General features: G+C 46.0%; 3 protein-coding genes and 1 pseudogene across 6 annotated transcripts; 2 read left to right on the forward strand and 2 right to left on the reverse strand.

The window, feature by feature from the left end:
• Positions 1-18019: 18019 nt before the first annotated feature.
• Positions 18020-58401, forward strand: ZNF362 (zinc finger protein 362). Of its 2 annotated transcripts, XM_070385071.1 has the most exons (9): positions 18020-18157; positions 32242-32366; positions 37712-37775; positions 37949-38195; positions 41516-41837; positions 42506-42730; positions 53245-53323; positions 53425-53583; positions 56797-58401. In XM_070385071.1, the coding sequence occupies exons 2-9, from the start codon at positions 32329-32331 to the stop codon at positions 56911-56913; spliced, it is 1251 nt and encodes a 416-aa protein (XP_070241172.1). In that variant the 5' UTR covers positions 18020-18157; positions 32242-32328; the 3' UTR covers positions 56914-58401. The 2 variants fall into 2 exon arrangements, with proteins under 2 accessions (XP_070241172.1, XP_070241180.1); XM_070385079.1 differs by lacking the exons at positions 18020-18157; positions 32242-32366 and adding an exon at positions 20463-20516.
• A 5400-nt stretch (positions 58402-63801) lies between these two features.
• Positions 63802-78398, reverse strand: A3GALT2 (alpha 1,3-galactosyltransferase 2). The gene is given in 10 exon segments (XM_070360305.1): positions 63802-65017; positions 67603-67737; positions 68001-68090; positions 68296-68379; positions 68577-68644; positions 73770-73948; positions 74985-75182; positions 75282-75346; positions 75841-76056; positions 78280-78398. Coding segments are annotated over 10 exon segments (1842 nt in total). The 3' UTR covers positions 63802-64329.
• PHC2 (polyhomeotic homolog 2) lies at positions 76058-187509 on the reverse strand. 3 transcript variants are annotated; one of them, XM_070385090.1, is made up of 14 exons: positions 187416-187509; positions 122591-122809; positions 119823-119981; positions 118699-118776; positions 118088-118252; positions 115632-115784; positions 114272-114584; positions 101781-102193; positions 101349-101514; positions 83681-83883; positions 81862-81991; positions 80960-81074; positions 79753-79894; positions 76058-78811 (listed from the first exon to the last, which is right to left on the reverse strand). In XM_070385090.1, exons 2-14 carry the CDS (start codon positions 122753-122755, stop codon positions 78479-78481), a joined length of 2535 nt encoding a protein of 844 aa, XP_070241191.1. In that variant the 5' UTR covers positions 122756-122809; positions 187416-187509; the 3' UTR covers positions 76058-78478. The 3 variants fall into 3 exon arrangements, with proteins under 3 accessions (XP_070241191.1, XP_070241198.1, XP_070241206.1); XM_070385097.1 differs by having other exon boundaries at positions 115632-115718; positions 187416-187434; XM_070385105.1 differs by lacking the exon at positions 115632-115784 and having other exon boundaries at positions 187416-187431.
• Positions 187510-199750: 12241 nt separating this feature from the next.
• Positions 199751-201943, forward strand: LOC102272989 (inward rectifier potassium channel 13-like; annotated as a pseudogene).
• The last annotated feature ends 51755 nt before the right edge of the window (positions 201944-253698 follow it).

The raw sequence follows: 253698 nt of genomic DNA on the forward strand, positions 1-253698 counted from the left end.
TTTCCATGTGAAGACGCAGTGAGAAGGTGCTGTCTGCAAGCGGAGGAGACAGTTCTCACTGAAAACTAACCCTTCTGGAACATTGATCTTGGACTTCTAGCCTCCTGAACCATGAGAAAATAAATTTCTGCTGTTTAAGCCACCCAGTCTTTTTGTTATCGTGCTACAGTAGTCTGAGTAGGCAAATACAGGAGGAGGGTTTTCCACACGGTTGTGTGTTGCTCGCAGGCTTGGGAACACAAACATGGTGAATTAACCCTGGGAGAACCACTGTGAGCCAAGGAACACCCACCCCATCCCCCAATCTGTATCAGTTGCCTTATCTGTTGTTGTTTAGTCGCTAAGTTGGGTTGGACTCTTTGAGACCCTATGGACTGTAGCCTGTGAGGCTCCTCTGTCTATGAAATTTCCCAGGCAAGAATACTAGAGTGTGTTGTCATTTCCTTCTCCAAGGGATCTTCCCGACTCAGGGATCAAACCTGTGTCTCCTGCATTGGCAGTCAGATTCTTTACCACTGAGTCATAAGGGAAGCCCCTGTTGTATTATTACCAAGTACTATTAATGATAGAGGATTATAAATGGTTGATAATTATACCATTGGACAGAACAATGGCCGCAAACTTACTCTGGGGGGATTTGTAGACAAAAATTGAAAGGAGATCTCAGATTTGCTCTCTCCTGCTTCAACATCCTTGGCAAGACCCAACACATGGGCTCCAATGGGGACCCCCAACATTCCCTCTGGGACCCCTTAGGTCTATTTTCCTGGTACTCATATATGCATATTGGTACATAGACACATACAGGTATTTATACACACATTGCCATGCATTATGCGTATTGTTACACAGAAAGTAAGAACGTGCTCCAAACAATGAGGAGACTTCCAAAGGACACAGGAGCTAACTTGAAGGGGTTCCCACTGGCCGTATCAGGGACAGTCTGAAAACCAAAATAATAAATGATAGTAATGGATTATACACCATCGAGTAAAACAGCAACCTGAGTCCCTGTTGATACAAATGAATGAATGAATGAGAAGGAAATGGTTTTTTCCTTATCATAGAATGACAACTACTAAATATGGATAGAATGAGAGTTAGAAAATCACCAAGGGATGGTATTACAGAACCGATGGGTAAAAGCCTGATGAGGAACAAGGTATTAGTGGGGTCTCAGAGTAATTCCCCCTTGTTCTTTATTAGTGTGCCTTTCCAGTGGTTTCTACGTTCACCTAGCATCGAGGTAAGCATTGTCAATATTGGGATAAGCTGACGTGCTGTGCTTTCTGATATGATGTCCCGGATCAGCGGTGGACCAAAGATGGAGCTATCTGGTGGGGTGTCCACTGCCCTGGGTGCAGGCAATAAAGACATGAATTGTATTTCCAAAGAATTTAAAAGTAGTAAAACTGACTAAAATTTATTTGCTGTTTGTGATGACCACATGCCAGCAGTTTGGTGATTAAAATATTGGAAAATAATCTAAGCAATTGTCACTGTTACTTTTGAGTTTTAATTATTTATTTAGTATATACACACATGTGTTTCATATGAACATATTTTAGTGACTTATTTTTTAATAAATACTGAGTTCAAAGCAGAAGTGTATTTGGAGAATTCCCAGTTATACAGCTGACCTTGGCATATGCGGCCTCTGAAAAATGTGGGGGGTTTTTTCCACTTTTTTTTAGAGTCCATCAATTTCAGTTCTTGAAACCATTTGAGCTAACTTTGGTGCCGTTTGTGCCCCCAACCTCTATTGTACTATATATTCCAGTATTTAAATAGTAGACTCAAGATAAGCAATAATAGAGTGGTGGCAAAGAAACTGATCTTGAGATAGTTTAATTCTGACATTCTGTGTGACTACCTGGAGTTTTTCCCCCACGTGTGACATTTTTTTGAACTTTAGAAAACGTGTAGTCACCTTTTCAGGTTCACTTCATTGATGGAAAATGGTGTAGAATGAGGAAGCGTGAAAAGACTTTCCCAGACAAAAACGATTGCTCCACGTGAAGCTGTGCATGCAGTAGAAACAAGGCTGGAAAAGTTAACCTCAACCTTTGAAGAACTGCACGATCCAAAGGAGAACCAGTTCAGATTTTGCTTTCTGCGGTGTGTGACAATTTTCCCCTGAGTTATCTTTGATCAATTGTGAAGTTTTCAGTGAGGTCCATCAGACGCAGAAATATCTGAAGCAGCTGGAATCAGCCTTGATCCCTGTACAGTAAAACATCAAGCTTGGAAATTGCTTCTTGAAGGTTGGTGGACAGAAATTGTGGAGAAGCTCATTAACTATGCAACAGCAAATGTGAGGAAGTGACCATTTACATAGAAATGATCATCAGATTTCGAAAAATAGAGCTGAGAAAATAAAAGATGCCGGTCTTACCTGGCCAGAAAAAATAAAAGGGAGATGTCTGAATGCTGCAATCATTTTCTCCAAGAACTGGATACTTTTGAAAAACAATGTATCATAGAATGTCGATTTTCAGCCATTTTGCCAGTTTTCATGAAAGAAGAAAAACTGTGGAAGTTGTTTTTTTTTAAAACCAAGTATAATAGAAATATTTCCACTGTGGAGCTGTTTGAATCAGTATCAATTTGAAAGAAACAAAACCATGAGCAGCACTGAAATTTCTTGGATTTATTGTGAAAGGGGATTTTCTTGAGTGTCTTAGAAACTTCCCCGTTTTTCTATTTGTTTATCTGTTGATTCATATGCAACAAACTTTTCTAAATTAAAATTAATAAAAACTATTCTTGGAACAACTAAAAGGACAGATTTATCAATCTAGTTATGCTTTCCATTTATCATGAAAATATGAATAAGATCAATTCTGCTGAAGATGTGATAAATTTATAGCAGTTGAGGCACAGAAACAGAAGCTATTAAGTTATTATGCATTTCAGTGACAGACCAATATGTAGGTATATTTTTCTCCCTTCTTCTAAAAACTATACTGATGTAATTAAAAATCATTAATCCATTAAATTTTTTGGTCCTAGAATATGTTTTAATATTTCTGTTTCCTCATATTTTCATTGGCATTTCTGTGTTTCCTTTCTGGGTCATTATTATCACTCATACCATTTCATGAACATCTCTGAAGATAATTGTGTCATATGTACGAGGAGAGTCTGTTCTGGGTGTTGGGTGCCCAAATAGGACACTGAGAAGGATACAGCCTTCAGTGGTATTCCTGCCAAAAGTGTATAATCTGATTCTGATCATGAAGAAACATCAGACAAACCAAAACTGAAGCCATTTTACAGAATAACTTGTCCATGAATCTTTAAAAATGTCAAGGTCAAGAAAAACAAAGAAAGACTCAGGAATTGTTTCAGACAGAAAGGGACTTAAGAGATACAATTAAATGCAATGTGCCATTGTAGGTTGGATCCTGGACTAGGAAAGAATAGTTACAAAGGACATTAATGGAGTAGTAAATGACAAAATTTGAACATGGACTGTGGACTAAACAAAACTGTACCAGTGCTAGATTTCCTGTATTTGATGATTGTGTTAATTTCTTTAAGAGTACTTTTTTCCTTAGAAAATATTTAATGGAAAGGGGCAAGATGTCACCATATGAGTGTGTGCGTGTGTGTGCGTATGCAGATATATGTATACATAGACAGATATACATTTTTATCTATATACAGATAAAAGACACACTCTTTTTAGAGTGAATGAGGCAAAATGTATACAATTGGTGAAACTGGGTAAAGGATGTTTGGGAGTTTTTTGTACTATTGTTGCGACTTTTCTATAAATTTGAAATTATTTCAAAATGAAAATTTACCCCCTTCCCACAAAACCAAGAATACCTACACAGGTTAAGCTGGACCCAGTGGTATGTGAGGTAACGGGAAGAAGATGATAGCCATCTGTTATGGGTGAACACAAAAAGGTGGGCGGAATATATCAATGCAGCAAGAAGAATTACGGGAAGGTGACGAGGAGGCTGTGAACAGGTGGAATCTCAGCCACTGGGTATGTGATCCTGGTGCTGGAAGGACCTTTCAGAGTGGCGAGAAGTAACCTTGTGCAAGTCCTGGAAAGAATGGACAAAACTTCACGGAGAAGAGAGAACAGGGGTGAACCATAGGGAGAGCAAGATTTCAGAGCTGGCGGAAGAGGAGAGGTCTGCAAAGTAAATAGAAAAGCAGTGATCAGAGGGCAAAGGGAGAGTTAATGACACTGGTGTCACAGAAGTCAGGGAGGTGAGAATGTCAAGCAGGAGAAAATGGTCACTGGGGACAAATGCCATGAAAAGTCAAATAGGACAACAGGCTGTTAAAGTGGAGCCTAGCAAGCAGTTAGCAATAACCCCAAGAACATACCTATAAAGACTCAGGAAAGGACAAAAATTCATTAAGACATCAAAAACCAAGGTTGGAACTCCAGCCATGATTGGAATCAAGACTTCCTACTGACTAGAACCTGAGGGAAGTGGATTAAGAGGTGGAATTAGCAAGGCACAAGTGATATTTGATAGGAAAGGGCAGGTTGTAAATATCTCATCCTTCCTTCCCTTTCTGTCCCTGGGGCAGACACTTAAGGTATGTTGCAATTGGAAAAAAAGGGCAGCTGTGCTTCTAAAGCTTATGCTTTTTGGGGAGCCAGAGTGTTGTCTCCACAACAATTCTGTCTTAAAAAAGTCCATATAAAACTTGCAAGTCCTAGAAAATGACCAAGTAGGTGGTGGAGAGAGGGACCTAGGAGTGCATTGTATCCTGACTTGGAGGATTCAGGTTAACATTTCTTTTTTCTTTCTCTTTTTCTTTATGTACTAATTTTTTTCATGTATTATAATAAGAGAAGAAAGATATTCAAAATAATTATATGAAAGTTCGGACAAATGCCTTTGTGAAAAGGCCCGGGCTACAAAAAGACTGGAGGTGTATACATTCAAATATTGGCCATCAAAGGAGATTTTCCCCTCCTCCTATGACTTTTATTAATTCATAGATTTAAATGTTTCTATCATAAGCATGAATTGCTTTTATAATGGAGTGAAATTAAAGAAAAATTTTTAAAGGAAAAGGAAGTTGAAAAAGTGCCTATGAGTTTGGAGACTGGTGAAAGAATTGTTGAGGGATGGGATGGAAGAAGTAGAAATGCAGTTGCTATGAATAATCGCTGACATTTCTAGAGCACTTTCTGTTTTGCAAAGTGTTTTTATAAACATTATCTCAGTTTGTAGACTTTGCTGGCTGAATGGGACCCAGGGTCAACTCCACCACTGCAGTATAAGGGAGATCTCCCTTAAGGGTTGACAGTGGGTGCTGGCCCAGCTCATGTATTGATAACAAAACCACTTAAGTAGCAAAAGTGCCTGGTATTTAGCTCATTCTCACGTGAGTCCCTATTTGGCTTCCCTATTGGGCTTCCCTGATAGCTCAGTTGGTAAAGAATCTGCCTGCAATGTGAGAGACCCTGGTTCAGTTCCTGGATTGGGAAGATCCACTGGAGAAGGATAGGCTACCCACTCCAGTATTCTTGGGCTTCCCTGGTGGCTCAGCTGATAAAGAATCCTCCTGCAATGCAGGGGACCTGGATTCCATCCCTGGGTTGGGAAGATCCCCTGGAGAAGGGAAAGGCTACCCACTCTAGTATTCTGGCCTGGAGAATTCCATGGACTGTATAGTCCATGGGTCGCAAAGAGTCGGACACAACTGAGGGACTTTCACTTTCACATGAGTCCTGTGAAGTAGGAGATATTATGGTCATCTTCATGTTATGGATGTAATGCACAGAGAGGGTAGGGGATTTCCCAAGGTCACACAGAACCAGAGAGCATGGCTCTAAATCTCCTCTGCGCTCTGTGGGTGCTCCAAGCCTCAGCAAGACCTGCATCCCAGCATCTTCCCAGCCCCTCCTAGCCGTGCTCTATTCCCGGGTTGTGCATTGGTAGCCCTGAGGCTATATTTCCTTCCCCCTTGCACCATGCAGGGCACCAGGACCACCGGGTTTGCACATGTGCCTCAGTTATCAGATCCCAAGAGCCCTCTGGAGTTCCCCTCTCAGGGGAGGGCTTCCGCATTCTAAGCTTTGTTTCCCCTTCCCCTCTCATCCTTCTGTACCTCCCCTCCCTCACAGGCTGGTGAGTGCAGAGACGGTGTCTTTGCCAGCCTCTGAGATTATCATATGTTCGCTTAATTCTTCGATCTTAGATCTGGGCCTAGGCTTTTGACACAAAAGTCCAGAACACGAGCCCTTTGTCACCCCCACTTTCATGTCATCTCTTCCTGGAGGCACTAACCACAGGAGTGCCCTAGCTAATGGAATTATTTCATGCAACAAATATTGATCAAGTGCCAGGTGTGTGCCAGGCACTGCTTCAGGCACCAGGCATACAACCGAGAATCAAAGCCCAGTGGAGAAAGGACTGGAGGCACAAGGGCATTTTAGAAGGGGAACCCCTCAGCTGATGCTTCAGAATGCTCTCCCTCCCTGCTTCTAAGCACCCCACGCCACTGTGAGGGTGAGAGGGAGACAGGCAGAGGAAACGGAGTCAGACCAGTCCCCAGTATTCACTTGCTGTGTGACCTTGGCCACTGACTTCATCTCTCTGAGCCTCAGCAACATGGTTTGTAAAAATGGAGATCACCAAAGCTGTCTCATGGGATTATGGGAAGCATTAAAGGGGGATCAGTTGCCTGAGTGTGGAGCCTGGCTTGGAGGAGGTACCTAGTAGGGAAGAGCTACCAATATTGTGTTTTTCTTATCTCTGGGATTTCCCCCACATGGCCATGAACCTCATTTAATCAGCCTTCAGATTTCTTTCCTTGGCCCTCAGCTCTGCAGGAACAGAAATTTGATTTTGTCAGGTCCCGGGGTTCATACTCCTGGGATCCCGATGAAGAAATCAGGTGTCAAGTGTCTCCTTTGTAGTGACCTGAGTACTGGGTCTACCTTCAGACCTGAGGCGACAAGCTTGTGTGGAGTGTAACCAGTGGGGCTGGGTCTTGCTTTAATCCACTCAGCCTCCCTTTAATCCACTCAGCATCCCTGTGGATAGATAGATGGTTCCAGGTTCACAAAACAAAAACTGAGGCTGAGAGAGGGACTGCATTCCTGGAAGGATTTTGAATTAATTAATTTATTTATCTATGTACTGGGTCTCCGCAGCTGCCCACAGGCTCTCTCTAGTTTCTGTGACCGGGGGTTCCTCTCTACTTGCAGTGCATGGCTTCTCACTGTGGTGGCTTCTCTTGTCGTACAGCATGGGCTCTAGGGTGCACGAGCTTCAGCAGTTGTGGCGCGTGGGCTTAGTTGCTCCATGGCACGTGGAATCCTCCCAGACCAGGGATTGAACCCTTCTCCCCTCTTGCCTGGAAAATCCCATGGATGGAGGAGCCTGGTGGGCTGCAGTCCATGGGGTCGCTAAGAGTCAAACACGACTGAGCGACTTCACTTTCACTTTTCACTTTCATGTATTGGAGAAGGAAATGGCAACCCACTCCAGTGTTCTTGCCTGGAGAATCCCAGGGACGGGGAGCCTGGTAGGCTACCATCTGTGGGGTCACACAGAGTCGGACACGACTGAAGTGACTTAGCATAGCATAGCATAGCATTGTGGAGTACCTGGATGGGCCCTTAATCCAATGACAAGTGTGCCCGTAAATGACAGAGGAGAGGAAGGCTGTGTAAAGACCAAAGCAAAGATTGGACGCTTGCAGCCACAGCTAAGGGACGCCTGGAGTCACCAGAATCTGGAAGAGGCCAGGAAGGATTGTCTTCTGGAACCTGAGGAGGGAGTGTGGCCCTACCCACATCTTGATTCAAAACTTCTGGCCTCCAGAACTGAGACAGGAATAATTTCAGTCCATCAAGTTTGTCATAATTTGTCACAACAGCCCTGAAAAACTAGTACACCTGTCCACATGTAAACTAGCGTACTGTAGCCAAACCAAGGGAGGGGCTTGCCGTTAGGCTGAACTTGGTGGTGGGCTGAGGTCTTGGGGTGCTGCAGCACCTTCTTTGGACTCTAACCCTCTCAGCATGAGATTTCTAGTCTCTCAGATGGCTTCTTCTGGGGCCATGGCTTTAGGTGACCAAGGAAAGCCCAGGAAAAGGATTCTGATTGGCCTGGTTTGGGTTATGTGACCCTTTGGTCCCCACTGGAACCACCTGGTTGGAATAAGAAGCACAGCAATTTCTTTAAAGAGGGAGGCTGTTGTGCTCATAGAAGGTAACAGCCTAGTAGGCAGTATGAATTGATGTCCGCACACAGGTGTTTCATCCAGGCCATTGAGAAGCCTGGAAACTGCCTCTCTACAGGTGGATGAAGTGTCGAGAAGAGATGTTCAGATAGGACTGGGTACTCAGCTCAGATGCTCAGACAGGACTGGGGTCTGAAGTCAATCCTGTAAGCTCTCTCCTTCCTCCCCACCCCACCCCAGCGGTGCACCTCTAGTATTTCTGCATTCCCAGGGATTTATACCACTGCTTTGGTTTAATGGCATTCCTTCCCTTTCAGTCTTGCAGGGATTTTTGTTTTTAGTGAATAACCATGATTTTGCCTGCCTAGTGCCCCCTACTTCTCCCTGGGCAACTTGCCCCTTCTCTTCCTGGCTCTCTAATGCTTCTCTGGGATGCTATAGATGCTGCCCTACCGGCTGCACTTGATTGGTCCAAAAGTGGACACCTGACTCAAGCCGGGCCAATGAGAGCAGACTCCTTCAAGAGGCTGAAGCTCTGATCTGGAGGTTGGAGTAGCCATTGGTGCCCTTGCACTCTGGAGAAAGATTAGCATTGGTTCTAGGGAGGCTAAGAGGAAAGGGGCCTGAGGTATTCTAGTCCCTGGGCTGATTGTTCCTGAGACCTCTGCTTCTTGTACAGCTTGGCTGTTAAGCTTTTTTTGAATTCTGTGAGCCAGTAACCCCTTTCTCCTGTTTATTTGCTAGCCTGAGATGGAGTTCTCTTTCTTGCCATCTAAAGTGTATAAATACTGCTTGGTATTACTTGTGAACAGAATGAAGTCTAGTACAATAGACTCACATCAGGTCACATGTTGGCTCTGTCTCATTTTACCTATGGGAGACAGCTGACCAGAGAGGAAAGTTAGCCATCCAGAGTCACACAGCCTGTGAGCAGTGGAGCCAGGACTTCAAATGCAAGCCCCCAATTGTCCATCACTGAGTCACGTCTTCACGGACTTTTCCATGACTCTGACATGCTGCTTTGTGAGTGGCTTGGAGTGGCTGGCCTTATTCCATTCTCTGCCTCAATTTCCCCATCCCATCCCTGTGGGCATACAATTCCTGGCAGAGGAAAAGGGAGCCAGATGTTACCCATGTGGGCTGCTTTGAGTTCTTGGGGCCTACAAAAGTCTATTATTATTTAATTACTGCAAATGGTAATTATAAGGGAAGGTAATTGTCTGCCCTTTCATTATGGCACGTTTGCCCTTTTTCTCTGGCAGCCCCTGGGCCAGTCATAAAAAAGAGCTGGGTTTAGATCTGCTGCGACAGCCAGTTGCTGAAGGCTTGTGGAGACCAGCTAGGGAAAAGGGCTGAAAATAAAATAGTCACTGCCATCACTTTCTGAAGGTGATTTGTGGATAATAAGGCCCTTCCATACCCATGAACTCCTTAGACCCTGTAGGGATGGGGGAATTAACACTCCCTGAGCTTCTTCCAGGTCCTAGGCACTGTGCTTCTGGGTGTTGTAATTCTCCAGGTGAGATCATGCCCATAAAAGACCCAGCAAGGGGCCTCACTTATAGTAAATTCTTGGTCAATGGCGCTGTATACAATTTCTAATCCTGACACACTGCCCTGTGAAATAAGAATGTGAGTGAAAGCTCAGTCGTGTCCAACTGTTTGCTATCCCATGGACTGTACAGTCTATGGAATTCTCCAGGCCAGAATACTGGAGTGGATAGCGTTCCCTTCTCCAGGGATCTTCCCAAGCCAGGAGTCAAACCCAGATCTCCTGCATTGCAGGCATATTCTTTACCATCTGAGCCGCCAGGGAAACCCAAGGATGATTATTCTCATTTGATAAAGGAGCAGACTAAGATGCCCTCTGGTCCTAAAGCTCATGGGAGCCAGTATTTGCACCCTGTGTGTCTGATCTCAAAGCACTCAGGCTTTTCACTGACAACTTGCCCCCGGTGCTCTTGATCCATTTCACAGTTGAAGAAATTGAGGCCCAGAGCTGCAGCATGGCTTACCCCAGCTCACTGACGTTATTAACAGAGTCAGGACCAGGATCTACGTGGCCTGCCCTGCCTGGTTAGGGCTCTGACTTGCTTCTGGCTCTATTCTTCCCCCTATCCCTGGCTTTCCTTCTGTACCTTCCTCTATCCCACCACCCCCAGCTCATTATTGACGATGGAGACACATAGACGACCAAGACATAGTCTTGTTGTTGTTCAGACTCTAAGTTATGTATGCGTCTTTGTGACCCCATGGACTGCAGCACACCAGGCTTCCCTGTCCTTCACTAGCTCCCAGAGCTTGCTCAAACTAATGTCCATTGAGTCAGTGATGCCATCCAACCATTACATCCTCTGTCACCCGCTTCTCCTCCTACCCTCAATCTTTCCCAGCATCAGGGTCTTTCCCAATGAGTCAGCTCTTTTCATCTGGTGGCCAAAGTATTGGAGCTTCAGCTTCATCATCAGTCCTTCCCATGAATATTCAGGGTGGATTTCCTTTAGGAGCGACTAATTTGATCTCCTTGCTGTTCAAGGGACTCTCAAGAGTCTTCTCCAGTACCACAGTTCGAAAGCATTGATTCTTTAGTACTCAGTCTTCTGTACGGTTCAGCTCTCACATCCATACATGACTACTGGAAACACCATAGCTTTGACTATATGGACACTTGTAGGCAAAGTGATGCTCTGTTTTTTAATATGCTGTCTAGGTTTGTCAAACTTTTTTTCAAGAAGAAAGTACCTTTTAATTTCATAGTCGTAGTTACTGTCCACAGTTATTTCGAAGCCCAAGAAAATAAAATCTGCCACTGTTTTCCACTTTTCCGCCTTTATTTGCCATGATCTCAGTTTTTTGAAAGCTTTTTCACTCTACTCTTTCACCTTCATTAAGAAGAAGCTCTTTAGCTCCTCTTCACTTTCTGCTATTAGTGTGGTATCATCTGCAAGTACTAAGCTCAGTTGCGGACCTGGAAACTCCTGAAGAAGGCTCGCCCAGCCCATAACATTCATTAGTAAAAAGTCACAACATTCTTCCTGACTAAAGGCCAGATTCCTAACCCTTTGAGATCTAAATAAAAATTGACTGGCATTTCCTACCTCACACTTGGTAGAAATCCAATGATGTCCTCAAGGTTTCTTCAAATTCCAGTGAGTTAGAGTCCCGGTCTCTTCCAGCTCTGACTTTCTCCTTCCCCGCCTTTCCTCTCTGCTAATCCAGCCTAACTAGTACCAGCCTATCATTCAGCATACACTTCATCTTACTAAAAGCTTAAGGAAGCAGAATGGGGGTTGTATCAAAGCGACACAATGAGCAGAAAGTTGAATAATAGATATCACTGTGCTTACAAGTCCTGCAGCCCCCTATTCACTGGCCACCTCTCTCCTCAAGCTCTTCCATTTTCCTGCTCATCCTCACATTTCAAGACAGTGCTCACATATTTCATTTCTCCTTGCCTTCAAAAATTCAATCCCCATTATTTTTAATTGAATGAATGAATGCAAAAATATGTACGGACTATCCAATTTGCCATCTGATGTCCAGTGAAAGGATTAGCAATATGAATGCAGAATTACATCAGGGATAAGTGTGCACAAAAGGAGAAATTTATAGAGTTATGGCAGCATCCTGAAGACACCAGAAGTTCCTATTAGGGGGTGGGTGTTTTCAAGGAAGATTTTTTTCCAGAGGAGATAAGGTGGGAGTGGATTCCTGAAATAAGTACGGGTAGTTAACACTGCAATGGCCTAACCCACACATGATCTCACTTCCTATTTCCCCTGTGAAGTAGGTATTGCCATACTCAGTTTGCAAATGAGAAAACCGAGGCTAGAGAGAGAAAAAACTTGCCTATAAGAGAAAAAGTTGAGGTTCACCTAGCTCTATTGAACTTTTAAACTTATCTATTAACTCTAAAGTCTATGGCCATCTTGAGAGAAACAAAATGAGCAAAGGTAAAGAGAATTAGGTGGGCAGAGAACTCACATGCTCATTCATTCATTCACTTAGCTAACACCACAAAGCTCTCACCAGGCACCAGGCCCTGCAGCAAATAGAGCTCTGCACTAGGAGTCCAAGGACCTCAGCTGAAAACCTGACCCCAAACTTAGCCAACCATTTTCCTTCTTTGGGCCTCAGTTTTCCCATCTGTGAAGTGGGGGTAACATCCTGCCAGCCATCCTCCCATGGATCCTATGGGGGTACAATTAGAAGGTGTGTGATGAGGCTCCAGATTGTTGTTTTGGTTCTGATGGGAGGTACACCCCTGTTTGCAGGATGAAGAGGCAGCTAGCTTGAAGGGCAAGGAGAGGAAGATGGAAATTTCATGGCATCAAGGGTCCCACTGTGAACAGGCTGGGGATGCAATGCTATGAAGCCAGCCTTGTACTTGCCAGATGGGGCTGCGGTGCCTGGGACTCACCTGGAACTCACCTGGGACTCACCTGGGGCTCACCTGGGGCTCACCTGGGACTCACCTGGGACTCACCTGGGCACCTCCTGCTTCCTCACTCCCCACGTCTATTTGTCACCAAGTCCTGGTGACACGAAGTCTTTAATATGTCCCACGTTTGTCCACTTTTTTCCACCTCTGCTAGTGCCACCCTGGTCCAATCCATCTCCATTGCCCATCTGGCAGACTTTAAAAGTCCCCCTCCTGGCCACCCTGCCCTCCTGCTTTGCCCCATTGCAGCCCATTCTTTTCTCAGCAGTCACAGAGACCTTTTGAGAAGAAGTCTGGCTACTTCTCTGCTTAACACTCACCTCTCCACGACTTCCTATTGCTCTTAAACTAAAATCCTAAATCCTTGCCAGAGCCTGTCTGGGACTTCTAACCCTCAGTGTCCCTTTGCAGCCTCCCTCATTCCATTTGCACTCAATTGTCTTTCTGGCCTTGGGATACAGGAAGCTCCTCTTTGCCTCAGAACCTTCACATTCTGTTTTCTTTGCCAGAAGTGCTTTTCTCTTATCTCTTCCCTGGTCTCAGCTTCAGTGTGCCTTCCTCTGGGAAGTTCTCCTTGATCTTCTCTTATCCCCTCCTCACACGCTTCAAACCTCCCCTTTGAAACTCTTATGAGATGAATTAATTATTCATTTGGTTATTTGTTAAATTCTGTCTCCTGGAACAGATGGTGGGAGAACTCACCAAGATCCACTTCTCTTCACCTTCCAGAGAAACAGTCTTCCAGTGTCCCTTGGAACACACACAGTTAGAATATAACCAGAGACTAAATTGTAAAAATTAAAGAGGAAGGAGGTGATTCTCCAGAGGTCCAGTGGTTAAGACTCTATGCTTCCACTGTAGGGAATATGGGTTCGATCCCTGGTCTGGAAACTAAGATCCCACATGCTGTACAGCATGGCCAAAAAAGATAAAGAAGAGGGAGGGAGGCAGATCAATGGGCTGGAGTAGTCATGGCGGGGTTCCTGGAGGAGAATAAGGAGGATTTGAAGAACTGGAGAGGATAAGGTGGTGTTTTAATCGCTAAGTCATGTCTGACTCTTGTGACCCCATGCGCTGTAGCCCGCCAGGCTCCTAGGTCCACAGGGATTCTCCAAGCAAGAATACCAGAGTGGGTTGCCGTGTCCTTCTCTAGGGGATCTTCCTGACCCAGGGATCAAACCCAAGCCTCCTGCATTGCAGGTGGATTCTTTACCAACTGAGCTACAAGGGAAGCACCGGAGAGGATAAGGGTGGGTTGCTGTTCACTCTGTCGTTTGTCCTTCCATCCAGCAAATATATATTCTAACGCACCTGCTCAGTGCTTTACCAGCAGTGTGGCCAGCGGGCTCTGGTACTCTTGGGAACCAGAGGAAAGTGTCCTCCGCATGTAGAGGACCTTGAATAGCCTCCCAGAGGAGGTGATGTTTGAGCCAAGCCTTGATAAGTAGGTGTTTGCCAGAGAGATAAGAGACGAGTGAAAAGAACTGAGGATCCCAGTCAGAGGGAACAGCATGAGCAGAGACCTGGAATCAAGAAGGTGCACAGTGTGTTCAGGGAAGCAGCAGGGTCCAGTGTGCTGGGATTTGGGGGCAAGGGGTCTGGGTACCACTGGCAAAGAGATGAGTTCAATCTCTTCACATCTGGCTTGCACCTCAACCCACACTGACTCCATTCAGATGATATTAAAACCTCTGGGATGGTCCCAGAAGGCTTTTTAGAGCACATCTAAGTAAAAGTGACCAGGAAAGGTGAGATGAAAGGACAAGGGAGGGAATTTCAGGCAGAGGGAATGGCATGTGCCAAGGCCTTGGAAGACAAAGGGTCAGGCCTGAGATGGCAGCTCACTTTGTCTGGCTGAAGCATAGCTTTCCAGGTGGTTAGACAGGAGGCTGGTGAGGCAGGGCCAGATAATGTGACCCTCCTCTATAAACCCCTTATAAAGATTCCAGCTCAGCAACAGTCGAAGCTTTCAGGGTTCTATCTCCCATCTCCCTCCCCCCCATAAACTCCAGTGCCTTTGCCTGTGATATTAGTGCCTAGAATTACAGTGAGGATGGTGATGATAATATAATAACATTTGTTGCACTCTTAAAATGTGTTAGGTGTTGTGTCAAGCACCATTTCTTTGAACAACAATGACATCAACAATCACATGGATTGGTGTGTATTTTAAGTAATTTTTCTTATTAGATTTTATCTGTTACAACAGTTTTAGATTTACAAACAAATTGAGAAGATATTAAGAGTCCCTGTATGTCCCTCACCCCATCCAGTTTTCCCTATTAGTTATATTTTATGTTAGTATGTTATATTTTTAAAAAATTGGTTGCAATTACTGATGAAAACTTTTACTGATTTATTATCAACTAAAGTTCATTGTTTATTAAGATTTCCTTAGTTTTTGGTCTAATGTCTTCTTTATATTCCAGAATCCCACGTAGGATGCCACATGACATTTAGTTGTTATGTCTCTCTAGACTTTTCTGGGCTGTGACAGTTTCTTAGACCCGGCTTGTTTTTTGATGACCTTGAAAGTTTTGAGGAGTACTAGTTAGGTATTTTTTTCGGATGCCCCACTATTCTAGCAGATCCCCTGGAGAAGGAAACGGCAACCCACTCTAGAACTCTTGCCTGGAAAATCCCCTGGTAGGAGGAGCCTAGCAGGCTACAGTCCATTGGGTCACAAAGAGTCGGACATGACTGAGCAACTTCACTTTCTACTTTCTACTACTATTCTACCTAGTATGACTGAAATTACAGGTTATTGGGAGGAAAACTAGAGAGGTAAGTGTCATTTTTGTCATATACTGTCAAGCATACATACTGTCAATGTGATTTGTGACTGCTGATGTTGGTCTCAATCACCTGGCTGAGGCAGTTGTCAGGTTTCTCTACTGTGAAGTTGTTCTCTTTTCCTCCTTTTTTATACTGTACACTTCGGAAGGAAGTCACCCTTGTAACCCATTACCGAAGAGTAGGGAATTATCTTCCACCTCCTTGACTTTCCACATAAATTATTTCAAATTCATTTTTTAAATGTGCATTTAAAAAAATTAAGTTTTTAAAAATTTATTTATTTATGGCGGTGCTGAGTTTTATTGCTTTGTGAGCTTTTCTCTAATTGTGGAGGGGGGGGCCTACTCTCTAGCTGTGGTTCGTGGGTTTCTTGTTGCCATGGCTTCTCTCCTTTTGCATGGGCTCTAGGGCACACGAGCTAGAGTAACAGTTACTGCCACATCAGTAACTGTGGCACTGGGGGTTCAGTAGTTGCAGTGTGGCTCCTGGGCTCTAGAGCACAGGCTCAATAGTTGTAGCTCACAGGCTTAGTTGCTCCGAAGCACGTGGGATCTTCCTGGATCAGTGATCAAACCTGTGACTCCTGCATCGGCACGTGGATTCTTTACCACTGAACCACCAGGGAAGCCAGTGGGCCAACAGGCAAGTCCTAAATGTGTATTTTTAAAATGGAGTATTGTTGCTTTACAGTAGTGTTCAAATTCTTCTGCATGAGATATTTGTCTCCTCTTCCATTTCTTAGCTTATCATTTCCCCGAACTTCTCAATGTGGGTTGATATTTATCACCCCTACTTTCCTGGAAACCAGAAAACTGTCTCTTCTTCCCAACCAGCTCACTCCGGACCTAATTTCTGAAAAGCTTCTCCAGCTCCCTGAGGAAAAAAAGAATGACCTTCTCCCTGTCTTCTACAAGTCCTTCCCCTTTATAACTACAACTAATTGCCACTACATATACCTATGGTAGGGCTTCCCAGGTGGCGAAAGTGGTAAAGAATCCGCCTGCCAATGCAGGAGACATAAGAGATCTGAGTTCAATGCCTAGGTCGGGAAGACCCCCTGGAGGAGGGCACAGCAACCCACTCCAGTATTCTTGTCTGGAGAATCCCAGAGCAGCCTGGCAGGCTACAGTCCACAGGGCTGCAAAGAGTTGGACACGACTGAAGCGACTTAGCACGCAGCACGGCATATGTATTGTACTCTGCTCTGCGTCAGGTACTGTGCTTGGAACTTATCACAGACGGTCCACATGAGTCCTCTAGTTGTTCACAACCTTGACATCCTGTGCTAGACTGGAAGCTCCATGAGGGCAGGAACTTTGTCCAATTTGCTCACAGCTGTGTTTCCAGCCAACCAGCAGGGTGTCTGATAGGAGGCCCTTAATCACCATTTAACCAATTGGGAAATGCTTCCTGGAGGAAGGCAAACACTGGCAGGTGATTGTTTATGTATGCCCTTCCCCAGGGACTGGGTGCTCCCTGAGGGTAAGGCCAGCCTCGATTCATCGGGACCTAGAGGCCGAGTGGCAGTTGAGTGTCACAGGAGGTCTGAGCCCCTGAAAGGACGCGGGGACTGGCCGCCGCCTCAGGTAGAAGTGAAGTTTGGAAGCTGACACAGCCCGGGAGGCCGGATCGGGAGGACTTGGTGACTGATTGGCTGGGGAGGGTGAGGCGGGAGGAGGAGTCACACACAGATGGCTCTGAGGTCTGGAGCTGGGGGACAGCCGGTGCCACCTCTGAGAGACTCGGCGAGGCGAGCCGCTGACAGCCTCCGGCGGCCCCACCCTTTGGGGGCTCAGGCCTAGGGCCAGGGAGGGCTGGAGCTTAATGAGGGAGGGGTGGCCTGGCATGTACAAACTTCTGCCCCCATCCCCGTGTCCTCGACTTAAAAAAAAAAAAATCTTAGGCTGGATTTTGAACGCGATCGTTGGTTATCAGGTGTGGAGGGCCCATCCTAGGGGTCCCCTCCTGCCTGCGGTCTGCGAGGAAGACCCCCGGGTGCCGCCTGGCCCCGCGCAGGCTCGGCCTGGTCCGGGCCACGGCCCGGCAGGCCCAGGTCCCCCAGCCCGCCGTCGCCGGGGAGGGGGCGGCGAGGCGACGGCCGGGCCTGGGCGGGACAATGGCCGCGGCCGCCGGGGCCCCGGGAGCCCCCGCGCTGGGGAAGGGGCTGGCCTAGGGCCGCGGGCTCCGGTGCCCTCCCCGCGCGGCTCGGGCGGGCGGAGGGGGGCGAGGAGTTCCTTTGTGGCTCTGCCTCCGGCGCGGCGCGGGCGGGGGGCGCCGCGCAACTTTGCGAGGCGGCGGCGGCGGCGAGCTCGAGACGAGGCCCCGGGGCCCGAGCGGGGCCCCCAGCGCGCGGCCCGCCCCCGCCCCCCGCCCGGCCCCCTCCCCTCGCGCGCCGTCGCCGGAGCCCGGCGCTGCCCACTCGCGGGAGCCCCCGGGGCCGGACGGGCTGCGCAGCTGGAGAGGCGGGGGCCCGACGCGGCCCCCCCGGAGCCGGGCGCCTGGCGCGGGGGCTCGCCGAGCGCACGGGGGGCCGCGCGGCGCTGCAGACCCAGCCTCCCGCCGCCGCCGCCGCCGCCTCGGCGCTTGCAGAACCCAGAAGTGAACAGCAGGCGACCCGGAAGGTTTGCGCGCGGCTCCGCACCGAGCCGGAGCCGGAGCCCGGAGCCGGAGCCCCAGCCCGGCCCTGCTCGGGCCGCCGGGCGCGGGGCTGCGGCCGCGTCCCGGAGCCGCCGCCAGCACAGCCAGGTCCGTGCGGGCCCGGGGCGCGGGGAGCGGGCCCGGCGGCAGCGGGCACTCGCCCGCGGGAAAGTTGCGCCGAGTTGCGGGCGGGGGGCCGGCCGGGGCGCGGGCGCTGTCAGCGCGGGCCGGGGCGCTCCGAGGGCCCGGGGCCGCCTGCGCCTCGGGCCCGGCCCGGAGCGGCGGTGGCGACAGCGGCGCGCGGGGTAGGAAGTGTCTCCGGCGGCGTGTCTGGTCTGTTCTCCGAGTGTGCGTGTGTGTGTGTGGTGTGCGCGCGTGTGTGTGTTTTCTTAAGCCGGGCTATTCAAACCTGCTGCAATTCTCCGGTAAACAATGATTCATGGGGCTTAATGCAAATAAACGGATTGCAAACGGCGCGGTTCGCGCACTTTGCAGCCGGCCCGGTGGAGCGGCCAGTGCCGGATTTCTCCCTTTTTTTGCAGATCTGCAGAATATGGCGTCCCTGTCCTGTTTTAAAAATAAGCCAGGCTGCCATTTTTGTTTTTCTTTTGTCTGAAAATTTTAATAAAACTGTCTGAGAATGTGGGAGAGGCGGCTGGAAGCAGAGGGGGCACCCGAAGGGTTGGCTTTTTTCCTTTTCTTTGGCGAGAGCCGCGAGCCTTTCGGGGAGGTGAGACACAATGCAATTGCACTTTAAAGAAAAAAAAAAAAAGGAAGCCGCTGGGCGATTTGGGGGGGAGGGTTGGGAATTTAAAGTTAACTCCGAAAGTTTTCTTTTTTTTTAAGCTTTTTTTTTTTTTTTTGGAAGGCGGTGAAATGCCGCGAAAGGATCTCGGGGCGCATTTCTCCCCCCAGCCAGCCGCCTTTGCGGGATTTTTGGGAAAAGTTAACTGCCCATTTCCTCAGAACTGCGGGGGGGATTGTGGAAGGTTGGGGATGGGGGTTTCGGGGACCAGGGAATGTCTTTTGGAAGAGGCATGTAAGGAGCTATATTCTCAAATTTGGAGGAAAGGGTTGGCAGTAGGGGCTCTGAGTGGGCCCCCGGTTTCCAGCTAAGACCCTTGGCATGAGGAAATAATCCTGCTGTCTGCCACCGTGCCCTGGAGCAGTGTGCAACCCTCAGAGCTGTGAGCTCTGTGGGGGGTGGGGGTGGGGGGTGGGCCTGTCTCCTTCATGGGTGGCCAGGGCCCTATTGTAGGCGGAACTCTTGTCCTCCGTGCTGGGGTGGCTCCCGCCGGAGAGCCCCTTCCCCTGGTGGGCCTCCTGGCCCTGGTAGGTACCATCTGGGTGAATGCCCTCAGGTGGTTGGCTGTTTGGCTGGGGGCAGGCGGGCAGCCCCAGTGGGTCCTGTCTGAGGGGAGGGGCAGGAGAGTTTGGTGGTGGGGGTGGTCTGAGCCTCTTCCCTGTGGTGTGCTCTTACCGCCTCTGCCCTGCATCCTGGAGGCTCCCTGTTGAAGGGAGTTTACACTTGGGTGAAGTTCCTGGAGCATCCCTCTGGACAGGTCAGGACTTGCTGGCTTTCAGGCTACAGAAGGGTTCTCAAGGTCTACAAGGTCTGGTGTGGCTGGCGCTGTCCAAGGCGCCTGGGCAGGTTGGGCCTGGTCTTGCCCTTCTGGAAAAGTCTGTCTGTCCTAGGAGGACCCTAAGCCTGTCTAACTCCTGCCCCAAGGTCTCCTGGAGGCAAGACCCCTCCAGTCACTCCTATGTTCTGGCTCCACTGGGCAGGGTGAGCTGAATTCAGGCAGAGCCAGGGGTTGAAGGCTGAGACTTAGGGATTCAGGGCTGCAGAACTTGGTGTGTCTGAGCCAGAGGGGAACTAAGCTAGGCATTTTTCAGATGGAGAAACTGAAGTCCAGAGAGGGGAAGTGACTTGCCCAAAGTCACACTGCCAGTTAGGAGATCTGAGACAGAGATGTTCAGGTTTTCACGTCTGGGCTCTCTCCACTGTTCTCTGTTGGCAGAGTGACAGGGGAGGTGGGAGTTGACTCCTGGAAGAGTCATTTTGGACAGAACTGGACTGGGATGGAAGAGCATGTCCGCCTTCACTTGTCCCCCTGCCCCCAACATCATAATCCTGCCTGGGTGTAGAGCATGGTTGTTATCACATCAGGTTCTCCCAGAAACTCATTTGGGTGAAATTGTCAAGGTGAGGATACTCAACTCCATTTTAAAACTTAGGAAACTGAGGCTTGGAGAGGTTGAGCAGTGGCAGAGGAGGGCTTAAACTCAGGCTTCTGGATTCCTTGTCCAGGGAGCCTTTTCCTGGGTAGATTTTGGTACTTGTGGATAGGTGTCTTTCCTAACTTCTAGTTTTTGATTTTTCAGATTCATCTACTGACCTCAGTGACTGTGTAAAAAAAAAAAAAGAAAAATGTAGAAGCCTGCCCCCTTAAGACTATCAGAGCTGGTAAGGCCCGGAGAGGTCATCTGGGCTCAGAGAGGGGAAGCCACTGGCTTGAAGTCACCCAGCGATTTGGGTCCCAGCTAGGAGCAGAGCCATGGTTTCCTGTCTTCTTTTCTCTGTGAGACACTCAGAGGGAGAGGGAACCACTTTCCCTGGTCACCAGACTCCACTGGGCCCAGGACATGACTGGTTGCTGGTTGCAGTGATGGGGCCGGGGGCATTATAATGGCCAACACTAGTCTATCTCTAGCCCTTCTGTGGGCAGATGCTTCCCTGCCTTTCTGTAAAGTGAGTCCCTTCCTTCTTTTCTCCCTCCCTCCCTTCTTTCCTTCATCTCCACCCATTAGTTCATTCATTCGTTTGCTAGATTATTCCTTTATTCTTTCACTGTACATTTGTTAATTTATTGGTTAGCCATTTCAGTAGTCATTCATCACCCGTCCATCTGTCCATCCCTCCATTCAATCCCCAGCTTCCCTAGTCCGGGTTGGACAGCCATGTGATATACAAGTACAGTCTTCGAGGGCTCCAAAGCCAGTAGGGTGCAGAAAGCACTAGCTCAGGCAGTATTTGTGGGCGCCACATGAGTTCTCAGGGAAGGTCTGTCTGAGAAGTAGAGGCTTGAAAATACTCTTTTGATGGTGAATCTGGGTGCTGGGACCAAGATCCTTTTTTTTTTTGTCACAGCGTGGTATATGGCTTGTACGACTTTGGGCACATTCTCTCCGAGCCTCTACTTCTTGATCTGTAAAATGGGGTAATCTCTATGACTCATGGCTTGTTGGGAACCACCACAAGAGTGTCTACGACCTCTCCCTGCCCTGGCCAGGCACGTGATAGCAGCTCGGTGTGTATCAAGAAGGATTGTTGATTACTAATTCAGGCCCTGCCTTGATTTTGAAAACCATTATGGTTTCAGAATGAGCCCAGTGATCTGGGGACCCTGAAAACCTTGTTTAACCTTGTCATTCCCCTGCTGAAACTCTTCTCATATTTCCTAAGCATTTCAAAGACCAAAAACCCAGTGTCCTTTAGGGGCCTACAAGGCCCTTTATGAGCCTCCCAAGTGGCGCAGTGGTAAAGAATCTGTCTGCAATGCAGGAGACTCAAGAGACACAGGTTCAGTCCCTGGGCCAGGAAGATCCCCTGGAGGAAGAGATGGCAACCCACTCCAGTGTTCTTGCCTGGAGACTTCCATGGACAGGGAAGCCTGGCAGGCTACAATCCTTGGGTTCACAAAGAGTTGGATGTGACCGAGGACATCACACAAGGCCCTTTATGGTCTGGGCCTGCCCGCCCCTCCATCTCAGCTCCCCTATCTCCCAGTCTCACCATGTTCAGCCAGACCAACTTTCTTTCTGCAGCTTGAATTTACAAAGCCTATTGACAGGGCCTTTGCACATCCACCCAAACCTAGAATGCTTGCATGGCTGGTGCCTTCTTGTTTCACCGGCTTTGACTCAGTTGGGGCTTCCCTGGCCACCTGCTCCGTAACAGCTTCCCACTGTCACTCATGGCCACATCATCCCTTGCAGCTCTTACCAGTATCTGAAACTTCTTCCTGTATTTATTTGCACTTCTTGCCTGTCTGCACGGCTGGCAGGTGCTTAAACCCCATGCAGGTGAGTGGGCAGGTGAGTCTAGTGTGGGGTGGCTGTGGCTTTGATGGAGGTGAGGAGATGCCAGGGAGCCCAGGTGTGGCGGAAGCCCTGCAGCGGGGCGGCTCCTGGGAGATGAAGTGACACCGAGCTCTCTGCCCTCCTCTCCCCTGGGAGGCTCCAGGCTGTTGTCAGGAAATAATGAGATGATTAAATCACAGGATCTAAGAATCCCAGTCTCTTCCAATCTCAGAACTTGGCATCTGAGAAGCTTTCTGACTCAGAACCTTTGACACTGGAGTCTGCATTTGATCCAATCTGGGGTTTTTTGTTGCTGTCTAGTCGCTAAGTTTTATCCACTTCTTTGCTACCCTGTGGACTGCAGCCCCCCGGGCTCCTCTGTCCATGGAATTCTCCAGGCAAGAATACTGGAGTGGGTTGCTATTTCCTTTTCCAGGGGATCTTCCCGACCCAGGGATCGAACCCAAACCTCCTGCATCGCAGGAGGATTCTTTACCACTGAGCCACCAGGGAAGCCCCGATCTGGGGTTTAGACCCTTACGTAGAGGCTCTTCACTGCCTTATTTGTTTAGTGGCCCCGAGTGCTCACTTTGTGCCAGGCCATGTTCCAAAAGGCTTTGTAAACATGGACATGCTTAATCTTCATTGTTATCACCCCCATTTTACAGCTAAGGAAACAGAGGCACAGAGACATGAGATAACAGCCAAGTCCACAGAGCTCATCAGGCACATTGTGTGACTTGAATGCAGCACTCCAGGACTCCGCCTTAGAACCCCACAGCTGTTGAGGGGAAGCCCAAACTCACCCGACCCCTCTGCAGAGCGGGAACCCCCTTCCCCCATCCTTGACAAGAGGGCCTCTGATCTCTACTAGAGTGATGGGGAGTTCCCTCCTGACCAGGCCCCTCAGCCTCCCTTTGTCAGACCATCGTCATTTCTGGAAAGATCATCTTTACAGAGGGCAAAGTGCTGCTCCCACCCTGTGAATAACACTTGGGAAGTGATGTTAGCGTTATGGTTTCCCAGTGCTTCTGACCTTGTTGTTTTGTGACTTCAGCAGCTTCTTTCTCCCCACTGGGTTGTGAGCTCCCTGGGGGCAGACCACCCGGTGCCTGGTGGTGTATGTGTGACCTGGCACCAAGCATACATGCCTCCCGAGCCCCTCCTGTCCCTGTAGCATCGCGCTTGGCCCTGGTCCAGGGTATTGGACAGGCTTGGTGTACTTAAGGCAACAGGACAGTGACATCTCCATGTAGCCCCATATGTACCCAGTCCTTGGAGAACCACTCGATCTAAAGTCACATGTTAACTGAAGAGGCAGACCTCACAGATTAGCCAGCCAAACCTCAGTCTGTCCACTGGGGAGACTGCAGCGGGAAAGGAGAGGTGTGGGCCTTGTCCAGGGCCACCCACGCCTCTGGGTGCCTTGCCTGGTAGGCTTTCCTCTCCCCAGGTGTCACTTGGCTGCCATGGTATGTGTCTTGGGGTCAAAGGCAGCAACAGCCCTGGTAGGGGAGCTGCTCCCTCTGTCACAGCGCCCTCCTTATCTCCACTTTGGTGGGGAATGTTCTCTGATGCACAGGGCTGCAGAGGGCCCAGCACCCCACCTGGACTTGGATGGGATTGAGAGGTGGGTGGCATGGAAGTGTGTTGGGGGCTGTGGGTTCAGCTTCCTACTGCCAGGACTATGGTCAGACTCTGGAAGCTGGTAAGGATTTGGGGAGGGGACTGAGTGGTGTGTTGAGTGTTACGGTGTGTGGGGAAGGCCTTGGGATTTGGCTGTGGGGCCCACAGCATCCTGCCTTGTCTCTGCCTCATCCATGTGGCAGAATGTCCGTGGGGGTAGTCCTCATCATTTGAGTCCATCTCTGAGCTTTGAGCAAAGGCTTCATGCTCCTTGAGGGGACAGTCTAGCCATTTTAGCTTCTGGGATTCAATGCAGGGGCACCTGGTTGGGGTGGATACACCCTCCAGACATCACGCACACACATATTCACACCCCAAGTCCTTCCACATTCACCTTTGACCCTACCTCCGCTACCCCACTTTTGCCAGTTTGAGGGGCTGCCCTGCTATTTCAGAAACACTACCAGAGATGCCCTGAACTGGGGCTATAGGAGCTGGGCATTCAGAAGACAAGTCCACTAGAGTGTGTGTCCACACACGTCAATAGAGGCATGCACTCCTGCCACCCACGGATTACACACGGTAGTCATATACCCACGTGTACCTCCCAGGAACCCACACACGGCCGCCTGCCTGCCCCTGCTCAGGTCCTTCCACGCTCATGTGCATGCTGTGTTGATCACCTACACGCAGCCATAATCTTGCACACGTGTGTTTTACACGTCAGTGCATCTTACACGGGCCTTACATCCTTTGGCCAGGATCCCTCCCGCACACCTGTGCACTCACGTGTGCCCATGCCCCACCCAGATCTGCTTGCAGCCTGCCTGGACCTCCCGCCTTCACTCATCAATGCTTCTCGAGCACTTACTGTGTACCAGGCCCCCTGCTCAATGCTGGGGACACCAGTGGGGGGGACCGATGTCGTCCCTGCCCTGGTCTGGAGACTTGAGGCAAACACAGCTGAGGATATGATTACAGACTTTCCATTACCTGCTGGAAAGGAACCACTTTCCTATGACGAGGGCTGTCCTATAGCTTAGTGCTTTTACATTTACTGTAACCAGTGATGATGATGGTGTGTATAGGGGAGAGGTGCTTCAGGGATGAAGTGATCTGGCTTGAAGTTTTCCGGGTGAGGGCATTCCAGGCGGAGGGAAGAGCCGGAGTGAAGGCCCCGAGGTGGGAAGTCAAGGACCACGGAGAGGGTGGTGGCCCTGAGACCTGGGGGAGGTGGGCCTGGTCTGCCCGGGCTTGTGCTAGGTCTTCCGTGGCCTTGACCCTCCCACCCACATGTCCAGCCCAGACCCAACCCATCCCTCTCTCTGATCAGCCCAGCCCTCCCTTCGCGGCTCAGGGCTCACTTTGCAGGCTGCCACGCCAGCCTTGGGCCCCATCTTTCCTGCCCCACAGGCTGCCCCCGAGGAGTCCTGAGATACAGTCCCAGTACAGGCTGTGATCACCTGCTGGGGGTTCCCAGCCTGGGACCCCCAAGGACCTATCTAGAAAGCTCCTGGGGGCCAGGCGGCAGCTGGGGTTCAGCAGCTGGCTCTTGCTCTGAGCTAATCCCAGACTTGGCTCTCTACCAGGCCACCGGGCAGCCCTGTGGGTCCTGAGAAACTGCACCCCGCCCCCTGCCCCCAGCCCAGTTGACATCTCTGGTTGGTCCCATTTCCAGGAGTCTTCAGAAGGTTAGGAAAGGCTCCCATGTGCCTTGGAGAACCTCATAGCAAAATGGTAGCAGCCACCACGGAATCCTTACCACGGACCAGGCTCTGTTCTAAAGATGTTATACCTATTAACTCATCAGATCCTCACAGCAATGCTGAGGAGATACTGTGATCATCCCAGTTCGGTAACAGTCTCTGTGGCTTTGACCTTGTCTTGTTCCAGAATCTGTACTTTCAATACTCAGTGGCCACATTGCCCCTCAGAGGGTCCAAGAACCCAGGCTGTGGTTTAGTTGCATCTCTTTGTTTTATAGAGGAAGGAACAAAGGCCCAGAGAGGAAATGGACTTGCTAAAGGTCACACAGTGAGCGGACAGAAGGGGCTCCCTCTGCCCCCACCAGCTGCATGGTTGGCAAGTTACATCCTCTCCAAGTCTCATTCATGAACCCAGACAGGCAAGGGAGAGATTGCGGTAGAAGCCAGCAGGGTGGAATCTTTGTGGGGTGTGGGGGACTTTGAATAGACATGTTGAATAGACATGGGTGGGGGCTTTGGGGCACCCTGGATGTGGGCTTTGTAATAAGTCGTCAAGTTGCTCATTTTTGTTCCAGGCATCTTCCTGAATGTGTGTTATATTTCAAAATGTGCACAGCATCCACCTCACAGGGGTCATTAGGAGCCTGAGTGAGAAATGCTTGTAAAGCACCTAACGGTGCCTGGGATGGAAGAAGCGCTCAGTGACTTATTATTATGGTCATTTCACACCGGCAGAAGGAGTTCCCACTGGGGATGGGAGCTGGGGGTCCACAGGGGACGTGGCAGCAGAGGAGGGCATGGGTTCAAAGCCTGCAGAATGTCCTCTCAGCCCTGAGAAGGCAGTCATGGCCCGTTCCCTGGCAGAGACGCTGGGGCTCCCAGAGAGGATTACCACCCTGGGTGTCTGAGTGGCCGATCGTGGGAGAGGGGGGACTGGGAGGGGAGGGTGCAGCATCCCAGCTCCCACTGACCAGGGCGCAGACAGCAGCCCCCTTCTGCTCTGATCAGCCCCAGCCTCACAATGAAAACAGCCCTTCCCAGCCCTGCAGGGCTGCGGAAACCCAGCCTAATTGGATCCAGGACCCTCGGGAGCCTAGTTCCTCACAGGAAGTTCCCAGGAGCAAGTTTCCGAGGCTGGCCTGGGTCTTGGGGATGGGGTGGGGTGCAGCAGCTGGGACTCGGGACTCCGGGCTGTGTAGAGTAGGGGCATATGGAGGGCAGAGGGGTCGTGGGAATGGGGTCTCAAGGTGCTGGGAAGACGGGAAACTTCAGCTTCTCTTTCTCCTAGACCAACTCCTGCTTGTCCATGCAGGCCATCCTCCTGGCCCCATGATGACCTGTCTACTGAAAACCTTGACCGTGGCCTTTCTCAGCTCAGGGACCCCTGAACATGGCCCCACATGGCCTTTCATCTAAGTGTCTAAGCCTGGGACTCTGGCCCTTTGTGAATTGCCCTGGCTACCTTTCCCTCCTTCCCCTGCGAATTCCTACACTGGGCTCTTGTAGACCCTATGACTGTAAGTTCTCCAGGTTCCTTTCTCCATGGGGTTTTCCAAGCAAGAATGCTGGAGTGGATTGCCATTTCCTCCTCCAGGGGATCTTCCCGACCCAGGATTGAACCTGTGCCTCCTGCATCCTGCATTGGCAGGTGGATTCTTTACCACTGCGCCACCTGGGAAGCCCGTGAGAAGCCACACTGGGCTCACACCAGACCAACATGACGCTGGGTGCTTTCCTGCCTCAGGGCCTTTGCACATACAGTTCTTCCCACCCAGCCTGCCCTTCGTTGGCATCTCTCTTGACATCTCCCCTTCCCTTCATGCAGTCGTTGTTCATCCCTCAGTGGGATGAGCTCATCTTCTCAGGAGCACCCCTACCCCTAGCCCAGCCCTACCCCAGCAGTACCTTGTTGCCCCTCTCTGGGGCATGCCTGCGTGCTGAGTCACCTCAGATCAGTTGTGTTCCACTCTGTGACTCTATGGGCTGTAGTCTGCCAGGTTCCTCTGTCCATGGGATTCTGCAGGCATGAGTACTAGAGTGGGCTGTCAGTTCCCGGGATCTTCCTGACCCAGGGATCAAACCTGCATCTCCTGCATTGCAGGCAGATTCTTTACCAATGAACCACTGGGGAAGCCCCCTCTCTGGGGCAGGGGACATATTTTTGAACACACTGCTGTCCTAAGAAGCAAGCAGCTTTTCCCATGTCTTTGCATCCGTGGTTTCTGCCTGGAATGCTCTCCCTCTGCTCTCTCGCTTTCCTGGCAAACGTCCCCATCTTTGAGGCCCACATGGACACATCCCCTCCTCCCATGTGTTTCTTCAGTGAACATCTGTCGAGCAGCTAGGGTGAACTAGGCACTTAAGCACCTACTGTGCGTCCCGTGCAAGGCTCTGGGGTTGTGGCAGGTTCTCAACCCTGTGTTCAAGGGTAGCAGCGGTGGGGAGGGGGATGTTTAGAGCCAAGATACAGAGGCAGGGGAGGGGAAGTGTAAAGGGCCATGGGGTGTGTATAACAGGAGAGGGTCAGAGAGTGACCTTCAGCTGAGACCTGAAGGAAGAGCCCTAGTGGGCTGTGCTGCTGAGTCCCAGTATAGGGTTGTCCAGGAAGTTGCTCAGCCAAGAACCAGACTCAAGCCCTGATCTTGGGAAGCTCACAGCCACCCTGGGGCTCGGGCAGATAAGTCACCAGGCAGTTCTAAGGTAGTGGGATCAGTGCGTTGGTTGCAGTGGAGGAGGAGCCCAGGACACTGCAAGAGCTCAGGGGAGAGGCTGCAAATAGAGCCTAGGACCGGGGTGGTGATCAGGAGGGTTTCCTCTAGGCAGTGACACCTCACCTAACTCCTGATGGTTGATGGGTATCTGACAAGGTTCCCGCTGGGTGATGGCCCCCACATGGAAGGGCAGAGCCTGTGCAAAGTCACGGTGGCACGAGAGCAGTTTGTTTTGGGAACCTGAGAGTAGTGTAGTGAGGCTGGAGGGAGGGATGCTGTGGGGATGTACCTGTCCGGATGCATGTGACCAGCAAGGCCTCCTTAACAAAGGCCTCTGGGCCACCCTGGAGAGTTTGAACTGTGTTCCCAAAGTTATGGCAACCCAATAAGGATTTTAAACAGGAGAGTGAGTGAGAAAGTAGACAGGCTTTCCTTTGTCTGACTTTGGCTCCAAAGTCCCCAGATAGGAAAGAGGAATCCCTTTCTGACTGCACTCCTGGCTTGGGTCTGGAGTGGGGCTCGAGGCTTACTGTGGGCCTTTGAACAAGCTCCTGGCCCTCTCTGAGCTCAGGTCTCCTGGGTAAACCTGCAGGGCCTGAGGCCAGAATCCTAATGGGACCATAGGCGGGGGCTGGGGTGTCTTGCTTGGCCAAAGCTGGCTGAACTGTTAGTGTTATTAAAAATATTCCTTAAAAAGTCATGTAGCCACACTGCAGAAAAGTCAAGAATAGAGAAATGAAGTAAACCAAAACCTACCCCCATTTCTGTCCCCACCCCAAGCCCGAAACACACAGTGCTAGTATTTTGGTATTTCCTTCCTATCTTTTCTTCCAGCACCTGGTTTTTATATAGATGTCATTGCTCTATCTATACAAATAATTTCAAACTCTCCCCCCACTCCCATTATTGTTGCATCACAAGTGTTTTCTAAATGACTGCAGGGTGGTTTTAATCCTTTCTAATGGATCTAGTGTCAGGGTGGAGAGCCTGAGCTTCGGAGCCTGACTTTCTGAGTTCAGATCACACACACACTGCATGACTTTGGGCAAGTTACCTAATTTCTCTGTGCCTCAGATCTTTGTGAGGTCGATATGAATGTAAAATGAGTCATTACAATGCCAGTAAACATTGGCTATTATCAATGACTATAGCCTGTGTCACTGTGTAACATGATTTACAGAGCCATCCCCCTGTTGTTTAAAATTTTGGTTTTTCCAGATTTTTGCTACTGGAAAAAAAAAAAAACCCACTGAAGCAAACAGCTTTGTGCATAAAATTTTGTCTATATTTGGGGTATTTTCTAGGGACAGATGACCAAGAATAGGATCGCTAGACCAGGAAGTTTGAACATTTTTATAGAGCTCATGACACATTATTGCCAGATTGTTTTCAGAAATGACTTCCAATTTACACTCCCAGAAATAATGCAGGAGAGTGCCAATTTCACCATACCCTTACCAGCATTGAGCATTACCATGTTCTTCTTGCTTTTTGCTATTTTAACATGTGAAGCTCATTTAATTTTCACTGCTAGGGAAGCAGAACCAGTTCTATGTTTATTAGCTGTTAATAACTTTTTTGGGTCTGCTAGTCTACAGCACTGAGAAGGCAATGGCACCCCACTCCAGTACTCTTGCCTGGAAAATCCCATGGATGGAGGAGCCTGGTGGGCTGCAGTCCATGGGGTCGCTAAGAGTCAAACACGACTGAGCGACTTCACTTTCACTTTTCACTTTCCTGCATTGGAGAAGGCAATGGCAACCCACTCCAGTGTTCTTGCCTGGAGAATCCCAGGGACGGGGAAGCCTGGTGGGCTGCCGTCTACAGGGTCGCATAGAGTCGAACACGACTGAAGCGACTTAGCAGCAGCAGCAGCAGCAGTCTACAGCACACAATCTCTTCTCAGATCAATTAGGAAGATAGGGCTTAAGATACAGGAAATAGGGAAGAGTATAACACAGGGGACAACATAGTGCCATAGTGGGTGGCGGGGACTCAGAGGAGGGGGAGGGGACTTTCCTCTATCTAGGCCATGACACTTTCAGTTCCCTCTACTTAGACTATTCATTCATTCAAACATTTATCAGGTACTTTTTGGCTTAAAGGTAAATGACTCAGCCTCTATTGTGCCCTGATAGAGAGCATGTCCAACTGCAGAGATGGATGAGAAAACAGACAGAAAATGGAATGACAGGTGTCTGATGATGGAAATGCAGGGCACAGAGGGAACAGAGAAGAGGGGCGCCCAACATAGCCTCGCAGTCCCAGAAGGCTTCCAGGAGGAAGTGGCCTTTAAACTTGGGCCTAAGGAGTAAGTTGTAGTTAACCAGTGAAATAGGGGAAGGCAGAGAGTTCCAGGGAAAGGTGAGGAAGTGAGAAGGGAAGTGGAGCACCGGGGAAGCCCTTGGTCTGGCTGGGCAGAGCAGAAGGTGGAAAGAGCCAGTGAGGCCAAAGAGGTCAGCAGAGGCCAGTCACGGAAGGCCTCAGGAGTCCAAAGACCTGGTCTGGAAGGAACGAGGGAGCCATTGAAGATTCTCATGAGGGGAATGTTGAAGATTCTCATGAGGGCAATGTTGTGATCTGATTTGTATTTTAGAAACAGCAGAGGGACTGCAATAGGAGAACAGAATGGGAGGCGTGGGTAGAGGTGAGGGTCCCTCGGAGGAGGCTCTTGGAATAGCTGAGGCCAGAGCAGAAGGGGGCCGGGACCAGGGCAAGGAAGGTGGTAGAAATACTCCCGGATGGATCCTGGCCAACACCTGCCAGGACCCCCCCGGTCCTGTGTGCCTGGAGGATGGGGCCTGTGCGGGATTCAGCATGTGGCTATCAGCTGAGCACCCACCATCACTGACCCTGATCCCACCTGCTCCCCGCTGCCTCCAGACGCTTGTCTGTCGTTCCACCACTCCCTCCGGCTACCAACCACTTTCTTTCTCTCCTTTTTTAAAGAATAAATTTATTGTTTTCATTATAAAAGCAACAACAACATTGCAGAGTATTTGGAAATCAGAGAAACAAAGACAAAAAAACCAGGTTAGCTCCAGCTGCCTCCCCCAGCACTGCCAGCCTCCCTCTGGGCGTGGTTCCCCGCAGCTTGCTTTTTCTGACGCAGGTTTTTATTTTTGCCTCTTTGTAATCATAGTATCTGGACAGTTTTGGGTCCTGCTCTCTCCCATTTGCTTGTTGGGAACTAGTTCCCTGGTGGCCATGGGGTCTGGGCAAATCTCATTTTTTAACGTATCTGGACTGGCCTGGGGATGGGGTGGGTGGGACAAAAGTTGCTTAAATATACCCTCTGTCCTGCAGTGGGCAAAGCTAATCGCCTTCCCCTTGGGCTGCCCCATTTTCTTTGCGACTGTTTGTCTAGGCCTGAACCTCCCCAGGTGGGAGGGCCTGGCACCTGGTGTAACCCTTCCTCAGTGCCCCTGCCCCTAGTTCCTCTTTGTGGAGCTTGCTAGGCTGCCCTCAGGGGCCACCCTCCTGGGAAAGCGTGATGGACTGACTTGGTTTGCGATCCAGACTCAGCTCTGTGACCTCAGGCAAGTTACTTAACCTCTCTGGACCTCAGTTTTCTTATACGTACAATGGGTCTATTGCAACAGTTAAGTAATGGCTATTAAATGCCCTGATACCTTTCTTGGCCTACTGTAAATGTTCAGGAAAAGATGGTTGATATTGTACTTTCTCATTCTGCAAAGAGTTTCTGAGACCACCTTGGACTAGATGCTGGAATGGCAGAAGTGAATGAGCACCAGGTCTACCTGTGTACAGAGCTCAGTCTGTGGGGAAGTCACCCAGGGAAACATGACTGCGCCAGAATGCAACCACCCCTGCACTGCTGCACCAGATCTGGGTGGCGTCCTAACTCCATCACTTGCTAGCTGTGCGACTTTGGGCAAATTGGCCGACCTCTCTGAGCTGCAGCTTCCTTTTCTGTTAGGTGCCTGTCTCACGGTGACATGATGCGTGCAACATACTCAGCACAGTGCCTGGCACTTAATAGGTGTTGAAATCAGTAGTAGCTGCCATTTTTATTATTACTGTTATTGTTATTCCCATATACAAGGTGCTGTTGGGAACACAGAGGAGTGACTGACTGGGGGTTCAGGGAAAGCTCCGTAGAAGAGGGAACACTTGAGCTGGGTCTTGAAGGATGAGTAGAAGTTCACCAAGTGGGAAAGGACACTCTAGGTAAGGAGCCTGTGATTCCAGGTTGAAACCTGTCAATGAGGGGTTTGTTCTTTGGGTGACTGAGGCATCGTGTTCATCCCAGCTCCCCTGAGTGCCCCTCACCGCCTCCCTCTGGGTCTGCTTGGGGGCTTTGTGCCCCCACCCTCCTGTCATAGCATCCACCTGTGACTCTGTCCTGGAGGTTGTGGGGTCCCGCTCACGGGAGTTGCTGTGTCCCCATCTGTTCATGTTTGGGATCACAGATCTGTGTCTGTCGGAGTTTGGTGCTGTCTGTCTGCATGTTCCTGTGACTCTGTCTGCGTTGGTATCCAGGGGACCTCCCAGGCCACACCGTGGTGCTGGGGGGCAACCTGCATGCTTCCTTGGTCTCCAGCTCTAAGCAAATAGCCAGGCCTCCTTGGTCATTCTCCTCCCTGGCCCAGGGTAGCTCCTGCCTCTCACCTCCATTCTATTCCCTGGGGACCTTCAACCGGTTCCCTCCCACTGCTGCCTCTCCTGGCTTCTCCAGTCCCACCTACGCTCAGCAGGCAGAGGGGCCTTTCTAAACCACAGATTCTGTCCCATTACCCAACTTCTTCAAGTCTAGACCCCAGGCCTCGAATTCAGGAACTGCCTTTCTAGGTCTAGCAGTGGCCAGTGGCTTCAGCCTCATGTCCTGTCTCACGTCCACACTGATCCCTTTAGCTGCCCTCCCACACCATGCTGTTTCTCACCTTGGGACTTTTGTTAAGACTGCTGCTTCCACCAGCAATGTTCCCCACTCCTTCTTTGCCTGGCTAACTTCCACTCATCCTTTAAGACCCAAAGCACGTATCACCTCTGCTGGGAAGTCCTCTCTGATCCTTTCTTTGCATCCTGCTCATCCCTGACTTGGGGCGTAAGAACAAGTGACTTGCCCAAGATCACACAGCTAGTGTTTTGGAGCCAAGATTTGAACCTGGGTGCCCTGGGCTCCAACTAAGGCAGGTTGTTCCATGGTCCAGATGAGGGGACAGTAGCTAGGACTTGTGAAGAGGATGCAGTGGATCTCAGTTTGGAAATGGAATCCCGGGGACGTGGCTGGTGGTGGGTCTGAACTGGGAATGGGGAGGTCAGGGTCTGTGGCAGGAGCACCTGGGCAGGTTGGGATGCCCTACTCAGAGGGGATGGCTAGAGGGTTTACGTATCCCAGGGGAAGGCCAACTCCAGACTGAACAGCCCATGAGCGGCCAGGGAGGTAACTGGAAGGTGGTTCTGGATCTTCAGGGGGCAGCCAGGTCTAGGGGTGCAGACCTGGGGATTTTCTGGTATTTAAAGTCCTGGAGTGGATGGACCATCCAGGGACTGGGGCCAGTGGAAGGAGGAGGCTCCTGCTCACCCTGAGAAGCCTAGGCTGTGGAGGTGCAAGCTGGGAAAGAGACTGAGAAGATGTGGAACCCAGGGCTCATAGCACTGATCTCCAAGGGTCAGGGTGGCTGGGAGGCCATGAAAGATAGGACTGGGAGGTGGCCCACTGGCTTTGACCACATGGAGGTCCCTGGTGGCATGTGGCAGGTTTCATAGCCCAAAATTCTCTTTTCACAGAAGCTTGTGGGTCATGTGTCTGTTTCCTCCACTTAGCTAGGGGCCCCCAGAGGACAGGGCTCTTCTCTTTGCCTTCGATTCCCCAGCACCAGTCCCCAGTTTGGCCCAGAGGATGTATCCAGAACCAGTGGATGGGTGGATGGGCGGGCAGGTGGCTCTAGAAGGTGTTTCATTGACCCATCTGACTTTTTCACCTTTTTGAGCAAGAAAAATAAAATGACACCTTGCTCGCCCTACTGCAAGGATCAGGGGTGTGTACCTTGGGGCCCACCGCCCAGAGTCTTGGCTTCTGTCTAGAGCTTTGAAGCCTAGTCTGCATGTCCTGCCTGACTGCCAGCATGTCTCTTCTGCCCGTCCGGCCTGGACACTCAGCCTCCTCTGTCTCCGGTTCTTCTGTCCCCCGGTGCTGTCCTCAGGCTCCACCTGCTGACCTTGGTCCTCTGAGATACCTGGCTGCCCCGCCCAGCACACTCCCTGATGCCTCCTCACAGCCAGCATTCCTTCCCAACCGCTAGCATAGCCTTCAGGATGCTGCTGGCTGGTCTCCGTCTCTCCCCACTTCACCACTCTCCAGCTCTCTTTGGCGTTAGTGGGTAGCTGCTCACTGTCCCAAACCTGCTCCATGTCTGCTCAAACTGTTGCCTCCACCTGGATGCCCTTCTGCCTTGTACACCTGTCCTAAGCAGATATCCAGCCATCTCTATCCTGCTTAAAATCTCTCTCAACATAAGGTCTGCGTGGCTTAGCTTGGCCCCGGTCACCTTCCCACCCTGTCTTGCAGGTCCTAGGACTGCACAGACGCACACTCACCTTGAAGGTTTGTTGAGGGGCTCATGTGAGATGCTCTTGATGTGCGTCTGGCAATGAGTCGGGCCCTCAATAAGGGCTCAGAAAATCCACTCCTCCCCCTGCCTGTCTTCCCTCAGCTAACACAGGTAGACATACACCAGGATCTGGAGCATTGACCAAATCATGGAGTTCCTTAAGCCCAGCCCGAGAAGGACACAGAGGAGTGAATGCTGTGTGGATCAGATTCCATGACCCAGGGCAGACCCTGCTTCTTGTCCAGGGTTAGGGGTGGTTCCCTTCCTGATCAGGGGTCTGATAAGTGGCAGAGAGGATGCTCTATCCCAGCTATGGGACCCCCTACCTCCCTGACCAGTGAGGAGCTTTGGGAAGCCTGGACTTGGCATCAAACTCAAGAGGAGGAGAGGACAGTTCCCCTGGACCAGTCCAAGGAATGGTTGGGTACAGTGGGCAGAGCACTGGGCCAGGGCAGGAAAGAGGCACAGAGGCCTCTGTCAATCCCATTTTACAGATGAGAAAAACAGAGGTTCAGATTGCCGATGCCCAACACTGCAGGGCAGTGCTTCCTTCTGTTTTCCCATCTGTGTGGCCAGGAGCAAGTGCTTCCCTGGTGGTGGCCTAGCTTCCTCCTTGGCGAAATGGGGGTGCAGATCTTCCCAGATTCCTGGGGCTCTGGTGAGAATGCTGCTGGGTACAGAGGGCATTGTACACCATCAGCGGTGGTGGATAATTGTGTGGGATTGCCTTTAAAATGAATCTGATTATTTATTCCTTCATTTATTCATTCTATCCCGCAACTCACATTGTTGATCACCTTTGGGCCTAGGCACTGATGATGCCAAGCTGAATGAGACAGGTGTCTTCAATTCCCAGTCCTCTCTGAGGCAGCTCCCCAGCTCCCCTTTCCCTCAGCCCTGGAGCCTCCCTACCCTGGCTCTACAGTTCAGATGACTTCACATTTTCCCCAGTGGACAACAGCAGGGGAGGGACAGGTCTGAGACTTCTGAATGGAAGGGTAGTGGGTGCCATGCCATCCTAACACAGGGCCTGTCCACAATCCTAGTCAGGATGCTTTGTCCTTCCTCCGAACAGCTGGAGGGACTGATGAGCTGGACGTTGGGAGTCGGGCAGATCAGAGTGGGGATCTCAGCTCCCTGCTTACTTGCTGTGTGACCTTGACCAAGTCACTCTACCTCTCTGAACTTCAGTTGTAAAGTGGGGATGAGGAGTGTACCTGCCTTTTAGTGTCAGGGTGCCTGGCACAAGGTGGGTACTTAGTAAATGGCAGCCTCCTCACTGATTTTACTGGGTTGAGGTCTTTCTTTGAAAGGAGATGATCCAGGGACCTGGAGCAGTCAGGGAGAACTCCAGGCAGGAAGTGCTGGTATTGGGTTGTGAGGGATGGGCTGTGTTGGATGGGTAGAGAGAAGGGCAGCTTGGTGTTTGTGGGTGGCGGAAACAGGAGGGCTTTTAGAGCTGCCCAGCCACCCAAGAGGAGGGCACTCTGATTCCCACCTGGCCAGACTCAGACCCAAACCGACCCCCAGGCTGGGAGTGAAAGGCAAGACTTTTATATACAGGTATTGAGTTATATGCATGTGGATAATTGTTCCACCAAGGGCTGGGGTTTGCAAAACACATTCCCCAGAGGAAACAGCTTGAGCAAATCTGATGTCTAGTTTTGACTCTTGGCACCCTAGCCCTGTGGTCTTGGACAGGTCTCTTCCCCTCTCTCCAAGCCTCAATTTCTTCACCAAAAGTGGGATAATAGCTCCTGTGACTACTCTTCAAGTAAAGATCACAAGCAATAATTTATATAAAAGATCTTTCTTAAAGTGTTGAGATTAGGTTGTATCCTTACAGAGGGTTTTTTTTTCCTGAAACCCTCTGCCTGCAATTCCAGTAGGGCTTCTCCCGCTTGTAGAGCCAGGAAAAAAAGGTTAAAGACACTTCATTTCAGCCTTGCCTGTCAAAAGAAGCAGTTCCATGTAAGCGACCAATACCAGTAGGCATTTAGTTAGTGATTTCTGTAAGGGACAGATAAAGAAGAGAAATTTGATAGGGAGCGAGACTTCATGGAATACCCCTGTCCAGCACAGTCTCTGTAAGTCACTTCTTGACTTACTGTAGGGCCACAGGAAGACATGAATCCTCTGGAAGACAAAGATAGCTTTGAAGGCCCATCCGTCATAGTGCCCTGGTTGCAAAGCCCTTCTCACTGCACAGGAACTTGCCAGAGCTGAGGGCCACCAGACAAATGGTCACATTCTTCTACTGAAGGGTCCCAAGCCTCAGGCCTCTTCATTCCCCTCTTAAGTACAGTGTTCTGACACATCCTTATAAGCAGAATGTTGTACCTGGCCATGCTTGTTTCTTGAGGAGCACTTTCCAGAGGTACAATTCCCTGGGTCAAAGGGCAATACTGTAACCATTTGAGTCCCCATAAATCATCCTGCCAAATTGCCCTTCACACACAGAAGCAGTTACCTGGTGACCCAAGTTGCCCGCTGTGTTCTGTGGGTCAGAAGGGCAGGGATCAGGGAGGGGCGGTTGCCTCTGCTCTGCGGCCATTGACAAGGTTGCCCCAGGACTCCTCAGTTTGTCCCTGGGCAGCAGACTTGTGTGTCTAATCCATGGGGTTGGCTCTGCAGCCTAGGGTCTCTGTGGGGGGACAGGGAGTAGTCCACTGGCATCAGGGTGATTTGGGAGGGGTGATTTGGGCTGGGGGGTGCTCTGTTCGGGATAGGCCCTTGCTCTCTGGGGCCCACTGTGGGAAACGCTGAATTCCAGAGCTTCAGCCTGGAGGTGTGGTTCTTTGAGCCTGGTGGAAATCCTGCTCTGCTGTGGGGTAAGGGTCCCACGGGGGCAGGGATACCAGACACTGGCCCAGACTTGAGCGGGCATAGCTGATGGGAGCTCACCCTTGGCCGATGGGGAGGGCCCTCTTCCCTGTGACAGTCGCTCTCTCCCCACAGGATGGCCGAGCCTCGATTTAACAACCCCTACTTCTGGCCCCCTCCTCCCACCATGCCTAGCCAGGTAAGACGGAGCGTCTCCCCTCCTGCCGCCCTCCCCTTCTCGGAGCGGCTTGGGTTTGCGCCGGGCTTTGGCTGCTGCCTGCGGGACAAGGGGTTCAAGGGTGGCCTGGCTGCCCCGGGCCGGGGCCGGGTACGGCCCAAGCCCTCTCAGTCCCTCTCTGCTCCCTCCCGCAGCTGGACAACCTGGTCCTGATTAACAAGATCAAGGAGCAGCTGATGGCGGAGAAGATCCGGCCGCCTCACCTGCCGCCTACTTCGGCCTCGTCGCAGCAGCCGCTGCTTGTGCCACCAGCGCCAGCCGAGAGCAGCCAAGCGGTCATGTCGCTGCCGAAGCTGCAGCAGGTGCCGGGCCTGCACCCGCAGGCCGTGCCGCAGCCCGACGTGGCGCTGCACGCGCGGCCGGCCACCAGCACGGTCACAGGTACAGAGGCCGGGTGGGCGGGGCTGGTGAAGACGGGGCGGGGACTACCGGGGAGGGGCGTGGCCATGTCGCCCGCGGCGGGGCGGGGCAGGCAGGGCCTGGGACGGGGGTGGGGGGTGGAGCTTCCAGCCTTGCCATCCTGTATCCTGTTGACCTGCTTCACCAAGCCAGCCGGAGAGGGTCGAGGTTGGGTTGCTTGCCCGTCAAGGAAGCCAATTCCAGTGAATTTCAGGAATCTAGAGGAGAACCCTAACCAGACTTGTGTGGGGATTGAAGGGTGAGGGAAGACTTCCCTGGGTGGGTCCCCATGCGAGGAAGAGTTGGTGGTTGACTAGGGAAAATAGAGCAGCACGTGCAAAGCGAGCATGTGTGTCGAAAGCAAGAGTAGGACGGCGTCCAGGTGGGGAAGGTCAAAGGGTGATGAAACTCATCACCATCACGTGGCAGCTAACTCCAGGTGAGCATCTGTGTTCATCAGTGTCTGTGTTATCACTCCCCGCCCGTTCCGTGAGGTGGCTGCCTTTTACAGACTGAAGTACAAAAAACAGCGGCTTCCTGTGGTTCACCCTAACGTCTCCATTCAGCAGATGAGCGAACTGCGGCCCAGTTTCACAGCCAGTAAGCGGCCGAGACAGGCAGTGTGGTTCCAGAGCCCAGGCGTGAACCCTGTCGCTCTGCCGGGGCTCTGCTGAGGCCCCAGATTGTGAAGGACCCCGTGGGCCACCTGGGCAGTTTGGGTTTTTACCTTCAGGCAGTGGGAGCCCCTGGAAGTAGGTGAGGTTAGAAAGCTAGGTCTCTGGCTGTGAGGTGAAGACTTGGCTTGGTGGGACACTGGCATGGAAGCAGGGAGAGCTGCAGGAGAGGGTGGTGGCCTGGGCCAGGCAGCGGCAGAGAGGATGGAGAGAAGGGAAAAGAACTGAGGGATGCTGAGAAGGAAGAGCCCACAGGGCTGGGTGCTGGGCTGGATGAAGGAGTGGGAGGGTGGGCACCGGGGACACCCAGGCATTGCCAGTGAGATGGAATCATAGGAGGAACGGGGTAGGGGACTGACTGTGAGCCCAGTCCTGGATAGATTGAGGCTGCGGGCTGGAAAGACATCCTAGGCAATATTATGGGTCTGGGCTGCTTGGTGCCCACCTCACCCTGCTGGACAGGCTTTTCCTGGTGGCCACTGCAACTGGGCCATTGTTCCTCCTCTAGCTGGCCCCTGCCACCAGCCAGACGCGTCTCCCGCCTCCCTCTCAGAGATGCTTAAGAATCTTGGGGCCCCATGAGCCTCCCTATCCAGGCCTCCTCCAGCCACCCTCTGCACATTCCCTCCTTATTATGACCTTATTAAATTTATTTTTTCATTATAAAAGTAATATTAAAAAAGTAATATAAGCATATTAAGGGAAATTTGGAAAAAAAGAAACTGAGAAAAAAAAAAGTCACTCATAATCCCCAGCTTGTAACCCAGCAGCTTAGAGAGCCTTTAGTCCCTTTCCTTCTTTTTCCATCGTTTTTGTTTGTTTTTTAATGTGCAGGGGGTGTGTTTTGCTGAGTTTGTGGTAAGGCTGTACCCATGCCTTTAATTTCTTTTCCTACTCACCATTTTATCATAAACATATTCAGTGCATTTTTATTATAAAGGTAATTCATAGTCATTATAGAAAATTTAGAAATTGCAGACAAGCTGAAAGGAGAAAAAAAATTAACCCTTGTCCTACTATTGTTAGCATTTTCATATGTTTTCTCTGTATTTATTTTATTTTATCCTTTAATCACAGATGTAAAAAATGGATGAATTCACCAGGTAAAAAATTCAAATAATATGGAAGCAGATAACGTATGAAAATCTCCTTTTACCAACAAATTCTTTGCCCTCCCTAGAGAGAAGCACAATTTACACATAGTTTGGTGTGTCTCTTTTCAGACCTCTTCCTGTGCTTTCACACACACACACATATTGTCTGTATATACATATGTTGTTTGGATGTGTGTATTTTTTGAAGACATGGGTTCATGCTGTGTAGGATTTGCTTTTTCACCTGACAGCAGTTTGGCATTCTTTCCTCGTCACTGCATGTCTGTCTTATCTTCGTGGTTTCCCTGTTCTTCATCTTGTGATGAACCACATCTCTTTACACAGTCCCTACTGAGGATAAGCAAACTGTGTCCAGTTTTGTCTGATCATAGTTTTGTATGGAAGGTCCAAGTACACAGATCTTTGTGCTTATGTGCAAATAAATATCTCTTTATGGGCAATTTCTAGAATTAGAATTACTTTGTCAGAAGTCATGTACATTTGAAGTTTTAATGGCTGTTGCCAAAGCACCCTTTATGATTAAGGTTGATAAGCATACACTCCCAGCATGTATGACACACACGCCAAATACCTGTGTCAACTCTGGATATTATCTTTTCCAGTGTGCAAATTTGGGGTTTCTTTTTTTTTTTTCAAGTGTAGTTTTAACTCTATGATAGATATCATTTTCATTTTTTGGTGTACTTTTCTTGATGTTATAAATGTTTCTAGTCCCTTTGTTTTTAAAATAATAGCTGTTAATACAGAACTTAAAAAAAGAAAAGTTCATTGTCAAAGAATCAGAAAGTTAAGCCAAAAAAATTGTTTTAAAATTACCCCTAATTCCACCATCCATATCACATGTTGGTGCATCTCCATCTCCTACTTAACTTTTTCTGTGCCTTAAATGTTTTTTTTTTTTTTTTTAATTTTACAGTCTCCTTTTTATCGGGCAGTTGATGTTCAGTAGAGAAAATCACAATTTATTGAAACCTTCCCTAATATTGCATATTTCAGTTGCCTCTGATTTTTGCTGTTATAAATGACATAGTAGTGAACATCTTTGTGCTTCAGAGTTTTTTGTTTGTCTGTTTTTTGTTGGGCTGATTTCCAAAGTGCCCCTGTTATAGATAATCAGGCTCATTTAGTCTTTAGATGGGCTTCCCTGGTGGCTCAGTGGTAAAGAATCCACTTGCCAATGCAGGAGACAGGGGATTCCATCCCTGGGTGGGAAAGATCCCCTGGAGAAGGAAATGACAACCCACTCCAGTATTCTTGCCTGGGAAATCCCATGACAGAGGAGCCTGGTGGGCTATAGATCACGGGGTTGCAAAAGTGACTTAACAACAACAGTCCTTAGATATCTAAAGAATCTTACACAGCTGTCATTTATTGACCCCTGAGTAAAACTCTGCAAAGGGAAGGGGAGGCTCAGAAAGGCTGGCGACCTCTCAGAGACACACAGCTGGGTGGCGGGGGCTGACCTGGCCTCTGGCTGCCCCTCACCCCTGTCCCCACCCCCATGTCTTCACAGGTCTGGGAATCTCCTCCCGGACCCCGGCTGTGAGCACGTCGGAGTCGAGCGCGGGCACGGGTACCAGCAGCCCGTCCACACCCACCACCACGAGCCAGAGCCGCCTCATCGCCTCGTCCCCCACCCTCATCTCAGGGATCACCAGCCCCCCCCTCCTGGACTCCATCAAGACAATCCAGGGCCACGGCCTGCTTGGCCCCCCCAAGTCTGAGCGCGGCCGGAAAAAGATCAAGGCGGAGAACCCAGGGGGGCCGCCTGTCCTCGTAGTCCCCTACCCCATCCTGGCCTCGGGCGAGACTGCCAAGGAGGGCAAGACATACAGGTGGGGGTCTTGGTGGGAGGGGTCCAGCGGGCTTGGGACAGAACCTGGTGCCTCAGGGCTGCCTCCGGAGCCTAGCAGTGGGGGATTGCAAAGAGGGGGGCCCAGAGGCTTGAACGTGGAGGTTGTGGCCCAGAGGGGTGGGGCCTCCTGACGCCTCCCACCCAAAATCCCACAGCCTGGGATTTTGAGAGTCTACTTCCTTCTCTCTTCAAGCAGTATTGTCAACCCTCAATGTTAGGATCATCTGGAGAGCTTTTCAGAAATGCCAGTGCCAGGGCGGTACCTCCAGAAATTCTGATTTAACTTATGGAGGGGAGGCATATGGAGGGCCTGGGATGAGCCATTTCAGAAAGCTCCCTAGATGATTCTAAAGTGTCTATAGCCAGGGCAGAAAACTCACCGAGTGTTGGAGCCCCTCTCCCAGAATCACGGCCCAGCAGGCAGCTCTTCCCGGTGAGGTGGAAGCCTGCTTCCCAGCCTGGTGTCAGCGTGCCTCAAGGGGAGGATGTCCAGGCTGGGGGCCTGCCTGTAGCCCGCCCCCCGCCCCGGACCCTCCTCCCAAAGCTCTGGCCCTGGTGCAAGGTCTCTCTGACAGAGAGGGTCTCCCCTCAGCTCTCCAGGCATGGTTGGAGGGATCTTCCCAGGGTGAAGCTGCCTCTTGCCCGCAGGTGTAAGGTATGCCCGCTGACCTTCTTCACCAAGTCCGAGATGCAGATCCACTCCAAGTCGCACACAGAGGCCAAGCCCCACAAGTGCCCGCACTGCTCCAAGTCCTTTGCCAACGCCTCCTACCTGGCCCAGCACCTGCGCATCCACCTAGGCGTCAAGCCCTACCACTGCTCCTACTGTGATAAGTCCTTCCGACAGCTCTCCCACCTCCAACAGCACACCAGGTGAGTGGCCAGCCTGGCGCTGCCCTGCTGCAGCTGGCTTCAGCTCAGCCCCTGCGCCCGATGCAAGGCCCTTCTCTAGGTGCCTTCCCCAGACTCTTTTGCTTGGCATACAAGCCCTTTTGTGATACAGCCTCTTTGGTCCTCCCTGGCCTCAACTCTTACTACTTGCCCTGCCCACCATTTGTCATCTGTCTTTGCATGTGCTGTGTCCTTTACCTGATGCACCATCCCCCTCCTTTCCCTTGTTTTTCTGGCCCTCTCTTATCCATCTGTCAGTAAAACCTCCTCCAGGAAGCCCTCCCTGGCCCCCTGTGCTGGTTCCATAGCCCCTGGGCTTCCCCATCCAAGCAGTGGTAGACTGTCTTCGACTTGCCTGGTTATTTACCCACCACCCCCAATATATTGGGGATTCTTGAAGGTGAGGGCCCAGTCTCCTCCATTTCCACATCCCCAGTGGGTGGCACATAATAAGCAGTGAAGCATTTATTTAATATTTGTGGAATAAATAGAACTGACTTTTCCAGGGCATGTGATTCATCCCTTTAACAAATATTTACACAGCCCCCACCATGTGCAGGCATGCCCCTCGGTGCTGGGAACACAGCAGTGAACAAAACAGAGACAGATTCCTGCCCTCTTAGGGTGTGCAGTCTAGTCGAATATGTGAAAGGGAGATTCAGAGATAGACATGTTTTAAGGGAAAAAAGTTTTTGCAGGGGAGTACAGGCATCAGACTGGCTCACCAAATAAAAACACCATAGTATTTAAAGAAATAAACTAAAGGTTGCCAAATTACAGTTCATCTCTTCAGAGGAAAGGAGCCCAGCAGTTTTCTCGCATGATGGTTCTTGTATCTCTAAGCACGGCTGTCTGCCAATATCAGCATTGCGAAAGTCAGGATAAAGTAGTTTCTGCTGCAGAATTCGTAACTCACAGAAAGTGCTCAGGGGTTTCTGTCTTTCGGGCACTAAGACTAGACAGAGGGACCTGAGGTTTGGTTTTGTTTTTGTAATTTATCCATGTCTGTCCATTGTCTTTGTATGCTTTGTCCCAGAGTGCAAGATGTTATGTCTGTTTCTCGGACTTTGAGGCATGATGAGTAGGTTTGATGGTAAGGAACAAATAACAGGATGACCTCAAGATGGCATCAGTCTGCTTTTCTCATCCCCATGCCTCCTAAGGCATGGATTTGACCACATAGATTAGTTTCAGAAACTTTCTGATTTTGTCATGAATTTATTTTTTGAAGTTTGGCTAGCTTTATGGATATGCATGCACGCGTGCTAAGTTGCTGCAGTTGCGTTTGAGTCTCTGCAACGCTATGGACTGTAGCTACCTCTGTCCATGCCATGCCCTCCTCCAGAGGATCTTCCTGACCCAGGGATCTGGCCCTGCATCTTTTAATGTCTCCTGCATTGGCAGGCAGGTTCTTTATCACTAATACCACCTGGAAAGCCCAGTGAAGTGCTGATCAGTAAACAAAGTCCCTCTGCTTGTTTGGTTATTAAAATGAGAGCATGTGACCCCCAAGGTTTGAAACGTAACTTCTGTCAGGAGATTTTTTAAGGCCCCGGGCTATAATTTTAATCTGTGTATGTGTGAAAAGATTTTTCTTACCGTGTTATCTAATCAAAGATCTATCTAAGTTCCTACATAGGATTAGGAACCTAGACCCATCAGATTTCACCTCCTGTTCAGGTTGTGCCTATACAACCTGTGATGGGAAAGTTACCATCTGTTTGGAGAATCCCTCATTGGTCAGTGTTTCTGGGCTGGCAGGAATGACTTTGCTCATAACCTTAAAGGCAAGGATTCCACAAGCCATGGAGTAGATTCAGTCCGGTTTCCTGGAAGCCTGGGGAGGCTGTATTCCCACTTATGAAGTACAGGCCTTGTTTCTTGCTATCACGCTGTCATGCCTAATTCAATGAAATTTGTCTTCAAATGTGACATTTCTGGCATGGTCATGGTTACAAATTTGATTTACCCAATTATATCCCATTAGGAAGGAGGACAGATTCTCAGTGAACCTGTTTAGAGAAACGAATGGTTCTATGAAGGACAAGTCTCAGTAAAGGCACTTTGAGTATTTTTTAGCAATCGTTCTGGGTAGATTTGTAGACACGGCCAATTACATGTCTTTTTAATAGAACTATCATTTTTAAATTTCCTTGATATTTCATCAGTTTATGTTAAATGTGTATAGTCCCCCTGCACCCTACCCTCTGTGATTCTGCAGGACTAACTGGAGCAAGGAACCATTTAAGGAATATTCTGGTCTAGTTTGTTCAAATATAGCCTTCTAAACTGAATAATAGTGGTAGATCAAAGGAAAGAAAAGGGGGATTTCTCGTATATTGGTGATGGCTCAGTTGGTAAACAATCTGCCTGCAGTGCAGGTGACCCAGGGTTGACCCGTGGGTCAGGAAGATCCCTTGGAGGAGGAAATGGCAGCCCCCTCCAGTACTCTTGCCTGGGAAATCCCATGGACAGAGGAGCCTAGCGGGCTACAGTCCACGGAGTCACAAGAGTCGGACATGACTTAGCAGCTATTTCTGTTAGAAGATAGACTATTAACTGCAATTAAATCCCTTTTATCCAGTCCCAGATCATAATTCCTATTCCCTGATCTTGGGGAGTTATCTGCTTTGCAAAATTATCTCCTTCTGGACTAGACTTGGATCCTGGCTGCCTTGGCCTCAGGCAGTATAGGCCATGGTGATGGGGCATCTTGGAAGCCTGTGCCCTGGGTCTCTTCCCAAAGTGTAAAGAGCCAGTGCACTGGTCCAGTCCTCTCCTGAGGCCACGCGCTCCTGGTATTTCTTTCAGAAGACTCAAGCTCTGACCTGAAGCACAGGGCTTTACGCAAGTGTGAGGCAGAGAGCCAGATGTGTTGCTAAGATTGAATGACTCTGGTCTATGTATCACATACTCAACAAAATCAGAGTGGAGGAGAGTGGGGTCCTCTGTTCAGGTGTGATGTATAATCAGTTGTTCAGATTCAGAGCAAATTTTTTAAACTTTTTACTTTGTATTGGGGTACAGCCGATTCCCAGTGTTGTGATAGTTTCAGATAAACAGGGAAGGGATTCAGCCGTGCATATACATGTATCTATTCTCCCCCAAACTCCCCTGCCATCCAGGCTGCCACATGACATTGAGCAGAGCGCCCTGTGCTAAACAGTAGGTCCTTGTTGGTTATCCATTTTAAATGTAGCAGTGTGCACATGTCTATCCCAAACCCCCTAACTATCCCTTCCCCGCATTCTTCCCACTGACAACCGTAAGTTCATTCTCTTAAGTGTGAGCCTTATCCTATTTTTAAGTAAGTTCATTTTTCTCATTTCCTTGTAGATTCCACATATAAGGGATGCCATACGATATTTCTCCTTCTCTGTCTGACTTTAGTTCACTCAGTATGACAATCTCTGCATCCATCCATGTTGCTGCAGATGGCATTATTTCATTCTTTTTAATGGCTGAGTAATATTCCATTGTGTATATGTACCACAACTTCTTTATCCATTCATCTGTCAATGGACATCTAGGTTGCTTCCATGTCTTGGCTATTGTAAACAGTGCTGCAGTGAACATCGGGGTGCATGTATCCTTTTGGATCATGTTTTCTCCAGATATATGCCCAGGCGTGGGATTGCAGGGTCATATGGTAGCTCTATTTTTAGTTTTTTAAGGAACCTCCTTGCTGCTGTCCATCATGGCTGTACCAGTTCACATTCCCACAGAGCATATTATAGGCAGCAAAGGCACTGACTCATCATCATGATCTTTTAATTGATCTCATAAAACAGCGGCCCCCAGCCCTCAGGCCATGGACCAATAGTAGCCCATGGCCTGTTAGGAACTGGGCTGCATAGCAGGAGGCGAGCAGTGAGCAAGTGAGCAAAGCGTCGCCTGTATTTACAGTCACTCCCCAACGCTTGCATTGCCACCTGAGCTCCACCTCCTGTCAGATCAGTGGCAGCAGTAGATTCTTAAAGAAGTTGGAGCTCTGCTGTGAACTGTGCCTGTGAGGGGTCTAGTTTGTGTGCTCCTTATGGGAATCTAATGCCTGATGACCTGATTCCGCATAACGGTGAGTTGAATAATTATTTCATTATAGGTCATCATATATATTATGCACCATGTATCATTTTATTATATATTATGTAATAATAATAGAAATATAGTACACAGTAAATATAATCGGGTTGAATCATACTGAGACTACCGCCCTGCCCCTCTGTGAAAAAGTTGTCTTCTGCAAAACTGGTCACTGTGCCAAAAAGGTTGGGGGGTCCCTGTCAAAGCGTGTGTTATGACTGGTACCAATAAGTAGTTAAATCTAGGAGAAAAATCTTTTCAAAGACATTTCTCTGTGGATACTTCTAGTGCTGGTCTCTCTATACATGAAAATAAATTGTTGGGTTTTTTCCTCCATCTTAAAAAAGTACACAAATATATATGTTTATATTACATGTAATTATATATTACATATTATATTACTATATATTTATATAAATTATATGTAATTACATATATACACACATAAAATTAACTCGGAGATTGAGCTTCTTTTCTTTTGATTTGCCAACTTTCTTATGCTAGAAACTTCATAGAACATGGGTACTCTAGTGTTTGGCTAATTAATAAAATGCGAAGAGTACAAAACGTGCTCTCATTGGGAGCATTTGTAAAGCTGGGGAGCAAATCTTTGGTGTTGCCAGTGGCCAGCTGGAAACTCCCAAGAGCATCTGGGTGTAAAAGATACCTTGATAATTTATTATTCTGAATTGGGGGCCTGGATTTGAGAAATCTGGCAGAGTAGGCACAAAGCTGGCAGAGGAGGCAGAGTTGGAGCGTCAGTCTGGTAGGAAATAAACCCAGTAGCAAGTGATAATTAGAATCCTAGTGTTTTCAGAAATAGCTGTTTGTTTGAAAATATTATTTAAAGCTGTGACCAAACAAAAAATTCACAGGCCCTTGAGGGGAGAGTATTTTGTCAGAATGTTCCTTGTTCAGGGATTGCTCTCTGTTCTTGAGGGCACAGTTTTTTTTCCTTCTCTTTTTTTCCCGAGTGATTTGAGTTCATAGTGGTTGGAAAGTAAGCAAGCAACATAAGAGGGTCCTATCAACATTTAGGACAAATTATTAGTCATTACGCAGTGGCGTATGTAATTAAACCAATGTGTCCTAACCCAGTGACAAAGAGGTGGGTGTCCCCAGTGCCCGCAAGTCCCAGAATCCTTTAGATAAACAAACCCAAAAAAGCCAAACATAAAGAAGCAACCACATTCCAGGTTTCTTGTTTGCCACTATTCCACAGAGACTCCTGTTTTTTGCCCCTGGATCGAGAACCAGACGGTCAAGGCATATAATCAAATCCATCTTCCCAACATTGTGCCAGCAATAAAGGGGGTAAAAGAAGGTCATGTCAAAACAGAACCAGCTCCGGTCAAGTAGTAAAAGTGGAGCTAGAAGCAGGTTGAGCCAGATCCCCCTGGGAGTTGAGAGAGCTGTGCCTGGAAGCATGTGGGGGCTCGTGTAGTTTGAGTGGCCTGGCGGCTCTGGAGCGTCTGGGTGGGACCTCCATCTGTGAAAGGAAGGCACAAGATGGAAAGGTGACTCGCAAAGTGTTTGCGGAAATCCAGACTTCAGAAGGGTCAGCCCTGTAAGTCATAAATACCACGTGTCTTTAAGGAGAAATGAACAGGAATTTGTAGTGAGTCTATTCATGGTAGAGATACAGCAGATGTCTTGTGTTTCTGTAGATGAGGTAACACATCTGTAGGTAACACAGCTGTCGATGCCATGACGCAGAAATCAGGGGTAACCTTGTTTTATGAGGGGGTTAGTCCTCATAAACTAGCCCTCATGAGGGAGTCAGTTTGTGAGGTCTGAGAAAGGGCTCGGTGTTTTTACCTGTTTGGGGAACACCTGCTAGACAGTGGCCCTGGCTGTGCCTGTTTATTCAGGCTGCGGAGTGGGCTTTGCCTCTGTTTTCCTCCTCCTGGCTTTGTGATGCTGTGTGCATGTGCGATGCTAATTGTGGCAGGGTCGGTTTCCCAAGTGTGATGACAGTGACATCCTAGCAGCAACTGCTCCTTGTCAGAGAGCTTCCAAGTGTCCGCTCCCGCGTAAGGCGTGCAAGGTATGCCTTATACCTACTTTGTATACATACAGGGTATCCATAAAGTCCGTACAGGGTATCCATAAAGTCCTTACACAGCATGAACCTGTTTCTCAATAAGAGATAATGAATCTGAAAAGTGCCACAGAGAGAGAACCATCTCAAGGAAGGTCCATTTTTACTGTGTCTATCATTGTTTTAGTTACAAAACACAGTGGGACTAAGTCACTCAATGTAACATGCCATTTCTTACCTGGAGAATAGAGGATAAATGGTAACTAATGACTTCTCGATAATTCTATTTAAACATAGAATAAATTCCCCCTTTGTTTTTCATAAATTATCTTAAAAGAGATGTGAGTGTATTAAAAGCTAACGTTGTGAAAATGTCTTAGGAACGCTCCTTCTGTAAGTTACAGTCCTTAACAATTCATATTTTTAAAAAAATATTTATTATTTTGGGGTGCATCAAGTCTTAGTTGCGGCATGTGGGATCTTTTGTGGGGAGCACAGGCGGCTTCACTTTGACTTTTCACTTTCATGCATTGGAGAAGGAAATGGCAACCCGCTCCAGTATTCTTGCCTGGAGAATCCCAGGGACAAGTGAGCCTGGTGGGCTGCTGTCTATGGGGTCGCACAGAGTCAGACACGACTGAAGCGACTTAGCAGCAGCAGCAGCACAGGCTCAGTAGCTGTGGCACGTGGGCTTACTTGCCTCGTGGGATCTTAGTTCCCAGACCAGGGATTGAACCTGAATCCCTTGCATTGAAAGGCAGATTCTTAACCACTGGACCACCGGGAAAGTCCCTACAATCCTTATTGTTATCCCCATTTTAGAGGTGAGGAAACTGGAGCTCAGGGAGGCAAAGTCTCTTGCCCAAGGCCACCCCGCTAAGAGGAGGCAGAAGTGAGATGTGAGCCAGAGTGCCAAGGAGCAGCCTGTGGCTTGGTGGGGGTGCGTGGAGGTGGGTGGGGTTGGGAAGTCAGGCTGCAGAAGAAGGTGGGGCGAGGTCCAGGCAGGAGAGCAAGGCGAGTCTTCTGGATGCCAGGGTGAGCTTGGGGCGGTTAGTGGGGTGAAGGAGCAGCCCAGAGGCACTGATTTCAGCTCTGCCTCCTTGCACTGCCCATGCCTGGAGTCGGTGGTGAGCTCCCCCCCATCACTACAGATGTTGGGAGTCAGGGCCAGGTGCTCCCCTAGTGGGAAGATGCCCTACAAAGAGATGACTCATTTTGGAATTGAGGACACGGCCCTGACTTGAATTTCAGAGGCTGAAGAACTTGGGGGCCAGTTATCAGGGGAACTGTGGCTCCCTGAAGCCCTTCTGAGCCAGCCCAGTGCTGAGTGCCATGCATAATGAGAGATCAGTGGCCAGAGGCAGGCTCTGGGCCAAAAGAACTCCTACCACGACCTGGGAGGCCGATGGATGTGAAAAATCCCATGAAAGTGGGAAATATGTGATGGAGGTTGGGGAGGATCATCTGGGTTGGGTGTGGAAGGGTCCATAGCCCTTTCTAGTGAGAGATGGGAATGGTGTTCCCAACTAGGGGAATGGCACGAACCAAGGCTCAGAGGCTGGTCGGGGGCTGGGGATTTGGATTCTGTCCCAGAAAAGGGGGTAACGTAGGGGTGTGAAGCAGGGCTGTGACAAGGTCGGATCCCACACTGCTGCTGTGGTGGAGGTCAGGAGAGGAGAGGCTGAAACTGAGAGTCTAGGAAGGAGGCTGGGCAGCTGGGGCACTTGGGGTGGAGGCCAGAGGAGCAAGGTCCAAAGCAAGGACCTGGTATCCCTGGAGAACCATCAGTCAGTCAGTCAACAAACACTTACGACATACCCTGAGGAGTAGGTGGTGAGGATAGGTGGTGATGATGTGAAGCGTAGTACTGCTGTCAGTGACTGACTTCAGGAGGAAAGAACTCACCTTCCTGTGTTTCAAGTCCTCTCTGAGGAGCCTGTGCCAGGCCCTGGGATGATGGTGGTGAAGAGACCAAGAGCATTCTTGCTCTCAAGGAGGGAGGGAGCCAGTGTCAGTGACTAGACATTGACAAAGCACGTGCCCACACACAGACTTCTGCTCAGGGGTAGGTGCAGGGGCCAGGCCTAGTCTGGGGTGTCAGGAAAAGCTTCCCCGATCAAGGGGCTTTTATACTGGGACCTGGAGTCTAGGTTCTAGCCAGGTATGAGCTGGGGGGAGACTGTGTGTAGAAGAGGAGCAGTCTGGATACAAGACGAAGGTAGGAAGGGACCTGAAATGTTCAGGGTGGGGTGGAGGGGAGGTGGCCAGGCTGGAGCCTTGGGGCGGGGAAGAGGCATGACCTGGGCAGCAGTGGGAGGCAAGGACTTTGGGGTGGGCATTGTGGGGTTTAAAACAAAATCAGCATACGTCCTGGGGTGCCTTGGTCCCCTCTGCCACCTGACCCCTAGCTGACCAAGTTCCAAGCCCTAAGCGGGACAAGGATAGGATGAAACGGAAGGTTTCTGGCAGCAGGTGCAACTGGTCCAGGTGACCGTTAAGGTGCTCCCATTGTAGAGACGGGGTGCAGCTGCCTGGGATGATGTCCCCAAACATGTGACACCCCTAAATGTGCAGGTAGAACAGAGGTCCTCAGAATTGCAGCCCAGCTCCACCTGGCCTGTCTCCATGCAGCCTGAGATGCACTGTCCCTGCCCTTGGGGCTCCCCGTCTACTAGAGAAAACAGAGGAGGGGGCGGTCACGTGCTGAGGATGCAGCCAGGGCACAGGGGTGGTGAGCAGAAGCATCCATCAGACACGGTTGCTGATGAGAAATGGTCCTCCTACCAGGATGCAGGGTGCAGGAGCAGAAAGGTGAGGCCGATCGCAGGTGAAGGGCCCTGACTGGCACTCTAGGGATCTGGACTGTCAGTGTTCATAGTGGGCAGTCAAGGTCATGGGCTCACTGATGGCAGGGAGTGTTCCTTATTCCAGCCTGGTCAGCACAGGGCCTGGCCAGAGGGACCTTAGTTGTTTGATGAATCTGTTGATGGGCAGAGTAAACCAAGGGGGTTGGGGCTTTTGGGAAGGAGGTGGACCACATGGTCAGAGCTGGACTTCCCCCTCTCATCTAATGCTTGTTGGCAACTTAGACAAAAGAGGTCCATGTCTAGCCTGCATTTCATTGCCCACCTGCTTGGCACAGGATTTGCGGAGCAGATGACTGAAGACAAGCCTAGGAGAGCAGGGAGGGCCTCCCGTCCCTGTGTGTGCGCAGCGCTCCTGAGCCTGTTTTGCACTAGATCCCAGTCCCCCTCCATCCTCACCTGGCTGCTGGGCGAGTGCAAGCAGCAACAGCCATCAGAAAGTGCAGCCATCAGCCTTGAAGTCACTGCTCCCAAGTCTCCTTCTCAGTGAGGACCCCCACCACCCTATTTAAGATTACACCCCGACATGACCCCTCTCATCCGCTTTCTTCTCAGAGCACTTATTACCTTCTACACACACTTTACTTACTTATTTCATGCTTGCTTGTTTGTTTCCACAAGGCAGTGAGTTTGTCTGTTTTGTTCACTTATATGTTCTGAGCACCCAGGGTGGTTCCTGGCACACAGGTGCCCGACACAGTAATTGTTAAATGAATGAATAATAATAATAATGGTAAGTGGTGATGGAGTGCTGACTTTGTGCTGATATTTGGCTAAGCCCCTTTGCATATTATCTAATGTAATCTTCACAAAGCCTACCCAGTGAGGTGGACGACTGCATTTTTATACCCATTTTGCAGATGAGGAAACTGAGGCTCAGTGATTTGACCACGGTCACCCAGCTAGTAAATGGTGGAGCCAGGATGAGAACAAAAAGGGGCTCACAGGAAGGACACAGAGGGGCTGACCTTCAGGGCCACCCTGCCCTGAAGTCTCTCAGTAGCTGGGGTGACCAGATAGCCACATTGGGGGTGGAGGTGAGAGTAGGCAGGACATAGAAACTGGGGGCCAATTGGGGAGTTGTCTCCTGAGAGAGGCAGGCAGGCAGGAAAGGTCCTGGCAAAGCTGTGAATCTGTTCTTTTCATTGGGTTGGTCTGCAGGTGACTTTTAGAAGAGGGGCAGAATGCAGTCAAAGTAAGCCCACCACAGTGATTACAAGGCCTGAGTGGGTGCTAGTGGAGGGCTGGGTTTAGTGGGGCCCTGTGAGGAGCCTGGAGGCTCTGGTCACAGACCAGCAGTGGGAGGCTGGAGAAGAAAGGACAGGGCTCGCCTTTGAAGTCCCAGCTCTTGTCTGGGGCTCACTCGGGGTCAGGGGAAAGTGTGTGGAGCAGGGAGCCTGGGAGGCTTGGGGGCCAGAGGTGTGGGGCAGGCCAGCCAAGGGCTTGGGGGCTGGAGCTGGCCTGGGGGACCTGCCAGGGACTCCACCTCACTGGGCTCCCCATTGCAGAATCCACACAGGCGACAGACCCTACAAGTGCCCACATCCTGGCTGCGAAAAGGCTTTCACTCAGCTCTCCAACCTCCAGGTGAGTGCCTGCCTGCCCACCCCGCCTGCTAGGTGCACGGCTCCCTCCACCCCCTCCAGGGGAGCCCAGCTGCCTCCTGACCCCTGCTGTGCTCCCCACAGTCTCACCAGCGCCAGCACAACAAGGACAAGCCCTACAAGTGTCCCAACTGCTACCGGGCCTACTCGGACTCTGCCTCCCTGCAGATCCACCTCTCGGCCCATGCCATCAAGCACGCCAAGGCCTACTGCTGCAGCATGTGTGGGCGGGCCTACACCTCGGTGAGTGCCGGGCCCCTGGGAGCCTCTCCTTCACCCCAGCCCCCTCAGACCTGTACTGATGCTCCCATTTTCCAGATGAGGAAACTGAGGCCCTGGAAGAGGGTAAGATCACAGTGAATGTCAGAGCTGGGCCATCCACTTCCCCGTTCTGTTTTTGGCTGCCTCAGGCTAAGCTCTTCTCAGGCAGCCTTTTAGCCTGGGTGCCAGAGGCGTGGTTTCCTCCAGGCAGTGGTGGAGGGGGGCCTGTCACCCTGCTTCCCAGGGCCAGGGAAGGAAGGGGCCTTTTCCCCACTGGGGAAGCTGCAACCCCTATCATGGCCACAAGGGGGCATAGTGACCTGGCCCTGGAAAGGTGATCTACCAGGAAAGGTCCAAACAGGGCCAGAAAGGTGCCAATCCCCTGTCCTCTGGTGGGGATTTCCCTAAACAAGGGCCTTTCAGACCCAGGGGAGGAAGTCCAGGTGAGTCACTCATGTGTATCCTTCAGCCTAATCAGATATTCTGGTTAACAGACCCCCACATGTACCCAGTGATCCCCAAGCCTCAGTTTCCTCATCTGTAAGATGGAGGAGCTAATAGTTGTTAACTCATAGCACTGTTGACTGGCAGAGTCAGCGCCTGATAGACCTCAGCTAACACAGTTATTTATTTACTCAGTGTTTACTGAACACTTGTGCCAGGCACTTGGGAATCAGGATGAATCAGACAGACGTATTATTTGCCCCCAGGCAGGTTAAGAGTCTACTGCTGGAGACGGACATTAAACAAGTAACCACACAAGTGAATATGTAGTGACAGGCCACGGCAACTGCTCTCCAGCAGGCTTTCTCAACCTCTGCCCACACTGACGTTTTTCTGGGGGTGCTGCCCTGAGCATTATAGGATGTTTAGCAACATCCTTGGCCACATTCCACTTAGCAACCGCTCTTGGAAAATGCCTCTAGACATTGCCAAATGTCCCTTGGGGGAGAAATTGCCTCTGATTGAGAACCTCAGCTATAAAGGAAAAAAAGAAACATATGTTTTGAAAGACAGCTGCAGGGAGGATAAAATGGAGTTGGGGAAGGGAGATGGTTTGGGGTAGGTGTGTGAGGAAGTAGCATTTAGAAGAAGGCGTGGGGGATAATTCCAGGTGAGGAGAAGAGGAGGGGAGGAACTTTCCAAGCAGGGGGACAGTGAATGCAAACACCCTAGGTGGAACCAACGCAGTGTGTTCCAGAAACTGAAAAATAATTAGGTCACATGAGGCTGTGGGGCCCTGTTAGGAAGTTTGCATGTTTTCCCAGGTGGAGTGGGGACCATGGGGAGAAGACTGTCCAGGAGGGTTATTTTGAAAGTTCACTTTGGCTGGAGGGGGCAGATGGATCGCACCTTAAAGGAGGGGTCACCAGCCTTCAGAGCCATGGTTCTTAGAGGGGATCTGAACTCTGGGAGAAAGGGGCTGTCAGATCTCACCTGGCCTAAGGCCCCACCCTGAACTGGGCCTGACTAGACTCCACAGAACAATTACCTTTTCTGAAAAAACATTTTAGTGGATTGACGTTTAAACTACTATAGTACATAAAAGAAACATTTGTGACTAGTGAGCCCTCATGTTTCCGTTGGGGCTTCCCAGGTGGCTCAGAGGTAAAGAATCCTGTCAATGCAGGAGATACAGGAGATCTGGGTTCGATCCCTGAGTGGGGAAGATCCTCTGGAGGAGGAAATGGCAATCCACTCCAGTATTCTTGCCTGGGAAATCCCATAGACAGAGGAACCTGGCGGGCTTCAGTCTATGGGGTCGCAAAGAGTCAGACACAACTGAGCACGCACGCACGCTGCCATCAGACCCCAGACTGCATCAGACTGCACCAGGTGCCAGGCTGCCATCAGACCCCAGGACCTGGCATCAACCAGTCCTTCCTCATCCATATCCCTGTTTTTTTGAAATAAAACTGACATATTGTTCCATCTGAAAATTTTCACTTTGTGTCTTAACTTATCCACAATACCTTTATAATACTTTAAAATGATTCACCATAGTCCTTAATATCATCAAATACTCAGTTGGTATTCACATTTTCATTTGTCTCATGGATGGCATAATTTATAATTTTATTTATTTATAAATTTTATTTTTTAATCAAGATCCAAATAAAATTCTTACATTGCACTGGGTCAGTATAGCTTTTAAACTATTCTTCCTTGCCCCCACCCTGATCCCAACTGCCTTTTCTTTGCAACTTACTCACTGAAGAATAGTCTCCTTGTTTGGATTTTGCTGACTGCTTCCCTTTGGTGGTGGTTGATAGCACTTTGTCACCACATTTGACGGCTTCCTCTGCCTGATGTTGAGCAAACTGAGGTAGGAAGCCAAGAAGTGGCAGATGGAAACCAGAGCACCACCAGGCAGGTTAGTGTGAGGGCCTGTGGGTCTGCAGGTGAGCCTTGGGTCACCTCACCCACCCAGTCTTGGGTGTCTCAGGTCAGACTCAGCCGAAGCTGGGGTGGTGCTCAAAGGACGAACCGAGCATGCCCAGTTTATGCTTCTAAAGTCACCAGTCAGATCAGGCCCCAATTCTTCCCAAGGGAGGGGAGAGCTTGGGGATGCTTCTGCTGGGGCTCCCATCACCACTTAGAATGAAATGTAGAGACTAGGGAAGCAGTGGTCCCCTCAGCCCTGCTGCTTGCTAAGAGCTTTACCCTCATCACCATAGCTACCCTGTGAGGTCCTTCCTTCCCCATCCCTGCCTGCAGAGGAGGAAACTAAGGCTTAGAGGGGTGAGATGACTGGTCCAACGTTCCACTGCTGAGAAATGGCAGAGCCAGGGTCACCCGAGGCCTACTGCTCCACCCTCACGGGGAGCACCGGCCAGATGGGGGCAGGTCTGCTCCACTGGACAGGACTCCACTGCAGCTGATTGGTTAATGGCCTGGTCCTAGAGAGTTCCAGGTGGTCACTGCTGAGGGACGAGCCTGATGCCTGCCTGTTCTCTAGTCAGCACACAGTGGGCTCCGACTCTGGTAAATGAACCAGCCCCCACCACTGGCAGAAATGCAGTATCCCTGCAACCAATACCAATGTCCATCTGGCACCCCCAAAGCTGTGGCTGTCCACCTTTAGCCGGCTCATCTACCCAGGAGCCCTCCAGTGGCCGCTTATAGGAACTGCAGCTCCCCCTGCGCCCTTGCCAGCAGCTGGTTTTAAGTTCTGAATCTCACCCCTGCCCGCAGGAGACCTACCTGATGAAGCACATGTCCAAACACACAGTGGTGGAGCACCTGGTGAGCCATCACTCGCCCCAGAGGACGGAGTCCCCCAGCATCCCGGTGCGAATTTCCCTCATCTGAGCCGACCCAAGGCGCCGCCCCGTCCTGCCCACTGGCAGACACAGACCCAGGCAGCACCGGCCCGACTCCCTCCAGGGGCCCTCCAGGAACAGCCGAGCTCTCTCATGACCTTCCTGACCTTCCAGAAAGCCTGGGCCGCAGAAGCCCTGCCCGGTCCAGCTCCGGGGGCGGCCAGGCCAACTGCAAGATTCTGGACTGTTTTGGTGGCATCCAAAGACGATCTCAGAGCACTTTGAACCTCTCCGCTGGGTTTTCCTTTTCTTCCCCCATCCTTCACTTGCTTCACTGTTTTTTTTGTTTTGTTTTGTTTTGTTTTAAGTTTGTTTTGGAAAATAACAAAAAAAAAAAAAGATATTTATTGGCCAAGAAGTTGGTGCTGCTAAGACCGAGAAATGGAAAGAACCGGACAGATGGACACAGAGACCCGGAGGGCTGCGTGGGACCTTCTCTTGCCGCGGCCTCGGGTCTTGAGGGGAAGGCGCAGGCCTGAGAGTCTGGACCGCAGTGGGGCTCCCCGGTGGGAGGGGCAGGAAGCAGCTGGAGTGAGCCACTCGCCCCCCCGCCGGCTGCCAGCTCGAGCCTCCAGAGCTGCGCCCTGGGCATCACTGAGCAGAGGGACGTGGCAGCTACCAGGGCTGCCCGGGCTTCAGGAGACAGATGGAGAGGGGCCGGGAGGTCCGCAGGACCAAAGGGTGCAGGGTTGGCTGGGCTGGGCGCAGGCCCAGGGACACGGGGTGGGGGCGGGCTGGGTAAGACCCGGTGCCCCCACTGCCCTGAAGACCACCCCAGTCTACCTCAGTGCTGGCCAGGAAACCTATCGGCTACCTCTCCCACCATCCCAGACTGTGGGCAGCGGGGGAGGGAGTGGGCCTGGGGCAAGGACCCCCTCCGCTCTGCAGAATTTCCTCCGGTTGGGGCAGTGCCCAAGGAGGGGTTACTTGTCTTCCCTGCCATGGAGGGGGATCCCCAGCCCAGGCCCTAGGCCGCTCGGCAGGGAACAGATCCTTGGGGAGGAGGGTCCCAAGAGCAGACCCTGCCCTCAGCCCCCACAGACACACCCCAATCTGAAAGCCATGCGTGTCCGTGTATATAGGAACTATGTACAGAGCCCGGAGAAGCCCCCTCTACATCCCCTGGGGAAAAAAAAAAGAAAACTAGACAGAAACTCATCTATATATTCTGTATCTGGAGTTCCGTTTTGAATATTAACTGTGTTATTTTTATACACTTTTTAAGCCTTAACTCGCCATTGATTTACCAGTTTAACGTCTCCCGGGGTTTCTTTTCCCACGGAGTTCTCCGCCCCGCCCCCACCCCTTTGTTTGACTTGCGTCGTCTGATACTCAGTATTGTAGCTTTTCGTCCGCATGTTACTACCCTGTAAATACGCTGTTATACATACTGTTAACACCCTTTGCTTTTTTTCTATGGGACCTCCAGGCCACCGTATTTAGAACTAGTTACCTTATTAAAAAAGAGAAAACAGTCTGTTGGCTTCTCAGTCTGCATTGTGGTGGCAGGGAGGTGAGGGCAGGTGCTCCCCCCCAATGCGCTTCAGGAACACAGTTTGCGTTCTATTTAAGAAAAGGGGTGGGGAGGAGAAAAAGGTCAAATGTAGGGGAAGACACTAAAGGGGGCAAGAAACAGGAATCCCAAACCCTCTGCTCTTTGTATTTCTCTGTTGTGAAGAATAAACTGTACCTGCAGCCGGGTGGCAGCGGTGTGTGTGCTCTGTGCGAGGGCGGGGCCGGGGGGCACCTTTCCACGCTCCTCTCCCCTCCCCCGCGCCACCCCCTCCAGAATTGGGAAGGAAGGGAAATGGCCTGTCTCGTGTCCATCACTTGCAGCCAAGAACCACGAGGGCTCCGAGGAGTGCAGTCCTCCATGGGGACTCATGGTTGAGTCAATTTCTCTCTCCCAGGGCCAGCCTTGCTAAGCTCTTGGGGAATTCCTGCATTTCCCTCCTAGGCAATCAAAACATTGACCCCCCCGACCCTCCATGGGGAAGCTGTGTGTGAAGGGGCCTTCTTGGTCCCCTCAGTCACTGGGATAGCTGGAGGCTGTGAAACTGGAGCTGCTGTTGCTGCTGCTGCAGGAGTCCCAGGATGAAGCTGACTCCGAACAAAGCCAAGAGGAGAGCCGGAGACACATCACGGAGTCCTGTACCTGGCCCAGTCCCAGCACTGACTTGTTACATAAGCCAGTAAATCGTCATTCGGGTTGTCCTTTCATTTTCCTCCAAGAGTCAGTTGCTAAACGTTGACCAGCACACCACTGGCTGACTCTCCAATCAGAAATCTCCATTTGGTGAGTTAGGGACAAGTTTGGAGCTGGTGGGCACCTGATAGGGAAAATCCTATGTTGGCAGGGGTGGGGTGGGCTGTGTTGTGCGGGAGACAAGCAGGAGGACAAAGGAGGCAGAGAAGCAGAGATGGACAGAAGAGACCAAGGGCCAGTGGCACCCTCAGCCCCTGACTTCGTCTCCATCTTTTGGCTAGCTCTAATTCCCTGCTTGCTCTCACATCAGTGAATTTATTCAGTATTTATAAATTGCAAATGGTGTAGCTTCTCTTCTTTTCACAGCTATTTGCAAGGCCTCCTCAGACAGCCATTTTGCTTTTTTACATTTCTTTTCCATGGGGATGGTCTTGATCCCTGTCTCCTGTACAACGTCACAAACCTCTGTCCATTGTTCATCAGGTACTCTGTCTATCAAATGTAGTCCCTTAAATCTATTTCTCACTTCCACTGTATAATCATAAGGGATTTGATTTAGGTCATACCTGAATGGTCTAGTGGTTCTTCTACTTTCTTCAATTTAAGTCTGAATTTGGCAATAAGGAGTTCATGATCTGAGCCACAGTCAGCTCCCGGTCTTGTTTTTGCTGACTGTATAGAGCTTCTCTATCTTTGGCTGCAAAGAATATAATCAATCTGATTTCGGTGTTGACCATCTGGTGATGTCCATGTGTAGAGTCTTTCTCTTGTATTGTTGGAAGAGGGTGTTTGCTATGACCAGTGCGTTCTCTTGGCAGAACTCTGTTAGCCTTTGCCCTGCTTCATTCCGTATTCCAAGGCCAAATTTGCCTGTTACTCCAGGTGTTTCTTGACTTCCTACTTTTGCATTCCAGTCCCCTATAATGAAAAGGACATCTTTTTCGGGTGTTAGTTCTAAAAGGTCTTGTAGGTCTTCATAGAATTGTTCAGCTTCTTCAGCATTACTGTTTGGGGCATAGGCTTGGATCACCGTGATATTGAATGGTGTGCCTTGGAAATGAAGAGAGATCATTCTGTTGTTTTTGAGATTGCATCCAAGTACTGCATTTCAGACTATTTTGTTGACCATGATGGCTACTCCATTTCTTTTAAGGGATTCCTGCCCACAGTAGTAGATATAATGGTCATCTGAAAGATATTCCCATTTGAATGCAGAGTACCAAAGAATAGCAAGGAGAGATAAGAAAGCCTTCCTCAGCGATCAATGCAAGGAAATAGAGGAAAACAACCAAATGGGGAAGACTAGAGATCTCTTCAAGAAAATTAGAGATACCAAGGGAACATTTCATGCAAAGATGGGCTCGATAAAGGACAGAAATGGTATGGACCTAACAGAAGCAGAAGATATTAAGAAGAGGTGGCAAGAATAACAGAAGAACTGTACAAAAAAGATCTTCACAACCCAGATAATTACGATGGTGTGATCACTCACCTAGAGCCAGACATCCTGGAATGTGAAGTCAAGTGGGCCTTAGAAAGCATCACTTCGAACAAAGCTAGTGGAGGTGATGGAATTCCAGTTGAGCTATTTCAAATCCTGAAAGATGATGCTGTGAAAGTGCTGCACTCAATATGTCAGCAAATTTGGAAAACTCAGCAGTGGCCATAGGACTGGAAAAGGTCAGTTTTCATTCCAATCCCAAAGAAAGGCAATGCCAAAGAATGCTCAAACTACCATATAATTGCACTCATCTCACATGCTAGTAATGCTCAAAATTCTCTAAGCCAGGCTTCAGCAATACATGAGCTGTGAACTTCCAGATGTTCAAGCTGGTTTTAGAAAATGCAGAGGAACAAGAGATCAAATTGCCAACATCAGCTGGATCATCAAAAAAGCAAGAGAGTTCCAGAAAAACATATTTCTGCTTTATTGACTATGCCAAAGCCTTTGACTGTGTGGATCACAACAAACTGTGGAAAATTCTTCAAAAGATGGGAATACCAGACCACCTGGCCTGCCTGTTGAGAAACCTGTATGCAGGTCAGGAAGCAACAGTTAGAACTGGACATGGAACAACAGGCTGGTTCCAAATAGGAAAAGGAGTACGTCAAGGCTGTATATTGTCACCCTGCTTATTTAATTTATATGCAGAGTACATCATGAGAAACGCTGGGCTGGAAGAAGCACAAGCTGGAATCAAGATTGCTGGGAGAAATATCAATAACCTCAGATATGCAGATGACACCACCCTTATGGCAGAAAGTGAAGAGGAACTCAAAAGCCTCTTGATGAAAGTGAAAGAGGAGAGTGAAAAAGTTGGCTTAAAGCTCAACATTCAGAAAACTAAGATCATGGCATCTGGTCCCATCACTTCATGGGAAATAGATGGAGAAACAGTGGAAACAGTGACAGACTTTATTTTTTGGGGCTCCAAAATCACTGCAGATTGTGACTGCAGCCATGAAATTAAAAGACACTTACTGCTTGGAAAGAAAGTTATGACCAACCTAGATAGTATATTAAAAAGCAGAGACATTACTTTGCCAACAAAGGTCTGTCTAGTCAAGGCCATGGTTTTTCCAGTGGTCATGTATGGATGTGAGAGTTGGACTATTAAGAAAGCTGAGCGCCGAAGAATTGATGCTTTTGAACTGTGGTGTTGGAGAAGACTCTTGAGAGTCCCTTGGACTGCAAGGAGATCCAACCAGTCCATCCTAAAGGAGACCAGTCCTGGGTGTTCATTGGAAGGACTGATGTTGAGGCTGAAACTCCAGTACTTTGACCATGCAAAGAGTTGACTCATTGGAAAAGACCCTGATGCTGGGAGGGATTGGGGGCAGGAGGAGAAGGGGATGATAGAGGATGAGATGGCTGGATGGCATCACCAACTCGATGTACATGAGTTTGGGTGAACTCCAGGAGTTGGTGATGGACAGGGAGGCCTGGCGTGCTGCAATTCATGGGGTCACAAAGAGTCAGACATCACTGAGCAACTGAACTGAACTAAATGGTGTAGCAGCAGGTAAGTTAGTTAACCTCTCTGTGCCCGATTTTCTCATGGGTAATATGAGGATAATAATAGTAACTTATAGGATGGATATGAGGACTGAATGAATCAATAGATATCTAAGGCTTAGAACTGTGTCTGCAACACAGTAAGTACCCAATAAATGTAATTTGTTATTATTTGATGTAGCCTTGATGAATCTATGTCCTTTATGATCAGTGAACTCTGATTACAGAGGGCTGTCGATGTTTGGGAATTTGGGGGGATGACATCTGAGCTGGCATGGCACTAAGGATGGCTGGACAGGTGAAGATTTTGCATGTAGCAGTGACGCTAGGGGAATGGGAGTCTGATTTTCACCGGCTCACCTGGAAGCTCCCAGGAGCTTATTGGGTCCTTGAGGGTCGCAGGATGGGTACTGAGGAGAATGATTGACAGAGATACTGATGAGGAGTTGCAGAAGGAGCTTATTCCTGCCTCTACAGCCCCACCCTCACGGTGGGCCTCTGGGACAAAGGAGGACCTGCTGCCAAGTGATCATCCACTTTGTTCCCCTGCAGCTTCCTTGACCCCTCCCCCTCCTCAGAAAGGTCTCAACCCACCGCAGGAGGCTGCTCCAGCCCAGCTCCAGAAAACCCCTGACTCCTGCCATCACTTCCTCTTTAAAACAGGAAATGACTGGCCTTTGCTGACTCCTCTGCACTCCTTGAAGTTGCTGGAGAAGGGGCAGGCAAGGAGCGGGAGAAGGCAAGTTATTTTCTGGAGCGTCACAACACCTGCACGGAGGGTGACTGGCATCCCCACTTGACATATGAGAAAACAGGCTCAACAAAGGTTAAGGATCTAGTCCACAGCCATTCACAGAGTCAGAAAGGGAGCTGATTCCTAACCAGATCTTACCTATCCGAACTCAGGTCTCTGCTGGCCAAGGAGTCGGTCTGTGTGGCTTTTAGTGAATGCTGCAGGGTAAGGTGGACATTCTCCCACCAGAGGAAGGGATGTCAGCTTAGAGTCATCAAGTAATAACCTGTTCTCAGGCACACCTGGCCTGTTCTTAGCTCTAACCGAGAGTCCAAAAGGCCTCCTGGGTTCTGCTAATCTAGTTTAGGCAGGAGACACTGGGACCTAGGAACTGCTTTGGAGAGGGGAGATCATCATCAACTGTGTTGATAAAATGTTTGTAAAAATGGTTTGAAAAAATGGTTACTGTGTAAGCCATCAGAGTTGGCTTACAGAACTGTTGTCCCACCTGAAAACAGTGGAGGCTGTTAAAAATTGAAGGTCTATGAGAACATTACAGAAATGGTTCAGGAGACCCGGAGGGAAATCCCACCCTCTCCGGGCCTCTAGTTTTCAGCTGTTAAGACAATATCTCAGGGACTTCCAGCAGATAACTTCCCCAACTCTGCACCTATTTCCCGGAGGGAACCACCTTTCCTGGAAGGCCTGATGACTTCATGCTCCCATTCGGAACATGCATCTTTCTCTATTGAGGATGAAGAGTCTGGACAGCAGCCACGGATAAGGAAATTTATCTCCCAGACACTATGGCTAAACAGCCGTGGGTCCCATGGCGAGTAAATGTTTTTTTTTTTTTTTTTTTTTTTAATCTGGATTCTCCAGGAGAAAGGGCCACAAGGACACTGTGGAGTAATGTATTTTATTATCGCATTGCTTAAATATGTACAAACCCTGCCGAGAGCGGGGGAGGTGAACCGGATGCCACTGTGTTTCTCCATCTGGGGCTCCTGCCCAGCGGCAGCTCTATTTGGCCTGTGGGCCTGTCCTGACTTTCCAGCTGCTGACCTCACTGACTGACTCACAGATGCTCTGGGTCCTTAGACAGTTACGTTCCCTTTTTGGGCCTCAGTCCCCCCCCTTTTTTAAGTGGGGGGTATGAGGAAGGGGCTAAAACATCTCTTCGGGGGTGGGGCCTCTGCTGAACTCAGTAAGGTCAGAAGTGAAAGGTTTCCAGGAGCTGGTGGTGCCTGGGTCGCTGTACAAAGTTGGGGAAGGGATGGACCGCCCGCCTCGGAGAGGCACTCCCCCAAGGCCGGGCTTCCTCCAGCCCCCTGTCCCCCATCCCCGCAGCCAGGCAGGTTTTCATGCAGTCTTTCCGTCCCCTCCAGCGCCACTCCGCTTGCAGAAGGGGCCCCGCCAGCGTCTGGGACCTCCGGGGCTCAGTGCACCGCTAGCGACGTAGCAAGGCATACTCCTTGGGCGCCCAGAGCAGGCGCGGGCGGCGGATCTCGGCCCGGCAGCCTATGTCGGGGCTCCAGCAGAACTCGGGCGACAGCAGCTTGGCGGGCTTGTGCAGCCAGAAGAACTTGTTGAGGTGGCTCTCGTCGTGCCAGGGCGCCTCCAGGCCGCGCGCGCGGTCCCGCCGAAGGGCCCGCGCGCAGTGCGCCGTCAGCCGCCGCAGGGCCGCCACGCTGCCCCCGAACACGGCCGCGTGGTAGTAGAAGTCGCCCTCCCCGGGGCCCAGGGCGGCGGCCGAGCGCGCGTCGCGCTCGAATGGCAGCAGCCGCCGGGGCCAGCGGTAGCGCCAGGCGTGCAGCTGCGCCACCGACTCGGCCAGCGCCTCGGGCCCGAAGGTGCCGCTGAAGTGCTAGTCCACGTCCATGCAGAGCACGAAGCGCGCCTCGCGGCCCAGGCGGCCGCCCAGCGCTGCGTGCAGCGCGCGCATGCGCGCCATGGACACGTCATGCCAGCGGCGCTCGCGTCCCACCCGCTCCACGCGCAGCCGGCGGCCCGGGCCCAGCGGCACGCGGGGTACCGCGGCCGGACGCTCGGTGAACACGTAGTACACCACGCGCTGGCCCACCATGAAGTGCTGCTCGGCAGTCTCCAGGAAGCGCTCCAGGTACTTCTCCAGGTACCTGCCGGGCGGGGCGGGGCCAGGCCAAATCAGCCCGGCCGCTGCGCCCTCCGGAGTCCGAGGAGTCGTTGGGCTTACCAGCCCTCCCCATGTCCTTCCTGGGACCCTGCAACCCCAGACCCCAGAACTCCAGAACTATTCAGCCCCAGAGTCGTCCGAGGTGAATTAAAAATCATTGCCCATTGTTTGCCATCCCTGCCCACAGGGGCTCTGTGTCCCTGCCCTTGAACGCGGCACTCCCTGACCGCCTAGGTCAGTGGAGTCCCAAGAAAGGGATGCTGTGCTGGTCCTTGGGAGGACTGGCCCGTTAGCCTTTGTCTCTTTAGAGCTCTGGCCCTTTGCTTAAGCACTCTGAGGCTGCCACGAAGTGAGAGAGCCTGAGCTAGCCATGGAGAAAAGCGCCCTCCGGTTTTCTGCAGGCTACTGGCCTGGTGGGGACCCAAAAGTTTGGGAGCAGGGAGGGGCCCCCGTTGCTGAGTCCTGTCGGAATTCCTGAGCCACAAGACCCTGAGCAATGGTAATAATGAATTGTTTTCTGTCATTGAGTTTGTGGTGACAAACCACAAACCTAGGTAAGTGGGATGTTTGCAATACTAGTAACTTTCTATAAACACACTTTGGAATCCTGGGATCCTAAAATAATAGTAATAATGCCTGATATTTTAGAACATTAATCATGTGGCAGACAGTTTTCAAAGTAATGTGCATTATCTCATTTAATCTTCACCATTATTATCTTTATCTCAGGTGAGGAAACTGAGTCACAAAGAGCTTTATTAACTTGTCCAAGTGTACACACAGTTGGTAAGTGTGAAACCAGGATTTGAACCCAGCCTGGCATTAGAGCCTGTATCCTTACCTGCACTTGCTGTATTCTGGGTGGAACTGGGAGAAGCTGGAATTAAGAGACTTAGAAGCCTCAGCGTCCTATGTTGGGTTTATAGAACCTTGGAACTTAGGACCCTGAAATTTCTGGTCCCAGAGACTCTGGGTCCCTCAGGCTGGTGGAAAGTGAAAGCGAAAATCGCTCCAGTTGTGTCGACTGTTCGCGTCCGCATGGGCTATACAGTCCATGGAATTCTCCAGGCCAGAATACTGGAGTGGATAGCCTTTTCCTTCTCCAGGGGATTTTCCCAACCCAGGGATTGAACCCAGGTCTCCTGCACTGCAGACAGATTCTTTACCACCTGAGCCACAGGGGAAACCCTAGAATACTGGAGTGAGTAGCCTGTCCCTTCTCCAGCAGATTTTCCCAACCCAGGAATTGAACCAGGGTCTCCTGCTTTGCAGGTGGATTCTTTACCAACTGAGCTCTGAAGGCTGGTGGAGAAACCCCCTACTCAGCATCCAGAACAGAAGTGGGGGCACCACGGTCCTGGAGAAGCCACAGTTCAGCCCACCTGGCTGCCTGGTCAGCCCTTGTCCTGTTTGCTCCCTGGCCTTCCAGGGGCCCTCCTGACTTTCTCTCCCTTCCAGAGTGTGGGGTACAAATTTGGAGGAACCTTGAGCAGTTGTCTGGGGTATCTGATGACAGAATTCCTTCCCCAGACTTTTAGATATCTTTTTCTGGATGCAAAGCTCTCACTGCCTTCCCAAAGCAGCCCGTTCCGTTATTAGAAACTTTTCCTTAGATTGCCTGAAACTCTACCTCTCTGTGCCCTTAGATTGCAGGATCTGATTGCTGCTCTTAGCCAGAACTTTGCCTCACTACTGGAAGGTGAATACCAGCTTGGAGAGCCTGCTGTCCATAATGGGGAGATGAAAAAGTCAGTGCCCTGAGATTTCTTCTCCACCTACTACTCAGGGCTCCTTCTCCATACCTGGGGGCCCCTCATATCCTCGATTGGCCTCCTGTCCTGATCCTGTCCCCTCCCCATTCAGTCAGCTGCCCCCATGGCCTCTCTCTAGACTTGGTCATCATCAGTCTGGGCCCCCTGCCAAAGTTGCAGCCTTCATATGTCCCACTCTGGGAGCCCCCATCCTTCCAGCCCATGTCCTGTGATTCCACCCCCAACAGCCCTTCCTCAGAGTCCTCTGGTCTGCTGACGCTGCCATTCTCAGCATCTCCCTTTCTTCACATCCCTCTTTACCCAGCCCAGATTCGCTCCCTTGCAAAAGCCCTCAGCTCCCCAGTCCCTTTCCTGCCATCAGAGTTGCTTGGCCAGCCTCCCGCTTCCCCTTGTTGGGTGCTTGTGCTTGTGCCTGAGCCACTGGCCACGGGCCCTTCTGCCACTGGGCCAGCCCCTCTGTTTACCCAGTCGTCGTCTGCTCTCACAAGTCTCACCTGAAAAGACCATTTTCTCACCGAAAACCCAAGGCCTCCGGATGGATCTGTCCCAGACCCTGGGCAGATTCCTTCTTGGTTATGATTCTGAGCTCCTGGCTGCCTGTGCCGGGTGGATTCCATGGCGTTGGTGTCCAGGGAGGAGGGGTCTGCCCTCACCATGGGGGTCTGGACAAGGGGTGCTGTCTCTGCTTCTCCTTGGCATCCTATGGCCCAGGAAAATGGGGTGCCCCACTTGCTATATCACATGCATCCCCACTCCTTCCTGCTAGGATGCCACCATTTCCCTCCCCAGGCCTTACCTGCCTACAGCAAAGACAGTCAGACCCACAGTGAGGTTCCGCTGTACAGCCTCTTTCTGGGCCACGTCTGGGTCGAAGGTGCCATCCCAAATAATGGGAGCCCCCCAGGAAGTACAGGTTAGGACCTCGGGGGCCCTGGCCGGGGCAGTGAGGGAGAGACAGGTTCATCCATTCACCTGCTGGGTGAATGTTCACTGCCACCCCCCACTAGTCCTGGGCCCTCGGGACCACCCAGGCCTGCCCCTAGAAATCTCTGTCCCAGATCCAGCAGAGTAGGGGCCCTGGGTGGAGTGCCTAGCCCTGCCAGGGTCGGGGATGCGAGGAGGACAGGGACACTGGGGCAGAGCTCAGTAGGGTGTGGGGGTGTTCTCAGAGTGGGAGAGGTGGTGGCTTCTCACCCAGGATGCAGGGGACCTGTGAAATTGTCTCTCAGCAGGGGCGTTCTGGCCAGAGGGCAGACACCCATAGGGATGAGGACTTCCAGATGCCTGTGGGGTGGGAGCAGTAGTGAGGGGGGTGCCAGCCTGCTCAGGAGCCCTCTTTCTCTGCTACTTACAAGGGGGGAGAGCCCCCGAGGATGCTTGTGCAGCCGTGACAGCTGCCACTCCTCATCCCTCAAGGAGGCACTTGGAAAGGGCCACTTGGGCCCTGCCCCTGCTGGTCCCATTGTGAGGGCTGGGGAAGGGGTTATACCTGAGTACAGGAAGCCCGAACAGGAGCAGCCCTAAGATGCCAAGTGCAAGTAGGATCAGCTGGCAGAAGATTTTCTTCCAGGCCCTGGGAGGTGGGGAGTGAAAGTGAATGAAAGTGAAAGTCACTCAGTCGTGTCCGGCTCTTTGTGATCTCATGGACTATACAGTCCATGGAATTCTCCAGGCCAGAATACTGGAGTATTTTCCCTTTCCTTTCTCCAGGAAATTTTTCCAACCCAGGGATCAAACCCAGGTCTCCCACATTGTGGGTGGATTCTTTACCAGCTGAGCCACAAGGGAAGCCCAAGAATACTGGAGTGGGTAACCTCTCCCTTCTCCAGTGGATCTTCCTGACCGAGGAGTTGAACAGGGGTCTTCTACATTGCAGGCAGATTCTTTATCGACTGAGCTGGAAGGAGCATCAGCAACTCATCACACCTATACATTTATATATGAAAAATGATGTGATTTAATGTTAATATATTATTCTGTCATTTGGCACAGACATTGAAAGGTACAGAAGAGGGTAGATAGTGCAGTCTCTCCTGTTCTTAGCCACCCAGTACCCTCTGCAGGGGGCTAGTCTATGCATAAACAGGCAAATATAAATGCGGTAGCAAGTTCTTTCTCCTTCCCTCCATCCCTTCCTTGGCTTTCCCCCCACAAATGGTTGCTCCACCTTGCATTTTCCATGGACCATTATGTCCATCTGCATTCTTGAAGCGCTTCCTCACCCTCTTTTCCGGCTGCCTAATATGCCTTTGATTGGGACGGCATCATTTGCCTAACCAGGTCATTTCTGATGAGCATGTAGATGTGTAATTTTTTTTGCTTTTCTCCAGCAGCAGATATGGGGGATAGTAACAGGGTGCTTCGCCTGGGTTGGATAGAACTTGGACAGGGAAGAGTCTGGAAGGGAATGCAGGGAAGTTTGTGGCTGGGAGTTGAGAGCATCTGGGGCTTAGGGATGAGTTGCTGGGCTTCCTGGAGGGCAGGCTGCAGTCAGGGGACTGTATGTCTATGGCGGCTCCAGTCATGGGGTGGGGTCCCTCCAGCAGAGCTCAGCAACCCCATTGCTGGCCCCAAGGAGGTGGACTTTGCGATTTGTCCGTAGTTGCTTGTTTTCCAGAAGGGCTCTGAAAGTTGAGAATTTTAATAAGCTCCTCGGCCGGGGGTGAGGGGGTCTCCTCCAGCTCTCCTTACCCCTGCTGGGTTCCAGTGTCTCTAGATAGACTGAACCCCTGTGGTGAGGAGCCTGGCCACTGGAGCTAGACCCGCAGGTTTGAATCCCAGGCCACCACTTCTTAGCTCTCTGACCTCGGGCAAGATTCTGGGCCTCTACACTTGAGTCTGCTCATCTAGACATGTACTTCATAAGATTACCTACCTTAGAGGGCTGTGGTGGCTACTGAGTTCATACCTGCTAAGTGATTAGAACAAGGCCTTGCACACAGTAACAGCTCAATAAGCTTTAGCTATCGTTGATTATCATTCATATTATCGTTGCTGAACGAGCCCTCAGGATTCTCAGCACAAACTCCCAGCTCCCCTCCCTGCCCTATAAAGTCCTTCCAAAATCTGCCTCCTCCGGTCTCTTCCAAGAAGGCAGCCTGATCAGACCCTCATGCCCCTGCCTTTCCTGCTGCCCCATGTCACTGTTCCTCAGCAGGTGTATCCAGTAAATAGGTCAGAGAGGCCCCTTGCAGTTGTGTATGTACATATTCACCCGTGCATCTCCGTTGGACGCATGGTTCTGTTCAGGTGGCCAAACCTGGGTGCACTGACCCCTCCCTCTGCCTCACCCACTGTCTGTTTCGAGTCCTCAGGGTGTGTTGGCTTTGCCTCCTTGATCTCCCCCTTCTTTGCCGCACCTATCCCCCCAACCCCCACAGTGACCTTGCCTGCTCATCCCCACCAGGACCTGCCTGCTCCCGGTTCCCCCTCCCCCGAACAGCCCCCAGAGTCAGCTCATAAAATGCCAGCTGCCTTAACTGTGTCCACATTGCATGAGGGAAATCTTCAAAGGGGAAATGCATTTAGTAGGCAAACATATGGAAAGATGTTCACCCTCACAGTAATCAAAGACTTACGGATTAGAACCAGGCGAGATGTTTTGCCTATAAAATGAGCACTTTTTAAAAAGAAATGAAAATAGCCACGCTGTGAGAATACAGCGAGACAAGCACTCTTACGCCTGCCGGTGGGATGTAAATCACTACAGCTTTCATGGAAAGCTCCTTAGCTGTGGGAATTGAAACTTTCAGCAGTCATCCCTTTTAATCCAATCACTGCAGCTTCTGGGAACCCGTTCAAAGGAGACCATCTTCAGCATGGGAAAACTTTATGCATCAAGATGTTCACTAGTTTCTGCTCATTCATGCATTCAGCCCACGCTTAGTGGTCACAAGCTCAGAACTGAGCACTGCGCTAGGTCAAGGATTCAGAGGTGAGCGAGACACAGACCTTGTCTTCCAGGAGCAGGGTCAGGAAGATGTGATGGCCAGAAAGAGGGGAATGGGGTCAGAGGACAGATGGCAAAGAGAGGAATGGAACAGCATAGCAAAGGCTGTGTAAATACAAGATAGCATTAAGGGCAAACTAGTGGATGGCACCTGAGCCTGGACACATGGGGAGGAAGTAAGGGAAGCTTCCTGGAGGAGGTGCCCTTTAAGCTAGGACCTGAAGGATTAGAAGTTATCCAGGCAGAGAAGACAGTGGAGGGGAAAGGGAGGTCCGTGAAAAAGGGACAGCAATGTGTAGAAGTGAGGAAGTGAGAGAGAGAAAGCATGTGGGACTGTAGGTCCTCCACGGGTGGGTGGAGTGTGGATGGGGAGTGATGAAAGGTGAGGCTGGGGATAAGCCGGAACCAGATCACCCAGGACCCACATTCTAGGCTAAGGGGTTTGGACTTCATCTTGAAGCCCTGGGGAACCCTTTTCAGGGCCTTCCCTTCAAAAAGTGCTGCAGCCAGGTTTTTATTTGAGAAATACTCCAGCCTGGACATGGAGTGGGAGGCAGGGGGCATGGAGGCAGGAAGACAGGTCAGTGTTGGCAGAGGGTTGGGAGGAGTAGGTGATGAATGGCTGTCGAGGTTGGGTGGGCAGGACTGGGGGACTAGCAAAGGAGATGAAGGCTACTAGTCTGATTGGGGTTAAGGAGCCCAGAAGGCAGGCAGGCAGCCTCAGGAGAGAGTTCTGGGATTCCCACGGAGGGCAAGGATGCTGTGGAGGAGGGAGAGAGCTGGGGCGGAGAGCCAGGGCCCAGCACCGAGGACACGGCTGGGGGCGGGCAGGGGGCTGAGTGAGCAGAGGAGGAAATGGAGGGAGGGGCAGGGGGCTCTTCCCAGAAGTCTGTGTAAAAGGAAAGAGAAAGGATGGGAACTGAAGAGGCTGAGGGATTGAGACTGATGGAGGCGTGTGTGTTTCTTTTACATAGGGAGACGAGCTTGGTTGAACAAGGGCTGGAGAGCACCCATGGAGAAGGCATTGCGCGGGCTGCTCAGATAAACTGGAAAAGGCCCCAGTGTCCAGCGAAGTAAACTTTTTATGAAAATTCTGTAGTCACATGGAAAGATCTTACACAAAACCTTCAATGGAAAAAGCAAGATCTAAAATTTATGGGCACTGTGATTACAGGTCTACTAATGAAAACATGCACCAGAAGACTAAAAGGAAGAAGTATCTGTGTAATTGGTTACAGGAGGGTTTTTTTTTCCTTTATTTTTCCTCCCACCTGTCTCTAATGTGCTTTTATTGCTTCTTTTAATGAAGGAAAAATACAGAGCCATTTGGAAAGAGCAAGCAGTTTTAAGCCTTTCTAGTGACTGCAAGGTGAAGTCCACCTCAGTCCTGCCTACAGGGCCTACAAAACCATTTCACACACTCACACCAGACCCAACTTTACCCTTCTGGAAATGAGACTGCACAGCCAGCAGACCAAGGTGGTTCTCCGAGTATTGCTGGAAAAAGTAGATGGACCACCCCAGTGTTGGTCTGTGGAGAGGAGGGTGAATGAGTAATGCATCCGCGTGCAATGGAGAGCAGCCTGGCCATTGAAAAGGATGAGGTTGGTGGATACGTGCTCTCTGGAAAAGAGGGCCTAAGGGACTCAGTGGAAGAGGAAGTAACAGAACTGTGCATAGAGGCCGACCTCACTTCTGTGAGGGGAAGGCTCCCGTACCCGTGCACCTGTGCATCTGTGTTCTTTTATAAAATGTACATAGACGTGTACATCTCTGTTCTTTTATAAAAACATGAGAAAATAGAAATATAATGTGAGCCAGGAATATAAATTAAATTTTTCTAGTAATAGTAGCCATGTTGAGAGAGTGGAAAAAACTGAAGTTTTAATAATTTAATCCAATATATCCTTTCAATATGTAATAAATATAAACATTATGGAGCTATTTTACAGTTGCTCTTGGAAACGAGGCTGCCCCCTACAGGGACACCATGGGGTGGGTGGGTTGGCAAGGGCAGAAAATGCTGGAGCAGAGCCTTCTCTGCCATCCCATGCTCTTAGCCAGTCCCTCCATCCAGGGCAGCCAGGCAGAGCCATCCCCAAGTGGTCCAGGTGGGCTCTGTCAGGCCTGGGAGGGTTCTGACACCTAGGCCTTCAACGAGCACCCATCAGGTCCTGCCAATCCCTCCTCCCATGTCCCAGCCTGGGAACCCTAGTCCACAGAGGCATCTGCCTGACCCACTGTTCCCAGTTCCTTGCTCAGATAATTTTAAAAGGACCCCCCCCACCCAGCTCCCACCTGCAGGAGGCCATCTCTCAAGGCCGCCTCACACTGGCTCCTGGACCCTCCTCACTTTCAGGAGGTGGTTAAAGATCAATTGTTAGTTCCTAAGCGGGAATAAATTTGTAGACCAGGACGGTCACTCCCAGTGGGAATAGAGAGCTCTGTTTCAGTGGGAAGTGCATCCCAAAGTCTGTTTTCTGTTCACCATGGGGTCAGAGTTAAGGGCAGCAGGAGAGTCACCATACTCTTCACAAGCTACGAGATCTCCCAGGATGCTGTCTTCCCCCACTGCCCCATTCGTGCCCTGGACTGACCATACCCCACGGCGATGCCCGTCCAGCCACTTTCCCCCAAGGACCTCTATGGCTCAGCTCATTCTCAGCGGGCCAGCCTTGGTGCCTCCTTGATGCCTCCTTGACTGTTCTGGCCACCAGACTGGACTCCTCTCAGGACAGTTGTCATGCCCCATCTTCCCCCAGACACTGGCAGCGTCCCCGCTCACCTGGGTCCTTCCCTGAAAGCCATGTCAAGCAGCAGGTGGGACAGACTTCTGAGAACCACCTCAGCCAAGAGCCAGGGAAGAAATGACCTGGTGACTGGAACAAAAGCCTCAAAAGTTTTGCAAAATTCTATGTAAGGCATGAACATCAGGAGCGAATATATGTTGAAGGAAGCACCCTTCAGACTGAGGCCTTCCACCCAGAGTGAAGAGACAGCAGGGGTGTATTTACCTGTGTCAGGCAGCCCTGCAGATCCACCCTATCCTCTTTCAGGAGTTTCAGCTCCCTCTCCCACCTCACATACAAGGACAGACTCTGGCTGGGCCTGGCTTTGTCCTCCAGAAAGTGGAAGTCGAGGTCCAGCATGGACTCGCCAAGCTGCACGGGCCACAGTGGCCCGCTCCCCTGCCCTGGAGTGGGGTGGGCAATATGGGGGTCTTCCTGGGGGACATTCCCCACTCCCCCTCAGCCCAGGGTCCCATGCTGGCCCCGGTCTGGCTAGCCATTCCCGACCTTCTGCAGACCAGACCTCCCAAGTCCTAGCTCCATCCTGTGGGTGGTCAACTAGTCAGTTGTTTGTTTCTCCTCTTCCTCCAGGAAGTAGTTACATCTTAAAGGTTTTCTGCAGTTGTCATCAAGATGTGGGTATTAGTTCTTAAAAGGTCCCTGCTAATCAGTCTCCCTGGGCCCCTCTGTTACAGACTAATTGAGTGCACAAGCAGCCTGTGTTTGGAAGGCCCCTTCTTTATTCGAGGCTTAGGCAATTGCCTCCTGAGGCAGAGACTCTCTAACAGTTTGCTATTCCAGCATCCAAAGAATGCTCAGCTGTTGAGTGAGGCAGAGTTACCCCAAGGGTGGTGCTGGACACGGAGCTGCACGCACCACAGGTGTGTGTGTGAGGGTGGGGAGCTCTGGGCTCTGCCTCCGGTGGGCCAGGTATTCCTGACGAACAGCGTCCTGTCTCCCCAGCGGCAGTGGTGGGTCGGGGAGGCTCAGAGTTGAAGGGGCCCTGGACCCTTGCACTCCCAAGGAATACCCATGAAGAACAGGTGGGATCTGAACCGGGGCTGAGTGTGCCCTCAAATGACACCGCAAAGCGTGGAGGATATGCTGTCCAGTTAAGGTGGTCATCCCCCTACCAGCCCAGGGACCTACCCTCTCCCTGCAGGTGAAAAAAAGCTCTTCAGGATCACAGAAAGGCATCCCCAGGGAGAAAGGCACAGAAGGAATGGATTTTACGTATTTTTTTTTAAAAACAAAAAGGTTTAAAAAGTCCTTCATTTCCAACCCTGCCTGGGGGTGTGAGTGGGGAATAGAACGAACTGAGAAGGGCACCCACCCTCCCCTGGGGAGACTCCAACTCTTCCCCGGGAGCAAGCAGTGTGCAGGGCAGGTCAGAGGCCGGCCCTTGCCCTTCTTGCCCTGCCTCCTCCATCGGCAGCTCACACTGCTGCCAGCAAGTTCCAGAGGCAAAGAAGTGTGGGAGCCGAGGCTGAAGGCTGCCTTCTTCACCTCGGCGGTCACTCCAGCTCTTCCGCCCTTGGACGTTCTCTGGGCCCCACCACTGGGCTCTCAGGGTGAGTGGACAGGCAAGACCAGGAGGCGCAGCTTGGCCCAGCCCACTGGCATCTTCCTTAATGCCGTCTGTGACACAGCAGGGCAGTTTGGGCGGGGGGCGTCAACAGTGAAGGAAAGGGCTGCAGAGACACCACGATAATCTGGAAAGGAAAATCTCCTGCTAACCTGCATCGCTTTTTGATCCTGCCTCTGCACCGGGGCAGCGCTTTTTCCTATTCCCCATCCCGAGGCTGAGTGGAGTCCAGAACAAAGCACTAAGTGGCTGTTTCTTACAAAACACCTGGAGATGCCAGGGGGGCTCTCGGCCCGTCAGTCAGTCCAGGCTCCCACACAGTCACACACATAGCGTTAAGGTGGCTGTACTAGCAGGTGTGGCCAAAGCGGGCCCAGCTTCTCTCCCTCCACCTGCAGGGGTGAGGGGGGAGAACCCTTCTGGCGGCTTCAGTAACAGGCTGAAGTGGGAGAAGCTGGCAACGGAAGAGCGATCTGGGCCCCGAGAAAGAAGAGGAAGAAGGCAGGCGAGGGCTTCCGAAGCCTCTCTCCAGGCCCGACGGCTGCCCTGGGAAGTGACCCAACTCAGCTTGGGAGCCCTGACCACATACCCCCTGGAAAATGGGGGACAGAAAGAGGGGAAGAGAAGCGGGGCTAGAGTCGTGGGACTTTGGAGGAAGCCAGTGCTATCAAATATTTACAAGCATAAAGCCCCATCTTCTGTGCCACCTACCTCTCTGCCCCTCCCACAGAAAGAAAGGCCCCTGAGAGCCACCAAGGAGGTTCCGAGACCTCCTCCCCAGCCACGCCCCACAGCGGGGGGCCCTTCCCTCCACCGCCCTGCTCCTTGAGCATGCTGATGCACACGTAGATCTTGAGGGTGGGCCCCAGCTTGATGTTTATGGAGCCCTTGAGGAAAGCCGTGCAGTTCTCCTTGTGTGGGTGTGGCCTGGGATGCAGTAGTGGGTGGGGGCGGGAGTGACTTCGAGAAGAATATCTAAGGTTTCCTGAGAGACTTCACAGAAGCCTGATGGCCTTTGAGGAGACTGCTGGGGAGGCTTAAAGCAAAGTGAGGAAATGGTTACTGGAAACTGGAAGAAGAGGGATCCTTGGTATGAAATGGAAAATTCAGCCACACTGTTCCTGGTGGTGACCTGGTGAGTGTGAGACTCCCACTGAACCAGCACTCCGGCTCAGGGGACCCCAGGCAGAGCCTGCAGGTACTGCCTGGCTTCCCAGCGCGGCTGTGGGAAATGCGAGGGGGAAAACTGGGAAACAGGAAAGAGCCTGGATTTGCTGCTTCTGAAAATCCTCAGCCTCTCCAGATGGCAAATGACGCTAAAATTAAGAAATGGTTTTTAGTGCTTGTTTCAGCAGCACATAATCTTAAAAAAAAAAAAAAAAAAAAAAAAGGTTTCCAGGCAAAAACCAAATCCAGGACGCAGTAAAAAAAAACAGTCTAAAGATGAGACAGCGGGGGTGTCTTAAATCATCTGTTAAGACTGCAGGAAGCTCTAAGGTGTGGCCTCAGAGAACTGCTGGATCAAATGCTCTCTCAGGATTTTATGGGTGTGACTCACAGAGCCTCTCCATTCAACAGATGGGCTCCTTACACTGTTAAGGCCTCAGTCCCTCAGCTTCAGATGAAGCCTAATATGGAGTAGGGCTTGTCTAGAAGACACTTTTGAATAAGATTTATTTAAAAAGCCCACAAAGAGTGAGAGACTCGTCTGGCAGAAGCACTGCTCACTTGGACTGCAAGGGCCAGAGGTGACAGGAAATAAAGGCAACAGGAAGCAGGCTGAGCAAACAACTCCAGCAGCCACCTCCTTCCAAGGAGAGGAAGGAGGGGTCAGGGAGGACCCAGAGAGGAGGACCACTCCAGGCTTGGCGTCCTTGTCATCAAGGAAACGCCCACACACGCCTGGTGTGGGCTGGTGACTCCTGAGGCCTCTTGTGTGCTCCGTTCTTCAACAGGCACATCTACCGTGATGGCCCTGTGCCCGTCCCACCATCTCCTAGGTTAGTGGAGGGGAAACGAAGACCCTCCTCGTTCGCAGGTGTGAAGACTTGGGGAACTCCCCTGGAGGAGCTGGACCCAGCGAATTTCATCTGGGCCTGGACCTGAGTCAGATGCTGAGATCTTAAGACCCTGAACCACTGCTGTGATGGGATGAGACCCGTGGGGCCTCGGGTGGGGGTGGGGGTGCTGCATGAGGGGGGAACCTGAATCACTGGGGTGAACTACGCTAACTGGCCTCCAAGTAGCTCCCTCCAATAACCCCTGCTTTCATGCCTTCATGAGGCCTTCACAATGAATGGGGTTGACCTGTGTGGTCAATAAGATACTGTTGAAGTGACAATATGTGATTTCTGAGGCTAGATCATAAAGGGCACAGCAGGTGGCTTCCACCTTGCTCTCTTAGATCTCCTCCTGGGGGGTCAACTGGCTGCCACATCACGAGAATACCAGAGCATGAGTGTTCTGAAGAGACCCGTGTGGACGGTGACCGAGGCCTCTTGCCAACGGCCATCCCCTCCCTGAGAATCACGAGTGAGGCACCTGAGGATGGAGCCAACAGCCCCACTCGAGCCTTCAGATGGCCTCAGCCTTGGCTGACACCACAGCCGCCTAAGAATGCCCACTCCAACCACCTGTGTGCTGACAAACGGTGGGGCTGCAGTGATAGATAACCAACACACTGGGTTAAGTGGCAGAGCCGAGATTTGAGCCCAGTTCTGTTTAAGTCCGAAGCCCGCTCTCAACCACCATAGCCCACTTTAGTCTCTGAATGAACTGGCTTATGGCTGCCATCACTACCTGACCTGGCCAGTGGCTGGGTGAGACTGGCAGGAGAAACCGTGAAAAGGCTTTGGGGCCTCAACAAGCACAGCTGTGGAGATGCGAGCTCTGTCTTTCGAGCTTCCTTTCTAGATCCTCGCCCTGAGACCCTGCATGCCCAGGGTCACGGGCGGCCTGTGGCTCCCTCACGTGCTTCTGCGTCTCTGTCCAGGCTGCTCCCTGATGCAACCTCTCCATCAGGCACAGGCCTGCGTGGCCACTGCCACTTGGCGTCCATGTCCTGTGTTCTGACGTTCTCCTTGACAGTTTTCCTTCATTCCCACCTGACGCCCCTCCCAACTTGCCCTGGAGACACACAGGGTAGGTTACGTCATCATCTGCCACACAGGCCCCTCGCAGAGCCCACAGATATGTTGGCGTCCGGCCACAGGACACCAGTCAGGGCTCTGTGCTAGAAGGTAAGCTCTCATGGGCAGTAATCTCCTCATGCTTATCCCTGCCCCCTGTTCCTGAACCTGCATCTCTCACTGAACCTGTGGTCTCTCCTGGGGGTAGGAGGTGAGGTCTCTCACGCCCTCTCATTCTTTGCTACTCCAGGCAGGCATGGAACTCCCAGGGCCTTACCTGGCAGAGAGCGGATGAACTCGTAGACATCGTCCACGTTCCACTTGGTGGGCTCACTTGGCAGGAAGTGGTGTCCCATGCCCACCAGGTCCCGCATGTGCACGTCAGGGAGCTCCAGGTCCCGCGGGCCTTGTCGCCGGCGGGAGGTGGACGAGCTGGCTGAGATGGGGGACAAGGGTTCCTCGTAGCTTGAGTTATCTGAGCAACGGCTGGAGTCCTCCTGGCTGTGTGTTAGCTGCAGGGCAGCGGTAACTGAAAGGGGTACGGTGCCTGTTGGCTGGGAGCAGAAACAGTTTTCCTCAGGATGGGGGAGTAAACCGCCTCTACAAGAGTGCTGGGCAAAAGCAGGTATAGTCTCCCCGTTCTATCTGGCTGGCTGCTACGTACCTTTGAACTCTAGATCAAAAAGTACCTTTTGCAACGTCCTCTCTCTGATCCTAAGCAGAGAGTCCTACTACTGGTGCACGTACCACCCACACTGCAGTAATCTCATTACAGGTCTATTCTTTCTCGTAAATGTGGGTTTTTAACCAGGGCTCTACGGGTTTTGGGGACTGGTCTGTGCACCACCTGAAAGAGCATGTAGATTTCCTTATGTGTCCGTTTTTTACTATAGCTTTCATCAGATTCTTAAAGAGGTTTAAGACCAGAACAATAACAATAAACAGCAAAACACATGGTCTAAAGCATCACACTAGGCTGTGAGTTCTTACAGCACAATTCAGAGCTTTAGTGCCTAACAGTTGCTGGCATATAGCTGGTGCTGAAACATACTTAATGAACAGAACACCTCGTTTTTGATAGAGACCTTTAAGGATTCAGTGCTGATGCACAGAGAAGCAAAAAGGTGGGGAGATGAAGGGTGTTAGCTTCTTCTCCCCTAGCCCTTCAGGTAAGGCAGGCGTAGCTACCTGGGACAGCCTATGTCTTCATGTGCAGCCCCAGAAGTCAAAGATGGAGGCAGACTGGGAGAACAGGGTGAGCAGAGGCAAGGTCGCGGAAGAGGGACCCTGGGTCCCTCTTGAGCATCCATGGGTCTAAATGAGAGCTCTCTGAAGGGACATGGGGAAGGCTTGACTTGACACATCAGGAGAAATGAGAATATGATGGAGCACTGACAGCCACAGCAGAAAGGACAGTGGGCGCCCAGGGCTGTGCTAGGAAGGGGAGTCGGTGGAGACTTGAGAGAATGAGCTCCAGGCTCCTCTGGCCTCTCACCTGCTTCTTGGTATCCTTGGTAAGTGTCGGCAGACTGGCTTTGCTGGCCCGACGGCGGTTGTGGGTCGTGGCTCCCGCCTTCTGCAGCTTGCTCCGGTCTGAGTGGAAAAGCCCCACTCGTTTGGTGCACCCCACATTGTACCTGCCAGAGTCAGAGGAACAAGGGAGGTCAGGGCAGTCGCAGGGTGCCCACAGGCCCCAGGAGGAGTAAGAGCAGTCAAAGGGCAAAATCTGAGTCTGTCTGCTCATTCCAATCCTAAGTCCATCACTCAGGACTGGCTGTGTGAATCTGGGCAAGTCACTCAGCCCCTGAGCCTCTGTTTTCCCATCTGGAGTTGGGGATGAGACCACTCACTTTCTGTAACTGGTCTGGCAGTTACACAAGCTCGTGCTTGACACAACTGCCTGGCTCACGGGAAGAACCCAGGGCTGCCCTATTCTACTCCACATGTTACCTGTGCCCAGAAGCTAGTGTCCCCTGTTCTGATGGGGGACAGCTTGGCAAAGCATCACAAAGGTGCCGGGAGGACCTCCAGCATAGCCCAGGGAAGGAGGGCTGGGGGTAACCCTACTCTAACTGGTCCGCAGGGCCCCTCTGCCTGGGGGCCTAGAGTCCCTTCTTTTGGGAGCTCAGGCCCCTTCCACCTTGGCACAAGGACCACACAGCACTTATGAGTCAGACGTCTAGATCCCCAGCTCAAAGACTTTAGGCACAAGTACTTCTTGTGCCTCAGTTTCCCATCATGTACAGAGGGCCTGACAGCAATCCTGGCTCACAGGGTTACTCTGAAGACGAGACGACACCATGCCTATCAACGCTCAGCACAGAAACCTGCGCGTGGCAGGCCCACGGTAAGCACTGCTGCCTGCTGTGAGCGTCTGTCTTCTGAGTCGGGAGGAGCTCACAAGGGAGGTGCAGTCAGTACAGGGGCTCAGGGCAGCGTTTCCAGTGGGGGCCTAGGCAAACCCTACGGAGATGGGAGCTGCCAAAGCCAGGTGCCGGGGTGCCGAGGAGGGCCAGACAAGCTAAATGCCTCTTCCTTCCATGTGGGCTTACCGCTGCTTGCCTGGACCTGCTCATGGAGTTCTTGGTGAACAAGTGACAGGACACTGCTTCCAGGCAGGGCACGGAAATAGGGAGCTGGGCATCAAGGTGCAACCCTGAGAGGGGAGGGGCTGGGCACAGCAGTGGAGTGAGCGTGCTTACCTTTTTGCACAAGCCATGGAACAGAAGCGCTTGGAACGCTTGAACTTGTAGGCGAAGTCCACCCGGCCACAGAGCTCACACTTGAGTTTGAGGGGAGTGCCCTCCTCTTTGGACTCTGAAAGCATGAAAGTTCGTAAGTGTGGACAGTGAGTGGTCCCCACAGGATCTGGGGCCTCTCTCACTCTGCCCAGCCTGTTCCTCGTGCCCACAGCTGTGCCCTGCAGCAGCAGCCTGGATAGTGCCAACCCACTTTTGCTGCTGTTTTATGACTTCGTACCCTGGACACCTGAGAGTTCCTTCTTTTAGGGGCTAGGAGACAAAACACGGTGGGGAAGGGCTAGCGCCCCTTCTTTACAACCCTAGAAGAAAGCAGGCGACCCTCCAGAGGGAAAGTGCTAATGCTGTCTGTCACTGCTGGTTTGCAATCACTTTTCCCTTCCTGGGCGGGGGGGGGGTCCGGCTGGCTGCCAGCCTGGGTATCAGAGCCCAGGAGATGGTAGCCATGCAGGCACCCCACCCGCCTCCATTTAGCCAGGGGCTTCTGTGGCAAGTGCAGCCCTTACTTGCTCCAATGTGCCTCTGCGCTGGCCCCTCTCCTGAGAGCAGGCCCTGAAGCAGTGGAGGAAGGCCGCAACTTGCCGGCTGGCCCATAACTCAGCAGTAACTCCCGGGGATCCGGGGCTGGAGAGGAGGACACACGTTTCCCCGGGGACAGGGGCTCCTATCCGCTTTCGAGGGACAGGGCTGAGTGTGCACTGGGGGAAACGTTTGGTCGACCGCCATGTTCACACAATTTCTGGCTCCAAGACCCTCCGTGGACAGCAGGAAAGGACCTTCCATCCTTGCTGATGTCCCGGTTCCACCCCAACCAAAGCCCCGGCATCCAGGGTCTGGCACACTACCTTGCAGATAGGGCTCCTCCATCTCTGAGTCAGTGGTGGTGGTATGGTCCTGCTGCGGAAGTTTCTCAGGCAAGAACCCCTGTGCATACTTCTTCTTGAGATTCCCCACCAGCAGGGACGAGCGTCCCACCTAGAGGACAAGGCGACAGGGAGGCCGTGAGGGTCAGGTGGGCAGGCTCGCTTGCTCTCAGCCTCATCACAATCACAAGTATAAAGCACCCAGGCACAGAGGCCAGCCCCCACCCCACCACCATCCAGGCACACCCTGCTCAAGGCCTGTTTTGCTGTTTAGCTCATGAGGTAAGATGCCACTGGCCACCAAAGGACAGGGATGAAAATGGCTTCAGCCCAGGACTGATGGATGGTTTAGAGGTCAGGAGAATATCTCCTCTTCCCAGTTGTCTAAGGCGCACAGGTAAAGACATGGGTCAGGTTCCGCATCGCTGGAACCAGGGCCAGGCCCCAGCGCTCACATGTCCTGGGGCAGGAACACGGCTGAGGCTGCGTGTGAGTGTATGGGTGACACAGAGTCCTGGCCACCATTCCTGGATCCCTTTCTGTTCTCTCCCTTACCACTGCCCTACCCGAGTCAGAGGGACAGGCAGCCAGAGGAGAAGAGGAACATGGGGACGTGGGGCCACACTGAAAGGCCAACCCTGGACTGGCTCATTCACACTTTGCTTTACTCCCTTTGTTGCCTTTTGTTCGGGCAGCCTGGTGGCCAGACCTCTAGCAGGGAGACTGGGGCTGCTACCCCATCTGCATCTACACTGTGAGGTCAGCTGGTTCTGGTGTTTCTCTAGGAGGCCAAAGGGAGGACGGAGTCTAACGAGGGAGGGGATGTGAAGGGCTAAAGCTCCTTGTAGCTAAGGGGCCACAGGCCTTGACGGACCTCCAGAAGGAAAGCAGATGAGAACCAGCCCAGGCATTTTTGTCTTCTGGCATTTCAGAAGGGCAGTCCACCCATCGCAGTTAATCAAGCTCAGAGGCTTTGACTGACTGTTCAAACCACTCATGGATCCAAAGAAAGCTCAAAAGACAGATGGCATCCCATGAAGATGCTGTGTCTCTACCAGTTAATTTCATCATGAGAGAGGCTGGAGTGCACTTGGCTCTGGGCTCCTCTCACCTATGGAGCAGGCAACCTGTCTCACCAAATTACACGGGCACTACCAGTGCTGGGTGCTGCGTTTAATGAGCCACTTTCTTGCTGCTTGTGTATCTCCCTGCAGTATAATGCTTGAGACACTTGATGAAATGCCCCTTTCTGAAATGCCCCTTACTCTCACTCACTCCTCTTTCAAGGCTCTGTCCCCAGAAAAGAAGTTTTAGGCTAGAACTCTGATCAGTTATCTTCCATTCAGATAGACCTTGAGGATTCTCTTCCATACAGGTTCCGTTTGCTAACTGGCTAAAGTGCTGCCATTTGGGAGTTGAGGCATTCAAACCTGAACGAGGTCTCATTTCCCAAAGTCCATCATCCTGCACCCAACACCCCAGTGTGAACTCCCTTCTAACCAAGGGGTTCCCACTTCACCAGGTGGGGACACAGTTGAGTCTGTGTGGAAACTTCTAACTGAAGGGGTCATGCCAATTATTCTTAATTACTGACCCCTTCTGGATCTTAGGAAGACACTCAATCCTACAAAGAAAATGACTCTGACATTCCTTTGGGGGGAAATTAGCAAGGAAAGAGCAAATTTCTTTTCACATTTTTAGAAAATTTACATGGAAATGTAAAAATATTCTAATACACATCCAAAGTATACTTATTTTAAAAAAAAAAAAAAAAAAAGAGGGGAAAAGAAGTAGTCCGTACCGGGAAAGGCTCCGCCCCCTCCTGGATCACAAACCCTTCGATAACATGCGTCAGGATTTGGGGTTTCACAATGGCCTGTGGTGGTTTATTCTCACCATTCTGGGGGGCAGTGCCGGTGATGCTGGAGGCAGAGTTTCCGTTCCCTGAGGTCATGCCGGGGCTGCTGAGGTCGGTCAGTGCATGAACAATGCCCTGCCCTGTCTCTGTGCAAGGAAAGCAGGAGAACACAAGCAGATGAGGTCAGAACCAGGTCGAGGCCAGCAGAAGGAGAGCAGGGACTCCACCTCGCCCAATAATGCACACCAGGCAGTCCCCTCCCTCCGTGACCCATTCAAAGTGGCAGTTTTCATGGACAAACCACCATGTGAGTCTCGTCTGTTCTACAACAATGAAGCTAAACAACCAGACATGTTTCTTATTTTTATCCTGCGCTAAGAATAGTTTGACTAGGTTAAACAGACAAGGATTCTGCCTTTTGGAGGAGTGAAGACCTTGGTCAATATTGATCTGGACAAACAAGTTTAACATTCAGCTCAAGGGAGAAAAGTGTATTCAAGGTACCATCTAAAACCAGGATGAAAAAAGCTGAACTAGGTAGAGGGCTTGGGGCTTGATGGGTTTGGGGGAAGACAGATTAAAGGAACCTTCCATGAAGTTCCTCGGGCAAGGGTCCAATTTTAAGCATGCTGTGAAATGTCAAAGTACTGAACCCCAAGTAAACATTTTAATATAGATCTGCCTATGCAAAGACTGGCTGCTTGGGATCACTGCATTAAGATATGTGTGTGTTCTATTTCTCCACCAAGGAAGCCACCAGGCAGAGATGAGGTTATCTATGCTGTTTCTGCAGGTCCTGTGCTTCCAATCAAGCCTCTTATCCAGTTCTCAGCTTCACACTCAATCTGATCCTTGGCCGACCACAGTCTCCTTCCTCCATGGACAGCGCTGCCTAAGTTCTCCCCATAGGCCTGCCAGCCTTGCTCTGAAAGGCCTGACAGAGAGCTCCAAAGAGTGTGAGGGAGGGGAGCCTCCGCGGAACCGCATGAGGGACCTCCTCGTCTCCACTTCAAACAGTACCTCTCATGAGCTGCTTCACTGTGAGAAACAACTTTTATCTCCTCACTTTTGTAACTCTCTTCCCACCCCTTCCCAGGGCCATTGTCTACCACCACCAACTGTGTGAGCTGAGGCTGCTTTTAAACTGGAACTTCCTAAAAAGAAAAAAAGAGAAAGAAAGAAAAAGCCATTTCTTTATTGCAACAAGCCTACTGCCAGTAAGCATAACTCAGTGTGTATATGTGTACACACTTTGGAAAACGACTTCAGTATAATTATTAAAGCAATTTTTGCACAAAATTTATAGGAAGATGCTCTTATTTCATGTTAAAGATCCAAAATCCACCACAGAGGAGGAATTTACAAGGCCTAATTATATAGGATGGAGGAATCAAAGTAAACTCATTTTAGGAAAGGTTTATAACTGGCTTTCTTACTAGTAGTCCTAGCGTACAATAAACCAGGATAAATCTTTTTTGTTAAAAAAAAGTTAACCATGACATACATCTTCAGTACTCAGACTTCTATAATTCAGCTGTAATGAACTTCAGAGCTGAGCAGGAGTTACCTGAGAGATGTGATTAATGAGATTTTAAAATAATTCTTTGGAGAGAGAGTCATACCACCAAGTTAAGAAAAATTCATTTCAATGTTTATAGTCTCCTTTGAAAAAAAATTTTTGGACAGTTTTGACTTTTCTATAGGGACGGAAATTTTCTACTTTGGATTCAGTGTTTCTAAATTGTAAAGGTGTTTAGGAAGTGAAAAGAAAATCTTTCCTTAACAATCCATGAATAACTAGGAGGACTGAGTTAACTATGCAATCAATTAAGTTTCTTTGCTTTTAAATTTTAAATACGTGAAAAAACAAATACGTATTTTTAAAAATGAGTAAATGTTAAGATAGAAAGCTTAGTATTTAAATTAAAATCCTGTTTTTACATGGCAGCTATTTCCTTCCAATTAGAGCCTAGATGAATATTCCCTAGGTTCAAGCCCTTACCAGTGCTTGACCTTTCTCGGTAACAGCCCCACTTAGTGATTTTCTGGCATTTGCTTGAACACCTCTAATGACAAAGGAACTCACTACCTCTGAAGTAGTTTGTCCCCAACTTGGACAGTTCAAGAAGTTCTTCCTTACAATGAGCCAAAAATCCATCTGTTAATTTCTATCTACTTATCCTGGTTCTATTCCTTAAGACCACACAGAACAAGGCCAATCATACTTGCACAATGGGTAAAAACACAGCCTTAGACTTGGCTTAGAGACTGGTCTCTATCACTCAAGGATTAGCAGCATGTCCTTATCTGTCTCTGAGCCTCAGTTTCTCCAGCTAGAAAATATAGATGATAAGACGACAACTCTATAGCCCTGCTACGAGGGCTAAGTGAGATGATGAATAGCAGTGCAGTGTGACCACACTGGGAAACACTCAAGAAATGCCCTTGGTGTCATGAAGGGTGGCACTCATGACCCCAGTACATATTTTCTCCTCCAGGCCACACTCCCTCTGCTCCTTCAACTACTTCTTATCTGAAAGGCTGCAAGTTCATCACCCTCTGTCATCTCTGTCAGCATTTTTTAAAGTCAGGTAGTCAACCCTAACATATCATATCAAGTATTGATCTAAGAGATCCAGTTTGTAAGAATTTTGTTTTGGAGAGCACAGATGGGCAATGAGTGACTCCCTTGTTTTAGTTCACAGCACTTCTGGGGCTTCCCTGGTGGCTCAGATGGTAAAGCGTCTACCTGCAATGCGGGAGACCTGGGTTCAATCCCTGGGTCAGGAAGATCCCCTGAAGAAGGAAATGGCAACCACACCAGTACTCTTGCCTGGAAAATTCCATGGATGGAGGAGCCTGGTGGGCTACAGTCCATGGGGTCGCAAAGAGTCGGACACGACTGAGCGACTTCACTTCACAGCACTTCCTTGGAATTGATCCGTTTTCCTCTTCATTCTGGGATCATGCCCGCCTGCCACTTTTCACTGATATTTATCACCAAATGGGTGCTGATACCTTATCTCCCTGAGATTTCTCCAACCTTGTTGGACTCTTCTTTTTGGCCCCTCTACCCTACTGATAAATGTACACTGCAAAGAGGTGGTGGTTCCTGAGGGCAGATTCTTTCCTTATGCCAAATACAGTAGCAAACAGAGATATTCACCAGCCCAGGGGCTACAGGGCCAATGCTTAACTCTGGAAAAAGACCTGTTTTGAATTTAAGTTCTAAAAAAAAGGGATCTTATTAAGCAAGAGAACAAACTAATAAGCCCTTTCACTACATCCTTAGAACAATCACTCTCCGTTATAACTCTGGCTGGTTGCAGGACAGACAAGAGTCCCAGGGACAGGCAGGAGAGTGCTTTACAACTTGTACAGAGGTTTGCAACGATTCTGTTTTGCAGTCATCTTGCAGGCAAACCCTCATCATCTGCTCTAGTAACAAAGGAGTTTGGGCTATTTCTAGAATGACCATACACGATCTCACCCCCTGCCAAGCTCAGCACTCTGAGATTAATTTAATCTGCTTCCCGCTCTCCCAGACTGCTCTGCGGCTTGCTTAAGGGAAAGCAGCTTAAACGTGCAACAACCTGCCCTGCTGGCCCTGAGGCCAGATGAGAGAGAGACAAAGAAGTCCTCTATCTTTGGAATTCTTCCTTACTCAGTTCCCTTGACTGGTCCCAAGACTGTAAGTGCTGCTGGGATTCTCAGAGGTCTCAAATGCCTTTATACAGAGTGAGGTACCTGGGTCTGCAAGGCAGAGGCCAGGACACCCTGAGAAGGAGAAGCTGCATAAGGAAATAAAACCAAGCTCCAGTGGGGGCGGGGGAAGGGAGAGGTAGAATCTAGCATTTGATTGAAGCTGACCACAAAGGGCCAAGTATTCGGATGAGAATGAACAAAGCAATGTGTTCTGGGGGCGTTGTTACATAACACAGGCCTCAACCTGTAGGCTGCGTCTCAATCTGCTCTCAGGCTCTGGCAGAAACAGTCCTTATAGGGACTGGATTAAAACAGGAAGGGCGAATCCCCTCCCCACTCCCTGGGCCCCAATTGTGAAATTATCTGCTCAGGGCCAGTCTTCTCTGCTAGGCAAAGCAGGGGCCCTATTTAGGCAGGGCTGTCCAAGTCTTGTCTGTATCTTCAGGGCTAACCCAGTGACCAACACATGACAGCCATTTAATAGGTGCTGAACCACAGCGTGTGGAAACTGTGGTCTCCATCTTCACAGTTGACCACAGTTTTGTTCTCCCTAGTCTTCCAACAGCAACCACCAGTTGAGATTGGCAAGTCACTTTCTGAGGCGATAATGACTGAGACAGAGCAGGTGGGCTGGTGCCTACCTACAAGAATGGCATTTCTGGCTACCTGGCTCTGAAGAAGAATAAGAGCTACTTCTCAGCCCATTTATTCTTGTTAGAGTGGGGATTTCCTTAGTGGATGGGAAATTTCGCATTAAATCACCTCCAAAGACTGCAGCTCTGGGTTCCCTGGCCCGCTGTGAAACACTGACGCTGGCTCCAGGCATTCAGAAAGGAATGATGTCCTCCAGAAGCAGAGGCCAGAGGCGCCTATACAAACAGCCTTGCCCCCAGGGCCAGGAGGTAGGTGTCCAGAGAGGCTGAGCTCTCCTGCCCACGAAGACAGAGGTCGGGCTGGCCCTAGCTAGGTTCCATCTGGGCCACTTTGGAACCAGTTATGGTGCTCTTTTGGAGAAGGAAATGGCACCCTACTCCAGTACTCTTGCCTGGAAAATCCCATGGACGGAGGAGCCTGGTGGGCTGCAGTCCATGGGGTCCCGAAGAGTCAGACACGACTGAGCGACTTCACTTTCACTTTTCACTTTCCTGCATTGGAGAAGGAAATGGCAACCCACTCCAGTGTTCTTGCCTAGAGAATCCCAGGGATGGGGGAGCCTGGTGGGCTGCCATCTATGGGGTCACACAGAGTCGGACACGACTGAAGCGACTTAGCAGCAGCAGCAGCAGATGGTGCTCTTTATAAACACAGATACGGCAAAAATCATCAGTTACACTAAAATACGGTTCAGTACTAGCATTTATTGTGGGTGTTTCAGATGACCTGACCAAGTCTATTTGCCCCGAAAATAAGCAGCCTTGAAGACCTGACTTCAGAGGAGATGAAAAGCAAGCAGGACCTCTCCCTACACCCCTCAGCTTGGCCAGTGGCCATTTACACTTTCTACAGACATGAGGAAAAAGAAGTATTTTAATTTTCAAGACTTCTAACTACCCGTGCCTGGCAGCAGCAGGAGTAAGACAAAGCTAATGAAGTTAATAGAGGATTCAAGGAGGCATAGTAGGTGATAACACGGATCATTTCCTGCAGCAAATTCTGCTCAGCAAATGGCAAAACAAGGTCACTTACACAACACAGAGCGTTCTCTCCAGGCCCCTGGCTGTGAAGTCCTGCTCACTGGGCCTCAGCTTGGCAGGCCAGTCCCATGGGCAGGAGGGGTGACAGCAGGGCTCCTCAGCAACTGCCTGCTCTAGAGAGACCCTGAGCGGAGCGCCTGCAAAGGGACACCCAGGGAAGCCACATCCCAGGCGGAGAGCAGCTGATGCAGACCAGGCACACCGGGCGCTAACATGGGGCGGCAAGCTGAGGGCCCGTGAGCCCTCAGCAAAGGCTGTGGCCACCCTTTACAATCTCATTATAGTCGGGCCCCTAAAGACATCAGTGCCGCTCCGAAAGTGAGGGAGGTACAAAATCTCGTTAAGTACCAATCTGTTAGTGGGGAGAAGGGGGAGGGGGAAGAGAGAGGGAAAGAGGAATCGTGGCTCCATCCTGGGACCCTGACAGAGTAGTCAACTAAAGAGATGCATTTGGTTAACAACCTGCTTTAAAATGCAAATATACACTTGCAGTCATTCACACCTGGCTGTGAATCATTTAGAGAAGCAGAGCGCTTTCCTCCCCAGTTAGGGACAGAAGGTCTGGAAAGAGGCATGGGGGATGAAGAGTGGATATTTTGGATCAGGGGCACTAGTCCTCTGTGGACTGGGGTTAGGAGGGTCCTGGGTCTAACATCTTAATTTTCCAGAGGAGAAAAAGGGTGCATAATTAAGTCTACATTTCAGAATGAAGGCAAGAGTGTGTGCCACCTAAATGAAGAGACTACGTTCTAAAACGGGCTTCCCTGGTGGCTCAGGGGCAAAGAAAACCACCTGCCAATGCAGGAGACCCGGTTTGATCCCTGGGTTGGGAAGATCCCCTGGAGAAGAAAATGGTATCCCGCTCCAGTATTCTTGCCTGGGAAATCCCATGGACAGAGGAGCCTGGTGGGCTACAATCCTTGGGGTTGCAAAGAGTCGGATGTGATTTAGCAAATAAACACCACCACCACCCACTAAACCATGCATAAAAGGAGCTCTTAGAGGTGGGAAAATTGTACTTCGCTTCCCATCCTGGGTTCCCCTGAGAACCCAGAAGGTAGGCGGCACCAAGGCCAGATGTTTTTAGCTTGTGCAATTCTGCTAAGGACCGAGATGTCAGACACACAAAAGGCTGTGGCCTTTTCTCAGAGGTGCTGTCACCATCCTGCCCTCAGAGCACCTTTGCTCTTGGGAGCCTCTCCCGAGAAGGGAAGAAAGGACTGTGACAGGAAGATCGCTTTGGCCCGCTCTGCGGAGAGCTGGCTGGCACAACGCCAGGGAAGCTGGGCCAGGTGGCCTCAGACGGGCCTCCGTGTCACTGCGGAGTGACCTTGTTAAGTCTGGGTTAAGAGGATTCGAGAGCAGACAGGCTTCCTGGATCTTAAGCATCAAGCCTGGTAGGAGGGATCCTCCTCCCTTGCAGCCATTACCATACAGCTGACTTTCAGCCTGTCTCTTTGGACACAGGCGGAGCGCACAGCCCTTCTGACTCACCCATAGGCCCCAGCTACAGTGGACATAAGCTGAATTGTAAACAGCTGAATGTTTTCCAAGCGGCCACCCCCAGCTCTGGAGGAAGGAATCAATGGAGTGAACAGCCAGCTGCCCCCGCTCAGTTCGGGCCGGGACTCAGGGGGGATTTCCACACAGCTGCAACACTGCTGCCCAGCTCAGGCCAAGGAGCACCGTGCGATGACTACCTCCGGCTGCAGGGAGCCAGGGGGAGTTCTCAACAAGAGCTCCACTTACTGGAGCCAGTCCTCCTTTCCAGTGCCCAGGGAGGGCTCCCAGATACCCTGATGTCACAGTTCTCTAGCAGATGCTGCGATTTCACAAGGCAAAAGGTGTGGAACGGACATGAGAGGCCCTCTGCTAGGGACATCAGAATCACTGGAGACGACAGGAAAAATGGCAGAGTGGAAAGGGCACCGGCTCTGGGCAGACCTGGGTTCACTCTGGTTCCATCTTTGATCACCTGGGCAGCTTCAAGCACTTGGTACCTGCTGTGTTTGTGTCTCCATCTATATAAATGACCATCATGCTGCCTGTCTTGCAGGTTGACAGTGAATAGCAGAGTTTATACATGTAAAATGCTTGGTTGGCACTGATTACATCTGGAAGCTGTTAAACAGCAGTTAACACTTGGGATCAGAAAGACCCTAAGCTTAAATCTTAGATTATCCCAGGCAAGTTACTGAAGGCCTCAGTTTCCTCATCTGTAAAATGGGATGCTTATCTTTGTCTCATATGGCTGTGGCAAGGATTAAACGTGATACTGCAGTTACAATGCAGTGCAAGAGGCCTGACTTACCATTGGAGGGCTCCCATCACTGAGACTCAAGAGACCAGGAAGCCGCCCCAGGCTCAGTGCACTGGGCCTGGCCTCTTGCGGCTCCAGAGCACAGCTGTTCTTTCACTGGCCCAAACTCAGGTTATCACTCATGTTCCTCAGATGCGGTGGCCTACTCAGCGTCCTGTCCCGGCACTCCTGAGTTCAGGCTTCAGGAAATCATACTTCCGCTTTGACAATGAACTGCAACACTAGGGAAATATACCTGCTGTTGAAGGCAGATCACACATCTCAATTCACCTTCAACAGTCATTAATTCAAAGGACATGAGAAGTGCCAGATTTCCTTCCTATGCATTTATTTCATAGAGTTTCAGGGTATCAAAGGAACCCCAGAAACCAGCAAAGAATTTAGGAGCCAAAGAAGAACCACTTTTTCCCAGTGGTTCTTATAATGCCAGGAGGTGGTTTAGCCTGTGAAAAGAAATTACTTTAAAAAGTTGAAGATAAAATCATGGAAGATGGATTTGTAACAGTTAAAAAAACCACCACAAATGTTTAGAAAATTCTCTATTTTCAGGCTGATAACAAGGAAAGGCCACCATGTTGCTGGATATGACTCTTTTGTCTACCAGCTGCAGAAGCAACAATATTTTTAGAGAAATGGGTGAGAGAGAGAGAGAGAGAATGCACTAGAGAAATCCAACCTTGGTTGTCCTTGTCTATATAATGGGATAGATTATTCTTATCTTGCAAATCAATCTTCTTGATCATTTCTGTTCTTAGAAAACACTGCCCTCTCCCTTTTATAACCATCATCTAAGTTTTCAATCACCCTACTTTGCTACCAATAAGCTGACAGAAGAGATTAATACTGGAGGCCTAGAAATGTGGACTTAATTGATTTAAAAAAAAAAATAGTATTTGGCTCACATTAATTTTAATTCAGTGTCATTTGCTTGGGCTGTTTAAAAATGTCTTAATATAGCAGTGTGGATTTAGGCCACATATGGACGGTTTCAAATATGCTAAAGATATCAGTAACTAGGGATAATTATACTGTATTTGAGACATAATAGCCATGCAACTAGGGCTTTAAAAATAACTCCTAGCAGTCATGAACTCTCATTTTCTTGCCAAAAGTTCCAATATTCAGCATCAGGCCTGCTCCTCCTAATCTACTGGAGAAGAGTCGGTTATGACATGGCATCTAAAAGCCATTTTTCTTAAGAGAAGCTATGACAAATTTCACTGCTAAGAATAAAATCATCCAAGACACAGGTTTCTGCTTTAAAGAAAGCCCAATGGCAGACTGGGACTCTCTTCAACATCTGGATTTATCTTAGAATACTGGCAATCCCTGTTTAACAGCAATCACTTCTTTGGCAGATGTAGAAAGAATGTTTTCTTTTGGATTGAACTAAAAAAAAAAATCATTTGGAAATTTAAAGTATAGGAAAACACATCCCTTTTCACTAACTATAAATAATTTGGAAGGGGAAGGAAAAAGAAAAAACCATTAAGTATGCTGGCCTAGATGATTTTACAATGAATCACACAGTAACAATTTATTATTTAAATCATATGCTATTTTTTAGTATATATCTTCAAAAACTAATCATTCTTAATAATATAACTGGATTAACTATAAAAAAAAACATTTTTTAATTCATGTCAATTCTACTTTTGTAACTAATGGGGAAAAAGCCCTGAGTCTGTAAGACTGTTGTCTTGGATAAACAAATGGCTGATTCTTTTCCTAACAATTCCCAAAATGTCATAAAGTTGAATTAAAGATGGTTTGTCTCTGAGTTTTTTTTTTTTTAAACAAGTATATCTGTGTTCTGATGTAACTAAATTCAAGCTGAAATTTTTAAGTAAGTCAATGCTTAAAATGAAACCTGCATCTACTTGAACTGTGGTAAGTATTTCAAGTTATCTTAAACAGGCCCACTTGAAACATTTTTAACAGAACACATATTCAAACAGAGTCTTTTAAACTGGTGACTCACACTGCAGTTTAAAGCAGGCCATAAAAACACTGAAAACATAAATCTGTATATGTTCATCACTCTACCTTGAGGGGTTAGTCCCAGCTTTCATTTCCATCAGACAGGTGCTGGTAAGGCACTGCAGAGTCATTTTTGTTACTGGCAAAAGCCCTCAGGGGAGCAGATTGCGTAAGGCAGCTAGTCCTCACTCTTTCTCCAGGGAGTGGAAAACACCCAAGCATCTCTACAATCACTTTTGTGAGATTCCTCCTGACCACAGAAAATCATCATCTTCATCTTCCAGTTGCAAAAACTGGCACCAAAGAAAGGGAATAAAAGAGAAACTATGCTTTTCTGAAGGCGTCTTGCTTCCTTATTCTTATTTCTAGTAGATGTGATGTAGCTTTTCAGAGAATCTTTTCCAGGAGGGAATCAAATCTTCCTGGAGAGTAAATGGCACTGCACAGCTGAAGAACTTTAATAATATAATCTGGGACTAACCAAGAGGAGGTAAAAACTCCCTGTGAATGTCACACTTCCATGGAGCAGCCTTACTAGAACTGGAACCACTATCCTATTCTCTAGTTTTTCAATTTAAACTTTATGTTGGCTTACCTACCTATCAATGTGAACTGAAAGGGAAGGAGTTTGACAGGAAAGGGGTGAACTTTATTCAGCAAATTAGTTACTGAATGCCTAGAGAGAGGCCCACAGCCCAGAGGAGGACAGAGACTTAATCACAACAGGAAAAAACTGAGACAAAAAGACATTCACAAACTCAGGGAAAGGTTCTTAATTCTGAGTAAGTGTTTTCTTTCCCCTAAAACAAGAAAACCTACAGAGGGGACGCCGAAGAGCATGCAAGACCAGAGGCACGAACAGTTCAGTTTCATAAAATCATCTATCTATTTATTCCCCTTATTCTCTCTCCCACTGAAAGATCCAAGGGATCCAAAGTATCTGAGACAGGAAATGAGTAAGGCAGGAAAAAGGATGTGGTTTGAAAAGAGTGGATTCTGGGGCTGAGCCAGAGCAAGGCACAGGCACAGGGTCAGAGATGGGGGAAGGGGCCTCTGGGACAGGAAGAGAAGTCTCAGGGTCACCAGTTTAGACTAGAAAGTCAGTGTCAGAGGAGGGATGTCTGGAGAAGCATGAGACACCTTCCCAAGAGGTTCTGCTCCACTGCAATGCAGAGCAACAAGGGCTGAAGAGGCCCACAGCCAGGAGAATCATTACTGGCACAGAAGGAAGAAGAGCTGGAGATTCCTCCTCACTTTGAGGGCAGTGGAAATAATATCTTGAGTGCACCTGACAAAGGCAAGTTAGAAATTAAGCCAGGACCTGGCAGAGAAGTGGACGGGGCTAGGAGGCCATGAAAAATACGAATATTCATTAAGTATCTATGTGCCACCTAGCAATACAACAACAGCTTAAAAAGGCGGCGGTTGGGGGTGGGGGGGAAGGTGATGAAAACAGGAGCTATGGCTCACAAAAATGCAGTTCGACAACTGAAAAAGCAGCTCAAGAACAACAGAAAGTGGACTTGAGATTAATGCTGGAGAGGGAAAAAAAGGCATCTCTTCTTCCCAATGTGTATGGACAAGCCTGGAAACAGATCCTGGGTGGGCTGAGGGGCAGAGCTCCCATGGTGAGTGCCTGGAAAGGGCAGGTGCCGCACGAGCACCACTGCCCATCTGCTGGGCCCTCTGTGAAAGAAGCCAGCCCTTGTAAAGGAGCCGAGCCAGAAGCTCTGGTTCCCGTCTGGCAGGGACTGGAACTCAGGGACAGAAACAGTGGGAAACACACAGGCATCAGCTGATTCAAAAGTGTGGTTATTTCCACACGCAGATCCAGATGTTGAGGGTGAAGCGGGGAAAACCACTTTTGTATTCTCCACAGTGCCTAGGACAATGCTTCGCATGGGTCAGGAGGGCAAACAAGGTGTGTGAAATCTGAGAGGAACCAAAACTACTTAGCTGTGCAGGTATCTTAAGATACGAGATAGAACCTCTCGCCCTGTAACCAACACAGTAAGTTTCTTTCTCTTCTAAAGTCAAAATGCTATTAAGCCCTACATCCCATGTGACCTCAACTTAAGCCCTAAATCAACAGACACTGCCACAGGTCTGAGGCCCTGTACACAGAATAAAAACTGGGGAGGGCAGGGGCAGACATATAGGAGCAAGAAGGAATTTCCCTGCCTCATTAGCCTGCAATTTCCAGACTCATCTAGAAATCCTAGCAGTTCCAACGTTTGGGTTGACTGGGGGTGGGGGTGAGGAATAAAAAAAAAATCCCAGGTGAATGGTAATTGGATTACCCAGTTATGCCCCAGAGTCAAATAGCTGGAAAAGGCCAGGACAGCAGGGCCTGATACGGTTAAAATGACACTATTTTCTAAACCAAAAATTGAGACACTTGGCTGATAAGACAATGGGATGGAATATTTTAAATTGGGGTTGTCCTAGAAAAATTGGGGACATATGGTGGATTTAGGTCGGTAGCTTATTTCACAACAAGGGATCCTCTGGGTCCAATATGCTAATGGAAAGGGATTAAAGATCTGGAATGGGAGATCTAAGGGGGAGAGCTGTCACTGATTTGTTAAACAGGAAAAGGAATAGAAAACTGTGTCTCTGTAGACAGCAAGGCAACAAGGTGAACATTCTAGGTATGGAGCAGGAAGGAAAGGAAAGTTGATTAGAACTGAAACTGTGTCAGTGAAATCTGTTCAGGTCTCAAAAGCGGCCTTGGGGGAGGGAGGGTGAGGACTGTGACGGTGGAGTATCACCGGCACAAACTGGTATCCAGCAATATAGCAGTCGCCGACTAGGAGTTCTCATCACTGCAGGGTCACCGTTAGTTGGCAACCTGACCTTGGGCAGATTATTTCCCTCCCTGTGGACTTCAATTTAACGACGGAATCTCACAGGTCTCTGTTTTTAATGTAAAGAGCCCACACAATACAATATGCCTTCATTTGGCATGGGAAGGAGAGAAAACGCTCTTCTAAAAATGGAAGAGAGGAGGACACAGAACAGCTTGTCCCTTTCCATCCAATTAAAAGCCTCGTGAGACTAGATTAAAAACAAAACTCTCCACCGAAGTCGCAGGCCCTCCAAGATAGGCAGTCGCCTACCCAGAAAGTAGAGCAGATGCCAGCAGCCCTGTCCCTAAGCGGACCGTCCATCCCCGGGAAAGCGCCGTCCCCGGAGGACCGAAGCGGGGGTGGGGGCGTGCGGGGACACAACGGAAGCGTTGGGCACGCCGAGGGTGACGCAACGGCTGCCGGGGGAGTGAGGGGCAGGCAGGGTCCCCGACGAGGCGGGGGAGGCGCAGGGCACCTCCCTGGCGCCGGGAGGGCGAGAGTCGCAGGCTGGCACGGCCTGGCAGCCGAGTAGGCCCGGGCCGGGAATGGCACCGGAGGGCGGTGGCCGTTGTCTGGTGCGACCAGCGTGGGCCGCAGGACCCCTCCGGGCGAGAACCCCTCCCCCGCCACGGACACTGACCTGTCCAGGGCCCGGCTGGGCCTGGCCGGGCGGGGCCTACGCAACCCCTCGGCCGGGCGCCGCCTCGCGCGGGGTCCCGGGCCCGGGCGGGCCGCCTCCTCTCCGCCGGGAGCCTCCGAGCCGGGGCCCGGGGCTGCCGCGGCGCATCCGACCGCACCGGCCGAGCCGGCGTCCACAAAGGGCGGCAGGGGCGCGAGGCCGGGGTGGGGGTGCGGGCGGCGGCGGATTGCGCGCGCGCGCGCGGCGGGCGCTCTAGGGCTGCAGCCGCCGCGGAGACAATGCGGCGCGTCCCGGCAGGGCTCCCGCGGCCGCCTCCGCCGGGGGCGGGGCGAGGGGCGGGGGCGGGGCCTGGGCGCGCGGGGCGGGGCCTCCAGGAGGCGGGGCGCCAGCGCGGAAGCTGGGCCGCGCGCTTCCTTTGTGCGGCCGCGCCGGCCCCGCCCCCGCGGCGCCCTTGGGAAGGCTCCGCGAGGCCGGTGGCCGGTTAGAGACGTCAGTTTGAGGTTTAAGGAGGCAGGCGCCGCGCCGCGCCTCGCAGACTTCCGCCCTCGCCCCGTCAGAAGTCCCCAGTGCGGTGATGGACTGTCGCCTGGCCAAGTCGGAGGCAGGAAGAATAACGACTAGCACTAATTGAGTGCTTAATTTGTGTCAAGCCCCTACATGCTCGCGCTCTCCTCTCACTTAAAAGAGTTCACAATAACCCCACAAGTAGTCATTATCCTCCCCACTGGGAACTAAGTATCAGAGAGGTTAACTAATGACCAAAGTGCCCCAGTTACACCTCCATAAATGGGGATAATGCCTCCTCTTTAGGCTTACTATGCAGGTTAACTGAGGGCATTTACACAAATTGCCTGCAGTGCCTGGCACACAGTTGGAGCCCAGTAAATGTTACTTCTTTTTCTAAACCACGCTGGTTTAAACTAAACTGTGGGGAAGCACCTTCATTCAGTAGACGTGCTAGAGCTTGTGAGACCTTCACAAGCCCCCACCCCCCCACGCCCAGCTTCATGCTGAATAGATGATCCGAATTTCTCTCTCCATGCTTGACTTCTATTTCCAATATTTTCTCATATCCTTACCTTTCTTAGCATTCATTCATCCCCCCATCCCTTTCCCCACAGGCCTCATCTCTCTTTGTTTCCACATTTTACATTTATTTTATATTCCCTGTTGGTTTACTTTGCTCTCTTTTTCTTTCCCTCTCCCTCCGCCCATTTTTCAATGCCTTCTTTCATTAATATTCACATTTCCTTCCCCTTTCTGTCCTTACATTTCTTACACTTGTATTTTGTTCTATAAACATGCCCACACTACTCCCTACCTTTATCCACTTCAGTAGTCCCTTCTGGAATGCTGTATGCCCAGCTCCACATGTCCAGGTCCTACCTCTCCTAAAGGTCTAGACTCAAGAAAAGTAGCTGGCAAACTTTTTCAGTAAGAAATCAGATAGTAAATATTTTAGATTTTGTAGGTCATGTGGTCTCTATTGCAACCATTCAACTCTACTGTTGCATCAGGAAAGTGACCACAGACAACACTACATGCATGTATGTGGCTGTGTTCCAATAAAACTTTATTTGTGGACACAGACTTTTGGATTTCATATAATTTTCATGTATCGCAAAATATTCGTTTGAGTCTTAAAAAAATTTTTTAATGCAAAAAACCATTATTAGCTTGTGGGCTGTAGGGATACTGGTAATATGATGAATTTGGCCCTTAGGATGTAGTTTGCCAACCTTTGCTCTAGAATAATGCCACTTTACCCCCCTGCAATCTACCCAGATAATCTCTACTCAGCAGTAACTTTTCTCTCTTACTTTTTAAAGCACTTACCCATAATCTTTCTATGACATTTATCATATCTTTTACTGTATTTTTTTCCTGTGCACTTCTCATCTTTTCCAGAGGAGCTTAAGCTCCTTGAAGGTAGGGTACAGACCTCCTTTCTCTGTGGATTACCTCCCATTTCACAGTGCTCTGCACAAAGCAGGCATTCAAACATAATACAGATGGATATTTAAATCTTGGGTGGTTGACGGTTGTTTCCACAGTGCAAAGCTTACTTTTCTCATGAGATAGAACGTTAGGAACAGGGTGCTTTGTTATATGTGTATCGTTTGGACTAGATTTCAGAAAAAAATTTTGAGAGTTTTATAGACAAGATGGAGAAAGGAAGGCAAATGTCAGTTCATTCAGAGATTGTTGGATAACAAGTAACTGAACAAAGACTGTTGATTACCACCAACCTGCAGACAGGGCATATGTCTTCAGTCAGGTCCTATTCAACATTTCTATCAGCAAATTGGCTAAAGACATGCTATATAATATACAGATGGCAAAGTTAAGCAGAGGCGTTAGTAGAATGAGTGACAAAATTCAGATATAAAACATTCCTCACCCACCACTTATTCTCTCTGTGCCTTGGTTTTCTTATCTTGAAAATGGGCATAATAAAGGTTTCAGCTTCAGAGAATTACTGGCAGGATTAAGTGAGGAAATGCATGTAAAGCTGGCAGACAGGACTCATTAAATGCTAGCTATTAACTGTTACCATTTTCTGGTGTGCCTCAAACTGTGGGCTAAATTCACAAGACACCATTGAATGGACATAATAACATTCTGGCTCACAATAGACTCTGTACAAGTTTGAGATGGAGGGGACCTGAAGTGATAGCAGTTCATGTAAAAAGAAACCACAAAACCAGAAACCAAAACCAAGCCCAACCCCTCTGGGATTCACAAGACACGGTGCTCTGTGAACCAAGGGCATCATTCCCTTGGGTTGGGAGAGTTAACATGGGGTCATAGGTGCAATGTCCTGATGAAGGCAGGTAAGGGCATTACCCCTGAAGCCAGAATTTTGGGGCTGCCCTTTCTTACCTGTGAGACCTGGAGCCTTTCATTTCCTCCTCTAAATAATGGGGACAGTAGTAATGATCTCTCAGGGATATCATGAGTGAGCAAAGGAAAACACAAGTTGGCACATAGTAGGTGTTCAATAAACTTTAGCTCCTCTCTACTATACTATGCAGAGCTCTGCCTCTTGGAGGGCTTATAAAGCTAGGTCTAGGTGCCAACCTTGGGTCACTAGCACTTTTTTATATTTGGAATTAATGTGCTTCATTTGGGGGAATCACACTTTAAGAGAATTCATGGAAAGGTGGAATGTGGCTAGACAAGAATGATCAGCATGGTGGAAATGGGAGGTCTTGATGTGTGACAGGTAAAAATTGAAATAAATCTAAAATATTTAGCCTGGAGATGTTTTTTTCTCTCTTTTTTTTTTTTAATGGGGGGGGGGATGGGGAGAAGAAAGAGACATGATAACTGTCTACACACACTGTAGGAGATGGACTCCATTGCAATCCACAAGACGGAATCACAGCCAGTGGTGGGAGTTCCAGCACAATAGATTTTGACTTAATTTGAAAAGCCACTTTCTGATAATTAGAGCAAACCCACAGTGGAATGGGCTGCTTTACAAAATGGTGAACCCCTTTTCATTGCAATTTGCCAAGAGAACTCTGATCTCCTCTCTTTTAATTTTTCGAATGTTCTTTGCTTTCCTTTGCTTTTCTTTTCCTTGATCCCTCTTCCATTCCTTATAGGACATTTATAACTACTTTGCCCCAAAGTTCTTTTATTCTCATTTCTCTTTCTTCCATTTCCAAAACCCCCTTTCTCTTGTTCTCTCCACCCCCACTCCCAGCACATTGAGTTCAACAATGGAACTGCCTCCCTGAATTATACGTGGCCCATGGCCCAGAATGTCATCGAGATCTGGGCCAAGATGGCTGCACACACTGGCAGAGAAGGAAAGGAAAGTGAGGGGATTGCTGTGGGGGCAGAGGTACCACCGTGGTTCTCCTGTCAGGGTAGAGGGATCAGTGGAGCCTCCTGAAACCCAGGGCTTAGAGAAGCCTGACTGCCACTGAGCGCTTGCTCAGTGGGGGAGCCCAGGGCAGAGCTGCCTGTTCCTTCAATGAGGCTTTCCATGAATCCCCTGCTAGCTCCCCTTAGGCATTGCCCTCATCTGTGTGCTATGCAGCCGCCTTGTCGTATCGCCAACTTCAAGAACACTCTCTCATACCAAGCAGAGCAGAGGACTGAGACAACTGGATCCCTGGGTGAACTCTCAACCTAGCACATGGCGGCAGTGGATACATCTGACAGCAGTGACAGGCCGGCCTCATCTAGAACTTTCAATTCTTTCTCTATCCTTTTATACCTTCTGGGTCCCCTTTCTTTATCCTTGCTTCATCCTCTCAATCCACTCTCTGATCCCACCTACCCAAATTCTTTCTTGCTACTTGGGGTTTATAGTTTCCTTCCCGTTCTAGAGGCCCAAGTGCAATGTGCCAGGGGGTGGCAAGGAGGGCTGACTCTCTTCCCTCCCCCAAGGGCCCACTACACTTCATACCGTGAGCTGGGGACTGCTGGATGTTCGGGCTCTTGGGCACAGTCAGGCCACCTGGCATGGCAGTGACGATGGCTTGCTGATGTGGTGATGGGCCAGACCGAGTCTCCGACCCACTCTTCTCCCCAGGTACCACTTCCTTCCAGTCATCAGGGGTGCACTGCTGGGGCTGTTGAAGGACAGGACAGATATGATTTGCTCATGAATTGTCTCTGCCTTTCTGGATGTGTCCCCTGTTTCCGTGGAGCTTGGGAAGAAGGACATTTAAGATTCAGCCAGCCCCAAGTTAGTGAGAGGCCCCTTTTCTTTCCTGGAGTACTCAACAAGGACTTTGATGCTCAGCCCACACAGATACACATCCCATTGGGGGCCATGGGATGGCCTGAGTGGTGACCTCCCTCTCTGTTCCCTGGGCCTTGGGATAGGCTTACTCACCACTGGTGAAGCAGGCTGTAGTTGTAAGATGACAGCCGAGGCATGCTGGAACCTGCGCTGAGGGGTGTGGGCCAGGCCCTCGGGATATCCGTTGTGAGCCCCAGTGTCTGGTGTGGGAGGGGGACACTGCTGAGAGCTGCCAGGCTTGTGCAGATTGGCAGTGGGGCACTGGAGAGGCAGGGTGGATGGGACTGGACCTAGCGGCATGGCATGGGCTTCTGGGCTGGGTTGCAGGGCCAGGCTCGGAGGGACCGAGGCCAGCTGGGGATGGGATGGGGCTTGGAGCGCCGGCCGTGATGGCTGGGGCGGTTGCTGCTGCTGTGATGGCTGCTGCTGCTGCATCACAAACTGGGGCTGCAGGTGCTTTGAGGACGGTTGGGAGAGGAGCTGGTGCGGCTGCAGCTGAGCATAGGCTGAAGAGGGAGAGGCCAGGTTAGGTGGCATGGCTTGGCCTGGTCTTCTACTGTGTCCCCCCATCTGCGCCCCCTCCCACATCCATATAAAGAAGGCTCTCCAAACTCAATGTTCTTGCTTTCATCTCTTTCCTCCTTTGCCAAGAGCTTAGCCTGGCCATTGCTAGGGCCTGACTTTCTCTGTTTTTTTTTTGCTTTCTTCCTATTCGGAAACACTGGGCCCTTGGCTGGCCCTCAAAGCCCAATGCAAAGCTCACCTCCTCTGTGAAGCCTTCTTGGATCATTCCAGCTGTTCAGAGAAACCCTGGATACTGCAGGGTGATACATTTTCTCTCTCCTCCATGCCCTGCACTTGCTTTGCTCCATGTTTGCAACAGGTGCAGCCCATCACCCAGCCCAGCTCTGTAAGGATGGCTGTTAGTCACCCTCCTGGCTCTGCTCGAGCCGGGCCCCCTCCAGGGAGGGCCTGCTGCACACATAGTCCTCAGACTCTGGCGGGAGGCAGCCTGGGCTGGACCACAGTTTCCTCCTGTTACAAGTGGGGGACCTTGGGCTAGCTGTTTAACCTCTCAAGGCCTTAGATGTCTTGTCTGAAAACCAGAAACAAAAAAAGCTCTTGCCCAGAATGTTGTAAGGATGAAAGAAAGAAAGAAAGAAAAGAAACAACACAAAAAAACTGTGCAAATAAAATGAGAAAAATGACATAATGTGAACAGCACAGTGCCTGGCACACGGTCACGGTCAGTCATTTAATTTGTATATTCAATCATATCATTAAAAGTGTTATTTCAGTCTTAGCTTAGGTTCTGAGTGTCCTGGGCTTACCTCTACCAAAATGACGTGTATCACAATGGATAAGAACTGTTTCTTAGCTATCTTCCCTTACAGGTCATGAACCCCTGATGATTGGAAACAATCACGTATGGCTTTATCTAGAACCTCATATGATACTTAATATCAGATGAGGGCTGAATAAATAAATGTATTGTCATGGACTGGGGTTCAGGGGTTGCCATTTGCTCCTTGCCCTTTCTTCCGTTTTTAGCCAGGCTGGCTTGTGGAGGTGAGGATTCCTATATTTTCTCATCATCCTTCCAGTGTCCAGCTCATGCCTTATGGACAGTAGGGGTTCAGGAAATTTAGCTCAGAGATTGGGTGTTCTCACCTTGCTCACTCTCTGACTAGTGGCATCCAGGCTAGCTTAGCATGAGGGCCGCTCAGTTGGACTGGTCCTGCCTAAAAAAGCTGTCCTTGGCAGAGACTCGTATAGCTGGAGGGCCGGCAGAGAGAGGCTGTGCTGTGCAAATACACAGAGGACCACAGCTGGAAGCTCGCAAGTGGATTTTTACAACCACAGGCTCCAAGCCAATGAGGGGAATGCCAATTCTGGGTCCTGAGCTGACATGTGAAAGGATCCTGTGACACAGGTGCAAAGGAAGCAGACTGCACACACAGTTAGGGGAGGCACCTTCTTTCTTAAATTTTGTCTATATTACACATAGGTTCCCAGCTATCTCATCACAAGCCCATGTGGAGTTTCAAGCAGAATGTCAGCAGGAATGGAAAGGAGAGGACAGAAACAAGAGGTGTTAAAGCGACACAAAATGCTCCTTGGTGACCTACTGTTGGAGGCAGAGGAGGAGGGTGTATGGATGGCCCTGGATGACGGTGAACTGTGGCAGAGAGAAACATGGACGGTAATGAGGTTTTGTGAGAAATGTGTGGGGCTTCAGGTGATGGTAGAGCATCCAACTGGAAATGCCAGCAGGCATTTGGTGATTATAAATTGCCCCTGACCCCAACCTGAGCTTTGTCTCCTAATTTCACCCTGAACAGCTCAAAACTTAACAATCAGGTAAAGACTGTTAATCAGGCAAACTTAGTAATCAGGGATTTTTAAGATGATCCTTGTTAAGACACCCAAGAGATACTGCAGAGGCCATGAAGTGCCTGGATAGGCTCTAGCAGTCAAAAAGATCTGCAGATGAGGGGAAGTATCACTGAAGACTCAGGTGAAACTTGTTCTCCCTTATCCCCAAACCATGAATTCCTATCCTGGGAACAGAGTCCATCTAGGGGCTGCTGGTTTGAGCTGAGAGCTGGAGATGGTACAGGTCAGAGAGGCTAAGAGGGTCAGAGGCTTGTCCTGCCACCCACTGGCTATGTGGCCCGAGACAGGTCCTTTTCCTTCCCAGGACTTCAGGGTTTTATCTGTGAGACAAGAGGTTTGGGCTAGATGATCATACAGTCTGATGGGGGCAGGGTGGCTATCATAGGAAAAGAGTTTAAAATTCAGGATTTATAATGTGGAAAAAGGAAGTTTAGAGTAGGTTCTAGATCTATAGTGCATAAGAGTACAGTTAGGCACAGTACACATGTGTTCACCAAGACTGGGAGAAGCAACTGTTGGCCTCCCAGCCCTCCATCCCTGGACCTCCTCTCTGTCCCACTCTCCCCAACCCTGTGCTGCTTGTGGAAGGCCATTGTTTCAGGACAAATGATGCTAGCACATGCTGAGGCTGGAAACAAAGCTCATGAAAGCTTAGAGAAGTTCATAGATCAAAGACTCCAGGATATTTTGGGGCAGGGGGAATGTACGTCCTTAAACTTTCAAGGTTAATAAAAGCAAAGACCATGATTTAACTCCAGCATTGTGCTGAGTCAAATTCCTTTTATTTAAAGCGTTGTAGTACATTTCTAATTGGTCTTTCTGATTCTAGTTTCTTCTCTCTATAATCTGACTTGTGGATAGATCACAAATTAATCTTCCTAGGGCACAGATCTGATCCCTGATTAAAAGCCATCAGGGACTCTCCTCTGTCTGTGGTTGTCTAAGGCCCCTGGTGTTCAAGATCTTCTTACAATATAAAATAACCTTTTAATATTATTTCTTTGATCCAAGCAATCTTTACTGTTCACTGCACCCTGTACAGAAGTTTGTACCCTGTCTCACACTGTCTAGAGTGCCATAAATCAAATCCTCACAACCTCCCTTTCCTGCCACTTCCCAGCAGTGGGAGGCTGGGCAATCACTGGACCTCTCTGGACCTCTGGCTCGTCATCTTTAGAGTGGGGGTCACGATGATATCTACACTCACAGTTATTTCAGTGAATGACTTATCTGCTTTGATAGACAGAATTTAGGATTGTTTCCTCCAAAGTGCCTAGAATTTAGCAGATGCTCAGTGTGGCTGTATGAATGAATGACAGCAAGGTGGAACTCCAGCTTGTTTGTGCCACAGAACTCTTCCCCTTCAGAGCTTGGACAGGCATGAGTTGGGGATAACCCTATAGGCCATTTTGGTTTTATCAGCACTCTGGTTTACTGAAGACCTTCCTCCTGTGTAACCTCTGCTCACCGCCTGCCTGCCCTTACCTTCATCCATCCTAACTGCTCTGCTCACTGTCTGTACAGCATTCCTCTCCACTGTGCCCTTCTGGCTTCAACTTCAGTGCTTCCATTTTCTGGAATGCCCTCCTTCTGCTTCAGTGATCTCAGTAAGGCATAAGCTTCTTTGGCCCAGGCTCAGCTCATGTTCTCTCTGCCTTGACCCTCAGTTACGGGTTTTCCCTCGGAAGTCCTGAATGCGCTTGCTTTTACTGCTGATTTCTTTGATTCATTTGTGATTTAACATGTACTATCTTGTAGATGTATTTCATCAATGTTTAAAAATTCTTATCCCCCACCACCATTTTAACATCTTTTGAATTAGGCTGCATATTACAGTTGATGATGCTGGTTTAATTGGTAGTGCTTTCCTTAGAGGCAAAAACATGGTGCATTTTACAGTCAGTGGTATCTTAAACTGGAATACTTTTTATGCTTTTGTGTGTTTATTTTCTGTCTATCTGGCCAGATTATATGCTTTTTGAGTCAAAGTTTTATGTTTCATTTTTTTTTTTTAACTTTAGAGATGTGCTTTAGTTGAACTAACGTTCAGTGTTTCTTTTCCCTTCCACACTGTCCAGCACAATAATCTACATGTCCGTAGATGCTCAGCATCTATCTGCTGTTGATCATAGTGAGGTCAGTGGGGTGGCTGATGATGGGCACTTCCCACTGAAGCCACCATACCAAAGGCGGCCGCACCCCTCTTCTCTACAGCTCAGATGGGGCATGTCACTTTTTGAAATATTAATGCACAGAAATCTCTCTGGGCCTTTATTTCCTCCTACAGTCCAGGGGCTTCATTTTTCGCTTGGAACTCTTTTGGCTGTCCCTATCCCCCACTGCTAGAAGGCTCACTGCTTCTAGGGAACAAAAGCTTGGTTCCGTGGGACCTCAGCCATGGCTCTGGAAGGCCTCGTCAGCCCTTTCTGTTACGGAACAGAGGAGGGGCAGGCCTAGGGCCTCCCCACATTAGGGCCCAGCTCAGTGGAGAGACTCTAGGTCAGCTCTTCTTTCCCGTCTTGTGCTTTAACCTTGACAGCCGCCTTAGAATCTGAAGAGACCAATTCACCGTTCCCCAAACAGTTGGTTGTTAGCAGCCAGAGGATTAAGGGCCCCTGTGCAGGAGGGCCGGCTGTGAGGGTTCACCGACTCGCGCCCTTTGCTGCATGCACTGCCAGAACTTGTGACCAGTAATGGATCTCGATTGATCCTAAGTCTTCCTGGATGCAGGAAAAAGCTCAGTGTCCAGAAGTGCTGGGATTCTTGCCTCAAAACACACGGGAGCCGCGAGCATCCCAGATGTAGGTTGGTTTGCTCAAACACATTTTTCTCTGAGCTGCAATGCTTGACTAGAGTTTGGAATTACCTGGACTACCAGTGAAGGGAGGGTGCTTGCAAGAGAGGAATGGCATAACTTTCTACTACCTACTACTCTTCAGGGCTTAGAGAGTTAAATGAAGAGATACTTTCAGCTATTCGTTCACACGACAAAAATCACAGCACCGACTACAGAGCAAGCGCTGTGTTTGGTGCTGGCCAAAACCTGGTCCCTAGAATAGGTTTAGTGGAATACAGTTTAGCAAGAGAGAGTTGGTAAACAGATACCCTCAGCATCACTTGGTAAATATTAACGACAGGAGACAAGCACACATTACTGAGAACACAGAAAAGGAGATTCAGCTTGGAAAGGAAAGCAGAGAAGGCTTCCTGGAGGAAGTGAGTATTTAGCATGATTCAGAGTTCTGAAGATGATGAAAGGAAGAGCACGTGGGAAGACCTGAGGCCTTAAATACCATGGTGCTTTCAGGGACCTACAGGGCATCCTGTGCAGCTGAACCCCTGGTGACTGGTGTGAGAACAGCCAGAGAGGAGGCAGTTTGCTGGGGGGTGGGGGGGTCTAAATGATGCCAGCACCCTTCAGAGCTTGCTCATCTCCAAAGATACCTCACGTGATTAGGCCTCAGGGAGTGACTGAAATTGAGGTTGACTCTGGAGGTCAGAGTCCCACATACACATAACTAGACAAGGAAGCTCTTTTAGGAAAATCTGAAGAAATAGGCACATGGATTTTCTGAGATGCAGTCCTGCCAGGCTGAGGCCTAGGAGGAATGTGAGAGGGGAAATGGAGCTGAGGGAATCTCCCTGGCAGAGGAAACAAGTTTACAAAAACAGGGTTGCCCACCTTTGGGACATGCTGTGGTGGGCTGTCTATGCCCTAATATCTTTAGACCTGCCCTGCAGCTACCTGGCAAAACCACCAGACACCCTCTGTAGGCAGGATTCCTTGTAGGACAGCTTGCAGCATTAGAAAGGAAACTACCCACCCTTGGTAGAGGGATGAAAATACAGCAGAAGTGGCTAACAACATGGATTTTAGAGACCGATCTGGTTTGAATCTTGGTTCTGCCACCTACAGGCTGTGCAACTGAAGACAAATTGTTTAACCTCTCCGAATCTTGATTTCCTCTTCTACAAACAGTGATACACTTCACAGAGCAGTCTGTTAGTATCAAATGGAAGATTATGTTTCAACCACAAAGAGGAGAGGTTCACTGCCTTTGTTCATGCTGAGAAGATGCACAATACACGGTAGCTATTCTTAAAATACTACCTGCTATGTATATATTGCTTTGAACTTCTCAAAGCATTCTTATAATCTGAGTCTCATTTACTCCTTACAAGCAGGCTCTGAGGCGAATGGGCAGTGTTCCCATGTTACGAGCAAGGGGAGTTGTTTCCAGGAGACTCCTACAATGCAGCAGATTCAGGGAAAATTGACTTCATTTGACACATGAGGCAGGGTGTCTTGGATCTCATAAACGCTTGAAAAATGCTGATGGGTGAGTGAAGGGTGCAGTCAGCAAGTGCAAATTAAGACGGCAGGCTTTCAAGGGTTAGTTGGAGGCTGTTGAGAACTTTGGAGGTAATCTTGGATGGATGAGGAAGGGGGAGTGTGATGCCAGGAGGAGAGATGGAAGGTCTGCACAGGTCATGTTGGTCACAAAGGGGTTGGGGTTGGGGGAGGAGAGGTGGAGGATCTGTGCGGGGAAGCCCTGAGCAATTACAGTGGTTCTGGGGTCTTGAAGGCCCCTACCCAGAGTCAGAGTCAGTGGTCAGAAGTCATTAACATGCTAATTATTGAATCCCTCCTGTGACCCGATGAAGCAGGAAATAAAAGACGCAGTGAAGGTTTCTAAACAAGCAAGGAGCAAGTCTCTGAGGACGGTGACTCTGGCAAGTATGGGAGGAGGGTCAGGTGGTCAGTTAAACCTCATATGGTCAGCGGGCCTTAAGCAAACCTGGGAGCTGACACAGAGAAAATATGGTCAGAACATGGTGAGAAAGTGGGTGGTGATGGAGGGTGGGAATAAGGAGTGAAAGGGAATGAGTACTGTGAGCCTGCTCAGTGCTGGACACATCGCATCTCATCCATCTTTATAGCATGTGGTAAAAATAACCATCTTAGTCTTATAAACAAAGAAATCAAGGTTTACAGAGATCAAGTAACTGGATGCTGGTCACAGAACCAGTAAGTGATGAGGCTGGGGTCTGAAACCAGGTCTCACTGTGAAGCCTATGCTTTTCCCATTCAAACACTCCTGCCTCCCTGAAGGGAAATGAATCAAAACCGTCTTGAGATTGTAAGCCTGGGTCCAGGAATACCTGATGACTGCAGACAGTGGCCAGGAACGGGAAAGGGGGATCCTTTCTGAAGAGGGAGACCTCCAGCTTTGGGGGTTGATGTATGAATCTCCAAATTTTAAAAATGTGTGTGCAGGTGGGGTGACATCCTCTTGGGAGGATCCCATAGACAGCTGGAAATCGCTGGGGACGGGGGTGGGGGGCAGAGTTGGCTGTGTACTGAGGAGTCATCTGTGGATGGTGGGGGCAGGCATCTGAAATGTAAAAAAAGGCAAGGTCCACTAGAAGAGAGGTAAACATGACGGGGGATGGATGGACTGAGCGTTTTGGGAGTCCCACAGCTAATGGCGGTGGGGCCAGGGAGGAGCAAGGAGCTCCAGGGCCCATCTACGTGCACAGATGGTCCCAGGCCCACGTGGGCACTCTGGGCATAGATGCCTCCCGGTGCCAGCTGAGATAATCCCCTTCACTTCTGTTCTGGAAACATACTCAGTTTTCAAGGCGCGACTCAAATTTCCATAGCCCCTCTTAGATTTTACACTTGTTCAACTCTAATGCCCATATGGTTGGCATCGTGTTTGGCACATAATAGGTGCTAAATGAGTGTTTGTGGAGCTGAATTGAACAATTAAGGAGGGAAAGCTATATGGAGATGGTAACTAATTATTTTTTTCTGAGCCATACCTTCTTCATTTGTGAGATGAATAATTATTGCTAGGAGTAAATGAGATATGTAGGTTAGGCATTTAGTACAGTGCCTGGAACATGGTTGTTCATTATTGGTTGGTAATTATTATTACTGGCAGCAACCATGGATGTAACATAAGAGGAGCTTAGGGGGAAAGAGTCGGGGAAAGAAGGAACGCCCGACAGTTCCAAGGCACACAGTCTGCCTTTCCTCTTTCTCTCTCTCACACACGCACACCCATGGTGGGAAATGTTCAGCAAATATAAAACTTCTCTGCTGGTATCTGCTGGCTTCTCCCAACCCTGACCTAATACAAGGAGGAGATGCTTAGTAATCTCAATCTGGTCCTACAGTGGGTAACTGAAATGATCGTCATAATTGGTTGCCTGATTTTAACATTAAAATTGTTGGAGCTAGAAAACAGGACTTCATGTAATGTTTTGGTTTTTACTGAACTTTCTCAGCAAAAGTGTTTCTACCCTGCAGTTTGGCAGGTGCTTTGGGAGGGAAATATGGTACCCAAGGGTCCTGGAATCAGCACGCGTCACACTGTCCAGCTTCTCACAGACAGAATCCCCGCTCCTTGACACAAAACCCTCTCTGTGGTAAAAACAAAGCCACTGTGTGGCAGGCCTTCCCAACAGTGAATTCTCTCTCCTTCCAGAGACCTGAGGAGGGATGAAGAGACAGAACAAAGACCCGGCATCTGGAGCACAATTGTGTGAAAAGCGCCCAGGATTTTCAGTGACTGGACGGCTCTCTTTTATGACAGCATCTCCCTCCTGGCCAGCCACTTTCTTCTCACCTTTGGGCCTCCGTGTACGTCTAGGGGCCTTGAGTGGAGCCACTAGAATGGGGACTCCAAGAACCAAGCCTCTTATCAGGAGCTGTGACCCAGCTCCCCCTGGTCTCCTCTGGAGGCCAGACCTAAGGAGACCCTTCTTCTGCCCTCCTGGTTCAGTCTTTCCATCACATTGCGAGGCCCAACCTCTCTGCTCTGCTCTCCGCCCCCTCCCCTCTCCCCCCCCCACACCAACCCAGGCCCTTGCTGGCATAAGGGACCTTTTCTATTTGCAGAGCCTAAAGAAGCCCGTTGCCAAGGTGACAGAAGCAGGAACAGCAGGGAGCTTGCCATGGGGGGAGGGGCTTTGCCCCTAAACAGCTGTCAGTGGGAGCAGTCCCAGCTGGGACTGCAGCATTTGCCTGCTGGGGAGGGAATGGCCCCCAGAGAACACATTCCTCTCTGCTGTCCCCCCCACCCCCGCCACTGCCCCCCATCACAAGTCTCCACTGGTTACTTTCCCTGCGGGCAGCCAGCCAGCCAGCTCAAAAAATGCTTCAATAACAAACAAAAACCTGCCACTCCACTCCCCAGTCCCTCTCTCTCAGTCTCTCTCTCTCTCTCTCTCATACATACACACACACACACACACACACACACACACACACACGCGCGCGCACATGCGCACACACTCTGATCCCTGCCGTTCATTCACAGTGTGTTGGCTGGGCAGGAGGCCAGAAGTTACCTCCTGCCTGGGGAACAGTGGCGGCCCAGGGCAGGTGCTGCTCCTGGCCATCCCCTCCCCACCCCCATCAGGTCAGGAGAATTATTTCAGACTTTTTTTTGTTCTAGAGGCCCTGAAAGGATCTGTTAGCATCTTAAGCCTCCCTGCTGCCTTCCATTCGGGCTGTTGAGGGTGGGGAGTAGAACCATGGAGAGGAAGGGGTGGGAGGGGAAGGGAAGAACTGGGGGGACAGTGGGAGGCAGGAACAATGCAAAGCCTACTGATTCCTGTCACTGGGGAGAGAGTCTTTGTGGTCTGCAACTCACAGCTGCTCCACAGAGAGTTCTTGTACTGCCTATAGCCACATACTGTTAGTCTTAGGCCACAGCTGGGGCCCTGGGCCTCGGTCTGTAACTCATTGGCCTTCCCTTTTATCAGGCTCAAGAAAAGAGAGCCCTCTGCTAGACTGTAAAACCCAGAACAATCTGAGAACCACGAGGCTCTTTGAACTTTGGGTCAGGAATAAGAAAGGCCTAGGAAGCCCCAAAAGAGCTGAAAGAGGCAAACACGGCTTGATGATTAAGAGCGCACTGTCTGACTCAGCCAGACGTGGAGTCGGTTTCCAGTTCTGCCACGTAATACTGATGTGACCTTGAGTGATATTTATAGTAATTTCTTGGGTAACCACTCTGAACTTCGGTTTTCTCATCTGTAAAATGGATGAAAATATCTACGGGGGTTCTTCTGAAAAGCAGAAGAGGTGGGGTACATTAAAAAGCCCAGCGTATTGTCTAATACACATCAGAGGCTTTTATCAGTGCTGGTCCCCTTTGTGTTCAGTTTTCTTGAGGCCCCAGGGTTGCCTAGGAGCCTTAGGAGGAAACCTAAGAACTAGTCTTTCCATTGAAGGGTCCTTAGAATCTGGGGGGTGGGCGCTGGCTTAGATCTAGGCAGGGGTTACATTTTGACCTGGGTAGAAACGGGATTCTCAGGAAGTCTTGAAATGCAGATGTAGCTCTATGGTTTGTAGGTTGTGTGAGGAGGTAGGAGAAATGTTAATTTGGGGTCCTTGCTTTAGTCTCAGCTGATATCAGCTCATTTTAAGACACCCCACCTCCCCCTACCCAGACTTTACCCTCTGAGCCTCAGTTTATTTCTCCATAAAAGGAAGAAGCTGGACTAGTCTCTGGAGAAAGCAATGCCAGACAGGAAGAAAGGCCCGGAGTCACAGGGCGGTTAGGCTTCTACAGAGAGCTGCCTGCCTCAGCTCAGAGGGTCCGCTGGAGGCAGAGACCACCTCTGTCCTTGAGGCCTCCAGAGGGTGAATAAAGGACCTGAATTCAGGCTCTTCTCGGTTCACATTACAAGGCTCTACCTACGCCTCTGTCATCTGTCTAGAATGTCTTCCCGTCCTTTGTTGGGGAGATGACTCCTGCTTCAATATCCAGTGCCATTTCCTTGGGGGCAGCACCTCTGTCCATCCTGCCTGGCACAGAGGTGTCCATCTGGGCCCCCTGTACCTCATACTTACTCCTACAATGGCAATTATGAAATTGAATGGATTTGCTTAAAAATCTACCTCCCTCCTTTTGATTGCACCCTCCTTTAGGTGAGAAATCACATTTTGATCATTGTGGTTAATCTAGTAACAAGCACAAAGTAGGCTCTCAAGAAAAATAAAAACGCAGGTTAGACTGGATGGTAAAATGGTCTGGGTGAGGACGGAGTGGGAGTAGTTATTTCAGGGATGTGACCAGGGTGACTCTATCTTTAATGCAAGGTCACACGGTCCATCACTACATTTCTGTGCTATAAGAGCTTGGTCTTCTTCCCGAGACTGATTAGTCTGGCTTCCAGGGCTGTTGGCAGATTTCCTCATTAAAGATTGCCTTCAGTAGGCAGCGCTGGGAGAATTTTAGCAGCAGAGAGAATCTAGCCCTAGGGAATACTGATTCATCTTGTTCATATAATTTGCCTCATAAGTAATCTGCTGGATTATTACTTTTTTAATCTGCAAGGTTTATTCTTGAGTACCACTCTTACTGGCAAACCTTTCTTGGCTCCTCTCCCCCAGGCTAGATGGTGCCTCTGTGATCCTTCGGGGCTCAGAGCTAACATCTATGACAGGCTGTACTCGTCTGTCTCTCCAGACCCTGCCCACCTGGGAGGCAGGGCCCATGTCTTATTTATCTCGGCACCCCCGGAACTGGCAACATAACCAACGCATATTAGTCAACAGATGTCTGTTGAGTGATGAGAAAATAAACTTCTCACTTCCTCATCTCCCTGTGTGGTTCTTACATGCCTCTGGCTAGCCCCTATCCTTTTTTTGCTGACTCTTAGAGAATTTCAAAATACTGTAACTGCCAAACCTCCACTGCCTAGGTGAAGAGCTATGATTTGGTACCCTGAGAATCATGGTACCCATTGTGAAGAAGGTCTTATTTGGGATTGCCCTGGCGGTCCAGTTAAAACTCTGTGCTCCCACTACAGGGGGCATGGGTTTGATCCCTGGATGGGGAACTAAGATCCCACATGACACATGGTGTGGCCAAATAAAAGAAAATTAAATGATGGACCATTTATATGAACAAGGTTCTCCTCTTAAAAAAAAGAAAAAGAAGGTCCCATTTATTTCCACTAACATGGCTTCCTTCTTTAAAGCTGGACAAGAAGCATGAAACAGAATCTGGAGCTGAAGAACATCTCAAGACTGTAGAAGGGGAAAGAGAGACCCATGGCTGACATCTTATCTTGCCCATGGGAAATAGGAGAGTGTGAAAGTTTCCCCCTGACCCATCGTCCTTCTGAGTTTTCTGGGATAGGATCCTTCCTCCTGGAGTGCTTACCTGGTGCAATGAGCGGGTGGGTAGCCACGGTGGGCACCATCCGGCTGAGCCCAGCCCGGCCCTCCAAGCTCCCAGGCACACTGCCGTTGCTGTCTCCTCTCTTGAGTGGCTCTGTCACACTGTCAGTTGTGCCAGACTTGGCACCTGCAGGGGAACCCTGAGCAGTGTTTCTGCCCTGTGATGGGGTAGGCAGAGGCTGGCTACCACCTGGCGTGGGCTTCAGGGCCAAGCTGGTCAGGACAGGCTGGGTGGGGGTAGGGCCCGAGGCTGCTGCAGCTGGTGTCTGCTGTGATCGGAGGGTCAAGTTCTGTACCTGGAAAAGAGGGGTCTGTAGGAGTCCAGAGAATGTGGGTGTGAGCAATGCCGACACATTGTTCAGACAGGGAAGGAGTTAGGGATGGATCCAGGAGTGCTGAACGTGAGAGTTGTTAGATCGTAAAGAAAGCGAGAGAGACGAGACAAGGGGCTGAAGGAGAAACCAGGAGCAGAGTTTCTAAAGGGGACAGACAGAGTGCTGGTCATTGGATTCATCTGCAGAAGAAACTAAATTCTGAGCAGGGATGTCTGCCTTGGCTGGGGCAGGCGGGGGCAGGGAGGCCGGGGCTGCTTCTCCCTTCTGTTACCTCCCCTCCTCCCCCAATCTATCAGGATGGGCTGCGTACCACTTAGAATCATGGCAGGGCATGGGGCTTCCCACACTGGGAAAGGCCAGGGCAAAAGTGAAAGCGAGTTGACCAGCAAGGTCTCCCAGGTGAAGGATTATCCTGTCCTGAGGATCGGGTTTACACATCAGGACGGGCAAGCTGACTCAACTTGGTCCCTGGCACCCTCTGCTGGACACATGGAGGCTGTGCCAGACTCGCGTCTGACCCCCATCCTTTAGATGGGGCTGGTTCCTTCCCACCTCCCACAGAATCTTTACAGCCACAGCTGTGTCTGTGTGCTCCTAGCAGAAAGAAGGGACCTAGGACTCATCCTTGCTCCCTCTTGCATGCCGTTTTTCCTGATTCCTAGAGCTGCTAGCATGTGTAATCAGAGTGGAATTTTCCTCTTGAAAAGCAATGACAGCAGAGCTCATCCTGGGGAGGGTATAAGGTAGTGAGGGCCACCGGTTCTGGCAATCACACTTGCTCCTGCCCTGTGGTCGAGGCCCGAAGCAGGGTCCGGAGTGGCCGAGGCCTTCTCAGAGAGGAATCAAGGAGTGAGTCTAGGGGTAATGGGACACCCGTCTCCCACCTGCTTTCCTGGAGCACCCCGAGACATCCAAAGCTCCTCCAGGGCTCGGGCCCAGACCCAGCATCAGTGCCCCCTCGGCAGGGGTCCCCACCCCCCTGCCCGCCCACAAGCATGGAATCCTCACCTGGGCAGGGGTGGGGGGCCGGGCGGGGGAGCCAGTGCCGAGCTCAGGCTGCACGGTAGCGACGGTGGCCGTGGGCGTGAAGATGAGCTGAGGGGACAAAGGAACAGTGCCGCCTAGGCTCCTAGCTACCTGCACCAGGTTACCTGGCTGGGCCTGGAATCACAGGAAACGAGGCGCCTTTTACCTGCCCACTGTGGGCTCAGCCACAGGACACGACAGCTCAGCCAGGGAGCAGACAGGGTTGGGGGGAGGAGGCGGGGGAGGTGGGAGAGGGAGAGAATCCAGGGGTGCCTCCTGAAAATCTCAAGAAGGTCCTCAAGTCCTGATCCAGGCCGGGCAGGGAAGGGCCAGGGCTAGGGGGCTGTCCTGGGGCTGCACCAAGTCAGGTGTACTTCAGAAGCCTCTGCCAAGAGCTCACCCCAGAGAAGGGGCCAATAGTGATGGCCGGACACCCTCGAGTCCGTCTCTGCAGCATCCTGGGGAGCAGGGCCCCTGGGCTGAGACAGATGCCCTGGAACCATGTTCTAAATCTCACCTGCAAGTTCTGTGGCAGCCTGAATGGGAGGGGAGTTTGGGGGAGAATGGATACATGTGTATGTATGACTGAGTCCCTTCGCTGTTGACCTGAAATCATCACAACATTGTCTGTTAATCAGCTATACCCCAATACAAGATAAAAAATTTAAAAAAAAATCTAAACTGCTCTGGACTCTAGGTGTGGGTCAGAACAGGACTTTCTGCCAGAAGGGATCAGATTAGATTCTTTTGCCCATTTCTTAGTCAAATTTAGATTAGGCTCTGTGTGTGTGTGTGTGTGTGTGTGTGTGTTTATACAGCATGAGCAGAGACAACAGTGCTAGAGGAACCAAGAGGAACCAGCTTGTACTCGCGTCTACATCTCCTTGCATGGCGCGCAGGGACTGAGGGTCTCTGTGCGACACTCCCACCCTTGTGAGTCCAGCTCTGGACATGTATATGACAGCATATCTGCTCCTCTGAGTGAGGGCACCCCACTCTGGGGAGGGAGGTGGCCAGGCTCCAGGGCTCCAGTGGGAGCAGTTGAGCCAGAGAAGGGATGGGGTGAACTGAAGACAGAGCAGGTGTGGGTGGTGTCACGTGGGCTGCCTGGCTCCCTGGAGAAGTGGAAGCCTGGTCCCCATGGGTGTCTGAGGCTACTCCCCAGGAATGGAGCTGCACCTCAGTGAGTTCAGAGTCAAGAACTGACGTGCTGGAGCAGAACCAGAAAAGTTCCCAGCGTCAAGCTCTGGCCACAAAAACTAAGCGAGGGCTGGGGCCATACAGCCTTCAGGATGGTATGTCAAGGAGCTGGAGGGAGAACAATTCAGAGCAGGGCTGGGAGAACCGGACTCAGAGTGGGCTGAGCCCAATCTAGACCTAGACCTGCCTGCTTCCTTGGGTGAACAAATGCTGCTGCTTTCCTGGGAAAGTCTGCTTAACTTTAGGAACCCCTCAGCTTCTTATGGGCCTCTGTACCTCTTAGGGACAGGTGTCAAGGCGGGACTCTAGGTATGCGTGTGGAGGGCTGATATCGTACATTCGGCCCGAGCAAGCCCACCTGATGAACGTTTGACCGGGTGGCCCTCATGGGAATGGAGGCCCGGCTGGGAATGCAGTGGTGGCAACACAGTTCCTGGAGCTGGTGGCCGCCTTCACCACCTGGGCTGGAATGCACTTTTGGCCCTAAACTGCTGCTGCTGCTGCTAAGTCGCTTCAGTCGTGTCCAACTCTGTGCGACCCCAGAGACGGCAGCCCACCAGGCTCCCCTGTCCCTGGCATTCTCCAGGCAAGAACACTGGAGTGGGTCGCCATTTCCTTCTCCAATGCATGAAAGTGAAAAGTGAAAGTGAAGTCGCTCAGTCGTGTCCGACTCTTCGTGACCCCATGGACTGCAGCCTACCAGGCTCCTCCGTCCATGGGATTTTCCAGGCAAGAGTACTAGAGTGGAGTGCCATTGCCTTCTCCATGGCCCCGAACTAGTGGTGGCCAATCCCTGCAGGATAGTCCCAGCGGACTAAGACCCCACTTCTGAAGGGTATCGGATGTTTGTGCACTTGCTTGTCTTATGTGTCTGAGGGGACAGACCACCTGGGCACAGACCCTTGTGTTCCCTATCGTAACTAATTTTAGGGAGTGGTTTCTGATAAGAGGAGGATAATTCTGTTTCACTCTCAGAGGGAAAGGAAAGGAGGCACCATGGGTAACTTAATTTTGGCCTGGAACCCTACCTTTCTTTGAGTCATGGAGCCACTATCAAAGCTCCCGTCAGCCTTCCAGGCCGCCTTCTTTATGCCACCCCTGCTTTCCTACCAACTGTCCGCCTGGTGCTTCTTCCCCACCCTTCTCTAATTGCCACCCTTCTTTAATCGCCCAGCTCCCAACTTCTCTGCCTCTGTCCTCTTGGCTTACCTGAGCCATGGCCCAGGCTGGGGACTCACCATCTGTGCCCGGAGATACATCTGTGCTTGGCTTGCAGTCAGGGCTGGAGAAGACGTGTTGCCCAGAAGCACGGCCTGCTGGGTGATGCCTGAGGCTGCTGCCGAGTTGACGCTCTGAGCCCGGTTGATGAGCTGGGCTGCTGCTGGGGAGGCTGCCAGGTTGATCTGAGGAGAGAGATGCGTGCAGTAGGAAACGGGTGCTTCTGTGGCTTAACTGCACCCCTTCATCCACTTCTTTCTCTCCACCTCCTCTGTTCCTTGGTGAACTCAGCCTTCTTTAGGACCAGCTCTGATTCTTGGGTCCTGGATCTCCCCCCAGCACTGCTGCATCTCTGGCCTGTGTGCAGTGCTGTCGGAAGGACCCCATGGGAAGAGGGCTGAGCCGTGAACCAGGAGCCCTGACGTTGTAAAGATGACAGGGAGTTACAAACAGAAATTAGAAAGTGGCACACATTTTTTTTTTTCTGGAGAGAGTAATGGATTCCAGCCATGATTCTACATGACTGAGGATTCACCACCATTGCATCTGGAGGCTCATGAGCATTTTGGGCAAAGAGGAAGGAAGTGGTCCTGGAACCGTGGGCTTGGCCTGCTGCTCCCACCCTACTTACCGAGGATGACTGGGCAGGGGCCTGTGCGGACACACTGCTGCCGGAAGTGCTCCCTTGTCTGTTGGCCACCAGGCTTGCCTGGGAAAGAAGAATCCTTGTCACTGAGGCCCAGATCTCCTCCAGCCAGGCCCTCGGCCCTCATCCACCATGGGATGCACTGCAGGGCAGTGATGAGGAGTCATGTCCTTACTCTGGCTCATCTACAGGCCCTCAAGCAAGTGCCTCGGCTTCCTCTTTTATACAGTGGGGACTGCTTGCAGGATTGCCGAAAGGCTTACACGAGGCCGAGCATTTACACAGAAGCACTCCAGCTGTCAGCAAGGACCATCACCCATGCTTCCAGCTTTCTTCAGCCCCTCACCCCGCCCCACTCTATTATACCCGCCTCACAGGCTCCCACATGGCGAGCTGGGCACAGACTGTCTGGAATGTCCAGCCTGTGCCCTCCCCTTGGCCAGCTTCCTCTCATTCTTCAGTTCCTCCAGCAGACATTCATTCATTCACTCAATGTTCCTCTGGCAGACATTCATTCATTCATTCACCGTTCCTCCAGCAGATAGGCCCCCACCCACCCCCGGACTAAGGTGGGCCTCCTTGTTACTCCTCTTTGGGAGAGCTTGTCAGCACTCTGGTATTTAGCTACTTTGCTTTCTTGTCTATTTGGATTTCTGTCTACTTGCTGTCTCCCCACCACAAGCTCCAGGAGGACAAGGTCCACGGTGCACCCAGGGCTGACATGAACTCTGGCATACAGTAGGTGCATAAGCATTCTGTTGACTGGATGACTGAGCTCTTCTCAGCCACTGAGGGCAGACAAGTGGGCTGCATGGGTGACGGCCTTCTCCTGTGGATGCCTTCTCGCACCCTCAGTCCCCTCCCTGAGGTGTGGTGTTGTGGTGAGGCAGGCAGCCGGCAGTCCCTCCTTGAGCCTCTGCTCGAGAGCTCTGTGGACCCCAGGGGAGGTCCGAGCCTCCCAGAGCCTCTCTCCTCATCTGCTGAAGGATGCAGATGACAGTGGTGCCTACTTTGCAGGGGTTCCAATGAGGAGGCAGTTAGAGAATGTGTGGGAGGGGTGGGGCACCTGCCTCCTCCCCCACTTCCTTTGGTGGCATCCTCGGTCTCACCTGCTGCACGGCCGCCAGGCTCTGGAGCTGGGTGCTGCTGAGGTGCTGCTGCTGCAAGGCCGCCGTCTGCAGCATGAGGTGCTGCTGCTGGGCTGCATACATCTGCTGCAGGTACTGGGCCGCTGTGCTGGGCTGCCGGTGCAGGGCCTGCTGGATCACCTGCGGAGGGTGGGGCGGGGGAGGGAAGAGCCCCTTCTGCAGTCAGGCCGCTCCAACCCCTCCCCCCGAATGACCAGGTCTGTGATCCCCACTCGCCAGGAAGCAGGGGAGATGGCTGTTTGCACAGCTCCACACGTTCCCACCTGATCTATTTCCACCTCTCTTCAGGGTACACTGTTCTGTCTGGATACGGGCAGCACATGCCCCTCCAACAACGCTCAGGTCAGGAGACAGGAGACCTGTGCCACCGGGTCCTATGGCAGGCTTGTTAGGTACCCTCCCCACCACTCTGCAGCCTCAGATGAGAGTAACAGGCCCACAGGGGTGATGAGGACAGAGGGAACCAAAGCTCAACAAGGCAGAGAGGGGGGAAAGGGATGGGAAGAAAGACACAAGCTGGAAGTGGGGGCCTGTTCCAGCCAGCCAAACTAAAATCTGTCCAAGGGCAACACCCTCCTGGCAGGGTCTGCCCCCAGCTGCTGAGAGGTCCTACTGGTCCCTCAGGAGCCTGTCTCTCTGGCCTTGCGGAGCAGGGATGCTACAGCCACAGAGATGCTACAGGTACAAGGGTGCTGCTGGAGCCGTAGGATGCTGTGCTCCTCTTTTACTTTCTCCCTCCTTCTCTCCATTGCTCCCTCTCTCAAGCCACCATCTCCCGCTAGTCTTACTGCTATTCCCTCTTTTCGGATGGGACTGGTTGAGCCACACTCTCTGGGAAACAACAAACGGCTGCTCTTTGATCCCCTCCCAGTCTCCCATTCCTCAAAGCCTCTCCTCCACCCTCAGGAACAAGGAAAAGCAAACACCTGTCCTCCAGCCCCGAGACCCTGTATCTTCTTCTCTATTCTCCTCCTTTCTTCCTACCTGGTCACTCTCCTGCCATCTTCCCAGGGTTGGGGGTGCCCTACTTGGGCCCTGGCCAGGCTTTGGCCCACTTCCCACCCTTATTCTGCTGAATCCCTTGGCTACAGGGCTGCTCCTACCCTGGGTTCTGCCCCCTGGCAGTGAGCCTCCAGTCTAGCTCTCTTTGGCTCAGAGTGATTTCCAGGGGCTGGTGGCTCTTGGACAAAATCACTTTGGGGCTCAGATTGGGGGTTTTATAAAAACAGGCTGATATCACAGATTCTCCATGGGCTCTGGGGTCTCCCCAGATACCCTTTCCACATACCATCTCCTCCATACGCTTCCTTCAGTGCACTTTCCCCTCTGAGGTTCCTGCTTTACATGTACTCAGTTCTTCTTATACCTGTTCTCCCCGTAATTCTTTCTCCTTATTCCCTTTATCTAGCCTTTCTATTTTCCTTAGACTCTTAAAAGCACCTCCCAGCATCCAGATAGCAGTGGCAGAGACAGACTCTTCCTCCCTGGAGGATGTGAACGAATGGAAGTAGGAGGCACCCCACTGGTTCTGCTTGGGTGTGGAACACAACTTCGGGTCAGTCCACTTGCCAGAGCAGAAATCTCAAATCCCTTTTGCCTGGAATTGTGGTGAGGGGCAGGAGGGGCAGGGGGGCACCTCCTAATGTCAGCAGCTAGAAACGTGCTAAAATACTCATGTGCAAAGGGCCAGGGGAGGAGGCTTTGGAGGAGGCAGCAAGGATGGAAGCGTGGTGCTATTAAGTGTGAGAGAGCTAGGAGAGGAGACTCCAGAGTATCTAATGGGGTCTGCTCTAGCTAGATTTCTCGGGCTCTCCCACCATCTGCTGTGGCTTGCTCTCCATCCCCTAATCTGGGCCTAGGGCCAAAGCAGGGTAAGGACACTCATCTGGTACATTCAAACTGCAACAACGAAGCCATCAGAAAACACATTTCTCTGCTGTGGTCTTTCTTTTCTGCCTATTTTATCCAGGAACTTCAACCAGACATTGTAGGGAATAAGAACACAGGTTTGGGATGGGGGTGAGGGGTGAGGATCAGGTTCAGCATTCTTGTCTTTACCTGCATGACCCTGGATAAGACACTACTTTCTCTGAGCCTCAGTTTTCTCAACTATAGAATTGTGCCTAATAAGAACCCTCCTCCCAGCTGGAGGAGAAGATAAATAGGCAAAATGCTTTGGACAGCATTCCGATGGCAGGCAATGTGTGGTCATGACTGCATTTTGGAACAGTGTGTAGTCACCCAGAAGGCCTCACGGATGACATTTTGCAAACCACTGCTTTAGGGAAGAAGGCAGAAGGCTGCAAAGACAAAGGGTTGTTTGGGGGTCCTTTTTGGTCCTCTGTGTGTTAGAGACTTCGAGTTGCCATGGGGCAACGGTCACTTAGATAGTGGGTCTAGGTTGCAGCTGAGCTGATCCTGATCATTTTCTTCTGTTTGCTAGTTTCACTCATTTGCCCTTAATAATTTCACACGCATCTCCTCCCCACATGGCCCTGTGGTGTCTGAGTCACCAGGTAAGAAAGGCATTTTCCTGCTCTGCTAAGTATTTCCACTCTCCCCAGACCTCCTTGAGGGAACCCATCTCGCATCACTGCTTCTCCAATGATGCACAGACATCTGCCACTAACATACGCCCTTGTGCCCATTCTTGACTTGGCACCCTGGCTGTCCGACCGGACCACGCCAACACGTCCTCCTGGTTAATGAGTAGTCAGGTGGTACCTTACCTGCACAGTCTGCCGGTCAGGAATGCCGCTATACACAGAAATGTGGGGCCCCGTGGGCCGGCCACTGCCCCCACTGCTGCTACTGCTGCTGCTGCTGCTGCCGCTGGCACTGCTGGTGACACTTGTGCTGCTGGGTGTATGGGGGACTGGCAGCTCGTCCTCCATGGCCTATGGGATGGCACAGTCAGGGTGCTCAGGTAGCGGATGAACAGGCAGGTGCTGGGAGGAAAGAGGCAGAAGGGAAATGCTTAACAAACTAGAGAACACACAAGTAGGCATCTGTCGCCCCCAGCCTGTGGTGGGACCTCTTCTGAACCGAGGTCTTGAGCCACCCCTGCCATCAGGACAAGGATCGCGAGGCGAGATGTGAAATCAGGTCAGCCCGAATCTAAACCTTATGATCTGTTATTCTGCTCGGGGAGGTGAAAGACAGCCAGGGAGGACCCCCTGTGATGGGCTTCCTTAGGGGGCATCCTTCGCACCAGCAACCTGTTAATCAGTGGGTGGAGAAACTGGACATCAGAGAAATTATTACTTGTCTGTATTTACACAGGCAGTTCTCGAAAGAAATGGGAACTGAAAAAATCTAGAGAGAACAGAATGAGAGAAAGAGGCAGTAAAATAAACTGTAAAAATAAATTATTTAAATGTGATATATGTGACAAAGTCTTCAGCTGAAATGCACACCAGGATCTCACATGTTGTACAGCATGGCCAAGAAATTTTTAAAAAAGAACAAAATTAAATTTTAAAAAGCTAGGGGAAATCACTGCTTAAGGACCAGGTCATGAGTATTGTTTGCTTTGCTTTTGTATTTGTCTCGTTTGCCAAGACAGAAGAGCTTCGAGTATGTTTGGAGTCTGTTTCCTTCCCAAAGTACTCAGCGAGTGCTCCCCGGTCTATGCTGAGCAGGACACCATGTTGAGCAATGTGGTGAAAACCACAGGCTTTGGAGTCAGAGAGACTTGGGTTTGAGTCCTGGCTCCGCCACTTACCAGCTGGGAAGCCTTGGCAAGTCACCCTTCTCTAACCTTCTGTCTTAACCTGGCAGACACGAGACTGATGGATTGTTGGGAGGATATTAACGATAGAGTGCTAAGTGGGGAGTCGAGCATATACTGAGAGTTCCTTATGCACTGGCCATTGTGGTTATTAAAACTGTCCCCAGCCTGGTTCCCACTGTCCAGTTCCAACAGATCGATCCTCTTCCAAGGTGGAACTGGCAGAGTCTCCTGGAACTTCTATCCTGGGCACTAAGGACGGAAGTGCCAGAAATTCCTTCAGGGACCATTGTATGCTTGGGATTCAGAACTGGAAGCTGTGCATCCCTTCAAGGCAATGTGATGGGGAATGGAGAAGAACTGAGAAAAAAGGAAGGAGTCAGGGGAAAGTCATGCCCAGGTCTCAGGTCAAGTTCCTCTCTTTTTCTTCTTTCATGCTATTCCTAAAAATCCTAATATATATGTGTGTGTATAAGCTTTTCCTTCTACCCACTCCTCCCTATATCTAAAAACCACACTTCTTCGTCATTCTATCATAGAATTCAATTCTCTGCTTGCAGATTAGGCCAACTTAATAAATGAAGAAAATAATAATATATTGAGAACCTTAGTGCAAAGAACTAAAATAGTCATTAATAACACCCTGCCATCTTCTTCTCAACATGCTCAGTTTGGAGGTTGTCAGCATTCCTCAGGATGCTGTCCTCAGACTGGGCAAGTTTCACCACGGGCTGCACAAAGTATGGGTGAAGGCTCAAGGACAGGCAGGTTGGAGGTGAGGAAACCCAGGTTACTCCCAGCGGAAGGCAGCAAGTGGAAGTTCAGAGGCCTACGGCTTTCAAAGCAAAGCACACAATACTCGTGACCAGGTCCTTAAGTAGTGATTTCCCCTAGCTTTTTAAAATTTAATTTTGTTCTTTTTAAAAAATTTCTTGGCCATGCTGTGCAACATGTGAGATCCTGGTGTGCATTTCGGCTGAAGACTTTGTCACATATATCACATTTAAATAATTTCTCTCCTGTATGAATTTTCTGATGTCTACTGAGGTTTGAGCTGTCAGTAAAGGTTTTGCCACACTCAAACAAAACATGTGAGATCCAGTTTCCCAGATCAGGGATTGAACCTGCGCCCCCTTGCATTGGAAATGTGGAGTCTTAACCACTGGACTGCTAGAGAAGTCCCTCTCCTAATTTTTATGTCTGCTTTTACTGCCACAGGGCAAGGCTGCCTTCCATGAATTCTCTTTGTCGTGAACTGCACTCAGCTCTAGGACTCATTTTGGCCACTCACTTGTTAAGAATGCTTATGATGATAATGGTGGTGCAGGCTGATGAAACAGCAAAGCCAGCAAGTATTTCCTGTGCTCCGCTCAGTTGAAATTTACCTTATGTTCTATGGAAGGAAGGGTTGGCTCAATAAAAAGCGACAGACAGAAGGCATACTTCTGATCTTGCAGAAACTGACAACCTAGTTGTAGAGATAAGGCTCTGTTGGAATTAGGAGGCTTACCAAGCAACAAGTCAGTAAATGAGAGTTACGTTCAAACTTGAAATATCCCACAGAATCTCAAAGTCTTCTTTTAGTTCAATGCCCACCTCCCTTTTCCAAACTGTTGACCAGAATTGGGTTTCAGTTCTTGCTTTGCGTCCCACCCTAGGAAATCTCAACGGAAGTAGTACACTTATAGACATAAACAAATAAAATGAAACAAGGCAGCAGCCACAGCAAATAAAGGAGGGGGCAGGCTACATCCTGAGTGGTCAGGCCTTGGCTTGATTGTGTTTTTGCAGTGGCCAGGGCAGATCTTGGGCACAGTGTACACTCAATTCTTGATGAGAAATAAAAGAAGACAACATTCTAAAGACGGCAAGGCATTTGTTTATGGAAAAACTGCACAGGCAAGATAGCAGCTGCTCCCCATGTGAGAGAGAGAGAGGGAAAGAGAAAGAGAAAAAAAGAGAGGGAGAGAGAAAGAGACAAAGAGAGAGAAAGAGAAAGAGAGAGGGAGAAAGAGAAAGAGAGACAGAGAGAGAAAGAGAAAGAAAGAGAAAGAGAGAGAGACAAAGGGAAAGAGAAAGAGAAAAAAGAGAAAGAGAAAGAGACAGAGAGAAAGAGAAAGAGAGAGAGAAAGAGAGACAGAGAGAGAAAGAGAAAGAAAGAGAAAGAGAGAGACAAAGGGAAAGAGAAAGAAAGAAAGAGAGGGAAAGAGAGAAAGGGAGAAAGAAAGAGAGAGAGAGACAGAGAGAGAAAGAGAAAGAGAGAGACAAAGGGAAAGAGAAAGAAAGAGAGGGAAAGAGAAAGGGAGAAAGAAAGAGAGAGAGACAGAGAGAGAAAGAGAAAGAAAGAGAGAGGGAAAGAGAAAGAGAGAGAAAGAGAAAGAACGAGAGACTGACTTCAGCAACATGGGACACAGTGTTTCCTGAACTCTCTTGCCTGTCTGCCCATTTCTTCTGCTCCCAAGCATGCCTCTCCCTCCTCTCTTCTTTGCCTCAATCCTGGCTTCTGCACCCCTCTTCTGTCTTGTTGACTTTTGCCCCCAGCCCCTGGTTTCCCCATTCTTGTTGCTGCCCCCTCAACCCCATCCTTTCTCACCCCCATGCTCACAGCTGCCCTCCCTCCCCCCGCGCCCCCCTCACCGTGTGCTCATACTCACCTCTCCTCTAGAATAGTATTCCCCTCTCCCTCTCACCCCATTGTCCTCCTCCCATGGACCCTGACTGGCTACTCCAGTTACCCAGAGGTGCTCTCTCCCTACTCCTCCCCTCTGTTTTCTCTCCCACACCCTCTCCCCGATGCTCACTCTTGGTCCCACTCCCCGGGCTCCAGCTCCCTCTTCTCTCTCTTGCGGTCCCCCTGCCTGGCTCTGTCTCTCCCCCAGGGCTGACCAGGCACATCCTCTTTTTCATTCTCAGGCACATGGAGAGGAAGGGAGACTCCTCTTCCTCCCTTTCTGCTGGCTGTTTCTCTCTGTTCTAGCTCTCACTTTTGAAGGCTACCACTGTCTCTCCAGTTTCTCTCTCTCTCTCTGGCTCCCTTGCAGTCTCCTGTGGAGCACAGAGGAGGGAAGAATAGACTCTGCCATACAGACTAGGGATCACTTCAAAGGAGAAGTAACCTTTGAGCTGCCCAAACCTACACTGTGTCTCTGCTTTCAAAGCACGAAGCTGCCCAGTCCTGCCTTCCACTCGTCAAAACTTCTAAAATGTTCCCCAATCAACACGTTCCTAGTTTTCCCACAACCTGAACCTCTGATGAGCATCTATAGCATGTGAAGTATGGTTGCTAAGTACTGGGAACTGAAAGGAGACATGGACCCTCATTTCAACATTCATAACTTTTGGAGACTTATCAGAAATGATGACACCTAAGCCCTGTAGCCCAGAAAAAAATGCACAGATATATAAAAAATGTGCTTACAATTGTAGAGATTAATGAATCTTTAGAAGCCTGCCCCTTAACTCCTGACTCCCTTTCTTAGTTGGTGGGGATTGGGCATAAAGTACAAATTTAAAAATAACAATAATGTTGCCCACCCTGATATGAGTTCCAAATGCGTGGTAAGAGCACACGTACTGGCGTTCAGAAGAGTGGTGTGTTGAGGGATGTGTGCAGTGTGGTGCAGGGAAAGAGAAGGAGGGTTTCCCTAGGTTTCGCACATGCAGAGTAGTTACTGCTGCAGGTGAACAGATCACCAGCCTTTCCCTCTGCCCATTCTCTGGTGCTCAATCGTCCCAGGAGAGGAGACATGCTAAAGAAGACAGAGCATGGATTTAGGAGTCCAGTAATCCTGGCTTTGGGAATGCCAGCTCTACTGTGACTAGCTGCATGGCCTTGGGCAACCACTATCTATGTCCAGAATTTTCACCACTCCAAACACAAACTCCATCATCATTTAGCAATAAGTGAATGTCCAGCCCCTGATGAATTCTAATCTACTTTCTATCTCTATAAATGTCTCTTCTAGATATCTCATATAAGTGGAATCCTGTAATATTTGACCTTTTGTGTCTAGTTTATTTTATTTAGCATGTTTTCAAAGACTGGAGAATGGAATGGCAACCCATTCCAGTATTCTTGCCTGGAGAACTCCCAGGGACAGAGGAACCTGGTGGGCTACAGTCCATGGGGCTGCAAAGAGTGGGACATGATCAAGTGACTAACACTTTCACGTTTCGCTTTCACTTTTCAAGGTCTATCCGTTTTGTAGCATGTATCAGAATTTCATCCCTCCTTACGGTTGAATAACGTCCCATTGTATGTATCTATCACATGTTGTGTATCAATTCATCCATTGATGCACCCTTGGGTTATTTCCACGTTTTGGCCACTGTGAATAACACTGCTATGAACATGGGTATACAAGTACCTGTTTGAGTCCCTGCTTTCAATTCTTCTTAGGTATATACTTAGGAGTGGAATCGCTAGACCATAAGACAGCATATTAAAAAGCAGAGACATTACTTTGCCAACAAAGGTCCATCTAGTCAAGGCTCTGGTTTTTCCAGTGGTCATGTATGGATGTGAGAGTTGGACTGTGAAGAAAGCTGAGCACTGAAGAATTGATGCTTTTGAACTGTGGTGTTGGAGAAGACTCTTGAGAGTCCCTTGGGCTGCAAGACGATCCAACCAGTCCATCCTGGAGGAGATCAGTCCTGGGTGTTCACTGGAAGGACTGATGTTGAAGCTGAAACTCCAATACTTTGGTCACCTGATGAAAAGAGCTGACTCATTTGAAAGGACCCTAACGACAGAGGATGAGATGGCTGGATGGCATCACCGACTCAGTGGACGTGGGTTTGGGTGGACTCCGGCAGTTGGAGATGGACAGGGAGGCCTGGCGTGCTGCGTTCATGGGATCCCAAAGAGTCGGACACGACTGAGTGACTGAACTGAACTGATGGGAGTTCAATATTTAGCTTTCTGAGGAACTACCAAACAGCTTCCCTCAACTCCATTCTTTGATATTCCTGTTGTCCCTACACCATTTGGTCATTCTCTCTGTTCTTGGGCTCTCACAGTTTCCCCTCTGTTTCTCAATGTGGCATATGGACGCCCATGAGCTGACCCTGCCTGCCTCCCTGGCCTCACTTTCCACACCACACTGTCACTGTAAACGGCGTGATTCCCAAGGACTTGAAGTTTCGGACACCTAGTTGTTTCCGACCTCCATGCTTTTACTTATGTTACTCCCTCCTCCCTGTAATGCCCGTCTTCCATTTGTCACTAAACGAGCTCCTCAGATCATCGGAACAACCTGAGGCTCTTCTGTGAAAATTTTACTGAACACAGATTCCTCTAACATTTGTCTTGCTTACTTCAAACTAGGTTTTAATTTCTCCCTTAGAGCCGTCCAGTTGGTTGGCTATTCCATGACACTTTGTGCTTACCTCTCTCCTAGATCTTGTAATGTCATGTCACATGAAACTGATCTGCTTATATGTCTGTCTTTCTCACTAGACTGTGAACTTCTGGGGAACAAGGATTATATCCTGTTTTCCCATTTATACCTAGTGTTTTATTTCATAAATTTTTGTTGAACAAAATTGCGTGAAACATACCATACTCCATCCTACTTCTTGCTGGAAAGCTTTGATTAATTTCTATCTCATCTGCAGAATTCTCACCAACTCCTTTAAAGCATACACCACTGGTGTTTTAATTCCAGTACCTTCCATCAGTATCTGCACTAAAATATTGATTATTTATTGAGCACCTATTATGTATCAATCTCTATAGTAGATGCTTTATAAATATACATGATCTCTCTTACGGGATAGATTTTATCCCAATTTTGTCAATGAAGAACTTATCAAAGTAACTTATCTACGGTCGTCACAGAACTGGGATGCAAAACTCAGTCTGACTCCAAAGCCAGAGCTCTTCCCACACTACACCCTCTGAGATGTCATTCATGATCTCAGCTTGAGCAATTATTTCAATGACACTGGCCAAAGTCTATACCAGAGCAAACTAGATTTTCAGAGGTGGCAAAGAATTGTGGTCACTGAATTTAACCCCTAATTATTAATTAATGTCTATTAAATATTGCATACTTACAAAACAACCTCTCTCTGTATATAATATGGGCTTCCCAGGTGGCTTAGTGGTAAAGGATCTGCCTGCTAATGCAGGAGACGGGAGTTCATCCCTGGGTTAGGAAGATCCCCTGGAGTAGGAAATGGCAACCCACTCCAGTAGTCCTGCCTGGGAAATCTTGTGGACAGAGGAGCCTAGCAGGCTACAGTCCATGGGGCTGCGGAGAGTTCAACATGGCTGAGGGACTGAGCACGCATGTATATAATATACAAAGGATAATACGCAAGGGCACTCACTAATCAATTTAAGAAATCAAACATTACCATAATCCCCCTTGTTTTCCCTATGCAAAAATTGAAGCCTAGCATTTGGGGAAGTGAGTCATTTAAGGAGACTGGGCTTCGCTGACTGTCCTCCAGAAGCACGGACATGGAGGCATCCCTGGCAAACCTACTGGACCTGTGGTTGAATTTGCTCAACTGGAGGACTGGAGTTTGTCCTAAGGAGAAATCTGAAGCTAGGGTCCTGCCATATGTCACTTTCTCACTGGTCTCCTGGTGGAAAGGAACTAGGGTTAGAAAGAAACAGAATTAATTAGTAAGCGTAGAACAATATAGCAGCTTCTAGACATTTTTGACTACAGTCCACTCTTTGAAGCCAAGCTTGCAGGGCCTTCTGCCCCGAAGCTCTGCTCTGTGGGAAGCAGCAGATGCTCTGAAGGCTCATGGGAGCCACGGAGGCACAGGTGGAGTCTCCTTACACCCCCACCCTGGGGCCCCACATGAGAAAATCCGAATACTTTAAACTTAACTCGGCTTTCAACATTTTACATACCCCTATTCAATTTCCTTTTCAATTCCTACCCTTATTCCTCCCTTCTCCTAACTAGTTCCTTACTTCTCCCCCAAGGCCACCCATCCCTGTGGACTCCCACTGCAAACCTAGCCAGATCTGGTTAATGGCTCACGTCTAGAACTGGTAGTCTGTTTTTCTCGGGGTTCCAACTCACTGTGTAGTTTTGTGTGAGCTGGCACTCCAAAGGCTGTGATTGGTACTTTAGTCATTTCCCCTTCCCCGCCGTGAGGGACCACTTTGAATGATATGCTGACTGTAACTGGCTCCGATAGTGATCTGATTACAGGTCCCTGCTGCCCAGAGGGCCTGAGACCAGCAGCTGGAGAAACACTGATGGTTCTGCCCTCCCAGGAGCCACCAAGTCTGGGGAACACTAGGCTTTTGTCCCGAGGGTCAGGGAAATAAATCCATTTGCCGCGGATTACAGCTGTGACCGGGGTTCCAGGGAAGTAGAGTAGAAGAAACTGAAAACAGAGCTCTCCAAATGGAGCTTAAAGCCTTGGGGGTGGAGTGGGGTCGGCTTCCCCTAACGGAAGTGGAGACTGACTGATGGGAGATGAGCAGTCTAGTGCCCCTCAGAGGCTGCTGGCGAGGGGATGGGGAGTTTGAAGAGGCAGAGGACAGTGCTCTTTGCTGCGGATCTGCCTCTCCTCTGGCTGCTTCTCTGTCGAGGTACAAGTCAGTGTTAGCAAAGCGTTCAAGCTCTCTAGACTCAGGGGCCCGAAAGGAGAACTCCTTGCACTTCCCTACAGTTTCTGCATCAACATAAGTGTCGTGATTTGCACTAATGTGATTATGCCTCTGGCAGCTGTCTGAGGTTACTGATACACTGGAAACAGCCCAGATGGATTTAGCTCAAACTGCTGTGAAAAGTTCTTCTCTCTCCCCAGTCCTCTATATGTTGTCTCCTTTAGTGTCTCTAGAAACCCAACTACATAAAAGAAGGCCCACAAAGGCAGAAATGAAGGATGAGAGTTTAAAACTGGTCACGTAGTCCTAGCCATCAAAATAGAACAATTTCACTGTGAAATAGAACCCAACAAATAAAAAAAAATATTTTTAAGAGACGCACTGAGAGATGCGGTTTCAATTCCTGGGTTGGGAAGATTCCCTAGAGGAGGAAATGGCAACCCACTAGGTATTCTTACTTGGAAAATTCCATGGACAGAAGAGTCCATGGGGTCACAAAGGGTCGGACACGACTAAGCACGCCCGTGGGATGCATCTCTTTTATTTTGTACTTGGAAATAATTTTAGATTTATAAAGTTGGGAGAATAGGCAAGAGCTCCCATATACTCTTAGGAACCACAGTATAATCATCAAAACCAGGAAAGTCACATAGATACACTGTTATTAAACAAATTACAGACCATATTTGGTCCTCCTTTTAGTCCTTGGAATGGGCTTCCCTGGTAGCTCAGTCAGTAAAGAAACTGCCTGCAGTGCAGGAGGCCCGGGTTTACTCCCTGGGTCAGGAAGATCCCTTGGAGAAGGAAAGGGCAACCCACTCCAGTATTCTTGCCTGGAAAATCCTATGGACAGAGGAGCCTGGTGGGCTCAGTCCATGGGGTCACAAGAGTCAGACACGACTTAGTGACTAAACCACCACTGGTCCTGGATACCACACAGCATTTGATTTTCACGCCTCCTCAGTCTCCTCTGACCTGTGACAGTTTAGTTCTGTCTGGTCTTTTATGTTATTGACATTTTTTGATGAGAACTGGTCAATTATTCTCCCGACTGTTCTTCAATTTCAGTTTACTTGGTGGGTTTTTTTTTTTTCATGATTAGATTGAGGCTTGGAGAAAGCAATGGCCCCCCACTCCAGTACTCTTGCCTGGAAAATCCCATGGACAGAGGAGCCTGGTAGGCTGCAGTCCATGGGGTTGCTAAGAGTCGGACACGACTGAACAACTTCACTTTCACTTTTCATTTTCATGCATTGGAGGAGGAAATGGCAGCCCACTCCAGTGTTCTTGCCTGGAGAATCCCAGGGATGGAGGAGCCTGGTGGGCTGCTGTCTATGGGGTCGCACAGAGTCGGACATGACTGAAGCGACTTAGCGGCAGCAGCAGCAGCAGATTGAGGTTAGCCTTTTTTCAGCAAAGTGCTGCTGTGTCCTTCCCAGTACCTCATCTCCAGGGTGATATGTTATTGGTGATGTTAACCTCAGTTACTTGGTTAAGGTCAGAACCCTATAAATTTAAATGAGCAAACTTTTTCTGAAACCCCATTGTTTTGTTTGTAATTTATAGACAGCAGACTCTATCAAGTGTTTCTCTAACAAGCTGGTGCTGGCTGGCTGAAGAATATGAAGGGGAAAAGGATCTGATCTCTTTTGGAAGGAACATGCAGATAACGCCATGTTATGTCGGCCCTGGGTGTTTGGGGATAGAGGCAGCCTTAGCCCCACTGCTCTAGGGCAGGGCAGCTATATAGCCTGCATCTTCTGTGGCAAGACCGGCACTTCTGAAATGGGCCTGAGAGCAAATATTTTAGGCTCTGCTGAAACCACTCAGCTCTGCTGTGCAAAAGCAGCCACGGACAAGCCCTAAGAAGAGTGTGGCTGTATTCCAATAAAATATTAGTTATGAAAAGGAGGTGGGCTGTGTTTGGTGCGCGGCCTGTAGTTTTTAGGGCCCCTGGTTTGTGCAGACCCACACGGCTGACTGCACACCTGCAGCAGGCTGGCTGACAGCATGGGCTCTGGTGTTAGAAAGACCTGGGTTCAAATTCTGAGCAGGCCACACACTAGCCACGTGTCCTTGAGCAAGTTATATCATCTATTGGGCCTCAGTTTCTTCAGCAGAGAAATGAGACCCCATTTCCCTCATAGGCTGGTTCTGTGGGGTAAATGAGATATCTGTAAAGCACCGAGGGCCACGCTGAGCAGATGGTAAGCACGTGCTGAACGTGAGGAGGCAAGCCTGATTTGGGGTTTGGAGAATGATTACTTTAAACCTGTTCAATAGTGAAGATCCCAAAGGTTGTTTCTGTCATCAGTCACAGTCACATTCAGAAGTCTCTCTATAAAGAACCATGGTCTGGTCTGTTTTATCTGTTTACGTTTGCGCCTGTTTTTAAAAGGCCGTTTTTCCAGAAGGCTCTTCAGGAATAGAAGATTTAGACGGTTGATCTCCGTAGTGAGTAGTGTGCTCTCGAACCAGCCTGCCTGGGCTCCACCTTCAGCTTCTCAGTTTGACTCCAAGGAAGTTAGGAAGTTCCCCCCGCCACCCCATCCAGGCTTTGGTCTCCTCAACTGTAAAACTGGGGTAACGATATCACCTTGTAGGGTTGTTCGGAGTATTAGATGAGATAATACAAAGATAGCAGTTAGATATGTAACTGGCACTTAGTAAACTCTTAATGAATGTTATTTGCTGCTATCATGATTATTATTAATTGCTATTATTATTGACATTATTAAAGGTTCTTCAGTCTTAACTCCAGGGTTTGAAGATGGATGCTACTCTATTGGTTCAGACAAACTTGAATCCAGTTGTTACATTAAGTTGGTGCCTAATGTTGGGACATTCATCTCTTTAATTTCCCAGCCAGCCATCATACACTGTATCTGTGTCCTTTTTTCTCTCACTTCAAATACTCCTTGTTATGGGCTGAACTGTGTCCCCTCAAAAAGATGCCCGATTCCTAATGCCGACATGTCAGAAAGAGGCCTAATTTGGAAGCGCTGTAGATATACTAAGTTAACAAGAGGTCATACCTGCATAGGGTAGGCCCCTCATCCAATGACTGGTGTCCTTATGAAAGAGTGCAGTGTGAAGAGGCAGACGCACAAGAAGAGAAAGCAGCCACGTGAAGATGTGGGCAGAGAGTGGAGTAATGTTTTCATAAACCAGGGGATACCTGGGGTCACCAGAAGCCAGGAAGAGGCAAGGAAGCCTGTCAGGGGGAGCATGGCCCTGCTGACCTGGATTAAGACCTTGACTTTGGATTTATAATCCCCAGAACTATGGGACAACTATGGGACACAGTGGCTGCTGTTTGAACAGCCTCCTAGATTATGGCACAGACTCAAAAGAGAGTAGGTTGTTGTTGTTTAGTTGCTAAGTTGTGTCCAACTCTGCACTCTCATGGACTGTAGCCCACCAGGCTCCTCTATCCATGGGATTTTTCAGGAAAGAATACCGGAGTGGGTTGCCATTTCCTTCTCCACAGGATCTTCCCAATCCAGGGATCGAACCAGCATCTCCCGTGTCTCTTGCATTGCAGGTGGATTCTTTACCCACTGAGCCACCGTAGGGTAAAAGAAGACTCTTTTATGAGAAAAAGATACTTCGATTTCCACCAATAACCTCAAAGTTAGAAAACTCTTCTTTTGTATGCCTGGGGACAAAGTAAACTCTTCATCTGATGGTTTCAGTCCGTTTTCCCCTGTATAGTTTTAGCAGAACTCTGCCTTCCTGGGATTTGTACGTGTAAGTCTCAGGAGCCAAGGCTATAAAAAGGCCTCTATAAAAACCTCTCCATACTAAGTTTCTCTGCCAAGCTCACATCCCCCTCCCCATTTCTAGTGCATTCCATTTTCTGCCACCCCATCTCAGCCTTGAACTGGCCTGACGTTGGGTTAAGTCACAGTAGGCTAGTCTGTCTACTGTTGCTACTTTCTGACAAGCATTACTGAGCTAGGACAGAGATTAGGGGAAATAGCCAGGCTTTCAAAGTAATTGTTCAAGGACATGGACATTTATCTATAAAGTGTTTGTTTTTTTTTTCGGTTGTGCTGAGTCTTTGTTGCGGGGGGTGTGTGTGTGTGTGTATGTGTGTGAAGGGAAGAGCTTCTCTTGTTGTGGAGCACAGGCTTTAGAGAGGACGGACTCTCTAGTTGCCGTGTGTGGGCTCAGTACCTCTGAGGCATGTGGGATCTTAATTCCCCAACCACGGATCAAACCTGTGTCCCCTGCACTGGAAGGTGGATTTTTAACCACTGGACCACCAAGGACGACCCTCTATAAAGTCTTCACCAGACGTATTTTCTCTTCTTGTCCTATGCTCCAAACTGGATATACCTTGGATCTACCGGTGGCCCTGTAGCTATCACTTGACTTGGCATTTGCTCACATTATGAACACCAGGGTCAAGAGTCCCTTGAAGAAGCAGGGGCTATGTTGGGGCACTGCCATTTGAACATGCTCCCCCCAGAGCTTACTCCAAGAGTGTAGCCTTCCTCCTTCAGAGTTTCCTTTATTATTCGCTATGAGGAGCTTAAAAAATGGGGCTTTGAGATATTATAGAGAGATAGATAGCCTGGGGTAGAAGTGATACCTCATACTCTTGGTCTGTATGTGAATGATCTTTTATGCACTAGGAGGCTAGTGCCCTTAGATCCGGTGCTGGTAACCGATAATTCTTGCCATTCTGGGGGTACCTGCTTAGTGACAGGAGCCTGAAATGCATGATCTTATTTATTCCTCACAATAAACTATGATACACGGATTATATCTTCAATTTCCCACAGGAAAATTGAGGTTCAGAGCACTCTAATAAGTTACTTGAGGCCATGGAGCTTGCAAATGGCATGTGGTCTGAAACCAGGGTTGCAAGTCTACATACAAATGGCAGAGTGACTTATGTGCACCCCAGTCTAGGTCTCTCTGGGCCAGTGAATTTCTTACCAATTTAACTTGGCACCTACGGCCTTCTGTCTGATAGACCATCTCACAGGTGTTATCTCAAGCAGGGTGTCAGTACACAGCAGATCTGTCAACTGTAACTCTCCCCAGGCTTGCCTCTGTGTATCCCAGAAATCACACCTGGATTTAGGGTGTGTCTAACATTTGTAAGCCTTTCCTGTACCTATTTTCAGATAATTATCTTATTTAGATATAAGTCTGGTCCTGTTCACGTTGTTTACAAAATCATTTGGGGATGAAGGACATCTACCTTTCCTGAAAGTCCACTATGTGCCAGGCACAGTCTCAGGGAGCAACATGATTTAGAAGAAGCAAGGAAGAGCTCTGTATTCAGAGCAGGCTACTTCCATCCCTGCCTCTGCTCTAGCTGGGAAACCTTAGGTTACTTAAGTCCATGGGCCTCAGTTTCCTCATTTGTAAACAGTGCTACTGATATAGATTTTTAAGACTGATTGGAAAAATTGAATAATAAAATGCAAGTACAATTTGCAGCACAGAATAGGCATTTAATAATGATCAGCCTCCTCACCTGCTTACTCTTTCTGGCATTGTTTTGGAGTAGTAATTACTGATCATTACTGCTGAGGAAGCAGGGTAATAAAAGCAAAGACATCACTTTGCTGACAAAGATTCATCTAGTCAAAGCTATGGTCTTTTTAGTAGTCATGTATGGATGTGAGAGCTGGACCATAAAAAAGGCAGAGTGCTAAAGAACTGATGCTTTTGATCTGTGGTGCTGGAGAAGACTCTTGAGAATCCCTTGGAAAGCAATGAGATCAAACAAGTCAATCTTAAAGGAAGTCAACCCTGAATACTCTTTGGAAGGACTGATTTTGAAGCTGATGCTCCAATAGTTTGGTCACCTGATGCAAACAGCTGATCCATTGGAAAAGACCCTGATGCTGGGAAAGATTAAAATCAGAAGGAGAAGTGGGCGACAGAGGATGAGATGATTGGATGGCATCATAGATTCAATGGACATGAACTTGGACAAAGTCCTGGAGATGGTGAGGGACAGGGAAGCCTGGCGTGCTACAGTCCATGGCGTTGTGAAGAGTTGGATATGACTTGGCAACTGAACAACAGCCACCACTGCTGAGGAACCTGCTGAGAAAGCGGGTTCTGAGAAGTCACACGGCTTGTCCAAGATCACACAGCTATTAAATGGCAGAAACCAGAACAGTCTGAATCTAGAACTCAAGTCTCAACTGTCATATGGGAGCTCCTTGAATGTGGAGAAGGGAAGACCCTCAACACCTTTGGGCTTTTAACCCTTTACAATTATTGAACATACTCCTATTCTAGGCTTGATTATAAACTCTTCCCCAGCATCCTAAAAGCCCCTTTCTCAAATCTAAGATATTTTCTTCCTAAGCAAAGGGCGGCTGGAAAAAAAGGAAAAAAAAAAAATCCCATCACACAGGTGAAACTAGAAGAGGTGATAACTATGTAGATTTAACCATGGTATGTACGATGTGTGTATGTGTGAGAGGGGCAGGTTCACGCATGCGCACTCATGCACATGTGTGCTGGGAAGACAGGCGGATGGTATGAGACCAGAAGCTTATTAGCGTCTGCTAGTTTTAGATTAAGTGCCCCACACTACCCCAGGCTCTGAGCGGTAACGGTGCTTTAGAAAAGCAGAGAGTAAGTGATCAATAAACATTGTTCTTACGGAGACACAGATGTAGAGAAGAAATGTATGGATACCAAGGGATGGGGTGGGACAAACTGGGAGATTAGGATTGACATATATGCACTACTATGCATAAAATGGGATTCCCTGGTGGCTGACAGTAAAGCGTCTGCCCACAATGCGGGAGACCCGGGTTCGATCCCTGGGTTGGGAAGATCCCCTGGAGAAGGAAATGGCAACCCACTCCAGTGCTCTTGCCTAGAAAATTCCATGGATGGAGGAGCCTGGTGGGCTACAGTCCATGGGGTCGCAAAGAGTTGGACACGACTGAGCGAATTCACATGCATAAAATAGATAACTAATAAGTTATAACAGTGCTATAACCTACTTTATAGCACAGGGAACTCTACTCAATGCTCTCTGGTGACCTAAATGGGAAGGAACTCTAAGAAAGAGGGGATATATGTATACATATAACTGATTCACTTTGCTGTATGGCAGAAACTGACACAACATTATAAAGCAACTGTACTCTAAACAAAAATGAACAGAAAAATGAAAATAAAAATGGGTCCTGGAGCTACTTTTCATGCAGTGATCGGCTGGTCAGTTCGCAAGGTGTCTGGATGAGTACTCAGCCAACATTATACTGTGGACAGGTATTGAGCATCCTTCCTCCGCCCACTCCTCCCATCTCCTTTGCAACAGCTCCCTCCTTAGGCCCTCACTACTTTGGCCCAGCCCACCGGTTAAAGGACTCAGCCATTCCTAAGAGGCTTTCTCTTGCTGTGTGTCTGCCCTAGCAACTTGTCCTGGCAGCCAGTGCAGAGCTTTGGGATCACAAAGCAATTCAGAGTTTCCCCCACTCCCACACCCATCCCCGCCCCAGCCCAGCTCTTTCCCTCATTTGTCCCAAAGAATAGCCTCTAATTGCTATTAACCTTCCCCTCGAGCAGAAACACAGCCTGTCTGTGGTCAGCCTGTGATCTACTGTCACCACCAGTCTTTTGCTTCCTATTGTATTTGGAATGTTATGTTCTATCCCATTTTATACCCATATGTTTGCTTTATTTCTTTTGGCATACCTGCTGGCTTTTAGCTTCTGGTATTTTTAGACCATCTTGCTACTGTTTGCAGAAGAAAACTATCTAAACAGGGGTAGATCCTCTTCAACTTTCCACTCTTTCCAGGCAAGTGTACATTTACCTTACTTTCCCCCTCATAATTATAAAACTTCAGTAGCTAATTGTGATAGCTAGAATAGGACTACAGAGTGGAAACTGTAAGGAGATAGACTTCAACTCAACAGAAAAAAAGTGCTTACTAACAGTTGGAGTTGTTAAAAGTGGAGGGCTGCTTTGTGAAGAAATGAGTTTTCAGTTGGTGGAGGCATTCAAGCAGAGGGTGAGCCAGGACTGTGGGATCCATGCAGTGTTGCCTCTAGGGTCTCTCTCTCTTTTTAAAGATTTTTTTTTTAATGTGGACCATTTTATAAAGTCTTTATTGAATTTGTCATAATATCATTTCTGTTTTATGTTTTGGTTTTTTAACCACAAGGCATGTGGGATCTTAGCTCCTCAATCAGGGATCAAGGACCAAACCCACACTCCCTGCCTTGGAAGGCAAAATTTTAACCACTGGACCACCAGGGAAGTCCCTCCAGGGTCTCTTTTTAACTCTGGTAGTGTGTAACCATGAAAATCTTTTACTGGACACCAGAAATCCAAGTGAAAATTCAAGCTTTTAGCTTATTTTTAACACTCACATTTATGAACATTCTAAAATGCTAGTCTTGTTTTTCAAGCAACAGGACAACTCCTAACTGGTTTTCATCATTCAAGTCACTAACGAAAAGAATAAATTCCATTGGTGTAAACCTCTCGATTCTCGTCATCTACTCAAATGAGAAACTATTGTTCTTATTTCGTGGACATGGCAGCCACAAAGGTAGCTAAGTAGAAAGGCTGATCATTTCTTTTGGACCTCAGAACACTGGTTAAACACAAAACTGGCTCACCCAACCAACATCCATCCTCTCCATGTTTGTTGAGCAACTATCATGTGCTTGGTACTGAATGAAACACAAATATGATTCAGATATTGACTTTGGAGTTAGCAGTTTATGAGGAGAAATAAGAAAAGTACATAAATAAATATAAGAGGAATTGGCAAACATTTTCTGTAAAGGGCCAGACAGTAAACAGCTCAGGCTCTGAGGGCCACATCTAGTCTCTGCTGCATACTTCTTATTTGATCTCCCTCCCCCAACCATTCCTAGTCTGCTGATTCCTGAAATGTAATAAGGTGTAATGTGATAACCTACTGTCCAGTTATCTAGAAGTTTCCCTTGGAGTGGGCCTTCAAAGATGGGTTTGACTGGGACTCGGGAAGTGGGGAGGTTGCATTCTAGGGGGAAGGAGATTATCCCCATTACACACTGTCCCCTCTTCTCTATTCTTAGAGCAGAGGTTTTCAAGGAGTGGGCAGTACCACTTGGGCACTTATTAAAAATGCTAATTTTCAGGCCCACAGTGGTTCCCAAACCTTAGCATACCTGAAAATCCACTGGAGAGTTTGTCAAAACTGACTGCCAATCCCACATACTGATCTCTGATGCTGGTGGTCCAGGCACCACTATCGTATCATCTCTCAAATCTGTACATAGCGGTTTGGAAGCTTTGCCCTGTACCAGGCTCATGCCCTTTAGTCCATGTACACAGAAAGGGGCTTTGAGCTACTGTAAGTTGGCTCAACTTATCATGTGGACCACAGCCTAACTCAATCAAACTATGAACCATGCCATGTAGGGCCACTCAAGACAGACGGGTCATGGTGGAGAGTTCTGACAAAATGTGTCCACTGGAGAAGGGAATGGCAAACCACTTCAGTATTCTTGCCTTGAGAACCCCACGAACAGTATGAAAAGGCAAAAAGATAAAACACTGAAAGATGAACTCCCCAGGTTGGTAGGTGCCTAATATGCTACTGGAGAAGACTGGAGAAATAACTCCAGAAAGAATGAAAAGATGGAGCCAAAGCGAAAACAATGCCCAATTGTGGATGTGACTGGGGATGGAAGTAAAGTCCGATGCTTTAAAAAACAATATAGCATAGGAACCTGGAATGTTAGGTCCATGAATCAAGGTAAATTGGAAGTGGTCAAACAGGAGATGACAAGAGTGAACACTGACATTTTAGGAATCAGCAAGCTAAAATGGATGGGAATGGGCAAACTCAATTCAGATGACCATTATATCCACTCTTTGGGAAAGAATCTCTTAGAAGAAATGGAGTAGCCCTCATAGACAACAAAAGAGTCTGAAATGCAGTACTTGGGTACGTGCCCCTTTCTGAGTACATGCACCACAGGGCACGAGTGTGGTGCAGGGCAAATGATCTCTGTTCGTTTCCAAGGCAAACCATTCAGTATCACAGTAATACAAGTCTATGCCCCAACCACTAATGCCCAAGAAGCTGAAGTTGACTGGTTCTATGATGACCTACAAGATCTTCTACAACTAACACCCCAAAAATATGTTTCATCATGGGGAATGGAATGCAAAGGTAGGCCGTCAAGAGATATCTGGATTTACAGGCAAGTTTGGCCTTATAGAGTTTTGCCAAGAGAACACACTGGTCATAGCAAACACTCTCTTCCAACAACACAAGAGACAATTATACACATGGATATCACCAGATGGTCAATACTGAAATCAGATTGATTATATTCTTTGCAGCCAAAGATAGAGAACCTCTATACAGTCAGCAAAAACAAGACTGGGAGCTGACTGTGGCTCAAATCATGAACTTCTTACTGCAAAATTCAAACTTAAATTGAAGAAAGTAGGGAAAACCACTAGACCATTCAGTTCATTTCAGTTCAGTCGCTCAGTCATGTCCAACTCTTTGCGACCCCATGAATTGCAACACGCCAGGCCTCCCTGTCCATCACCAACCCCCGGAGTTCACTCAAACTCACATCCATCGAGTCGGTGATGCCATCCAGCCATCTCATCCTCTGTCATCCCCTTCTCCTCCTGCCCCCAATCCCTCCCAGCATCAGAGTCTTTTCCAATGAGTCAACTCTTCGCATGAGGTGGCCAAAGTACTGGAGTTTCAGCTTTACCATCATTCCTTCCAAAGAAATCCCAGGACTGATCTCCTTTAGAATGGACTGGTTGGATCTCCTTGCAGTCCATGGGACTCTCAAGAGTCTTCTCCAACACCACAGTTCAAAAGCATCAATTCTTCGGCTCTCAGCCTTCTTCACAGTCCAACTCTCACATCCATACATGACTACTGGAAAAATCATAGCCTTGACTAGACGGACCTTTGTTGGCAAAGTAATGTCTCTGCTTTTCAATATGCTATCTAGGTTGGTCATAACTTTCCTTTCAAGGAGTAAGCTTCTTCTAATTTCATGGCTGCAGGCACCATCTGCAGTGATTTTGGAGCCCCAAAAAATAAAGTCTGACACTGTTTCCACTGTTTCCCCATCTATTTCCCATGAAGTGATGGGACCAGATGCCATGATCTTTGTTTTCTGAATGTTGAGCTTTAAGCCAACTTTTTCACTCTCCTCTTTCACCTTCATCAAGAGGCTTTTTAGTTCCTCTTCACTTTCTGCCACAAGGGTGGTGTCATTTGCATATCTGAGGTTATTGATATTTCTCCCAGCAATCTTGATTCCAGCTTGTGCTTCCTCCAGCCCAGAGTTTCTCATGATGTACTCTGCATATAAGTTAAATAATCAGGGTAACAATATACAGCCCTTGATGTATACTCCTTTTCCTATTTGGAACCAGTCTGTTGTTCCATGTCCAGTTCTAACTGTTGCTTCCTGACCTGCATATAGGTTTCTCAAGAGGCAGGTCAGGTGGTCTGGTATTCCTATCTCTTGAAGAATTTTCCAGTTTATTGTGATCCACACAGTCAAAGGCTTTGGCATAGTCAATAAAGCAGAAATAGATGCTTTTCTGGAACTCTCTTGCTTTTTCCATGATCCAGTGGATGTTGGCAATTTGATCTCTGGTTCCTCTGCCTTTTCGAAAACCAGCTTGAACATCTGGAAGTTTACGGTTCACATATTGCTGAAGCCTGGCTTAGAAAATTTTGAGCATTACTTTACTAGCGTGTGAGATGAGTGCAATGATATGACCTAAATCAAATCCCTTATGATTATACAGTGGAAGGGACAAATAGATTCAAGGGATTAGATCTGATAGAGTGCCTGAAGTACTATGGACAGAGGTTTGTGACACTGTACAGGAGGCAGTGATCAAGAACATCCCCAAGAAAAATAAATGCAAAAAGGTAAAATGGTTGTCTGAGGAGGCCTTACAAATAGGTGAGAAGAGAAGCAAAAAGCAAAGGAGAAAAGGAAAGATAAACCCATCTGAATGCAGAGTTCCAAAGAATAGCAAGGAGATATAAGAAAGCCTTCCTCGGCGATCAATGCAAAGAAATAGAGGAAAACAACAGAATGGGAAAGACTAGAGATCTATTCAGGAAAGTAAGAGATACCAAAGGAACATTTCATGCAAAAATGGGCATAATAAAGGACAGAAATGGTATGGATCTAACAGAAGCAGAAGATATTAGGAAAAGGTGGCAAGAATACACAGAACTATGCAAAAAAGATCTTTATGACCCAGGTAACCATGATGGTGTGATCACTTATCTAAGCCAGACATCCTGGAGTGTGAAGTTAAGCAGGCCATAGGAAGCATCACTATAAAGCTAGCAGAGGTGATGGAATTTCAGTTGAGCTATTTCAAATCCTAAAAGATGATGCAGTGAAAGTGCTGTACTCAATGTGCCAGCAAATTTGGAAAACTCAGCAGTGGCCACAGGACTGGAAAAGGTCAGTTTTCATTCCAATACCAAAGAAAGGCCATGCCAAAGAATGTGCAAACTTACTGCTCAGTTTCACTCATCTCACATGCTAGCAAAGTAATGCTCAAAATTCTTCAAGCGAGGCTTCAACAGTATGTGAACTGAGGACTTTCAGATGTTCAGGCCGGATTTAGAAAAGGCAGAGGAACCAGAGATCAAATTGCCAACATCCACTGGATCATAGAAAAAGGAAGAGAGTTCCAGGAAAACATCTACTTCTGCTTTATTGACTACACCAAAGCCTTTGACTGTGTGGATCACAATAAACTGTGGAAAATTCTCAAAGAGATGGGAATACCAGATCACCTGACCTGCCACCTGAGAAATCTGTATGCAGGTCAAGAAGCAACAGTTAGAACTGAACATGGAACAGACTGGTTCCAAATTGGGAAAGGAGTATGTCAAGGCTGTATACTGTCACCCTGCTTATTTAACTTATATGCAGAGTACATCATGCAAAATGCTGGACTGGATGAAGCACAAGATGAAATCAAGATTTCTGGGTGAATATCAATAACCTCAGATGCAGATGACACCACCATTATGCCAGAAAGCAAACAGGAACTAAAGAGTCTCTTGATGAATGTGAAAGAGGAGCATGAAAAAGTTGGCTTAAAGCTCAACATTCAGAAAACTAAGATCATGGCATCCGGTTCCATCACTTCATGGCAAATAGATGGGGAAACAATGGCAACTGTGACAGATCTAATTTTCTTGGGCCCCAAAATCACTGCAGATAGTGACTGCAGCCATGAAATTAAAAGACATTTGCTCCTTGGAAGTAAAGCTATGACAAACTTAGTATATTAAAAAGCAGAGACATTACTTTGCCAACAAAGGTCCATCTAGTCAAGGTTATGGTTTTTCCAGTAGTCATGTATGGATGTGAGAGCTGGACCATAAAGAAAGCTGAGCACCAAAGAATTGATGCTTTTGAACTGTGGTGTTGGAGAAGACTCTTGAGAGTCCCTTGGACAGCAAGATCCAACCAGTCAATCCTAGAGGAAATCAGTGCTGAATATTAAAGGACTGATGCTGAAGCTGAAACTCCAATACCTTGGCCACCTGATGCAAAGAATTGATTCATTGGAAAAGACCCTGATGCTGGGAAAGATTGAAGACAGGAGGAGAAGGGGATGATAGAGGATGAGATAGTTCACCGACTCGATGGACATGAGTTTGAGCAAGCTCTGGGAGTTGGTGATGGACAGGGAAGCCTGGCGTGCTGCAGTCCATCAGGTCACAAAGAGTCAGACACGACTGAGTGACTGAACTGAACTGAAGTTGATGACTTCTTCCTCTGAGGAAGGGGCTTTGAACCTTGCTAGGCTCATCTACTGGAGGCAGCTGCTCACTGCTGGCGGCTGTGAACTTGGGAGGGCATTCCTTTCTGCCTCTTGGTTATTGGCATGCATTCTGTCTTACTCCTGATACATTTGTATATTTTTATCACTGTTACCAAACTGTCCCCACTGCATTGAGCTGGGGACTACCTCCATTGATCAGGCCAAAAAAAAAAAAAAAGTGCCTTTATTTTGGGATTTAAATGACTTCTAAAAATTCAGATGTGGAATTCAGAGAGACTGAGCTGAAGAGGCAGGTGAAGAAGGGAAAGACAAGCCAGAGGGAGTTCACAGAGGAATCTTAGAGGAGGCTGTGGCCAACCAGACACGGGAGGAGTCATTAATCTGGCAGACATGAATAGCAAAAGGCAATTAGCTTGCTGGGGTTTGCAGCAGCCAACGAAGTATGCAGTTCTCCAGTGGAGAGTCTGGTGTAATGCAGGGTCATTGCTAGGGAACTCAAAAAGAGGACAAGATAAGGGAGGTTAGAGGTGGGAAAGCCATCTGGGACTAGCAGGAGGGGAAAGGAAAGTGTTTGTAGTCTCCATGGCAACTCATTACCCGGAGGAAATGTCCAGGTGTAGCTATACACCTGTCAGGGCTTGCCATGCTCTTATTCAAGGAAGTGATCTTGAAAATGATCTAGGTGCTCCAAAGTGCATGCATGTGTGTACGAGCACTCAAGTGTGCCTGTGCACATGCACACACACACTCACACACAAATGTTCTCTTCACATTACTCTTCATTCATCAGCCAATTCCAACTAGGCAGAAGGGTAGGCTGAGGACTGCCTGGCTCAGCAACAATAAGACCACATGCCTAAACATTGGTAGGGTCATCACAGACATGATCCCAAACTTCAGTTTACGGGGCTTCCTTAACACATTGGAAAGCATGCTTGGTTTTCCTCTGTTTCATGCCTCATTCACACGCACATTCTCAGGTCTGTTCCTTGCAGGCATCCTGCAGCCATGTGAATGGATGCTTATCTGCCTGCATACACTCTCCAGACACATTCATTTGTTCATCATCACCTGGATTCATTCTCATTTATTAAGCACTATCTCCTGCTTCTAAAAATCACTTCAAATGTCAGAGTTGCTTCCATAGCTTCTGTTCCTGCTGTCTGCAGGATCTGCTAGCTTTGTCATTCTCTTAATAAAGGAAAATGTACCAATACTGGCTTGACTGAGTAAAAGCCCAACCCGAAGCAGATTGTCCTACCGTGGGATGCAGGTGTGTGGCTGTGGTGTCCCCGCCTTCAAGACCATCCCCTTTATCTCTCTTTGTTTCACTCCCTCTCTCTTCCTGCACAATGCTGCAATCACATACATACTCCGAGCTGGGGGGAAAAAAAAAGACAGCCTAATTTCCTGATGATTATGTTGTTACCTAGCAACAGCCAATCGGACGCTGGGCTTTTTGCCTGCAGTATTTCATGCAAATAGTTTGGAGAAATTGCAGGGTAACCCAGGCTGCTTAGTCTGTCTTCTCAGGGGACGCATTACAGAATAAAACCAAGCCAAAAGGGGGGGTGACTGAAGCCAGTCACATGCCTCAGATAGCAGGCCATCTGATTGCTTTTCCTTTCCCTCTCTGCCCTGCACCTCCTAAGAGAACATGAGGGTTCCACAGACAGACACTCATGGAGGCCAAAAAAGTTGAAAAGGGGCTCATTAGCAGCCATCCTTTACCCCGAATCTCTGTGCTGATAACCGGAGCTCAGAACCACCTCTGATGCTCTGGAAACCTACTTTCCTGGGAAGGCAAGAAGGCTGCGCTCTCAGTAGCTGTCTGTGCAGGACGTGATGGAGGAGCCTCCACAGCCCTCTGTTCAGAAAGGAGCTAAAACCTCGTGGTTCTAGGCTGATTTAAGAGCCTCATCTATGTACCACATCTTCTTTATCCATTCATCTGCTGACAAACATTTAGGCTGCTTCTATGTCCTGGCTATTGTAAAAACTGCTGCAGTGAACACTAGGATATATGTGTCTCTTTGAATTATGGTTTTCTTAGGTAAGTCAGAAAGAGAAAAATAAATATAGTATATGAATGCCTATGTATGGTATCTAGAAAGATTTTACAGATGAGCCTGTTTGCAGGCCTGGAAGACAGACGCAGACATAGAGAGCAGACATGTGGACACAGTGGGGGAAGGGAAAGGTAAGCTGGATCGGGAGAGCAGCAATGACACATATACACTACTGTGTTAAAATAGAGAGCTAGTGGGAACCTGCTGTACAGCACAGGAGCTCAGCTTGGGGTTTGCTGACCCTCTAGGGTGGGATGGGGGATGGGAGGGAGACTCAAGAGGGAGGGAAGATATGTATACATATAGCTGATTCACTTCATTGTTTAGCAGAAACTAACACAACATTATAAAGCACTCATACTCCAATAAAATTTTTTTTTAAACAGCCTCATCTATGTCCATGTTGGCCTGTCTCACGTGGGAAAGCCCATTGTTCACAATTGCATTCTTCCTGGTGCGTGTGTGCTAAGTTGCTTCAGTCGTGCCCAACTCTTTGCAACCCCATGGACTGTAGCCCTCCAGGCTCCTCTGTCCATAGAATTCTCCAGGCAAGAATACTGGAGTGGGCTGCCATTCCCTCCTCCAGGGGATCTTCCGAAACCAGGGATCGAACCTGGGTCTCCTGAATTGCAGGCAGATTCTTTACCATCTGAGCCACCGGGGAAGCCCACTGGCAAATCCTTATTCAAAGGGTTGAACAATGAGTGAAGCTCTCAGAAGACCTCCTTAAAGAGATCTTTGTTGTTGTTTTCCCAACAAGGATTGGGTATTTGATATAAAACATTGTCAGGAGTTATAGATACCAGGTTTCTATAAGGCTCAGGGGCTGGTTCACTCAGATCTAAAACTGGGGTCATAAAAGATGAACTCAGGAGACAGAGAGTCCAGGTCTCTCCCCTAGGGGAGTGAGCCAGGCTTCAGATGGTAGGGATCAGATTTCAGTGATTTTGTTTTGTTGTCATTGTTGACTCAAAGCTCAGTAATCAGCTGCTGGATAGCTCCTTACTGCTGTCTCAGCCAGCAGTCTCACAAAGGTGTGTTGTTGGTCACATGGTGTATAGACAGAGCAGCCCAAGTTACCACTGGGATGGAAAACCAACTCAGAATCCTTATACTGCTGACTTGTAGCTTTTACATAGGTGTAAGACGAGATAATTAGACTTCAGTCATTGCAGGGAGGTGGTGACAGCTTTCCAACCCCTGACATTCACAGCCTCACCATCCACAGCCCTATTATGGAACCAAAGAAAAGAACTGTCAATCTGCCTTTGTTCAGAAAGGCAAGGGTTAAGGAATCTCATTCATCTAGGGGGCTGGAAATTCTCTTCCCATCCCAATCCTATGGTGAATTTCAGAAAATTCCTGGAGTCGGCACTTTTATCCTTCTTGGAAATCACACTATAAGCCCCATTTTATAGAAGAAGAAACTGATGAGTAGCTTGGTCAAGTGATACAAGTGGTTAAGCTGGGACCAGAAAGCTGGTCTTCTCACTCTCAAGTCTGCACCATGACATTCAGATCATCCTAGACCATGCCCAGGTCTTTAGAGCAGGAAAAATAAAGGAAAAAAATGAAACCGCAACAGAAAGCCACTTTTCAAAGGTAAAAAAAAAAATCCATTTGCATTTAATATAGTGCAATATGGGGCTTCCCTGGTAGGCCAGTGGTAAAGAATCTGCCTGACAACACAAAAGATGCAGGAGACATGGGTTCGATCCCTGGGTTGGGAAGATTCCCTGGAGGAGGAAATGGCAACCCACTCCAGTATTCTTGCCTGGAAAATTCCATGGACAGAGGAGCCTGGCAGGCTGCAGTCCATGGGGTCACAAAGAGTCGGACATGACTGAGCGACTGAGCCCACACATGCATAGTGCAATGTATCTCCAGTGATTCTTACCTCTGGCTGCACATTAGAACCACCAGATGATCATTTCAGACATACTTACACGTAGGCCCCAATCCAGAGTAATTAATTAAGAATTTCTGAGGATAAGGGGGAGGCGTTGTGTTTTAAAAGCTTCCCAGGAACAACTGCTTTGGAAAACGGTCTGGCAATTTCTTATAAAACTGAACATATACCTACCCTAAAACTCAGAAATTCCATTCTTAGGAATTATTCCAGGAAATCATTTGTCCATAAAAGTCTTATACAAACATGTTCCTAGCTGCCTTATTCATACTAGCTAAAACTGTGGTATATCCATACAGTGGACTACTATTCAGCAATAGAAAGGAACAAACTATCAATACAGGCAATACCTCAGACGAATCTCAAAGATGCTATGCTGGATGAAAGAAACCTTACACAAGAGTGCATACTGCATGGTTCCACTTACATGAAATTCTAGAAATAGGAAAAGTTAAACTAGGGTGGGCAAAATCAGACAGGTGATTACCTCTGGAAGTGGGGTGTGGTGGATAACTGGGCAGGGGGGACTTCTAGGGTGAATGGCAATGTTTTATATGGTGATAGGGGTTGATATTATATTAATGTATATTATATGTATACAGGTATATACATACACATGTTGCATGTATCTGTCAAAACTTAACAGAATGGTGTACTTCAGATCTGTGTATTTCATTATACATATATTTTTCTTCAAAAGAAAAAAGAAATATTGAACTCTAATTAATGATATGCATGCTGAAGGGGCTCCCCTGGTGGCTCAGATGGTAAAGTGTCTGCCTGCAATGAGGGAGACCTGGGTTCCATCCCTGGGTCAGGAAGATTCCCCTGGAGAAGGAAATGGCCACTCCAGTACCCACTCCAGTACTCTTGCCTAGAAAATCCCATGGATGGAGGAGCCTGGTAAGCTACAGTTCAGGAGGTTGCAAAGAGTCAGACACAACTGAGTGACTTCACTTACGCTGAAGTATTTAGGGGTGAAGCATTCTGATGCCTGAAACTTACTTTAAAATTGCATAAAATAGAAGATGGACTCATAACGGATGGGAGATGGACAGTTGGATAGATATGTGATAAGGCAAGTATGGTAAGATGCTAACTGTAGAATCTAGATGAACATATATATATAATATTCACTGTGTCAGTTCAGTTCAGTTCAGTTCAGTCGCTCAGTCGTGTCTGACTCTTTGCAACCCCATGGACCACAGTACGCCAGGCCTCCCTGTCCATCACCAGCTCCCAGAGTCTAAACAAACCCATGTCCATTGAGTCGGCAATGCCATCCAACCATCTCATCCTCTGCTGTCCCCTTCTTCTCCTGCCTTCAATCTTTCCCAGCATCAGGATCTTTTCAGATGAGTCAGTTCTTCTTATCAGGTGGCCAAAGTATTGCAGTTTCAGCTTCAGCATCAGTCCTTCCAGTGAATGCTCAGGAGTGATTTCCTTTAGGATGCACTGGTTGGATCTCCTTGAAATCCAGTTCAGTTCAGTTCAGTTCAGTCGCTCAGTCGTGTCCGACTCTTTGTGACCCCATGAACCGCAGCACGCCAGGCCTCCCTGTCCATCACCAACTCCCAGAGTCTACCCAAACCCATGTCCATCGAGTCGGTGATGCCATCCAACCATCTCATCCTCTGTCGTCCCCTTCTCCTCCTTCCCTTAGTCTTTCCCAGCATCAGGGTCTTCTCAAATGAGTCAGCTCTTCGCATGAGGTGGCGAAAGTATTGGAGTTTCAGCTTCAGCAGCAGTCCTTCCAACGAACACCTAGGACTGATCTCTTTTAGGATGGACTGGTTGGATCTCCTTGCAGTCCAAGGGACTCTCAAGAGTCTTCTCCAACACCACAGTTCAAAAACATCAATTCTTTGGCGCTCAGCTTTCTTTATAATCCAACTCTCACATCCATACATGACTACTGGAAAAACCAAAGCCTTAACTAGACGGATCTTTGTTGACAAAGTAACGTCTCTGCTTTTTAATATGCTGTCTAGGTTGTCTTTTTAATATGTTTAATATCCTTACTTCCAAGGAGTAAGCGTCTTTTAATTTCATGGCTGCAATCACCATCTGTAGTGATTTTGGAGCCCCAAAAAATAAAGTCAGCCACTGTTTCCCCATCTATTTGCCATGAAGTGATGGGACCGGATGCCATGATCTTAGTTTTCACAATTCTTCCAACTTTTTCATATTTAAAATTTTTTCATAAATAAATACATTTTGGGGAAAAAAGATCCTCAGATGATACCAGTGAGCAGACACTGGGGATAAAAGACAAATTTTAAATGTCTTATTGAAAAGTCCAAAATGAATAATGCTGTGTGACTAACCTTCTGAGATGACTGTAATCACACCCTTAACACACACACACAGAAAAGAAAAATACCTAGAGCCCTGGAACAAATGGGCAATTTGAAATAAGACTTCCAAGAGTCAGACTAAATCTTATGGAAACCCTATGGCCTACTTCACACTGGACTTAAATAGGACACATCATTTGACATATGGTGTGATGAGACAAAATGTCTGGAATCAGGACAGCTCTGGAAAATCTAGGCAATAGAGTGGCTATATTTAAGCTCTAGAATTGGAAAGCTTTAAACTACACTCAGCAAGTATGAGAGTAAAGTGCTATTCATGACTCAGCATTTGACTTAAAAGCCCCTATTCAGCCCCTAATTCTCCTCCAGGGCTTGTACATCTTCTCAGACTATAATTTTCCCTCCTTCATTTTCTCCTGGTTGGACCACAAATCCACAGGGATCATGCAAGGTTAGGTACTAGAGAGGGACAAGCTGGTGTGCGGCACCCCGAAAGATCTGAGTGGACAGTTGATTTCAATGGGGTGGGGAGAGAGTGAGGGGAGGATTAATGGGGGGAATAATGCTGTCAAGAGCAATATGGACCACTATTCCCTGAGCTGCCCCATTTATTCTGTGTAATTGCTTCATTTCCACTGGCAGTTCATCTCCAGATGAATTTTATTACTGGTGCCTTGGCTATCATATTGATTACTAGTTTCATCGATTCTTATCTTGCTAATTAGCATATAAATTAGCCATTTGGGGGAAGCATTAGGCAAAATTGAATTTTCTCCTTAATCTTCTTTCAGAAGGTAAATGAAAATGGATGTGGCCTGTTAAGGTCCATGGTCTTACCATGACATGATCTAAGTGCTGTTCACAGCCAAGGAATCCTTTCCTTGGGGCGAGAGCAGCCTTCCCACCCCATTGGCTGACATAGCTGCCATCAGACCTCCTTGGAGTTACCAAGAGAATCTGAGGCAGAGGCTGGATCTGCAAGTGGAGCTGTGTTCCCTTGGAGGAGACACACTGCACTGATGGACAACGGTGTCCGCTTCTGCACACATGTGATGCCGTGGTGTTTACTTCCAAGGCTGGAACCAAGAATGCCATTCTGCAACTTAGTTCAGCAGTAAGATAAGGGCTCTGGAATCATAATCTGGGTTGGAATGCTTGCTCTGCCCCTTACCAGCCATGTCATCTTGAGCACTTTAACATCTCTAAGGGTTAGTGTCCTCATCAGTAAAATGGGGACAGTCACAATGCTGACTTTATTGCCGAGCTGTGAGGATTAAGAGAATGTATTCAGAGCACTGTTCAGCACAGAGCCCAGCATGCAGTAGAGCTCAGGGGGTGTCAGCACTGTTCAGCAGAGAAGGATCTTAGGAAACGAGGCACCAGGATTCCCCAGAGGGAGACCTCAGCTTCAAATCAAAATGTTACTCCAAACTCCCAGGTGTCTAATCCCTAGAATAGGTCATGGGCCATTAGCCAGGCCAACTAGGTTCTTGCTACTCAAGACCTGAGCCTCAGATCAGCAAGATGACGTCACGTAGGAGCAGGTTTAAAATGAAGACTCTTAGGCTGCATCCTCAATCAGAATCTGCCTTGTAGCAAGATTCCCGGGGGATTCATATACAATTCATTAAAAATTGAGAAACACTGTTTTAAGTTATCCCCTGTTATGGACTGAATGCTTGTGTCCCCCACAAATACATATATTGAGTCCCTACCCCCTCAGTGTGATGGCATTAGGAGGTAATTAGGATTAGATGAGGTCATGAGGGTGGAGCCCTCACAAATGGGATTAATGCCCTTATAAGAGCCACCAGACCTAGAGGGGTGGGATGGGGTGGGAGGTGGGCGGGAGGTCCAAGAGGGTACACATATGTATACTTATGGCTGATTCATGTTGATGTGTGGCAGAAACCAAGACGATATTGTAAAGCAATTGTCCTCCAATTAAAAAAAAAAAAAAAAGAGCCACCAGAGAGCTTGCTTCCTCTGCTCTGCTCTCTGCCATGTGAGGATATAAGAAGTTAGCTGACTACAACCCAGAAGAGGGCTCTCCTTGGAACCCTATGATGCTGGCACCCTGACTTCAGTCTTGAGCCTCCAAGACTGTAAGAAATAAATGTCTGCTGTTTATACGCTACCAGTTTATGCTATTTTGTCATAGCAGCCTAAGCTAAGATAATCTTACATGGTTAGAGAAGAAAGGGACTTGGAGATGACCTAGTTAGAACATGCAGCTCAGAAAAGTCAGGTAACTTGCCTGGAGTCAGCCCAGGGCAGAGCCCAGACAAGGCTTCGTCCTCTGACCCTGAGACTGGTCCAAGCCCAGCAGGGCCTCCTGCGGCACACGCACTGCTTCTTTCCTTGCAGCGGTTTCGGTGGTGGTGGTTTTGACGTTGCCTTGAGATACATCCACTATGGGCTCTAGTAGGCGGAGGTTCCGTTTCATTTGGAATACTGCATCCCAATTACTTGAATGACCTCACCAGAGGATACAGATGTGATGGAAGAAGATACAGAAGCACATTCTTCTCGCCTGTGATCACCTCTGCACGCTCCTGCCCTTCGAACTCAGAAAGCTTTGGATGAGGACGCACAAGAACTGCTAACAGGGATGCTCCAGAGTGGTGACTACAGGGCTAAGGGACCCAGAGGCTGAGAGGGTGTCTGTGTGGGGGCTGCTTTCATTTCTTTCAAATATCTTTTAAGTTATAAAAATTTTGTTTTATATCCTTTATATCTTTTAAATTTTGTTCCCTATGCATGTAAAACTCTCAGAAATTAGTCAATAATAATTTTAAAAAGAATACCTTAGATAGATGTGCAATTAAAAACAACACCCCGTCTGGCCCTGCCATTTGATCATCCAGCTCTACTTACAGCTGTACTTTTTTTTTTTTTTTTTTTCCTCTCTCCTCCTGAAACCTGAAGCTTCAAAGCATTTGTGGAAAGACGGAATAAACAGTGGTGGAAAGATTCTGAGGCTGGTGTGCAGATATAAACATTGATCTTGCCTCTGCATTATGAGTCAGACTAAGTTTTTTTCCTCACTAGGATGTGAAGTGCTTTACAAATCTTTAAATGACATTAAATAAGTGTAATTATGATTTAACCCCACCTCACCCACTAGATCACAGAGAGTAGGATGAGAGGACTTTTCTCTAACAGGGGTTTCACTGGGTTTGGAACAGCCAGTCAAAACAGAAGGGGATGAAGCACATCACAAACATAATATGCTAAGTCACTTCAGTTGTGTCCGACTCCATGCTACCCCATAGACGGCAGCCCACCAGGCTCCCCCGTCCCTGGGATTCTCCAGGCAAGAACACTGGAGTGGGTTGCCATTTCCTTCTCCAATGCATGAAAGTGAAAAGTGAAAGTGAAGTCGCTCAGTCGCTCAGTCGTGACCGACTCCTAGCGACCCCATGGACTGCAGGAGACCAGGCTCCTCCGTCCATGGGATTTTCCAGGCAAGAGTACTGGAGTGGGGTGCCATTGCAATATGCATAACATAATTCATTTTTGTTAATGCCACATTACTGAATGTATAGCTAGCTGGGAAGATATGGACCAAAATGTTAATAATGGTTGCATGGGATGATATGGTTACTGCTGATTTTTGTCTGTTCATTTATGCTCTTATTTATTTTCCAAATTGCCTATATTTTTAAAAGTATCTGGGCTTAAATATCACAATATTCTTAGAAGAAACCATAAGTGAAAAATGAAAATCTCGGGTAAATGGTGTTCATCCCGCATCTGAAGAATGTGTGGCCAGTCATTCAGATGCTGGAGGTGCAGGTCTGTCCGTGGCATCCTGCTGACCGGGGCTAGGGGCAGCCCTCGTCTCTCTGGTACACTTGCCAGTGGACATTCCAGGGACTACCGGGTCGTTGTCAGAGTGAGGAAGCACACAAAGATGGGAGGCATGGACTCCTGGGGTCATCTCCAATCAGAGAGTACAACTCCTGACCCACACTGGCCCTGAAGTGTTCCTGCAGCAGGTCACTCAACCCAATTCACCTCGTCAGCCTTACTTAGTATTGCTTGGATGGCAGATGGAAAAGACGTGGTTTCTGAGTGCAAGGACTTTGACAATATCGTAAGGACAATAGAAATACAGAGAACTACAACGCAAGGCACAATGTGGAGAATCCTGCCACGGACCTACAAAGTGAAGGGTGGAACAAAGCAGTATGGGGCAGTGGCTTTGGGGTTACCCAGGCCTGGGACACACGCTGTCACCAGTGTGACTGAGGACAAGGTGCCACACCTTAATGTGTCACTATTTCCTCATCTGTAAAATGGAATAACCACCCTTGAAGGGACACCGTGAGCAACAGAGGGTTCCCTGTAAAACTTCTAGAGCAGCACTCGCACAGCAGGCATTCACAGAAACTACGGCAGTTGTTACTGCTTCGGACGCTAAGGCAACAAGCGTCATGAGGGCCACCTTACAGACGCTACCACCACTGTCGCCATTAGAAGAGTTCTGTGGAGACACACAGTTACAGGTGAATGGGTATGAAAAAGTTCAGTCATTGGTGCCAAGGTTTCCTGGATGATGCCACACAAAAGGCCAGTCTTTTTCTTTGCTGTTAGACTTGAACATTGCTCTTGGACGTATGGCAAGGGTCTGCTTGGCCTCTAGACAACTGTCTGTTTCCCAGGCTGCAAATGATCCGATGAGCAGTTCATATCCTAGAATTGTGACTTGGTCCATGCTTTCAAAATTTCTCTAGCAAGGCTCCTCTACCAGTCATTGGATTTGGCAAAGAAGCTGATGCTACTGGGGAAGTGGGGAAAGGAGAGACTAAAGGAATAGAAGTCACAACCCTGACCCCAAGAACTCTTAGGTGGGAATGATCAGGATATGTGTGGAGGCAGGGGTGGGGACGAAGGTAGCTTTAAAATATTTATAAGATAATATTAAACGAATGGAACTAATTCACAGTTAAGTCTTACTTTCCAAGTAACTATGTTTCTGAAAATTCATGTGTTAATTTTTGTATTTAAAAGATCCTACTGAGGTTCAAGCTGGTTTTAGAAAAGGCAGAGGAACCAGAGATCAAATTGCCAACATCCACTGGATCATGGAAAAGCAAGAGAGTTCCAGAAAAACATCTATTTCTGCTTTATTGACTATGCCAAAGCCTTTGACTGTGTGGATCACAATAAACTGTGGAAAATTCTCAAAGAGATGGGAATACCAGACCACCTGACCTGCCTCTTGAGAAACCTGTATGCAGGTTAGGAAGCGACAGTTAGAACTGGACATGGAACAACAGACTGGTTCCAAATAGGAAAAGGAGTATGTCAAGGCTGTATATTGTCACCCTGCTTATTTAACTTATATGCAGAGTACATCATGAGAAACGCTGGGCTGGAAGAAACACAAGCTGGAATCAAGATTGCCGGGAGAAATATCAACAACCTCAGATATGCAGATGGCACCACCCTTATGCCAGAAAGTGAAGGAACTAAAAAGCCTCTTGATGAAGGTGAAAGAGGAGAGTGAAAAAGTTGGCTTAAAGCTCAACATTCAGAAAATGAAGATCATGGCATTCGGTTCCATCACTTCATGGGAAATAGATGGGGAAACAGTGGAAACAGTGTCAGGCTATTTTTCTGGGCTCCAAAATCACTGCAGATGGTGACTGCAGCCATGAAATTAGAAGAAGCTTACTCCTTGAAAGGAAAGTTATGACCAACCTAGATAGCATATTCAAAAGCAGAGACATTACTTTGCCAACAAAGGTCCGTCTAGTCAAGGCTATGGTTTTTCCTGTATGGTCATGTATGGATGTGAGAGTTGGACTGTGAAGAAAACTGAGCACTGAAGAATTGATGTTTTTGAACTTCGGTGTTGGAGAAGACTCTTGAGAGTCCCTTGGACTGCAAGAAGATCCAACTAGTCCATTCTGAAGGAGATCAGCCCTGGGATTTCTTTGGAAGGAATGATGGTAAAGCTGAAACTCCAATACTTTAGCCACCTCATTCAAAGAGTTGACTCAGTGGAAAAGACTGATGCTGGGAGGGATTGGGGGCAGGAGGAGAAGGGGACGACAGAGGATGAGATGGCTGGATGGCATCACTGACTTGATGGACGTGAGTCTGAGTGAACTCCAGGAGCTGGTGATGGACAGGGAGGCCTGGCATGCTGCAACTCATGGGGTCATAAAGAGTCAGACACGACTGAACAACTGAACTGAACTGAACTGAACTGAGGAGCTCATAGAAATCAGTAACAGGATTGGGAGCTTGGGATCAGCAGATCCAATCCAGTATATACAGGCTGGATAAACAACAAGGTCCTACTGTATAGCATAGGGAACTATATATATTCAATATACTGTGGAATATGAAAAAGAGCATATATATATAACTGAATCACTTTGCTGTATAGCAGAAATTAACACAATATTGTAAATCAACAATACTCAATAAAATAAAAAAATATGATTTAGAAGGAATGTAGGCAAAGGATATGAACAAGCAGTTCATCACCATTTGTTAAAAAAAGGTGATAAACCTATAAAAGGATGTCTCACCTCACTCATATTTAAAGAGATGCAAAACAAAACAATACATATAAGATTGGCAAACATTCAGAAATTTGATTAATAACCAGGGCTTATGTAAGGTGGGTAAATACATTTCTCATACTACTTGCTGGTGGGAATGTAATTTGGAATATCCTTTTGGGATGACAATTTGGCAATAGATATCAACATTTTAAAGCACATCTTAAGAAACTCTGCTCCTAGAAATCTACCCTCAAGCATATATACCCCCAAAGTATTTTAAGACACATGTACTAGATGGCCACCACTGTCATAGCAAAAACCTAGAAACAATGAATATTAATCAGCAATGCCATCAGTTCAGTTCAGTCGCTCAGTCGTGTCCGACTCTTTGCGACCCCATGAATCGCAGCACGCCAGGCCTCCCTGTCCATCACCAACTCCCGGAGTTCACTCAAACTCATGTCCATCGAGTCGGTGATGCCATCCAGCCACCTCATCCTCTGTCATCCCCTTCTCCTCCTGCCCCCAATCCCTCCTAGCATCAGAGTCTTTTCCAATGAGTCAACTCTTCGCATGAGGTGGCTAAAGTATTGGAGTTTCAGCTTTACCATCATTCCTTCCAAAGAAATCCCAGGGCTGATCTCCTTCAGAATGGACTGGTTGGATCTCTTTGCAGTCCAAGGGACTCTCAGGAGTCTTCTCCAAAACCGCAGTTCAAAAACATCAATTCTTCAGTGCTCAGTTTTCTTCACAGTCCAACTCTCACATCCATACATGACCATACAGGAAAAACCATAGCCTTGACTAGATGGACTTTTGTTGGCAAAGTAATGTCTCTGCTTTTCAATATGCTATCTAGGTTGGTCATAACTTTCCTTCCAAGGAGTAAGCATCTTTTAATTTCATGGCTGCAGTCACCATCTGCAGTGATTTTGGAGCCCCCAAAAATAAAGTCTGACACTGTTTCCACTGTTTCCCCATATATTTCCCATGAAGTGATGTGAAAGACACTTAAAAAGACCCAAACAAATGGAGACATATACTATATTCAGACTTGGAAAACTCTATTATAAAGAAGAAATTTCTTCCTAAATCATTCCATAGATTAAGTGTAACTTCAATATAAATCCCAAGGTTTTTTTTTTTTTTTTTAAACATGACAACCTGATTCTAAAATTTCTATGAAAATGCAAAAGACCAAGAATAAGCAAGACACTCTGGAAGAGAATGATAATGTAGGGAAATTGTGCTACCAGTTATCAAGCTATAATCATTAAGAGTGTTTGGGTTTCTCAGTGGAATATACTCTGTTCTCAAGAATCCAAGAGTTTGGCATCTCTTCCAAAGTCTGCATTCTGTGACATCATGTTGGTAGTTTGAAACTGGTCATGGTGAAAGTATTTAGACCCCACCAGAAATCAACGTATGCTGCAAGTCAGGGCTTTTTTGAGTATACAAGAGAGGAGAGAGAAGAGCTGCCTGCTAAACATACATCAGCACATCCCTGAATGAAACCCAGCAGGGATTCCCAGAAGAGATCCACACATTTAAGAAGACTTGTTACCGGACAGATGGGTATGTCAGATCAGGAAAGGGATGGACATTTCATTAAACAGTGCTGGGAAAATCAGGTATCTGTGCAGGAATAAAATGAAACTGATACCTCATTTCACACCAATCCCCCAGTTAATTTTAGGTAGATTAAATGCTTAAGCAGAAAAGATAAAATTATAAGACTTTAGAAGAAAATCATAATGATTTCAGTGTAGGAAAGCTTTTTTGTTTGTTTGTTTGTTCTGGCTGTGATATGTGGCTTGTGGGATCTCAGGTCACTGACAAGGGACTGAACCCAGAGCACGGCAGGAAAGCACTGAATTAAGCACTAGACCACCGGGAACTTCTAGAAAAGATTGTTTGATGTGGACCATTTTTAAAGTCTTTTTGAATTTGTTACAGTGTTGCTTCTGTTTAATGTTTTGGTTTTTTTTTTTGGCCCTGAGGTATGTGGAGTCTTAGTTACCTGACCAGGGATTAAACCCTTACTCCTTGCATTGGAAGGCGAAATCTTAACCACTGAACCTCCAGGGAAGTCTCTAGAAAAGGGTTGATAAATAAGAAAAGATTGATAAATTTGCCTATATTAAAATTAAAAACTTTTGTTCATTAAAAGGCATGATAAAGTCAAATTCAAACCTTGTAACTGATAAACATGTTTTTGACACACATCACCAAAAAAGAATTTGCATCCAAAATATTAAAGAATATCTATGAACCAATGAGAAAAATGTACAACAGAAAAACAGACAATAGACTCTACTGGATTTTCCCTTTGGTGAAATACTGTGTGGTCATAAACATACAAAAAATATTCACCTTATTAATAAACAGGAAAATGTGAATTAAAGCCACAATGAGGTAAAACTTCATAGCCATCAGACTGGCAGCAATTTTAGAGTCTGATAACGTCGAACACTGGGGAGGATCGGTGCAGAGGTTACTCACTCTGAGAAGGCAGGAGTATAAGCTGAAACACCACTTTATGGAACAGGCAGCACTTCACAGTAAAGTTGAAAATACCTGTGGGACCCAGAGATTCTACTCCTGTGTACACACCTGTCCTAGAAACACTGTCACACAAGTTCATAGGGCAGCATATAGTGGTGGTCATGGAGGTGGTGTTGGTTACAGCAAAAACTGAAACTGGTCCAAATGTCCATCAGAGCAGAATGCAAAAATAAATGGTGGTATATTTATACAACAGTGAAAACAAGTGACATACAGCCTCATCTCACCCCTGACAGACAAGAAAAACAGAAAGCTGGGCAACAGAAGCAAGACTGAAAGCAATGGATACAGTATGATTCCACTTACACAGAATTCAGAACAGTCAAAACTAAAAGTATATTGTAAAAGTAACAGTGTATTGTTTAGGGAAACGTTCATATGTCGTAAAACTATAAAGAAAAAGCAAGGGAATACTTATTGCCACAGTTGGCAGAGTGGTATCTCTGAACAGAGAAGATGCAACCAGGGAGGGGCAGATAGATGTCTCCTAAGTTTCTCTCAACTTGGGTGATCAGTAAATATACTGACTTTATAATTACTCTTTATATCCTACATACACGTATTATACATATTTCTGCATTAAACATTTCACAGTAAAACAAATGAACAAGTACACCCAGGGTCTACCTTGTGCAAAGACACTGTGCATGCAGAGCTAAGACCGGCTCAGATTCTACCACTACTCTGCTACAATGACTTCCACGGAGCTCACAGGCTTTGCTGTCACTCAGTCTAACAAACATGCTCATTCCTTGTTCTCCTTGATGTCTCAGCAGCATTCAGCACTGCTGACGCCCCTCTCTCCTTGGAATGGTGTCTAACCTTGGTTCTCTTGAAACCACATTCTCCTGACCATTCCTTCTCAAGCTCCTTCAGTGGGCTTGCTTCCCACCACCTAACCATTCCATGCTGGAGTTTCTCAAGGATCATCTCTGGAACCTCATTTTTAACACTTCCTTCTCTTCCTCTCCAGACATTCACAACCATGCTCATGGTTTCAATTATCTTCTGTATATCAAAGATTTAGATCTCTAGCAAAGACCTCTCCTGTGAGATCTAGGTTGATGTATCCTTTATCTAGTCAATACCTCTCTACTTGGACATTCCAAAACCCTCTAAATCTTAACCTGTTAAAAGGGAAACTTTTGATTTCTCTCCAAAATGGGTGTTCTTGTGTTCTCTCTTAGTGAATGGCACTGCCAGAGTCCTGGACAAATATTACACCATGAAAGTAAAGAGCCTTTTGTTTTTCCTCCTATAAGATGAAAGAACTTGCTCTTTTCTCTTTTTTCTAGAAAAGAGTTGAAAACAAAGAAAATTATATTGGTTACAGCTCTAAGTAGAAATGAAATCTTTCAAAGAACATCACCTGGCAATTTAGGCTTCCTCCATAGAGGGAGCTCAGTAAAGTTAGTTCCTTTCCCTCTAATTACAAGAGCTTCTCAAACACAACAGCACTCCTATATAATTAAAGTATTTTACACCCTCCTCCTTTCAATCCATTGTGCACATTTTCTTGTCCCTTCTTTTTCTCTTTAAAAAACACTATAGTTTTGTACATAATAAGTTCTTAAATAGTTTGATTTTTCTTCATTATCTGTTTCTACTTTTTTTCCTGTTTGTCCTAGCTCACCTCTCCCTGACTGAATGCTACTTCAACCAATAAACATTTACTGGGCACCTACTGTGTGCACTCTTGGACAGAGTGGTGAGCAAGATAAGATTCCTACTCTCATGTGTTTTTATCTGAGGCAGAAAGCAAACGATTAAAAAGCCAGATAGTAATGCACTCATTAGGGAATTAAAATTGGGTCATGGGATGGGGTCAGAGAAGGCAATGGCACCCCACTCCAGTACTCTTGCCTGGAAAATCCCATGGACAGAGGAGCCTGGTAGGCTGCAGTCCATGGGGTCGCTAAGAGTTGGACACGACTGAGCGACTTTACTTTCACTTTTCACTTTCATGCACTGGAGAAGGAAATGGCAACCCAGTCCAGTGTTCTTGCCTGGAGAATCCCAGGGACGGAGGAGCCTAGTGGGCTGCTGTCTATGGGGTCGCACAGAGTTGGACACGACTGAAGCAACTTAGCAGCACATGATGGGGAATGATTAGTGGCTTCATTAGGCTAGTGGTCAGGAAAGGCCCTGTGGAGGGTTATGGTTAAAATTGAGATCAAACTACAAGGAGACAGAAATTGTGTTCCAGAAAAAGTGAGGAATTGGTGCAAAGTCCCTAAGGCAGAAACAGACTTAGCACGACTGATGACTGCACAGCAGACAAGTGTGCCAGTGGTATAAAACGAGAGGAAGGCAAGGCTTAGATCACACAGGGCTGAGTACAACCAGGGTAAGAAGCTGGGGTTCACTCTTTTAGAAATATATTATTTTTATGCCTCTAGGTTCTATAGGGATGCTCTCGCTTTCTTTCTCTGCATCCCCCACCACCACCCTGTCATGCCAAGCAGCATGTGGTATCTCAGTTCCTGACCAGGGCTAGAACTTGTACCCCCTGCAGTGGAAGTGCAGAGTCCTAACCACTGGATACTGGTAAATCTCTGCCTTTTAATTTTCTTCATCAGTCTGCATAAGGATTTTGAATCTATTAGTCTTTGGGTGCTTAGTTGTTTAGTCGTGTCCGACTCTTTGTGACCCCATGGACTGTAGCCCAACAGGCTTCTCTGCCCATGGGATTCTCCAGGCAAGAATACTGGAATGGGTTGCCACGCTGTCCTGCAGGGGATCTTCCTGATGCAGGGATGGAAGCCACAACTCTCACATTCTGGATTCTTTACCACCTGAGCCGCCAGGGAAGCCCCATGAGTCTTTACAAAGCACCAATTCTTGGTTTTGCTGATCCTCTCTCTGACTGTTGCCTTTTTCATTAATTTCTGTTTTTGCCTTACTTCCTCCCTTCTACTTTTTGGGAGTTTAATTTGCTGGTTTTTTCTCCTACTTCTTGAGATGGGTGAGTTTAAAGGAATAAAATTCTCTTTAACTCAACTTTATTTATACCCCAGGAGTTTTTCATTATCATTTAGTTACTTCTGATTTCTACTGTGATTTGTTCTTTGACCCAGGGGTTATATAGAAATGGACTGCTTAACATTGAAATATTTGGGGCAGAGTATGTGTTTTCAGTCACCCTTTTCTTATTGTTCTTAATTGCACTGATGTCAGAGAGCATAATTATGTGCAATTTTAATCTCTTGGAATGTGCTGAACTAGCTCCACGTCCAGGACATACATGGTCAACTTTTATAAAGGCTCCACATGTGCTCTTGAAGAAAATACGTACTCTTTAGATGTTAGGTGGTTGTTGTTTAGTCGCTAAGTTGTGTCCAGCTCTTTTGTGACCCTGTGGACTTTAGCTCACCAGGCTCCTCTGTCCATGGGATTTCCCAGGCAACAATACTGGAGCCGGCTGCCATTTCTTTCTCCAGGGGATATTTTCGACAGAGGGACTGAACCGTGTGCCTCCTGCACTGGCAGGCGGATTCTTCACCACTGAGCCACCACTGTTAGGTACAGGATTCTATCAAAGTCCATCCGTGAAATTAGTTGTTATTCAAATCTTATATATTCTATTTTAAAAAATATATTTATTTGGCCAAACCGGGTTTTAGTTGTGGCATGTAAGGCCTTCACTGTGCAATCTTTAGTTGTAGCAGGTGGGATCTAGTTCCCTGACCAGGGATTGAACCCAGGCCCCTTGTACTGGGAGCATGGAGTCTTAGCCACTGGACCACCAGGGAAGTCCCTATATCCTGTTTTTTGACTGCTTGCATATCAAATGCTGTGAGAGAAATGTAAACATAAAACACCTCAATTGTGAATTTTTGTTCTGCAAATTCTTGGTTTCTGTATTTTTAGTCATTTTATCAGGTAATTACAAATTTAAAATTTATATATATTCCCGGTAAATGGAAAGTTTTATTTTTTTGAAGTGATGACTTTTCTCTCTAGAAATGTTTCCTGCCTTAACACAGTTTTGTTCATTATTGGTATAGCATTATCAGTTTCCTTTTGGTGTATATTTTCGTGATATATGCTTTTTCCATTTTTAAAATTTCAAACCTTCTGTTTACTTATGTCAAAGTTTCCTTGGCGGGGTTACCACTTTGGACCACATGACTCCTCGTGGTCGGGGGCAGTCCTGCACACTGCAGTCTAGCACCACCCCAAGCTACTGCTTGTCCACAGGACACCCTCTTCTTTCCAGTTATGACAGTCAAAAATACCTCCAGACATGCCAAATGTCCCTTTGGGGGCAAAATCACCCTCAATTGAGAAACACTGGCTGATGCTGATATTTTAGGTAATCTTCTGTAAACAGTATACAACTCAATTATTATTCAGAGTGACAATCTTTGTCTTTTAATGGGAACATTTAGTCTATTCACATTTAATGTCATATTAGTAAATTTTCAGTTTTTGTTTGCCTCAAAATATCTTTCAGTTTCCTTCTGGGATGTCCACCTGAGCGTTTTCCTCTGCTTTGGTCTACTGACAGCGAGAACAGAAAGAATGCAAATCTTCAAAACTACCAGAGGCATGGCAATGTGATTTTACTTTTGCTGCAGAGCACTTGCCAGGCCATCTGGTGATTTTACACAAGCCAAAACATCTCCTTTGGGCATTTGCTGTCCCCAGCACATGGCTTGGCAAGTGGAAGATATCCTTGTAGGAATGAGAAAAAGGCACCCTTTTTCTCTGGGCAGAAGCAGCTCAGAGCCAGGCAGGGTTCTGGTGACTGGAGTGAGGACTAGATTTTTGCTTCCATTAACTCCCTGGCAGGAGGGCCTTGTAAAGCAAACCATCTGCAGAAACAATTACAGAAGTCTTGGTCTTCGGGCTTCCACTGTCGATATTGAGAAATTAGCCATCAGCCTGTCTGCTACTTCTTTGAAGATAACATTTATTTATCACAGGTTTGTCTTTGGTTGTCTGCAGTTTTACTATGATGTATTTTGAGTGTGTATTTCTTTTCATTTACCAGCTTGGGACTCATTAGGCTTCCTGAATCTATGGATTGTTGTTTTATATTAGTTTGAAAGAATTCTCAGCCATCATCTCTTCAAATATGCCTCTGTCTCCAGCTGCTTCTCTTTACCTTCTGGGACTCTCACTAAAAGCATGTTAAGTCTAGTTAGTCTCTTATTCTATCTTCTATATGTTCAACCATTTTCTCTCCTGCAATCTGGGTAAATTCTTCAGAACCATCATTCAGTTCTCTCCTCAGCCATGTATAATCTGTTGATTAATATATTCACTGAGTTCTTAATTTTGGTGATTGTATTTTTCAATTTTGGAAGTTCTATTTATTTTTCCAATCTGTTACAGCACTTTTTATAGATTCCAGTTCCTACAGATATTTTCAAGCCCATTAAAAAAATTATTTACATGTAGTCAGCAGAGTTGTTTAGAGTCTGCTTAAAAACCACAATATCTGAAGTTTTTTGTGGGACTTTATGTTGTCTGCCATTTCTATTGGTTATTACTCAGCATAGCCTGTTATGTTTTAGAACTGATTATCTTTGACTGCTGGTCATTATACTTGGAAAAAATCACTTTTGAGGTTGAGTCCTTAGGATAATGGTACAGACTTCTATAAAGGATTTTCTTTTACTTCTGCCGGGCATCAGGGGAGATGACTAGTATTCATTCTGGCCTAAGTTAATAAAAGTGTGAGGCTCCCTGGGTCACCTGTGTCAACAAACCTGAGCTGCTCCAGGGCTGGTTTACTTCCACTTTACTCTTACACTGAAGGTATAGCTCTTCATGGTCCCAGTTTATGAAGGGAAGGGCTTATTAGATTTTAAGTTTTGATTCCTGTCTCCTTTGTCCTGTAAGGCTACCAACAACCCAGTTTGATTTCACAGATATTCCTCCCAGACTAGCAAATGTTTTTAGAGAAAAAGAGGCTTTGAGTGCTCAGCTTATATCTCTGAATTCTTGCTGTACCCAAGATTTTGACTCAGGTCTACAAATCTTGCTATTTTGTTAGCTCTTCAGTACACTTAAGAAAATTAAAAAGAATATTTCTTTCAACTTTTATAGTTGTCCTCAGTGGTCCTAATTACCTAGCCCAACATTATAAGATATGAAAATTCCTAGATTAAGTGAGATGAGAAGCCAATAGAGGACTTTGAAATAAAGGAGGAAAGTAATCAACTAAGTTTATTTTGGTCACATTTTGTCAGACTCTGTTTATAAGCAGAAGGGATAACATATTTAAACATTAACCAAGAAAAGAAAATAACAGTTTGAATTGTGTGAATTTGGTATTTGCACAACATCTGCTTTACAGGAATGTGTGTTTTCTCCAGACTAGAAAGTAAGCTCTTGAAGAGTAAAGACCCTGTTTCGTGAGCATCCACTCCTTTCTCTAGGATCTAGGACAAAATAAAACGCCAGTCTTCTTGTCTTCTTTGTCACCCTCCTGGGCCTTCAGGCCACCTTAGGAGAACTACATTCTCCAATTCATCTCTTCCCTCACCTCCTACCTACTTGTGGTTGGGCATTAGCTGAAAACCCAGAGCAATGAAAATGACTGCACATCAAGTCTGAGGATTTAATCAGAGTGCAGGGATGCATGAATAGGTAAATACAAATACAGAGTCTGATACTGTCCAGTGATGTCCAGCTTACAATGACGTCCAGCTTCCATGACTTTCCTCATATACTCATTGGAGGATCTAAAATAAAACGTTAGCAGCATCACTTTGGGGTGGTAGGATAGCAGGGTTTTTTCCCCTTGGCTTTGCTTATTCTCCACCCCTCCCCCACCTTCTATAATGAAAATGGATTCTATAATAAGAAAAAAATGGATTGATTATAAAATAGAGTTCTTTTCGCTTATGGATACATCTAATCCACCACCTCAGACCAGTTACTTCTGGGTCCAGTCCATCAAATTAGCAGAGAAGTCTATATTTCCCTAATTCCATCCTTTTACCACGCTTAGTCCAAATACATCTTTTCTCAGCTTTTCGGGCCACCCAGAATAAAGAGGAACATTTCATCATCAGAAGTGGGTAGGTGGTTCATAAAATAGATATTTGTTGAACTGAAAACAGATTGCTAAAGTCAGAAATTTACCCACATAATGGTAACAGAATATCACATATTTCAAATATGATCATTTTCTACCAAATAATCTGCATTTTATACTATCCTTATAGCATTATATGTTCTCTTATACCCAAACTATATAAAAATGTTTTGAGAGAATCACCACGGGGAAAGTTATGGTTATGATGATTTCATGCACTGTCCCTGGAAGGTGAGTCTGTTCTATGTACTTGGCCATTCTGTGAAGAGTTGCTCAATAAAGTTTAATGGTCTCTCCTGCGTGGGGGGCAGTCAAGGGGAGCGGATGAGACCTGCCCCCATGCCTTTACAGAAGAAAAATAAATGCCTGGAATGAACTGGAATTTCCAGGAGAAATGTCTGAGCTCAGTTCAAGCCCCTGTAGGATAACTGCACTGATGCCATTTCAGTGCCATTTTAAACCTTCCTCTCCCACCCTGGTTGGCATGACTCCTCGTCTGCTTCCTCCCTGGCTCTGCTGCTATGCCTTGGAGAGCAGACTGGTCTTTGTGAATGACTGGCTCAGGGAGCATGTGCGGGAGCAGCCCAGAGCCTCCCTCCACGGGAACAGGAGAGGAGAAACTGAAGAATGGGCTGAGAGCGGCGGCTGAATGGAACGGGTCATGCTGCTTCTGAGGCTGAAAAGGCCAATCCTGTAAAGGAGTCGATGAGAGCACCTCCTCGGGTCTGACCCCAGGGGCTGTGTGTGCACAGAGAAGGCTGGGAAACGCAGCCATGCACGTGAGCCAGGCAGTGAGACCCAGGGCTGCTCTCCAGACACACTTATCCACTCATCTGTTTGATTCAATTTTATTTGTACAAAAGGTCGACTCAGGCAAAAGCACACTAAGCCTTTCGAGATCATGGGCTATGCAAATAGAACCTTAATGGAAGATTAAGTCAGCGGAGGTCCCCCTCAGTGCTTTTCCATTTGTGGCACTGGAACTGGCAGAAGGAGGCGATGAATCACTCTTACTATATTTGAGTGGCTTCCTTACAAAATTAGCAGGTGCTATAAAAAAGCAGCCCCAGAAATACCTAGTAACCAACAATAAAGATATCTTCCTATAAAGAGAATGAACATCATATAATGGTCACGGTTAAAAAGCAAGAATGAAAAATCAAGGCCCCCACTATGCAGGGGGGGTTTCCTGTTTTTCTTTATCACCAGATGAAGAACCAAGACTTTCTTTACCTGGAAACTTTTGCTTATTATGATTACTACTCCCAAATAATTTCTAAATATGCACAGAACTACTTCTCAACAATTGTGTGTTACCCAGCTAGCTTCATTATCTAGTATATTCATTTCTTTAAAATATAAGATCTTGATAGAGTTAAGATTATTTTTCCATGGATTATAGGAGAAATAAATGATCAGGAAAGTGAAAGTAAAGTTGCTCAGTCGTGTCCGACTCTTTGAGACCCCATGGACTATACAGTCTGTGGAATTCTTCAGGCCAGAGTAACAGACTGGGTAGCCGTTCCCTTCTCCAGGGGATCTTCCCAACCCAGGGATTGAACCCAGGTCTCCTGCATTGCGGGCAGATTCTTTACCAGCTGAGCCATAAGGGAAGCCCAAGAATACTGGACTGGGTAGCCTATCCCTTCTCCAGAGGATCTTCCTGACCCAGGAATCGAACTGGGGTCTCCTGCATTGAGGTGGATTCTTTACAAACTGAGCTATCAGGGAAGCAGGAAGTCTGTGTAAATACTACTGATATATTATCATGACATTGATTCCGATTTCACCAAAATGTGTTTAAATTATTAATTATGAAGACTCAATATAATCATTTGTTTATCCCTTGAAAAGTGTATTGTTGTTGTAAGGTCACTAAGTTGTGTTCAACTCTTTGAGACCCCATGGACTGTAACCCGCCAGGCTCCTCTGTCCATGGATTTTCCAGGCAAGAATATTGGAGTGGGTTGCCATTTCCTTCTCCAGAAAAATGTATTACTGTTGATTACTATGTCTTTAACACATAGCTCTATAACTGAGAGAAAATTACCCATGTTCCAGGCCAGAATACTGGAGTGGGTAGTCTTTCCCTTCTCCAGGGGATCTTCCCAACCCAGGGATTGAACCCAGGTCTCCCACATTGCAGGCAGATTCTTTACCAGCTGAGCCACAAGGGAAGCCCAACATAATTGAGAGAAAACTAGGGAATAAGCCTGGAGATGTTAAACTACTTTAAGATATTGCCTATTTCCAAAAAAAAAAAAAAAAAAAAAAAATGCAAGGAAATATGTGCTGGAATAGCTCTATTTTCTTGTTTTTACATTAAGAAATCACCGGGTTAATACTCAAGATCTGATGACCCCTAGAGATGAAGATGAAGCGCTTAATGAAATTCAATAACCAATTTCGACGGCTCTAAGCACACTATGGATAGAAGAAAACGTCCTCAATTTGATAAAGGCCATGTAACAAAAACCTACCACTAACATCACATTTATTTAGTTAAAGACCAAATATGTTCTTCTTAAGATTGGGAATGATTCAATAGTCTATTCAACATGATACTGGAGGTCCTTGACAAAGTTAGGAAAAAAGGCATAGAGATTAAAAAGGAAGAAGTAATACCATACTTATTTGCAGACAACATGATTGTGTTTGTAGAAAAATCCTAAGGAATCTACTCAAAAAACCTATTAGAATTAAAGTGAATTTATCAAAGTCACAGGATACAATAACAGGAAGAGGTAATTTGACCAAGCTGACTCAAATAGTAAGAGAGAAGCCAGAACTCAAACCCAGGCAGCCCGGCTCTCGAGTGTTCCTCTAAGCCAATATCACTGCCAGGAAAGTAGATAAGATTGTATGAATTTGGTGTAGCTAGAAAACAACCACAGAAAAACCATTCCATGATAGAAATCTCAAATGTGAAGGCTCTTTATGAAGATCAGAAGTTTAAAATACAGAGTTGCAACACTGTTGGGCTTTGCTAATAGTGACTGCAACCTCAAACTAAAATGTCTGTCTCTGAGTGACAAGTGGTTTGGTACTAAGAATGGATCAGGTTTTTTCAGTTAAATTGGCCTCTGTGGAAAATAATATATTGTCCTCATTGCCTTATTGTTGCTTTGTTTCACTGCATGTAAATTATGAACTTTGAATTCTTCTTCTAATGAAAGACACCTATTGTCTATCCAACTCTGTCTTGTCCCTCTTGTGGCCCAGAGTACATGGTTGCAACATGAATGGCCCCAGGCTATGTCTATGGTCTATTGACAACAGAATTATGGCGCTGCTGACGGGAATACAGTGTGGCATCGCGAGAGGTAGCATGGTGTGGTGGGAAGATCTGAACAAGTCATTTGGTATCTCTGGATCTCAGCTTTTCAACTGAATACCTAATGTATAACATCAATAAAAGTTGGAATTTATAGGGTTATTATAAAGATTAAATGAGATGCCTGGCAGATATAAGATGCTAAATAAAAATGTAACCATGATACACCCACACTCACTAACTCTGTTTCTCATACACACACACACACACTCATGCATGTGCAAAGGTTAATACTTGAGGTTGATTTATTGGCCATAATGTGGCCCAAGGATAGACTGCTATAATTGGCTTCACTTATTTTCAGTGAGGCCAGTAAGAACTTGGAGAAAAATATTAGTTCTGGGGCCAGACAGTCAGTAGTTGGTGGAAGGTCCCACAGTTCAAACACCATCAGCATTTTCTTTGACCTCACTACACTTTTGATCTTTATCTCAGCGGTTCTGAATGTTTCACTCCTTGTTTGAATGTTGGGATGAGCTGTGGAACTGATCATTTAAACACTGAAGACCATCAACAAAGAAGGAATTTAAACAGATAGTAGGGCAGTTAAGGAGCTTATTAAAGCCAAGATGGAGCTGGTTACAGCTCTGTACAACCATGGAACCTCAGTAAATCATCATCTGGGCAGTCTCAGCTCTATTTTGAAATTCCTTTTTGACTCTCTGCCATTCAATAACAATGAATTAGTCTCTCAATCCCCCAAACCCTATTTTGATTTACCTAGATGTATGGCTTTGTTACTTTAAGTATAGATCTTCTTTTTAACTATTCAGAAACCAAGTCTGAAGTGACAGAGTTTCTTTAAAGAAAGGAACTCAACAATCAACATGTAAAGACCCTAGGAAAGATGTTAGAGACTTTGACTTAAAAACTGGAGAAACAAGGACCTTCCTTCCTTGAACAACTAAAAAAGTGGACAAAATACATAAAGCAATGCTTTTCAGACACTGGCTGACAGACAGTGCGGGCCTGTGATCAGAGAAAAGAGAAAGTGAGCCCTGAGGCTGCCTCAGTTTACTGCCTGGAGGCAGTTTCCAGAGAACATCCCAAGGATGGGGAACCCAAACAGAGCTCAGTGGTCTCGCTGGGCTGAAGAGAGCGAGATCAGAGATGCAGGAGGGCACAGTGGCTAGAATTTGTGAAACAGAACCAGAGAGATGGGTGCTACACTGGAGAAGACGAAAGAGAGAGAGGTGCACACTCCACAGTTCTGTTTATAGACAGGCCTCCCTGGAGTCTTTGGCTGAATACAGATCTGCACAGGCGTGAGAGGAAACTACTCAATTCCACTATATAAACGAGTTAGGAGACCCATTCTCAGAGTTCACACAGGGCTGGGAATAGCTGTGTTCACATCGGAGTAGAAAGACCTTGTACATGTTTCAATGCCATTCTCCCAAATCATCCCACCATGGCATTGAAGCATGTATAATAGCATATATGAAACGAGTCACCAGTCCAGGTTCGATGCACGATACTGGATGCTTGGGGCTGGTGCACTGGGATGACCCAGAGGGATGGTACGGGGAGGGAGGAGGGAGGAGGGTTCAGGATGGGGAACACGTGTATACTTGTGGCGGATTCATGTTGAAGTGTGGCAGAGCCAATACAATATTGTAAAGTTAAATAATAAAATAAAATGATAAAAAAAAAGAAAGACCTTGTAAAATACAAGGAATGAGAATCTTCAGAAGGGTATTGCCAGAGTAGTGGGAGCTATGTTAGTCCTAGAATAAAGACTGCTTTGGACCCACCATAACAAAGCTTAAAACCAGTCCCTGAAAGGATCCAACTGATTCCACGTAACTTAACTACATTCCAAAGCAAAGTATAGCAAACAAGAATATAAAATTAACAATGTCCAGTATCCAATAAAAACAACCAGGCAGGAAAAAAAAGTCATGAACCAGAAGAAAACAATATAAATAAAAACACAGTCAGAAATGACAAGGATGAAAGAACTAGCAGACGGGGTTGTTCAAACACCTATAATAAATATGTTCCACATGCTCAAGAAGTGGAGAGAAACAAACATGAGGACAAGAGGAAAGAGATGCAAAACAACAAACATCTGGAGATTAAAACATACCATCTGAAATTACAAATGCAGTGAATTAGGTTAACAACAGAATAGGAACCTCAGAAGTAAATGTAAAGACACCACATTAGAAACCATCTAGAATGAAGCTCAGACAGAAGACAGAATAAAATGGACAGAGCACCAGTGACCTGAGAGACAATATCAACAATGTAACACTCATGGAGTTTTAGAAGGAAAAGAGATCTGGGAGGAAAGGGACAGAGAAAAACACCTGAAGAAATAATGACTAAAATTTTTCCAAATCTGATGAAAATTATAAACCCATAGGTCCAAGGAGCTCAAATCCAAGCAGAATAAATATAAAGAAAACAGTTCCAAGGAACATCATAATCAAATGGAGGAAATGATAAAAAGAAAATCTTAGAAGCAGCCAGAGAAAAGAGACACATTACAGAGGACCAAAGATAAGAATTACAGCATATTCCTTATCATAAAGTATTCGAGCCCGTAGGAAACGGTCAGACAGCTTTAAAGCACTAGAAGAAAAAAAAAAACCTGTCAACTGATAATTCTTTACTCAGTGAAAATTTTCTCAAACTGAACTTTTAAAACAGAAAAACATGGAAATAACTAATTCTAGCATACCTGAACTACTGAATATATTAAGGAAGTTCTTTAGGCTAAAGGAAATTGATAAAAGATGGAAACGCAAAGGAAAAAAGATTGTCCAAAACAGTAAATAAGTAGGTAAATATAAAAGCTGTTTCTCAAAAAAGATAATTATTTAAGACAAATGTAGTAACGTATTAAATAAAATATATGATAACAGCACAGATGACAGGAAGGGAGAAATGGAAGGATACAGTTTTAAAGTTCTACCCTAGACATAAGGTGATATAATCTTGTTTGAGGATAAACAAGGCTACTTAGAGATGTATATTATAAACATGAAAGCAATTACTAAAAAAAGATAAAACAAAGATATAGGCAACAAGTCAATAATAAAGATACAATGAAGTAAGAAATAAGAAACTTGAATAATCCAAACTCAGGCAAAAGAGGGGAAAAAAGAACAGATGAGATAAATAGAAATAAAACAGCAAGATAGTCAATTTAAATGCAACCATATCAATAATTATAATAAATGTATATTGTTTAAACATTCCAATTAAAAGGCAGAAATTTTAACACTGGATAAAAAGAAAGCCCCAACTATAAGCTTTTTAAAAGAAACCTATTTTAAAGGTAAAGACATATATAGTTTAAAAGTAAAAGGATGGAAAAGATATACCAGGCACAAAAAAAGCACAGGAAAGCTGCACGACCGAATCAATATCAGGCAAAGTAGGCTTCAAAACAAGAAATATTACCAGGAGAAAAAGAAGATCAATTCAGAGTGATAAAGGGGTCAAACGCATCAAGACGGCTTATAATCCTAAATGTGTATGCGCTCAGCATCAGAATATCAGAACACATAAAAGTTAAAATTGACAGAACCAAAAAGAGAAAAAAACTCACAGTTATAGAAATTTGAATACTCTTATCCTAGTAACTGATAAAACAAGTGGACAGAAAAATCCATAAAGGTATAAAAGTCTGGAACAACATTACCAGTCTAATTTAGTTAGAACACTACACTCAATGACAACAGAATACACATATTCTGGATCATAAAATAAGTCTCAATGAATTTGAAAAAATCAAAACCATACAAAGTACATTTTCTGAGCATAATAGAATTATATTTGAAATCAATAATAGAAAGATATTGAGAATATCCTGGAAACAAAACAGCATACTTCAAACTAATCCATGGATCAAAGAAGAAATCAAAAGGGAAATTAGAAAATATTTTGAGCCAAATGAAATGAAAAACATTACGTATCAAAAATTATAGACTATAACTAAAGCATAACTTGGAGGAAATTTTGTAGCATTAAACATATATATCAGAAAAGAAGAAACATCTCAAATTATTAATCTCAGCTTCTACCTTAAGTAGACTGGAAATCAGTGAAATTGAAAGCAGAAAAACTACAGAGAAAAATCAACAAAATGAAAAGCTGGCTTTGAAAAGATTAATAAAATTTGATAAGCCTCTAGTCAGACTGATGAGAAAAATAAAAGAGAGGAGGCATAGATTATCAATAATAGGAATGAAAGATTTGGCAGATATTATAAGGGTAATAAGGGAATACAAGCAATTTTGTGGCAACAAAGTAAACAACTTAGGTGAAGGAGACAGATTCCTTGGAAGGCACACTCAAGAAAAAACAGATAACCTGAATAGCCCTTTATTTATTAAAGAGCCTGACTCCTTGGTTTAAAACCATTTCACAAAGCAAACCCTAGGCCCAGATGGTTTTACTGGTGAATTCTACTAAAGATTCAAAAAAGAAATAATACCAATAATATATAAACTCTCCCAGGGAATAGCGAAGAACTTCACTTTTGGAATCAGGCCTGAGTTTGAGGCCTGAGTTTCTGTTTCCATATATATTAGTAATATTACAGTGGACAAATCATTTCACTCCTTAAAGCTGCTCTCTTCATCTGTAAAGTGGGAGTAATAAGAAGAGTATTGCCTTGCACAGTTGTTGTAAGAATTAAATAAGAACTCGCATAATGTCCCAGGACGGAGATGAGCACATATATTAGGTACTTGATAAACTGTAATCATGATTCATTTTTATGTAACAAATGCTATTCTCATAAAACTCTTTCATTCTATTGTAAACAGAATGTAAATCTTCATTTATTAATTTTCGGGGAAAGAAGAGTTTTTCCTTTGGGGACTATAATTTCATGGGTAAAAGGCCTTAACACCATATAAAAAAAGCAAAGACAATAATGCAATCTGCAATTCTGAGATGCATATCTTTGGGGAAACAAGAAAAGAAGAGCGAAGAAAGTAAGGATTTTATAAGCCAGGAAAGGACAAGAAGTAGGGCCCGAAGAGTCAAGTGTGTGACTGAGAGTGCTAACAATACAGCACTGGAGATTTGGGGGAAATGCGAGAAAATTAAGGACTTAAACAGCAAAGTCTAAAAAAGGGATACAATCTATTCATTTTCTACAGGAATTCGTTAAATGGTTGGCATCTTGCACTCTGGAGAGATGAAGGTGGAGAGGCAGGAGTGATGATGGGGACAGTAAGTCATGAAGAGTGCAGACAAGACAAACACACACCAGATGCTTTTACACCCCAGGCACCAGCACTGGGGCTGAGATGAAGCAGCAAACAGACCAGGAAAGCTCCAAACTCAGGAAAGCTTTGGTTCAGGGCAAACAAAACTCCGCAAGCAACTCCAAGATACAGACGGTTGTTGTCTTACATCCCCAGCAGTTAGCCCAGCACCCTGCATGACGTCAATAAATCCGGGTTGAAGGAACAGATGTGAATATATATATTCGATAGTAAAACTACTGGCAGTAGAGAAGCTGCGCTGGAGTGGAATTCCTCTTTATCCCAGGGTTCTGCCTCCTGTCTCACTACTGTCCAAACCAGCCTCCACACTGGGGGTGTGATCCTTTGAAAAGAAGACTCTAATCACGTTTCTTCTGAAGTGTTTCAACAGCTCCCTGTGGCCTTCAGCACGAAGTCCAAATTCCTTGGCCTGAAAACCAGCGTTCTGTGTTTGACGCTGGCCTACTTTTCAGCTTTGTTTGTGTCCCTGCCCAACATATGTCATGCTCCCATCACATGGGACTACTGAAATCCCCCACGTGTACTACAGTCTCACATGTACACCCCATCTTTGCACATGCCGCTCTCCTCTCTGAGGTGCTCTCTCTGCCTGAGGCACTCCTCATTTCAAATGTCTCTTCCTCCAGATGGTGACACTTCTAAGCAGCACTACGTGATCCTTCCTCTAACCTTTCAGAAAGTGAAAGTGAAAGTCACCCAGTCATGTCCGACTCTTTGCAATCCTGTGGACTATACGGTCCATGGAATTTTCTCCAGGCCAGAATACTGGAGTGGGTTGCCATTCCCTTCTTCAGGGGATTTTCCCAACCCAGGAATTGGACCCAGGTCTCCTGCATTGCAGGCAGATTCTTTACCAGCTGAGCCACAAGGGAAGGCCAAGAATACTGGAGTGGGTAGCCTATCCCTTCTCCAGGGGATCTTCCCGACCTAGGAATTGAACCAGGGTCTCCTGCATTGCAGGCGGATTCTTTACCAACTGAGCTATCAGGGATACCTGTCTATACTTCTATTAGAGCACTAAGTACAATACCATAATTGATGTTTCCATGTCTCTCTTCCTTCAGAAACTTCCAGACTGCCAGGACTGGGTTTGAGTCATCTTTGCATCCCTAGCTACTAGTATGGGGATATGGAAGCTTCAGAAATGTTTTTTGAACAACAAAAAAAGCAAAGAACAGATTTTAAAGGCCAAAAGTAGAAATAAAGCTTAAATACTTGGGTGAACAAGACGTAGCAGTACTACTAAGAGACACTTGAAAGTGAAGTCACTCTGTTGTGTCCAACTCTTTGTGACCCCATGGAATTCTCCAGGCCAGAATACTGGAGTGGGTAGCCGTTCCCTTCTCCAGGGGATCTTCCCAACCCAGGGATTGAACCCGGTCTCCTGAACTGCAGGAGGATTCTTTAGCAGCTGAGTCACCAGGGAAGCCCAAGAGACACTTAGGGATGCACAAGTCCCTCCCTATAATTAGAAGGTCGTGCCACGGATGGCAGCTACAATGCTCCCCTCCAATTGTCTCTGTTACTGATCAGAGACAGAATTTGGGGCTGGATATACTGGAGGCCTGGCCCAGTATGGTACTTCTTATCTTATATTTTCCCCAACCATTTCTCACACTCATTTTGCCTTTGAGAAAGCAATTTCATTTTCATACGCTTTAGTGTCACCATTTCAAAATGTTCCAAAAGCCAAGTTCCTCTGTCATGCTCTCATTTTCTTTGTCTCTTACTGAATAGAAAGGGAAATTTCAGTACTAAATTAAGGATGAGAATATTCTGAGCCCAAAGTTAATGTACAACTTTAGGGAAGTTATATTTGTACATTAACTTTGGGCTCAGAATATTTTCATCCTTAATTTAGTACTGAAATTTCCCTTTCGCTAAGAGTTGGATACGACTGAGCGATTTCACTTTCATTTTTCACTTTCATGCACTGGAGAAGGAAATGGCAACCCACTCCAGTGTTCTTGCCTGGAGAATCCCAGGGACGGGGGAGCCTGGTGGGCTGCCGTCTATGGGGTCGCATAGAGTCGGACATGACTGAAGTGACTTAGCAGTTAGGGAAGTTATCATACCCCTCTACATTGCAACAGTCTCCTCCTTAAAATGCAACTGACCGTATTTCCAGGAGGTCACAGGAAATAGTAAAGGTGTTCCTGCGCACCTTACAGGTATTAACCCATTTAATTCTACAATCCTTTGAGGCAGGTACTATTATTATCCCCATTACACACAAGAAGACAGAGCACAGGGAGGGTGAAGACTTGAACAGGGCTGTGAAGGTGGCGCTAGTGGTAAAGAACCCGCCGGCCAGGGCAGGAGACATGAGAGACACGGGTTTGATCCCTGGGTTAGGAAGATCCCCTGGAGAAGGAAATGGCAACCCACTCCAGTATTCTTGTCTGGAGAATTCCATAGACAGAGGAACCTGGCGGGCTGCAGTCCATGGGGTCGCAAAGAGTCAGACACGACTGAGTGACTAACACTTTCACTTTTCAGAGGATACAATTGGATTTACACTTTTTCTACAAAAACATAATTTTACTTTTTTAAAAAAGCATTAAATATGTAAGTCCACATCACCCACCCCTCAAAAGATTAATTTAGACAAAATTTAAGGAACATCCACTATGTGCAGTAGAATATCATCAAATTACTATCTCTTATAAGCATATTTCCTGCTGAATAAATATGTGAATAAATGAAAACTCTTTCACACATGGATTCAGAGAAGCTCTGCATTTCCAGATGTTTCTTCAGAAGGAACGGGTGCCTTATAATAGTCATCTTTCCCCTAGAGAAAATATTCATTCCCACTTCAAGAGGGACAACTCAACTCCTCAAGTCTTTAGAAAAGCCTAGAGCCACCTTTCTCTGTATCCACGGTTTCTACATCGGTTTCTTCCCCATCAGAAAGAGAACACAGGAAGATCAGGTTACATTGGTGTCTTGGGCCTGTATAAATTCCTGGGAGGTTCTCTCTTCTGTTACGAAAAGTTTCCCTGGCAACCATATTTACACACTCAATTCCCTCCCCTCCTCTGATTCGCTGGTTGGTATAAAAATTAATTTGCATTGAATCGCTGAAGCTTACAAGTTAATCAGTTTAACAGACTCACAAAATGTTAGAATTTGGTTTCTAGCCAAAGCTCGCTTCTTGCGGGGACTGTCCCCTTTCTTTTGAAATCTGAATTGTAATTCTGTTCAGTTCAAATATTTTAAAACACATCAAATATGTGTGCTGGATATTTCTGGCTATAGATAAAGAAGAGAAAATTCTCCTAATGGCATCTGGTCAATATTATTAGTTAAGGAAGATCAAAGAGAGGAGGATGTACTTTACTTCTAAGTTAAGCGAGATCAGCTATGATAAAGAGCTAGAAGAGACGAGTCAAGGACCAAGACAAAGATGTTTAAGCCCTGTGAAATGATGAATTCAGGCCTAAGACTCTGGGTGATCAGAGCTCAGGACCTGGGTAAAGGAATGTGATATGAATATTAAGAATAAAGTGTCCTTAATTCAATCACCAAGTATTTATTAAACATCTAACAGTGCTTGGTGCTGGGAATATAGCAGTGGATAAGCCAGACCCAGGTTTTGCTTTCATAAAGTTTATAGTCAAATATTTCAATAGTGAACCAGCATTGGCTTTGTTATTGAACCAAGTATCTCTGGGCTAGGGGCTCATTATATGATTTCCTACAAGGGCCAGAATTAGTTTCAGGGTGGAGCAGGAACTTCCAGACAGAAACAACCTCAAAAAGTTCTCTTTGGAGAAGGTGAGTTGACAAGCCAAATCTTTGACATATACAATGATTTCTTTATATCTTCAACAACAATGACACATCTCTAGACAGAGAGATGAAGAAGAATGTATTTATCATAGGGCACAAAGTTAGGTACTTTGTAGTATACATACTAAAGAAGAGAGTACACATAAAAATTTAAATAAATAAAAAGCATATAAAGGTATCAGCCATTCTTAAGTATACTCAGCAACCATTTATGGAGCATCCTCTATGTTCAAGAAATAGTTTTAGGAACTGAAGCTATAGGTATGAAAAAGACTGAGTCCCTAGCAATTATAACAATGTTTTAAGTGCTATTAATAAGATGTTACAAACAGGTCTAGGTTTAGACAGCATATTAAAAAGTAGAGACATTAGTTTGCCAACAAAGGTCTGTATAGTCAAAGCTATGGTTCTTCCATAGTCATGTGTAGATGTGGGAGTTAGACCATAAAGAAGGCTGAGCGCCAAAGAATTGATGCTTTTGAACTGTGGTGTTGGAGAAGACTCTTGAAGAGTCCCTTGGACTGCAGGGAGATCAAACTAGTCAATCCTATGGGAAATCAACCCTGAATATTCATTGGAAGGGCTGATGCTAAAGCTGAAGCCCCAGTACTTTGGCCACCTGATGGGAAGAGCCGACTCATTAGAATTAAGACCCTGATGCTAGGAAAGATTGAAGGCAGGAGAAGGGGATGACAAAGGACAAGATGACTGGATGGCATCACCAACTTAATGGACATGAGTTTGAGCAAGCTCCAGGAGATGGGAAGGACAGGGAGGCCGGGCGTGCTGTATGCCCTGGGGTCTCAGTCAGTCAGACATGACTGAGTGACTGAACAGCAGCAGCACAAAGGAAGGCCAGAGAGGAAGGATACGACTCATGAAAAGCAAACTGGGAGATGCTTCCGAGATGTGATACTTTGATCTTAAAAGACAGAAAAGCTTGTTGTTTTAAGCTGATACATTCGGGAATAATTGTTTAAGCAATAGAGAATTACTGCAGTGCCTTATGGAGACTCCGCAAGCAGCACAGGCAGGAGACCATAAGCACCAGGCCACTAGACGCTTTCCTGACGTGCACTATAGGCCGTACTCTAACCTCTTCATGGTTTTCATTTCACAGATTCTTAGGCTCACTTGACCCATGATGGGAGTGGAGTGAAAGGAAGTAGCTTGTTCTGGAATGGGAATGACGCTGGTGATAGAGAAAGCAACACAACTGCAAAACCCTGCCTGAGATCCTTCACAAAGGAATCTATGCTGGCTGGTGCTAGGACTCGGTCAAGCGGTCAGCTAGCGTCAAGTGGTGTCAGGATTTGGCCAGTACCTGGTCAAATGATTACTCAGAGAGACTGGGAGTGGGAGGAGCCTGAGAATGAGTACATGTTGTTTTCTAGAGAGCAATAACCATGAAAACCAGAAAAACTGAACTTGTTGTCAGTTCCAAGTAGTGATTATAAAGCCTAAGACCAAAGACAATACCAAAACTTAAATGTTTCTGGTTTTCATGATCCCTATAGGTAGATGAAGGAGTAGAGTGGGCAAAAAAGCCAAGAAAGGGATAGTAACATTCATGATAAATGTGGGGAACAGGGCCACATGTTTCAAACCTGCTGGGTAGTCCCCAGTGGCTCCAGTCTGGTTAAGAAGTTATCAGATCAGGGCAAATACCTGTTCGACCCCAATTTCTGTTTCAGTAGGTTATGAAATGGTCTTCCCAGCTTCCTAGCAGTTGGGAACTTCTGACTACACAAGAAATATAAATTAACTATTTCTTACTTAAATTGGGAGTAACAACAGGATCAGGACAGTAACTCGATCTAATCATACTCTCATGATATGATGAATGAGGTTCCAGAAGCCATTCTGGGCAAATAATTCCTTGCCTCTTTTTTCTTTTCATACTGGATATCTATTAATACTTGAATTTCAAAATACCCCCCTTTTGCCCTTTATATCAGGAGTCAAAATGAAAAGACAGGAAAATGTGATGGTGTACCATGATATAGCAAGGACTTCAGGTTATGCAACCAAAAGGAATTATCAGGACAAATGCTTTCCTAGCTTTAGGAAGGAGTATTGATACATTTGGGTAGAACCACTTTCATACCAGTGCAAAATAAAAAGGCAGGTCTCCTTGTTAAAAAATTATCAAGAATTTCAAGAGAGCAACAACAGAGCATTCAACTGAGTGTGAGGTCTGTATAAATTCAGGGCCCCGGGAGACTGCACAGGTCACACACCCGTAAAGCTAGCCTGGCCTTCAGGGACAGTATAGTATGGTCCTTTTGTAGAGCTTGAGAGTCAAAACTGGGTCCACATCCCATCTTTGCCCCTCATTAATTATGCGATCAGGCAATTCACTTGGCCTCTCCATGCTTCTAGTAGGTTGTATGGTTGCAGTTCAGTACTGTGAGGATTAAATGGGATAATGAATAGAATGTATACAAGGTGCTTAACACAGGTAAGCACTCAATAAATGGTAGCTATCTATTATTGTTCAATGAAAGGTACAGGTAATTCTCAAAGCAGTAAGTTTAAGAAATGAATTGCTGAACTGCTGTTAAGGATATGAAAGAATGAAAATGATATTTCAGGACAACTAAAATAATGAAGTAGACAGGGAAGAGCAAATCTTCTGTTTGACTCTTCCGCCTTCTCTAATCTCTTCCCTATTTCTTTTTCCTTTTACTGCCAAACATGCAGAAGGTAAATACACGCTGTCTCCATTTCTTACCCACATCTCATGCCCCCATCCTCTTTAATCTGGTATTTAACAGCCCTATGGCTATCCTCCACAAAATTGAGGTTATTTTTAAAAAGCTACTAATGACTCTTGTTCACTAAATAGAATGGACATTTCCCACTTTTTATGTAAAATTTCATACTGATCAATCGCTTCAGCTTGAAACCCTCTCTTTGCTTCATTTCTACAGTACTATACCCTCATGGCCAACAGCATGTCTGATAGGTATCTATCGGGTTTGTGGGATGAATAAATTAGATGATTCTCTTGTTTCTGTGATATTCCTTATTTTCCACCATACTGGCCCCATTTCTTCTTACCTCCTTGAATGTGGGCAATCTCCATGCTTAGCCTTGGTCCTCTACGCCTCTATTTCAATGCTGTCACGCCACTAAGAATCAAGCGGGAACTACGCTAATCACATGGCTTTAATGATCTCCTACATATAAGACTCCCTGACTTCTCTCTTTTGAACACTAGTGCCTCCCCCACCAGCTTCCAAATAATTAGGGGATGTACCCACTTATAAATTCCAGTATCACCTCAAGATATCTAGCACTTAGCTTTTCCTCTTCTCCCCCAAACTGAGTTTTCTTTCCATCTGCCTTATTTCTGTTGATCTTGTCACTCAAGTTCAAGGCTATATTTGATTCTTCCTTCCTTCTTGTTCTCCATATCTATCAGTCAGAGTACTGTTCATGCTTCCTTTATAACAGTGGTCTCCACCCTTTTTGGCATCAGGGATAAGTTTCATGAAAGATACTTCTTCCATGGACCGGGGCTGGTCAGGGGATGGTTTCAGGATGATTCTCATAACGAACACACAACCTCGATCCCTCACATGCTAAGTTCACAGATGGGTTCAAGCTCCTATGAGAATCTAATGCCACTACTGATCTGACAGGAGGCAGCGTTCAGGCGGTAATGTGAGTGATGGGGAGTGGCTGTAAACACAGACGAAGCTTCTTTCCCTTACCTGCTGCTCACTGCCTGCTGTGCAGCTGACCTAATAGACCACAGCCCAGGGCCTCGGGACCCCTGCTTTATAACACTTATTGAACCTACCTCTTTCTATTTTCACTGCCATCGTCCTAATTTAATTCCTTCTCCCCTCACATCTGAACGATTTAAATAACCAGCTAATTGGTTGTACAGTTCTCTTTCTACCCCTTCTAAAGTTTATTCTATACACTGTTGTTGAGAGTCTTCTTAACATACTACTTTTATAACCCCCATTTCCTCAACCAAACATCTTCAGGCTTTCCATCATACAGGATAAAGCCCTAACTCCTTAGTTTGGCATTCAATGCCTGTTAAAATCTAGTTTCAGACAGAAAACAACAAAATACTGTAAAGCAATTATTCTTTAATTTAAAAAATTAATAAATTTTAAAAAATCTGGCTTCAATCAACACTTCCAATCTTACAACATCTATAGTTAAATCTTCTGATCTTGCCACATTGGTCAGTTTCATCAACTGACCCCTGAAAACTTTCCTCCATGCTCCAGTCCTGTGTTTTATGAACATATTTTCTCCTGTCTAGAAATCCCTCCCACTTTCCTTCTCTGTATATAAAAAAATCCACCGTATCTCTGAAAAAAAGCCTTCCTTGATAATCATAGTCCACAATGATCTCTTTTTGCAATTCTGATAATATCACACGTTTAGTACTTTGAAAATTTACGGAAGTATGCTTTATACTGAATTCTCACAAGTTTATAAAGTAGGTGGCATTATTACACACAAAGAAACAAGGTCAAATAACACGCACAAGTCACACAGCAAGTAACTTCTAGAACTGGGATCCAGATCCTTGTTTAGCTGAAAGTAACCCCTGGACTATAGCACCTCTTTCATTTTCCTGTCTCCTCCAAAGCTCAAATACAGCACAGTATTTACACACAAGCAGGTGCTCAGTAAACATGCTGATTGAGAAGATTGCTTAAGTAGCACCTGTGAGTCTCAGCACTTACAGAATTGTCAATCTCAGCAGAGCAAATTAAGCGTATCAACCCAGTGTCATGTTCTTTATGAGGCTTGATCTGTACTAGAGTTCAAGAGGGGGATTTGCCAAAAATTCACCATGTTCCATTCTAAAAATAAATTTTGATTTCAGCAAAACTAAAAGGCCCCTTCTCTGAGTCAAACATTAGGTGAGTTTTGGGGATGAGGTCTACTTGACCAATGCTGGGCCCACCCTTCCTCTGTTTCCAAAGGAGCAGGAAGTAAAAACAGGCTGGCTAAGTTGATGGCTTATGAGAGAAAAATGGACTATTTACAGTTCTAGAAGCAGAGGCTAAGGCAGCAGAACAGGATTTTCTCTGCTCTGGTAGCTAAGACCTCAGTAAAAGAAGCCTAATCAAAGTGAATCATGGGTGGAAACTGGATCAAAGAGGATAATAGTAAGATAATAGTAAAAAGAAGTAAGAACAGAAAGAAGGAAGTACTGGAAATATTCTACTGAAGAGATGGTGGTGCCCTTTTCTTCAGTTGCTTGAAGCTGTCAGATCCAACTCTGTTCTCCAGGGCTGGACCACTAACAGCAGGCTCTATCATCTCTGCATGATTTATGGTCTCAGTCCCAAACTGTTTGTCCTGACCCACATCACAGTCCAGCTCCTTCCAGCCTCTCATCTGATTACTCACTTCTCAAGGTCTCACAAATCTGACCTCACAGACTGGACGTTCAGCATGGCTTCCCTGGGTATGACCCGTATTGCTCCCTGACTGTATAGTTTAGACTTGCCCTCCTGGGATGGTGACTCTAGCATCACATCTATGCCCAGTGTTCCAATCCTCTACCTTGGAGCTATAGCAAATGACTCCTTTCCCACCTTCATATGGTTGGACCCTTCTTGGAAAGATATGAGTGATAGAGACCAGGAGTGAAGCTCAAAAAAATGATGAGGGAAAAATGCGGGGGAGAAGATCAACAAGATGGAATCTATCACTGGAAACTGTGGTGGGAATTAGAAACTCTAGGTTACTTTGTCAAGAAAGGAAAAAGGCTATGGCTGCATTAAAGCTGTTGCCTAGAGATACCATACTCCTAAAGCCTCTAGGACTTCCCTGGTGGCTCAGATGGTACAGCGTCTGCTTACAATATGGGAGACCCAGGTTCGATCCCCGGGTCGGGAATATCCTCTGGAGAGGGAAATGGCAACCCATTCCAGTACTCTTGCCTGGAAAATCCCAAGGATGGAGGAGCCTGGTAGGCTACAGTCCATGGGGTCGCAAAGAGTCGGACACGACTGAGTGACTAGACTAAACTAAACTAAAGCATCTATATTCACAGTTTCCTCTGCTTTGGCTGCTCTTTCTGTTCTTTCCAATCTTCCCTGCAAGGCAAACTCCTATTCATCCTTCAAGACCTTACTTAAACGTGTTATTTTCTGGGAAGCCTTCCCAGATCATCTCACACAGCTATCTGTTCCCTCCTCTGTGCTTCTTTATCGACACATCTATTATGCTGTTACCACTTCAACTGCCAATTTTATTTCTGTCTCTCCTACTACTTCTCTGAGGACAAGGATTAATTATCTTATTCATCTTTGCATCCCCAAGACATAGCAGAGTGCCTGGCAAACAGCAAGAGTTTGTTATTGTGTGATAAAAGACATCAAGAGCAACATGAAAGTGAAATTTGCACTTCATTTGCAAAAATCAAATTGGGTCCTGGTACTTTTCATGTGTAATTGCACTTTCCCTTGATTCAGAAGAAAGGACTTTAGACTCATAAAAAAATTCTATTGATATCACCGGTCATCTGCACTACTGAGAGAAATAGCCGTCTTCCCGCGCCCCCACCCCCCACCACTTCCAAGAAGCTCCCAGGACAAGCTTAGTATTAGTGGCACACGGCCCATCCTACCATTTCCATTGTAGTGAAAGCTAAATTACACTGTAAGCCTAAAGCTGCCACCATTCTTAGTGAACTGGTGGTGGTGGGTAATTAAAAAAACACACTTCTCTAGCAGACCTAATAGGAGAGTGAGGGAGGAAGATAAATTTAATCCTGGCCTAATAAGAAATTTGTTAGAAACTCACGCAAACAGCCGCTTCCTCTGGACATGACAGACCCGATCCAGGTGTCCAGCAGTGACCTTTTCCCATGAGTGTCAGGCCATCACCCAGCACAGAAAACCAGGGCCCAGTGCCTTTCTTGGGCATCCCTCCTTCTGAAACCTGGCAAATCTTGGGGGGCCTGCTTTTCCTTTAGGGGATTGTCAGCTCCTCCCAGCACCGACAATCCCCAGGTCCCTTGGCTGGTGCCCCCCAAGCACCGCTCTTGCCTTCGTCCCACCGGGGCCCCAGCTTGACTCCGGGTCAAAAGTGCCGGCGGCTGGGCTGTCAGGCCGCGGCTGGGAGGGAGCGCCGAGGTCAGGCCCGACCCCCAGGTCTCCTCCACTCCGCGGGACGCGCGGAGTAGACGCAGGCCGCGCAAGGCCACGGGCTACTCAGGCGCGGGCCTCTGGGCGGTGGGGGTTGGGGGGCGGGGGACTCGGGCCCCCCCCCAGAGAAACCGCGCGAGTGCGGGTACTCCAGCCGGTTCCCCGCAGCCCCCCGCGAGTCCCGGCCCCAGAGCTGCCCCGCAGTCCTCGCCCGGCTGCGTCCCGACCCCCAGGGCGTGCGGCGGCCGGTCGATCCGCTCGCCCGGTTGCTCGGCCCCCACGCGGGCCCCACGGCGCGGATCCCAGGTCAGGCCGCCGCCGCCTGCCTGCCGGTGCCCACGGCAATGCCCCGCCCAGCGCAGCCCGGCCCGGCCCGGCCTTGACAGCTGGGTGCCCAAAGGGTTAAGCCGGTAGCGCGGCGGCCGGAATGCCCCGCGCGATGCCAGTCCGCCGCGAGCTGGCCCCAGCGCGCACGCGCCCGCCCGTTACCTGCGGTCGCGTTCGCGCTCCTCCTCCACCTGGCTGCTCTTTCCCCGGGGCCGCCCCTCAGCCCGCCCCCTCGGCTCGGCGCCGCGCACCCTGCTGGCTACTCGGCCAAGGCCTGGGGAGGAGGGGCGTGGGGGCGATTACCATATATTAGCATACCAGCGTGCGTCACGTGGCCTCTCCAGCCAATTGGCACTGTGGAGAGGCGGGGATTGGGTTGAACACGCCTAGGTGCTGCTCCGGGCCTGAACCGGTGGCCATGACAACGTCTGAGAGGGAGGGGGTGAAGGGGGGAGGCACAGAGCATCTTCACTACCTGAGCTGGTGTGAAGGCATCCCCACATTTCCCACCCCGTGGAAGGCGAGGGGCTGAATTTGGCTCCTTTGGCTCCTCTCAGAAGTATTCAGATTCAGCAGACATTTATCGTGCGTTTACCATGGGTCTAACACTTTTCTGCAGAATATGATTCCCTGGATAACCCTGTGATGTCTGTAACCCCACTTGGTAGAAGGGAAAGAGGAGGCTCAGAGAGGGTAGATCACTCACCCAAAGTCACAGAGGCACACTGAATGACAAAACTAGAGATTGAAGCCCATTTCTGACTTCAGGGCCCCTGAGTTATTTTCTCCAGTAGGGGTCTCCCAGCACCTCCTCACAATTCCAGGTATACCAAGCAGCTGGAAGAATCCTCATAGAAACTCTGTACAGGGCTTTAATGTTTCCTTACAATGACCTTTGAGATTAGTAGGCAGAACAATGATGCCCAAATCGCAGATAAGAAATGAGGCTCTGAGAGGTGACAGTGATCTATCTTTGGTCAAACAGCTATTAAGAACTAGTGCTTAATCACTATGATTTACACTCAAGCTTGCTACTTTATAAACTTTTTAATTCAAACATGATGGTATTGCTATGACTATTTTACATATTAAGAAACTGAGGCTTTGGGAAGTTAAGTAAATTGCCCAAGGTGACACAGCTAGGAAGTAACAGACAAGGGTTCAAATCCAGGTTTATCCGGCTGCAAAGCTAGTCTCCTAGAGTCTCATTGGGACTAGGCTCATTTAATTTAGATTCAGACTTCAGAACTCCTTCTCAAACAGAACTTTCTCTCCTATCCTCTTAAGATGTGACCATGTTCTCTTTAATCTTGCAAAATATTACATGACAGGTGATATGTGTTAAGGTCACAGAGGCTAAATATTAAAGGAAAACAGAGTCACCGCTGCAGGTGGGTTAAGGACACTCTATTATTCTCAGTGCTTCAATTTTACCCCTGGGGAATTTGATAGCTTGGTGAAGGCTGAATAGCTTAAAAGAATAGGCGCCTCCATTTAGGCTTTCCTCTACTTCTTCCTCTAGTTTAGCTCAGTGGATCTCTAACTAATTATTGGACAAAATAGTAATACCTCAAACCAAATATACTAAACTTTATAGGCATTTAAAGAGATTAGCAAATGTAATTTTGTCTGTAAGTACATTTAGCCTTATTGGGCTGACTTAAAACCCAATTTCCTCCTAAGCTGTGATGTTTGGTGTTCAAGAGCCCAAACTTGGAGGCAGACCTAATTGGGTTAAAATCCTAATTTGCCTACTCACTAATTGTGTGGCCTAGGGAAAGTTACTTAACTGCTCTGCCTCAATGTCCTCATTTATAAAATAGGATAGGAATGGTGTGAGAATCAAATGAATTAATGAACAAAAAGTATTTAGCACAAGCTATGGCTTAGAAGTAAAACCTCCATAATTGTTAGCTGTTATTGACATAGGAGCTTTAGTAGGAACAGACAACCCACGTGTACAGAATCTCTCAAAGTTTCCTAGCTGGCTTTGGAATTCTGGAGCTGTCTCTCATCCCTTGTGGCATATTAAACAGCCTGTTGTGCTGGTGAAGGCTTGTTATCTCTCCAAATGACATCCTCTCTTCTTAGGATCATAAATAATTCCTGGACTCAAAGGAGCTGGTTTCTCCTGTACATCTCCTAGCACCAAATTACCGGAGTGGCTCCTTGCAGAAAGGGATCTTGACAAACAGTGGAGCCATAAGTCAGGCTTCTTGAAACACTTTTATGAGCGCCTTAATGAGGGAGATGAGCTGTCATCAGGAACTCTTCCCGACCTTCCTGGCCACAGGAAATGAGTTCTTTGTGCTCAAAGGGTTTCCAAAGCTGAGGCGTAAAGAGTTTTCAGGAAGTGGGGCAGTGATGAGAAGCTGTTGACTCAGAGAATCCAGGGCTAAACAGCCCCCATCCTGCCATTCACCTTATAGGGTCAAATTACTCAGGGCTTATTGCAGCAATAGCACCAAAGGGTGGCTTGCAGGGGTGGATGTTAATCCTTTCCCCGTCCCCCGATGCACACACTTCAACAACCAATCTGCCACCATCCTGAAAGATGGAGCGGTATAGACAGTATTTAAGAGCATTGTCTCTGCAGCTGAAGAAACAAGTGTGAACCCTGCTTCCATTATTCTCTATCTCTGTGTCCTTGGGAAACTTGCTTAACCTCTCTGTGTCCCAATTTTCACATCTGCAAAGTGGGAAAAATACAGTGCCCACCTTACAGGCTCTTGTGAAGATCAATGAGTGACTAACATAAGGTGTTCACTCCAGGAAGCCCTGGAGATATGTTTGCTAATTCAACAAAATAAACATGGAGTCCAATACAACAGTGTACTTTCTGTAGAGGTGACCGCAGCCCTAAGAAAAATGCTCTGGACCCTCTCCTAACTACATGCTGCCCCTTTCCCTTCTGACTTGCAATAGGAAGAAGATGTGCTTCAGGGTTCTACTTTGAATGTGGACTCTGCCGCATTCTGTTCTGTGAAATTGGTCAAGTTATTTTACACCCTCAAGCCAGAGTTACATTATTTGTAGAATGAGACTTACTTCCTCCTGGAGTTGTTCTGAGCATTCCAGTAAGATCGTATCTGGTAGGAGGTGATGAGAGCCTCCTACTCTCAGGACAGAGATCCTTCTTGATCATAATCATGTTTTTCTTTTACTGAGATATTTCTAGTGATGTCTTTACTTTACAGTAATGAACTAATATTTAGTGAGCACTAACACTGGCCCTGTGCTATATATCATATATACTTAGAGTAGAATGAACACCTGGAGTCCAAGATGTGAACTTACCCAAAAACACAGTGGACGTCAGTGGTGGAACCAGGATTCAAGCCTGGACTGTCTAATACCCAAGTCCATGCTAATGACCCTCCATGCCATAGGCTTTCCACTCCAGCTCAGCTCTTGGAACTCAGTTCTCTTTCTTTAGCATTCCTCTCCCATCCATACACACACTGTCCCTGGTGGCTAGCAGTGCCCAGCACAGTAAGTGCTCCACGTGTGTTTACTGAATGGGTGAAAGTAAATGACTATGACATCCTCTTATAGTGATGAAAGCCTCCTTTTTTTCTTGGACTGTCCCCATTGGGGAAGAGAAGCAGCTGGCAACCCTCCTCCCCACCTCCTAGCATCCTCTTCCTGCTAAATAATCATGTGGAAGGCTTTCCTCCCTCTCCCTGGGGGAATCAGGCTGCTGCTGCTTTTTTTTTTCCCAGAGATCTAGGAGAGACACAATGATGACTCATCTTCAATGAACATTTGGAGACATGTCAGGGCCGCTGGTGCTTTTAAGGGCTCTGTTAATATCCATCAGTGGGATCATTTCCAAATAATGGCCTTGGATAAGTATATTAGTTTACTAGGGCTGCTGTAACAAAATACCACAAACCAGGTGACTTAACATAAAAATTTACTCTCACAATTCAGGAGACCAGAAGTCCAAAATCAAAGTGCCAGCAGGATTGGTTCTTTCCTGTGGGTGAAGAGGGAAAATCTAATCAGTGCCTCTCTCCTAGCTTTTGGTGGTTGCCAGCAATCCTTGGCTTAGTCGTGTATCACTCCAATCTCTGCCTCCATCATCACACAGCATTCCCTGTATGTCTGTGTCCAACTTGCCCTCTTCTTATAAGGATACTAGTCCTGTTGGAGTAGGACCCAATCTAATCCAGTAAAGTGAAAGTGAAAGTCACTCAGCCATGTCCACTATACAATCCATGGAATTCTCCAGGCCAGAATACTGGAGTGGGTAGCCTTTTCCTTCTCCAGGGGATCTTCCCAACCCAGGGATCAAACCCAGGTCTCTCGCATTGCAGGCAGATTCTTTACCAGCTGAACCCACAGTGAAGCTCTAAAACCTCATCTTAACTTGGTTATGTCTACAAAGACACTAGGTTTTTAAAAGGTGTTTGTGTTCCAAGGCTCATTACTGGCTCCTCCAAGCTTCCATAGGCTGGTCCAGTATTTGAGGGACTTTGGCACTTCAGACAAATCTAGAACCATCCCCTCTCTGACAGTGCAATCCTGCAGCCTTTCTTCCCTTTAGTCACATCCATTGACTAATCTTGGAAGCATCACTTCTCTGAATCCTGCAGCAGATGAGCATGAGGGAACTCCATGGGGGCAGACACAATGTCTTGTTCATCTTTTTTGCCCCCAGTGGTAACATAAAAACCATCATAAAATTGGCTCTCAATAACCATTTGTTTAATCAATGAAAGAACATTTGCTCCAGTTAGTACCAAGGGTCATTTATTTCTCACTGTTTCTGCATCTAATTTTCAATGACAGTTGCAGAGTTGGTTTAAGATACCTGAATTCCACTCTGAAAGACACAGTTCTTTTGACATGAATATTCCATTTGTCACTACATTATTAGAAGAGATGGTATTTTGCTCCTATTATTGGTGGCTGATACAAATATTGTCCTGCCTCAAGCTGTCATCATGTGAGATCGCAGCCTGGAGCAGTGAGGCTGAAAACTGGGGCAGGCTGGGGTCAGAGATGGGGTCAACCCAGCAGGAGTTGTCAGATGAGAGCAGGGGTGAGAAGGAGGTCAGATGGGAGATCAAAGTCCAGGAACTAGACAGGTACACAGTCAATCCTGGCTCTCCCAAGGACGGTGGCCTGTGACTGGAGCCCCTTTGGAAAATGTCTCATAGGCAGGTCCCCTGAGCTGGCCGCCTGCTCAAAGGTCCCTAGAGGGTTCTTTGTAATTGATCTGGGTATGAGTTCCCTCCTCACAAAGGGGATATAATCAATCAACATTATTTGGCAAGCCTCATGTTCATATGATCAGATAAACTTTAAAAGCCTGGAAGCAGTCTTGTTTGTTTTAGTCACGTGGCCCCAGGCCTGCCGCTAATTTTTAAATTTATGGTTTTAGGTCTAATGCTGGTTATGCATCAGGATCAGCTGGGAACCCTGGCTCAAATACAGATCCCCAAGTCTTACCCCCAAAGATTCTGATTCTCTGAGTGGTCTACTGACACCTAAAAAGACTGTGTGGTGCAGTGGTTCAGGGTGGAGGTTCTGGAGCCAGACCTGCTTAGATTTGTAATGGTTTTGCCATTAACATGGTGAACCTGGGTGAACTTCACCTTCGTGAGCTTCAGTATTTTATCTATGAAACAGAATAGAATAAAAGAGAACAATAATTTTCAGTCAATTGATAGTATGTGAGGATTAATGATTTAACACATGCAAAGTCTTAGAATACTAAGTGCTCAATAAATGTTACTTATGATTATCTTTCTTTGTACCAAGCTCTATGAGTGATTTAGAATCACAATCCTTCTCTCCCTCCCTCCCTTCCTTCTTTCCTTCCTTCCTTTTTTCTTCCTTCCCTCCCTCTCTTCCCTAAACAATTACCAAGGACTCTTCCCTATCAGGGTTTCCCAGGTGGTGCTAGTGGTAAAGAACCCGCTTGCCAGTGCAGGAGATGTAAGAGAGAGATGCGGGTTCCATGCCTGGGTCAGTAAGATCCCCTGGAAAAGGGATGGCAACACACTCCAGTATTCTTGCCTGGAGAATCCCATGGACAGAGGAGCCTGGTGGGCTATAGTCCATAGGGTTGCAAAGATTCAGACATGACTGAAGTGACTTAGCATAAAAAAAACCCTCCCTACCAGGACCCAAGCTATACACATACAATCCTCTTCAGTTTACAGTCTAGCCTGGAAGCCGGGATTGGCAAGCACTGTTGTACTCACTAACTTCAGCTCTCTGAACGCTTACTGGAGTCTGAGGCTGTGGGCTTCACTTCTGGTGTCCCTCCAACAAGGCTCCCCACCTCCCAGGGAAATAAATAACCTTCATTTCATACCCCCAAAACAGAGCAAAATGGAAGAACACAGAGTCATTTAAACCTGGCATGCCATTTTCTAGCTGATTGACATTGGATAAATCATATTTACAGGGTACTTTCTATCTACTGCCTGCCCAGTATCCCTCGTCTAGCAACACCATACCCCTTCTGTGTGCATAGAACTGGGGAGAACAGCCAAACATAACTGTGAGTCCACCTCTCACCCAAGCCACTGATGACTGGTCAAGGGCAGGCACCTAACTCAAGCCAACCAATCACGTCCCATTTCCAGGACCCTGGAATGGTGCTGAAGCCCTGCTGTCTTGCCTGATTCTGAATGGAGGTGCTATAATCGAAGGAGATGTTGACAATGGGCATTTTCCATGAGGCATACCAAGAAACAAGGCCAGTCAGCCTGACGTTGGGAAGAAAAGCAAAGCCAGTGCTTGGATTGAAGTTTCTGATGGTCTCCCTTTCACAGTCCCCAGCTTTGGATTCTGCAACACGACTTCTAGCTTTATAGTAAAGTCCTCTTTCTGTGGACGTCAGATGTAAGGTATCTCTTGTTTTCACCAGGAAGGCAGGTTTACCTCCAGCAGCTGGTTCTGTCATGCTCAAGAAGTCCACTTCTGAAGGGCTGCTCAAAAGAGAAGCAAATTCAAAGGTCTTGGTGTGGATAAGACCAAAGACCTAAAGAGCTCTGGAGCCTCTGCCCCTACTTTGAATGAGCTTTTGGGTCAGAGCACTTTAGAAGCAGAGAGAGGAGGAAAGAGCCTAGGGTCTTGAACACTAGTCAGGGGGCCAGTCAGGCTTTTCATGGAGGGACTGCAATTTCTAACTTTCCTTAGTTAAGAAGGAAACTCCTGGAGAGCCTCAGTCTCTCCTGCCACTTGGTTGTGTTCTGTTTTTTCATATTTGCAGTTTCTTCAACACAGGCACCCTTTCCGAATGCAGCTGGATTCCCCCCACACTTGGCATGCTTGTTAGGATTTGTCTGTCTCTTTGGGGTGGGAAGCGAGAAGGTGAAAGCAGACATTTCTGTCCTAGTATTTCCTAAGCTGTTGCTATTTTCTTTGCCTCAGGCCTGCTTCTCCTAGCATGTCATGGAGCTGGTTGATGTTACCTCTCCCAGCACCCCTTTTGATCAGCTGGCTGTCAGTTCTTCCATTTCACAGACAGGGGTAACATTTAGCTGGTTTGTACCAGTGCAGTCTCAAATGCTTGCTAAATTAGTGAAATGTTTGTATTGATTGCTGCTGCAAATCCCCTAAGTGCCCCTCCAGCTTCCCATCACCCCCACTTTCTCCCCTGGGATCCCCCAGACCTCTGTACCTTCTGGCAACTGAAAGGTTAATACTTAGCATAGCAGGGACCTCTGGCATACTCACTGCTCTAGAACTTGGCTTGAACATTTGGGATGCTTTCTTCTCTGTTTTAAAATACAGCTATATTTTACTTTTTTAAAAAACTTATTTTCTTGAAGTCAAGTCTTGATTTTATTGAAGTATAGTTGTGTTAATTTCTGTGGTACAGCAAAGTGATTCAGCACACACACACACACACACATATATATACACACATATATATGCACATTAAAAGTTAAAGTGTTAGTTGCTCAGTCATGTCCACCTGAAACTATCACAATATTGTTAATCAGCTATATCTTAATACAAAACAAAACATTTTTAAAAAATAAGTAAAAATAAAAACATGCCCACAGTTTTTGGGCTCTCCTCCCAACCAAACGTGCAATCTCATTTCTCCCCCTTTGCACTTGGGCAGAACTTAGTGTCTAGCTGCTAACAAGTAGAGGGCAGAGAAAGTCCAGGAATCTGACTCCCAAGGCCACATTAGCAAAGCTTCTTTCTGGGTCTTCCTCTGAGGACACTTGAAACCCAGTTTAGTTTAGTTGCTAAGTTGTGTCCGACTCTTTTGCAACCCCATGGACTATAGCTGGGCAGGCTCCTCTGTCCATGAAATGCTCCAGGCAAGAATACTGGAGTGGGTTGTCATGCCCTTCTCCAAGGGATCTCCTAACCCAGGGATTGAACCTGGGTATCCTGCTTTGCAAACAGATTCTTTACCAACTGAGCCAGGGAAGCTGTACACACACACACACATATAGATTTTTTTCATATTGTTTTCCATTATGGTTTATCACAGGATACTGTATATTTAGTTCCCTGTGTTATACAGTAGTACTCTGTTGTTTGGCATGCTTTGTGATGCTTTCCTGCCCTCTGCCTTACTAGTTAGATATTTTAAATACCCGCCTTGTTTAAAGTGAAGTTTAGAGAAGTTAACTAAAGTAAGTCATTCTTTTACTCATTCACCTACTCATTTAACATGTTTTTATTGAATGGCAGCTTTATGCCAGGCCTGGACATAGTGCTGAGGATACAAGCTGAATAAAACTAACATGGAGTATCCAGGGTAGTGCAGAGACAGAATTGGCAGGGAAATAGATAAACATACAATAAAAGCCCGATTAGTGCTATAAAACAAAAGATGAGGGTGCCGTGGGAGAGAATGACACAGAGACCCACTTTTAGAAACAAACAGAGATCATTCTGTCGTTTTTGAGACTGCATCCAATTAGTGCATTTCAGACTCTTTTGTTGACTATGAAGGCTACTCCATTTCTTCTAAGGGATTCCTGCCCACAGTAGTAGATATAATGGTCATCTGAGTTAAATTCACCCATTCCAGTCCATTTTCGTTCAATGATTCCTAAAATGTCAATGTTCACTCTTGCCATCTCCTGGTTTGACCACTTCCAATTTACTTTGATTCATGGACCTAACATTCCAGGTTCCTATGCAATATTGTTCTCTATAGCATCAGACTTTACCTCCATCACCAGTCACATCCACAACTGGGTGTTGTTTTTGCTTTGGCTCCATCTCGGCATTCTTTCTGGAGCTATTCCTCCACTCTTCTCCAGTAGCATATTGGGCACCTACCGACCTGAGGAGTTCATCTTTCAGTGCCCTATCTTTTTGCCTTTTCATATTGTTCATGGGGTTCTCAAGGCAAGAATACTAAAGTGGTTTGCCATTCCCTTCTCCCGTGGACCACATTTTGTCAGATCTCTCCACCATGACCCATCTGTCTTGGGTGGCCCTACATGGCATGGCTCATAGTTTCATTAGACAAGGCTGTGGTCCATGTAATCAGTTTGATTAGTTTTCTGTGACTGTGGTTTTCATTCTGTCTGCCTTCTGATGGATAAGGATAAGAGCCTTATGGAAGATTCCTTACTAATTTTCAAATCATTCAAGATGTCTTCCTTAATTGAAAATATATTTCTTGTCTACAAATCACAGGTCTTAGCCTAAGAATTTCTGAAGAATAATCAGTAGGGCTCTTGGACAAAATTAGGCTTACTAGGGTCAAAATGTCTATTTTTGAGGCAATATAGTACTGATTCTGGTCTACAGACTGAGCAGGAATTCACCACCACTTACTACTTTTGTGATCTTAAGAGACACATTGTGCCTCAGCTTCATTACCTATAAAATTGCATTAACAATGGCACTTATTACTATGAAAGTTAAGAAACGTTGGTCTGCCTAGGTGGCTCAGTGGTAAAGAACCTGGTGGCCGGTGCAAGAGACAGAGACACAGGTTGTATCCCTGGGTCGGGAAGATCCCCTGGAGGAGGAAATGGCAACCCACTCCAGTATTCTTGCCTAAAGAATCCCATTGACAGAGGAGCTTGGCGGCTACAGTCCATGGGGTCACAAAGAGTCGGACACGACCAAGCAGTCATGTGCACATAAGTATTATTAATACCAATAAAGCAACAAATAGCCCAAGAGGTTATTCTGTGTCTGGCACTACTATTGGCTTCACATGTGAAGTGTTTGGTATGACTCCTGGCAAATAATAAATAATTTATATTAGCTAATATAATCAGTATTGACATAAAAATTATGAATAAAGCTAACAATGATTTTAAATGGATACTTGAGACATTAAAGCATTACTAAAGATGCTAAAAATTAGGCTGTCAAAGACTATCTTGTGAATGCAGTATCAATTATCTTGAGAAGACTTATCTCACCAAACTCTCTAAATGAGACAGCTTCTTGTAGTTAAAAAAAAAAAAAAACCCAACTATAAAGTTAGCCAAATTTGGAAAATAATCCATATGCCCTGTGAAAATTTCACTGTGGATCCTCAGTGATCTCATCTGAAAAATGGGATATGAATATCTATTTTGCTGAGACCCCAAAGAATTAGAGACAATGCAATATGAAAGCACCTAGCACAATGCTTATGAATATTTTGTTATTATTATTATTATTTACAAAAGGGCGGATATCAGGTCTTCTAAAACATCAAAAAATCTAGTAAAATGAGTCATTAAATATCTGTGCCAAGAAAAAAAAAACACTAAATAAAATGATAATGACAACTTGTTAGGATAATAAATTATAAAACATTAAGGTCCTAAGATTTTTTTTCAATTTATAATATGAAACTGAAATGACCATCTAATCTAAATAAATTTAACAGTCATCCCATTGTTCCATCAGCAACTCAAGTCTAAAGAAAATATAAGAGAATGTCTCTAATATCAGCAAGCAATGTTAAATCAGCTTTACGACAAAAGGGAAAGTATCTACCCAGCTGCTAAGGTCCATTTCCAACAGGGGAAGGCAGTCTCCAAAACCGCAAAGTTCCTAAACAGAGGAGGGTCCAGTAAACTCAAGCAATAGCCTAGCTCCACGTGCCTCGCTGTCATTCAGAAGGTAGGAAGGTGATACACAACACTTCCGAGGGCATCTACTTCTGAGGAAGAATCCTCAAAAAAAAAAAAAAAAAAAAACAAAATGAGTCACACATGAACCCCAAGTACTGGACTGAGGCAGAGAAGAAAGGAGCACTCAAGGGAAGCAAAGCCGCATCTCCCACTCTGTTCTGGCTGCCTCTGCCTAAGTCCTCCGCACCTTTGTTGTATGCAAGGATGGTCACATGGAAAGCACATGTTAGATTTCTATTCATCAGAGAAAACATAAACAAAGATGAAAACTGACTACAGTTAAAAACTAGTTTTATTAATATGTTTTAAAAATTGCCATTTGATGTCTTAATGATTATTTTAGTTCATTAAACTTAAAACTTTTTCTTCTGGTTCATTTACTTTCAAAATTAATATTATCTTGAAATCTCTACCTGGAATTTCTTACCTCTCTACTATGTAGTCAGAACCAAGAATATTCAAAAGGGTGGCAATTCACCAGCCATAGAAGGAAAGACTCCATGAAAATGGCCACAAAGTAACAAAAACAAATAAAATCTAATTATAAAATTTCAACAGGCTAATTATAAAAGATACAATAGAACTACAGATGTCTAAAAGCTTATCCTAGCACTGAGTTTGGCTTCAAAACATTTTCAGTTAAACACTACACTTCTAAATGATTTCCATTTATTTAAACAAAGGAACACATATTTAATATTCCTTTTCAATATTCAGTTATAAGTTTAATTACAAAAAGTTATTTACATATAACATTTGGTCAAATCAGTACACACTGAAAGCCTGGACTTGAGCAAGAAAGATACAAAAGCACCAGAAAAGACATTAGTGGTAACCCCAGCCCTCAGAGATTTGTTAAAGTGCCCAATAGTATTTTAACAGTCCTTAAAGGAACCCGGAGAAGGCAATGGCACCCCACTCCAGTACTCTTGCCTGGAAAATCCCATGGATGGAGGAGCCTGGTAGGCTGCAGTCCATGGGGTTGCTAAGAGTTGGACACGACTGAGTGACTTCACTTTCACTTTTCACTTTTCACTTTCATGCACTGGAGAAGGAAATGGCAACCCAGTCCAGTGTTCTTGCCTGGAGAATCCCAGGGACGGGGGAGCCTGGTGGCTGCCGTCTATGGGGTCACACAGAGTCGGACACGACTGAAGTGACTTAGCATAGCATAGCATAGCATAAAGGAACCAGTAAGAGATATCTCAAGGCAATCCATGATGAGCTATCAAACAAATGACTAAGTCAGTGAATGCTCCCTTATTGAAAACAGAAAGAGCTATCAGACTGGGAAAGCCTGCCGGGTAGTTGGGGAAGCATTCCAAAAAAACATTACAAAACCAGGATTTATTAATATTAACTATGAAACAGTTAAGGGTTTACTAATGCACTCTCGATTTCAGAGCATTATCGCCTGAGATGGATGGCAGTCACTGCAAAGTTACTGCTCCTCTCCTGAGTCAGAGACTCAGAGGATGGTTACCAAGGATGGTCACAGCACGCTTCAGGAGGTCTTGCGTATCTTTGAGACGCTTGGGGAATCCTAATGTACATGTGGGGGCGCTAGATAATGCTGGTTTTCTCCGCCTCTTTTGTTATCCACTGGCTTGTCTTTGCAGTACTCTGGTATGTTCTAGCTGAGGTGAATGGTGACCGGGGACTGGATCATGATGCCCCACCTGAAAACCACACTATCTGTGTCAAGTACATCACCAGTTTCACAGCGGCATTCACCTTCTCCCTGGAGACACAGCTCACAACTGGTTACGGCACCATGTTCCCCAGTGGTGACGGTCCAAGTGCAATCACCCTCCTTGCCATACAAATGCTCCTAGGCCTCATGCTAGAGGCTTTTATCACAAGTAATTGTTTTTGTTCTTTAAAAAAATACAGGAATATTTTGGAATGGGTATAATCAGTTATAAGCAATCATACTACAGAACAATTCATTTGCATTATTGACAAGTAATGCCTGAGACTGAGAAGAAAGAGTCAAGGGTCAAACAACTGGAGAAATTTTTAAAAATTTGATTCTATATTAGCCAAAAACATATGAATAAAAAAATCTAAAAGGAATTTTTCAAAGGAGCTAAATATTTTCTTAAATAAGTGAATAAATATGTTCAATGCATATTACTGTCATTTTACCTAGCAGAAGAATTTGTTCTTTTTTTGAAACATTTACTGGGTTAGAATTTTCTCCTGAGTTCATTTTTTCAACATTTACTCAACACTAGTGAGCCCAGAGCACCACAGTCAGTATTGCATGATAGAGAACAAGAATACACATCCTTAGCAAAAAATATATATATATATTTGGTATCCTTTTATGTATTTTACTTTAATGCATTTAAAGCATAATTTTGATAAGAGGTCCATAGACCTCACCAGCCTGCCAATATCTGTGGTGCATTAGTAGTTAAGAAACCCTGATCTAGAGTTGTGGGGGTGGGGGTGGGGTTCAAAGGAGGATGCACTTGAAGCATACACTGAAATCCCCTTAGAGCCAGAGCCTTTTTAAAAGAAAAAAGGTTTCTATAAATTTCAAAGTTAAAAGTTCTTCAATGGACCACTTGTCTACTGGTCCCTTCCCTACCCCAAACCATTCTACTATGAATCTAATCTCTATTTCAACTTGAAGTAATCTGATGGCAACTAAATTGCATTTATTTTCTGTTGTATTTTTTTTTAAGCAGGGGTAGGGATATAGGCAATGATGACTCTGACTTCCTAACAAACTTCGAAAGTTTTACATCTCTATGTGACAAATGAATTTTTCTTATCCATTTTGAAATCAGTTTTAAAATAAGAATATATGTACTATTTTGAAAAACGCTTCAGGCTAATGAGAAATTAACAAGTTCAATTCCTGACTTATTTGGCAGGCATGACACTAAGAAATGTATAACAATTTGCTAGATCCTTGTCACTCAGAAAAAGTAATGACATTTCTAGTGTTCATTCTAAAAAAAGAACTCAATGGTTTCTAATTTAGGTGCCTTTGTGGCGAAGATTGCCCGGCCAAAAAATCGAGCTTCCTCAATTTGCTTTACTGACTTAGCAGTAGTAGCTCACCTAGATGGTAAACCTAATCTCATTTTCCAAGTGGCCAAAACTCAGCCTAGCCCTCTAACCAATGTTCGGGTCTCAGCTATACTCTATCAGGAAACGGCAAACTCTACCAGACCAGTGTGGACTTCCACCTTGATGGCATCAGTTCTGAGGAATGTCCATTCTTTACCTTTCCACTCACCTACTACCACTCTATTATACCATCAAGTCCTCTGGCTACTCTGCTCCAGTATGAAAATCCTTCCCACTTTGAATTAGTTGTGTTCCTTTCAACAGCGCAGGAAGGCACTGGAGAAACATGCCAGAGGAAGACATCCTACCTGTCCTCCCGAGATCATGTTATATCGCTGTTTTGCATCTCTGTTGACCCAAGGCTCCAAAGGTGAATATCAAATCAAGATGGAGAATTTTGACAAGACTATTCCTGAATTTCAAACTCCTCTGGTCTCCAAGAGCCCAAACAGGACTGACCTGGACATCTACATCAATGGACAAAGCATTGACAGCTTTCAGATCTCTGAAACAGGACTCATAGAGTAAGAAGTATCCATTTTAGCACCCTATTTTTAAATGTATTAAATACACTCAGCCAGTTATGTAGCTGTTTTTCCTTCTTGTATCTCATGTTTTTTTCTTTTTTTTCCAATGCTGATTACATCATGATGATCAAGTCTCCACCCATAAAAAATGGCTGAGCTAACAATACACACTGTGGAAATACAACATTATACAAAGTTGCTATCTATGTTTATCTGCTGAAATCAATGCATGTGACAGTAACAGATATGTATAACAACAGAAATGCTATTGGTGAGTTTATATGAATGTGGTATGATACCAGTAATGAAGGTAAAAATGGACACACTTTACACAGTGAACTCTAGGATAATCAGTCACAAACTTCTCATTTTCCTCTGCAAGTCAGAGCAACAGTCTAGTTTCAAACCTAGCTCCCTGGGTAGAATGATGATTTCACAATATTTAGTGAACATCCTTTTTAAACTGCTCTTTTTTCAAGACAACAAAGATCATTCCTTTGGTTCCTTATAAAACCAAACTGGGGCAAATATTCCTCCCTTAATTTTTAACAGCTAAGAACAAAAATTCACAAGAAAACACCAAAAAAATAGATTTAACCATAACTCTAAAAGCATTTGGGCATGACACTCAAACACACTTACATATTCATATATTTGTGGCAGAAAGTGATCACAGCAAGTAAAACAAGCACTAGCCTGACGGAAACTATAGGGTACTATTAGGCAAAGATGCAAAATTTTATCTACTTTATGGGGAGGGAGGGTCAGGATGGGGAACACATGTACACCCATGGCTGATTCATATGAATGAATATTGTAAAGTAATTAGCCTCCAATTAAATTAAAAAAAATAAAGCTATTGTGCACATTAATCAAATAGTGATTTAAATATTACAACTATTCACCTGAATGACTTCCGACCAAAGTAAAAACCTTCCCTTTCTACCTAGGATCCGTTCAATAGTATAAAAACCTCATAGATGCAAATATATTTATGTTTTTGTAGATATAAAGGTTTAGATATAATTTAGCTCCAGGGGAAAAACCTCCACTAGAAAAAGCAAAAAATAATTAGGCAATGAAGCATTTTCAAACCCAAGTTTCTGTTTCAAACTTATAACAGGTTTTTCTATAAATACAAAATGAGTGTTTATTCACCAGTAGGAGGTTGGACTAGATGAACTATTATCTCTTTCCAAATCTAATACTCCATGAAAATTATGCTTTCTCTGCTGTTTTGCAGGAGGAGAAGAGGACGACAGAGGATGAGATGGCTGGATGGCATCACTGACTCGATGGACGTGAGTCTGGGTGAACTCCGGGAGTTGGTGATGGACAGAGAGGCCTGGTGTGCTGCGGTTCATGGGGTCGCAAAGAGTCAGACACGACTGAGCGACTGATTTGGTCTGATCTGATACTAAGACGAACCCTTTCCCTTACCTCCGGTTTAACTTAAGACTATCCTTTGTATACTTGTCATTTCCATTAAAAAAAAAAATTTAAACTGTCCTCAACCAAAACAAGACCCAAAAAACTCACCCTATCAGATTTCAAACAGATTTGTTGCTGCTCTTCTGAAATCTCCCCCATCCAGGCCTATGTGGGCTAAGTGAAAGATGAACCCTCCCCACTGGTGATGACCCACGCAGGAATCATTTCCTGAAGTAAATACTAGCCAGTAAAGGCAAGCAGTTGTGAAGAGCAGGGCACAGCAGGAAGTCACATTTTCCTATTCTTTGATCAAAAGGAGAAGAAAATAAAGAACTCTGGAGTGCTCTAAGACTGATAATGGCAAAGTATATCAATCACACATAAACTTAATTATTGAGTACTTTTGTGGTTTAAAAATTTTAGGCATTCTTAAGTACTAGCTAGACCAACAGATTTTTTTCCAACCCAAGACTGTTGTAACACAGACAGACAGCAGGAATTCTTATTTCTATAATAAAGTAACAAGATTCACCTAACCTGTGAAAATAAAGTAGTATTGAAGATTTACATGGTATGTTTTTTCCTAAGAGCTCCACATCACTTACACGGGTCACACAAAGAGGATGCCCAAAGTAACATAATTAGGAAGTGAACAGGCCTGTCTGGGCTCTCAGGCTCAGCACAGATGCAGTACCTTCTCCATTCAAGCCAGAGGGATCTTTTACCATACTATTTATACATAAACTTTACATCTGAAAATTAGATACGACTTTCCTTAGACACATATGGACTCCCCCCAGAAAAACTCCATTGGTATACTAATGCTATACAATAACAGACAGCTAAAAAATGCAATCAAATACTTCTGTCTAGGAGATTGAAAGCTTATGAGAGAATGATTCTTTCAAAGAATCACACCTTCTGTGTTAAGCGGATTAAGTTTTCTGCAAAGGCTCCATTTCAGGTGAATGGAGTGCAAACTGAAAGAGGAGAAATTTCCTAGAAGGTGGGACCAGCAGCTCTAACACTTGGCTCTATAGCTCACTTACCTGGGCCACTTGGGAAATTAGTGATAATATCTCGGATACATGATCCAGGAGACCACAATGGAATGATGTTAAAAAATGCTTGTGGAAACCAATACAGATAGCATAACGGTCCCAGTAAACTGAAGACAAGTAGATACCAAAGCCCATAAAGCCCACTTTTATATGTGTGTTGTTGTGTTAGTCGCTCAATTGTGTCCTACTCTTTGTGACCCCATGGACTTAGCCCACCAGGCTCCTCTGTCAATGGAATTCTCCAGGCAAGAATACTGAAGTGGGTAAGCCATTCCCTTCTATGTGGGATATTCCCGACCCAGGGATCGAACTTGAGTATCCTGCATTGCAAGTGGATTCTCTACCATCGGAGCCAAAAGGGAAGTGCCTTATATATGTACAAGCCCTTATTACCAACTGCCAGCAGCAACCTAACAGCCAAAAATTGCTATGCCTGCTTCAAAGTATTTCAAAATGCACTGAGTTGAACCTTTCCATATCACCTAGATTTTACTTGAATGATCTTTTAATTTCATCCTCATAGAATCATACTGTAAGATGATTCCTAATGAACAGAAATTATAATTTGAGTACTACAGGCCTTTTTTTGCCTCTGCATCCTCCTGTGGGTATTCACAAGGGTCATGCACAATTCTTACTCAGATTTCTATAATTGAACCCACTTCTCTACTTCCTTACTTCATAAGAAGCAAATACATGATAAGAACTGTCTCTAACTTTAAAAAGAACAAATCATTCTGGAACTTTCAGTATTTAAATGATTTTAATTTGCTGCCATAGGACACCTCACAATGATCAGTATGTCAGTATGTCTCAACAAACTAGTTAACTACTGCTGTTCTGGGAGACAGTAAGACATAGCATGAGCAATTTTTTTTTTTAATCTACAATATTTTCAACAAAAGTTCATTACTTATGTAAGTTCAGAATCATTCACTTCAGTCACTCCGTCATGTCTGACTCTTTGTGACCCCATGAACTGCAGCACGCCAGGCCTCCCTGTCCATCACCAACTCCCGGAGTTCACTCAAACTCACCTCTATCGAGTCGGTGATGCCATCCAGCCACCTCATCCTCTGTCGTCCCCTTCTCCTCCTGCCCCCAATCCCTCCCAGCATCAGAGCCTTTTCCAATGAGTCAACTCTTCCCATGAGGTGGCCAAAGTACTGGAGTTTCAGCTTTAGCATCATTCCTTCCAAAGGACACCCAGGACTGGTCTCCTTTAGAATGGACTGGTTGGATCTCCTTGCAGTCCAAGGGACTCTCAAGAGTCTTCCCCAACATCACAGTTCAAGAGCATCAATTCTTCAGAGCTCAAGCTTTCTTCACAGTCCAACTCTCACATCCATACATGAGCACTGAAAAAACCATAGCCTTGACTAGATGGACCTTTGCTGGCAAAGTAATGTCTCTGCTTTTGAATATGCTATCTAGGTTGGTCATAACTTTCCTTCCAAGGAGTAAGCTTCTTCTAATTTCATGGCTGCAATCACCATCTGCAGTGATTTTGGAGCCCCCCAAAAATAAAGTCTGACACTGTTTCCACTGTTTCCCCATCTATTTCCCATGAAGTGATGGGACCAGATGCCATGATCTTCATTTTCTGAATGTTGAGCTTTAAGCCAACTTTTTCACTCTCCTCTTTCACTTTCATCAAGGGGCTTTTGAGTTCCTCTTCACTTTCTGCCATAAGGGTGGTGTCATCTGCATATCTGAGGTTATTGATATTTCTCCCAGCAATCTTGATTCCAGCTTGTACTTCTTCCAGCCCAGCGTTTCTCATGATGTACTCTGCATATAAGTTAAATAAGCAGGGTGACAATATACAGCCTTGACGAAGTCCTTTTCCTATTTGGAACCAGTCTGTTGTTCCATGTCCAGTTCTAACTGTTGCCTCCTGACCTGCATACAGGTTTCTCAAGAGGCAGGTCAGGTGGTCTGGTATTCCCATCTCTTTCAGAATTTTCCACAGTTTATTGTGATCCACACAGTCAAAGGCTTTGGTATAGTCAATAAAGCAGAAATAGATGTTTTTCTGGAACTCTCTTGCTTTTTCCATGATCCAGTGGATGTTGGCAATTTGATCTCTGGTTCCTCTGCCTTTTCTAAAACCAGCTTGAACATCTGGAAGTTCACAGTTCACATATTGCTGAAGCCTGGCTTGGAGAATTTTGAGCATTACTTTACTAGCGTGTGAGATGAGTGCAATTGTGCAGTAGTTTGAGCATTCTTTGGCATTGCCTTTCTTTGGGATTGGAATGAAAACTGACCTTTTCCAGTCCTGTGGCCACTGCTGACTTTTCCAAATATGCTGGCATATTGAGTGCAGCACTTTCACAGCATCATCTTCCAGGATTTCAAATAGCTCAACTGGAATTCCGTCACCTCCACTGGCTTTGTTGGTAGTGATGCTTTCTAAGGCCCACGTGACTTCACATTCCAGGATGTCTGGCTCTAGGTCAGTGATCACACCATCGTGATTATCTGGGTCATGAAGATCTTTTTTGTACAGTTCTTCTGTATATTCTTGCCACCTCTTCTTAATATCTTCTGCTTCTGTTAGGTCCATACCATTTCTGTCCTTTATCGAGCCCATCTTTGCATGAAATGTTCCCTTGGTATCTCTAATTTTCTTGACGAGATCTCTAGTCTTTCCCATTCTGTTGTTTTCCTCTATTTCTTTGCATTGATCGCTAAAGAAGGCTTTCTTATCTCTTCTTGCTATTCTTTGGAACTCTGCATTCAGATGCTTATATCTTTCCTTTTTTCCTTTGCTTTTCACTTATCTTCTTCTCACAGCTATTTGTAAGGCCTCCCCAGACAGCCAGTTTGCCTTTTTGCATTTCTTTTCCATGGGGATGGTCTTGATCCCTGTCTCCTGTACAATGTCATGAACCTCCACCCATAGTTCATCAGGCACTCTATCTATCAGATCTAGTCCCTTAAATCTATTTCTCACTTCCACTGTATAATCATAAGGGATTTGATTTAGGTCATACCTGAATGGTCTAGTGGCTTTCCCTACTTTCTTAAATTTAAGTCTGAATTTGGCAATAAGGCGTTCATGATCTGAGTCTCAGTCAGCTCCCGGTCTTGTTTTTACTAACTGTATAGAGCTTCTCCATCTTTGGCTGCAAAGGATATAATCAATCTGATTTCAGTGTTAACCATCTGGTGATGTCCATGTGTAGAGTCTTCTCCTGTGTTGTTGGAAGAGGGTGTTTGCTATGACCAGTGCGTTCTCTTGGAAGAACTCTGTTAGCCTTTGCCCTGCTTCATTCCGTATTCCAAGGCCAAATTTACCTGTTACTCCAGGTGTTTCTTGACTTCCTACTTTTCCATTCCAGTCCCCTATAATGAAAAGGACATCTTTTTTGGATGTTAGTTCTAAAAGGTCTTGTAGGTCTTCATAGAACCGTTCAACTTCTGCTTCTTCAGTGTTACTGGTCGGGGCGTAGACTTGGATTACTGTGATGTTGAATGGTTTGCCTTGGAAACGAAGAGAGATCATTCTGTCATTTTTGAGATTGCATCCAAGTACTGCATTTCGGACTCTTTTGTTGACCATGATGGCTACTCCATTTCTTCTAAGAGATTCCTGCCTGCAGTAGTAGATATAATGGTCATCTGAGTTAAATTCACCCATTCCAATCCATTTTAGTTCACTGATTCATTAGCATAGTTTAATAAGCTGAAGTGAACATCTTATTAAAAAGCATTAAATAAAAGCCACTATAGAGGGAGGAGCCAAGATGGCGGAGGAGTAGGACGGGGAGAACACTTTCTCCCCCACAAATTCATCAAAAGAGCATTTAAACGTTGAGTAAATTCCACAAAACAACTTCTGAATTCTGGCAGAGGACACCAGGCACCCAGAAAAGCAACTCAACTCTTCGAAAGGAGGTAGGAAAAAATATTAAAGACAAAAAAAAAAGAGACAAAAGAGGGAGGGACGGAGTTCCTTCCCGGGAAGGGAATCTTAAAAAGAGAGAAGTTTCCAAACACCAGGAAACCTTCTCACTGCCGAATCTGTGCCCAGCTTTGGAAGCACAGAGGGCAACATAACAGGGAGAAAAAATAAATAAACAATTAAAACTCGCAGATTGCGAGCCCTACGGTAACTCCCCGAGCGAAGAAGCAGCGCAGACGCCTGCATCCGCCATTAGCAAGCAGGGGCTGGGCAGGGAGGCGCGGCACGGGCTGCATCGCTGAGAGTAAGAATCTGGCCTGAATACCCTGAGCGCTATCTGAGCGAAATAATTTGGGCTACAGGCAATAGATCAAAACCCTGTGGTTACTACGGACTACATAGGAAGGGTCCTATAGATCTTGAGAAATAGAAGTCTGACCAAGGAACTAGCCAAAAATGAACTGAACCCACAACACGCACAACAAAACCAAGAAAGTCCTAGATATATTTTTATTATTTTTACGATCATTCTTTCTTTTTTTTTAATTAAAAAAAATTTTAAGTCCTCTATTGTTCCTTTAATTTTCACTTTTATAACCTATTACTTTGCAAAAAAAAAAAAACAAACAGACCCTATTTTTTTCTTCTTCAGCAAACTTCATATATATATATTTTATAATTTTTTGACCTTGTTTTTTTTTCTTCTTTTTCTTCTTTTGTTTAACATTGCATTTTTGAAATTCCAAACTCTACTCTAGATTTTTAATTTTCGCTTTTTGGTATATGTTATCAATTTTGTACCTATAGTTTTTTTTTTATATAATTTCTGTGACTTTTTTTTTTCTTCTTCTCTGTTTCTTTCTCTTCTTCTTTTATATAACATTGTATATCTGAAATTCCAAACTCTACTCTAGATTTTTAATTTATGCTTTTTGGTATTTGATATCAATTTTGTACCTGTATTTCTTTATAATTTTTGTGACATTGTTTGTTTTTGTTTGTTTGTTTTCTCTCTTTATTTTTCTTCTTCTTCTTCTTCTTTTTTTAACATTGTATTTTTGAAATTCCAAACTCTAGATTTTAAATTTTTGCTTTTTGGTATTAGTTATCAATTTTGTACCTGTACTTTCTTAATAATTTTCGTGACCTTGTTTGTTTTTGTTTGTTTGTTTTTTTTCTCTTTCTTTTCCTTCTTCTTTTTCTTTAACATGGTATTTTTTGAAATTCCAAACTCTACTCTAGATTTTTAATTTTTGCTTTTATGTATTTGTTACCAATTTTGTACCTTTAAGAACCCAATCTTCAGGACCCATTTTCCACTAGGGAGCGAGATTACTGGCTTGACTGCTCTCTCTCCCTTTGGACTCTCCTTTTTTCTCCACCAGATCGCCTGTGTCTCCTCCCCCTACCCCTCTCTACTCTACCCAACTCTGTGAATTTCTGTGTGTTCCAGATGGTGGAGAACACTTAGGGAACTGATTACTGGCTGGATCTGTCTCCCTCCTTTTCATTCCCCTCTTTTATCCTTCTGGCCACCTCTGTCACCTTCCTCCTTCTTCTCTTCTCTGTATAACTCCATGAACATCTCTGAGTGGTCCAGTTGTGGAGTGCACATAAGGAAGTGACTACTGGCTAGCCCACTCTCTCCACTATTGATTCACCTCATCTCATTTGGGTCACCTCTAACTCCCTCCGCCCTCTTCTCTTCTCCATGTAACCCTGTGAACCTCTCTGAGTCACCCTCACAGTAGAGAAACTTTTCATCTTTAATGTAGATGTTTTATCAATGGTGCTGTATAGAAGGAGAAGTTTTGAAACTACTGTAAAAATAAGACCGATAACCGGAAGCAGGAGACTTAAGTCCAAACCCTGACTCCAGGGAACTCCTGACTCCAAGGAACATTAATTGACAGGAGCTCATCAAATGCTTCCATACCAACACTGAAACCAAGCACCACACAAGGGCCAATAAGTTCCAGGGCAAGACATACCAAGCAAATTCTCCAGCAACAAAGGAACACAGCCCTGAGCTTCAAGATACAGGCTGCCCAAAGTCACCCCAAAACTATAGACATTTCATAACTCATTACTGGACATTTCATTGCACTCCAGAGAGAAGAAATACAGCTCCACCCACCAGAACACCGACACAAGCTTCCCTAACCAGGAAACCTTGACAAGCCACCTGTACAAACCCACACACAGTGAGGAAACGCCACAATAAAGAGAACTCCACAAACTGTCAAAATACAGAAAGGACACCCCAAACTCAGCAATTTAAACAAGATGAAGAGACAGAGGAATACTCAGCAGATAAAGGAACAGGATAAACGCCCACCAAACCAAACAAAAGAGGAAGAGATAGGGAATCTACCTGATAAAGAATTCCGAATAATGATAGTGAAATTGATCCAAAATCTTGAAACTAAAATGGAATCACAGATAAATAGCCTGGAGACAAGGATTCAGAAGATGCAAGAAAGGTTTAACAAGGACCTAAAAGAAATAAAAAGAGTCAATATATAATGAATAATGCAATAAATGAAATTAAAAACACCCTGGAGGCAACAAATAGTAGAATAACAGAGGCAGAAGATAGGATTAGTGAATTAGAAGATAGAATGGTAGAAATAAATGAATCAGAGAGGATAAAAGAAAAACGAATTAAAAGAAATGAGGACAATCTCAGAGACCTCCAGGACAATATTAAATGCTACAACATTGAATCATAGGGTTCCAGAAGAAGAAGACAAAAAGAAAGACCATGAGAAAATACTTGAGGAGATAATAGTTGAAAACTTCCTAAAATGGGGAAGGAAATAATCACCCAAGTCCAAGAAACCCAGAGAGTCCCAAACAGGATAAACCCAAGGAGAAACACCCCAAGACGCATATTAATCAAATTAACAAAGATCAAACACAAAGAACAAATATTAAAAGCAGCAAGGGAAAAAACAATAAATAACACACAAGGGAATTCCCATAAGGATAACAGCTGATCTTTCAATAGAAACTCTTCAAGCCAGGAGGGAATGGCAAGACATACTTAAAAAGATGAAAGAAAATAACCTACAGCCCAGATTATTGTACCCAGCAAGGATCTCATTCAAGTATGAAGGAGAAATCAAAAGCTTTTCAGACAAGCAAAAGCTGAGAGAATTCTGCACTACCAAACCAGCTCTCCAACAAATACTAAAGGATATTCTCTAGACAGGAAACACAAAAATAGTGTATAAACTCGAACCCAAAACAATAAAGTAAATGGCAACGGGATCATACTTATCAGTAATTACCTTAAACGTAAATGGGTTGAATGCCCCAACCAAAAGACAAAGACTGGCTGAATGGATACAAAAACAAGACCCTTACATATGTTGTCTACAAGAGACCCACCTCAAAACAGGGGACACATACAGACTGAAAGTGAAGGGCTGGAAAAAGATTTTCCATGCAAATAGGCACCAAAAGAAAGCAGGAGTAGCAATACTCATACCAGATAAAATAGACTTTAAAACAAAGGCTGTGAAAAGAGACAAAGAAGGTCACTACATAATGATCAAAGGATCATTCCAAGAAGAGGATATAACAATTATAAATATATATGCACCCAACACAGGAGCACCACAGTACGCAAGACAAATGCTAACAAGTATGAAAGGAGAAATTAACAATAACACAATAATAGTGGGAGACTTTAATACCCCACTTACACCTATGGATAGATCAACTAAACAGAAAATTAACAAGGAAACACAAACTTTAAACAATACAATAGACCAGTTAGACCTAATTGATATCTATAGGACATTTCATCCCAAAACAATGAATTTCACCTTTTTCTCAAGCACACATGGAAGCTTCTCCAGGATAGATCACATCCTGGGCCATAAAGCTAGCCTTGGTAAATTCAAAAAAATAGAAATCATTCCAAGCATTTTTTCTGACCACAATGCAGTAAGATTAGATCTCAATTACAGGAGAAAAACTATTAAAAATTCCAACATATGGAGGCTGAACAACACACTGCTGAATAACCAACAAATCACAGAAGAAATCAAAAAAAATCAAAATTTGCATAGAAACGAATGAAAATGAAAACACAACAACCCAAAACCTGTGGGACACGGTAAAAGCAGTCCTAAGGGGAAAGTTCATAGCAATACAGGCACACCTCAAGAAACAAGAAAAAAGTCAAATAAATAACCTAACTCTACACCTAAAGCAACTAGAAAAGGAAGAAATGAAGAACCCCAGGGTTAGTAGAAGGAAAGAAATCTTAAAAATTAGAGCAGAAATAAATGCAAAAGAAACAAAAGAGACCATAGCAAAAATCAACAAAGCCAAAAGCTGGTTCTTTGAAAGGATAAATAAAATTGACAAACCATTAGCCAGACTCATCAAGAAACAAAGGGAGAAAAATCAAATCAACAAAATTAGAAACGAAAATGGAGAGATCACAACAGACAACACAGAAATACAAAGGATCATAAGAGACTACTATCAACAATTATATGCCAATAAAATGGACAACATGGAAGAAATGGACAAATTCTTAGAAAAGTACAACTTTCCAAAACTCAACCAGGAAGAAATAGAAAATCTTAACAGACCCATCACAAGCACGGAAATTGAAACTGTAATCAAAAATCTTCCAGCAAACAAAAGCCCCGGCCCAGACGGCTTCACAGCTGAATTCTACCAAAAATTTAGAGAAGAGCTAACACCTATCCTGCTCAAACTCTTCCAGAAAATTGCAGAGGAAGGTAAACTTCCAAACTCATTCTATGAGGCCACCATCACCCTAATACCAAAACCTGACAAAGATCCCACAAAAAAAGAAAACTACAGGCCAATATCACTGATGAAAATAGATGCAAAAATCCTTAACAAAATTCTAGCAATCAGAATCCAACAACACATTAAAAAGATCATACACCATGATCAAGTGGGCTTTATCCCAGGGATGCAAGGATTCTTCAATATCCGCAAAACAATCAATGTAATACACCACATTAATAAATTGAAAAATAAAAACCATATGATTATCTCAGTAGATGCAGAGAAAGCCTTTGACAAAATTCAACATCCATTTATGATAAAAACTCTCCAGAAAGCAGGAATAGAAGGAACATACCTCAACATAATAAAAGCTATATATGACAAACCCACAGCAAACATTATCCTCAATGGTGAAAAATTGAAAGCATTTCCTCTAAAGTCAGGAACAAGACAAGGGTGCCCACTTTCACCATTACTATTCAACATAGTTTTGGAAGTTTTGGCCACAGCAATCAGAGCAGAAAAAGAAATAAAAGGAATACAAATTGGAAAAGAAGAAGTAAAACTCTCACTATTTGCAGATGACATGATCCTCTACATAGAAAACCCTAAAGATTCCACCAGAAAATTACTAGAAATAATCAATGACTATAGTAAAGTTGCAGGATATAAAATCAACACACAGAAATCCCTTGCATTCCTATACACTAATAATGAGAAAACAGAAAGAGAAATTAAGGAAACAATTCCATTCACCATTGCAACGGAAAGAATAAAATACTTAGGAATATATCTACCTAAAGAAACTAAAGACCTATATATAGAAAAAACTATAAAACACTGGTGAAAGAAATCAAAGAGGACACTAATAGATGGAGAAATATACCATGTTCATGGATTGGAAGAATCAATATAGTGAAAATGAGTATACTACCCAAAGCAATTTATAGATTCAACGCAATCCCTATCAAGCTACCAACAGTATTCTTCACAGAGCTAGAACAAATAATTTCACAATTTGTATGGAAATACAAAAAACCTCAAATAGCCAAAGCAATCTTGAGAAAGAAGAATGGAACTGGAGGAATCAACCTACCTGACTTCAGGCTCTACTACAAAGCCACAGTTATCAAGACAGTATGGTACTGGCACAAAGACAGAAATATTGATCAATGGAATTAAATAGAAAGCCCAGAGATAAATCCACGCACCTATTGACACCTTATCTTTGACAAAGGAGGCAAGAATATACAATGGATTAAAGACAATCTCTTTAACAAGTGGCGCTGGGAAATCTGGTCAACCACTTGTAAAAGAATGAAAGTAGACCACTTTCTAACACCATACACAAAAATAAACTCAAAATGGATTAAAGATCTAAACATAAGACCAGAAACTATAAAACTCCTAGAGGAGAACATAGGCAAAACACTCTCTGACATACATCACAGCAGGATCCTCTATGACCCACCTCCCAGAATATTGGAAATAAAAGCAAAAATAAACAAATGGGACCTAATTAACCTTAAAAGCTTCTGCACATCAAAGGAAACTATTAGCAAGGTGAAAAGACAGCCTTCAGAATGGGAGAAAATAATAGCAAATGAAGCAACCGACAAACAACTAATCTCAAAAATAGACAAGCAACACCTACAGCTCAACTCCAGAAAAATAAATGACCCAATCAAAAAATGGGCCAAAGAACTAAATAGACATTTCTCCAAAGAAGACATACAGATGGCTAACAAACACATGAAAAGATGCTCAACATCACTCATTATCAGAGAAATGCAAATCAAAACCACTATGAGGTACCATTTCACACCAGTCAGAATGGCTGCGATCACAAAGTCTACAAATAATAAATGCTGGAGAGGGTGTGGAGAAAAGGGAACCCTCTTACACTGTTGGTGGGAATGCAAACTAGTACAGCCACTATGGAGAACAGTGTGGAGATTCCTTAAAAAACTGGAAATAGAACTGCCTTATGATCCAGCAATCCCACTGCTGGGCATACACACTGAGGAAACCAGAAGGGAAAGAGACACGTGTACCCCAATGTTCATTGCAGCACTGTTTATAATAGCCAGGACATGGAAGCAACCTAGTTGTCCATCAGCAGATGAATGGATAAGAAAGCTGTGGTACATATACACAATGGAGTATTACTCAGCCATTAAAAAGAAAACATTTGAATCAGTTCTAATGAGGTGGATGAAACTGGAGCCTATTATACAGAGTGAAGTAAGCCAGAAGGAAAAACATCAATACAGTATACTAACGCATATATATGGAATTTAGAAAGATGGTAACAATAACCTGGTGTACGAGACAGCAAAAGAGACACTGATGTATAGAACAGTCTTATGGACTCTGTGGGAGAGGGAGAGGGTGGGAAGATTTGGGAGAATGACATTGAAACATGTAAAATATCATGTAAGAAACGAGTTGACAGTCCAGGTTCGATGCACGATACTGGATGCTTGGGACTAGTGCACTGGGATGACCCAGAGGGATGGTATGGGGAGGGAGGAGGGAGGAGGGTTTAGGATGGGGAACACATGTATACCTGTGGCAGATTCATTTTGATATTTGGCAAAACTAATACAATTATGTAAAGTTTAAAAATAAAATAAAATTAAAAAAGAAAAAAGAAAAAGAAAAAAAATCAGTAGCCAGGAAAACAGAAACTTAAAATGTTACAGTAAAAATAAAGATAGTGCTTCTCAAACTAGACTATTCCTGGAGATTCACAAAGAAAGTTTTGAGGCATGGCCTCAGAGATTAACTATAGCTATTTCCAGGGTCAAGGAAACACCCGTCTCACCTCAGTGTAAAGGGATAAATCAATTCTAATCCCAAGCCTTCAGTTATAATAGTTAAAGCCCACCATCCCTGAATTTACTGGGGGAACATTACAGAGATCTTTCCTTTCAAAAAGAATGCCTCTTCCCTTCCTCTGCCTAGAAAAATCCAATTATATTTCAGTGTCACCTCTTCTGTGAAACTCTTCCATTCTGTGGTATTATGGCAATTTGCTCAGGTTTTCATTGTAGCTTTTACTGATTTATTCTTGCTAATTTATGTATCTGTTTCCCACACTGTTGAGACTGGTCAAGAGCAAAGGCCTTGTCATCTACTGCACAAAATCCAACATGTGGTGGGATCCAATAAACGTTTGTTGATTCAAAAAAAAAAAAAGCCACTATAAAATATTTTTTAGATCTATGTGAAAACTGCCCTTTAAGAAAGACAGACTGTCATTTATCAAAAAGACCAGCTGAATAAATGACTAAAGTAAGAACAGTCATTTTAGTCTTTGCTCTCGAATACAAAAGCAAACATTCTACTATTTTCTCTATTTCTTCTCACCTGTGAGATGCTAACTACTTTGGAAAAGGAGTTAATAGGCTGCTTCCTAACTTGAAATTTCACTTCATAAGGTAGCCTTAATACAGAATATATGTCTTGCAGAGAACTCACAGACTTAAAAAGTTAAACCAGTTCTAATGATTGTAATTATTATCCTTGGTTTCATGCAATACAGCCCTCAAATAACCATGGAACTCTAAATGCAAGCAATGCTACAACCCCATCTACTGAAGCGAGGCAAGTAACTGAGTGAATTTTTAATAAAGGTATCCTTTGTGAGCCTTAAGAACTAATGCCATGGAAATCTAGATAAAAATACTTCAAAACAGCAAGAAAGTCTTACCTACATCTTTTTGTCCTGGTTTGTCAAAACATGTCACCCCTAGAAAAGGTAAAAACCAATTTCAAACAAAATGTAAGAGTAATACATAGATTTCCCATCCATGACACCCATTTCCTATCTTTAATAGCAGTTTTTTCAAATTATAAAACAAATATATTGTTTTTGCCTAACATTTGGAAAACACAGAAAAGCACAAATATAAAAACAAAAATATCCATCTCACCTACCAAAAGCTAGCTTATACAGACCTAGAAACTTTTTTTATTAGATACATTTTTAGCCAAATTCATGTTTGATTTTAGGTATCTGCTATACAGAGCTTTATAAACTGCTTTCAGAATGTGTTTTTACACAGGATTAAATATTTTCAAACTCATCCTAGCTTTTATGGTTATATGGTACATATAGTATTCTACTGTGTAGACAGGGCTTCCCTGGTGGCTCAGAGGTAAAGAATCCACCTGCCAACGCAGGAGATGCAGGTTTGATTCCCAGGTTGGGAAGATCCCCTGGAAGAGGAAATGGCAACCCACTCCAGTATTTTTGCTGGGAAATTCCATGGACAAAGGAGCCTGGTTGGACTACAGTTCATTGGGTCACAGAAGAGTCAGACATGACTTAGTGACCAAACAATAACAATTGTGTAGATATGCCATTATATAAGAAACCACACTGAAATTAAGTTGCTTGGCTTATTTCCCATTGTTTTATATTATACATGTTATCACATGGACATCTTTGTATATGTATCTGTGCAACTGCCTTTGCTTAGCTTGAAAGACTTCATATAAAGTCACAAGCAATATATAGAGAAGATGCTTTGATTAACAGCAACAAACAATAAAATGAAAATGTGTCTCACTGAGTGCTAATCAAACAGCACATCTAATTAACTATTAAATATCCATGCTGGCACAAAAATATTAATGTATTTATCTAGAATGTTTCTTCCTTTAAGTAAGGATCGTTTAAACATTTCTAATATAATTCTTATTCAATTAGCATTTTGGGGGAAAATGACACCTTGTAACTGTACAGAGAGCCTTCTCCTCTGCAGAAAGCAGAGAAGAAATGCTTTTACACCAAGAATCTTTATCCCAAGACGTGACTCCTTCAGTTATCTTTCCTCCCAGCTCTGTGACCTGTCCATTTCCCTGCTGCCTCCTCGGCCAAACATCCACTTCATCAAAGCTTCCTTGGTAGAAACCACATTCACCTCTGCCTCTGCCTAAAAACAAGAACACACAGAAAATGATGGTCAGATGTCAACATTTGGCACAAGTTCAAAACAAACATTAATCTTTGAAGTGCTATCTATATACAAAGCAGGATGAAGTGAAGTCGCTCAGTCGTGTCCGAGTCTTTGCAACCCCACGGACTGTAGCCTACCAGACTCCTCTGTCCATGGGATTTTCCAGGCAGTAGTACTGGAGTGGATTGCCATTTCCTTCTCCAGGGGATCTTCCCAACCCAGGGATCAAACCCAGGTCTCCAGCATTGTAGACAGACGCTTTACTGTCTGAGCCACTAGGGAAGTAGGATATCTACATTTAAATATTTAGCAAGGCCCACTGAATCTTTACCAGTGAGACCAGTAATAGCAATGATGGCAGTGAAGTAGCTAGACCACAGGAGGATTAAAAAAAAAAGTTAGAAAACTGTGTAAGAGTCCCAGTTCCAGTCCTGAACAAGAAACAGTGTCAACATTGAGCTCCTTGACAGAAAAGTCAATAGTGGAATTCTAAGATCAGTAAACCATTATGACAAATCAAACCTTCTATTGGATTATTTTCTTTAAAAATGGAAAATGTGAGGAGTTTGAGAAGAGAGCAGATAAAGTACAAAAACCAGGCACATATGTTAATTTCTTTAATTCCAGAGAAAGGATAATTTAATAGGGTCAACTCTAAACTATCAATTTTGTGAACTAACTCCTTAAAGAATATTCCACAGCAACCAAAGTCACTCTTTCCCATTTGCGCAAATCTTGGAGAAAAATATCAGGCAGCACTAAATTCAAACCACAGAGCTGGTAAAAAAGTGTGGATGTAGGAATTTATAGAGGCTCCAGTGGCTCAAATGTACACTGGCCTTTACTGAAGGCAATCTGATTAGATTTATCAAAATTTGACTCAACATTCTAATCAGAATTTATCCTAATAGAAATATTTGCACAAATATGCAAATATATATATATATATGGAGATCTTTGTTGCAATTTTTTTTGCTTTTATTTTTTTTGATATAAATTTATTTATTTTAATTGGAGGTTAATTACTTTACAATATTGTATTGGTTTTGCCATACATCAACATGAATCCGCCACAGGTATACACGTGTTCCCCATCCTGAACCCCCCTCCCTCCTCCCTCCCCGTACCATCCCTCTGGGTCATCCCAGTGCACCAGCCCCAAGCAACCAGTATCATGCATTGAACCTGGACTGGCGATTCATTTCATATATGATATTATACATGTTTCAGTGCCATTCTCCCAAATCATCCCACCCTCTCCCTCTCCCACAGAGTCCAAAAGACTGTCCTATACATCTGTGTCTCTTTTGCTGTCTCACATACAGGGTTATTGTTACCATCTTTCTAAATTCCATATATATGTGTTAGTATACTGTATTGGTTTTTCTTTCTGGCTTACTTCACTCTGTATAATAGGCTCCAGTTTCATCCACCTCATTAGAACTGATTCACTAAAGAACTGGCTAAGTAAATTTTGATAAAACAATTCAGTAAAATACTGCTGCTGATGCTGCTAAGTCACTTCAGTCATGTCCGACTCTGTGCAGCCCCATAGATGGCAGCCCACTAGGCTCTTCTGTCCCTGGGATTCTCCAGGCAAGAATACTAGAGTGGGTTGCCATTTCCTTCTCCAATGAATGAAAGTGAAAAGTGAAAGTGAAGTCAATCAGTCGTGCCCGACTCTTAGCGACCCCATGGACTGCAGTCTCCATGGACTGCAGGAGACCAGGCTCCTCCATCCATGGGATTTTCCAGGCAAGAGTACTGGAGTGGGTTGCCATTGCCTTCTCCTTCAGTAGAATGCTAGGAAGTCACAAAAGATAAAGTACTGTCATTAAAAGAAATCTAAATTTTTCTGTTGAATAACTAAAGCATGCCAAAGAGCAATACACACTAAAAAAAAAATTCCATGTATATAAATGGTATGATTGAATGGTTAGGATCAAGAAGGATATAAATTCAAATGCTGCATCTGGGGGCAAAAGGCAGTATGCACTTTCAGCTTTTTATTTTCTGTGTAGTGTGAGGATTTCCCAACTAATGTATGCCATTTGCATCCAACACATAGGTTAGAAAACTGGGGAGAGGGGGGTAAGAACTGTGCCTAGGGATGCCCTTGGACTGCAAGAAGATCCAACCAGTCCATCCTAAAGGAAATCAGTCCTGAATATTCATTGGAAGGACCGATGCGAAGCTTAAACTCCAATAATTTGGCCACCTGATGTGAAGAACTGACTCATTGGAAAAGATCCTGATGCTGGGAAAGATTGAAGGCAGGAGGAGAAGGGGACAACAGAGGATGAGATGGTTGAATGGCATCACCGACTCAATGGACATGAGTTTGAGTAAACTCCGGGAGTTGATGATAGACAGGGAGGCCTGGAGTGCTGCAGTCCACAGATTGCAAAGAGCTGGACACGACTGAGTGACTGAAGTGAACTGAGGGATGTATTTATACCTAGATAAAATCTTAGCCATTATCCTTACCTCAACTTCTCCAACAGTTAAAACCACCCAAGAAAAAATGATGAATCTTGAATAAAAGTATGAATGCATTCCAAAGCTAAATACAACTGAGTTAAATAACTGTTTCAAATATCCATACAGCATTTCTACTTTTTAGCATTATTTATCAAGAATTGGCTTCAAATACAATAATACTTGTATATGACATTATGGAATATAAGAATAATGCATAGAATTTTATGTATGTAATCTTAGAATAATGAGTACCCTCTTAACTAGTCCAAGATTCAATATCTTCACTTGTAAAATGGAAGTGAGGACTAGACTTGAACTATAATAATCCTAAAGTTACCTTCCAGTTGTATCAACTTAACTTGAACTTCATGTCCAGTTTTCTACCTCTGTCCTTAGGAAATACAGATGTATTATTTAAGGTCTATCTTAACACAATCTAATACAAACTGTTATGTAACACTGTGGTGATCTCTACAAAGATCTTTTTAGGATGAAAGAATAAAAGTCCCTTGTCCTTTTAGAGAACAATTTTCTCAAGAAAACCACTAAGCACAAAGCACCCTGAAAAAGTATTTTATTCTGGAAACATGTGATTGTGAAAAACAGTGTTCAAAATTTGCCAGAAAAATAAGCAAACCACAAAATATTTCCTGCCAGTTATGACTAGCATCGGCACTGGTCCTCCTTATGAGCCCAAAGCTTTATAAGTGGGCACAAAAAAAAAAAAAAAAAAACCTGATTCTAGAGCTTTCCACTTGTCAAATGTAAGGAACACTCTTCAAAGTGCAAGGCCCATAATCATCTATAAAAGTAGTTCCCATGTGACAAGAAGCAAGTAAATATAACATGGAGAATCTTTCACAAAGTTAAATTTAAATGACTGCCCTAATCTCTGAGATTTCACCCTCTTCTTTGGGGGGATTAAAATATATTTCCTTTAATAATGGTGAAGACAGTACTAACAATTGTGTAGATGTTTTATTTTTAAACATCTTCACCAGATAAAATAAAAAGATGAATTCATGTTATTTCCCTGTTCATTTATTACATTTTACTGTTTCATGATATTCCGAAGTATGAAAGTCAATAATTTTCACATCAAACTTCTCTCAAGTTGAAAAGAGCCAGGCCAGTCATCCGATGTCAGGTCTGCTCATGCCAAAAAAAAAGCTACACTAATCACTATTTATTTAACTAACAGGTCAAAATTAAGCAATAAGCGAGAAAACAAAACCACAGATTAAAGGTCTCATGAAAGCATTAAGAATCAGAGTTGGGACAATGGTGTCAGAAGTATTTCTCACTAAGTTAGTTCATTCATTTAAGTAGTTTCATGTCATCCATTCATATCAATGTTAATTAAGTCACTGTTTTTATCACAGCATCTATCTTTCATATATGTCTCATTTAAATTCTGAATGTAAGAGTTCTATCCTATGTGATAACAATATATGCTTCAAAGAAACTAGAAGGCAGGAAGAAATTTACCAACCCTTCCTCAGTTTCTTGACCTGGAATTTTTTGTTTAACACCTATTTAGAGATTGGTTGGTACTTGCAACATACAACATTGGTGCTCACTTGAGGAATGGGCCACACTTCTTAATTAATAAGACCTCTCACCATCATGCCCTGAAAGGCACTAGAGGAAAAGCTCCCCAAGGACAGCTTCTTCTCAGTGCAAGCCCACTGCAGGAAAACACAGGCAACATCCAAGGAGCGGGCCACAGCCGTCCTCAAAACACCATCAGCACGCCTCCAAGAAGCACAGACTTCACACGATTTCTGGACCAACTGAACTAAGTGCATTTGGGAATCTAAATGGCCTGTGAACCTTTTGAAATACACATGCTTAAATCTCACCACCCAGTATATTCTGCTGCAGATATTATTTCTTGTTGAGTTTTATAGATGATTCTAACAACTCCCCAGGTTAAAAACCACCGTTCTAGAGACTGACAAATTCAGAAGGAAACATGGACAACTCAGTAATAGCACTTGACCTACAAGCAGAGTTTCAGTTGGACTCTTCATTATTCACAACAGCTGCTTTCCCACATTCTGAATGAAACCCCTCCACAGGAATGCACAATTTAATACAGTCTCTATAAAGAGTGTGTATACATCACTCTATTCATAAAGCATAACTTTAAGAAAAAAGAATGTAGATACTCCACACTCATGATCATGCCAACCTAGACAGTGCAAGCTGTGGCCAAAATCACTTCTTTTTTGCAGACACCCAATTCTTCCTAAAGCACCTCTTAAAATTGCAAGGTATGTTCAGACTTCTGCTATGATTAGGCCAACTTAGAAGTAAAAGCCCAAGTAAATATTTATATTACAAACATTAAGAATGCCCTTAAGTAGCAGAAGATCAACAAACTCCAAGTAAGGAGGAGATATCAAAGAACAAGTAATATCAATTATTCTTCTAAGAAAAGATACAAATCTATAAAATATAAAAGTACAGATTATATAAAGGATTGTTGCATAATTTTTTATTTCTTCTACACCCTAAAATAGGTCTCGTACTGAGGAGATGGCTTTTACAAAAGCCTCTCTCTGGCTGGGGACACTCCTGGCACCTGGCCTTATATGGAGACCCGAGTCACAGAGGCCTGCAGGGCCCTGGGTGCCACTCCAGCAGCCAAGGCACTTCAGGGAGCTCTGGCTCTCACAGCATAAGGTCCTCTGGGGGTGAGGAATATGGATCACGAATATTTGCCAAAGAGAATTAGGACCATCTAGAATCATTCACACTCAAGTCTCTAGGCTTGAATTACCCTCTTCTACTCCAAACCAGGGGTTGTGGAGTAGATACACTGAGAAATGGTTCTGGAAACAAATGTTCAGGACATTTATTATGCAGTTAATGTCAAAGGGCAGTTTTTAAAAATCAAATATCAAAATATTTTTAAAGTGATTTATTTATTTCCCTCTCCTCTGTCTCCACCGTTCCGTTATTACTTTCTTTTCGCGTGAAATCTCACCTCGCCCTTGTGAAGAACTTTGACCTCGAGGAGCCCCACCACTGTTCCTCCTCCTCCTCGTCCTGTCAACCACAGGACAGCAGCACTACTTACAGACATGGAAAAGTTTCTCTGCCAAAGAGAGAAGAGAAAGAAAAAAATGGATGAAACAGATAAAACTGCATGTTATTCCTCACCATCTCCCACTGCATCAATAAAACGGCATCTAAAGACTACTAGCGACAGGAAACGATCCCCGCACAACACACCAAGATGTTCCAAAACCTGATTTTAGCTGAAAATGTTAAATTAACATTTCAGATCAACAAACATGAACAACCAATGCCTTACACTGTGTTAGGCTCTGTATGTACCCAGAAGGAGGCAAGATATGTATGCATCATCATAATAAACAGAGAATACACAGTAAAAGAAATCTGATTTGAAAGGGTCCTTTAATTACTGAAAGGTGGAAATCAGCAGGAGTCACAAAAGGTCTGAATCAATAGTAACAGGATAAAGAAAAAAAAATTGATCATTTTGCCTCGTGCTGCTGACCAATGTGAATCAGGAACTCCAACTAGTGTTTAATAGAATGACAGGTATCAGGGATAAATGGGGAAGGGCAAAGTAAGAAGCAGGTAGGAGAAGAGAATGCTTGAAAAGAATAAACAATACCCCAATCACTTGGTCATTAGCCTACATTTGCGCCCACAGTCAATGTGGAAAAGGGTCAAATATGACAAGAACAGTAGTGGGTGGGCGTCCTTCAAACATGAAGAGGGGACACAGGAAGACAGGAAGTCTGGGATTCAAAAATATGTTTAGTCGATACTTCTGGATAAACGGAACACACAGAGCTTAGGAAAATGTAAAGCACGAAGCAATTACAAAAATACTGGAAAATTATCTATGAAATATCAAAACTCTAGGCATATGAAACAATTTAACAAGAGAGTTTTAAACTCAAAAATTCTTGGAATTTATCTTTACCTGAATACTTTCTATATACTTAGGACCTAGTAAGGGCTTCCCTGGTGGCAGAGATAGTAAAGAATCCACCTGAAATGTGGAGACCTGGGTTTGATCCCTGGGTTGCAAAGATCCCCTGCAGGAGGGCTTGGCAACCTCTCGGATATTCTTGCCTGGAAAACTGCCATGGACAGAGGAGCTTGGCAGGCTACAGTCCATGGGGTTGCAAAGAGTCGGACATGACTGAGTGACTAAGTGCACAGTATATGGAAATACAACTGATTTTTGTATACTGATTCTGAAGCATACAACTGTGCTGTATTCACTTACTGGTGTTAATAGCTATTCTGTGGATTCTTTAGGATTTTCTATATTATGTCATCTTCTAACAGAGATAATTTTACTTCTTCCCTTCCGATCTGGATCCTTTTTATTTCCTTTTCTAGCCTAAGAGCTTGGCTAAAACTTCCAACACAATGTTTGATATCAGTGAAAGCAGATATACTTATCTTGTTTCCAATCTAAGAAGAAAGCTTTCAATTTTTCATCACTGAGTATAATGTTGGTTATGTGTTTTTCATAAATTCCCTAAATTATACTAAGTTCACTTCTATTCCTAGTTCGTTAAGTTTGCTTATCATGAAAGGGTGTTGAATTTCGTCAAATGCCTTTTCTGAGGCAACCAAAGTGATCAAGGGCTTTTCTTTTCTTCATTCTATTAACGGGGTATGTTATATTGATTTTATGTTGCGCCACCCTGGAATTCTGGGGATAAACCCCACTTAGGCATGGTGTTTAATCCTTTCGATATGCTGTTGGATTCAATCTGTATTACAGCTGTATTTTGACAATTAAAGATACACACACAAAAATAAATTGCTTAAACATACTAATTATTTCTGCATGGTAAGTTTATAGGTTAAGATTTCCCTCTTCATATTTTCTGTATTTTCTACAACCAATATGAATATCTTTTATAGCAAAAGAATAAGTATTTTACTGATTTTTCTCATATATGAAATATTATATAGCAGAGATGAACAAACTGAAGCCATGTGTATGAATATGAAATCTAAAAATGATGAAATCTAAAAATCATTACTGAAAGAAAAAATAAGTTGCAGAAAATAATATACAGTAAGCTATCTTCAGTATGGCCTTTCCTGGTGGCTTACGTATTAAAGAATCTGCCTGCAGTGAGGGAGTCCTGGGTTCAATCTCTGGGTCAGGAAGATCCCCTGGAGAAGGAGATGGCTACCCACTCCAGTATTCTTCCCTGAGGAATTCTGTGAACTGAGGAGCCTCGCAGGCTACAGTCCATGTAAAATTTATAACCCTATAAAATGAAACTCTTAGGAGCATATGGATACACAAATATGTAATGATAATATTAAAACATGAATGATGAAAGTAATCTGATTCATAGTAATCCCTGGGAATGCAAAGAGGGGCATACACCCCAGGCAGTCTCAACTGGATGAGAAATTTTGTTTCTTCAAAGGTATACACAGATTATTTTAAGATTAGATTCATTTGAGTTGAAAATATTCAGATCTTTGTAATAATATTCTCTATACTATTTGACACGCTTCTAAATAAAAATATTTTTGAGAAAAATTAAACCAGATATCAGATTTTTTTAAAAGGAAATTTACCACTTTTGAAAAGGAACTTTCTAGCAATTACTGGAGATAGGACCCTTCCTTTCCCATGTATTCTTTATAACTGCAACACCTTTTGATCAATGAAAATATTTTCTGATGACTCTAGATGATACTGGGTTTCATGAATAAAGACAGAATTACCATGCTGATTTTGGACTTCCCTGGTAGCTCAGCTGGTAAAGAATCCGCCTGCAATGCAGGAGACCCCAGTTGGTTTCCAGGGTCGGGAAGATCCCCTGGAGAAGAGATAGGATACCCACTCCAGTATTCTTGGGCTTCCGTGGCGGCTCAGACGTTTAAGAATCCACCTGCAAGGTGGGAGACCTGGGTTCGATCCCTGAGTTGGGAAGATCCCCTGGAGGATGGCATGACGACCCACTCCATTCTTGCCTAGAGAATCCCCATGGACAGAGGAGCTTGGTGGGCTACAGTCCAAGCCGTCATAAAGATTTGGACATGACCGAGGAGCTAAGCATACAGCAAAACCTGATTTAGGAGAAATCACAAATGAAACAAAATTACTTATAAAAGTATGATGCTCCAAGTCACCAAATAAATATACCTTTCTTAAAACTTAATGCAGGTTAATAGAGGTCTAATTTTTTTGGCCATGCCTTGTGGCTTGTGAGATCTTAGCTCCCCATCAGTTCTGAACAACCAGGGAAGTCTCAATAGAGTTATTTTAATAGACTTTTCCTTCTTAATAGACTGACTTCACCATGTGAAGCATGGCAAGGGTGCAGAAAAACACCCAGAGTTGTCACAAAAAAATAAAGATGAAAAAAAGTTCTGGAATTAGATTATGGTGATGTGTTATACAACTCTGTGCATATACTAAAAACTACAAAATTGTAAAATTTTATGGCATGTAACTTAGGTCCCAATAAAGCAGTTTTTTAAAAAAAGAGTAATGATGATTCCTCATTTAAAGTGGTATTCTAACAAAGCTCTTTATATCTCTATTTTACTATAATCACCACAGTTCCTTAAAATCAGAAACTCTATTATTTATCTATGGACATCATATACTATACTAGGACAAACACAAAATCTGTTACTTTACAGCCCAAAACTTTTTCTCACAATATCATTTAAAAAGCTTGTGACAGGGACTTCCCTGGCAGTCCAGTGGTTAAGACTTCGCCTTCCAATGCAGGGGGTGCAGGTTCCATCCCTGGTCGGGGAGCAAAGATCTCACATGCCCTGAGGCCAAATAATCAAAACATAAAACAGAAGCAATATTGTAACGAATTCAATAAAAGTTTAAAAAAAAAAGTTTGTGACAGAAAAGCATAGTTTTAAGCACATTGTGGTCTGAATATTTACATTTTCTTTCAGTGGTAAAAACTGGTGTGAATTCAGGTTTAGCAGATCACTTCTGAAAAACTACATGTTTCTGAAAAGAAGCTCCTCTTCCTTGAAAAATACCCTTTTCTCTCTATTCTAACACATGTCCTTATCTCTACATAGTACTCAACAGCCTCAGATCTAAAGCAAAATATAGTCAACTAAGAGGCATCCATATGCCAAGAAGAATAAGAAGGAAGCAGACCTGGGGAAGGACACTCCTGAGAGCCTAAGGGGGAACTTCCTATTTTTATGTCTCAGTGGGAAGGAACAAGGGTGGGACCTGAGGCTCAAAGCTACACACACATCTGTTCTTCTGGGAAGGGCACAGATCCAGTGGCAGCAGGGGCTCCTCCTGTAGGATAGGCAGAAATCCTTATCCAGAAGGTCTGGGGGTCGGGATGCTCTGGGCCCTGGTGAGGAGGGCAATACCCACTGGGATCTGTTTGACCAAACACATGACCATGAGGTTAATGCTCTCCTGCGATTCTAAGAAGTCAGAACAAGAAAATATTGTTTGGTTTATCTGCTGCTAATTACCAAAATACAGAATAAAAGCTTATTCAGTCACAATTAATATTCTGACAGGGTCAAACATTAAAAAGCCCAGTCACTCACCTCGTCCTCCCTTCAGACTACCACTCTCAGATTTGATATACAGCTGCTGCTGCTAGGTCACTTCAGTCGTGTCCGACTCTGTGCGACCCCATAGATGGCAGCCCACCAGGCTCCCCCGTCCCTGGGATTCTCCAGGCAAGAACTCTGGAGTGGGTTGCCATTTTCTTCTCCAAAGCATGAAAGTGAAAAGTGAAAGTGACCCTGATAGCTCAGTTGGTAAAGAATTTGCCTGCAATGCAGGAGACTCTGGTTTGATTCCTGGGTTGGGAAGATCCACTGAAGTAGTGATAGGCTACCCACTCCAGTATTCTTGGGCTTCCCTTGTGGCTCAGCTGGTAAAGAATCCAGCCACAATGCGGGAGACCTGGGTTCGATCCCTGGGTTGGGAAGGTCCCCTGGAGAAGGGAAAGGCTACCGACTCCAGTATTCTGGCCTGGAGAATTCCACGACTTCCATGGAGAATTCCAGGTATAGTCCATGGGGTCACAAAGAGTCATACACAACTGAGCAACTTTCACTTTCACTGACTCTGATACTCCAGAGTGCACATTTAACTCAAAGCACAAGGTGGTAAGGAAAGTTTTACAAGCAACCATATTTGTCCTTAGCAACCATCATTAAAATTTGATTCTTAATCCATTAATAAAGTTAAAAACAAAGTACACTTAAGTAGAAAATGTTATTTCTCACTAATCACATGACAGAAGTGTACTTTATACTGTATGAGTTTTGATCATTTATAAGTAACTCAAATCAGGTGTCATATTTTAAGATTTTCTCCCCACTAAAAATTTTATATTTAACTCAAATGGGGAGAACAAGAGAAGCATCTGCCCTTCTGGCTCCTAAGGTCTAACTGGAAAGAAGAATGACAGATGCAATAAAGAGAAGAGAAAAATTTCTCAGCCATCACAGTGGGATAAAAATAAAGGCTGTTTGGAAATCAGTTAGACAAAGCATTAAGTCCTAACCACTCTCCTGCTTCCATGAAGCTTTCTACTTCTGTGATGAAATCTTAGGTTTTCTCTGAAACATAAAGAGTGCATCATTTAGAAGAACCTCTGTGAACTACTGCAGGCTTCAACACAGGAAGAAAAGAGAGAAAAACCATAGATATTTCATATATCAACACGTTTCTGTACATACTCTGAAATTGCATTTGCAATTTTGAACTCTTTCCTATGTTCTTACCTTGTTGTCTTTAAGGAAAAGTGCTAACATTTCTTCTCTCCTGTAACGATAGTCTGCTAACACATACTTCGGCAATGCTGGAGAAAGGGAGGGATGTAATACTCCCACCGCTGGACAGAGCTCAGAGCCTAAAACAGTAGACAGAATAGAAAAACAAAGCGTCAAATGTGCTGGCAGTAAGGACCTTTTATTTCCTCTACACTATATACTATAATATTTTCATTTTAGTTCTTCAAAAGAACAGAAAGGAATATACTGTAATATTTTGACTTTAGTTCTTCAAAAGAACAGAAAGGAAAAGTCATATGTCAAGGAATCCAAGATTTTAGTTCTAATGCAATCTGCTGTAATAGCTCACTAAGAAAATAGTTTACTGAGTTCATTGAGAAATAAGTAGACAACCATGTGGAAATTCCTTAACTTAAAAAGGATCGTAGCATGTCCCTAAGAAGCTTAGGGAGTGAGGAGGGGACACATTTTTCCAAACTATAAAACTAAAACGTAATTAAAAGTGAGACAGCAACTTACATCAGTGGATTAATAGAAATTAATAAATCTGACAGTGCCAGCTGTTGGCAAGTATGTAAAACAATGCAAATTCTCAAGTAGTACTTGTGGAATTATAAACTAGAACAGTCACGTCAAAGAATGATTTCCTAATATTTAACGAACTATTTTTTAAAATATTTCTTTTGCTCCCAAAAAGAAAATGCAAAATACAGATACTTGTAAAGAAAATGATACTTTTATATATGCCCACAATATTTGATAATTCACTTTTAATAAAAGCAATTAATGATGAGTGTAGAGAATTTGAAAATGCAGTGAAAAAAATAAAAACCTGTGAAGTACAAGGAGAAAAATATATAAAACCCATATTTACTGCTAAGGAAAAAAAGAAGGTAAAAATATACTTCAAGCTGATAACAGAAGTTACCTCAAAGGAAGGAAATTGGAAAAAGAGGAACACAATTTTATAACATGTTATTATTTTTAAAAGGAGCTGCTACTGCTGCTAAGTCGCATCAGTTGTGTCCGACTCTGTGCAACCCCATAGACGGCAGCCCAACCAGGCTCCTCTGTTCCTGGGATTCTCCAGGAACAGAACACTGGAGTGGGTTGCCATTTTTAAAAGGAGCTAAGCTTCAGCAAAAAATGGCAAGCTTTCCCCCTGGGAAAACTACCATCAAGAGTAGCTGATTATTAAAGAGTGGCCCAAAGTTCTAAAAAGTAATTGATAACAAGGGTAAGAGGAGCCAAAGTACTGCAAGTCAGTAGTTTAGCCCAAAGGAAAATTCAACAGAAGCACTGAAATATAGGGGACTGGAATACAAAAGTAGGAAACCAAGAGATACCTAGAGTAACAGGCAAGTTTGGCCCTGAAATTCAAATGAAGCAGGGCAAAGGCTAACAGAGTTTTGCCAAGAGAACGCCCTGGTCATAGCAAACACCCTTTTCCAACAACACAAGAGAAGACTCTACACATGGACATCACCAGATGGTCAATATTGAAATCAGATTGATTATATTCTTTGCAGCCAAAGAAGGAGAAGCCCTATATGGTCAACAAAAACAAGACCAGGGCCTGACTGTGGTTCAGACCATGAACTCCTTATTGCCAAATTCACACTTAAATTGAAGAGAGAGGGAAAACCATTAGACCATCCAGGTATGACCTAAATCAAATCCCTTATGATTATACAGTGGGAGTGACAAACAGATTCAAGGGGTTAGATCTGATAGACAAGAGTGCCTGAAGAACTATGGACAGAGGTTTGTGACATTGTACAGGAGACAGTGATTAAAACCATCCCTAAGAAAAATAAATGCAAAAAGGCAAAACGGTTGTCTGAGGAGCCTTTACAAACAGTTGAGAAAAGAAGAGAAGAGAAAGGCAAAGGAGAAAAGGAGAGATATACCCATCTGAATGCAGAGTTCCAAAGAATAACAAGGAGAGAAAAGAAAGCCTTCCTCAGTGATCATTGTAAAGAAATAGAGGAAAACAACAGAATGGGCAAGATTAGAGATCTCTTCAAAAAAATTAGAGATACCAAGGGAACATTTAATGCAAAGATGGGCTTGATAAAGGACAGAGATGGTATGGACCTAACAGAAGCAGAAGATATTAAGAAAAGGTGACAAGAATACACAGAAGAACTGTGCAAAAAAGATCATGACCTAGACAACCACGATGGTGTGATCACTCACCTAGAGCCAGACGTCCTGGAGTCCAAAGTCAAGTGGGCCTTAGGAGGCATCACTATGAAAGAAACTAGTGGAGGTGAGGAATTCCAGTTAAGTTATTTCAAATACTACAGATGATGTTAAAGTGCTACACTCAATATGCCAGCAAATTTGGAAAACTCAGCAGGGGCCAGAGGACTGCAAAAGGTCAGTTTTTACTCCAATACAAAGAAAGGCAATACCAAAGAATTCAAACTACCGCATAGCTGCACTCATCTCACACCCTAGCAAAGAAATGCTCAAAATTCTCCAAGCCAGGCTTCAATAGTACGTGAACTGTGAACTTCCAGATGTTCAGGCTGGATTTAGAAAAGGCAGAGGAACCAGAGATCAGATTGCCAACATCCGTTGGATCATCAAAAAAGCAAGAGAGCTCCAGAAAAACATCTACTTCTGCTTTATTGACTACACCAAAGGCTTTGACTGTGTGGATCACAACAAACTGTGGAAAATTCTTCAAGAGATGAGAATACTAGACCACCTTACCTGCCTCCTGAGAAATCTGTATGTAGGTCAAGAAGCAACAGTTAGAACCCAACATGGAACAATTGACTGGTTCCAAATTGGGAGAGGAGTACATCAAGGCTGTATATTGTCACCCTGCCTACTTAACTTGTATGTAGAGTACATCATGTGAAATGCCAGGCTGGATGAAGCACAAGCTGGAATCAAGATGGCTGGGAGAAATATCAATAACCTCAGATATGCAGATGACACCACCCTTATGGCAGAAAGCAAAGAGGAACTAAGGAGCCTCTTGATGAAAGTGAAAGAGGAGCGTGAAAAAGCTGGCTTGAAACTCAGCATTCAGAAAACTAACATCATGGCATCTGGTCCCATCACTTCAAGGCAAATCGATGGGGGAACAATGGAAACAGTGACAGACTATTTTCTTGGGCTCCCAAATCACTGCAGATGGTGCCTGCAGCCATAAAATTAAAAGATGCTTGCTGCTTGGAAGAAAAATCTATGACCAACCTAGACAGCATAGTAAAATGCAGAGACATTATTTTGCCAACAAAGTCCATCTAGTCAAAGCTATGGTTTTTCCAGTAGTCATGTATGGATGTGAGAGTTGGACCATAAAGAAAGCTGAGCACCAAAGAATTGCTGCTTTTGAACTGTGGTGTTGGAGAAGACCCTTCAGAGTCCCTTGAACTGCAAAGAGCTGAAACCAGTCAATCCTAAAGTAAATCAGTCCTGAATATTCATTGGAAGATGCTGAAGCTGAAACTCCAATACTTTGGCCACCTGATTCAAAGAACTGATTCACTGGAAAAGACCCTGATGCTGGGAAAGACTGAAGGCAGGAGGAGAAGGGGATAACAAAGGATGAGTTGGTTGGATGGCATCACCGACTCTATGGACATGAGTTCGAGCAAGTTTTGGGAGTTGGTGATGGATAGGGAAGCCAAAGAGTCGGAGACGACTGAGCAACTGAACTGAACCGACTGAAATATGTCCCCAAAATTGCTAAGTTGTATTGACAAAAACAAAAAAAGAAAGGACTGGTCTACAACTTGTACATTAAAAAGTATGAAGGCCAAGCACAATAAATATTTGCAAATTATTCAACAATGGCAGAAAAAGTAGCATATTCATAGTAAATATACAGAATGTGTTTACATGTAGAAAGCAATACCAGAATATAAAAAAAAAAAAAGGGTATGTATTAGTACAGTAAGACAAACAAGGTTTTTTTATTTCAATGTTTTACTTTTTTTTTAATGTTTTATTATGGACAATTTTGAACATATATAAAACCACCAAGAAGAAACTCCCCTATACCCATCAACCCAGTCTACAGTCCTTCTGACTCCTTCTACAGCCCCATCTAACCCTCCTTTAATGTTATTCCAAAGGAGCTCTTTGGCTTTCAAGATTTTTAAAGGAAATTATTTTTAAGTTTGGAGAAAATTCTTTTAAGAAAAGTCATCATTTCCTCTAAATATTTCAGAATGTTATCTCTAAAAGACATAGGTTTTTCTTTAAGTCTGGATTTTGCTAACTTTATCCCTGTGATATAGTTTACTACATTTCTCTGCTCTCTGCATTTCATGTAAATTGGTGGCTGGACGTAGAGATCTGATCAGACTTGATAAGACTATGTATATGTGGTGGTATGTCATCCCACCACGAGGCCCGCACCGCCTGCTGCATTTTGCAAGGCTAAGCAGTCCCTCACGAGCCAAGCTGAGATCCCCACATTCACTAAGGTTACAGACTGACTTTATTCTATCACTGCTTCTTTATTTACTAGGAGAAGGCAATGGCACCCCACTCCAGTACTCTTGCCTGGAAAATCCCACAGATGGAGGAGCCTGGTAGGCTGCAGTCCATGGGGTCGCTAAGAGTCAGACATGACTGAGTGACTTCACTTTCACTTTTCACTTTCACGCATTGGAGGAGGAAATGGCAACCCACTCCAGTGTTCTTGCCTGGAGAATCCCAGGGACAGTGGGGCCTGGTGGGCTGCCGTCTATGGGGTCGCACAGAGTCGGACACGACTGAAGCAACTTAGCAGCAGCAGCAGAGTAGTTCTACAAAGAGAAACTTCCCTTTTATACATCTGGTATTACCTAATAGAATATAGCTCATATAAGAAAAGAAAAAGCTTTCATTCTTCCTTTCCGTTTATTAGTTTTCATAATAATGACTTGGTTCACTAACAATCCTCCAACAGTAAAATTATATTCATTAATGTATTTCAGTTCACTGCAATTATTCTTAACAATACTCAAACTGTCTCATCTTTGCCTAGTGGAAGAGGCTTCAGGTTTGCTCCCAAGTCCTTCTGACCCAATGCTAGTAGTCTTTGAGAACTTCATTTCTATCTGGTATGTCAAATGTTCCAAAACCAGCTTATTTCTTGCCTCAGACGTGGAATCAACCATTTCACCAGGGAGCCTGATTCTCTTTGGTAATATACATATTAAGACCACAGTCCAGGTGCTAGAAGTGTTCACTGCTATTGGGCTGGTCTTTTGTTTTCTTTCCAATTATTCTTGGACTTAGAAGTCATTGAGTCCAACTCCTATAAGACAGGCTAAACAAGTCAGTAAGAAAACAACATGCCCACAAAAGAGGACCCAACCACTGCTGAAGGACCTTCCAGTACAGTGGTTCACATCAAATTCATGAACATTTGGGCTCTTCCCTGAGAATGTGGACTTAATATCTACTGAGAACTGAAGCTGCTAGTGTTACACATACTCATTTTATAAGTTTCACAACCACTCCCAATAAAACAGATGAGAAAAACAAAGCAAAGGCGTTAAGCCATTTACCCACAATCACAGTCAGCAGAACCAAGAGTCAAAAACTAGGTTTTTATGACTAAAAAGACCAAAATCTTTCCAACAATGAGGTCTGAAATTTCTATTTAAAACAGTCACGGTTCAGTCTGCCAAAAATTAATTTTAAAATATACATCAATTAGAAATCAGTTTAAACTATCTTATACTGAATCAGTATGCTCCCTAAGAGTGTCTACCACTAGAGGGCACATCTAAGCTCTCTTCCCTTTTCTAAGGGAAAACCATCCCAGTATCTGCAATTACTAAGTCTCACTAGAGGCTTTCCCACTCACTGCCCAACACCCCTAATTTCTTCATCTGCTCCTCACAAGGTTTCAAACCCCCACTAACCCCCAGAGGATGAGATGGTTGGATGGCATCATCAACTCAATGGACATGAGTTTGATACCTCCAGGAAATAGTGAGGACAGGGAAGCCTGGCATGCTGAAGTCCATGGGGTCACAAAGAGTCGGACGCAACTGAGCAACTGAGCAACAACCCCCAAGGGCTTTCCATGCCTAGGACCTGAACACTTCTCATAGGTACCAGACCTAAAGAGTAACATGACCAAGAATGCATACTTGAGAGAGTTCTCCAGCTACTGTGAAGGCAAGCTAAGCATAATGCAACCTAGAGAAGACAGTAGCCTGAACCAGGACAATGGTTGTGCTCCACTCAATAATCAACAAATCCTGTCCAAAGTCCTTCTTCACCCACAAATATCTGGAAAAGCTGAAGCATATTTGGATAATGTCCTTCCTTAAAAACCCACCCGTGGTCTTTACGTCCTCTAGAATTGTGTTCCATATAGCCCTCTCTTCTAGAAACTCAGTCCTTCCCTATCAGCGTTCCTTCCCCATCATCCTTCCCTACCATCTCTAAGTATATCTAATATTGATTTGCTTAAAAGTCCTCCAATGCAGCATCCCTCTCTGGCGATGCAGCACTGGTCGTCTTTCCTCTTCATTTCAGAGACGTCTTCACTGCCTCACTTCCCAAACACTTCAAAACCCAGTGCAACCTGGTTTCCCCCCCACCACTCCACTCCTCCAGAAAAGTTCAACAACCCCAACACTAGGCCCAAATGAAATTTCCCTCTCCTTATCTTCTTCACCTTCCTGGCCAGTGGAGATCTGTTTAACACCGGAGGCCCAGTGCTGCTCCCAGGAGTACTAGTAGTACCTGACAGGTAGCAGCAGCAGAGCCTTCTCAAACAAGCCCTCCCCAATAACCACAATCCTCACTTGTTAACTATTGTTCAAATCCAAACTTCAGCTTAGAATGTATCTGTAGATGTGTGAAGATGTACAAATCTAAAAGCAGCTCTCTGTAAGGTCACGATTCTCAGTTCCAGGTGTGAACTCTCCCCTACAGAGTAAGGCTTTCTTATTCAACCACTCACAGCCCTTTAGGTCTAACAGACCCCAAACCCTACTCATCAAAACCTCCTTCATCACCTGTATCCCCAAAGACAGGTAAGGGTACCATCATCTACTAAGCGAATGGATTAAGAGTCTCGGAATCATCCTTTACTCCTAATCTAATCATCTCCCAGTTACCACATTCTACCTGTTTTGAGGGCTTCCCTGGTGCTCAGTGTAAAGAACCCATCTGCTAATGTAGGAGACATGGATTCAATTCCTGGGTCAGGAAGATCCCCTGGAGAAAGAAATGGCAACCCATTCCAGTATTCTTGCCTGGGAAAACCCCACGGAAAGAGCAGTCTGGCTGGCTACGTCTATGGGGCCACAAAAGAGTCAGACATGACTTAGCGACTAAACAACCGTTTTAAATCCTAAATCTCTCAAACCATCCTCTGACCAAGTAACCTACCATTGTTCACACTTATTACCTCAACTGCAGTCATTAATGCACCTGAATGAGCACCATGCTACAACTGCTGCTGACCCACAACGGAAGTTGTATCAGAGTTGTCACTATGTGCACAAGGATAAACTTGGTCAGAGCTGCTCATTATCATCATCTTCTCAATCGTGTTGTTCCTAGTAGCTGATTTTAAGGACTGCTTATAACGCCTTCAGAAAGATTATGCTATGATTCTAAATTGAAACATATTGGAAAAGACTCTGATGCCAGGAAAGATTGAAGGCAGGAGAACAGGACAACAGTGGGTGAGATGGTTGGATGGTATTACCGACTCAATGGACATGAATTTGAGCAAGCTCTGGGAGTTCGTCATGGACAGCAAAGCCTGGCATGCTGCAGTCTACGGGGTCGCAAAGAGGCGGACACAACTGAGTGACTGAACCGACTGACAGATACAGAGGATTTAATTACAATCAAGATGTCTTAAAATACATTCTTAGTGGGTATTTACCTATATGTCCCCAGATGTAATATTTACTACTGAATAGTGGAATTATGAGTAGCTCTTCTCCTAGTAAGTTACTAATTTTTGTTTGAAACAGAGATAACATTGGCCAAAAAAAAAGAAGAAGAGTGGAAGAATTCAGAAGTTTCAAATATTGAAGTAAAAAAAGAGAAAGGCTGAAAAGTCTTCACTGGCTTCGACGATGAAGTCATTGGTACCTTGAAGAGTACAATTAAAGAAGTTTGGTGGGGACAGAGCCAGATTTCAGAGGTTGGGAGGTAAGAAAGGGAAGACTACAAATGCAGTCAACTTTTTCTAGAATCTTAGCTGCGAAAGGTGAAGCGAAATGAAGCAGAGTAGAAAGAAAATTTCCACTTTCATTTTAGAGGAAAATATCCTAAAGGAAAAGTACTACTGCTGCTGCTGCTGCTAAGTCGTGTCAGTCTTGTCTGACTCTGTGCGACCCCATAGACGGCAGCCCACCAGGCTCCCCCGTCCCTGGGATTCTCCAGGCAAGAATACTGGAGTGGGTTGCCATTTCCTTCTTCAATGCATGAAAGTGAAAAGTCAAAGTGAAGTCGCTCAGTCGTGTCTGACTCTGTGCGACCCCATGGACTGCAGCAACTAGTACAATCAAAAAGTGAAGAAACAATTTAGCAAAAATATGATGGAAATGCAGCTCTCAGAAGGCAGGCTGGATGGGGCTTCAAAAAACAAATGGGAAAAAAGACACGCCAATGCCTATCCACTTGTGACAAGAGCAAAGTATGTTCAAATGACTGAAGATACCTGCAGGCTTTTGGTGGTGGAATAGCAAGTGGTGGGGAATTCACACTCAGTGGCCTCAGTTTTGTCAGATAAGTAGGCAGATGACAGTAGGTTACAGGGTAAGTTTCGAGAAGAATGCAGAAATGGTAGCTGCTGTATCTACAATAGTATTTTTTTAAATAAACTTTATTTAGGAATAATTCTGGGTTTATAGAAATGTTACAAAGATATTACAGATACTCACTCACTTTCCCCTAATACAAACAACTTACATTACCACAGTACACCTGTCAAGACTAAGACACCAACACTGGCACACCACTAGTAACTATTCACAGACTTAACCCATTTTTCCAACAACGTCCTTGTTCTGTTCCAGGATCTAATCCAGGACACCACACTGCAGTTACCGACAGTAGTTCTGAAGGCCCAATCAAGATGGAGATGGCACCTGCCTGCATGGTTGTGGGCTTCTTTCTCCAACTTAGCCTAAGAGTGAGCTGACAACATGACTGAATCTGGGTTAGGATTTTGTTATCACAATAAATGATGAATACGAAGGCAAAGGGAGGGTACTGGCAAAAGTGTGACTGAGGCACAATGAGGAAGAAAGTAAAAACAAAACAGTTTACAAATTTGCTGGTAATGTCAAAAAGCAGGTTAGGGTAAGAATAAGAGGTGGGAGGTAAGTCGCGGAATCAGGAGCCTGGGAAGACAGGATGGGTCATCCCATGGACTCTGAAGTAACCTCAGGATAATGGCAGAGAGAAGAAAGAAGAAAATGAAGGATGATGCCACAGGGTCCAGATCTGATGATAATAAGGGGAAGAGATAGCTGTCCTGTCAGACAGCATGAACTTCAGCAACCAGCTATTCATATCTTGTCCAGACCCGGATTAGCACAAGATTAATAACATCATTTCTGCAAATTAGTTCAACCACTTAAAAAAACTGTTTAGCAGTTATCTATTACATTGAAATATACACCTATTCAGCGACCCCACAATCCACTGCTAGACATACATTCACCAAAGAAAATTTCTACCCAGAGATGAGTATAAGATATGCATAGTAGCTTTATTCATACCTGACACGTGGCTATCGTGTTTACCAACACAGATGTCCATCGACAGGTGAATGAGTAAGCAAATACACGGGAGCTTCAGGGTTGGTGAAGGTGTGGGAAGGATGGCATAAAGCACTCTGATGTGCCCCTTCCCACATGCCTTGCCCTATGCATCCCTGCCGCCCAGCTGTTACTGACTTAGGGAACATCACTAATAATGAGACAAACTGGCACCGTGTGCCTCCTGATGAGATACACTGACAAGGACGCAGTATCACTTGTGTCATATTCCCAACAAAAATGCATAAACTGAAATTAATCTTGAAAGAAAATCAGGGAAGTCCAAATTGACAGACACAAAATCAATCTACCATAGTCACCAAAAACATCAGTGTCAAAAGCTGAAGAATGATCCCAGATTAAGGGAGACTAAAGAGACATAAAAACTAAGTGTACGTATGATTCTTAATTCTATCCTGAACAAGAAAAAAAAATGCTATAAGATACATTAAAGAGATAATTAGAACAATTTGAATAGGAAATATGGATTAGACAACGGTATCATACCAATGTTCCTTTTCTATGATTCTGAAATTTTTATTGTGACTATGTAGAGGAATGTTCTCATTCTTAGAAAATAATGCTGAAATGTTTGGAGGGAAAGGTGCATGAGGTCATGTAAGTCCATTTGAGGACTCTCAAATGAAACAGAAAAAAACTACAAAAATTTAAAATTAAATTAAAATCATATACATATATAACTGCACATATGGAGAAAGAGAAAAAATTAGAGGTAAAGGAGAAAGAAAAAACAATTAGAGGTAAAGCAAATATGCTGTTCAGTCCCTATGAGTCATTATGTACGACTCTTTGCGACTCCATGGACTACAGCACGCCAAGTCTCCCTGTCCTTCCCATCTTCCAGAGCCTGCTGAAACTCAGGACCATTAGGTCAGTGATGCCCTCCAACCATCTCATCCTGTCGTCTTCTTCTCCTTCTGCCCTCAATCTTTCCCAGCGTCAGGGTCTTTTTCAAGGAGTTGGCTCTTCGCATCAGGTGGCCAAAGTATTGGAGCTTCAGTTTCAGCATCAGTCCTTCCAATGAATATTCATTCAGGCTTGATTGACTGGTTTGATCTCCTTGCTGTCCAAGGGACACTCAAGAGTCTTCTCCAACACCACAGTTCAAAGACAGCAATGTCTTCTCAGACATCTTTACAGTCCAACTCTCACACCGTACACGACTAATGGAAAAACCATAGCTATGACTAGATGGACTTTGTCGGCAGAATAATGTCTTTGCTTTTTAAGATGCTGTCTAGGCTGTCATAACTTTTCTTACAAGGAGCAAGTGACTTTTAATTTCATGGCTGCAGTCACCATCTGCAGTGATTTTGGAGCCCAAGTACTTAAAGTCTGTCACTGTTTCCACTGTTTCCCCATCTATTTGCCATAAAGTGATGGGATCGGATACCATGATCTTCATTTTTTCAATGCTGAGTTTTAAGCCAGATTTTTCACTCTCCTCTTTTACCTTCTTCGAGGCTCTTAAAGTTCATCTTCGCTTTCCACCATAAGGGTGCTGTCATCTGCATATCTGAGGTTATTCGTACATGTCAAGGAAAGTTTGTTTCTTCTCAACATCAACTCCTTTTAAAAAAATAACTTCAAGGTACAAAAATGAAACGACATTCTCCATCTATGAGAGCAGAAAATACATTTTCCTTCTGCACCTACCTGTATGACAATACCAGGTATCCTCATTTTTAAACATGCAAACTTTTAAAAATAATTCTTAAAATATGATTTGTTAACACATCTATTAATGACAAAAATTCATGAAGCAAAATTAGGCTCCATTGCTAAATATTTATCCTAAAGAACTAAAAAAGAACTCCTTGCCCAACTCCCCAGGAAATCATCATAAGTCAAAGTTGTCTACATCTCTCTGTATCACACATTATTGTATGAAATTTCACAAAATGCTATTTATTTCTACATTAATTATACTTTTATGACATATCTTCAAAAATACTGTAGATGCTCTGTTGGCTTCTCTCCTCATCCTAAAAAGAATTTAAATTCAACACAGAAATCATTAAGAGGAATTCTTTACCATTAAAAATGTGAGTTAAAACATCTCTTCCATTGAAAGGAGGAGATACGTTACACAAAAAAATGACGCGTGAAATCTGCCTTCAGAGAGTTGGGCTCGCAGCTCATTATAAAACCACAAGTCTAAATTCCCTCTGTCCTTAAAATCTCATGATAAGAATCAGTTTGGAGTCTGCTCTCCCTAAGGTAAGAAAAGATGGCCAGCCTTCTCATCATGGTCACTTTCATTTTCCAAGGCTTTGGTGAGAGCAGATGGCTTTGGGGCCCAGGGAGCTTCAGCTCCATATGCATCTTAAAGCCAGGTAACTTGGCCTCAGTGAGCATACAGCCTGAAATGGCTAGGGAAAATAAATCTGCACACTGGGTGACCGAGGAATAAACCCAAAGAATTCTCATTCATTCCTCCGGGGGTGGATAAGTAGGGCAGTTTTGAAGACAGGAAAGTCACTGGCTGGACTGGATCCTTTCTTTACTCAAGAATATATCTTTATTTATTTAAAATTCAATGAGTTGTACTTCTCTGGTGGTGCAGTGGATAAGAGTCGGCCTGCCAATACAGGGGACTCAGGTTTACTCCCTGGTCCAGGAAGATTCCGTGTACCGTGGGTCAACTAAGCCCATGCACCACAACTGCTGAGGCTGTGTGCTGCAACTACCAAAGCCCACATGCTCTAGAGCCAATACTCTGCAACAAGAGAAGCCACAGCAATGAGAATCCTGCCCACCGCAAGGAAGAATAGCCCAGGCTTGCTGCAGCTAGAGAAAAGCTTGAGCCGCAGTGAAGCCCCAGCACAGCCAAAACTAAATAAGTAATTTTTTAAATGCATTGAGTCCGTCAACAGAGGAATGGATAAAGAAGATGTGATACATATATACCATGAAATATTACTCAGTTGTAAAAAAAAGAACAAGACAGTGCCATTTGCAGCAAGATAGATGAGTGTGGAGATTGTCATATTGAGTGAAGTAAGTCTGCTGCTGCTGCTAACTCACTTCAGTGGTGTCTGACCCTGTGTGACCCCATAGACAGCAGCCCACCAGGTTCCTCTGTCCCTGGGATTCTCCAGGCAAGAATACTGGAGTGGGTTGCCAACTCCTTCTCCAGAAGTAAGTCAGAGAAGGACAAATATCACTTCTATGTGGAATCTTTTTTCAAAAAAACAAATGAACTTATTTACAAAATAGAAATAGAGTCACAAATGTAGAAATCAGTCTTAGAGTCAACAGGGAGGGAAGGCAGGGAGGGATAAATAGGGAAACTGAGACTGACATATACACATTACTACATAGAGAATAGGTAACTAGTAAGGACCTACTCTATTAACTCTAGTCAATATCCTGTAATGACCTATATGAGAAGAACATCTTTAAAAAAGTGGATATATGTATTATGTTTAACTGACTCACTTTGCTGGACATCTGAAACTAACACAACATTGTAAATCAAATATACTCCAATAAAAACCTTAAATCTAAACAAAAACAAAAAGCACTTCTTCCAGGTTATATTTCTTAATGATCTGTGTCTAAATTTCAAAGGAAATTAATTTCTTTACATTTTCAAATAGTCTGAAGTATTTCAAAGACCCTCTTCTTAGAAAGCAATTTCTTTTGAAAAATCCTTTTAGACAGTTCAGTTCAGTTCAGTCGCTCAGTCGTATCCGACTCTTTGCCACACCATGAACTGCAGCACGCCAGGCCTCCCTGTCCATTGCCAACTCCTGGAGCATACTCAAAGTCATGTCTGTTGAGTCAGTGATGCCATCCAACCATCTCATCCTCTGTCATCCCCTTCTCCTCCCACCTTCAATCTTTCCCAGCATCAGGGTCTTTTCCAATGAGTCAGTTCTTCAAAACAGGTGGCCAAAAATTGGAACTTCAGCTTCAGCATCAGTCCTTCCAATGAATATTCAGGACTTATTGCCTTTAGAATGGACTGGTTAGATCTCCTTGCAGTCCAAGGGACTCTCAAGAGTCTTCTCCAACATCACAGTTCAAAAGCATCAATTCTTCAGCGTTCACAGTTGAGTAGACTTGGTGCGCATAGTTGGATCTGGGCCAATCATCTTGTGACTCACCGTCGTGTGTGCCCAATCCAGAGCCCATTCACAGTTCAGAAAGCTCTGCATCGTTTACAAGCTGATTTTCCACACCAGAACTTTCCCACAGGTTCTCGCATAGCATTTCCCTGCTCACTTGCCATCCTAGAGAAAACAGGGACGCAATATACTGGGGAGTCAAAAACTGAAGGAAAACTGAACACAGGGAGCCAAAAGCTGAAGGAAGATGCTAGAAACACTTTACAGTTTAGAAAGATGATTCTAACTCAGGGCAAAATGAGGACAGGGAAACCACTTATGAGGCCACTGTAGGTTCCCAGGAAGGAACCAGTGAAGACCATGACCATGGAGCTGAAGGTAGGGGTGCTGGTGGGGCAGGTGGTCATACTATTTCCCTTGTCCCTACAGATGGGGTCTGGAACCTCCACCCCCGGGGTCTGCCTGAAGGTTTTTGGGTTTTTTTCCACTTGTTTGATAATATTTACTGGGTATCTTGGATTCCTTGCTGGCTCAGATGATAAAGAACCTTCTTGCAAGACAGGAGACCCAGCTTCAGTCCCTGGGTTGGGAAGATCCCCTGGAGAAGGGAAGGGCAACTCACTGCAATATTCTTGCCTGGGAAATCCCATGGACAGAGCAGCCTGTCAGGCTACGGTCCATGGGGTCGCAAAGAGTCAGACACAACTGAGAAAATATGCACACATGCACACACTGGTATCTACTATATACAGACACAGTCATAGGCACCTGGGCTGCTAACTCCTGGTGGTAAAAACAATTAAAGCTCCCAATCAGCCAACACTTACTCTCTGTTGCACACGGCACTAGGAACTTTCCATATACGGCCTCACTTGATTTCCCCCAAATCCTGAGGAGTCTTATTTAGTCTTCCCAGTAACCTGGGAAATACCCTCACTCTAACCAGAATCAGGATCCTTGGAGATGGAGTCTGGAGATCTCTATTTTAGAAATTAGATGTTCTGGGGTATCCCATGTTTGTAGTATACCAAGAAGATGGATCTTGTGACCCTAACTTTAAAGATGAGGGTCTGTGCAGGGCAGAATTTGCTCAGGCCATCTCTAGCCTTGTGGGTCTCCTCACTGGAACTGCCCCTCAGAGGGAAGAAGGCAGGTGAGTCATGAGCCCAGGAGGAGGGACAGTGTGGGGACCCTCTTCACTAATGTTCCAGGTGAGTCTGCTGTGGACTTCACCCCAGGGTTTCAGGAGACAACGAGATCTTACAAACTTTGCGTTACCAATACTCTCTTCTATACAAGACAAACTTGAATATGGGTTTAAAAGTGAAAAAGTCATTCAATCGTATCCGACTCTTTGCAACCCCATGGACTATTCGGTCCATGGAATTCTCCTAGCCAGAATACTGGAGTGGGTAGCCTTTCCCTTCTCCAGGGGATCTTCCCCACCCAGGGATCAAATCCAGGTCTCCCAAATTGCAGGAATATTCTTTACCAGCTGAGCCATAGTAAGTTCAGTTCAGTTCCATTCAGTTGCTCAGTAGTGTCCAACTCTTTGCGACCCCATGGACTATAGCAAGCCAGGATTCCCTATCCATCACCAACTCCCAGAGTTTATGCAAACTCATGTCCATTGAGTCCATGATGCCATCCAACCATCTCATCCTCTGTTGTCCCCTTCTCCTCCCTTCTTCAATCTTTCCCAGCATCAGGGTCTTTTCCAGTGAGTCAGTTCTTTGGATAAGGTAGCCAAAATATTGGAGTTTCAGATTCAACATCAGTCCTTCCAATGAATATTCAGGACTGATTTTCTTTATCATGGATTGGTTGGATCTCCTTGCAGTCCAAGGGACTCTCAAGAGTCTTCTCCAACACCACCGTTCAAAAGCATCAATTCTTCTGTGCTCAGCTTTCTTTATCGTTCAACTCTCACATCCATACATGACTACTGGAAAAACCATAGCTTTGACTAGATGGACCTTTGTTGGCAAAGCAATGTCTCTGCTTTTGAATATGCTGTCTAGGTTGGTCATAACTTTTCTTCCAAGGAGCAAGCGTCTTTTAATTTCATGGCTGCAATCACCATCTGCAGTGATTTTGGAGCCCCAAAAAATAAAGTCTGTCACTGTTTCCACTGTTTCCCCATCTATTTCCCATGAAGTGATGGGACCAGATGCCATGATCTTAGTTTTCTGAATGTTGAGTTTTAAGCCAACTTTTTTACTCTCCTCTTCCACTTTCATCAAGAGGTTCTTTAGTTCTTCTTTGCTTTCTGCTCTAAGGGTGGTGTCATCTGCATATCTAAGGTTATTGATATTTCTTCCGGCAATCTGGATTCCAGCTTGTGCTTCACCAAGCCCAGCGTTACTCCATGTAAGTTAAGTAAGCAGGGTGACAATATACAGCCTTGACGTACTCCTTTTCCTATTTGGAACCAGTCTGTTGTTCCATGTCCAGTTCTAACTATTGCTTCCTGACCTGCATACAGATTTCTCAAAAGGCAGGTCAGGTGGTCTGGTATTCCCTTCTCTTTGAGAATTATCCACAATTTTTTGTGATCCATACAGTCAAGTCAATCCCCGCCTGGCAGGCAATTTTAAAACTGCAAGTGCCACCCAGTGGCGGCAATGAAGAATTACCATGTCCCTACACAGCTACAAGAAATTTGCTAGGAGAGTAGAGCTTTAACCAAAAAAGAAAGAAAAAAAGATAATTATGTGAGGTGATGGATGTGTTAATTAACTAGATGGGGAATGTTTTCACAATGTATACATATATCAAATCTTATATATGTCAGTGAAGTCGCTCAGTCGTGTCCGACTCTTGCGACCCCATGGACTGTAACCTACCACTTATATATGTCAACTATACTTCAATAAGGCTAAAATTCAAAAAGATTAGCTGGTTAATGTGAAAAATCATGGACTTTCAAAACTGAAAGAGGCTTTAAAGAACACCTAATAAAGAGTGTTGGAATTTTTATGGGAAGCAGTTATTAGTAGTTTATTTGCAGATCACTTTGATCTTTTAAGACTTGTTTTTAAGCTCTTTCAAGGTTGGTCTAGCCTTTCCTCTTTGGCCAATTCAACCCACTTTTAAGGAGTGGTATGTCTGGACTCTCTACCCAACACCGTATGCATTCAGTGAAATCTCTTCACGTTGGCTGATGGGAATAAAATGCAGTTCCTGATATTTCTGAGTTTGGGGAACTGTTCGGCTCTGCAGGAATCGTTCCTTCCCTGGAAGTGTTTTCATCTCCCTCATGGCATGTCCCCCCACGTGTGTACAATTCATGTTTAGCCAAAGACTCGGGGGACCCCATGCAGAGCTCCTCATCTGCTTTCCCTCTGCCTGCTTGCTCTGTCCTGTCAGTTCTGGTTGTCTTGACCTCTGCAGATTTCCATCTCTGAGTCTTTAACTCAGTGAGATTCCTGGGCTCTGTGTGGGTTTCCCTTCTTTGTGCCAGTTTGGATTTTACCTTCCAGGCATAAAAAGAGAATAAGAAAAGAAAAGAAAGTGTTAGTCGCTCGATCGAGTCTGACTCTTTGCAACCCCATGGACTGTAGCCTGCCAGGCTCCTCTGTCATGGAATTCTCCAGGCAAGAACACTGGAGTGGGTTGCTATTTCCTTCTCCAGGGGATCTTCCTGACCCAGGTAACTAACCCGTGTCTCCTGCATTGCAGGCAGACTCTTTACCATCTGAGCCACCGTAGAACTCACCTCATTTCCTCCCTCTTCTCCTGTGATGCCTGCTTTCCAAGGCCTTTTGAGCATTTCATCTAGTCATCCAGCTGTTTCTGACAGGGTGCATGTGTGGACTGTCTGATGCTCTCAGGGCAGGAAGCAGAATATTCCAATCTTCACTGGAGCCGGCAGCCCCATCCTCTAATTGTTTCAACATTTTAAGGTAAAATGGCTTCAAAGTTACAGAAAAGCTGCAGGATCAGGACAAAGAACTTCTGTACCTCCTCTGTCTTGAGGAACTATGGGAAATAGGAAGCTGGAGATGAAAATGATAGATTTAGCTGGAAAAGTCCAAAGAATCAACCACCCTCTACAGACACACACACACACAGACACACCCTACAAACTCAAGAAACTTTAGAACTAATAAACTGATTTTCAGCAAAAGGTGATTATAAAAGAGAAATTTACAAAAGCAATACTTCTTCCCTCCACTATATCATTAGTTTAAAATATAATGAAAAAAATTCACAGTAAGATATAAAGTATGAATTACACGAATGACTTTAACAAATATGAATAGAACCTAGATTTAAAAGTAAACAAAAATAAAACTAAACAATAGCACTTTGCAGAGAAACATAACAGACTTGATTAGAGAAGAATATATACTATGGCCTTGAAAATAATATATAATGTTATTAAAATATTCAGATTTTAATTCCATTAATTCTTTTTAATTAAAAATAAATTCTAATACATGTATGAAAATAGTCAAGAAAATTTTTAAAAATAATGTGATAGCAGACTTTCTTACAGTTACTAAAATGTATTTTTAAACTATGGTTATTAAAACTATGTGTATAGGCATATAAATAGCCATTTAGTGACAAAAAACCTTGGATAGTTTTATTTGTGTTTTTGCACATTGTAAATGCAGTATCACGGCTAAGAAAAAAGAAATCGTTTCTAAAGGTAAAAGAAAAAAAAGAGAAACAATCATTCATATCCAAGGAACTTAACCGAAAATCCATAAGTGGACCCATGAACAGTGTGCTTTGAACTGTGGTGCTGGAGAAGACACTTGAGAGTCCCTTAGACTTCAAGGAGATCAAACCAGTCCATCCTAAAGGAAATCAGTCCTGAATATTCATTGGAAGGACTGATGCTGAAGCTGAAGCTCCAATACTTTGGCCACCTGATGCTAAGAGCTGACTTATCAGAAAAGACCTGATACTGGGAAAGATTGAAGGCAGGAGGAGAAGGGGACGACAGAGGATGAGATGGTTGGATGGCATCACCGACTCAATGGACATGAGTTTGAGTAAACTCTGGGAGTCGGTGATGGACAGGGAGGCCTGGTGTGCTGCAGTCCATGGGGTCGAAAAGAGTCGAACATGACTGAGCCACTGAACTGAACCAAACTGAGTAAAGGTTTCACATACCTTGGTAGTAAAAATGTTTTTCTGAGTGAGATAATGGATTTTTCTAGATCACATCATCCCTTTTTGTACTTCCTGTAACAGAGCAGTTTTAGGGTTACAAGAAAATTTGAGCAAAAGTTATAGAGAATTGCCAGATCCTCTCTACCACCCTCCCCAACTCCCCGTATTTTTCACATCTTGGTTAGTGTAGTGTATTTGTCACAACTGACAAGCCAGTATTGGTGCATTATTATTAAACTAAAGCCCATACTTTGCATTAGGGTTCACTCTTGGTGTGGCACATCCTATGGATTTTTACAGTTGTATAATAATGTTACCCACTCTTAAACAGTAGCATACAGAATAGCAGTTTCACTGCCCTAAAAATCCTGTGTCCCCCTCATTATTCTGCCTTCCCCCTGCAACTATTATTATTATTATTTTGCTGTCTCCGTAATTTTATCTTTTCCAGCATGTCATGGAAACACATGGTATGTAGGCTCTTCAGACTGGCTTCTTTCATTTAGTACTATGCATTTAAGTTTCCTTCCTGTCTTTTCATAGCTTGATAGTTCATTTCTTTTTATGTTACTTAAAAACATCCCTCTGTATAGTGGAGCAGTTTGTTTATCTATTGAGCACTTATTAAAATAAGTAAAAAAACACCCTTTCTTAGAAAGGGGTATAAAGCACATTCAAGGGAAAATGAGACTGTGTGGCAGAGACACCATATGATGGTGCTGTGGGCTGGGCACAGCCAGGCATTCCAGGGGGCAGGCATCAGCTTGCCTGGGCTGGAGAGGGGACTGCAGAAGGAAGGGCAACGGAGGAGGTGATTCGCTGGAGCCCTGGGCTTCTGGGTCCTGGGAGAGAGGGCGGAGGCATGACAGGTGCCGGAGCAGTTAGATCTTATGTTGCTTCATGTTGACCTGTGTCTTGAGGAATTTCCTGCCCAGCTTATGGTGGGTTTCAAACCACTCATCCTACCCCTTCCTAGCAGCTGCATCCTGGAAAAGCTCACCACTGAGCTGTCAATTTATAAATATGCTATAAGAATTTCCCAGGAGGCCAGAGGCTCAAAGCCTGGACATTTAGCACGTTTGTGGCCAAACTGGCAGGCTGCTGGTTGTCACTGGTGCTGGGGTGTAATTCACCAGCTAACAACAGTCAGAAAGCCTGACACCATTGCATCTCTAGAAGCAGGGTGGCTATAGGAGTTGGCAGAGAAGTTGCTCCCTGAGTTCTAAGACTGTCAAATAGGTCCCAGGGATGACTGTGTCCTTAAAGGCCATCTGGTCTACCCTGGAATGGGCCATTGGAATCCTTCCGGTAAATCCCCCAAATACGTGACCTTCCGGCCTCTGCTCATTTACCTGCACTGCCTGCACCAGTCACTCCATCTATAGACAGCTCAAATTATCAGGAAGCTTTTCTGAAATTGAAAGCCTGTCTCTATCTACCCAGAGGTCCTGGTTCCATGGCACTGGGCCATTTTTCCATAGTTAATGAGCCATTTGAAGCCATTCACCTGTCACTGTTCCTTTCTCCAGACTAGAGGACTTCTGTGGCCACCTGCCTTCCCCCATCAGAGCCACCATCTGCATTAACCCTGCATGTAGTTAGCTAGAGTCTCTCTTCTTCCAGAGAACTGAATTAGGTTTCTCTTTCTCCAGTTATCTGGGGAGGCCTTACAAATAGCTGTGAAAAGAAGAGAAGCAAAAAGCAAAGGAGAAAAGGAAAGATATAAGCATCTGAATGCAGAGTTCCAAAGAATAGCAAGAAGAGATAAGAAAGCCTTCTTCAGTGATCAATGCAAAGAAATAGAGGAAAACAACAGAATGGGAAAGACTAGGGATCTCTTCAAGAAAATCAGAGATACCAAAGGAACATTTCATGCAAAGATGGGCTCGATAAAGGACAGAAATGGTATGGACCTAACAGAAGTAGAAGATATTAAGAAGAGGTGGCAAGAATACACAGAAGAACTGTACAAAAAAGATCTTCATGACCCAGATAATCACGATGGTGTGATCACTGACCTAGAGCCAGACATCCTGGAATGTGAAGTCAAGTGGGCCTTAGAAAGCATCACTACCAACAAAGCTAGTGGAGGTGATGGAATTCCAGTTGAGCTATTTGAAATCCTGGAAGATGATGCTGTGAAAGTGCTGCATTCAATATGTCAGCACATTTGGAAAAGTCAGCAGTGGCCACAGGACTGGAAAAGGTCAGTTTTCATTCCAATCCCAAAGAAAGGCAATGCCAAAGAATGCTCAAACTACCGCACAATTGCACTCATCTCACATGCTAGTAAAGTAATGTTCAAAATTCTCCGAGCCAGGCTTCAGCAATATGTGAACCGTGAACTTCCAGATGTTCAAGCTGGTTTTAGAAAAGGCAGAGGAACCAGAGATCAAATTGCCAACATCCACTGGATCATGGAAAAAGCAAGAGAGTTCCAGAAAAGCATCTATTTCTGCTTTATTGACTATGCCAAAGCCTTTGTGTGGATCACAATAAACTGTGGAAAATTCTGAAAGAGATGGGAATACCAGACCACCTGATCTGCCTCTTGAGAAATCTGTATGCAGGTCAGGAAGCAACAGTTAGAACTGGACATGGAACAACAGACTGGTTCCAAATAGGAAAAGGAGTACGTCAAGGCTGTATATTGTCACCCTGCTTATTTAACTTATATGCAGAGTACATCATGAGAAACGCTGGACTGGAAGAAACACAAGCTGGAATCAAGATTGCCAGGAGAAATATCAATAACCTCAGATATGCAGATGACACCACCCTTATGGCAGAAAGTGAAGAGGAACTAAAAAGCCTCTTGATGAAAGTGAAAGCGGAGAGTGAAAAAGTTGGGTTAAAGCTCAACATTCAGAAAACGAAGATCATGGCATCTGGTCCCATCACTTCATGGGAAATAGATGGGGAAACAGTGGAAACAGTGTTGAACTTTATTTTTCTGGGCTCCAAAATCACTACAGATGGTGACTGAAGCCATGAAATTAAAAGACACTTACTCCTTGGAAGGAAAGTTATGACCAACCTAGATAGCATATTAAAAAGCAGAGACATTACTTTGCCAACAAAGGTCCATTTAGTCAAGGCTATGGTTTTTCCCGTGGTCATGTGTGGATGTGAGAGTTGGACTGTTGAAGAAGGCTGAGCGCCAAAGAATTGATGCTTTTGAACTGTGGTGTTGGAGAAGACTCTTGAGAGTCCCTTGGACTGCAAGGAGATCCAACCAGTCCATTCTGAAGGAGATCAGCCCTGGGATTTCTTTGGAAGGCCTGATGCTAAAGCTGAAACTCCAGTACTTTGGCCACCTCATGAGAAGAGTTCACTCATTAGAAAAGACTCTGATGCTGGGAGGGATTGGGGGCAGAAGGAAAAGGGGATGACAGAGGATGAGATGGCTGGATAGCATCACTGACTTGATGGACGTGAGTCTGAGTCAACTCCAGGAGTTGATAGACAGGGAGGCCTGGCGTGCTGCGATTCATGGGGTTGCAGAGTCGGATACGACTGAGCGACTGATCTGATCTGATCTTCTCCAGTTATCAACACACCTCCTATCTCCTGCCTGGCTTAGTGCTGAGCATTCATATTTCTGGGCTCTTGTCTGCTCCCATGCTGCTGGGCCCACCCTTTCCATGCTGGGTAGACAGTTCAATTTTCCTCTGACAATACGATCTCACACCAATTGGCCCTTATTCCTTTTATGCTCTGATCATCAATTAAATGATCCTTTCTGTTGCCTGTGATCATTTTGGTGGGCCTGTGCTCATTTGGGACTTACATCTTATCAATGGTTGTTCTAGAGGTCCAGTCTTGCTATGGTGCCCTTTTCCTGCCTTTCCCCCTGGTATGGTTTACCTGTGACCATCTTACCAAGCCTTAACTTAGGAGAAGACAGTCTTACCATTGGCCCATCAGCCGGTGGGGTGCCCCCTTCCTTTTGGCCTCCAGCCCCCTGCCTTGTATGGCTCACCCAGAGCCCCCGCAGGGCTGGTGGGGGGAATCTGTGAGGCTCCTTGATGGGAAGGGCTCTGCCTCCCACTCCTGGGGCTCCCACCTTGTCCTTTCTGCTGGCCCTTTAAGAGTCACACCCGCTCTCTGGGGCCCCTTTCTTCACCCTCTGCTCCTTTGGATCTTACTGTTCCTCCCCTCCCACTGTGGTTAGGGTGGGGGGTGGTTCTGTTCAGCTTTATAAGCATTTTTAAAAATCTGAGCTCATGGAACTATTTCGCTCGTGTCAGGTGGGGCTCATGTTGACTTACTGTCAGGCTGGAAACCTACAGGAATTGCGGGCTGAGTGCTGACTTAGGACAGGCATTGGGGAAGGTGGAGGCTGGTGGGTGGAAAACAGGCATTCCCCCTGGTGCTGGCACTGATGGAGCTGCTGGAACCTGCTCTGGGAAGCAGAAACCCAGGCGCCACCATAGAGTAAGATCTGGGCATTCAAATTGAGCATCGCCCCTCGAGAAACTTCTTAGGTTTTCTATATTGAAATAATTTTAGATTTATGCAAGAGTTGCAGAAATAGTACTGAAAGTTCCCATATACACTTCACCTGGTTTCACCTAGTATTAGCATCTTATGTAACCATGGTACACTGTTCAGAACTAAGAAGTGAGCATTAGTACACTGCTTTTTTGGGGGGCGGGCATGCATGTGGCATGTGGTATTTTAATTCCCCTACCAGGGATCAAACCTGTGCCTCCTACAGTGGAAGCACAGAGAGGTCTAACCACTGGATCCCCAGGGAATTCCCTGATATGCTGTGAGTGTGCTAAGTCACTTCAGTCGTGTCTAATTCTTTGCAACCCTATGGACTGTAGCCTGCCAGGCTCCTGTCCATGGGATTCTCCAGGCAAGAATGCTGGAGTGTATTGCCATGCCCTGGTCCAGGGGATCTTCCTGACCCAGGGATGGAACACCTCCTGCATCTCTCTTACATCGCCTGCATTGGCAGGTGGGTTCTTCACCACTAACGCCACCTGGAAAGCCCTCCCTGATACATTACTCCTTACAAAACTTCAGGCTGTTTTCAGATTTCCCCACGTTTTCCATTGGTGTCCTCTTTTTACTTGCCCAAGATTCCACATTAATCAGTCATGTCTCCTTCCCTTCTCTCAATCTGATAGTTTCTGGATCTTTCCTTTTCTTTCATGATGCTGACCCTTGGGAATAGCACTGGTCAAGTGTTTTGGTATTTTGTAGACTGTCTCTCAGTGTGGATTTATCTGATGTTTTCTCATGAGTAGACAGGTTATGAATTTGGGGGGAAAGACATCAGAGATGAAGTGTCCTCGACACTTATCAGCACACATGATGTCAACATGACCCAGGGGTGCCATGACCCTGGATCACTTGGCGAAGAGG

Source organism: Bos mutus, chromosome 2 (assembly GCF_027580195.1).
Source record: "Bos mutus isolate GX-2022 chromosome 2, NWIPB_WYAK_1.1, whole genome shotgun sequence".
Lineage (NCBI taxonomy): Eukaryota > Metazoa > Chordata > Mammalia > Artiodactyla > Bovidae > Bos > Bos mutus.

What these genes read in the sequence shown, in the direction of transcription:
- ZNF362 (XM_070385071.1), top strand. Translation starts at nt 32,329, where the DNA reads ATGAGTAGAAGTTCACCAAGTGGGAAAGGACACTCTAG. An exon ending in GGCCACCAGCACGGTCACAG is followed by an intron (nt 38,196 to 41,515) that starts GTACAGAGGCCG and finishes ATGTCTTCACAG; the next exon opens with GTCTGGGAATCTCCTCCCGG. An exon ending in GTGGGCGGGCCTACACCTCG is followed by an intron (nt 53,584 to 56,796) that starts GTGAGTGCCGGG and finishes CCCTGCCCGCAG; the next exon opens with GAGACCTACCTGATGAAGCA.
- PHC2 (XM_070385090.1), bottom strand. Translation starts at nt 122,755, where the DNA reads ATGGAGGACGAGCTGCCAGTCCCCCATACACCCAGCAGCACAAGTGTC. An exon ending in GCCTGGCGGCCGTGCAGCAG is followed by an intron (nt 118,777 to 119,822) that starts GTGAGACCGAGG and finishes CTTCTTTCCCAG; the next exon opens with GCAAGCCTGGTGGCCAACAG. An exon ending in AGGGGGCGGAGCCTTTCCCG is followed by an intron (nt 81,992 to 83,680) that starts GTACGGACTACT and finishes CTTGTCCTCTAG; the next exon opens with GTGGGACGCTCGTCCCTGCT.